We start from the raw sequence: 288,358 nt of genomic DNA, 5'->3' as shown, positions 1-288,358 counted from the left end.
TATCTAAGTTTTTTGAAAAGTGGAGGCAGGAGGAACCAGTTCACTTTGTTGCAGTCAACTTGTTGATTTTTTTACTTTTATGAGTAAACCAGGACACTATTAAGCTTGTTAGTGGTATATCTAGAAAATGATAAATAGATAAAATACAGAAGTAATTAAGGAGATATTAGATCTACAATTAGATGGATGATCCATGAGATATTACTTTTACAAACCAGTAATGCAAACGTGCAATGGTTAGGTTCATAAAAATAGCCAAGGCAGTAATCTCTCATGATGTTTAAGAATAGAATCTCCATGATGTTTAAGAGTAGAAATAAGATGGAATTAAGAATTCAATCTTAATGAAGCGAATAACTAAATTGCTGTCTAAAATGATTATTCCAATAGTGAACAGAGACTGCCTTTTTATACCCTTCTCAGTACTGAATGTAACTAACAAAAATTTACTTTTCATCTCTTACATTATTAGTAAAACTGAACATTTCCCAAGATTTATTTATTGAGATTCAGATTTCTTCTTTTAACTTTAATGGTGCCTTATAAGGTCTAAAAATGTTAAATTTTATGAGGTCAAATGTATCAATCTTGTTCTTTATCATTTTTCCTTTGCTTTTATTATTAGAGAGTTCTTCACTCTAGGAGAAGATATTCTCCACCTGCCTTGTCTTCTAACTCTTTTGTGGGGTCATTTTAAAAATTTTATTCTTAAAGCCATGTGGAGTTTATTTTGGAAATAGATGTGAGAGAAACAACTCTTAAACACATTTTTAAGACATTACACATTATAACAGAGTCTGTACAAAGAAAATAATTGCAATATTAAATGTGTCCAAGGAGTTATCACTTAACAAAATTTCCTATGACATAAGCTTTTAAAACAGTTTCTTCAGAGTTCACTCAAAAAGGATTGGGCTATGTGGAAACTAACTTTTAACAGTTTTCTTTCAGAACAGTTGTCTTTTTACTAATTGTCTTTTATATTGTTTGGATGTTTTACAAAGAGGGCTTCCCAGGTGGTGCTAGTGGTAAAGAACCCACTTGCCAATGCAGGAGACATAAGAGACACAGGTTTGATCCCTGGGTTGGGAAGATCCCCTGGAGGAGAGCATGGCAACCCACTCCAGTAATCTTGCCTGGAGAATCCTATGGACAGAAGAGCCTAGAGGGCTATGATCCATGGGGTCACAAAAAGTCAAATATGACAAGCAACTCAGCAGCAGAACATATTGCTTTGCTATTAAATGAAAATTTATTTTCAAAGAGAAAAGAAAGAAAGAATGTTCTTCATTGAATGAGTGATATCACATGTCAGAGACATCTTGAATTTCACCTTTTCATGACTAAAAGAAAATAAAAGAAACTTCATGATTCATAGGGTGTGAATCATAAACAAATTACTGAATGATGAAGTGAATTCTAATGACAATGGAGTGAAGTGGAAATCCTATTGGGTAAAAACCAGAAATCCTAGTTTCAGTGCTCCCCCTGATTCACTTGGTAAATTTCCTTAGATAAATTTCTTAAAATATCTGCACCTGTTTGCCAGTGCATGAAACAAGGATCTTAGAAAAGATGGGCTTATGAGTTAACATGTTAAATATTAAAAGCATCTTGAACTAAAAATCTTCATGAACAAGGTCAGCCATTCTAGTCATCACAGCTTTAGCTTAGGAAACCTAAAATATTTCCTTATTTAAAGTCTACTCTTCAAGCCTCAGCAGTTATTTCAGTGTGCATAAATTCTCAAAGGCTCACTGAGGGTTGTAGAACATCAGAGGTGAATGTTTTGGGAATAACAGACATTTCATGTTACTGCTAACGAGACTGAAACAGTATTTTAAGAAATCTAAGACTTCCCTGATCAGAGAAGGCAATGGCACCCCACTCCAGTACTCTTGCCTGGAAAATCCCATGGATGGAGGAGCCTGGTGGGCTGCAGTCCATGGGGTTGCTAAGAGTCAGACACGACTAAGCGACTTCTCTTTCACTTTTCACTTTCATGCGCTGGAGAAGGAAATGGCAACCCACTCCAGTGTTCTTGCCTGGAGAATCCCAGGGACAGGGGAGCCTGGTGGGCTGCCGTCTCTGGGGTCGTAGAGTCGGACACGGCTGAAGTGACTTAGCAGCAGCAGCAGCAAGACTTCCCTGATAGCTCACTGGTAAAGAATCCACCGGCCAGTGTAGGAGACATGGGTTCAATCTCTGGTCTGGGAAGATTCCACATGCTATGGAGCAACTAAACCTGTGGGCCACAACAAGTGAGCCTGTGCTTTAGAACCTGTAAGCCATAATTACTGAGCCCACGTGCCACAACTATTGAAGCCCACTCTCCCTGGAGCCTGAGCTCACAACAAAAGAAGCTACTACAATAAGAAGCCCTAGACAGTAGCTCCCATTTACTGCCACCAGAGAAAAACCCTCATAGCAATGAAGACCCAGCACAACCAAAATAAATAAGTAAATAAAATCACATATATGTATAAAAGAAATCTAACCTTCCTCTCAATTTCTGCTACTTCTCTTTTAAGATATTTCAGCTCTTTGAGTTGCTGGTCACATTGTCGTTGTTCAGTTGCCAAGTCATGTCCAACTCTTCGTGACCCCATGGACGGCAGCACCCCAGGCTTCCCTGTCCTTCACTCTCTCCCAGAGTTTACCTAAGTTCATATTCATTGCATCAGTGATGCCATCCTACCATTTCATCCTCTGTTGCCCTCTTTTCCTTCTGCCTTCAATCTTTCCCATCATCGGGGTCTTTTCCAAGACCCTAATCACATAGATGTCCAAAAAAGCTCACAAAAAGACATATGCTCCAGAAATTTATGTTTACTAACACTCATGCAAATATGTGTATAATAACATTATGTATGTAACCACATGCTTGCTCACAAGCATATCCTCAGATTTATCTTTCATACATTAATGAAAAGAACTAATAAAACCAGGTAGTGAGCAAATCAGTAAGATTATTGACGACTAAAAACTTCTGAATCCACACTCGTAAAACATTCTCTGCTTAATGTTATCCAGGCCCTCAGAAAAACCAGTGAAAAGGAAAATGTATTTCTTAATTAATTCAGCAGATTAATGAATTAATTATGAATTATTAATTAATAACGAATTAATTATGAATAATAAATGAATGAATTCAGATGAATTGGGCATCTGCCAACCAGTATGCTAGACACGGAGGAAAACAATTAGGTTCAACCACATGAAATGGATGATGGTCAAACTTTTTTTTTTTTAACAACAGTGGCAATTTCATGTAGTTCAACCCAAGAAAATCACAGAGATTCCTTAGGTAGGGAAAGAAGATAAGAGAGTTGAAAATCATAAGAAAAACAAAAATTTACAAAATAACAGAAGAAATAAGAGGGAATGAAAGGAAAGGGAAAAAACATTGAATCAGGAAATGGGAAAAAGGGAATATATGAACAAAAACAGAGCAATAAAACCATATGGCAATAAAAACTTAAAAATTATTTAAAAAATTTTTTTAAATTGAAGTATAATTGACATGCAACATTATATTAGTTTCCTAGCACCACCTAGGAAGCACATAATTGACATGCAACATTATATTAGTTTCACATATACAACATGATTCAATATTTGTATATACTGTAGTGAAATGATTACCATTATAAATTTCATTAGCATCCATCACCATACATATTTACAAAAAAATTTTTTTCTTATGATGAGGAATTTTAAGATCTACTCAGCAACTTTCAAATATGCAATACAGTATTATTAACTATAGTCACCATGCTGTACATTACATCCCCGTTACTTATTTATTTTAGGACTGGAAGTTTGCACCTTTTGACCTCCTTCACCCACTTCACCCACTCCGCATCCCCCACTTCTAGCAACCTACTCTGTTCCCTGCATCTATGAACTTGAGTTTCTGTTTGTCTGTTGAAAAACTAATAAATTCTTAATAATTTAATTCACTCAATAAATATTGAGTGTCTAACACTATATAGATAATTTCAGAGTAGGTACAAAAGAAAGAGAAAACATTATTCTCCTTAGAGAAGAAAGATCAATGTGCTCCCCTGCTTTTAAATTCTAAATTCAGAGAATAAAAGAGAAAACGAAAAAAATATATATATTGAGGCACTGGGAGAGCTAAAACAGGGAAAACGTAGTAGAATTAAAAAAAAAAAAAAGGTATAAATTCAATCAATACAAATCCAAGAAAAAGACAGCAAAGTGGGAAAGAAATAAAATAGGAGTCCTGATAATAGGGAAAAGATTCTGTATCAGTGTCACCTGTTGGCACAAGAATGAAAAGTATAAATCAAATTATCAGAGAAGCCAAAGAAAGTAAATTTTAAAATCTCTTTCGCCACATAGAAAGTTATATTTACCTCCAATTTTGTATAATTAAAGGCAAACAAATAATATAATAGATAATTTGTGTATATAGGTAAATTCCAAAATATATAAATATTATTATTTTTGGCTCCACTACAAGGCATGGGGGAATCTTATTTCCCCAACCAAAGATGGAACCTGTACCTCCTGCATTGGAAATGCAGAGTCTTAACCACTGGACCGCCAGTGAGTTCCTCTCAAATTTTATATTTTGATGTAATGATTTCCTTTTAATAAATTACATGAAAACAAATAATCCAAGACTATCCAGATAGAAAATAAAATTAGAAAATTACTTAAATAGAGCCCTCTATAGGTGACTTAGATGGTAAAGAATCTGCCTGCAATGCAGCAGACACAAGAAACACAGGTTCGATCCCTGGCGCAGGAAGATTCCCTGGAGTAGAAAATGACAACTCACTCCCATATCCTTGCCTGGAGAATCCCCATGGGCAGAGGAGCCTGGCAGGCTACAGTCTGTGGGGTCGCAGAGTCAGACACAACTGAGCAACCAAAACTTTCACTTTACAGTTTTATCATTAAGAAAAACCAAAGATACATAAAATGTTAGCACAGAAAGGAGTCAGAATTCATTCAGACCAAATCCTCAATGTCTCAGGGCTTCCTTGGTGGCTCACTTGGTAAAGAATACACGTGCGACGCAGGAGACCACCTGCCACGCAGGAGACCACCTGCCATGCAGGAGACCTGGGTTCGATCCCAGGACTGAGACGGTCCCCTGGAGAACTAAATGACAATCCACTCCAATAGGTTTGCCTGGTAAATCCCATGGACAAAGGAGCCTGGCAGGTTATAGTCCATGGAGTTGCAAGAGTCGGACATGACTTAGCGACTAAGCCACCACCACCTCAGTGTCTCAAGAGGAAGAGAGAGTGATGAGAAGTGATCTGTTCAAAGCTAGAGAAAAACAGACCTAGAAATAGAACTTACCCTTCTTTTATTCACTTCACAGTCAGGAGATCCTGCCATGTGCCTTACAAAGTACAAAAACTGGTAAACTTTGCTTCTGGCTCTCAAGTTGATATCAGAATTGCAATGTCAAGGGTGGGTAAAGGAGACCTATTTTTGTTATTGTTATTGTTTAGTAACCAAGTTGTGTCCGATTCTTTGCGATCCCATGGACTGTAGCCTGTCAGGCCCTTCTGTCCATGGGATTTCCCAGGCAAGAATACTGGAGTAGGTTGCCATCTCCTCTACTAGGAGGTCTTCCCAACTCAGTGATCGAACCTGCACCTCCTGCATTAGCAGGTGGATTCTTTACTGCTAAGCCACCAAGGAAGCAAATGAGATCCATAAACTCTACTAAAGCTATTAGCGTGCATCAGTAAAATAAACAGTGCTTTAAAACCCCCAATGTATATGTCAAAACTTAGTCATTGAGAACTCTCATTTTGAGAGCTTGAAGCCAGGGTGGTACATAAAATAACAAAGGAGAATTCTACACCAAGGAAGGATAAACAGGATCCTAAGTTGTGGATTTCCTAACAGGTCTTCTGTACAATGTTGTGCCTTTAATCAGTACCAGCAACATCAATACTTCATTATTATCTTCTCTGATGCAGAATAAATGAATGATTCTTAAACACTGTCAGTTGCATAGCTAAAAGTACGTGATTTGTCTAAACTCTCTCTTCAGACATTGTGCAGGAAAGTATGGTTTTGCAACTGATGCCAAATAAACTTGTGTTTGAAAAAAATCTGTTTAGTTAGAACACTATGATTACCTGAACATGGATTTACAAAAAAAAGGTCAAAAAAACTGTGCAGCAATCAGAGAATATGATTATGATGATAAAATGAGTCCAATGAGTGAAAGAAATTGTTATAGCTGTAAAAATGCCAAGGTGTGGCAAAGAGTGAGAGTTTTCTGATCATGTCACAGGCTCCAGAGAGCATCTCAGAACCATACTGATTCAAGTTTCCTATGTGCTCCGTATGGACTCTAAGGATTGCTGGTTTTTCACCATGATGTGGTTCCTGTTACCACCCACAGCATGACACAAAATCAAGTGATCAGGAAGCCAGATAACCTCTCATACTGTTTTTTATCTTGTAATTAACAGTCATTATTCTTAAATGATAAAATTAAATGGGAGCTCTAGTCAAAAGTTCCTTTAGAGACCTTTAAGTAAATGTTTAAAGCAAAATCTGTAACTCTTCTGCTAATCTGTTGAATCTGAAAATACTTGCATACATATATATAATCAGCCTTGAAGCATAGGAGTCTTTTATCTTCCACCTACTGATTTTACTGGGATAAATTAAAACGGCAAAAATCCGACGATGAAATACCAAGGCTAAAATGTCACCAACACCAGCAGAAAATAAAAGTCACATCTTCTACTCCAAATAGTCCAGTGACACAGTTATCATTGTGCCTTTAAGGATGTGGATGTGACCTTAACATTGCAGAGCTTAGAGGCTGCAGCCTTAACATTTCCTGTCACAGTCTTTGAGTCAATCCTCATGCCCACACAATACAGCGAGTTTCCATTTCATTCTTGAGTTGACACAGGTAAGCGGGTGGGTATGTGCTCAAACTCAGAGATGTATTATCACATTAATCCAAGTCCATTAATCTCATTGCTCTAATTTTTTTTTCTTTCTGTTGAAATTAAATAATTCTTACTTCTTGCCCTTCACTGCTTGATAATAAAAGGCACTGGGAAGAGTCAAGAGCTGGGCTACCACTTGGCCAATGACTCTCTAAGACCCTTTACACTTTGTGCTTCAGTATTCTTCTCTGTAAAGAGAGAATCATAATATTTAGCCCAGTTCTGCAAATGACTAGAATAAAAACACTTAAAATGTTATGGGAGAAAAAGCATAAGAATACTGTGACTTTACAAAAGCAAGTGGCACAAAATAAATAAATAGAGTAAATAAATAGCAGAAGAAATCAACAATCTTAAACAATGTTGTTACTATTTTCTTTCTTTGCTACCTAATTTCAAAATACCTTGCAGCTCCACAGTGGTTGAAGTCGGTGTTCATACTGCCAAGTGCTGTAATATTCTCCGGAAGCCAATATGATCACAGGGAAATGTGCAGGGCTGTCATTCACCCCTGAGAAACAGAATTTTACTTCTGTATCTGACTCCCCTCTTAGACTATAAACTCTGCTATTTGATGTGAACACAAAGTCACATTTGTTTTGGTCCAGATACCCAGATATGTGGGTGGACAAATTCGACCAAGGAATGTCATCAAAGTTCATGTCTGTTTATTCCACAACATGAAGCATCTGACTATTTGCATCTCCAAATACAGTGTAACGCACTTTTTCTACCTGAAAACAAATTGCTTTCATCCCTCCAAAAAAGTGTATTGAAGGAATTCCCTGGCAGTCCAGTGTTTAGGGCGCCACGCTTTCACAGCTGAGGGCCTGGGTTCGACTCTTGGTCGGAAAACTAAGACCACAAGCCACAGGGCACAGCCAAAACATAAAATAAAATAGAAAATGAAATAGTATTTTAAAAAGTCAAAATTCAAAATAAAAATGTACTGAGCATGAACAACATAAAAGAACTCTATTGGGTTCTGGAGGCTAAAGATGAGTGAGTCTGTTCTTTCCTTTGATAAGAACTTTACTCAGCCCACATTCTTAGATATAGCTCTTAGACTAAATTCTCCTCCAGAACAGAGACTGTGGTGGTTCTGTCTGTATCCTCAGAGCTAAATGAATGAATAAATAGAAGAATGAGTGTTCTAGTAGACATGTTCCCTGTTTAAGATGTAGACTACAAGAAATCATTTCTAGCCTCTTCACAGTGTGATTGAAATTGGTTAAGAACAATAAAAGGACTAGGAACAGTTTAAAGAACAAGGTGGACAAATGGAAACCGAGGAAAGACTGGGAGAACGAAAAAGAAAAAGCACTGTCTAGAAGGAATCAGTGGAAACCGAGGCTGACTTTATTTAGGGGATGGGGGACTCCAAAATCACTGCAGATAGTGACTGTAGCCATGAAATAAAAAGACGCTTACTCCTTGGAAGGAAAGTTGTGACCAACCTAGACAGTATATTAAAAAGCAGAGACACTACTTTTCCAACAAAGGTCCATCTAGTCAAAGCTATGGTTTTTCCAGTAGTCATGTGTGGATGTGAGAGTTGGACTATAAAGAAAGCTGAGTGCTGAAGAACTGATGCTTTGAACTATAATGTTGGAGAAGACTCTTGAGAGTCCCTTGGACTGCAAGAAGATCCAACCAGTCCATTCTAAAGGAGATCAGTCCTGAGTGTTCATTTGAAGGACTGATGTTGAAGCTCAAATTCTTTGGCCATCTGATACGAAGAGCTGACTCATTTGAAAAGACTCTGATGCTGGGAAAGATTGAAGGCAGAAGAAGGGGACACCAGAGGATGAGATGACTGAATGGCATCACCGAATCAATGGACATGAGTTTGCGTAAACTCCGGGAGTTGGTGATGGACAGAGAGGCCTGGCGTGCTGTAGTCCATGAGGTCACAAAGAGTTGGACACAACTGAGTGGCTGATCTGAATTGAACTGAGAAGGAATCAGTGAAGACAAAATTTCTGCAGAAAACAGGAAGAATTCAGTTGATTCTAAATATTCAGAATAAAGTAGGCAATTACCTTTGCAGGGGAAAAACAAAATTTGGTGGAAATTGAATTAATCAACATTTAGAAAGGGGAAAAAACATTTCTTCTGGCTTCTACCAAGTGTTGAGCCACTTTGGCCAAAGCATGGAACCGTAAATAATGTTCCAAAGAGTTGTTACCAGTGTTGTTTGGACAAGACCCACTATGTGCTCTGTCCACCTGCTGCCTTCATCACTTGAGGTGATAATTCTCAAACTCTTTGGTCTCAGGACCTCTTCACATTTTTTAACATTATTAAGGATCTCCAAAGAGCTCTTAATTACATGAATTATATCTAATGATATATACTATGCTGTGCTGTGCTTAGTCAGTCGGTGGTGTCCCACTCTTTGGGATCCCATGGTCTGTAGCCTGCCAGGCTCCTCTGTCCATGGGATTCTCCAGGTAAGAATATTGGAGTGGGTTGCCATGCCCTCCTCCAGGGGATCTTCCCAACCCAGGGATCGAATCCAGGTCTCCCCCATTGCAGGTGGATTACTTACTGTTTGAGCCACCAGAGAAGCCCAAGAATACTGGAGAGGGTAGCCTATCCCTTCTCCAGGGAATCTTCCTGACCCAGGAATCGAACCGAGGTCTCCTAAATTGTAGGTGGATTCTTTATCAGCTGAGCTACCAGGGAAGCCCTGATATTTATCATATTATCTGTTAAATGGAGAAATTTTCATATTATTTCAAATCAAGACAACAAATTGTACTTACTTTTGGCTATATTTCTGCATAGGCTCAAAGAAAAGCTTAAGATTTCAGAAGACTATTTATAAAAAAAATAAAAATAAAAAAGAGGTTATAGCTATCCTGCCAAGTATGACTAAAGCTAGCTAACAAAAGTACAGGAAAAAACAAAAAACTACGAACAGGCAAATTTTATTAATCTCTATGAAAAACGTACATGCTGATACTTAGATCTACTACCATAGAAAATAATGGAAAACACAAAACACATGCAAGCACGCTATTAGCTGGGTGATGACGTCGTTACACGCCAAATGGCCTCTGGAAATTTCCGCTGTACATTCAGGAGATAATGACAGCGAAAAGGGCAAATTATGTCTTTGTACCATAAAGGAAATCGTTTTGACCGCGGAGACCCCTTGAAAGGATCTTGGAGACGGCCCAGACCTGGCGGACCGCGATTTGAAAACCAATGTAATCAATTGATTTTTAAGGTCACTTCCCATTTCATATGCTCTGATAAAGATTTTGTTCTCCTTCGCGGACCACCCTTTGAGACCTAAGGTCTTAAGATAGAGCTTGTCGCCTGCTGCTACTGCTAAGTCGCTTCAGTCGTGTCCGACTCTGTGCGACCCCAGAGACAGCAGCCCACCAGGCTCCCCCGTCCCTGGGATTCTCCAGGCAAGAACACTGGAGTGGGTTGCCATTTCCTTCTCCAATGCATGAAAGTGAAAAGTGAAAGTGAAGTCGCTCAGTCGTGTCCGACTCTTCATGACCCCATGGACTGCAGCCCACCAGGCTCCTCCGTCCATGGGATTTTCCAGGCAAGAGTACTGGAGTGGGATGCCATTGCCTTCTCCAAGGTCTTAAGATAGAGCTCGTCTCCTAGTGAAACCCAAATCGAAAATCCCCAGACAAGCCAGAGGGAGGGTTCAGCAGGCGGTTTCTGTTTAGCGCTGGGAGGTGAACTCACGCCGCCCTGCGTCGGCAGAGGACGCGGGGTCTAAAAACCAGTCCCAAACCCGCCACCTGCGCGCCAAGGCGGGGCCAGAACTGGCTGCAGGCGGCCGGACTCGCCCAGGGCTTAGCGCAGAAAGAGGTGGTGGCGGCTGCGAGGCGCGGCTCCTGGAGACGCCAGTCAACCGCCAGCCCGCCCGCCACAGGTGCGCCGGCCCCCGCGGGGAGGAGCGCGGCTGGTGCTCCCAGGTAGCTCCCTTCTCTGGTTCTCACCGCTCTACTCCGCGGCCTCCCGGGATCCAGGCAGGACTCGCACCGCGCGTCCCGGAGCGGCCAGGGCGCCCCCTCCGCGGATCCCAAGCTCTTCCTCGGCCTGAGCGAGGGGGCCCTTCCCGCCCTGCGAAGAGCAAGGCGCGGATTCGGCGAGGGCCGAGACCGAGGGTCTGGCGGCCGCAGGGACGACCGAAGTACGGGGCTCCGGCCCGGCTGCTGCCGGAACATGCGCCCGGAGCTGCAGGTGCGGGAGCCCGGAGGCTCGGCTCCGGCAGGGAATGGGTGGCTGGGAGAGGGCCTCCGCGGCGGACCAGGTCCGATTGCAATGCAGAGGGTTGATAGGCGCCCGCTCAGCCGGCCTCAGAGTCCGGAGGGCGGGGGCTAGGGAGATGGGGACTGGGATAGTGGGCGGGTGGGTGGAGGGGAGGCGGCATTTGTCCCCCGGAGCTTTCGGGGCCGCTTTCCGGGCGCCGATCGGACCCTGGTGACCGAAACCGCGCGCGGGGCGCAATCACGCGATGATTTTGAGCACAACAGGTCGGTGACTCGTTCCCATAGGAATTTAACCTTCTAAGCTGGGGGCACTTCTGACCTGTGTTTTTGGTTGGTTGATTATTTTGTTTGTTTCAGTTTGTTTGACAGTTGCCAGACTATGTTTCTACTCCTGGTGCTACTCAGCCAACTGCCCGTAGTTACCTTCGCGTTTCCTCATTGCACAAGAAGTCCCTCGGAGGAGTCTAGGCATGCGAGAGAAGAAGGTGAGCCTGGCTGCAGATCCCAAGAAACTGTTCTGAAAACTCGAGCCTGTATTCGAGGGCTCAAATGAGAAAGTGTAGTCTTTGAGATTAAATGCCCTCATCAATCGTAGAAGCGCTAAAATGCGCTTCAATTTGTAGTTTATTTGGTAATGTTGTGGTTTGTTATATTAACTGCAGTTTTTAATTCTGAGAGTTACTTTTGTAAATATGTATTTAAGACCAGGTGGGTAGTTAACTGAATGGAAAACCTGTTTCAACTTCTGAAAATCAGTGAGCGCCGTTTTTCTAGATGAGGCTGTGCGGTAATTCTGATGGGCATAACTGTTCTTCCTGGAAAGATGGACAAGGAGTCCAGGACCTAGTCTGGATTTGTTAGCAGACTCTGGGCAAGTTACTTAACCCCCTTTCAGCTTTTAAAATGTTGAGGGAGTGAGGAGTGGAGTGACCTCTGAGGTCCTTTTTTACTTTTAAATGTCTGGTCATGTGGGTAAAGTTAGATGGTGTGAGAAGATTAGATTTGGGGCTTGCTAACCTAGAATTGCACACCTTGTGGTCTCCAGGTCATAAACAGATTCCTGCCCACATTTTGAAAGCCTAACCTAGAAAACACAGGAAAGAAAAAAACTTGGCTTTCTCCCTGCCAAATCACTGTGCTTCCCTACCTGGTGCCAATGCTTTGGATCCACCTCCCCACACATATCTGTCCCACATTCATTCTCATCAGGTCCTACTCTCATTCTCTTTTGAGAAGGATCTGTTACACTAAAACTCCTAATCATAACACTAATAATGGTTAATACAGTTTAGTGTCTCAAGCCTTCTAGGAGACTGTGTGTATGTTAAAATAGGGCAATATCTTAACCTTAAGGAATCAAACACTGACCACAGAATCCTAAGCAACTGGATAAAGTAGTTAGTGGAACAGGATTTGCAAGGAGATCCTTCCCGGTGCCTTCCACGTTGCACCGTATATTTAAGTCCATTCATATATAAGGTTGATGATCCATACTCAGCAGGACCAGATGCTGGGTCCAGAGTGTTTATGAGTACATTCATTCATTCACAAGATATAGGCATAAAAGACATTCTCCAGGACTTCATAAACTGTGGAAGGAGTTTAGAGATCACACTTGAATGCAGAAGGCTGGAGATATCTGTGGGAAATGTAAACGAGGAAGTGTGTGTATTTAAAAGGCTTCTCTGGTGGTTCAGTTGATAAAGAATCTGCCTGCAGGAACTCAAACAGGGGGTCTGTATCAACCTAGAAGGGTGGGATTGGGAGGAAGCTGGGAGGGAAGTTCAAGACGGAGGGGGCATATGTATAGCCATGGCTGATTCATCTTGAGGTTTGACAAAAACAAAATTCTGTAAAGAAATTATCCTTCAATTAAAAAATAAATAAAAATTTTTTTAATGAAAAAAAAAAAAAAAGTCTGCCTGCAGTGCAGGAGACCTGAGTTTTTTCTCCAGGTCAGGAAGATCTCCTGGGGAAGGAAATGGCAACCTACTCCAGTAGGATTTCTTGCCTGGAAATCCGAATAGACTGCTTGACCTAATGGGCGAGGCAGTGTGTAAACTGATAATCTCCATAAACTCTATGACAGAAGTAGAAACAGAGAGTTCAAGAGCAGAGGTATTGGTTAGCAGTATTAGTTAGCATTAGTATTAGTTAGGTATTAGTTAGCATAGTAGCTATGTCTCTGGAGAGCTGTATAGCGCAGAAGCCAGTGCTCTCTGCATATGAGATATAACAAATGGAGATATGAAAAGTAACTAGGAAAATAAAAGACCTTCAATTGTGTTCTGATAAAGCCGAGAGGTGAGATTTAAATGACTCAAAGGGAACTTATTTAGAAAGCATGGCTCCAGGAGAGAGGAGAATAGAATATCTCAGTTGGTAGGTTTAAAACAGGGAAATAGACAGCCTCTTAGGATAGTCTAAGTCAGGAGAAATAAAGATGAGAAGATAATCTGAGGCAGCAGATACAAAAGTGCAAAGGCCAGTGTATCCTCTGGCAATGGCCAGAGGGGAAACAGGAACCATTGCTGCAAGTTCAGGATGCTCCAGGGGCATGGAAGTTTGCTTCTTTTAATTAAAAGCAAGTCCAGGCTACTTAGAACCCAGATAACAAAGGACCGTATTTCTCCTGAGATCATAAGGGAGGCAAGAAGTTTGATAAGGCATTGAAGGTCTAAGATGAACCATGGACTGAATTACAACTTTCAACCTCAGGAAGTTGTGGACAGCAGTCCCTCCCAGAAGGCATGTTTTATACAGCAGTCGAGACTTTCATTGGCATAAATATCATTTAAGGAACAATAAAAGTGTTTGTGACTCACTTTTTTATTTTCCTTTTAAGTTGAAGGTCCCATTTAGAAGTCAGGGGTGTTTTGTAACTCAGATAACAGGAGGCCAACAATGAGAAATTTGGCACTGCTTTTCTAGCCAGTAAAATGTAAAGATCTGGGCATATCTGAGAAGCAGCAATACAAAGGCAGATTTCTAATTCTCTGTTCTGAAATCAGATTTTGTAAGTAAGTACAGTACAACTAAGTTAAGCAGACTCAAAGTTACTTCATCCCTGGTTTAGTATTATAAACCTGTGCCAAGATTACAAACAGGCCATACCTCTGTATTGCCTCAACTCCGAGAATTTAGGTCCAAGAGGAAAGTCAAGTTCAGTCATTTATTATTGTAAGTAATTTGGGGGGCACCTCTGTGTGTCAACATCCCTGCTTTAATGGAATTTTCCTTCTAGCTAGGGGAACAGAGTGGTAACAGATAAGTAAATAAAGCATATAGAACACTAGATGGAAAGTGCCATGAAAAAAACACAGTGTGGGATGGGGATTGGCAGAGGTGAGTGGCGATGGGGTTCAAGGTAACACTGAACAAAATGTGGAAGTGAGAATACAGACTGAGAGAGGAAAGTTCTATTCAGTGGAAAGCAAGTTCAAAGGCAGGAGAGATCTGGGCACATTGGAAATGTGCTGTCACTGTTGTGGACAGGGAGATGACTTAGAGGGCCATTATAAGAATCCCAATGAAAAATGATGGCGACTTGGAAAGTTTCTCAGTCTGTTTCGTGGTTGCGTAAAATCCACAAGAATAAAGGAGAGGAAAGAACCAACATTTTGTCACAGGACAGAATGGTCTACCTTTTTAGAATATTTCTCAAAACAACTAGCACTAATGAACTGATTCTGGCTCCCCTCCTTGGTTCAAGTAGCTCATAAATCTTATTTATAACTTAGAAATGAAGATGCTAGAATAGCACTGGCCAGTAGAAATAGAATGTGCACCACATGAATCATTTAAAATTTTCTAGCAGCCACATTTTAAAAAGTAAAAAGAAATAGGTGCAACTAATTTTGATAAAGTATTTAATTTAACCCAATATATTCCAAATATTTAACCTAATATTACAAATATAAGCAAAAGAAATCATTGAGATACTTTACGTTTTTCTTAACCATGTCTTTGAAGTCCCTTTCTACACTTAGTGTTCAGTTCAGTCACTCAGTCGTGTCTGACTCTTTGTGACCCGTGGACCACAGCATGCCTCCCTGTTGACCACCAACTCCCGGAGTCTACTCAAACTCTTCTCCATTGAGTCTGAGATGCCAACCAACCATCTCCTCCTCTGTCGTCCCCTTCTCCTCCTGCCTTCAATCTTTCCCAGCATCAGGGTCTTTTCAAGTGAGTCACCTCTTCACATCAGGTGGCCAAAGCATTGGAGTTTGAGCTTCAACATCAGTCCTTCCAATGAACACCCAGGACTGATCTCCTTTAGGATGGACTGGTTGGATCTCCTTGCAGTCCAAGGGACTCTCAAGAGTCTTCTCCAACACCACAGTTCAAAAGCATCAATTCTTCAGCACTCAGCTTTCTTTATAGTCCAGTTCTCACATCCATACATGACTACAGGAAAAACCATAGCCTTGACTAACCTTTGTTGGCAAAGTAATGTCTCTGCTTTCTAATATCCTGTCTAGGTTGGTCATAACTTTCCTTCCAGGGAGCAAGCATCTATTAATTTCATGGCTGCAATCACCATCTGCAGTGATTTTGGAGCCCTAAAAAATAAAGTCTGACACTGTTTCCTCATCTATTTGCCATGAAGTGATGGGACCGGATGCTATGATCTTAGTTTTCTGAATGTTGAGCTTTAAGCCAACTTTTTCACTCTCCTCTTTCACTTTCATCAAGAGGCTCTTTAGTTCTTCACTTTCTTCCATAAGGGTGGTGTCATCTGCTTATCTGAGGTTATTGATATTTCTCCTGGCAATCTTGATTCCAGCTTGTGCTTCTTCCAGCCCAGTGTTTCTCAAGATGTACTCTGCATAGAAGTTAAATAAGCAGGGTGACAATATACAGCCTTGACATACTCCTTTTCCTATTTGCAACCAGTCTGTTGTTCCATGTCCAGTTCTAACTGTTGCTTCCTGACCTGCATACAGATTTTTCAAGAGGTAGGTCAGGTGGTCTGGTATTCCCATCTCTTTCAGAATTGTCCACAGTTTATTGTGATCCACACAGTCAAAGGCTTTGGCATAGTCAGTAAAGCAGAAATAGATGTTTTTCTGGAACTCTCTTGCTTTTTCCATGATCCAGAGGATGTTGGCAATTTGATCTCTGGTTCCTCTGCCTTTTCTAAAACCAGCTTGAACATCTGGAAGTTCACAGTTCACGTGTTGCTGAAGCCTGGCTTGGAGAATTTTAAGCATTAGTTTACTAGCATGTGAGATGAGTGCAATTGTGCAGTAGTTTGAGCATTCTTTGGCATTGCCTTTCTTTGGAATTGGAATGAAAACTGACCTTTTCCAGTCCTGTGGCCACTGCTGAGTTTTCCAAATTTGCTGGCATATTGAGTGCAACCCTTTCACAGCATCATCTTTCAGGATTTGAAAGAGCTCAACTGGAATTCCATCATCTCCACTAGCTTTGTTCGTAGTGATGCTTTCTAAGGCCCACTTGACTTCACATTGCAGGATGTCTGGCCATCGTGATTATCTGGGTCATGAAGATCTTTTTTGTACAGTTCTTCTGTGTATTCTTGCCACGTCTTCTTAATATTTTCTGCTTCTGTTAGGTCCATACGATTTCTGTCCTTTATTGAGCCCATCTTTGCATGAAATGTTTCCTTGGTATCTCTAATTTTCTTGAAGAGATCTCTAGTCTTTCCTATTCTGTTCTTTTCCTCTATTTCTTTGCACTGATCACTGAGGAAGGCTTTCTTACCTCTCCTTGCTATTCTTTGGAACTCTGCATGCAGATGGGTATATCTTTCCTTTTCTCCTTTGCTTTTCGCTTCTCTTCTTTTCACAGCTATTTGTAAGGCCTCCCTAGACAGCCATTTTGCTTTTTTGCATTTCTTTTTTAGGGGGATGGTCTTGATCCCTGTCTCCTATTCAATGTTAATGATCCTCTGTCCATCATTCATCAGGCCCTCTGTCTATCAGATCTAGTCCCTTAAATCTATTTCTCACTTCCACTGTATAATCATAAGGGATTTGATTTAGGTCATACCTGAATGGTCTAGTGGTTTTCTCCACTGTCTTCAATTTAAGTCTGAATTCTACACTTACAGCACATTCAAGTCACACTAGCCACGTTTCAGGTTTTCGATACCATATGTGACTAGTGGCTGCTATATTGGACAAAACAGCTCTGTTAAGACTCACACCTGGGACTTCCTTGGTGGTCCAGCATTCTTGGTCAGGACTCTGTGCTACTAATGCAGGGGCATGGGTTCGGTCCTGGTTGGGAACTAAGATCTTGCATGCCACACAGCGCTGCCAAAAAAAAAGTGATTTAGGAAATGGCAACCCAGAGGTGTAAGTGACTTATCCCAGGAGATACAGCTGATAGCTAAGCCAAATCAGTAAAGAAAAATCTGTGTCTTCTGTGTCTAACACTCTGCCACTACACCAGACTAATTTTTCTCAGTCAAAATAATAGGAAACCAGTGCTTTAGAGGTAGCGTAGTCTGGCCTGTCATTTATTGGAAAAATAATTGTCTAGAGGAAAAAAATGAAACTCAATTTTTTTTCACTTATGCTGAGAACTTTGGACATAATCTACTCAAGTATGTCCTGGAATTTGATTAATATCTGTATTTCATCTTTAGCAGGAATTATTTTTACTGATGATATTTCTTTTTGTCAGATTTAAAAACCACAGAGGAAAGTTGGGCATAATTTAACCACATCAAAGGAACTATGTGCTCTTCCCATAATTAAAACAGAAATTTTCTGCCTTATTTTTATCAATGTTTGAAATCTTTCTATTTCTTTGTTAGTATTTACATCAAAAGAAGAAGCAAACCTGTTCATACATAGACACCTCCTATATAATAGATTTGATTTGGAGCTCTTCACTCCCGGTGACCTAGAAAGAGAATGCATAGAAGAACTTTGTAATTATGAGGAAGCCAGAGAGATTTTTGTGGATGAAGATAAAACGGTAATTTTGTTGATGATGTTAATTGGCTAGAGATTTATTAAATTGTACTTTAAAAAGTGGTACTTTTCAGGTGTTAGAAATTATATGCCTTAAATAAAATTAGGATTGTATACCTGTTATCTCTTTCTACTTTCTTAAAATGCTAATTAACCCATTTAGATTTTACTTTATACTTTACAGTAATTAGCAAATTATCAATTGTGTTATAATTTTGTGTTTAACATTTATGATATTCAAAGACAGTCTTGAAGCACAGTGAATTAAACTTTAGGATATTGAATTAGTTCTCTGACTCAGGCTTCAATCAGTCAAAACTCAAGAGAAATTTTTCCTATCAAGACTTAGCTTTTCGATGACTATATTTATATTTCAAGTACTTACTGACAATCTACTATGTGTCATATGCTCTCCTAGAAACTGAGGATAAAATATATATTCCCTGCATTCAGGAGTTAATTGCTTGGCAATAAACTTTTAGAATGTCTCCCTTAAAATATAATTAACTTCTGTCTGTTAATCCTGAAAAATACAAAACAAATAGCCAGCACTGTCCCTGTTATAATCTGGCATATTCTTTAAGAATATCAAGTGACCCAGATTCTTTGCTTTTGTAAATAACCCCAAGCTTAAATAACCCCAGCTCTTTTTCCCCTTCCTCAAGAATCCTGTTTTACTCTTTAGTCACTAAGAACCTCTCTAGGTATTCTTCAAATGAAGGTGTTACTGAAACTCAGCTCTTTTTCTTCCCAAATTCTCCCCAGCCTCCCATTCCCTGCTATTACCTGCTGCATCTATTAGAGAAAGGAAGCAAAGACTGCTCCGCCTTGTAGTTGTGTCTGTTGAAATTCTATACTGTTTCTCACAAAACCGTTTTCTAGTTTTATCACAGTTCCTTAAAAACGGCTTCCATTCTCTCAAGTAACACTGAACTTAAAAAGTCTCAGGGATGTCTTTCCAAATCAATAAATACCTTTTAATAAGATCTCTGAGCAAGGGCTTCCCTGGTGGTCCAGTGGTTGAAAGCCTGCCTCCGATGCAGAGGACACGGGTTAGATCCCTGACCCCAGAAAATCACACGTGCCTCAGGGCAAGTCAATCGTGCGCCACAACTGCTGAGTCCCTGCCCCGCAACAAGGGAAGACACCACAATGGAAAGCCCTTGCCCTGCAACTAGAGGGCAGCTGCCGATTGCCACAACTGGAGAAAACCTGCCTGCAAACAACACAGACCCAGCACAACCAAAAATAAATTGATTGTTTCAAAAACCTATAAAAACCTCTTAGCGAACTGAAGGCTCACCTAGTGTAGAAAAAAGTCAGACTCCTTTTCAAACACGATCATGAGTCCTCTGCTTCAACTTCCACCTCTGCTGTTTTCATCAACTCTCTAATTCGGTAGTGTCCCTGGACACCTGAGTGAGGGCCCTGGGCCAGTGAAGGAAGAATATCAGGGTCCAGTGGTGAAGAGCTGGCACTAGCAATAAAGCCCCGGCCAATTTCAGTTGGAAGAAATGGTAGTGGGTGGCAATGCTTTAATTATTTAATAGAGTGAGTCACTTGCTCCAGCATGAATGAACTGGTGTCTTATATGTGGCACGTGCCAAGTGTTTACACCCCTAGTCGAGGTTCTGGAGACCAAAGGAAATGATGTTAAAGAAATTAAATAAACTTGGAAATTTTTACCTTTCTCTTAGATGAAATTTTGGCAAGAATATTCAGTTAGAGGACCAACCACAAAATCAGGTAAGGCAAGAATGGATCAATTTTAATGTTTTTTTTTCCCCATCCTCCATCATAGTACATTTTTAGTTTCGTTGTTTGAGTTTGGTTGTTGCACAACGTACATATCTTGTAAATCCGGGAAAGATTTCTCAATTATACACAGGGCTATCTAAGACAGAGAAGGCCGCATTCATCTATTTACACACTGAAAATCAAGTTTGGTGAGATACTAGGGAAATGAGATAATAGGCTTAATTCGCCCTTTTAAACAGCTCAGCTAAGTCAGGACTTGCACAGAATAAAAGTCAGACTGTTACTTTCGAGTAGTAAGCTATTTTAATTTTTTTTTCTTTTTTACCATTACAAGTGAATGGAATACTTGGGCTACTAAGTAAATTAAGATTTTTAGATAGAATTAAGTAACTTCTAGAGAGGGGAGATCCTTTGTCTTATCTGCATTGATCATCTCTAGCTGCTTTTAGTCAGGTTCGTTTTGTTTTTACCAGCGATTTATTCATTCCCCCTAGGTAGGGCTTCAGCTGTAGGGAGACTATATTACATAGCTACTCTGGAGTGGCTTAGTAAATTTCTGTCAGTAGTTAATATCAAAATGTGTATAGTTGAACAAAGAATATGTTTATCCTGCTTAGACTTTTATTCATTTAAGAAGACATCTAAAATAAATCAGGGACTTCCCCTGGTGGTCCAGTGGCTAAGTCTCTGAACTCCCAATGCAGGGAACCCGGGTTCCACCCCTGGTCAGGGATCTAGAACCCACATGCCACGGCTAAGACCCAGCACAGCCAAAATGAATAAATAATTTTAATTAAAATAATAAAAATAAATGAAGCCACACCTAGGGCTTTTAGGAAGTATATGTTTCTCCACCCCCCACCCCAGGTCATGTCTCTGGCACAGACTTTTAAAAATAACCAATATTAATTATTAGATGCTTAATAATGTGCTTACACTCAATGTTAAATTTATTGAAATCATAGGTGGTGCTTTTCAGTTGTTATATTTATGTTAGTTTAATGATTTCTCTTAAGATACTAGCAGAGAGAAAATCGACGTTATGGGCCTTCTGACTGGATTAATTGCTGCTGGAGTATTTTTGGTTATTTTGGGATTAGCTGGTTACTATCTTTGTATCACCAAGTGTCACAGGCAACAATATCCAGGGTAAGTATTGAGTGAAAATATTTAATTTATGATTATACTTTCTATACTATTATTTTTAAATGGCTAAAAAAATGACTGCCTATATTTTGAAGTATATTTTTTATTTTGGAATAATTTCAGATATACAGGAAAGTTACAAAGATAGCCCAGAGAGTTCCTATATATCCTTCGCCAGTTCCCTCATTGTTAAACTCTTATGTTACCATATTACATTTGTAAAACTAACAAGCCAACTTTGGGCTTCCCTGGTGGCTCAGATGGTAAAGAATGTCTGCAATGCAGGAAACCTGGGTTCAGTCCCTAGTTTAGGAAGATTCCCCTGGAGAAGGGAATGGGTAGCCACTTCCAGTATTCTTGCCTGGAGGATTCAATGGACAGAGAAGCCTGGTGGGCTCCCATCCATGGGGTCACAAAGAGTCGGACACGACTGAGCAACTAACATGAGCCAATGTTAATACATTGCTATTATTAACTGAATTCCAGCATATTAGTAAAGCTTCCTAAAGGCCGTAATTGTTTGCATAATAAATCTCAACATCATTAGAATAAAAAGTTATTCTCATTCATATTCTTATCTGCAAGTATAGATAAAAGTGTAGAACTACCTTATTTAAAAAAAAGAAAGCAACAGATGCGAAACAGGCAATCAGGATTATTTCTTGTATATCCTTATTTATCCTATTTACAGTTCCAAATTCCATAAAGACGCTCATTATTGACCAGGTGATAAAACGATTATGGAAATAGATAGTGGTGATGGCTGTACAACATTGTGAATATAATAAATACCATTAATTGTACACCTGAAAATGGTTATAATGACAAATTTAATGTTATGCATATTTTACCATAATAAAATGTTTTTCTTTATTGTTAAGGTAAGAGTTTAGGGGAATAGAGGTGGAATTAGGATAAATCCGTTGGAAGATAAAAGCTGAAGCCGTTTTCTGAGTGTGATGAAAGGACAGAGGCAAGGGCAGAGGCAAGTCTGAAAGGATGCCCATAGTAAGAGTGCAGAGGAAGTTGGTTGTTGCTGTTGTTTTAGTCTCTTAGTTGTATCCAGCTCTTTTGTGATCCCATGGACTGTAGCCCACCAGGCTCCGTTCGTTGTCCATGGAATTTCTCTAGCAGGTATAGTGGAGTGAGTTGCCATTTCCTTCTCCAGGGAATCCTTCCAACCCAGGGATTGAACTTGTGTCCTCTGCATTGCACGCAAATTCTTTACCACTGCTTCCTGGGAAGCCCCTGCAGAGGAGGACATGCCTGCAAAGGGGGCAGAGGACAGGGGCAAAGTGAAGTCGTTCAGTCGTGTCCGACTCTTTGGGACCCCATGGACTGTAACCTATCAGGCTCCCCCGTCCATGGGATTTTCCAGGCAAGAATGCTGGAGTGGATTGCCATTTCCTTCTCCAGGGGATCTTCCCGACACAGGGATCGAACCCGGGTTTCCCGCATTGCAGGCGGACGCTTTACCATCTGAGCCACCAGAGAAGCCCCAAGTAAAGTGTAATTCTATCCCCCAGCTGGAATTCCTAAATAGTCCCCTGAGGCATTATCTGAGAGTTCTATAAATCCTCTAAAAGTTTGAAAAGTGAAAGAAAGTAAGGAAAATTTTGTGTAATTTTTCTTAAGCCACTATCTTTAAGCTGAGGTTTTTATTAATTTCACCTACTTAACAGACAGGGAATCAGGGAATCACCTACTTAACAGACAGGGAATCAGGGAATCAGCAAGTTCTCCTCATTTTCAAGGGCTTATTTAATATGGCTTTCTCCACAAGCTGCAGGATACCTGGAAATTCATGGGTTAATGAAGAAATTGGGATATTTATCTTTAAAGACTCTCCTTGTCTTTTATCTTTCCTTCTTTTCTATCCCATTTACAATATTTTCCCCCAAAGGCCATGTGTGTGCCCTCAGTATTTAATAATTTCCCTGAAGATCTGTGAACAGAGCTATTATTCAGTATCATGCTCAACATCCTTCTCTCTCCTGTTTTCTTCCATTTCTCTGCTTTTCCACACCACTACACCTTCTTACCTTATGCCTTTTTTTCTCTAAAGCCTTCTAGCTTCTTTCCTGCATGAATTTAAAAGCAGAATTCAAAGACACATGGAGTAAAGAGGTGCCATTTTTATGCATGTTTTCTGTGTATGTTATTATTAAATTTTGAAAACCCAGATATCTCTTATTTTAAAAGTAAGATTAGTTATCCTTAGTACAGTAGAATGCTGTCCCATTTACAGGTCATTTTTACATCTACTGTCTCACTTTGATTCTCAGAGCAACCCTTTATAGGGCACATTTCAAACTAGGTTAACCAGACAGTCCTTTGTGTTAAGATTAACTTTCAAATACTTGCTAACTGACTAAAGTACTTTTTATCAATTGTCCCAAGAAATTCTTCCAACAGAGTTACATGTTCTCTTTCTACATTTTGCAAGTCTGAAAGTGGGGGAAGGGTGAGGAATATTTTGAAAAAGAGTGAAAAGTGAGATCATTGTTAGGCTAGTTTGTCTCATTCTTTTGTAAAAACATGCCAAGAAATGGGCAACAAGATCTTTTCATTTCTTAGTCCCTATATTTTATGGAGGGAAATAGGCATGATATAATGTTGTCAGCTTATCTGAGATGTTCTTGGTGTGTACTTTCTGATTTCAGTCATGTAAGATGTATGTAAGAAATCACTGTGAAAACACTTAATGATTTTAGTATCATTATACTGTTCCTGTAACAGATTTTGAAGGTCAACGTGGAAAAATTTATTTGTTCCAGTATAACATGTCTCTCCTGTTTCCTATAAGCAAACTAGTAGTACTTTTCATCACAAGCTAATGAATGTGGCAGGTGACAAGCCTACCATGCGTACATTCCAGATTTCCAACAGAGGAGGAATTGTATTGAGCCCTCTAAGTAAACTTCTGAGGCTCTCAGTCACCTCTCAACTATTGAAGAGCAGATTATCCAATTCCTCGACTTATATAGACCTTTTTCTTTTCTTCTCTCTCTGCTATTTTCCTCTCTCTTCCCTTTCAATTTCAGATCTGATTGTAACTTCCAACAGAAAAGGTATTCTAAGAGGCAAGTTGATATTAATTTAGTTTGCAAAAGTGTACAGTATTTTGGGTCTGCTAAACTCTCTTATTAGGAAGAATACTATTATAAATATTGATTATAGGTTCAGGATTATCTATATATTTTAATTATCTTATTAACCATACTATAAGAGGTTAATTTCTGCATAGATGCTTCATAGACAGACAACTTCATAGTCTAAGTGGATCAATTTACTTATGTTTAAGTTATAATTTGTAATTCACAAGTGAGAAGGGGAAATGTGGTTTCGGAACACCAGACCAGTATTGCATTTCAGCTTTCATTGGCTGGTGTAGGTGACAAAGTTTTGTGAAAAATGGTGGAACTTGAACTAAGCCATTTTTTTTTTTAATTAAAAAATGTTTTTTTCTAATTGTTAGACTTCCATCTGTGGAGATCAATGGGGAGTAAAGACGCTACCTTGGCAAGGGCAGAGAGCCATAAAATAAAGCAAGGCTAGATTAAGGGAGGCTTTGAAAAGTAGGCACAGGAGTTGGAAGTTGATTCAGCAGAAAGCAGACTTCAAGTTAGACTTTTGTGGAGAAGAATGATGGGATGGAAGTCCTGCTGAGGAGGGATGGACCAGGCAGCAAGGCTGCTGGGGTAACAGAGGAGAGAGATGGGCATCCACTGATGTTATTACCTCTGTGGCATCAGTTTCCTTAGCTTTGAGTTGTAGCGCCTTTCAACAAAGCCTGGATTTGGTTTAACACCATACTTTGAGAAAATTTTAATTCAGGAATAGGAGAAAAAAAGAATTCACGTGTTTTGAGTCTTCGTTACAGTATTCCAGATTCTGCTTAGATGCCTTACATAATCTTTCTCAATCCACAGAAAACATCTCTGTTGACGTAGCTATTATTATTCCCATTTTACAGAAGAAGAAACCTGAGTTAGGTTACCTTGCCTTTGGTCACATTGCTATGAAATGATAGGATCCTGTTTCATACCAATGACTGACTTCAAAGCTCTTGGTCTTCCCACTAAACCAAGACTCATTCAGAGTTTATGGGTAAATTAAAACTTGTTATATTAATAAAGAAGGTTCAGCTTTGATCTAAATAGTTAGATTTCTTAATATTGCTGTCTTAACCTAAAATATTGCCTTTCCTAGACCTCAATGCTCTCTCTATTTAGTTCTTCAGACATCTACGTAAGAAGGGGCAGACACACTCCTTCCATCATCTTCAGAAGACCAGAGGAGGCTGTCTTGTCCCCATCGCCACCTTCATTGGAAGATACAGGATTACCTTCTTATGAACAGGCAGTGGCATTGACCAGAAAACAGAGTGTTTCACCACCACCACCTTATCCCGGGCTGGCAAATGATTTTAGGGCATTTAAAAAGTCTATGTCACTCCCATCTCACTAAGCCCTCATTGTCTTGGTGATGTAGGACATTCACATTATTTAAGTGGTTCTTTTCCCTGAACCAAAAAAGACAGGTCAATTCAGACGTTTATGACAAACTGTAGAGAATAAAGGAGAAATAAGCATGTGTTCTCTGCCGCTGGAGTTCTGTCAGCATCTTTAACCTGAACTTTATCATTATCAGCTGGATACGGAATTTTGTATCCTTGCAGTTAAGAAGAGAGCACTGTTCTGTTCAAAAGAATCTGTTATGGATGTCACAGCTAGAACTGGTGAACTGTCTGTATTCTTTGTACAGAAATGGTTGTAGATTTGTTGTTGTTGTGTTAGTCGCTCAGTTATGTCCGATTCTTTGAGACCCTATGGATTGTAGTCTGCCAGGCTTCTCTGTCCATGGAATTCTCCAGGCAAGAATACTGGAGTGAAAAAAAAAAAAAAAAAGAATACTGGAGTGCGTAACCATTCCCTTCTCTAGGGGATCTTCCAGATCCAGGGATCGACCCAGTATCTCCAGCATTGCAGTCAGATTCTTTACTGTCTGAGCCACCAGGGAAACCCCATAGATTTTTTGTACTGAATACTAAAAAAAAAGAAAAAGAATTTCTAATTATTAGATTATTCCAAGTTATAATATTGGACCTACTCTTTTTTAGGATTTCTTTTTGTTGCAAATACTTCACAGAATCTGACATGTAAATATAAATCAATAACCTTAATAAAATCAGTTTTTTATCTTAAATTATTGCATAGCATTCACTATATTTTGCACAGTTTAGTCATGAACTGTTGCTATCAGTCATACTTTATTATGGGGGGGGCAGTCAATAGTTTTCTTTAAAAAATAAACACTAGGGAGTTACTTCTTCAGAAGAACCATGGTTGCAATGGAAAGGATTTGCAAGGGTTGTTAGACCATGAAGTAGATTATAGGCCTCAAATCTAGGAGTGGAGCTTGATAAATTTGTGCATATTACTGATGAGTAGACAAACCCATTTTCATTGCTAAATTATCTGTATCTGACTATGTATAACTGTTAATCTGGAAAATTTTTCAAAGTTTATAAATAATAGTTTGAGAACCTAGAAGTAACTTACTTTTCTGCTATCAAAATAATATTGATTAAAGTTACCAGCAATCTTTTAATGTCTGGACACAGAAGATCATAGGCAATAATTTTGACCTATAGTTTGTATCTTCTTCTAATTCTGTATGTGACCAATCTCCCCTTATAAACATAATAGAGTATAAGCTATAAACTTCTGGAATGAATGTGTGAGCACAAATTTATTTGAGTGTATGTGTATGTGAATTTGTTTCCTCTTTACAGGAACTCAAAAAATAACATACTCCTGAGAAATAGAAAATTCTGTTCTTTATGTTTTTGCCAGGCATTGCTTTTTTTCTATGTAATACGATTTATAAAACCATATTTTGTTTTATAATTTTAGAGGGATGAGATTAAAACTCACATGCGTTTGGTAGTTCCAAATTAAATGTTTAAAAAGTATAAATCATATTACACTGTGTTTGAGTGTATACCTCTCTTTTAAGACAGTGTGATCTTAATGCAGATGAAAGAAAGATCTTAATCATTATAGACTGCTAAAGACTTTACGTTTGATATTTTCAGAGTCTCTTTGGTTACTTGTTGCAAAGAAATCATCTAGCAAAAATTTTTGTTGTTTGATATTTCATTTTGTTTTAAATTAATTTTTATTGGAGTGTAGTTGCTTTACATTGTTCTTTCAGTTTCCACTGTGCAGCAAAATGAATCAGCCATACATACATACATACATACATACATATATATCCCTTCCCTTTTGAACTTCTTTCCCATTCAGGTCACCACAGTACATTAAGTAGTGTTCTCTTACAGTGTTCTCAGTAGTTGTCTATTTTATATATAGTAACATTTGGATATAATTAGGAAAAGTGGTCTTTGTAATGCCACCTACATAACCTACAAAAATTTTACTATTAGTCATATATTTGCTTTACATAAGCACTTTTCCTCATATAACTTTGCCCTTATTTTAATGCTGTTTAAAAGATCAGAGGCAGGACTTCCCTGGTGATCTAGTGGTTAAGACTCTGCGCTTGCAATGCAAGGGGCATGGGTTTGATTCCTGGGCAGGGAACTAAGATTCCACGTGTCACACAGCCAATAAGTAAATAAAGCAAGCAAGCACCTAATGCTGGTTCTGAGGCTAATTAGGAAACATTAAAAAAAAAAAAAGATTGGAAGCAAATTCCATCATTTTAGCAATCACTCTAAAGCATGCAAGGATAACTTGCCCCAAATCTAACATGTTGGTAAGAGCTAGGTTTAGAATGAGCAAGCACATTTTTTTCAACCCCATCTTATACCTATAGAATTACACTGTCTCAAATTATAAAGTATTGACAATTCTAAGTCTGTATGAGAAATGTACAGACATTTGTCATTTATACATAAATGTATATAAGAGCATATGTTGCATATCTGTGTTTTCTCACACGTGTGTTTCTTAGGATGGATAAAAATATAAGATACGATTTATCTTTTATTGAATCACAATCTAAAATATTCCATGAACTTGTTTACTCCAGTTGACTCACAGAAATCTTACTGTAAATCCAGCTTCAGGGCCTGTGACAACCCGTCACCCAGCAGCAGCAGAGATTTGTCATATGCCATCACTTACTGTAAAACCATTCCTCTAACCTGAACAAATCTGGAATTCATCAAGATTATGAAAAACTAGTGTTTGTAGAGAATCCAATGTTGAGAATCCAATCCATAATACTTTAAATATAAAACAGAAAATATGATAGAATCATAACCAACAAATACTTATGATAATTAAAAGGAAAATATTAATAAAAAATTATTGACATGTATTTCTTTCCCATTCTCCCTTTTCTATTCCTGTTGTATTTTTGGTAGTGGGTTTTTTGGTTTGGTTAATTTGTTTTTGTTTGTGCTTATTCCCTGAGTAACTGATTAGTGTTAACCATTAAATCTCTCTTGACACAAACTTTATAGTTAATTAGACAGTTTTCCCCTCTATTACAATCGGGACATGAATGTAATATGGGTATGAAAAGGGAAAGTTACACAGTCGTGTCCGACTCTTTGCGACCCCGATTGTAGCCTGCCAGGCTCCTCTGTTCATGGGATTTTCCAAACAAGAATACTGGAGTGAATTGCCATTTCCTTCTCCAAGGGATCTTCCCAACCCAGGGATCAAACCAGGTCTTGTGCATTGCAGGCAGATTCTTTATCATCTGAGCCACCAGGAATAAGACTAGAAAAAGACAAATACACATTTATAGGGTTCTGCCTTCAATAGGATAGATAATCCTACACAGAATATTCTCTTTTTAAGATGAAAAAAATCAAAAAGAGCACAAACTATGTGTCAGAGTTTTGCATCTATTAATATTATGCCCTCTGAGTAAATACACAGAGGTCAGTGAAAATTCTCAGAACAATTAAAAACTAGAGCAATGGTGTTCTCTGTAACTGGTTTCCTGTTTGCCTATAAAATTTGAACAATTTTTTCCTATTTCTCAGATAAGTTATGTGTATTTGTACTTTTCCTATATGTACAAGTGAATTTTTTAATGAGAAGAAGTTTGTCAGTGCTGTTTGAAAGCTTAATTTCATATTATTTGTACTGTTTTTATTCTAACTGAATGTGAAATAAGTTTGTATTAGTTACTGGTTGATTTTAAATATTGTATGTGGCATTTGTACTACTAGAAGAATGTCTAGAATTTCTGTAATTTTTTAAAAACTAGATTCTTTTGTAAATCCTGCCTGTGTAGCATTTTGGAACATGTATGACATACATTGATACCTTTAACCTTCCGTATTGTGTTTCGTTCAGCATTTTTTTGTTGTTTAAAAATGTTTCCCTAACAGGTAAAAGTTTAAGGCAGTTCAGTACTTATCAGCATTTTCATTATCTGGAAAAAGCAACTTGCTTTCGAATGCATTTTTTCTGATATGCTTGATTATATTTTGGCTTTAATGGATTTCCTATTGCAGGCATTTTTTATATATGTGAATAAACTTTATGCTAAGTAAATATTTGTTGCTTGTTTCACTGTTTATTTGAAGAATGTTTAATTCTTATTCTTCATATAATGGCATATAATTATGTGAACAATGCATTGCATGTTTTCAAAACAGTGTTTACAGCATGATATTGCTATATCTATCTTTCACCTGGGGGTAGTAACTTTCTATTTAAACTGTTTAATTGTAATTGTGAAAGTGCTATTTTCCTTAACACAGTTTTAATATTTAATGTATTGTTTGAGACAAATTTATAATATATTACTGCTTAAAATTGAATTTACTTCTGACCTTTATCTATACATAAATTAAAAAAAATTTTTTAATATAGTAAGGTTATACTAAATTATAGGAGTAACAGTGCCTCCAACATAAGAGAAACACATTAAGTAATACTATGTATCATACAGATAAATGAACTCTGTTTTATTAAATATTACATTATGTTCAACATTTAGTCCTCCTTAAATTTTTTATCCAGTTGATTAATACATAAATGTTAATACTTTCACTCCTTAAAATTACTTTAGTCAAAGGAATGAAAAGCCAAGCTAGTGACTAGGAGAAACCATTTGCAAAAGATACATCTGATAAAGGACTGTTATCCAAACTATACAAAAAACCCTTAGAATTCAACAATAAGAAAAGGAACAACCTATTAAAAATATGGGCAGAAGACTTGAACAGATACCTCACCAAAAAAGATGATTAGGTAACAAGCATATGAAAACATGTCCAACAGCATATCATTAAAGAATTGCAAGTCAAAACAACAAAGAGATACACACCTATTAAAATGGCCAAAATCCAGAACTCTGACCATATTAAATGTTGGTTAGGATGTGGAGCAAAATGAACTCTCATTTACTGCTCATTGGAACACAAAATGGTGCAGCCACTTTGGAAGACAGTTTGGCAGTTCCTCATAAAACTAAAGATATTTTTACCATTTGATCCAGCAGTCATGCTCCCTAGTACTTACCCAAATGGGTTGGAAACTTAGGTCCACACAGAAACCTGCATATGGATGTTTATAACAGCCTTACTTATAATTGCCAGAACTTGAGAGCAACCAAGTTGTCCTTCAGAAAGCAAATAGATAAATAGTGGTAAATTTAGATAATGGAATATTATTCACCACTAAAAAGAAATGAGCTAACAAACCATAAAAAGACATAATGGAAATTTAAATGAACACTACTAAGCCAAAAGAGCCAATCTCAAAAGGCTACAAACTGTATGATTACAACAATATGACTTTCTGGAAATGGCAAAACCAGGAAGATGTAAGATCAGTGGTGTCAGGGATTGGGTGAATGAATGGGTGTGGAGGAGGAATAGGTGGAGAATAGAAAATTTTTAGAGCAGTGAAACTACTCTGTATGACATGGTAGTGGTGAATACATATCATTATACATTTGTTAAAATGCATAGACAACTCCAAGAGTGAACTATAATATAATAGACTATGGACTTCAGGTAATAAAGATGTATCAATGTCAGTTTATCAGTTATAATGACCGTGTACCTCTACGACATGGGACATTGTTAGTGGGTGAGGTTGTTCATTTGTGAGGATGGGTTATATATGAGCTTTCTATATTTCCCATTCAATTTTGCTCCAGACTGCTCTAAAAAGTAAAGATTATTAATTTAAAAAATACTTTTAAGACTAAAAGTTTCCTTAGGACTGCTTGAAAGTTTTTTTTAAAACATTTCCTTATATTCTGTTGAAGAGTAGCAGGAAAAAGTGAATTCTTTTACTTAATGCTTTTATGTTATAATTAACTAGGTGAAATCTGTAAGTAAAATTTCAAGGAATTCAAAAATATACCCTAGATTTTGACTGCTGTGACAAGATAGTGAAACAGACACAAACTCTAAAAAACGAGGTGAAATAGCCACATTTCATCTAAAGATAGAAACTTTCCTAACAGCTTAAGAAAGAGGACTTTGAGGGCTAAGATCATAGAGATTTGGAAGGTAAGGGTGATTAGAAATGCCCTTACAAAGTTAATGCAGGATTGTCTAGTCCATTACTGACTCAGCATATTTTTCTCACTCGTGGGCAAACTCCGGGAGACAGTGAGGGACAGGGAGGCTTGGAGTGCTGCAGTCCATGGGGTTGCAAAGAGTCAGACATGACTTGGGCAAGTGAACAACAACAACAACAACAACAAAATGAGCTGAAGGTTAGAGGCCAAACTCAGCAACAGGAGTCACTTGCAGTTCCTAGAAGCTGCCTGCAGTTCCTGGCTACATGGGATTGTTGCTTACTTCATCAAGCTAACAGAGAGATCTATAGAGGGTGTTTGCTAGCAAAATAAAGCCTTATATAATGTAACATAAACACAAGAGAGACATCCTCATTATCTTTGCTACATTCTGTTGGTTAGAACAAAGTCACAGTTTACACCTGCATTCAAAGGAAAGAGATTCTACAAAGATGTGAATACCAGAAGAGAGAGGTCATTGCGGATCACTTTAGGGTCTTTCCACCATAAGCACCTATCACACGCCAATTCCTAGGCCAAACGCTTTCTCTACAATCTTTCATTTTGTACAACCATGTTAAAAGTCTCTCAGTTATAAAGTGTTAGGTTAACATGAGTTACCATCTAACCGGCTTCCTTGATAGCTCAGTTGGTAAAGAATACTCCTGCAATGCAGGAGACCCTGGTTTGATTCCTGCAGAAGGGAGGGCTACCCACTCCAGTATTCTTGGGTTTCCCTTGTGGCTCAGCTGGTAAAGAATTTGCCTGCAATGAGGGAGACCTGGGTTTGATCCCCTGAGATCCTCTGGAAAAGGGAACAGCTACCTACTCCAGTATTGTGGCCTGGAGAATTCCATGGAGAGGTCCGTGGGGTCGCAGAGTCAGACACGACTGAGCGACTTCCACTTTCACTTCCACTGATTTTATTCTTGCCTTTGAAAACTTTGTAATATCTCATTATTTACCATTTTCATTGATCTTGTTCATTTTCCAACAATTCCTAGTATTATATAGTTTTAAACAAATTATCAAAGGTAATAAGAATGAGAACAATTTGAGAAATTGGTCCTGTTCTTCTTAGCAAGTTAAGATACAGCCAAAGGAAAAGTACCTGGAAAGGGTGGACCAAAAAAAGAGTGGATCAGAACCCTCGTCCTTACATGCCCTTTAATGTTTACTCTCACATATGATTTATAATTTAGCTAATTATGGGTCAAAAAAATCATTTTCCTTGGCATATTGTGGATATTGCTCCAACATCTTCTGGCATCTAATTGCTGTTAAGAACTATAATAACACTCTGATTCCATTCCTTGACATATGATCGCTCATTTCTTTTTTTCTCCCCTTAAATATTGGAAATATATTCTTACAATTCTGGAGGCTAGAAGTCTGAGATTAAAGTGTCAGCAGAATTTATTTCTTTGGCAGCCTCTCCAGCTGGCTTGTGGATTAGACATCTCTGCTTTTACTGATACATGGTCTTTCTCCTCTTTACTTCTGTGTCCTAATCTCCTTTTCTTGTAAGGATACCAGTTATATTGGAGTAGGGCCCATCCTAAAGATGTTGTTTTAACTCAATTACCTGTTTGAAGACCCTATTTCCAAATTCTATCCCGTTCTGAGATATAATACAAAGGGTTAGCATTAAAAGTATAAAATTTTAACACCTGAAATTTTAGGAGGACACAGTTCAGCTCCTAACACTGCTCTCCCTGCTTTTGTCCTCGTTTCCTAAAGTCTAGTTTCCATCCTCTGGAAACTTTCAAATTTTCTTTTTATCCCTGGTGATCTCAAATTCACAGTTCTGGGTCTTTTCATTTATTGTTCATGGCATCCAATGCCTTCTTTTAATTTGAAGATCTATGCCCCCGAATTCTAGAGAATTTTCTTGTGCAATTTTTTGCTTTCTTCTCATTTGTTTTCTCCACTTTTTGTGTGATTCCTAATGGTTGAATATTGGACTCTCTGGACTGATTCACTATTTTCAATTTCTTTCTCCAAGCTATTCTTTCTGCCTAAGTTCTTTAACCTTTAATTCTATTAAATTTAATTTTTAATTTTAGATTGTCATGTTTTTAATCTCCAAGAGCATTGTTGGGGTTTTTTTACAATTTTTTTTTTTACAATTATAACAACTTCAATGGTGTATAATTTACATGCCATAAAATGGTGCCCTCTTCAACTGAGCAGTTCCACGAGTTTTAACAAATGAAGACATCCATGTAACCATCATCCCAACTGCAGAAAGTGTCCATGCACCCCTTTACTGTCAATTTCTTGACTTTTCAGCCACCAGTCTACTTTATAGATTAATTTTGCCTAATACTATAATTTTATATACTAAATCAAATAATATGACATGTATTCCTTAGTGTCTGGTTTCTTCTACTCAACAGAATATTGTTGCATAAGCCAGTAGGTTATTCCTTCTTATTGCTGAATAATATTTCATTGTACTGGTATATCACAATTTCTTTATTCACCTGTTGATAAGTGTTTGTGAATAAAGCTACTGTGAACATTCATCTGCAAGTCTTTGTATGGACATATAATTTCAGTTCTTTTGGGTAAATACCTTGGAATAATACTGCTGGTAATAGGTGGGTGTATGTTTAACTTTATAAGAAACAACCAAATTGCTTTTCAAAGTGATTGAACCATTTCACATTCCCAACAGGAATATATGAAAGTTCTGATGGCTCCACATCCTTGCCAACACTGGCTCTTCACAGTCTTAATTTTACCCATTCTGGTGGGTACACCGTGTTCTCTCATAGTGGGTTTTTTTTAATGTTCTTTTTTTTTAAATTGGAGGATAATTGCTTTACAATGTTGTGTGCTCGTTGTGTGCTCATTGTGTTTTTCATTTGCAGTTCCCTGATGACTGATGATATTGGGTATCTTTTGAAATTTATGTGTGTGTGTGTGATTATCTTTTTATATGCTTATTAGCCATTCATATGGGCTTCCCACGTGGCTCAGTAAAGAATCCACCTGCCAATGCAGAGGTGAGTTCAGTTCCTGGGTGGGGAAGATATCGCGGAAAAGGAAACGGCAACCAACTCCAGTATTTTTTTTTTAATTTTTGAATTGGAGGATAATTGCTTTACAATATTGTGCTGGTTTTTGCCATACATCAACATAGTCAGCCATAGGTACACATATGTCCCCTCCCTCCTACACCGTTTGACTCCCCTAGGTTGTCACAGAGCACCTGATTCGAGCTCCCTGCATACAGCAAATTTCCACTGGCTATCCATTTTACATATGGCAATTTATATGCTTCTATGCTACTTTCTCCATTCATCCCACCCTCTCCTTCTGCCACCTGGGTCCACAAGTCTGTTCTCTCTGGGGTCTCCATTGCTGCCCTGTAAATAGGCTCATCAGTACCGTCTTTCTAGATTCCATATATAGCATTCTCTAGGATCATCAATTCTCTAGAATCAAGAGCTTCAGCACATAAAGTATGAAATGCTATTCACCACACATACAATACTTGTCCCGGAAAGCAGCCTCCCATGTGCCTGTGCTGTGGCATGTTGTGTCCGACTCTTTTGCAACTCCATGGACTGTAACCCGCCAGGCTCCACTGTCCATGGAATTTTCTGGGCAAGAATACTGGGGTGGCTTGTCATTTCCTACTCCAGGGGATCTTCTGACTCAGGGATCGAACCCACATCTCTTGCGTCTCCTGCATTGGCAGACAGATTCTTTACCATTGGCGCCACCTGGGAAACTCTAGTGTTAACAAGCAATATTTGTTTTTCTCTTTCTGACTTCACTCTGTATAACAGGCTCTAGGTTCATCCACCTGTTTAGGACTGACTAAAATGTATCCTTTTTAAGGCTGGGTAATACTCCATTGTGGGCTTCCTGGTGGCTCAGTGGTAAAGAATCTGCCTGCAATGCAGGAGATAATGCAAGAGATGCAGGTTCAATCCCTGGGTTGGGAAAATCCCCTGGAGGAGGGCATGGCAACCCACTCCAGTATTCTTGCCTGGAGAATCCCATGGACAGAGGAGCCTGCCAGGCTACATCCATAGGGTCACAAAGAGTCGGACACAACTGAAGTGACTTAGCACGCATGCAATATTCCACTGTATATATGTACCACAACTTCTTTATCGATTCATCTGCTGACGGACATCTAGGTAGCTTCCATGTCCTAACTATTGTAAATAGTGCTGACATTAGGGTATATGTGTCTTTTTCAATTATGGTTTTCTCAGGGTATATGCTCAGTAGTGGGATTGTGGGGTCATATGGTAGTTTTATTCCTGGTTTTTTAAAGGAATTTCCATACTATTTTCCATAGTTGCTCTATCAATTTACATTCCCACCAACAGCGCAAGAGGGTTCCCTTTACTCCACACCCTGTCTGGAATTTATTGTTTGTAGATTTTTTTATGATGGCCATTTTGATCAGTATTAGGTAATTTTGATTTGCATTTCTCTGATAAAGAGTGATGTTACGCATCTTTTCATGTGTTTATTAGCCATCTGTGTATCCCACTCCAGTATTCTTACCTGGGAAATCCCATGGACAGAGAAGCCTGGTGGGCTATAGTCCATGGGGTCGCAAAGAGTCGGCCATGACTTAGCAACTAAACACAACAAGCCGTTCATGTCTTCTTCTATCAAGTATTCATTCAAATCTGCGTCCATTTTTCAATTAGTTTGTTTTCTTCTTCCTTGTGAATTACAAGGATTCTTTCTATAGTCTTAATGCAAATCCTCTATCAGATATGTATTGGGCAAATATTTTGTCCTGGTCATGGCTTGTCTTTTCATTTTCTTAGGGGTGTCTTTCAAAAAGCAGAAGTTTAAAATTTTGATGCAGTCCTATTTATCTGTTTTTCTTTTATGTTCATTACTTTGTATGTCCTGTCAATAAATCATTGTCTGTGCCAAAACCGTAAAGATTTCCCTCTGTTTTCTTCTAGACATTTTATAGTTTCAACTTTTACAGGTAAGTCTAATTTTTATGTAGGTATGAAGTTAGGATTGACATTCATTTTCCTCCATTCAACTATGCAATTGTTTTAGCAATTGTTTATTTAAAAGGCTGTCCTTTCCCCACTTAATTATCTGAATTATCTTGGAATCTTTGTTGAAATCAATTGATATATTTGGGGCCCTCTATTAGGTTTCATTCATCTCTGTCTATACTGTACTGTTTTTGCTCACTATAGCTTTGTAGTAAGTCTTAAAAAGAAGTCGTATAAGTCCTCCGACTTTATTCTTTCCCCAGATTATTTTGGCATTTTCGTGTATATTTTCTTTATTTACTTACTGGCTATGCTGGGTCTTTGTTGCTGCGCTGGCTGTTCTCTAGTTGCCAGGAGAGGGGGGGCTTCTCTCTAGTTGAGGTGCACGGGCATCTCATTGCAGTGGCTTCTCTCTTTGCAGAGCACAGCTTCTAGTGCATGCAGGTTTCAGCAGTTGTAGCACTCGGGCTCGGTAGTCATGGTTCCCGGGCTCTTGAGCATAGGCTCAATAGTTGCGGCACACGGGCTTAGTAGCTCTGAGGCATGTGGTATCTTTTCGGACCAGGGATCGAACCCGTATCTCCTGCGTTGGCAGGTGGATTCTTTACCACTGAGCCACCAGGGAAGCCCTGCCATGTATATTTTAGAACTAGCTTGTCAACTTCTGAATCAAAGTACTTCTGGGAATTTAGAATTGCACTAAATATATAGAAAATTTTGAAAAGAATCACCCTCAATGATTATGAGTCCTCTGATCCATAATATATATTTTCAAGTTATTGGGAATATCTCTCAGCAACATTCATAGATTTCAGTATGCAAGGGTTGCATATATTTTGTTAAATTCATCCTTAAGCAGTTCATGTCTTTTTATGCGATTCAAAATGCTATTTCTAAAATTTAATCTTTCAACTTCTAGGTATGAATCCAACAGAATTAAAAGCATATTCACAGAAAAGCTTGTATACAAATATTCATTGCAGCACTTTTCATAATAACCGAAAAGTGGAAACACTCAAATGTCTACCAAACTATGAATGAATATGCAAAATGTGGCATATCCATATAATCCACTATTCAACTCTAAAAAGGAATGAAATACTGATAGATGCTAAAATATGGGTGAGCCTTGAAAACATTATGCTAAGTGAAAGAAGTCAGACGCAGAAGACCACACGTATTACACGATTCCACTTATATGAAAAGCCCAGAACAGGCAAATTCATAGACAAAAAGTAGATGAATGGTTGTCAAAGGCTAGGGGGAGGAGGGAATGAGAAGAGTTTGCTATTATACATGAGATATCTTTTTGAGGTGATACAAATGTTCTAGAATTAGATAGTGGCATTGGTTGTACAACTTATGAATATACTAAAACCCATTGAATTGAATACTTTGAAATAATGAATTTGTGAATTACACCTCAATTTTTAGAAACTGTATTTTCCAACCGTTTATTGTTACTGTATAAAAATACGATTATGTTTCATTTACTGACCTTGTATCCTATAATCTTGTTAAATTCAATTATTCTACTATTCCTTAGAATTTTCTATGACATAATCATGACATTCGCAAATAAAGAGAGTTTTACTTTCTTTTTTTCCCCTCACCTTACTGTGTTTGGCTGAACCACCAGTATGCTGTTGAGAATGATGTGTTTGAGAGTTTGAAAGTAAATATAATAAACGTTAGCATGATATAGGGTATTCGCTGTACGATTCTTTAATCTACTTTATGTCAAAAAAGCTAAAACAAAACAAAACTGAAAACTATGTTCCCAACACTGTTCTAGGCATACATTGTTATTTAATTCTCTCATTACCTCTATGAGGCCGGCATTATTACCTAAGTAATAATTTATAGGCAAATATTTTACAAAAGAGGAGACTGAGGCACAGAAAGGTTAAGTAGCCTACACAAGTTCTCACAGTAAGCAGCAGAAGCAGTTACTGAAGGCAGCCTGGCTTCAGACGATGCTCTTTGCTGCTGCTGCTGCTAAGTCGCTTCAGTCGTGTCCGACTGTGCGACCCCAGAGACAGCAGCCCACCAGGCTCCCCCGTCCCTGGGATTCTCCAGGCGAGAACACTGGAGTGGGTTGCCATTTCCTTCTCCAATGCATGAAAGTGAAAAGTGAAAGTGAAGTCACTCAGTCGTGTCCGACTCTTAGTGACCCCATGGACTGCACACTACCAGGCTCCTCTGTCCATGGGATTTTCCAGGCAAGAGTACTGGAGTGGGGCGCCATTGCCTTGCTATTCTGTCTCTTCATAGAGTGTATTTTTAGCTTTTGTTTCAAGGTTGGAGGGTGGGGGAGAGCATGTAAGCTTTTGTTTGGAAAGATCACAGTTTTTTTTTTTTTCTTAAGCCCCTGCCCTTGTTTTACCCTTGTATTGGTAACTTTGGGATTGTCCCAGTTCTGACCTCTTGAACATGTTTTCAAGATGTAGCTTCTAGCACTTTTAGCGACATTCCTTCACCCTGCCTTGTCCCCTTAACCAATTCATAGTTAATGAGAAGACAATAACTAAGACTTGGGGACAGTCACTTATCAAAGGACATACAGTCATGTATGGATGTGAGAGATGGACCATAAAGAAAGGTCAGGGCAGAAAAATTGTTGCTTTTGGACTGTGGTGCTGGAGAAGACTCTTGAGAGTCCCTTGGACAGCAAGGAGATCAAACGAGTCAATCCTAAAGGAAATCAACCCTGAATATTCACTGGAAGGACTGACGGTGAAGCTGAAGCTCCAATACTTTGGCCACCTGATGCAAAGAGTCGACTCATTGGAAAAGACCCTGATACTGGGAAAGACTGAAACCAGGAGGAGAAGGGGGCAATAGAGGGTGAGACGGTTGAATGGCATCACCAGCTCAATGGACATGAGTTTGAGCAAGCTCCAAGAGATGGTGAGGGACAGGAAAGCATGGCGTGCTGCAGTCCATGGGGTCACAAAGAGTTGGACACAACAGTGATTGAACTGAACTGAACTGATAAAAACTCAAATTACAGCACTAAAATTAAGTAGTTATATCAAACAATAGTAAACAAATGTCCCCCAAAAGAGGAACGATTTGGGTGTAGGCAGTTTAATTGGGAGGCAGCAAGAAAGACAGAAAAGGGAGAAAGGTAGGACAGGACAAACCAATGGCATATCATCAACAGGAAACAGGGGTCACTCGTGTAAAGACCACTCTCAGAAGGATGCAAAATACCTCTCATAACAGTCCTCATGGAAGCTGGAAGGCTGGAATATTTACCAGCGACTTCCATTCTTCACTGATCGAAGGTTTCTCCTGATGGGGAAACGCAAATTTCTCTACATTCTAGGGAGCTCCAGGGAGGCCTAAGAAAGCCGAATGCAGAAAGACACGTGTCAGTGTCCTGGGTTAGGCTACTCTGCGCACAATGTAAGTCAGCACTGTCTCAGAGGTGAGCCAGGGGATTGCGATGCGGGCACCAGAGGAGTCTGCTACAACTTGTCATGACCCATGGTTTCCCTATGAGTTTCTGAAGTTGTGAGCAAGCAGCCATGTTACATGACTAGTGAAAAAAAAAAAAAAAGGAAATGAGTATGCATAAATACAACAAAACAAGTATATTGAATAGTCTGTGCTGACTTTTTTTTTTTTTAGTTTTTTATTCTTTAAATTTTAAAATCTTTAATTCTTACATGCGTTCCCAAACATGAACCTCCCTCCCACTTCCCTCCCCATAACATCTCTCTGGGTCATCCCCATGCACCAGCCCCAAGCATGCTGTATCCTGCGTCAGACATAGACTGGCGATTCAATTCTTACATGATAGTATACATGTTAGAATGCCATTCTCCCAAATCATCCCACCCTCTCCCTCTCCCTCTGAGTCCAAAAGTCCGTTATACACATCTGTGTCTTTTTTCCTGTCTTGCATACAGGGTCATCATTACCATCTTCCTAAATTCCATATATATGTGTTAGTATACTGTATTGGTGATTTTCTTTCTGGCTTACTTCACTCTGTATAATCGGCTCCAGTTTCACCCATCTCATCAGAACTGATTCAAATGAATTCTTTTTTACGGCTGAGTAATACTCCATTGTGTATATGTACCACAGCTTTCTTATCCATTCATCTGCTGATGGACATCTAGGTTGTTTCCATGTCCTGGCTATTATAAACAGTGCTGCGATGAACATTGGGGTACATGTGTCTCTTTCAATTCTGGTTTCCTCGGTGTGTATGCCCAGCAGTGGGATTGCTGGGTCATAAGGTAGTTCTATTTGCAATTTTTTAAGGAATCTCCACACTGTTCTCCATAGTGGCTGTACTAGTTTGCATTCCCACCAACAGTGTAGGAGGGTTCCCTTTTCTCCACACCCTCTCCAGCATTTATTGCTTGCAGATTTTTGGATCGCAGCCATTCTGACTGGTGTGAAGTGGTACCTCATTGTGGTCTTGATTTGCATTTCTCTGATAATGAGTGATGTTGAGCATCTTTTCATGTGTTTGTTAGCCATCCGTACAAAAAATGTTCTCTGAGTAGAGAGTGTGTGTGTGTCTCTGTATATAAACCTATGAAGGTACTGTGTTTGTTCTTTTTTTTATTCTTATTCTTTTTCCTTTTAATTCTTTTTTTTGCCAGTCCATGAAGTTTGTGGGATCTTAGCTCCCTGACTAGGGATTGAACCTGCGCCACTACAATGGAATCCAAGATCCTAACCACTAGGCCATCAGGGAACTCCCAGGACTGTAGGTCTCATGTTCTTTGTTTGTTTGCTTGTTTTTTAATTAATTTTTCTTGAAGTATTTTACAACACTGTGTTAGTTTCCACTGTATAGCAAAGTGAATCAGCTATATCTATACATATATCCCGTCCTTTTTGGATTTCTTTCCCATTTAGGTCACCACACAGCACTGGGTTCCCTTAGCTCTACAGTAGGTTCTTGTTACTTATCTATTTTATGCACAGTATTAATGGTATATATATGTCAATCCCAATCTCTCAGTTCATCCAGATGTTCTTATTTGCACAACAGATATTGAGACACAGATGTACTTCTTGTGTTGATACACTGATGTCCCGTTCTGGCAGATGTGGGTGGAATGGGGTAGGACATTACGAAGAACAAGGAAATGTTTTCTGTGACTTTGGTCATTTACTCCCTGGTTCAGATTTTTGTGGCTCCTTATTGTGAGGAAGTGGAGAAGGCAATGTCACCCCACTCCAGTACTCTTGCCTGGAAAATCCCATGGACAGAGGAGCTTAGTAGGCTGCAGTCCATGGGGTCGCTAAGAGTCAGACACGACTGAGCGACTTCACTTTCCCTTTTCACTTTCATGCACTGGAGAAGGAAATAGCAACCCACTCCAGTATTCTTGCCTGGAGAATCCCAGGGACGAGGGAGCCTGGTGGGCTGCCGTCTATGGGGTCGCACAGAGTCGGACACGACTGAAGCGACTTAGCAGCAGCAGCACTGTGAGGAAGTATACTAAAGTAATTAAATGTTTGGGTATTGGGTCAGTTTGGGGACTATTTGAACATCAAAATAGATAAATATGGTAATGGACTATAATGTTGTGTTCTAGGAGTCCCAAGATCATCCTCATATTCAATGATTTGCTGCAAGAACTCACAAGGCAGTGACGTTGCTACACTGATGGATACAGTCAGTTAAGATGAAAGGAGATAGATTAAAATAAGCAATGGCTAAAGGCACATAGAACAGAGTATAAGTGAGGGAGACAAGGTAGAGCTTGAGGCTGTGCTCTCCCAATGGGATCCTGCGGACATTCGTCACATGAAGTACTGCCAATCACGGAAGCTTACTTGAGTCTGGATGCCCTCGGTTTTTGGGGGGAGGTTTTTCACATAGGTGTGGCTGACTCCCTGGTGACTGATCTTAATTCCCTAAACCTTCGGGAGGTCAAGCTGATACTGTGTGGTCCAAAGCCCCCACCATAAATCACATTGTTAGCATTACTCACTGGTGTGGTCCAAGGCCTAGGGTAAATAAAACCACTCTTAACAGGCAGGATATTCCAAGTGCTTAGAAGTTGTGGCTCTGGAGCCTGGATGCTAAGTCGCTTCAATTGTGTTCCATTCTTTGTGATCCTATGGACTGTAGCCTGTCAGGCTCCACTGTCCATGGGATTGTCCAGGCAAGAATACTGGAGTGGGTGGCAATGTCCTCCTCCAGGGGATCTTCCCAACTCAGGGATGAATCAAACCTGCATCTCTTACATCTCTTGCATTGCAGACAGATTCTTTATTGCTGAGCCACCAGGGAAGCCCCTGGAGCATGGCGAGGGCCAAACCTTTCTTTGGAATATACAACATTTGGACAACCTGAACCTGCTGAGTTCATTCTGCACAATGCAAATCCACTGAATAAAAAATAATTCATGAATTTATACTGAAATGGATAAACAGGTAGATGGGTTGATAAACAGGAGATTAGGAAAAGTTCCTTATAGAAGAATGATAACTAATGATTATGAAAGAAAAGATGGATTTAGAAAAATCGCAATTCAGTAACCATAATAATAATTGCTTCAATTAAGAATCATCAGGTGGATTTCCCTGGTGGTCCAGTAGTTAAGACTGCATGCTTCCAAAGCAGGGGGCACAGGTTCGATCCCTGGTTGGGACTCTTTTCCAATGAGTCAACTCTTCGCAAGAGGTGGCCAAAGTACTGGAGTTTCAGCTTTAGAATCATTCCTTCCAAAGAAATCCGAGGGCTGATCTCCTTCAGAATGGACTGGTTGGATCTCCTTGCAGTCCAAGGGACTCTCAAGAGTCTTCTCCAACACCACAGTTCAAAAGCATCAATTCTTGGGCGCTCAGCTTTCTTCACAGTCCAACTCTCACATCCATACATGATCACTGGAAAAACCATAGCCTTGACTAGATGGACCTTTGTTGGCAAAGTAATGTCTCTGCTTTTCAACATGCTATCTAGGTTGGTCATAACTTTTCTTCCAAGGAGTAAGCATCTTTTAATTTCATGGCTGCAATCACCATCTGCAGTGAGTTTGGAGCCCAGAAAAATAAACTCTGACACTATTTCCACTGTTTCCCCATCTATTTCCCATGAAGTGATGGGACCAGATGCCATGATCTTAGTTTTCTGAATGTTGAGCTTTACGCCAACTTTTTCACTCTCCACTTTCACTTTCATCAAGAGGCTTTTTAGCTCCTCTTCATTTTCTGCCATAAGGGTGGTGTCATCTGCATATCTGAGGTTATTGATATTTCTCCCAGCAATCTTGATTCCAGCTTGTGTTTCTTCCAGCCGAGTGTTTCTCATGATGTACTCTGCATAGAAGTTAAATAAACACGGTGACAATATACAGCCTTGACGTACTCCTCTTCTTATCTGGAACCAGTCTGTTGTTCCATGTCCAGTTCTAACTGTTGCTTCCTGACCTGCATATAAGTTTCTCAAAAGGCAGGTCAGGTGGTCTGGTATTCCCATCTCTTTCAGAATTGTCCACAGTTTGTTGTGATCCACACAGTCAAAAGCTTTGGCATAGTCAATAAAGCAGAAATAATGTTTTTCTGGAACTCTCTTGCTTTTTCCATGATCCAGCGAATGTTGGAAATTTGATCTCTGGTTCCTTTGCCTTTTCTAAAGCCAGCTTGAACATCTGGAAGTTCACGGTTCACATATTGCTGAAGCTTGGCTTGGAGAATTTTAAGCATTATTTTACTAGCATGTGAGATGAGTGCAATTGTGTGGTAGTTTGAACATTCTTTGGCATTGCCTTTCTTTGGGATTGGAATGAAAATTGACCTTTTCCAGTCCTGTGGCCACTGCTGAGTTTTCCCAATTTGCTGGCATATTGAGTGCAACCCTTTCACAGCATCATCTTTCAGGATTTGAAAGAGCTCAACTGGAATTCCATCACCTCCACTACCTTTGTTCATAGTGATGCTTTCTAAGGCCCACTTGATTTCACATTCCAGGATGTCTGGCTCTAGGTGAGTGATCACACCATCGTGATTATCTGGGTCATGAAGATCTTTTTTGTACAGTTCTTCTGTGTATTCTTGCCACCTTTTCTTAATATTTTCTGCTTGTTAGGTCCATACCATTTCTGTCCTATATCGAGGCCATCTTTGCATGAAATGTTCCCTTGGTATCTCTAATTTTCTTGAAGAGATCTCTAGTCTTTCCCATTCTGTTCTTTTCCTCTGTTTCTTTGCATTGATCACTGAGGAAGGCTTTCTTATCTCTTCTTGCTATTCTTTGGAACTCTGCATTCAGATGCTTATCTGTTTCCTTTTCTCATTTGCTTTTCGTTTCTCTTCTTTTCACAGCTATTTGTAAGGCCTCCCCAGACAGCCATTTTGTTTTTTTGCATTTCTTTTCCATGGGGATGATCTTGATCCCTGTCTCCTATGCAATGTCACGAACCTCCGTCCATAGTTCATCAGGCACTCTTATCAGATCTAGTTCCTTAAATTTATTTCTCACTTCCATTGAATAATCATAAGGGATTTGATTTAGGTCATACCTGAATGGTCTAGTGGTTTTCCCTACTTTCTTCAATTTAAGTCTGAATTTGGCAATAAGGAGTTCATGATCTGAGCCACAGTCAGCTCCTGGTCTTGTTTTTGTTGACTGTATAGAGCTTCTCCATCTTTGGCTGCAAAGAATATAATCAATCTGATTTCAGTGTTGACCATCTGGTGATGTCCATGTGTAGAGTCTTCTCTTGTGTTGTTGGAAGAGGGTGTTTGCTATGACCAGTGCATTTTCTTGGCAAAACTCTACTAGTCTTTGCCTTGCTTCATTCCGTATTCCAAGGCCAAATTTGCCTGTTACTCCAGGTGTTTCTTGACTTCCTACTTTTGCATTCCAGTCCCCTATAATGAAAAGGATATTTTTTGGGGGTGTGAGTTCTAAAAGGTCTTGTAGGTCTTCATAGAACCGTTCAGCTTCAGCTTCTTCAGTGTTACTGGTTGGGGCATAGACTTGGATTACTGTGATATTGAATGGTTTGCCTTGGAAACGAACGGAGATCATTCTGTCGTTTTTGAGATTGCATCCAAGTACTGCATTTCGGACTCTTTTGTTGACCATGATGGCTACTCCACTTCTTCTAAGGGATTCTTGCCCACAGTAGTAGATATAATGGTCATCTGAGTTTTATTTACCCATTCCAGTCTATCCATTTTAGTTCGCTGATTCCTAGAATGTCAGTGTTCACTCTTGCCATCCCCTTTTGACCACTTCCAATTTGCCTTGATTCATGGACCTGACATTCCAGGTTCCTTTGCAATATTGCTCTTTACAGCATCAGACCTTGCAGATTAACCAGGTGGGCCCTAAATCCAACAACAAGCGTTCTTATAAAGGATGGAGGAGCAGACAGATATACAGAATGTGAAGACAGAGGCAGAAATTAGAATGAGGGAGCCAACTTAAGGAATGCCCTAGGAGCTGAAAGAGGCAAGGAAGAATCCTCTCCAAGAGCCTCCAGGGAAAGCACACAGCCCTGTAGACAGCATGATTTCAGGCTTCTGTCCTCCAGAATTGTGACACATAAATTTCTATGGCTTTAAGCCACGCAGCTTGTGATAACATATTGCAGCTCTCATAGAAAACTAATAGAGATACTAAAACCAGCGGTGAAGGAATGATGCTTTGAGAGTTTACAGTCTTAAAGTACCAACAAAATATTACTATAAAAGAAAATATAGCCACTGTTTGGTGGAGATAGGAGCCCCTCGTGGCTCAGACAGTAAAGAGTTTGCCTGCAGTGTGGGAGACCTGAGTTCGATCCTTGTGTCAGGAAGATACCTTGGAGAAGGAAATGGCAACCCACTCCAGTATTCTTGCCTGGAGAATTCCGTGGACGGAGGAGCCTAGCAGGCTACAGTCCATGAGGTCGCAAAGAGCGACTTCACTTTCCCGTCATTTTCACTTTAGTGGAGATACCTGGCAGTAGCACTTTAACTAAGCTTATTGGGTTCAGAAGTCAAATATAGCTGGTTTGAAGCTCCACTTGTATCAGCATCAATTTATATTAGTTTACATGATTTGGGCAGTTAACTTCATTAAGCCTCAATTTCCTGTAAAATGGAAATAATAATAACCAATATCCACAGTGTAAGAATATTTTGAGGATTAAATATAGTTATAGATATACTATAGTTTATAGATAAACTATAAAAAGCCCATAGCACAGGACCGAGCACATTCATATTCAATACATATTGGCTACACTTTTTTTTTTCTTCCCCAGCAAAAGCAGCTGGACTTTATTGCAGAGGAGCATGGTAAGTGAGGGTCTCTGCAGAACTCCATTGTCTGAGCAGGACTGACAGGTCTTAGATCTGTCTGGAAGACGGGAGAGGATCTATTCTGCAGGTTGGACACCCAGGCCCTCTCTACTTGGGGCCAAGGTAGGAAACAGCCTTTCCTGTTTTCCCCAGGGTCTCCAGCAGAGTGTCCACACTATGCTCAGAGGTGATGCAAACCTTCTTGTTGGGCAGGTCAATGTCAAACTGAACTCCTCCTAGCTTGTTAAGGATATGAGTGACAGTATTAGCGCAGGCTTCACAGGTCATGTCCACGGAGAACTCATGCTTTGTTGGAACTGAAGAGGTGGCGGCAGTGGCATTGGCTTTCTGGCTCTCCATATTGGTTATTCTGATGAAAGTAAAAGTGCAAGTGTTAGTTTCTAAGTCTTGTCTGATTCTTTGAGACCCCGTGGGCTGTAGCCTGCCAGGCTCCTCTGCCCATGGAATTCTCCAGGCAAGGATACTGGAGTAGGTTGCCATTCTCTTCTCCAGGAGATCTTCTGCTATGATTTACAGAATGAGGTTTAAATTTCCTGTAACCTACTCAGGGAGATAAAAGATATCATTCAATGATTGACTTGATCATACCACACCCCTATCTTTCCAGCCCATACTTAAAGTGGGCTCTAACCCCCTACCTCTTGGTCTCCAATTATTCAACCTGGCTTCTTCCAGACCCCTATCAGCTAAACTATAGTCGCAGAGCTCAAGAGATCATTTAATTCATAGTTCAGACCACTTCCTCTACCTGTAAAACTGATGATCAACTAGGCTTTCTGAAACTCTACTCACTGGAAAGAATGTGAGTCATCGCTGTCTTTGAATGACACCTGCGGCTTCCAAAGAAGCAGGTATAAATGCAGCTTTTCTGATCCCATTGCGGTTTCCCTGGAGGGTAAGACAAGCAACAGAGATAGCAGCCAAAGATGGTTGATAGGATCTAAGCCTCAGAGAAAATGATAGTGGGGCTTACTTCATTTCTGATTGTTGTTTTTCCTTTTTTTTCTGCGGGATCTTAGTTCCTTGACGGGGGCTGTGGTCATGAAAGTACCAAGTCCAAACCACTGGACTATCAGGGAACTCCCTCATTTCTGATGTTGTAATTTAATTTCTGATGTTGACCTAAGAGAGTGAAATCAGTTCTCCCCCAGCAAAAACAGGATTATATGCCAGAAGAGAAAGGGAAAATGGAAGAATAAGACCCCTCCCCTAATCAACCCAATTGCCGCAGAACTTGACCTCCTTGCATCTTTCTAAATAACGGTTAGTCTTTTCGTAACATTAGAATATATGGAGTTACTGACTACATTTCAAATCTGTCAACCCCCAACACTGCATTTCCCCACAAGCTAAAAAAACAAGGCTGCCTCAGTGGAGATAGTTTCATTACTTCCTCCCTCAACTGAATGCCTCTATTAACCTAAAACAATCTGAACCCTGGGCTTCAGTTTCCTCAATGAATGAAAGTGATGAACTACGCTAAGCTTCCTACCAGTTTAAATACATGGTGATTTTCTAATGGGATGGGAAGAAGGTGGGAAATGTGAGGAGAGTGTCCATGGACACTCTTTTCTTTGGTCGTGCCTTGTAGCATGTGGGATCTTAGTTTCCCGACCAGGGATTGAACCCTCGTGCCCTGCATTGGGAGCACAAAGTCTTAACCACTGGACCACCAGTAAGTCCATCATGGACAGTTTTGGAGACATCACTAACTTATAGACAATAAAACTCAGAAGGAATTGAAGACATGGGTGGGAGAGGAGGAAAGACTTCTAAGTGTAGGATTTTAATTGATCTTGCAACCAAGTTGCCTTTGTTTCCAGAAGAGTATGTAAATGATTAAATGGAATTTCTGAATGGGTACTTAAAAAATTGTATTTGGATTTATTCATTCAATAAATATGTATTTAGAGCCTAATGTCAGGTGTAGCACTAAGTACTGAGAATAGAAGGATGAATTAAACCCAACTCCTTCCTTTAAGGAACTCATGATCCGTGAGAGAAAGAGGCAGATATACAACTAACCATAATGCAACAAGATAGTGTTAAATACAATAGATGCAATAGGCACCATAGAGCAACTGAAAAGGAAGCAATTGGTTTTGCCTTGGAAAGATGAGGAAATGTCATGAAAGACACAACAGTTGATCTGGATCTTAAATTCCACAGGCAAAAAAAATGGAATGAATATTTTTATTTAAAACAAGAACAACAAGGCTCACTGGTAACTTTTGGTGCTGTTTGAATCAGACTTAAAGGGCTTCCTGGCTGGCTCAGTGGTAAAGCATCCGCCTTCAATGCAACAGACACAGGTTTGATCTCTGGATCAAGAAAATCCCGTGCAGAAGGAAATGGCTACCCACTCCAGTATTCTTGCCTGGGAAATCCCATGGACTGAAGAGCCTAGTGAGCTACAGTTCACGGGGGTGCAAAAGAGTTGGACAAGACTTACAGACTAAACAATAAGAACAACAGATCAGATTCAAACAGCTGGGTTGGGAATTACCTGAAAGATAACATGAAAAGTTTGCAGTGTTGGGAGTATGTCGTAGGGAAGACGACATTCTTCAGGTAATATCATTCAGTTCAGTTCAGTCGCTCAGTCATGTCCGACTCTTTGTGACCCCGTGAATTGCAGCACACCAAGACTCCCTGTCCATCACCAACTCCTGAAGCTTACCCAAATCCATGTCCATTGAGTTGGTGATGACATCCAGCCATCTCATCCTCTGTCGTCCCCTTCTCCTGCCCCCAATCCCTCCCAGCATCAGGGTCTTTTCCAATGAGTCAACTGTTCGCATGAGGTGGCCAAAGCATCATCAATTTTATCAAAAAGACTGTGATGTTTTATGATGTTATTTGTAGACATTTTGTAACATCGGAAATATACTTGCATTGACTTAACGTAAACTAAATTTCACTTAATGGGCAAAGAAACATCACATATGGTGAGAGACTAATATTATTTTTAAAATACTAAAATTTTCCTTTAATATTTTTTCTCTGATTTATGTGACATAAACAAACCACATAATGGTGTGAGGGACTATAAAGGTTTTATTGCCACTTGTTTGGTATTGCCTGCATAAGTTCTGAGTACCAGTTGTGAGTATCAAACTGCCATAAAACATTTATAACATGCCACTCCACTTTTCATACAGGCAAAACGTTAGTGCTCACAAAAATACTTATAAGTTTGCTTTATTTATATAGATTACAGATCTCCAGTCAGAAGTAAGAAAAATAAATGTTGTATGGAATATTTGTTACTTCTCTGCAGGGTCCTAGATTATCTGGCAAATTCCTTCTCCAAAGAAAACCACTTTTCAAAGATGTCCTCAGAAAATGCATACTGGGATTAACATAAAATCGGCAAAGTCACTGGTGTCCACACATTTGAATTCATTTGTAAATAACGACTACTCACTTCCTTGCTTCCCCACCCCGGGACAGGACTCCAAGCAGCACAGGTGACGACAGACTTACAAAAAAAGGAATGAATAGGAACAAAAGGATGTAGGCGCCAGGAGGAAAACAGAATCTTCCAGGACAAAATTAATCTCAGAAGGAACAGCAGGTCCAAAACCAGGGATTAGTGAAGTTTAAGTTCCTTTTTGCATGGTGATCAGAGTTAATGTATTAGATTTATTGTCTTCTACGATGCCTGTCTGATTTGTTTAACCTTCATGTTAAGCTTATCTTGAGGGATAGATTTCTGTACTAAGCACATAAATAGGTGTTAAACCTGTATTGATTTTTAAAAAGGGTGATGGTCAATCAACTTCACCGTTATTAACTTTTACTTTATGCCTTAAGGACCAAATAGTAGTTTCTATGATTCTTGTTTCACTACTCATAAGTTACTAGAAGAAACAACAACTCTCATATACAATAGGGAACCGCAAATAATCTTTAATTCCCCTCCTCCCCCAAACAACCTGGACGCCGGACAGGAAACGTTTGGATAGAGTCCTGCTGAAGTTCCAAGCCTCAAACAAAAAACTCCAACACAGTGTGTGCACAGTAAGTTTAAATTTATGGTAATTAAAGTCATCCAGATGGTGGCTGTATTAATCAATGAAGAGGCAGTATTCATCCTGGGACAGAAGATTCTGAAACCCAGAATGAGAAAAACCCCTAAGGTGGGGGTGGGGACAGTTAATAAGAGCCCTCCAGGGAAAGGTCCTTTCAACGAGGGTTGGAAAAGAATACGTTTGAATTTGAATCTCTTTGAATATAAATCTCCCCTAACAGCAGGAAAAGGGTCCTCTAGCCCAGCAAGCTTTGGGCAGGAAGGGAGTAAACGGAACTGTAAAACAGTCTGCTCAGCTGTTTCTGGTTTGGGACGAGGCGCAGAGAAAGGAGTCGCGATGTGGGAACTGAGTATTTGAGTCACTCAAAATAACTCGAAGGGTCAAATAACGAACTCCAGGCAAAGCGTTGACAAGCCTCCCCCGCCGCAGCACCCCGCGCCGGGTTTCCGCTCAGTTTCCCCCTCCCTCGCGGAGGAGCCCGGCAGGCGCGGCCCCTTCCCACGCGGGGCGCGGCGAGCGCCGACGGCTTTCCCTGGAGCAGCCGAGGGCGGGAAGTCCGCGGCTCGCGGGCTAGGGCTGGCGGCCGCCACTACGATTCCCGGAGCCAGCCTGGGCCGGGCAGGCCTCAAGCCTTCTCCGCCCGGGCTGGCCTTTCAGAGGCGGCGGCAGCGGCAGCAGCGGAGGAGGAGGCCGTCTCTACCCGCGAGCCGCGAGCGCGGGGCGCCGAGGGGAGGCGGGGCGAGGCCGCGGGGCGGAGGGGGGGCGGGAGGTGCATCTTGGGAAATCCACCAACATGGGGCGCAGCCACCGCCGCCGCCGCCGCCGCGAGTCCCGGCCACGGATGCCGCCGCTCCCCTGACGCCCAGCTGGGGCCTCGCGGCGCACCGCGGCCCGGCTCCCCCCTGCACAGACCGGCCAGCGCGCCCTCCGCCCGCTCGCCCGCGGCCATGTGAGGGGGCAGCTCCCTCCGCCGCCGCCGCCTCCTCTTCCTCCCCCCGCCCCATCCCTCCCCTCCCGCCCCCCTCTCACTGGGCCCTAGAGGAGCCCCCACCGCAGCCCGCCCGCCCTCCGCCGCCCCCACGATGGACAGGAACTACGCGACCTCCGGCTTCGCCGACCCGCCGCCGCCGCCGCCGCCGCCCGCGCCCCCCGCCGCCCCCTCCAGCGCCGCCGCCGCACCACCCCCCGCCCCCGCCTGGGCCTACGAACCCCGAGCCGCGGCCGCCGCCTCCAGCAGCAGCGGCAGCGGCGGTAGCAGCCCTAGCCTCAAGGCCAGGTAGGGAGAGTGGGCGGCGGGGGGTCCTGGCGGGCCGGGAAAGGCCGGGGATGCGTTTGGGGCCTTCGCCCCCGTGCAGCCCCGCCCGAGGGTTCGGGTCGGCGGGGAGCACCCCCCTGCTCGTCTCCTCGCCCTCACCCTGCCGGTAGAGGCTGCTGGTAACTCCTGTGGGGTGGTTTCAGGGTGGGTGGGGGCGCCCGATGCGGGATTCGCAGCTGGGGAGCGTGGGTAAAAGGGAGGCTTGGGCGGGAGTCGTGGGTCCCCGTCACCTCCGCGTCCTGGGCTTCCACATGGTGAAGTTTGGGTTCCTGGCTGAACTCGGCGATCAGGGGAACTCGGGACTCGTGCCGGGGGGCCAAGCGGGGCACCGAGGAGTTCGGGGCAGTGACATTCCATTGTATTGTGACGGACAATGTGGTCTGGGGGGCCCCGGCGGTGAGCGTGAGGGTGGGGGAGGCGAGAGCGCAAGAGGCGCGGAGCCAAGTCTCTGACATTGGGGGACCTGGGGCGAGGGGGTGGTCTGTGCTGCGGGAGAATCCCGGGGACGTGGGTGCCTGGGAGGGGGCCCGGGGATGCGAACGCTGCGCCTGGGCTGGGTGACATATGTTCGCAGTGGTGGCCAAGATGAAGCTGTTTCTCTTCCATGCGTTCAAACTTACTCTTGGGTGTCCTCCTCTTAACAACAGCAGGAAGTAAGGACTCTCTCTTTGCCTTCTGTGTCTTGGGGTGACTAAGAGTTGGGAAGAAACCGGAGGAGGGGGGCGGTCAGTGAAGGCCGTAAAGGTTGAAGAACCGAAGCATGCCTCTCCATCTCGTTTCTGAAGCCCCGGCTCATTATGTAGCGTGGGGTTCAAGAGTTCATCTTTGCTCCAGCATGACCGAGGGAATCTAAAATGTTGACTCTTACTAGACGTTTAAGCTCGCGGGAAATGTGTAGTAGCTACACTGTGAAACGGTCCATTTGAATGATAACTGGAAGGCGTGGTTTGGTTTGGAAGATTTGGGAGCGGGGTGTTTTAAAGCCACCTCTGCCGAACAATGCAGAAATCTGGTAGGTGCAGCTTCTGATTACAAGGACCAGGGAATCCTGGGTTGCTAATGACTTCATCCTCAGCTACCAACAGGAAGCTTCGTGGCTTTATGATCTCATCAGATTTTTTTTATTATTGTCACAACAGAAGTGAACTTTTTTTTTTTTTTACTTTATATATATTACAGTATTCTAGGTTTTCTTCTTTGTAGAAGTTGCACTTTCATGATTTGGAAAGTCTGTGCGAAGAGTAACTGGTCTTTGTCTTAGATAGTACCTTGGGATGATTGTTGAGAGAATGAGAAAAAATTCGTTCAAGAAAAGGAAAATAGGCTTTCATAGAAAATTTAAGGTCCTTTGTTTAAAAGATATGGGGTTAAGAAAATAATAATGTGATGTGCCGATGTGGAGGTAAATAATTAAATGCTGAGACCTCTCAGAAATAGTCATAACTTTGGATTATATACAGTTTAAGGAGTTCATGAAAAATGTTTGGCACTTTTCCCTTTTATTTATTTATTTTTTTGGTGGTAATTTGACTGTCGTTTTACAAGGAGCTTTTGCATATATACCATAATTTACAAATTAAAGTTACTTTCTCTTCAGTGAACAATGATAGGTGTTTATGCACCATAGTTTATGTTTTAAATGACAAATGTTTTATTAGGTACATGAAACAAATGCTATCTAGTTATTTCTGTTGTTTCTTTTAGCAGAATACTTCTGAGGCAAGAAACTAAAATCTACTTGTCATATTTTCCAAATGTTATTTATCAAAGTAACAAAGAATGACTTCCCAAACACATTTGAAAACAGTAAGTAGATTTATTTGGAACACATAATCTAAAAGGGATTTATTTTGTTTATTGAAAACCATTGATTCTTAAATGCTCAGCCCCTCCCCTCTTAAAATATATTTTGGGGGTGGAGTTAGCTAAATTATAGCATAGAAAATGCAGGCTTTCCCCCTCCCCCATGAACTTGCTTTGTTAACATCTTGTGTTAGGATCAGGCCATCTGTACAGGGCTACACACACTTCTTAATTGTACCTCATTTTATTCTGTGCGAGTGCTCTCTTCAGTTATATAAAAAATACTGAATCTGAAATATGCCCTGTAAGTCTCTAAGTATTGTGTGTTTTCAGAAGACTGTTCATATTTTTCTATAACATTTTGAAAAGCTGTTTCATAATTCATGTATCAGTTGAATGTTTTTGTTCCCCCTTGTGGCAGTTTTTCTTGAAGGTGCAAATGAATACTGGTTGTGATGATGTGATGTGGATACTTATCCACAAGGAGTTAGCCTGTCTGTCACCTTGTTTCCAATAACCTATTCAGAAGCTAACAGATGGTAGTGATGTTCAGTTGTTACTGATATGGGATCTAACATTCTACTTTATGTCTTTACTTGGTCCTGAAATGAAACATTTTCATCAGTTCATAGGAAATAGCATGGTAAACATTTTTTCATGAGTTCTGGTATAATACTTTCTTGATATAACAGCTCCACAAGATACTAGATATTTCCATTGGTTTAACAATTGAAAAATAAAGAGCGAATGAGAAAACTCTAGCATTTCACTTTAAATAGAGTGTATAGAGATTTCTGAATGTTTCTAAAATATTTCTTGCTGTGTACATGGAAATTTCAGGGATAAGACCTGATTGTATATACATTTCCATTTATTTGTCCTCTTAGTTTTAGGGAGCAAATGAGCATATATCTTTATCTGTCACCATGCAGTTAGAAATATTCTTTGTGGGGCTATTTTAGGTACTCTAAATACCTTTGCATGTTTTTGGATATAAGATGATCATCAGGAAGCTACAGACCTGCACCTTTTCTCTCCCTGACATTTGTGTCTTTGAACAGAATAGGAAGAGACAGGCCATTTCATCATAGTTATGATAGATGTTGTGTTGGTATTTGAGTATACACCAGAAGATGACTAAACGGAAATAATTTTGTTTTAAAATAAAATTGTATTTGTTTTGCCTTTTTGACTCGAAACAGTCTTTTTTGCCACCAGTTTTTAGAATTTCCTAAATAAATTATAAATTCATCCTGATTTTAGTATGAATGTAATGAGTGTGATAGGTCATCCTTCCAAAAAACAAAACAATGGTTAGCTTCTCCAGAAGTGGTCAGCTACTATATTAAAGACATTTTGTGTGCATACTCACTTGCTTCAATCCTGTCCGACTCTTTGCCACCCTATGGATGATAGCCTGCCAGACTCCTCTGTCCATGGGATTCTCCAGGCAAGAGTACTGGAGTGGGTTGCCATGCGCTCCTCCAGGGCGGACCCAGGGATAGAACCCAGGTTCTCCGCATTGCAGGCAGATTCTTTACCACTGAGCCACAGGGGTAAGCCCAAGGACATTTTGAGTAAGTTTTAAATCTAGCATTTTCCTTAAGGCTTTTGGGATAAGACCTGAAAGATCAATTTGTAAGGAGTTGAGACAATCGCAAAGTAGTGAAAGGTTATTTGGAACAAACTTATGTTGTTCGTAATGTCCCATAGAAACAATGTTGTAAGTAATTTGTAATGTTGTAAGTAATGTCAGTTACTGACAACTTACTTGTGCTAGCTGCTATTTTAAGTGATAAATGCAAACACTATTTAATCCTCAAAGTAATCTTTTGAGGTAGGTATTGTTTATACCTTCTTTTTTAAGAATTGGAAACTGAGACGTAGTGACATTAATAAACTTACAGCCACATAGCAAGTAAGTAGTGGAGCAGGGATTTAAACCTGGGCATGTTTCATTACTGAAGTGGACTACTTAGATAGTCTGATACTGTAATCTGCCTGTGTAATGGGTTAATGATCATTTATGACTGGCCTGGAATCCTGACCATCATTAATATCGTTATTTCAGTGTTCTTTATCATTGTTGTCCATCTTTTTTCCTAATTGAAACATACTTCCTTTCATTTCCATAGCACTGTGCTTTCTGACTTTCCTCTTTCCTCTCTGGGCTGCTGCTTTTTCCTGTTCTTCACTAGTTCTTAACTCTTCTAATCTCCACATATTGTTTCCTTAGGGTTTGGGGTTGGTAGGATTTCTTGTCCATTCTGTGCTTTGTCCTAGGATATCACATCCATGCCCATGACTTAAAATACCATCTCTAGAGATGCCCATATATACATCTAAAGCCCAAACCTCTTCTGAGCACCTGGTTGCGTATCCATCTACCTCTTCGAGCTTTTATTGGCTACGTAGCAGGAATCATTAGTGATGAGCTCATACTTTCCCCATCCACCCTACCTCTGCTTCTCAAGTGAAGCTTTTCTCAGTCACGCCTCTGTTCATCTAGTTGCTCAGGCCAGAACCCGGGAGTTGTGCGTGCTCTGTCACCAAACCTTGCTGACTTTTATTTCATCTCTTAAATAATGTCTTGAAATTGTCTACTTTGTGTTTCTGCTGCTCCAGCCTGATCCAAGCCACCATTATTTTTCTCTTGGATAACTAAATAATCTTAAATCTTTCCTTTCCTTCCTTCAGTTCATTCCTTTATTTTTTTTAAACAGAAGTATAGTTGATTTGGGGTTCCCTGGTGGCTCAGATGGTAGAGAATCCGCCTGCAATGTGGAAGACCTGGGTTTGATCCCTGGGTTGGGAAGATCCCCTGGAGAAGGGCATGGCAACCCACTCCAGTACTCTTGCCTGGAGAATCCCCATGGACAGAGGAGCCTGGCTGGCTCCATGAGGTCGAAAAAAGTCAGATGCAACTGAGCAACTAAGCACAAGGACATGGTTGATTTACAATGTTGTGCCAATTTCTGCTGAACAGCAAAGTGACTCAGTTTTACACATATATATATTCCATTCTTTTTAAAATATTCTTTTCCATTATGGTGTATCCCAGGAGATTGGATATAGTTCCCTGTGCTATACAGTAGGACCTTGTTATTTATCCATTCTAAATGTAATTGTTTGCATCTACCAACCCCAAATTCCCAGTCCATTCCTCTGCCTCTCTCACTTCAATTTGTTCTGTTCATAGAATTCAGAGTGATTTTAATTTGATTTAATTTTTGGCTATGCCGGGTCTTAGTTGTGGCACTTGGGATCTTTCTTGCAGTATTTGGGATCAGTTCCCTCACCAGGTGTCAAACCTGACCCCTTGCATTGTGAGCGTGGAGTCTTAACCACTGGACCACCAGGGAAGTCCCAGAGTGGTTTTTAAAAACACAGATCTACCAGTTTGATCATGTTGTTTCTTTGCTTAGTACCTTTCCATTGCGACTCCTACACCTTAAGGTCAAGGTTTTAAAAATCTGAAATGTGTTGAATATAGTCCTGCATTTATTGGTCCATTTAAAATTCCTTGGGTCATCCTAAATTGCTTTCTACCTTAAAGCTCTCCTACACCCTGTCCCTTCCACCTATCTCTCACCCTTTCTCTATCTCCCAACCTGACTTCTTAAGGTATTTCATATTAGAAACCTGCTGCCTTTCAACCTCTGCTCCCTGTTGTTCTGTGCAATGGTATATACATACTGTGTTTCAACAAAATTCTTAGAAATGTAATCACATACCTATATGCTGTTTAGGTGGGGCTTCCCAGGTGTCTCAGTGCTAAAGAATCCACCTGCAATGCAGGAGACAGAAAGGACGCTAGTTTGATCCCTGGGTTGGGAAGATCCCCTGGAGGAGGAAATGGCAACCCACTCCAGTATTCTTGCCTGGAGAATCCCATGGACAGAGGAGCCTGTTGGGCTGCAGTTCATAGGGTCAAAGAGTTGGACACAGCAGAAGCCACTGAGCATGCATGTATACTGTTTATGTAATAGATGCCTTCCTCTTTAGAATGGAAGTTCTTTGAGGAACACTGTGTTTTGCCTACTGCTCTATACCTGGTACTTACTTTTTTGTTGCTTAGTCACAAAGTCAGTCTGACTCTTCGTGACCCCATGGGCTGTAGCCCATCAGGGATTTCTGTCCATGGGATTTCCCAGGCAGAAATACTGGAGTGGGTTGCCTTTTCTTTCTCCAGAGGATCTTTCGAACCTAGGGAACCTGTGTATCCTGCCTCTCCTGCACTGCAGATGGATTCTTTACCACTGAGCCACCAGGGAAGATGGTACTCTAGTGCCTGGCATAAGAAAGTTAAAGTGGAATCGCTCAGTTGTGTCTGACTCTGTGACCCCATGGGCTGTAGCCCACCAGGCTCCTCCGTCCATGGGATTTTCCAGGCAAGAGTACTGGAGTGGGCTGCCATTTCCTTCTCCAGGGGATCTTCCCAACCCAGAGATCGAACCCAGGTCTCCTGCATTGCAGACAGGTGCTTTACCATCTGAGCTTGGTATATAATTGTTGTTTAATATTAATACTTACTTATGGCATGAAAACCAGAACTCTGTTTTAGCATGGGAATTGGAAGCCCTTTGTTCTTTGCTGCCGTCTCTAGTGCCATTCCCCACCTTCCCTGTCTGCTCTGTAGTCGGGACCAGAATGAAGGGTTTAGGGCATTTGTGATTGTCATTGGTAGGAAGCGTGGAGGTGTAAGCCGCTGCTTGCTTTCCTCCTTTCCTTGTTATACTCTCTGGAACAGTGTGAGCACTAAAACACAGGATTTTTCTTTCTTTCATTGAACAAATATTTGCATGCCCACTATATGCAAGGCACTGTTGCCTTTATCAAGTATATTTCTGCAGTGAAAGCTTGAGAAGTCCAATGTCAAATTCATTCAGTCATTAAAATGTACTGAGCATCTCTGAGTTTCTGTTACTAAGCTAAGTTCTACAGGGTACTGCAAAAATGAAGGAGACACTGTCCTGCCTCTCAAAGAACTTGCGATCCAGTAAATGGAGTGTAACCTTTAAAAACTGAATCACTGTATTACGATCCAATAAATGGAGTGTTACCTTTAAAAACTGTGAATCAGTGTATTGTGCACCTGTAACTTACATTATACATCAACTATGCTTCATTTAAAAAAACCCACAAACTTGTATTTGAGAAAGGTTACAGGATCATATGCTTGGTGCCTCTCTTCTACTTGGCTTTGAATTGCTGAAGTACCTAAGAAGCTTGGCGTTCCAGCCTTCTCTTTCTACTCACCCTTGGTGAAGTTGCCATATATATCAAATTATTTTCAGATCTCTATCTCTAGATTCATATCTAGCTATCTCCCTGTCATCTCCATTTGGGTATTGAATAACTATTTCCAACATAATATATCTAAAACATGATTATTGCCCTAACCCCGCAACCGCATTCTCCTTTAATCTTCCCACCTCCGTAAATAATGCTGCCATTTACTTTGTAGCTCATGCCTAAGAGTTTGGAGCCATCTATAATTCATTTCTTTCATATCCACTCCCTCAGTAAATCCTGCTCGTTTGATCTCCGTATGTATGTGTTCCCACATGGACAGTGAGCTGCCTCCTTGTTTCCACTTTAGCCTTTCTATAATAGAGTTTATTAACAGGCAGAGTTAACATTTCAACATATAAATCAGGTAATGTCATTACCCTGCTTACAACCTCCTCGTGTTACTCAGGAAAATACAGAGTCCTTATCGTGGTCTCTGAGGTTGTAAGGGATCTGAGCCTTGGCTCATTCTCCAGCCTAATCATTCCACTCCATCCACCATCCTTCAGCCACATGGGCCTTATTTTTGTTCCTGAAACATGCTAAGATTATCTGTGTCTTAGGAATTCTGCACTGGTTGTTCTTTTTATCTGGAGTTTCTTTACAGGTCTTTGCTGCTACTTCTGGACATGTAGGTCTTCACCCAGATGTTACCACCTCAGATCTTCTCTGATGGCCCTATGTAGAGTAACTTCTCATCACTGTATTATATCACAGAGTTTTATTTTCTTCATTGTATTATCACTCTGTGAAGTAATTTTGTAGATTTATATGTATCACTTGGCTTCCCTGGTAGCACAGCTGGTAAAGAATCTGCCTGTAATGCAGGAGACCCTGGTTTGATTCTTGGATTGGGAAGATCCCCTGGAGGAGGGCATGGCAGCCCGCTCTAGTATTCTTGCCTGGAAAATCCCCATGTACAGAGGAGCCTGGTGGGCTACAGTCCATGTGGTCACAAAGAGTCGGACACGACTGATCAACTAAGCACATACGTATCACTTACTACTGCCCTTCCCCATACTGCTAACCACCACTAGTAGAATGCATGTTCCATGAGAGCAGGGAGCTATCTTGTTCACATCTGTTGAAGGCAGTTTAGAGAAATGGTTGATAGGATAAGCTCTGGGGCAGGGGGTTGTATTTTGAAGCCACTACTTGCAGTATGATCTTAAAGAAGTCTCTTAATTGTTCTGTTCCTGAAGTTCCTTGTGTGAAAACAGGAAGTTTTTTTGAAGATTGAATGAGAACACAGAAAAGCGTTTAGAATGGTGTCTGGCATATAGAATAGTGTATAGCATCTGAGCATTATTGTCAGCACTTAGAACAATATCTGGCACATTGTCAGTGCACATAAAACATTCAGTGTTTGAAAGAAATGACTATAGTCCTGAGCAGAATGCTTGTGTTTTTTTTTTTTTTTTTTGAAGAGGTATAAAAATGTTTGGGGGACTTCGAGGGAAAAGTTATATTGAGCTCAAGAGGATTAAGGAAGCATTTTTCAGGTGTATTGCATACAGACTGATCTGAATTTTTGTTAACCTTGATTAAATGACATAAAGTATTAGCAGAAAGAAGGCACTTCCGAGAGCAAGTGTTCCAAAGTGGGAGGGAGTGGGATCTGCTGGATTAGTTAAGGGGAGGTCCTTGAACTGGCACAGCATCACTTCTGTCGCAGGTTACTGGTCAGAGCAGTCCTGGGCGCAGTACAGAGAAGACCTCATTGGAGAGGTCACCAGAGTAACACTCTTCCACAGTGTATTAGTACTAGATTTTCGAGGGCCTTTGATGACAGACAGTGGAGTTTAGTCTCTACCGCGCAGTAGGGAGCTTTGAAATTTGGATTTTTAACAGGCATGATGATGATATCAGCCCCAAAAAAGAGTTTTAGTAAGATTAATTTGACAGTCAAGTTCAGAATGCTTGAAGAAGTATCATTTCACTAAGATGTGAGGAAAGAGCACATGTAAATGTCCTAAGGCCAAAACAATTCTGGTAATTCCCTTTTCTGACTCAGTCTAACCCTAGATCAGTGGTTGTCAAATTTAAGAGTTCTTCAGAATCACCCAGAGGGCTTGTTGAAATACAAGTTGCTGGATCTAACCCCAGAGTTTTTGAATCAAATCTGAGGTGGAGCCTAACAATTTGCATTTCTAACTAGTTCTTAGGTGATGCTAGTGATGTTTATCACCCTCTCCTTGCCATTCTTATCTTTGCTTAAAAATCTTCTCTTCATCAAGGTGTTCCCTTACCATCAAATCTCAGTGGCCCCACCCAGTTTGTCTTTTCGTACTGTTCATGGGATTCTCAAGGCACGAATGTTGAAGTGATTCGCCATTCCCTTCTCCAGTGGACCACATTTTGTATGAACTCTCCACCATGATCCGTCCATCTTGGGTGGCCCTACACAGCATGGCTCATAGTTTCATTGAGTTAGACAAGGCTGGGATTCATGTGATCAGTTTGGTTAGTTTTCTGTGATTGTGTTTAGTTTGGACATGTAACAACAGACTGTTTCAAAATTGGGAAAGGAGTACATCAGGGCTGTATGTTGTCACCCTGCTTATTTAACTTATATGCAGAGTATATCATGAGAAATGCTCTACTGGATGAAGCATTGCTGGGAGAAATTGGAATCAAGATTGCTGGGAGAAATATCTATAACTTCAGATATGCAGATGACATCACCCTTATGGCAGAAAGCAAAGAAGAACTAAAGAGCCTCTTGAGGAAAGTGAAAGAGGAAAGTGAAAAAGTTGGCTTAAAATTCACCATTCAAAAAAAAAAAAAATTCAACATTCAGAAAACTAAGATCATGACATCTGGTCCTATCACTTCATGGCAAATAGATGGGGAAACAATGGAAACAGTGAGAGACTTTATTTTGGGGGGCTCCAAAATCACTGCAGATGGTCACTGCAGCCATGAAATTAAAAGACACTTGCTCCTTGGAAGAAAAGCTATGACCAACCTAGACAGCCTATTAAAAAGCAGAGACATTACTTTGCTGACAAAGGTCTGTCTAGTCAAAGCTATGGTTTTTCCAGTAGTCATGTATGGATGTGAGAGTTGGACTATAAAGAAAGCTGAGCACCAAAGGATGGATGCTTTTGAACTGTGGTGTCAGAGAAGACACTCATGAGTCCTTTGGACCTCAAGGAGATCAAACCAGTCAATCCTAAAGGAAATCAGTCCTGAATATTCATTGGAAGGACTGATGCTGAAGCTGAAACTCCAGTACTTTGGCCACCCAGTGGGAAGAACTGACTCATTGGAAAAGACTCTGATGCTGGGAAAAATTGAAGGCAGGAGGAGAAGGGGATGACAGAGGATGAGATGGTTGGATGGTATCACCAACTCGATGGACATGACTTTGAGCAAGCTCCTGGAGTTGGTGATGGACAGGGAAGCCTGGTGTGCTGCAGTCTGTGGGGCTGCAGAGTCGGACACGACTGAGCAACTAAATTGAACTGAACTGAACATAAGATGGGAATTTTAGAGATGTTTACTGAGTGCCTGTCATGGCTTTTGAAGCTTGGAATATATTAGTGAACAAAACCTAGATCCCTGCTCTGATGACTTGTAAACTGGGTATGTGAAGTGAGACAGATGATAAATATTAAACATAACTTTGTAAATTTTCTGGTATTTTGGTTAAGTGATAGGAGAAAACACAGGGTTATGAAGAATGGAAGGTGAATGAGGAAGGCAGTGTAGATTTAAATCGCAGTCTAATTGAAATAGTGATATTTGGTAGTCTTTTGAAAAGTATTTTACTCTGAGAAACAGTACTTCAATAAGAGAAACAGTGCTTCAGTAAGAGGTCCCCCTCACCCCCAGTGACGCAAGTGAGACTACAAGCTTTGTTTAAAAACATATTGCCTACTCTTCTGCTAAACTTACATACAAAATGTCTTCCTTCTTTGTGAAATGTTTATGCTTTGTTGCTGCTGCTGCTGCTGTTCTAAATTTTAGGAACATACTAGATGACTTATTACCAGGATGTTACACAGTTTCTGAATTTCCCTTGGGCCAGTCTAGCTAGGCTTTTTCCCTCCTAGGCCTTTCTGCAGTTAGGTTTTTTTTTTTTTTTTTTCTTTTTATTCAGTAGTAAGCATGTGTTCAAAAATGTATAGAGGTACTATATAACCTGAAGAGGTAAATGGGAGAGCATGGACCTAGTTTTAGCATATCCATTCATTTTTCTTTCATATTTTTCTCTAGAATCATGACCACAGATTCTCCCTTGACCTCTGTCTCTTTTATCTCTGAAAAAAGCACACCATTTTCCCATTGTTCCTTGAACAGCAACAAGAATGCTCTTATCTTGGGGTCTTTGGGCTGTTTCCTGTACTAGGACCACTCTTCCCTCTGATAATGTCTATAGGGCTTTCTCCCTCACTTCTTTCCGTTCAAAAGGTTGCTTTGTTAGGCCCCTCCTTAGTGCCCCTGTCCCCATCTGTACTCCACTTTATCACTGTGTTGCTCAGTACCCTGCTTTAAATTTCTTTGTAGCGCTTGTCAGTCCTTGATAGTAAGTATTTCTATATTCTTGTTTATTGTTGACTCCTGTCTGTTAACCCTTGGATGTTTCTTGACTCTAATATCTCAGAGTTTAAATTTGGCCTCCATTTAAGTTTCTTTAGGGATCCTGACTATGTAGCTTATCCTATGTTTGTAGGCCTATAGGATATAACTAAATAAAAAATAATGAAATCTTCGTATGACTTAAATGCCATCATTCTCATTACTGTGTGATCACTGATCCTATTTAACTTGGGACCAGATTTGTCTGACCTAGTGAAGCATGATAAACACAAAAATGTGGATAGGCTAAAATACTTTTGCTTGGATCTAACTAAATTAGATGGCTTAACATTTTTAAACATTTCTTATATTGAGCAAACTGAATGTTGATCTGTTAGAACAGCTGGTACTATCTCCTTTTAAATAGACGTTAAGTTATTGAAATCAATTTGGTTTGGCTAGAGCTATATAAATAAGGTTCAATGGACAGTGCCAAAGTAAGAATGTGAACCATTTGAAAGGATAGGGTTTAAATAGAACAGTCAGTGGTGATACAAAAAAAACAAGAGATGGTCTTTTGCTGTTAGTATCTTTGTATTACTTTTTTCTTTTTAACAAGAGCAAGTTTGGACCCAGTGATCCTAACTTACAGCATAGAAGATGATGGCTCCAGACTTGCTATTAAAAGCTAATCTAGGGCTTTCTTGATGGCTCAATGGTAAAGAATCTTCCCGCCAATGCAGGAGATGGGTTCAATCCCTAGTCTGGGAAGATCCCACACTCTGCCGAGCAACTAAACCTGTGTGCCACAACTAGCGAGCCTGTGCTGTAGAGCCTGGGAACTGCAACTACTGAAGCCCATGCACCTTTAGAGCCCGTGCTCTGCAACAAGAGAAGCCACCACAGCGAGAAAATGGCTCATTACAACTAAAGAGTAGCCTCCACTTGCCACAACTAGGGAAAAGCTCGCGCAGCAACGAAGACGCAGCATAGCCCCCCAAAAAATTATATGTATTTTTTTTTAAAGCTAATCTAGTATACCAGCCAATTAGCATATACCTATTGTGTGTACACCCTTTATCCACGCCGGGCTTCCCTGATAGCTCAGTTGGTAAAGAATCTGCCTACAATGTAGGAGACCCTGGTTCGATTCCTGGATTGGGAAGATCCGCTGGTGAAGGGACAGGCTACCCATTCCAGTATTCTTAGGCTTCCTTTGTGGCTCAGCTCGTAAAGAATCCGCCTGTATAGGGAGAACTGGGTTGGGAAGATCCCCTGGAGAAGGGAAAGGCAACCCACGCCAGTATTCTGGCCTGGAGAATTTCATGGACTGTATAGTCCATCGGGTCACAAAGAGTTGGACATGACTGAAAGTCTTTCACTTTCATTGTGCACCTTGGGCTTCCCTGGTGGCTCAGTAGTAAAGAATCTGCCTGCCAAACAGGAGACATGGGTTCAATACCTGGGTTCAGTCCCTGGGTCGGGAAGATCCCCTGGAGAAGGAAATGGCAACCCACTCAGTATTCTTGCCTGGGAAATCCCATGGACAGAGGAGCCTGGTGGGCTACACAGTCCGTGGGTTCCCAAGAGTCTGACGGGACTTAGGGACTAACCTGCAGCAGTTGTGCACCTTATCCTGGACATTTAGCACCCTCATAAAGAATACTTTGGAATGAGTTTGTCTGTTATTCAGGTTTAATGAACATGTTTATTAAGAAATTTTAAGTTACTTTAGCTTGTAAATTATGACACTGGAGTAACATTTTATGAAATCTTTTTAAACTATTGTTTCAGAATGTATACTTTTTCTCCAGTGTTCATTATAATTTCTTCTTCTGTATTCACCTTTGTTTTGCACCAGGAATCTGTAATGTGAATTAGTAGAAGTTGATTTTTCTCTACTACAAACAGCAGCGGCATTTTTATTATGGAAAATTTTGCACCAAACACATTTAAAAGCTATAATGAATCCACATGTATCCATTAGCCAGCTTCTACAGTTTTAGCACATGAGCACTCTCCTTCCATATATGTCCCTACCAACTTTGTCTCCCTACTTTGTATTTACTTTGTTTTATTTCAAAGTGAATTTCATGCCATGTATGTGTCTCTTTCAGCCATATGTATGTTTCTGAAAGATAAAGGCTTGAAAAATTTTAACATGTAGGATATTTTAAGGCAGTATATAAATATTCTACTTACTTTGGTATCTGAAATCAATCTTAAAATAGTATAAATATATTGTACAATTGCAACTGTATAAAATACTAGTGGTTTTATTATAAGTTTTTGGTTAATGGGCTTACAAATTTCTGGAAATTTCCTTAAGAAAACATGTTGAGTATCTGGAAAATTTCTGATTACTTTTTAGTAAAATTTATAGGGCGTGCCTGAAACTAACACAACATTGTAAATCAGCTATACTCCAATAAAAGCTTAAAAATTTATAGCAAAAGAAGAAATAGTATTGTATCAAAATGAAAGTTAAAAACTTTGAATTTTGATTCTCCTGAAAATCTCTTTCCCTCCTCAAAAATGTTGTTTATCGGGTTCTTGTACTAAACCAAAGATGTACAAATGTTTGTATACAAAACTGTTCACAAGTGTGAATTATTGTGTGTATCTGTAGAAAGTATATATACACTCTAGAATTAAGTGTATATCTTCAGAAAGATTTTCCTTACTTAATGCCCGAAATCCTAGACCAGTTAATATTAATGAACAAAATTATGATGACTAAGAATTCAGCTCTACTAGTTTCTCAAACAAGGAAGAAATTTAACTTGGTAAGGGAAAGACTAGGCCACAAACAACAAGATACAAAAAAGAAATTAAAGATATTTCATAGTACTAATATGTTAGAATCATGGAGACATGGATTCTGTTGTGTAGTATAAGAAGTAACCAGCTCTGTGTGTTCACTTTTAATAATCCCTTCCTAGCCTGAAATGAGAGAGAATCATTCAGGACCCACATGTCATTTTTGTCTGCCTCTTAAATGAATGTTAATTTTTGGACATAACAGATTGTTAATACACTGCAGCAGTTCAAATCACAAAATAATTTGCTTTGACAGATGTTATTTCTTTTAAAAGAAAAACATTCTAGAAAAATATTGGGGATTGGAAAAAATTGGACCTGAAATATTTTCTTTGTTCAAAGGAAAAGTCAGTAATGCAGGTGATGACAGAAATAAAAAAGGAAGATGGGATGGAATTTTGGAATTGTGTCCAATCCAGGTCTTGGTGACTCTTGTCATCACACAGGTAGCCAACCACGTGCCACATCACTGTCACATTGGATTTATTTCCCGACTGAACAAAAAGCGGAAGCTTTGAGTAGCCTTGACTTTGGCATCGTCTCTCTTGGGCATCTGTTACAAATGCCAAAGTCTGTCTCTCTTTGTTGTGGATAATATTTGGAACTGGTAGATTGGTCTTTGAATATGTTCTCCTGCTCCACTAGGCAGGAAATACCATACTATTTTTTTCACTTTCTTAGTGAAAAACAGAAACACCTTCTATTTAACAAATGTATCATTTATACAACCTGCAGTTGAATTTTTTTGTAAAGATCTTTAATGATGTATATAAAATTAAAACAGATTTATTTAATTCAAGAAATCATACTTGATTTAACAATAACTGGTACAAAGGACCAGTTGTACCTCCTTTATACCAATTATCAGTCAGGGTCCTGCATGAAACATCATTTCTCTTAGATGATTCATTTGAGACCACTTCAGTGGTGAAGGACTCAATAGTATGGTTAGGAGTACAATTAAGGGAACCAAAAAGGGATATTGAAACACTGAGTGAGTAACGACAGTGTGAAGCCACTTCTAGGCCTATGAAGGGACACCAGTTACTAGAGCCCAGATGGAGCTGTAGTTGTGAAAAGATGCAGCATGGCTGGAACCATGGCTGTGATACAGGGAGGGGATGGGCAGGTAACATGCAGGCTTCTCTCTTCTGCTTTCTAATCTCCTACAGAACCTACCTCTAATGGCCCCTGAAGAGCCAAGGTGATGCGGTATGCAGAAATTATGTATGTAATGAGATAGTCTTAAAACAAAAATTAAGGCCCAAAGAAGCTGTAAGATGATGAGCTCCCATTAGAGATAGTGATTGCAAGCCATTTGACTCCTCCAACACTTTCTAAAAAAAATTAACAGTTTTATTAAGATTTAATTTACATACCATAAAATTCTCCCACATATTAAGTATACAGTTCAATAAGTTTTAGTATGTTTATATCACCAATGTCACCACAGTCTAATGTTTGAACATTTTCATTACCCCCGAAAGAAACCTCATTCCCCATTCTCAGCCCGAGTCCTAGGCAACCATTAATTCATTTAATGTCTGTAGATTTGTTTTTCCTGGACATTTAGTATAAATGGAATCATAAAATAAGTGTTCTTTCATGTTTGGCTTCTTTGCCTAAGCATAATGTTTTTGAGAGCCATCCCTGTTATAGCATGTATCAGGACTTAGAAATGCTTATAATTGAATAACATTCCATTGTTTAGATATAGCTTGCTTCCCAGTTAGCTCTAGTGGCACAGAACCTTCCTGCCAGTGCAGGAGACATAAGAGGCGTAGGTTCGATCCCTGGGGCAAGAAGTTCCCCTGGAGAGGGAAATGGCAACCCACTCCAGTATTCTTGCCTGGAAAATCCCATGGACAGAGGAGCATGGCGGGCTACATACAGTCCATAGGGTTGCAAAGTTTTGGACATGACTAAAGCGATTTAGCACACTTTTGTTTATTCCCTAGCTGATGGACATTTGTCACTTTTTGGCCCTTGTGAATATTGCTGCTGTGAACATTTGTGTAGAAGTATTTAAATGAAAACATGTTTTATTTCCCTTGTGCAGGAAAATTCTACCTAGGAATAGAATTGTTGGGTCATGTGATAACGGTGTTTCACATTTTGAGGAGCTTTACCAGCCTTTTTAAAGTGGACGTGCCATTTTACATTCCAACCAGCAACGTGTGAGGCTTCTAGTTTCTCTATATCCTTGTCAACATTTGTGATTATACTGGTGTGTGGTTTTTTTTTTTTTTCAATTATAGCCATTACTCTCCTGAAAAGTTTACTATTTTTAACAGAGTTGTCTCTTCTCACATGATATTCGGCAAAGTCAGGTTCAAAGGAAAAGAGGTATCTTTGATCATCAGCCACTTTATTATTTTCACTTTTTTAAAACTAAAGGACATCACAGTGAAATTACTTATCAGTAGCCAACTTCATTAAGCTCTACATCCCTTAATATTTGTTTTTAAAGCAGTTTTTAGTGAAACTTGGGGCTACTTATATATAGTAACATTTGTATGAGAGGGCTGTTACGACAATAAAAGGTCTATTTGAGTTTAAGATTTCCTTTGTTTTCAGTTTTAATTTGGGAACTGAGGGAAGTTTTGTAGCACATAGCAGCTAGAGTCACCTTTTAAAAGTGTTATTTCTCACCCCTTGCTTAAAAATCCTTCAGTTGTTTTCCATTGCACTTGAAATGCAGTAGAACCCAAACTTTTTGTTGTACCCCACAGGCTTGTCATGTTTGCCCCTGCCTGCTGTCTCTCCAGTGACTGGGTCTGCTGGCACTCTCCTCTTCCCTCAGTACACTCGAAGCATGTTGGTCTTCTTTCGGCTGCTCTCTGTACCTAGCTTGCCCACCTCAGGTCACACACAACTCTCTCCTCTTCTCTTCCTGTGGTTTGGCACAAGGCTAGCTTACTGCCTATCACCTTTCCATGGAGACTTCTGCTGATTGCTGTGTCCTCCGTGAGTAAGCGTCCCACTCACTTCAGTCCTCAGCTCGTTTCTCAGGGAGGATGTTCTTTGGGCAATTTCATCCACTTTCGTGACTTCAAAAATCCCCAGCTAGTAGTAATACCCAATTTTTAATTGTCAGCTCAGTTTTCTTTCCTGAGTTCCAAGTTGGAATGTTCGCTGGCCCTGTTTTGAGTATCTCCCACATTAACTCTTACGAACACCTTCTGTGCTGTGCTTAGTTGCTCAGTTGTGTCTGACTATTTGTGACCTCAGGGACTGTAGCCTGCCAGGCTCCTCTGTCCATGGGAGTTCTCCAGGCAAGAATACTGGAGTGGGTTGCTGTGCCCTCCTTCAGGGGATCTTTCCGCTCCAGGAATTGAACCCAGGTCTCCCCCGTTGCAGGAGGATTCTTTACCATCTGAGCTACCAGGAAAGCCCAAGAATATTGGAGTGGGTAGCCTGTCCTTTCTCCAGGGGATCTTCCCAGCCCAGGAATCAAACTGGGATCTCCTGCATTGCAGGCAGATTCTTTACCAGCTGAGCTATCAGGGAACACCTTACCTCAAATTTAATGCATCCTCTGTCAGACTCCTTCAGATTTGTTCAGCCTTATGAGTGGTTCCCCATCATTCATGGTTCATGGTTCCTTCATCTTCCCCACAAATTGTTGTTGGCCAAGTCTTGTCAGTTCTATTTTTCAAGATTTCTTAGATGTCTTAACTATTGCCACTGTTCTTTCTGTCCTTATCATTTTTTACCTAGATTTCTGCAGTAGCATCTTGGCCTTTCTACTTTTAGGCTTTCTCTGTTCTTCACAGTGCTTCTCAGATTGTCCTTCTAAGAGTGATTTCCCTCTTCCTGGTATATGGCAGAGTTGAGAGTGTATAGTGTGGGAAAAAAAGCACCAGATGATGCTGGTGAACGCCCCTGGTTAAAAACCATTCTTTAAAAATACAAGTGTAATCATTTAGCACTGATTAAAATTCTTCAGATGCTCTTCGTTCCCTTGAAGATAAATGTGAGATTCTTATGTTGACATGTGATTTTCTATAATATGGCTCCTGTCTGACTCATAATCCCCATCCCTAGTACAACCATGCAGAATTACTTATAGGTCTAATGTACCATCTTATTTACATTTCCAGGTCTCTATATTTGGTGTTGTTTTCTTCCTGAAATACTCTTCTTTCCTTGAATAATTTCTCCTCTTTCTTTCAGTACTCACGTGTCATTTCCTAGAGGTAAGCCTTATATTATGTAATGTTTGTTCATTTGTTTACTTAATGCCTTTTTATTTCTGTGTCTTCTAGTGCCTAGCATAATGCTTGGCAGTCATTAAATGTCAGTTGTATAAATGCACACCTCATCTTTTAGGTGCAGTAATAATAGCATTGATTGAACATGATGTGCCAAACACAATACTGTGGTAAATGATATATATATATATACATAAACACACACACACACATATACATATATATATGCTGTGTGTGCTCAGTCATGTCCGATTCTCTGTGATCAGTGGGCTGTAACCTGGCAGGCTCCTCTGTCTGTAGGATTCTCCAGGCAATAATACTGGAGTGGGTTGCCATTTCCTACTCCAGGGGGTCCTCCTGTCCCAGAGATCAAACTCATGTCTTCCGTGTCTCTTGCATTGGGAGGTAGATTCTTTGCCACTAGCACCACCTGGGAAGCATATATGTATATATAGCCATATACATATGCTTTATCATTTACTCTTAAAACCTGGAGAGTAATGAATGTGCATGTTTTTATTCACCCTGGTTTACAGGTAAAGAAACAGAGACTGTCTGGTTAGCCTCAAGAATTTGTAAAGTGCGATTCACAGAGCTGGATTTGAATCCTGTGGCTTATTTGCAAAGCTTGTGTGTGTGTGTTTTACAGCTATTACCAAGTTGTTTCCTGGTTCATTAGTTTATTTTTCAAATTCATAATAAATAACTCCTTAATAAAGACTGATTCCTATGCTTCAGGTTTTTCTTTTTTTGTTTTTAAATTCTCAGGCTACAATTAGCTAAAATTAAAAAACAATTATTTTATCTGACATATAGGTATGAGTGGGACAGACATGCTAAACAGAGTTCTCCATACATAGGTAACTCAGTGAACTCAGTGTTATCACTCTACTGTTTTGGAGATAGATTTTATACTAAAGAATACTGTGTGGGGCTTTGCCGGTGGTCCAATGGTTAACAATCCACCTTGCAATGCAGGGGACACAAGTTTGATCCCTAGCCCAGGAAGACGTCACACGTGATGAAGCACCTAAGCCCATGCTCCGCAACAGGAGAAGCCATCATAGTGAGAAGCCCCTGCACCGCAGTTAGAGAGGAGCCCCTGCTTACTGCAGCTAGAGAAAGCCTGTGCACAATGATCAAGACTCAGAACAGCCAGCAATAAATAAAAAATTTAAAAAATACTGTGTGATAGATGAAGTAAACATATTCAGTTTAACTCAGAATATTAAAAAAACGCAGAACAGGGTCTTCCCTGGTGGTCCAGAGGTTAGGACTCCATGCTTCCGTTGTAGGGAGTGTGAGTTTGATCCCTGGTTGGGGAACTAAGATCCCACATGCTAAAAAACAAACAAAAGGAATACACAGAACAGTAGGCTTCATAAACAGGAAAACTAGGATTCCATATGCTTTGCTGAAAGTCTTGACGTAGTTATTTACAGAATCAGGACTGGAAATCTGGGCCCCCTAACTTCCAAACCAGGGTTCTTATGTTTCTCAACTGTGAAAAGTTAATACCTAAGACTAAAACAATATTTTCCAAGTTTTAAAAAAAATCTGTTTTTGTTATACTAGAATATATATATTTTCAATGACCAGGTTCTTTAACACAGAGAAAAAAATAATGTGACTACTTAAGGCAAAATCATTCATTCAGTCTTAAGTAACTTATTACTTGTGTGCAAGTACTGGCTTGTTTACCTGGGATTTAACATATTTCATGGAACTTTTGCTAATTGATTTTAAAACTTGGAATGTGTTTTATTTCTTAAGTATTATGGACATAAGAGTATGCTACCCAAGGAGAATGTTCTTAATTTGGGCTTCAGTAATTAAATCTATTGAATAGTGGCCTGGTTAGATCTCTGCTTTATATTGAAAAGTCTCATACAATGCCTAGAATTAATAGAAGTCTCAAAGGTATTTGAGTTTTTTTAAGAAAGGGTTGATCTATTAGCTTAGTCCTTCATTTTTTATTTTCCAAGCTTTATCAGGATGCCAGGCAATCAGATCAGGTACTCAGTACACATTTGCTTGAGAGGTGATTGAGCTATAACTTAAAGGTGATTCCTTTTCTGAAACTGAACATAGATCGTAATTATTTATGAGTTATCTACGATGTGCCAGATACTATTTTGGGTGCTGGGGTTATAGCAGTGAAGAAAGCAAAGGCCCTGTCCTCATGGAGTTTTCATTTTAGTGGCTAATAGGCAAGCTAGTAAATAATGTCAAGTATTTATTAGTGCTCTGGAGAAAAACAAAGCAAGAAAACAGGCACGCAATGTGGAAAGAGGACAGAGGAAGGACGCTGTTTTATATCCCATGGTCAGGGAAGTCTTCTGTGAGGTGAGGTTTGAGCAGAGACCTGAGGGGAAATGAGCTTTTTATGTTTAAGGAGGAGCAGCCAGAAGACCTGTGTGGCTGGAGTGGAGAATAGGTAAAATTGGAGGTTTAAGGGAGCAACAGTTAGGTAACTTAGTGCGTTGAGAATTATAAGAACTTTGGCTTCTACTAGAGTGGGATGGGAAGCCATTGGACAGATTTAAGCGTAAGAGGTTTCATGTTTTGGCTTTACTTTTTTTTTTAAACATTATTGAACTTACAACACTGTTAGTTCCAGGTGTACAACATACTGATACAGTATTTCTGTACATTCCAAAATAGTTACCATCTGTCACCATACAGAATTACTATATTATTGACTATATTCCTCATGCTGTGCATTTCATCACTATGACTCATTTATTTCATAATTGGGAATTTGTGCTTCTTAATCTCCCTCACCTGTTGCACTCAAATCCCCCCGTAAGATGTACAGATGCCAACAAACACATGAAAAAATGTTTAATATTACTCATCATCAGGGAAATGCAAATCAAAGCACAGTACACCTGTTAGAATGGCCATTGTCAAAGAAACAATAATAAGTGTTGGATAAGATGGGGAGGAAAGGCAGCCCTTATGCGTGCGCTGTTGGTGAGAATATCAGTTGCAACTACTATGGAAAACAGTATGGAGACTGCTCAAAATATTAGAAATAAAACTATCATAAGACTTCACTGTTTAAGGGAGTGACTCAGCTGAGAGTGGGAAGTGGGGGGGGTTAGGGCAGAAGCAGAGAAACCAATTAGGAGATTATGATTATTCCTTGCCTGTTAAAAAAATGATTGGAATTTGCATGGATATATGGAAATAAGGCAAAACAAAAAGCCAACACCAGAGCCTCCTGATATTTAAATTATCTTGATCTTTATTCTTAGTCATAGAAAGGTTTCCAGATTTGACTATGGCTTACAGCTTTTTCTTAGTGTAGACTATTTTTGAGAGCCCTTTTTTAAAAAAAATTTTTTTGGCTGCGCCTCTCAGCTTTTGGGATCTTAGTTCGTGACCAAGGATTGAACCCCGGCCCTGGGGTTTGTCAGGTTTCTACACTGTAAAGTTATGGTGGTTTTTTTTTTTTTTTTTTTGGTCCTCTTTTCGATACTGTCCTCTTTGGAAGAAAATTGCTATGTGCAGCCCATTGCACACAGCACATTGCTATGTGCAGAGTGGGGAGTTATGGTCTACCTCCTTGAATGTAGAATTGCTGCACAAATTATTTAGTATTCTTCAAGGGAGATTTGTATTTTTTCCTCTTTTTATTTATTTATCAGCATAGACTCGTAGATATATACTACTTACTTTTCTTTGCTCAAAATGTTCCAGCTTTGGTCATTGGGAGCTCTGTCAATTTGCCTCTTTGTCCCTTTGACATATCCCCATAAATTTAAGGTCTTTTCCCCCCCTCTCTCTGTTTGTTTGGTCAGGAAGAAAATGCAAGGATGCTCAACATCTTTAGGGAAATGAAAATCAAAACCACAGTGAGCTACCTCTTCACATTTACAAGGATGGGTATTATAATAAACATTGGAAAAAAAACAGCCAATAACAAGTATCTGCAAGGGTGTTGAGAAATTGCAACTCATTAAATGTTGGTGGTGGACATGTTAAATGGTATAGCCAATTTGGTTGCTGCTGTCCCTCAAAATGTGAAACATGGAGTTGCCATAAGACCAGAATTCCACTCCTAGGTATATACCCAAGAAAATTAAAACTATCCATCTGGTCAAATCTTCATTGAATGTTCACTGTTGTTTGGTCTCTAGGTCGTGTCTGACTCTTTTTGACTCCATGGATGGCAGCATGCCAGGCTTCCCTGTCCTTCACCATTCCCCAGAGTTTGCTCAAACTCACATCCATTGAGTCGGTGATGCCATCCAATCATCTCATCCTCTGTTGTCCCCTTTTTCCTCCTGCCTTCAGTCTTTCCCAGCATCAGGGTCTTTTGCAGTAGGTGGCCAAAGTATTGGAGCTACAGCATCAGTCTTTCCAATGGCTTCCTTTAGGATTGACTAGTTTGATCTCCTTGAAGTCCAAGGAACTCTCAAGCCAGCACCTCAGTTTTAAGGCATCAGTTCTTCTCTGTGTAGCCTTTTTTATTGTCCAGCTGTCACATCCGTACATGACCGCAAGGAAAAGCCATAGCTTTGACTATACAGACCTTTGTTGGCAAAGTAATGTCTCCTCTTCTTTTTTTTTTTATGTCTCTTCTTTTTAATACACTGTCTAGGTTTGTCATCACAACCTTGTCTAACTCGATGAAACTATGAGCCATGCCAAGTAGAGCCTCCCAAGACGGACGGGTCATGGTGGAGAGTTCTGACAAAACGTGGTCCCCTGGAGAAGGGAATGGCAAACCACTTCAATATTCTTGCCTTGAGAACCCCTTGAACAGTATGAAAAGGCAAAAAGATAGGACACTGAAAGATGAATTGCCCAGGTTGGTAGGTGCCCAGTAGGTTACTGGAGAAGAGTAGAGAAATAGCTCCAGAAAGAATGAAGAGGCTGAGCCAAAACAAAAACAACACCCAGTTGTGGATGGGACTGGTGATGGAATTAAAGTCTAGTGCTATAAAGAACAGTATTGCATAGGAACTTGAAATGTTAGGGCCGTGAATCAAGGTAAATTGAAAGTGGTCAAATAGGAGTTGGCAAGTGTGAACATCGACATTTTAGGAATCAGCGAACTGAAGTGAACTGGAATGGGCAGATTTAATTCAGATGGCCATTATATCTACTGCTGTGGGCAAGAATCCCTTAAAAGAAATGGAGTAGGCCTCATAGTCAACAAAGAGTTTGGAATGCAGTACTTGGGTGCAGTCTCAAAAACGACAGATTGATCACTGTTCATTTCCAGGGCAAACCATTTGATATAGTAATCCAAGTCTGTGTTCCAACCACTGATGCTGAAGAAGCTGAAGTTCAACGGTTCTGTGAAGACCTACAAGACCTTCTAGAACTAACACCCAAAAAAGATGTCCTTTTCATCATAGGGGATTGGAATGCAAATGTAGGAAGTCAAGAGATAACCTGGAGTAACAGGCAAGTTTGGCCTTGGAGTACAAAATGAAGCAGGGCAAGAGAATGCACTGATCATAGCAAACACCCTCTTCCACCAACATGGAAGAAGATTCTACACATGGACATCATCAGACGGTTGATACCGAAATCAGATTGATTATATCCTTTGCAGGCAAAGAAGGAGAAGCTCTATACAGTCAGCAAAAACAGGACCAGGAGCTGATTGTGACTCAGATCATGAACTCCTTACTGCAAAATTCAGACTTAAATTGAAGAAAGTGGGGAAAACTATTAGACCATTCAGGTATGACCTAAATCAAATCCCTTATGATTATACAGTGAAAGTGACAAGTAGATTCAAGGGATTAGATCTGATAGACAAAGTGCCTGAAAAACTATGAACGGAGGTTTGTAACATTCTACAGGAGGCAGTGAGCAAAACCATCCCCAAGAAGAAGAAATACAAAAGGCAAAATGGTTGTCTGAGGAGGCTTTACAAATAGCTGAGAAAAGAAGAGAAGTGAAAGGCAAAGGAGAAAAGGAAAACAAGGAGAGATAAGAAGGCCTTTTTAAGTAAACAGTGCAAAGAAATAGAAGAAAACAATAGAATGGGAAAGACTAGAGATCTCCAAGAAAATTAGAGATACCAAGGGAACATTTCATGCAAAGATGGGCTCAGTAAAGGAAAGAAATGGTGTAGACCTACCAGAAGTAGAAGATATTAAGAAGAGGTCACAAGAATAGAAAGAATAATTACACAAAAAAGATCTTCATGACCCAGATAGCCATGATGCTGTGTTCATTTACCTAGAGTGAGACATCCTGGAGTGCAAAGTCAAATGGGCCTTAAGAAGCATCACTATGAAGAAAGCTAGTGGAGGTTATGGAATTCCAGCTGAACTATTTCAAATCCTAAAAGATGATGCTATTAAAGTGCTGCACTCAATATGCCAGCAGATTTGGAAAACTCAGCAGTGGCCATGGGACTGGAAAAGGTCAGGTTTCATTCCTGTCCCAAAGAAAGGTAATGCCAAAGAATGCTCAAACTACTGCACAATTGCACTTATTCACACCCTAGAAAAGTAGTGTTCAAAATTCTCCAAGCTAGGCTTCTTCAACAGTATGTGAACCGAGAACTTCCATATGTTCAAATGGTTTTAGAAAAGGCAGAGGAAACAGAGATCAAATTGCCAACATCCATTGCATCATAGAAAAAGCAAGAGAATTCCAGAAAAATATCTGCTTCATTGATTACGCTAAAGCCTTTGACTGTGAAAATCGCAGCAAACTGTGGATTTGAATTTTAAAGAGATGGGAATACTAGAGCACCTTACATGCCTCCTGAGAAATCTGTATGCAGGTCAAGAAGCAACAGTTAGGACCAGACGTGGAAGAACTGACTGGTTCCAAATTGGGAAAGGGATACGTCAAGGCTGTATATTGTCACCTTACTTATTTAAGTTATATGCAAAATATGTAATGCAAAATGCCAGACTGGATGAAGCACAAGCTGGAATCAAGATTGCTGGGAGAAATATCAGTAACGTCAGATATGTAGATGATACCACACTTATGGTGGAAAGCAAAGAGGAATTAAAGAGCCTCTTGATGAAAGTGAAAGAGGAGAGTGAAAAAGCTGGCTTAAAATTCAACATTGAGAAAACGAAGATCATAGCTTCTGGTCCCATCACTTCGTGGCAAGTAGATGGGGAAACAATGGAAACAGTGACAGACTTCATTTTCTTGGGTTCCAAAATCACTGCAGATGGTGAATGCAGCCATGAAATTAATTTTCTTCTCCTTGGAAGAAAAGCTGTGACCAACCTAGACAGCCTATTAAAAAGCAGAGACATTACTTTGCTGACAAAGGTCTGTCTAGTCAAAGCTATGGTTTTTCCAAGAGTCTTGTATAGATGTGAGAGTTGGACTATAAAGAAAGCTGAGCGCCAAAGGATGGATGCTTTTGAACTGTGGTGTTAGAGAAGACTCTTGTGAGTCCTTTGGACCTCGAGGAGATCAAACCAGTCAATCCTAAAGGAAATCAGTCCTGAATATTCATTGGAAGGACTGATGCTGAAACTGAAATTCCAGTATTTTGGCCACCTGATGGGAAGAACTGACTCATTTGAAAAGACCCTGATGCTGGGAAGGATTGAAGGCAGGAGGAGAAGGGGATGACAGAGAATGAGATGGTTGGGTGGCATCACCAACTTGATGGACCTGAGTTTGCGCATGCTCTGGGAGTTGGTGATGGGCAGGGAAGCCTGTTGCCGTTCATGGGGTCACAAAGAGTCAGCCATGACTGAGCAACTGAACTGAACTGAGGTTTGTCATAGCCTTTCTTTCAAGGAGCAAACGTCTTTTGATTTCATGGCTGCAGTTACCATCCACAGTGATTTTGGAGCCCAAGAAAATCAAGTTTGTCACTGTTTCCATTGTTTCCCCACCTATTTGCCATGAAGTGATGGGTCTGGATGCCATGATCTCAGTTTTTGAATATTGAGGGGTTTTTTGTTTTTTTGTTTTTTTTAGTTCTACCAGTTTGTTGCTAGCAACCCATCTCCCTCCGTCCTCATGCACACATGCTCAGACATGTCACCCCATGGACTGCAGCCCACCAGGCTCCTGTGTCCATGGACTTTTCCAGGCAAGAATACTGGAGTGGGTTGCCATTTCCTTCTCCATTGAATGTTGAGTTTTAAGCCAGATTTTTCACTCTGTTGTTTCACCTTCACCCAGAGATTGTTTAATTCCTCTTTGCTTTCTGTCATTAGGGTGGTGTCATCTACATATCTGAGATTATTGATACTTCTCCCAGCAATCTTGATTCCAGCTTGTGCTTCATCCATCCCCGCATGCCACATGATATATTCTGCATAGAAGTTAAATAAACAAGGTGATAATATACAGCCTTGATGTACTCCTTTCTCAAGTTGGAACCAATCAGTTGTTTCATGTCTGTCACAGTGTAATTCATAATAGCTCAAAGTGGAAACAACCCAATGTCCATCTGTTGATGAATAAACAAAATGTAGTAATTGTGCTCTGTGCTAAGTCACTCCAGTTGTGTACGATTCTTTGTGACCCTATGGACTGTAGTCTCTGTCCATGGGATTCTCTTTGCACGAGTACTGGAGTGGGTTGCCATTTCCTCCTCCAGGGGATTTTCCCCAGCCAGTGATGGGACATGGGTCTCTTAGGTCTCCTGCATTGGGAGGAGGTTTCTTTACCACTAGCGCCACCTGGGAAGCCCAATGGAATATTATTCAGCCATTAAAGAAAGTACTGATATGTTCACAGGATGAGCCTTAAAAACATGGGGAGTGAAAGAAGCCAGTCATAAAAGACTGTGTATAATATAATATGATTCCATTTATTTGTGATGTTGTGAGTAGGCAAATGCATAGAGACAGAAAAGTTAGTAACTGCCAGGGGCTGGGTAGAGGATGATATACAGGAAGTAATGCTAATGCGACAGGTTTAGTTTTGAAGCACTGAAGTGTTCTAAAATTGGATTATGGTGTTGAGTGCATCACCAAATATTTAACCCCAAGTATGTAAAAGAACTCTGATTTGTATACTTTAAAAGGGTAACCTTTTATATATCAATAAAAGTGAAAGTGAAAGTTGCTCAGTCTTGTCTGACTCTTTGCAACCCCATGGACTATACAGTCCATGGAACTCTAGGCCAGAATACTGGAGTGGGTAGCCTTTCCCTTCTCCAGGGGATCTTCCCAACCCAGGGATTGAACCCAGGTCTCCTGCATTGCAGGTGGATTCTTTACCTGCTGAGCCACAAGGGAAGCCCCATATATCAATAAAGCTGTCATTAAAAAAAAAAATTAGAACAAAATAACAAAAATGAGATACTTAGGGATTTATACTTTAAAGAATTATACAGTAAATGCTACAAAAAAATCTAAGAAGAATTAAAGACCAAAATAAAGAGATATACTCATCAATTAGAAGGCTCAGTACTTTTAAGATGGTTGTTTTCCCCAACTAATGTATAGAGTTCATGTACTGTTTTTTTAAAAATTGACAGCTGACTCCAAAATTTCTCTGGGAATATGTCACATGGCCAAAATAATTTTGAAAAAGAACAAAATTCCAAGATTTGTACAACCTGAATCATTTATCGGACTGTGTGTTATTGACCTAAGAACAGACACTGATCATTGTAACACACTAGTTAAGAACAGAACCACAACTATGGCTAGTTGACTTTTGGACATGGGTTCAAATAGGTTCTGTAGGTAAAGAATAATCTTTTAACTTTTTTTCTTTTGCTGCACTGTGCAGTATCTGGGATCTTAGTTCCCCAACCAGGGATCAAACCAGTGCCCTCTGCAGTGGAAATGCAAAGTCTTAACCACTGAACTACAAGAGGAGTACCAAGAATAATCTCTCTGATAGGTAGTGCTGCACAACTGCATTTCCAAATTAAAAAATAAAAAGAATCCCATGCTCTACCTCATACCATGTGTAAAAATAAACTCCAAATGAATCATAGACCTAAATGGAAAAATTAATACTGTAAGACTTCTTGAAGAAAATATAAGAAGAAATTTTTGAGATATTAGACTTGGCAAAGATATCTTAGCTATGACATCAAAAGTACAGTTCATAAAATAAAAAAGTTGTTTTGCTCTTCTACAATTTGAGGAAATTTTAGGAAAATGAAAGCTGCAGATTGGGAGATAATGTTTACAAAATATGTTTCTGACCAAGGATTTGGTTCCAGAATATATAGGCAACTTAAATAACCAAAAAAAGTTTTAGGAAAATAAGTAGATAGTTTACCAAAGGTTTCTGATGCTCAACATTGTTAGTTACTAAGGAAATACAAATTGAAACCACAGTGAGGTACCACTGCACACCAATTAGAATAGTAAAATTTATTTTAAAGGAAAGGAAAACAAAGAACATATAATACTTAGTGCTGCTGAGGACACAGAGTAACTACACCAGACATACATCACTGATGGGAATGCAGAAAGGTGTAGCCACTTCAGAAAAGAGTTTCTCTAAGGTTAACCAAGTTTCCAAGCAACTCAGCCATTCCCCTCCAGTGGTATTTCCTCAAGTGAAATGAAAATTTACATCCAGACTAAAACTTAGGTACATATTTTTAGCAACTTTATTCATAATTGCCAAAGTAGAAAAGAATTCAAAGGTCCTGGAACTGATGAGTGAATTTAAAACCACCAGCAACCTTTGGTACATCTATATCAGGGAGTTATACTCCACAAGAAAAAACAATGAGTTGCTGGAAGTGGGCACGCTCTTTGCCTGCAGAATGTCAGCTTTTTCCCTTCCAGTGGTTTGCGCCTTGCTGGGAAATTCTGAGAGTCAAGAGAAAGTCATCCGGGACATTGCTAGACAGCTTGCCCAAATAGCATATGGAATCTGCCCAGGGCTCATGGAGATTCGGCTGCACAGTTTAGGAATGAGAGCCTGTCAGAGGAGGACAGGAGTATCTATTTGTTCAACAGATACAAAGATTTAGTTATGCAAGAAGAGTAAGTTGTTCATTGTTCATGAACAGATCTTCTGTACAACATGGTGCACATTGTTAACAATACCGCATTGTGCACTTTAAGTGGGCGCTGTCATGTGAAGTGCTCTTACCGCAATAAAATCAGTTGGTTAGAACATTAGCCTGGAAGAAAACATTCACAATACATATATCTAACAATGTGGATCCAGACTATATTTTATATTTTAAAAACGTCTTGAAACCCAGGGTCGCTAACAACCCAGTTTTTTTAAATAGCCAAAAATTTGAACAAACTTCACCAGAGAAGCTAAGAATAGTCACATGAGAAGATGCTCCTCATCATTAGTTATTATGAAAATGCAAATTAAAACACAATGAGATACCACTTTACCTACCTAGAAAGGCTAAAATTAAGAAGACTGAAAAGATCGTGTGACAAGGATGTAAAGCAAAAATGTAATGTTGATTAATTACTGATGCTGATGTAAAATGGTACACGTACCTACCTAACGACCCAGTAATTCCATTCCTAGGTATTTAACTTAAAGGAAGGAAAACATATGCCCCCAAAAGACTTGCATACAAATGTTCATAGCAGATTTATTCATAGTAGCATGTAACTAGAAGCAATCCAAATGTTCATCTGTAAGTGAATGAATAAACATAATTGTGGTATCTTCAGATAATTTAATCAAAAGGAATGAACTACTTATGTATGCAACAACATGAGTGAATCTCAAACATTATGCTGAAAACTTTAAAAGCCTTGTACAAAAGAGTATGGACTATGATTTGGGACAAGCAAGCCTAAATTTTAGTAACATTAGGCTTCTCAGTGGTTATCTGGGGCCAGGAGTGAGATGAAAAACGTATTGACTGCAAAGGGACATGAGAAGCCTTCTGTTGTGATGGGAATGTTCTACAAGTTGGTTGGGATAATGGTTATACTGGTGTATACGTTTATCAACAAATGTGTACAAACTGAATTGTACACTTAAAATAGGTGCACTTTATTGTATGTAAATTATATTGTACGTTAATAAGTTGATTTTAATGTGTAAAATAGATTTTAAATTAATCCTAAAATTGAATCTTCAAACTAAAGTAAAATCTAACTCCTATATATCTAATTAATAACATAGCCATACAAATAATTTACTTAACTTTTGGATCAGTATTCTAACTGTATATGGGTCTTTAGACAAAAATATATTGTGAACAAATACTTATACCTGGTGGTTTTGTTTTTGGTAAAGGTTGTGTTAAAGTATTTTCGGATAGAGCTAATGAGTAAATCTGTAAGTGTAAACTGGGATTCTGACTGTAGGAAAAGGAAAATAGGTGTGAAGTGGAGGAAGATGAGGAATGCTGTATTGAATTTGAGTTAAGAGTTGTCATTATGCACTCATCATTTAAAAAAGACATGTGTTTCTTAGCTTTGTCCCCTTAAGGGGCCTAAAAGCAATGACAGCTCAGGCATTGAATATAGTTGACAACACAGATCTTGATTTCAAAATGCCATTGCCCACTAAAAGACTTCTTGAAATGGTTGACTTCAGGTCTGGTACAGAATTTAAAAAAACAAGGTGAACCTGAAACATCTTGTGCTAGAAGGTAAGAATGTGTCAGAGCACCATGGAGGACATGTGAAAAGGAAGCAAGATTGAGGGGACAAATTGAATATCATGATATGGTATTTTTAAAAGTATAATACATACACATTGAAAAATATATTAATATACATTTATATATTCTGTATGTATTTATATAGATAAGAGAGAGGAAAGGGGGAAATGCTCGTTTTCATAGAAGAATGCTAACTTTTAAATATTGAAAGTACTGTAATTAGAGCACTACTGTTTCTAATCTCTAGTGCAGTAATTAAAATAAAGATCATGAACAGTTGGTGTCTGAAACCATTAGCTGTTGGGACAAGGTATCGACACTGTCTTAACAGTTAACACCTCCCAGTTGTGTGTTAATTTTGAAGAGAAGAAATAACTACATTCAGAGATCTGACAGCACCTGAACCACTTCAAGTTTAATATCACCAGTAGTGAGACAAACTGAGTATGTGTGTCCTCATGAGAAGAAACGATAATTACAAAGCATCTTTATGTACTTCTCATGAAGATGCAATCAGACAAATCTGGTATTTGGGATAGTACAAATACATTTCAAGTACATTCAACTGACTTGGATTCCTCAAAATAAAAAAATCCATGTCATGAAGTCAAGGCAAAAGGGATCTGGAATTAGGGGCAGAGTGGAGACACTATTCTAAATGTAGAGACACAAGCAAATATAATCTTGAATTTTGACTGCATCCTACAGAGAGCTTTAAAATTGTAAACATTTTGATAACTGAGGGAAATTGGAATATGACCTCTGTATTAATCACATGCAATAATGACAGCATTAAATTTTCTTCAAGTCTGGTAAATGATATTTGGTTATATAGCTGAATGTCCTATTCCGAGGAGATACCACTGAATTGTTTAAGGATACAATTTCATGACATCTGCAAGCTATTTTCAGGTAGCTTAAAAGCATATGTGTCTGTGTATAAAGGTAAAACAAGTATAACAAAATGTTAGCAGTCTTTGAATCTTAAGTGACAGGTGTATAGGTTATTCCTTGTTCTAGTTAAGTTTTTCTGTGGGTTTAAAATATTCAAAATAAAAATCAAGGGGAGAAAAATATCTTGTTCTGAATTACTCTCAAAATGTATAAGCTTGAAATTTTTGAGGAGAGTTACTGGGAAATAGTGTTAATTATCAATTCATTTGAACTATCTGATATTCCAGAGAATGTCAGAGGGACTTTAGAGATTATCTTGTCTGGGTCCCTTATTCATACTGGTGAAGAAATGAGTCTGACAGTAGAGTCACTTACTGAAATCATACGGTAAGCCAGCAGTAGCTCCTGGACAGTGAGTTCAGCTGTCTTATTTTCCAGGATATTTGTTGCTTTTCCCACTGTGCCATGTTATCTCTTCCCGTAAAAGGACTTTGTTGGAGGTAAAGTTAAATTAAGAAAAATATAAAGTATCATTTTTTCTTCCTAGTTTGTCTTCAGTAATTTCCCCTGCATTTTGACAGTGTTATGAGACCATGTTTGATCTCTTGATATATAGGTCAGGAATTTAGTGAAAGATGTATGCTTCTTTTGATAATTGCCTTCCTAGAATTCTTTTGATCATCTGGTTTGAGCTGTGTGTTTTTTGTCGTTTATTTTTTTTATCCTCTAGTTTAAGCTATGAAGAAGGACATCCCTCAAACTCTGAAACAGACCTCCTTCAGAGACCGACTTTTGCAGCCTCTCATCAGCTTCCTGGATATACTGCCACACCTCAGCCAACTGGTAAAAATTCTACTGTGAAATATACGCTGAATCTGGGTGCATTTAGTGAATAAGGAAAGTCAGCTCTCTCACATGTTGGGTTATGAAAGTGAACAGGACAGAACGGTTCCATGGGAAACGTTAGAATGAAAATGAGATTGAAAGCTTTGTCTTTTACTAATAGGAAACAGTTATACAGTTAATTAGTAAGGAAAACTTTTTTTCCTGCATCTCTATAGATTTTAAATTATAACTATGCTTAAGTAAATTAATACTTGTTTGCTATTCAAAATGAAGCAGTTTAGGATTGTAGCACTTTGGGCCTCAAATTTCAGAGATTCCTTTTAAAAATAGCATCAGGAATATCCTTTTATGTTAATATATATTTTTACTTTGGGATACATTTTGTCTTCAAATGTAGGTCTTTCTGGAATATTTGATACTAGTGTGAACGATGCCAGCACTAACACTAAAGAATCTTCAGTGATGAGTTTTCTCTCTGCTGTTGAATCCCGAACTGCTCAGGCTGCTTCTTCAGGAACTACTCTTTTACCACAATTCAGGGCCCCATCCTGGCAGACAGGTGATGCTTTGTTTTCTTTAAGTCCTATAGAAATACTGCTAAAAATTCACTTTTTATAGTTTTGTCATGATGGTAGTGTGGCTGAGAGTGGTGTTAATTATTGATTTTCCAGTGAACTTTAAAACCCGGAATTTTTCACTATTTTAAGGTGGATAAAATTCAGGAAATTGTTACTAGCAGAAATTCAGTTTTAGCACTCTGTTGAAAACTAACAAGTTGAAGAAGGTAGGTAATTGTTAAAAGGTAAATCCTAGATATAAAGTTTTTACCTGGCAGTTTAAGTAGTCACTTATTTACTTGAGAGAAGAAAAGATTAAATTTCTTTTCCTTTTATCCCCCATGTTACTTTTATAGAGGTATAATTAACATGTAAAATTTTAAGATATTTAGAGTGTACGTTGCACTAATTTGGTACATATTTACATTGTTAAAAAATTCCTCCATCTGGTTAATTAACAAGCCTATCACTTTACATGTTTATCTTTTGTGGGGAAGTTGGTGAAAGATTAAGTTCTGTTTTAGTGCCTTCAGACTGGATAGGTGATACAGTAAAAAACAATCTTAGAACTGATTTTGTCATTAGAGTTAGGAAAGTTATTCTTAAGTGAATGGAATAAGTCATTCTTTAGTAAAAGCTAGTACAAAGTGATGTTATTATATTATGTACTTTTCTATTTTATTTCATTTTTCTGTTGCCCCTTGAAATTGTTTGTGTGTATTTTTATTTTTTGCAGGATGACAGCTTAGTTTTTTTTTTTTTAGGTTTCATCTTAAAGACTATACTTTTAAGTAATAGTGATTGGAAATATTTTATTATTCTGATGTAGATTCCATTAATAAAGCTGTCTTTTCAGTATGTCTGAGAAACTTCTGCTTCCAAAGAAACAATGTGTTAGTATGGCATAAAACAATATTTTTTAAAACATTAAAAAATACAATAGCTTTATTTATTGCTTCCTGGAATAATTTTACATAACATGTATTTAGTTAGTTCTAAGCATTATTTATTGTTTCAGGAGTAACTAGATGTTTTCTGTCCTTGTAGTCATAATACTCTTTTGATTGCTGCCCGTCTTCTGGGATCTTAGCTCCTTGACCAGTTAAACCTGGGCCCCAGCAATGAAAGATCGAGTCCTAAGTGTTGGGCCACCAGGGAATTCCCACTTTTTTGACATTTAATGGAAAGAAGTGAAAGAAGAATATTTTTGAAAAGGGCCAGAGAACCTTTTTCCCTTTATTTTTTCAAAATGGGAAAAAAAATATTTTAATGGAAGCTCACTAAAAAATATGTAAATAGGCTTAGAGATTGAATTTACTGTTACAGGGAAAAAGCATGGGAGGGGGAGGGTTTAATTGGGAATTTGGGATTGGCATGTATACACTGCTGTATTTAAAACAGATAACCAGGAAGGACCTACCGTATAGTGCAGAGAATGCTTCTCAATATTCTGAAATAACCTATATGGGCAAAGAATTTGAAAATGAATAGGTACATGTATAACTGAATCACTTTGCTATACTCCTGAAACTAACACAACATTGTTAATCAGTTTTGCTCCAACATAAAAATTTAAGAAATGGAAACAGTTAGGGCTTCCCTGGTGGCTTGGTGGTAAAGAATCTGCCTGCCAACGTAGGAGACATGGGTTTGATCCCTGATCTGGGAAGATCCCACATGCCGCAGAGCAAATAAGCCCGAGAGGCACGACTGTTGAGCCTGTGCTTTAGAGCCTGGGGGCCACAACTGCCGAAGCCCATGTGCCCTAGAGCCCGTGCTCCGCAACAGGAGGAGCCACCACAATGAGAAGCCCACGTGTGGCAACTAGAGAGTAGCCCTTGCTCCCCGCAGCTAGAGGAAAGCCCACACAGCAGCGAAGACCCAGCACAGGCAAAAATAAATAAATTAAGGGAAAAAAGAAATGAAACAAGTAAAAGGTACATAAAATGAAAAGTGATGGTTCCTAACTATAGTCCTGCTTTTTAGAGAAGAGTTAATAGTGTTTACTCTTTATTGATATCTTCATGCATCAAAACTTTTTTTGTATTTTCACCTAAGCAGTGTTACAGCAGCAGTATTATTAGGATATGCCATAATTATTTTACCAGTCTCCTGTTGATGGACATTTAGTTTGTTTCTACCTGTTATTCACAATAACTGTACTGAGTATCTTGTTTGAATCTTTGTGTCCACTTATTTCCATAGGGTAAATTTCCATAGATCTAAATTTCTGTAGGAACTTTTGGATCATAAGGGTATACGTGGTTTTACTTTGGCTGTAAGTGGCTAGACTGCTATCCTGAAATGTTAACAATCTCTTCTTGACAGTACTTCATTAATTTCTGGTCAGCTTTTTGTGATAAGCATGCATCTATTGTTATTGGAAGTTGTTCATAGGAAATCAAAACTTGAAATGCAAGGATTTTTAAAATATACATGTATTTTGATGAAACAGACTTTGCAGTGTTAACCTCACTATTAGTTTTAGATTTATTTATTACATTAAATGTAGGGAATTTGGTTTCAGTTTTAATGTTATGAACATTTTAGTTTGTTCATTGGTATTTTGCATGGGAATTTCAGGGTAATCACTAGAGATGATATATTCTTAGTATTTTTGTAAATTTCAAATGACATATCTGACTGTATAATCTCATGTTTATATAACAATAATAGAAATGAATTGCTGATACCTTTGTAGTTTTGTTTTTGCCTTACAAAAACTAGCTATTTTGAAATATATTTTTTAAAATTTCTATGCAGAACTAGTTTGTCAGACTTTTCAGTTTTAAAGAGATTTTGATGGATTAAGGGTTATGTAAGTTTTACAGGTCTATCATGAGAACAGATAGAAGTGTTTGTGCTATAACTGCATGAGTGTATTTGTTTTCTTTTCACAGGTATGCATTCCTCAGCACCAACTGAGCTGTTTGTTACTGGACCTTTGCCAACCACTGGAACACTTCCATCCCCTGCCCTCCCTGCTTATCAGCATCCCGCCACCTTCAGCAATAGAAACTTTGCTACCACCTCACCTTTGGTGCTTCAGGATTCAACTTTTAACACTACATCAAATGGAATTTTAAGTCCTCATGATCCTTTGCTTCAAATCAAGACTTCCCAGGGAACTGTTCCAACTGCTTTGACATTTGAGCGCCTGGGCAGTTCTGCGATAAGTAACAGCATACCACCTCAGTCTTCAACGTACCGCTCAGCTCAAGAGTCTGCACCCCATCTTTTACAACCTCAGTTTAGTTTGTTGCCTTCAGCACTTGGAGGAGCTCAGCAAACTTCTCAAGCCTATGGTTCAACTCTCTTTACTAGTTCTACTGCTTCCATTGAAAGAGCTCTTCTCCGAGAATGTAGTGTTATTAAACACCATCAGCGGCCTTCAGGTACCCAGTCTATTCAGGCACAACTGACTGGTTCACAGCATTCCTTACACAGTTATCTATCAAATGCAAGTGGGGTTAATTTTCAGGAAACAAGCAGGCAGTCATCTTTATCCTGTAGCCCAATTGGAGAGTCTACTCAGGTGAGCAATGGAGGATTGCAACAGAAGCCCTCCCAGGTCTCAGTGGAACTTGCTCAGTCCTATTCATCTGCAATTCCATCATCAGGGTATCCTCCTACTGCAAAAGTAAAAAGCTGTTCTACAAAACAACCACTAGCATCAGCCAAGTCCCCCAAACCTCCAAGTATAATTCCTCCTGTGCAAACACTAAGCTATTCCAAACCTTTACATAACCAGAGTTCTGTAATATCAGGCCAAGCACAAATTTATTCTACAGCGCAGCTACCAAGCCTTTTATCAGTCAGTCAGTCTCAAAATTATGGTTTAGTGCAGCCACATAATGTGCCATCTATTGTTCATTCGCAGGTTTATAGGTCCAGCAAAGTTGAGAAGTTGCCATCCTTGTATAAAACATTGACTTTCTCTGGCTCATCTCAGACTATCACTTCTGAAAACTCAACACTTAATTATTCTTCCAATCAGCAAGAGGTGTTATCTTCGGTTACTAATGAGAATTACCCTGCTCAAACAAGAGATCCGTCTTCAGATAGCCAGTCTCAGAGTTACTCATCTGGTCATTCTCAGGGTTTATCACCAGTCAGCCAGACACAGGTTAGCTTTTCATCTCAGTCACACGTTTTGCCAGTTGTTAGTCCTTCAGAAAGCTATGCTTCAGGTCAGTCCCTGACATTAACAGCCCCTTCTCTTTCTTATTCTTCTGCCTCTCGGGCTCAGAATGTGCCAGATGCTAGTCCAACTCAGAATTTTATTTCTGTGCATTCTTCCCCAAATGCTCAGACCCAAGGGTCATCCTCTCCCCAGTCTCAAAAGTTTTTGCCTGCTGTCCAGTCATCATCTTTTGCGACCTCTACTCATTGTCAGACCTTACAGAATAACCTACCTTCCCCTGATCCAAAGTCTTACGCTGAAAGAAAACTTGACTCAAATGTTTATACGTCTTCAAAACAAGAGGATGATTTTCCAATACAAGAGTTACAGGTATTACAGCCGCAAGTATCTCTTGAGTCATCAACCCAAAGGCTGTCTGAGGGGGAAATGAACGTTCCAGAGTCAGCTTATAAGGTGTCAAAGGCAGATGACAGATATTCTCAGAGCATAATCAGAAGTAATTCCTGTCTTGAAGATCAGGTGGTTGGTATTGCTCTACAAGGGTCTAAAAAAGAAGAAAACATAGTTGGTTCAATGACACAACTTAACCAACAAATTGGCCAAGTCAATAGTTCTGCAACCCTTGATATTAAGAAGACAACTAATTTAATGCAAACTCCGCAAATACGGTTGAATACTAAAGACCTAAACCAGCAGCATTCTCTTATACAGAAGGTGCATGAAGCCAAGGTCCAGGAGCAGCATGATCAAATAATTAATGCCTCATCTCAGATTCAAATTCCAAACAATGCTTTAGGGCATGGCCATCAGGCATCTCTTCCTAATACACAGGTCCTTTTAGATTCTGCCTGTGATCTACAGATTCTTCAGCAGTCAATACTGCAGGCAAGTTTAGGACAAATAAAGACATCTTTACAAGTACAGCGTGTTCAAAGTCCTCAACAAATAGTACATCCTTTCCTTCAAATGGATGGTCATATTATTCGGAGCAATGGCGAACATTCTCAGCAGCAACTCCATCCTCAAAATTCTGAAATTATGAAAATGGATCTTTCTGACTCTTCAAAACCATTACAGCAACATCTGACAACAAAGGGCCATTTTAATGAAACAACTCAACATGATTCAAAGAATCATTTTGTTTCTCTTGGATCAATATGTTTCCCAGAGGCAATGCTCCTCAGTGATGAGAGAAATATTTTATCAAATGTGGATGATATCTTAGCAGCTACAGCAGCAGCTTGTGGGGTCACACCTTCTGATTTCTCCAAGTCAACTTCAAATGAAACCATTCCTGCTGTTGAAGATGGTGATTCTAAATCTCATTTTCAGCAGTCATTAGATGTTGGGCATGTGACATCTGATTATAACTCCATAGCAGCTACAGTAGGAAAGCCACCAAATATAAATGATATTTCCTTAAATGGAAATCAAGTTACTGTAAATCTTTCACCAGTACCTACTCTTCAGTCAAAGATGACTCTTGATCAACAGCATGTTGAAGTACCTGGTCAAAATAAAGCTTCTAAAGTAACTTCACCAGTAGTCGGACCAGGTCATGAAGTCCAGGAGCAAAGTTCTGGTCCATTCAAGAAACAGTCTGCAGCCAGTCATGAACCTGAAGAAGACAGTGAAATTGCTGTTGATAGTACATTAAATAATAACAGAAATCAAGAATTCGTTTCTAGTAGTAGAAGCATAAGTGGAGAGAGTGCTACATCGGAGAGCGAATTCACTTTAGGCGGTGATGACAGTGGTGTGTCGGTGAACTCCTCTAGGAATACACTTGCAGTGTTGGCCATGGCCCAGCCTGGGGAGACAGTCAGTGTCAAGATGGAAGAGGAAAACCAAGATTTAATGCATTTTAACCTCCAGAAGAAGAAAACTAAAGGAAAAGGGCACACTAAAGAGGAAGACAGCAGTCATCAGAAACAGCTGAAAAGACCTGCCCAAGGCAAACGCCAGAATCCAAGGGGAACAGATACATATTTACCGTATACTCCCCCTTCCTCAGAAAGCTGCCATGATGGTTATCAGCATCAAGAAAAAATGAGACAGAAGATCAAAGAAGTAGAGGAAAAACAACCAGAAGTCAAAACTGGATTTATTGCCTCTTTCTTAGATTTTCTGAAATCTGGGCCCAAACAGCAGTTTTCCACTCTTGCTGTGAGAATGCCTAACAGGACTAGGCGACCAGGAACACAGACCGTTCGTACATTTTGTCCCCCACCACTTCCAAAGACTGCAGCTGTGACACCCACACCTTTAGTGTCTGAGGCTGGGGCTAACAGTCCATCAGAAAAACTTGATAACGAACTTAAAAACTTGGAGCATTTATCTCCACTTTCTTCTGATGAAGATGATCCTGGAGTATGCAGTCATGATATTTACAAAAGCAGCTCTACTACCTTAAATACTTCAGACGCTACTTCTGATAAAAAGAAGAAAGCAGGTAAAGTTTTAAATTTGAAGTTCGTAATTATGGCTTTTATTTTTTTTCTGGCTCTGTAACAAGTTTTATGCTTTCTTAGCTTGAAGCAAGTCTACAGTTTCTCAAGACAGAATGCTTAGGCAGATATCTTAGACTTATTTTTTTTAATGTTCCTTGCCTCTAGGAAAGTTCTGAGTTTTAGACTACGTAGTTCTGGGTTTTATTCAGCTTTTTATCACATGCAACGTAGTTTACATAGTGCACTATCCAGATTTTTCTAGTCTGAGTCATCTTAAAGTGGCTCATGGATATGGGACATTGTATTGAGGGCCATGTTGTTATGTATAAACTGGCATATTTTCTTTGTATGCTAATTTTACCTAAAAAATTAACATTTTGCTATTAAATTGGTTATTTTGTGTGCAATTAAGTTCAAAACTTTAAAAATTTTGCACTGGTTTCATACTATATGCCCAGATCCTTTAGGTGTATGTTTCACTTTCTCTGTAGTTAAGGGAACATTTTAAGAAACTATTTTGAGAAGCATTGTCTTATGTAAATAATTGTCAAGCAGTATAAAAGTTATTGTTGTAAAGAACATGCTAAGGAAAAAATAGCAGTCAAATAGCTATCACCTCTGTGCCAGGAACTATTAGCAATATCGTGAGATGTGCTTGGTATCTCCAATATACAGATGATATAACAGACTAAATGAATTGTCCGGGCCCATACAGTTAGTAAATGACAGAGTTGGAGTCCATATTCAGATTTAAATCATGCTCAGGTTTATCTGGTTCTAACACCTGTATTCCTGCCTATCGCTTTTATATGAATAGAGTGGTACATATGAGTTAAACCTTGTTTTGTGATGTACTTTTCAGCTTCTTTCCAGATTTGACCACCTTTTTAACTAATGAAGTGATAAGAAACAGCCGGTATCCCAAATAATCTATTAGTGTAAATGTCTGCTAATACATTTGTCAGTAAAAGTTTTAAGTCTGCTAAAACATTTCTGAAGAATTCTCATTTTGTTATACAGGGAAATTAGCATACTGGAAAATTATTGCTAGAGTCAGAACATAACAGATGTAGCTAATCACAGGAAGGTTTTACATTCTTCTCCCTCAATTCAGAATACTTTGCAGTTACTGTTATATTCCCTGTTATGTTCTTAGAGCAAATCTTTTATAATCTCTGTTACAAAACATGAATCTGGAACTAGTTTTAGTTAAAACCACCACCATCAACCTGATCCTTACTAATAGATCTTTGAAGTTTTCCCTTTACGCATCGCCTCCTCTTCTGTGAGGACCCGTCATCTCTTGCTTGGGCCTATTGCAACAGATTTCTCATTAGTATCCTTCCCACCAGTCTCTGCACCAGTCCATCTTCCATATTGTGATCACATTTATCTTTATAAAAAAGAAGAGTAGTGTAGTGTGTTAGTTGCTTAGTAATGTCCAATTCTTTGCGACCCCATGGACCGTAGCCCGCCAGGCTCCTCTGCCTGTGGAATTCTTAAATCAGTTATTAATTCTCTGCTTTGGAAATACTTCTTGGTGCTCCATGGAAAAAAATTAAAATGTGTAAAAATTCTCCCTTTCCACGTTTCACTCTTTGCTCACTCTTGCCGCTTCCCCTCTTCTGTGACAGCTGAGTTTCTCATTGTTCCTTGGACCTGTGAGCGCCTTTCAGAATCATGCTCCTTTTGAACAGGTTTTTCTCTCCCTGGGTCCTCCTCAGTTTTTTAGTCCAGTGGATACCTTTAGTTCTCCTTGAAGACCCTCTTCAAAATCACTTTGTGAAAGTTAACTCCTGGCAAAATTAGTGCTCATATCCTCTAAATTCCCACAGGTCTTAAATCTTTCCAAAAGGCAAAAGTTTTAAATTTCAACAAGGTCTGACTTATCCATTGTTCCTTTTATGATTTGTGCTTTTTGTATCCTAAGAAATCTTTGCCTAACCCGTAGTCACAAAAATTTTCTCTTGTTTTCTTCTAGGAATTTTGAAGTTTTGCATTTTGTATTTAGGTGTAGGATCTCTTTTAATTTGGGGGGTGGTGGTATAAGTTGTGAGGTATGGGTTGAAGTTTTGCACATGGATGTCCAGCTTTCTTTGTTGAAAAGACAATCCTTTCTCCACTGATTGCTTTTCACATCTCTGTCAAAAATCAGCTCACCATGTTTGTCTTGTTTTTTAATTATGTAGGTTTTAGGTCGCTCAGTCATGTCCAACTCTTTGTGACCCCCGTGGACTATATAGTCCATGGAGTTCTCCTGGTCAGAATACTGGAGTGGGTAGCCTTTACCTTTTCCAGGGGATCTTCCCAACCCAGGGATTGAACCTAGGTCTCCTGCATTGCCAGTGGATTCTTTACCAGCTGAGCCACAAGGGAAGCCCAGCTGACCATATTTGTATGAATCTATTTCTGGACTCTCAATTCTGTCACACTGATCTACATTTTTATACTTTGATCAGTGTGACACTGTCTTAATTGCCATACCACTGTGTGCTTAATCTTTCAGTCATGTCCGACTCTTTGCAATCCTATGAACTGTAGCCTACCAGGGTCCTCTGTCCATGGGGATCCTCCAGGCAGGAATACTGGAATGGGTTGCCATTTCCTTCTACAGAGGATCATCCCAACTCGGGGATTGAACCCATGTTGCAGGTGGTTTCTTTACCATCCGAGTTACTGGGAAACCCTTAATCAATTGCCTCATAATTAATTTGGAGAAGGCAGTGGCAACCCACTCCAGTACTCTTGCCTGGAGAATCCCGTGGACAGAGGAGCCTGATGGGCTACAGTACATGGGATCGCAAAGAGTCGGACACGACTGAGCGATTTCAGTTTCACGCACTGGAGAAGGAAATGGCAACCCACTCCAGTGGTCTTGCCTGGAGAATCCCAGGGACGGAGGAGCCTGGGGGCTGCTGTCTGTGGAGTCGCACAGAGTCGGTCACAACTGACGTGATTTAGCAGCAGCAGCAGCAGATTATAAAAATACAGTTAAACTTCATATGTTGATCTGAAATTTGCACAACTGATTAAAATATTTTTAAAAATGGGAATTCCCTGGCAGTCCAGATGACATCACCGACTCAATGGACATGGGTTTGGTTGGACTCCGGGAGTTGGTGATGGACAGGGAGGCCTGGCGTGCTGCGGTTCGTGGGGTCGCAGAGTTGGACATGACTGAGCAACTGAACTAAATTGAACCAGTAGTTAGGACTCCGGCTTCCCCTGCAGGGAGGCAGGAAGCACAGGTTCACCCTCTGGTCGAGTAGCCAAGATCCTGAAGTGCAGCCAAAAAAAAAAAAGAATAGATTCTTAAAAAATTAGATTGCATAGGATTGTCTATGTAGAAAATGATGGCAGAAAAAGCATTTAGTTTCATTGATTTTTTTTCTCCTTTATTGACAGTTTTACTGATTTCTGCTGTTTTTATTAATTCCTTTTTCAGTTTGTTTTTAGTTTATTATGCTCTATTTTTATCTATTTTCATATGGTAGAAGTCTAAATTGTTGGTTTGAGACTTCTTTTTTGAAAAAGATTTTTTTGATGAGGATCATTTTTAAAGTCTTTAGAATTTGTTGCAATATTGCTTCTGTTTTATGTTTTGGGTTTTTGGTCCTGAGGCATGTGGGATCTCAGCTATCTAACTAGGGGTCAAATCCACACCTGCTATATTGGAAGGTGAAGTCTTAACCACTGGACCACCAGGGATGTCCCCTCTACTCTTTTCAGCTGCTGCTGCTGCTAAGTCGCATCAGTCGTGTCCGACGCTGTGCAACCCCATAGACGGAAGCCTACCAGGCTCCTCTGTCCATGGGATTTTCTAGGCAAGAGTACTAGAGTGGGTTGCCATTTCCTTCTTCATTCTTTTCTGCTCTAAGCACTTAATGTTACGAACTTCTCTCTAAGCCCTGCTTAGCTATATCCCACAAATTTTATTTTTATTATTTGTTTTTATTATTTCAAGTTTTTCAAATTTCTTTTGGTGCTTTCTTTTTGGTCCATGAGTTATTTAGAATCATATTTCACATTTTTCAGATATTGGGGGATTTTCCAGACATCTGTCCTTTATTGATTTCTGCTTTGTATAATTTTAGTTCTTTTAAATCTGTTAAGGTTAGCTTTATTGTCCAAAATATAGCTGATCATGATTAATGTCCCAGTGTACTTTAAAAGAAAATTGCATTTTGCAGTTTTGTGGATGTTGTATAAATTTCAGTTAAAGCAGGTTGGTTGTTCAGATTTTCTATCTCATTGCTGATTATCTGTTTACTTGTTCTGTCAGTTATTGAGAGAGCATTTTCTGTGTTTCCAGATATATTTGTGGATTTGTCTGTTTTGTTTTTCATTTCTATCAGTTACTGCTTTGTGTATTTTGAGCTCTGTTTTTAGATGTGTACACATTTAGGACCATTAAGCCTTAGTGAATTGACCCTTTTATCAGTATAAAATATCCTTCTTTATCCTTGGTAATAATCCTTATTCTGAAGTCTGCTTTGTTATAGCCGCTCTAGGTTTCTTCTGATGGGCTGCATGGATCTTTTTCTATCCTTTGACCTGTGGCATTATGTTTAATGTGAGTATTTTGTAGACAATACATAGTTCAATTTTGTCATTTTTTAAAACTCTAATCTCGTAATCTGTCTTTCAATTAGCTTGTTTAGACCATTTACATTTAATGTAATTACTGATATAGTTCAGTCTTTCATTCTTTGTTTCCTGTTTTCCCTCTTTGGTTTTGTTTCTGTGTCTTTCCTATCTTTAAAAAAATTATTTGAACTTTTTACTATATTTTTTTAAAATTTATCTCTGGGGTTTTTTGGTTTTTTTTTTTTTTTTTTGGCTGTATCTTTTCATGTTATGTTTTTAGTGGTTGACTTAGTGATTACAATCCACTTAGTTAATATTTTTACTATATAAAATAAAATGCCGAAACCTAAAAACCATAGAGCTCTCTTTACCCTTGCTCCTATGTTACATATATTTGTCCTGTTGAAAGCCCTGATAGAGAAATAATTTTTGCTTACAACCATCATACATATTCTAAATAATTTAATAGGAGCAAAATAGTCTATTATATTTACCCAGATATTTATAATTGCTCTTGTACTTCCTTTATTCTTCATACTCCCTGTTTCCCCCTGGTATCATTTCCTTTCAGCCCAAAGACGTATTCCATTTTTAAAACTTTTTCTTTGACTTTCAGTCATGTAATTATTTCTCTGGATAAGGTTCATCCTGTTTGGAGTTTACTGTGCTTTTTGAATCTGTAAAATGTGTATCTTTTTCAAAATTTGAGAAGTTTGCAGGCATTCTCTTTTGTGCACCAAACTCTTTCTTTCCTTACTGGACTCCAGTGACATGAAAGTATAATATTTTGATATTATTCATCAGGTTTCTGAGTTTCTGTTTATTTTTTCAATCTTTTCTTCCTCTCTGTTCTTCAGATTTTATCATTTCTATTGGTCTATCTTCAAGTTCTTTGACTTTTTCACCTTCTCAGTTCACTACTGAGTCTACCCAGGGAGTAGTTTTTATTTCAGATATTTTCAAATATTTTTTTCAACTCTAAAATTTGTATTTGGTGTTCTTTTTTCTAGTTCTAGTTTCTCTGCTGAGAACTTACATATCTCCATTCATTTCAAAAGTATGTTTATCTTACCTCAGGGAGCATGGTTATGATAGCTGTCTTCAAGTCTTTGATAATTTCAACATCTGAGTCACCTTAGAGTGGCATCTGCTCATTATCTTTTCCCTTTGAAAATTGGTCGCATTTTTCTGGTTCTTTATATATTGAGCAATCTTGAATTGCATCCTGCACATTTTGAGTACAATACTGTAAGATTCTGGGTTATGTTAAAATCCTCTGGAGAATATTGGTCTGCTTTGTTTTAGCAAGCAGTCAGACCTTAAGTTCTGTCTCACCTTTGAGTGGTGGTCTGATGTTAGGTCAGTTTTCAAAGCCTTTGTTCTGCTTCTTTGGATCTGACTCAGCAGTTAGTCTGAAACTTGGATGCATGGTAGACTTTGTTATAGTTTAGGTCTCAAAGACTTTGCTGTACTAGTTTGGGTCTCTTCTGCATATGTGCAGTTTCAGCATGAAACTAGGATTTGTGTGGGTTCATGCACAAAATTAGAGGATACCACTCTTCAATTCTCTTCTCTGGGAACTTCCCTACATGCCCAACTCCCAGGGTTTCCTTTCCTGGTCATTTGGACTAGAAAGCTGGAATTTTCCTTGGACTTTTTAAAAACTGCCCATGCTTTACTATGATTCTGTGTAACTGGGACTGCCCCGGGGCAGTGCAATAAGAGAGGAGGAAAAAAAAGAACAGGTAATTTTCCTACACATTGTCCCTAAGCTTTATTGAGATATAATTGACATAGAACATTTTCTGCTCTTCATGCCGTAGGAGCTCATGGCGCATCCAGGTTCCTCTGGTTCTCCAAAAAGACAGGTGCTTTGTCCAGGTTTATGATGTTGGGTTTACTGCTTCTGTGTTGCAACTCTGTGACTTTGGTTACCTTTGGGGCAGGGCTGGGAAAGAGAAAGAAAAGAAGAAAGAAATGGAATAGCCTCCGCATACTCTCACCTTGCATGGGTCTCCTTTCCCCACTCCTCTGTCCAAAAAGATAGAGTTTCTTGGGGGTTTTGTTATCTGTGTCCTGTATAGTTCTGCATAGGGGCCAGCCTCTAGACCTGCCAGGTGATAAGAGGAAAGAAAATGAGGAAACCTCTTTCTCATAAGTAAATAAATAGTTATTTCAGTTTGGCCTTCCCTTCCCAATCTGCCTGTAGTTACTAACTTTTCGTAGTCTCCCGGTAGTTCCATTTTATGTTTTGTCCAGCGGTTTTAGTTGTAATAAGTAGGTCTAATGGACTTATTTGATCTTAGTTGGCACCAGAAGCCTTTCATGAATTTTTAAAAATTTATTGTCTTACAAATTACAGTCGTTATTTCTGATCCTCAAACTATTCTATAATGGGCCAATAGAAGCCCCTTGAGTGTTTTGATTTTGATTGTGATTACATTGAATTCATAATTTTAAGGGAGAATTGTTATCTTTACTATACTGTCTTCTCATCCACTTATGGAATGTAATGTTGTTCTACTTATTCAGATCTTATGTCTTTTAATATCTTACCATTTTTCCACATAGATAATCTATATTATAGCCTTAATAGTATTTTTTTATTATTTTAAATACAGTTTTCATGATACTGTTCTCTCATTAGTTACTGATAATGTGTGGCATTGGTTGATTTTCATGTCTTCAGTGCGTTTGGTATTTTTGTTGAAGTTTATTTTATTCGTTTATTTTGTTTTTGGTGTCACTGCATCTTTGTTGCTGTGCATGGCTTTCTCCAGTTGCAGTGAGCTGGGGCTGCTCTTAGTTGTGGTGCGTGGTCTTCTCAGTGTGGTGGCTTCTCTCACTGCAAAGTAGGGGCTCATGGGCTTCCGTAGTGTGGCTCTCGGGCTCTAGAGCAGGGACTCAGCAATTGTGGTGCAGGGGCTTAGTTGCCCCATGGCATGTGGAATCTTCTGGACCAGGGATTCTCATCCTGGCATTATCTTATCCCGGCGTTATCTTGGCATTTTTGTTGAATTTTAATTTTGATGGTTTTTCTACCTGATTCTCTTGCATTTTTTAAATAGATTATTGTGTCTTCTAAAAATAACAGTAGTTTATCTTTCTCTTTCTGGGGGTGGGCAGTAATTCATCTTACTGGCTCAGGCCTCTGTTGTTTAATGATGGCCAGCATCCCAGCCTTCTCCTTGATATTTAGTAAAATACGTAGTGTTGGAAATTATTTGTCAGTTTCTGATATACTGTACTCTTTAAGAAAATGTCCTTCTCTTTTGAAGTTCTTAAAGTTTTTTTTTTTTTTTTTCATTAACAGTAAGCATTAAATTTTGTCAGATGCTTTTTTGAGTTTCTTGGGCTTCCCTGGTAGCTCAGAGGTTAAAGCGTCTGCCTGCAATGCGGGAGACCCGGGTTCGATCCCTGGGTTGGGAAGATTCCCCTGGAGAAGGAAATGGCAACCCACTCCAGTATTCTTGCCTGGAGAATCCCATGGACGGAGGAGCCTGGTGGGCTACAGTCCACAGGGTCGCAAAGAGTCGGACACAACTGAGCGACTTCACTTTCACTCTGACAAATCTGCCTTCTTTTTTCCTACATTGATCTGTTACTTGATTTCCTAATGCTGAGCCTCCTTTTTAAAATTTCTGCCATGAACTCTGCTTGGTCATGATGAATCAGTTTCGTCCATTGTAGGATTTAAGTTGCTAGTATTTTGTTTGGGATCTTTACACCTAGATTCACAAATGGGATTAGTGTTTTTGTTCACTTTTGTTTTCAGGAATTTGCTAACCTTATAAATTAAATTAGGAAAGCTTTTTTATTTGTTTAAATTTGAAAAAGTTTGCTATATATAACTGGGATTTGGTGGAACTTTCTAAGAATACATCTGGGACTTAACAGTTTTTTCCTGATAGTTTGATCTATCTGGGTCAGTTTATTTATTTATTTTCTAGTAAAATGATTTCTCTAATTTAGATTTTAAAATTTGTTGTTATAAAATTGTACATAGTGTTTCCTCAAAAGTTTTCAGTCTCCTCTGTTATACAGTTTATGTTCTCTTTCTTGTTGTGATTATTTGAATCTTTTTCCTTATCAATCTATGGAACAATTTAATGGTTCTTTTTAAAGAACCAGTGTACTTTTTTTTTTTTTTTTTTGCTCCTATCACTTTTTACTCACTTTTTCTTAATTTCTGCTTTTATCAATTCTTTTTCCTCCTGTTCCCTGGGTTGAATAATCTCTCATTGGCCAGTTTATTTTTTTGTTGCTTTCTAATGAATGGGATTAAAGTCGTAAATTTCCCCGCCCCGCCCCACCCCCACCACACTGTGGCTTTATTCCTCTGGCTTCAATTTGTTGTTTCTCACTCTCCTTTCCAAATGGTTTGTCATTTTAGTTTTGATTTCCTTTTTACCCCAATAATTATTAAGAAGAGTGGATTTTTACCTGTTTCCTAGTAGGTTTTTGTTGTTTTTATTCCTTTATTACTATTAATAATTTATACCCCTGCTGGTAGTCCTTTATTATTAATTTATGGCCCTGTTCTATTGTGGTCAAAGGAATATGGCTTAGGTAATGCCTACATTTTGAAATTTACGGAAATTTTGTTAGTAGCTTGGTAAATGTCAATTTTTATAAATGTCCCATGAGTATCAAGTGCTGATAGATTTTATTGGTAATATTGTTCAAACCCTTTATATCTTTATTTTCTGTTTAATATAATAAATGACATTAGGTTATTTAAGAAAAATGTATATATATATGTTGCAGGTATAAAAATGATAGATCTGGAATTTGCTTTAAACTATCCCAGCAGATATAATAGGGGTGACAGAAAAATAAAAGAAGTATATCAAAATGTGTATGATTGTTACAGTTGGGTTATGGTATGTGAGGGTTTGTATTCTCTAATTTTATGTATGTTTGAAATTTTTAATAAAATTTTTAAAAAATCCTCCCTATACTTATTTGTTTTTAAATTGCTTGATCTGTTGATTCCTGAAAAAGGTGTGTTAAAATATCCAACTATGTTTTATTGCTTTTCTAATACTGTTCCCTTGATGTTTTAAACCCATATAATTGGGTGCATAAAATTTTACTACAGTTCTATTTGCTTTTATTGTAATAAAATCTTTTTCACATTTCCCATTTGTTTTTAATATTGCTATAGTAATCTTATTGTTAGCATTTTTAGTATGTTTTCTATGTCTCTGTTCTTTCAGAACATTTTTTCTTGGGAGATATAACTCACGTGTGTGTGAGTGTGCATGCTCAGTCACTCAGTCGTGTCCGACTCTGCAGCCCCATGGACTGTAGCCCGTCAGGCTCCTCTGTCCATGGGATTCTCCAGGCAAGAATACTGGAGTGGGTTGCCATTTCCTTTTCCAGGGGATCTGCTGGACCCAAATACTGAACTCGGGTCTCCTGCATTGCAGGCAGATTCTTTACCACCTGAGCTGCCAGGGAAGCCCCTCATAACTTATGTATGAAAATGCAACACACATAAGGAAAACACACACAAAATTTTCATAAATTTGAAAATGTGGATATTAATTAAGACATATTCCCTAACCACAATGCAGTAATTTCGTAAAAGAAAAGCAGAAAGAAAAAAAGGACAAAAAGATTAAAAAGTAAGTTTTTCTTCCTAAAAGTTCTAAATAACTTCTGATGACTTCTGAATAACTCATGGCTTTAAAAGGAAATTAAAGCTGAAATGACAAACCACTTAGAACAGTGGAACGTTATATTTTGAAACCAGTGGAATGTGCCAAAAGTGAGTGGGGCAAAGAAGGAAGTTTACTGTGTTGTGTTACTCATTGGAAAGCAAGGAAGTTCAAAAATAGGGTATTAAAGTAGATCCAGGTCATAATCTGTAGAACTAAACACTGTCTGACTTGCTTCCATGTTTTTCTTTTATAATTCTACCACGTGTGTCTGTATTTTCTTTGGCTGATTTTAAAACTTTTCATAAAGGACATTATATGGTATTGATAAGTTTTTCCTTTCACTAATTTGGAAGCTGTTCTTTTTATAAAATATTTTCCTAACTTTTTTATTATGAAAATTTCAAATACAAAGTTGTAAAGATTGATATAATTAAACCAGTTTATGCATCATTCAGTTTCAGGAATCATCAACACATGGTCAGTCTTCATTCTTACCCCTCACCCCCTGATGACTGTGATGAAATATTTTTGTTCTTTTCCTGATTTTAATAGGGATTACAGTATGCATTTTCACCTCCTCAAAATCTGTTAGTATCTTATTTTTCTCCTGAACAACATAAAGACTGAACACTAAAACTCCATTTTATGCTCTCACTTTGCCTCACTCTTTTTATTGGTAGATAACCATGTATTTTATTTTATTTTTTTTCATTTTGGCCATGACACAGCTTGTAAGATCTTGTTTCCTTGACCAGGTATTGAATTCAGGCCCCTAGCAGTAGAAGAGAGGAGTCCTAATCACTGGACTGCCAGGGAATTCCCCTGTGTATTTTAATTCTATCCTGTTTTCTAATTAATACTCAATAAGAAATATTTTTTAAAATAGTCAATGATTATTTAGTTTTATTTATACATTTACCCTGGTAGCTCAGCTGGTAAAGAATCTGCCTGCAATGCAGGAGACCCCGGTTCGATTCCTGGGTCAGGAAGAGCCCCTGGAGAAGGGATAGGCTACTCACTCCAGTATTCTTGGACTTCCCTCATGGCTCAGACAGTAAAGAATCTGCCTGCAATGCAGAAGACCTGGGTTCAATCTCTGGGTTGGGAAGACCTCCTGGAGGAGAGCTTGGCAACCTACTGCAGTATTCTTGCCTGGAGAATCCCCATGGACAGAGGAGTCTGGCAGGCTATAGTCCCTGGGGTCACACAGAGTGGGACATGACTGAGCGACTAAGCACACACACAGTTACCATATTGCCCTCCATTCTTTCCTGCACCTCATGTCTTCTCTTTGGGATGACTTTGCTTATGACTAAAGCATGTCCATTACATTTTCCTTTTCTGAGAGTCTGCTGGTGGCAGTATCTCTGTTTTTGTTAGATAGCTATGTGATTTGTTTTGCCATGTAACTTGGAAACAGTATATTTTTAAAATTCAGTGACATTGGTATAATAAAATCTCCTTTATTCCTTCATTTATCCATTACTTATAAGAACAGTGTTTCCCAGTTTTTATATCAATAAAAGGTAAAAATAAAATTGGTTATAAAACCCATGTCAATATGTAATATTCACCCATGAATTCATAAATGAATAATTTTAAAATGCTGCACCCACTCAAAAGATGCATTCTTTTTACCTTTACATTTGTTTTATATTACACTGGCAAAACATTACTTTGGATCTACTATACAAGTATTTAAGTGTTTAATATAGAGAATCTTCTGGTCACAAGACATAAAAATTATTTTTCCATTTATGTACATTTTTGGTGGGCTTTCCTCAATGTGACTATGTGTTGAAATAATACTTTGGATATATTGGATTACATTTTTGAGGAAGAAAGCATAATATATAATTATAGTAACATAGAAATATATTAGAACGGGAGACTTACCCGGTGGTCCAGTGGTAAAGAAACCACAGTTTGCTTTAAACACAGGGGACGGGGTTCGATCCCTGGTTGGGGAACCAAATCCTATGTGCCTTGGATAACCTAAGCCTGCTTGCCACAACTATAGAGTCCTGTGTGCCACGCTTAACATTTTGAGAAGTGGCCAAACTGTTCTCCAAGGTGGCTGTACCATTTTACATTCTCTCCATCAAGGTACAAGGGTTCTAGTTTCTCTTCATGTCTGCTAGTATGTTTTTTCCTGTATTTTTAGAGCCATCCTAGTAGGTTAGATGGCAAGACTGCAATTAGCTACTGAAGTTGCATTGATCTAATGCAACTGACCTATAGTGTTGGGTGGCCTTTCATGTGCTTATTGACAATTTTTATATTTTTGGACAAACAGGTCTTACTCATTTTTTAAATTGGGTTATTTGTCTTTCTTCTTTTTGAGATTTAAGAGTTCTTTATATATTCTGGATACTAATATCTGGCAGGTGTGTAAACAGTGTTTCCCATTCTGTAGGTTATCTATCCAATTTTGTGATGGCATCAGCTGTAGTACAAGTTTTCAATTTTGGTCAAGTCCAACTTATTCTTTCTTTTGTTACTTGTAAGGTCATGAAGCTAAGACGTTTATAATCTTAGCTTTCACGTTTATGACTATAATCTGCTTTCAATGAATTTTTGTGTATGGTATGAGGTAGACATCCAGCTTTATTCTTTATTCCTATCCAGTTGTCCCAGTACCATTTGTCAAAAGGCCTTTTCTTGGTTCCCCCATGGAATGGTTTTGGCACCCTTGTTCACAATCATTTCACTGTAAATATATAGAGTTTACTTCTGGGTTTTAATTCTAGTCTTTTGATCTGCATATCTATCATTTGCTACTATCACACTGCCTTATTTACTAAAGGAGTAATTAAGTTTTGAAATTCAATTACTGTGGTTATGATTTGGAATTTCTGAAATGCGAGCCCTCCAAATTTATTCTTCGTTTGCAGGATTATTTTGACTGTTGTGACTCTCTCACTTTTCCATATGAATTTTAGGAGTAGTTTGTTAGTTTCTGCAAAAACAAAAATCAGCTAGGATTTTTATAGGGATTTTGGTGCCGATTTCTCTTTTTTTATTTTGGTCATGCTGCACAGTATGGGGGATCTTAGTTCCCTGACCAGGGATCAAACCTGCATCCCTTGCAGTAGAAGCTTGGTATCTTAACACTGGGCCACCAGGGAAGTCTCTGATTAGCTGTTAAACCAAGCGTGCCTTCCTGTGATAAAACTCACTTGGTCACGATGTTTACTGGAGTGGGTTGCCATTTGCTTTTCCAGGGATCTCGCTGATAACAGGGATTTGAACCCATGTCTCCTACATCTTCTGCTTGGCAGGCGGATTTTTTACCACTGAGCTACCTGGGAAGCCAATATACTACTTTTATATGTTGGAATATTTGTTCATATTTTGCTAGTGATTTTTGTGTTTGTGTTCATAAGGGATAGTGGTCTATAGTGTTTTCATGATGTTTTTGTCTAGTTTAAGTATTGGAATAATACTGGCCTTGAATGAGTTGGAAAGTATTTCCTCTTATCTCTTTGAGTTTATGATGGATTGGTATTAATTCTTAACTGTTGATAGAACCCACCTTTGTACCCATTTTGACCTGTGCTTAGTGTTGTGGGATGTTTTTAATTTGTTTTATTGTTTTGTTGTTGGGCTGAATATTCAGATGTTCTCTTTCTTCTTGAGTTCTTTTGGTAGCTTTTGTCTTTCTAGGAATTTGTCCCATTCACCTAAGTTATTTGTTGGCATACAGATTTTCATATTACTTTATGATCCTTCTTATTTAGCTTCCAGTGCTGTTTCAAAGTATTTGAGGGGTATTGTTTTGTTTCCCACCTTCAATGGCTTTTCTTCTTCTAGGCCTTCACCGCTTTGGTTGTCTGACCCTAGTCTTACATCGCTTTTTTGTCTCTGTTCTTTAAAAAATATTTTTGTGCTACTTAGGTGGAACTAAGGGTAAGTTTAGGTTGATGGAGGTTCTCTTTCTAATTGTCATCCAGATGTTGAGAAGTTAATAAATGCTCTTTTTTTATTTCGATTTTTTTAATTGGTGGATAATTGCTTTACAGGGTTGTATTGGTTTCTGCATACAGCATTCTGCATACTGTTGAATCGGTCACACACACATGTATATGTATATATATATTCATATATCCTCTTCCTCTTGAGCCTTCCTCTGTCCTCCCACATCCTGCCTCTAGGCTGTGGCCGGGTGCAGGCTGGCTCCATGTGCCACGCGGCAGCGGCCCGCCGGTCCCCTGTCTCACACATGGTGGTGCGTGTATCAGTGCTGCTTCCTCAGCCCGCCCGCCCTCTCCTTCGCCCGCTGTGCCCGGGTGCAGGCTGGCTCCGTGTGTCACGCGGCAGCGACACATGGTGGTGCATGTAAGTCAGTGCTGCTTCCTCAGCCCGCCCGCCCGCTCCTTCCCCCACTGTGTCCATCCTCTGCGTCTAACAAGCATTCTTTAGTTTCATTGTTTCAAACAATTTGATGGCAAAAATAATAAAGGCTCTTTGTAAACTGTGCAGATTTTACTCAAAGCAAATAAATGTTTGATATTTTGTATTGCTAATTTGCATTTGCTTGATCTAGTTTCAGAAGCCACACAGGTGGCGACTGCTAGCACAACTGCCATCGCTACTGGTACTGCCGCTACTTCCTCCACCGCTGTGGGTGCAGTTAAGCAAGAAACTCTCTACTCTCCTCCATCTGCAGCAAAGACCCCAGAAAATATAAACTCTTCAGAACCCCCAAAGTCCATCGAACTTGACAGTCTTCTTTCAGACCAGTTTGCCAAAGGGCAGGACACTGTTGCCATAGAAGGTTTTACAGATGAGGAGGACCCAGAAAGTGGAGGAGAAGGCCAGTACAGAGAGCGTGATGAATTTGTGGTAAAGATAGAAGACATAGAGACTTTTAAGGTAATGTGAATGTTCCCAGGTCTAAAGGTCATAGTTTAGGGGGCGTGTCTTCGTGATAGCTTAATACCTTGTGTCTAGATTAAGTTGTAAAGAATTATGAAGTTTGGAGAAAATGGTTATTTATGTAATTTTAAAATTTAAAGAAAATAATAGGAATATAATGTGAAAGTAGCATTAGACTATTTTTTTGTAATTTCAAATTGTAGAATCTTACAATTTCGTGTAAGAAATTTTAGCACTATTAAGAACACTTATTTTGGGGGTTTTGTTTGCTTGCTTTTTTTAAATTTTAAATTTATCAATTTTTTAAATTGAAGGATAATTGCTTTACAGAATAGTGTTGGTTTCTGCCAAACATCAACATGAATAAGCCATGTTTGCCTGCTTTAATTTTATTTTTTAATTGCAGTGGAGAGAAATGGCATTAAAAAATACAGTGAAGAACATAACGTTTAAATTATCCATATTCCTTCCATTCACAATTGTCTGTTGTTAGTATTTTAGCATATTTGTTTCTGATAGTTTTGAATATGTATGTGCTATATGTAATAAAATCGCACAAACAATGTATCATTAATGGAAAACTTTCCAGTAGCTATAGAAAAGGGTAGTGGGCTACTTTATATATTTGTACTCCCTGTTTCTGGAAGAATTTTAGCAGAGACTGAATGAATCGCTGATATATAAGAATTACTGTGAAAGTTCAGCCAGGTAAAAGATAAAAGGTTGAACTAGGGAGTTCTTTAAGATTCCTTTCAGCTCTCAGATTCTATAAATCTAGACTATATTGCTACTTTTTATAAATGTCGTTAATTCTTCTTACAGGAGGCTTTAAAAACAGGAAAAGAACCCCCAGCTATTTGGAAAGTACAAAAAGCCTTACTACAGAAGTTTGTTCCTGAAATTCGAGATGGGCAAAGAGAATTTGCTGCTACAAATAGTGTAAGTAAAATGCTTGTTTACATTAAGCTTCCTATTTTTTGACAGTGATCTTGGGTAAAATACAGAATGATAAAAATTTAAATGTATTGTTTAATGTATTTATATTGAGCATCTATGATATATTAATAAGTAGCATAAAATTTGAACTATAGAGTATATGATGCTCTGATTTTAAAATAAAATTAATATATAAATACCAACTACTTAAATGGCTTAACTTTTTTTTTAATAATGGAAAGGAATTAACATTAGTGTGGGAAGAATTCTGATGGACCTAGAAACACTAACATTGATTATTCTGTCAGTCAAATATCCTGATTTACCAAGACTTACAGAATTATTCCTTTTTACTTGAGTAGTTGTTTAATAGCATTGAGCAAGTAAGCATCTGACGATTAGCCAAAGAAGACTGCATCTATATATAGGCTTGCAGTTAAGAATGAGGCTGGGATCATTCTTATTGAGGGTGCAATTGAGCTGCATTTTGAAGGATGACTTTATGACAGTGTGTCATGACAACAAGGGAATATTTTATGTACGGAATGTACAATTAAGTAATTCAAAGTGCTTCTTTCCTTAGTACCTTGGATATTTTGGAGATGCAAAGAATAAATACAAAAGGATATATGTGAAGTTCATTGAAAACACTAACAAAAAGGAGTATGTCAGAGTATGTTCCAAAAAGCCAAGAAATAAGCCTTCACAAACTATCAGGTATTTAGTATTTTATTTTATTTTATTTTTTTATTATTTATTTATTTATTTTTATTTTTTTAGTATTTTATATGTTTGTAATAATTATTGGAAAACTTATGATTGGTGACATACAAAGAATTATATCAATTAAAGGGACTGATTATTTTTTTCCATTATATACAAGTCTGAAAATCATCGCTTAATGTCATAAGTGATTCTTTTTGAAGTAATGAGACAGGAATTATAAAGCCTGTGGCTAGCATGGTGGGGTGGATACCTTTTTCTTCCCTGAGTCCTTTTGGTGTCACCCTAGTATAGTAGAAAATAATTGGATTTACAGTCTAAAGATTTGAATCCATCTCTTTATGACCTAAATTAATATAGCATTTCTAGGGACTTCTCTGGTGATCTAGAGGTTAAGATTCCATGCTTCCACTGCAGGGATCGCAGGTTTGATCCCTGGTCAGGTACTAAGATCCTGCACATGGTGAAGTGAAGTGAAGTCGCTCAGTCGTGTCTGACTCTTTGCGACCCCATGGACTGTAGCCTACCAGGCTTCTTAGTCTATGGGATTTTCCAGGCAAGAGTACTAGAGTGGGGTGCCATTTCCTTCTCCAGGGGATCTTCCCGACCCAGAGATCGAACCCAAGTATCCCGCATTGTAGGCAGACGCTTTACCCTCTGAGCCACCAGGGAAGCCTAAGATCCTGCACGTGGTACAACAACAAAAAAAAAAAAGAAAAAAGATAACCTTGCTTAGCTCCCTTTTTTTAATCTAAAAGTAAAATGAAAATAATAACGAAATGTCAAATTTAAAATGAGTAAAACCTGTTTAAGACCTGTACATTACATTAGAATTGTCATCATATGTTAATGTGACTCTGGCTTGTCTGGAGCATGAATTTGGAAAACCATGAATTTGGAAGTGATGACCCAGCCACATTCTCTTTAATCTGTATGGGAAAGCAGGTATGAGCCTAGATATTCTCAGTCTAGTGCTCAGAAGATCTAGTTAATGAAGATTCCAGCTTATTGGACACAGCCACTTTATCTCTGTGATGGAATTTTATCCTCTCCTTCAAATCTCCAAAACCAGGGCACAGCAAATCTTACTTCGGGGACTCTGGCACAGGTGCAGTTGAGAGTCCATATCAAAACCTGGCACCAACAGAGCTTGTGAGAGTTCTGATGTTCCAAGGCTGATGTGACTAGAAGTCCATTGGTCATCTGCAGTACAGCCTCATAGTCAGGAAAAGTGAGTTCGTGAAGGGAAAGGAGTGGAGGGAGAGAGAGAAATAATAGGGGTTGAATTAATATAGTCCCATACTAACTGAATATGTTGAATGTCAGTGTTAAAGAGTATATTTCAAGAGAATTTTGGAGCAGTCACCATTGGCTATGTGTAGGGCTTAGACTTTATTTTGGAGGTATTGGTGAGGTGATTAAATTTTTTTCACCAGTGTTTCTTGATTTTCTGTTTATTTGTAATTAAATTATTTATATAAAAATTTTTTATTCTAAATTTTTATTTAATTATTTACTTTATTTGGCCAAGTTGTGTGTCCTGTGGGATTTTAGTTCTCCAGCTAGGGTTTGAACCTGCACCCCTTGCAGTGGAGGCGCAAAGGTCTAACCATTGGACCACCAGGGAAGTCCCTCATTAATTTATTTGAGTTAGACAAGATTTCAGTGTGTTGATGAAGTCTGTTTGTAACATTGCAGAACTGTTCAGGCTAAGCCAAGTAACAGCAGTAAAACTTCTGATCCTCCAACACCAAAAACTGCAACAACAAAAGCCCCTTCCATGAAACCCAAAGTTAAACAGCTAAAAGTAAAGGCTGAGCCACCACCAAAGAAAAGGAAGAAATGGAAAGAAGAATTTTCATCATCCCAATCTGACTCATCTCCTGAGATCCACTCTAGTAGTAGTGATGATGAGGGTGAGTTCTTCATGAAATGAATACCTTGATAATTTGAGATTTGCTGCATTAATGGAGAGCAACAATGATGCTGACAATTCAAAATGTATTTATTTTTCCTTAATTAGGTAATTTATCTACCTTATTAAGGTCTGCTTAGGCATATATTTGTCCATGACTAAGCTAAATAACTGTGCCTTAGTTTCTCTTTTATAAAGTGAAAAGATTGAAATACATAGCAGTTATCTAACATACTTTTTGACCTTAGAACCCTTGTACACTGTTAGAAACTGTTGAAGACACCAATGAGCATTTATGTAAGCTCTTTATATATTGAAATTAACTTTATTAGAAATTAAACCTGAGACAGTTGTAAAACAGAAATGTACCAGGAAACATCCATCAGCCATCAAACTTATTGTGTAACATTTACAAGAAATTTTCAGCAGTTCAGTATTCCAGGGCAGAGGCAGGCAACTGCTACTGGTGGGCTAAATGTGATCTGTAGCCTATGCTTAATAAAATTTTATTGGAAAACTGGGAATTATTTACATGTTTTCATAAGTTACTTTCCCCTTATAGTGACTGATTTGAGTAGTTCTTACAGAGAGCAATGACCATAAAGTGCCAAATATTTACCATCTGACACTTTACAGAAAAATACGCTGACCTCTAATTCTAATAAGGTAGTCAGAAAAACATGAAAGGATGACGGAAGGCTGCGTATGCCATGCTAAAGCTAAAAGGCTTGGGATTCTGTAAACAGAGGGGAATCCTTGGAGGGATTTAAGTAAAAGAACAAATGGTAAAATCTGAATTTTAATTATGAGACATCATCTGTCTGTTCAGTCGCTCATTTGTGTCTGACTTTTTGCAACCTCATGGACGCTGCAGCATGTCAGGCTTTCCTGTCCATCACCAACTCTCAGAGCTTTTGAGAAATTCAGATGTATTCTTGGCAGAACTTGAATGATGAGTTGAGTTTTGGGGGTACTGTTGAGGTTGATGTCTAGGATGGTTTCTGGCATTACAAGTATCATTGCCTGGGAGCTGATCTCAGAGATTACTTGGATAAAAATAGAATTATAATAAAAATTCTTTCATAACAGAAGTTTGCTTTAAATGTATTATTTTTAAAAGCTACTTATGAAGTTATTTAGAAATGTTTGTAAAGTATCAGAATTTGTAAAGAAATTTAGTGCTTTGAGTATGCATGGAAGGCATTATATATAATTTCACAGTTAGCATTCCTGCTTACTGTTTAGAGTAGAGAAGTTTAAGTTCTGCTTTGCACTGTTATTTATACAGCTTCCTCAGATGACAGTCAAGTTGAAAATTTTCTTTCACTGATAATCTGGATTACCACTCGGTGTCACTAGTAGGCAAGCATTATTAGTGCTTCTTAAAAAGAAGGAAATATGATAATAAACATAGTTTTTTGGCTGGTGGTTTTTCAAACTATTTGTTTTAAGACTTTAAGCCTTTATAATCTTCAAATATATTGATGATTCCAAAAGACTTTGTGTGTGTGTGTGTGTGTGTGATTTGTATCTATGTATATCGCCAAGGATCGGTTAAAACAATTTCAAAATATTTTAAATAAATCCATTACATATAAGGGACTTCCCTATAGCTCAGATGGTAAAGAATCTGCCTGCAATGCAGGAGACCTGGTTTTGATTCCTGGGTCAGGAACATCCTCTAGAGAAGGAAATGGCATTATTTCATTGAACACTCCAGTATTCCTGCCTGGAGAATTCCATGGACAGAGGAGCCTGGCGGGGTACAGTCCATGGGGTCGAAAAGCATTGGACACGACTAAGTAACTAACACACGTTACATATTAATGTCAGTTTTTTAAACACTCGTGTTTAATTAGAATAGGATTTTCATATTCTGTATTAGGTTTTTTATTAGGTGTTATTTTGGTTAAAGTATGTGAAGAAGACCTGGACTCACGTTAGGTATGTAGTTAGGAAAGAGAGGAGTATTTTGATTACTTTTTCAGATAATTATGGATATTTTTCTCTGATACTCAAAGGATTTTATTTTGTAAACTTGACAAGTGGTAGTTTCTTCAACTTTTCATGCTTGTTATGTTAAAATCTGTTTTACCCTTTATCCATGAATTACTTTATAACAGTTTTTGGCCATGTGAAAATATTTGTTAGCTCATTGATTTTTTTTTTTTTTTTTCATTTTTTTCCCACATTTTAAAATGTGGCAAAATATATATAACATAAAACTTGCCACTTTTAACCATTTTTAAGTGTACAATTCAGCAGCATTAATTATATTCACAACTGTTGCACAACCTCACAGCTATTTCCAAAACTGCTTAATCACTCTAAATAGAAACTTTGTAACCATTAGGTAATAATTCCCCATTCTCCCTTTCCCCCAGCTGCTGATGATCTCTAATCTATTTTCTGTCTCTCTGAATTTGCCTCCCCTATGTGTCTCATGTAAGAGTGGCTTATTTCACTTAGCATAATGTTTTTAAAGTTCATCCATGTTATATAGCATATGTTAGAACTTTTTAGTTTTTATGACTGAATGCAATTCCATTATAAGTTTATCCATTGTATGCCCTTATCTTTTTATTCTATTGATAGACACTTGGGTTACTTCCACATTTTGACTGTTGTAAATAATGGTGCAGTGAACATTGGCATACAAGTATCTGTTAGGTTTGTGTCCTGGTTTTCCAATTATTTGTATACCTAAGAGTGGAATTGCTGAGTCATATATTTTATATATTTAGCTTTTTGAGTAACTGCCTAACTGATTTCCACAGTGATTATACTATTTTATACTCCCACTAACAATACATAGGTTTCCATTTTCTTCACATCCTCACCAACCCTTGTTATATTTTGTTTTGTGATTATAGGTATTTTAGTAGGTGTGAAGTGATATCTCATTGTGGTTTTGATTTGTATTTTCCTAGTGACCAGTGATGTTGAACATCTTTTCAATTCCTTAGTAGCCATTTTCTTACTTTCTTTGGAGTAATGTCTATTCAGGTTCTTTGCCCAGTTCATCTCTCCTTTGTTCCTTAGTTGTAGAAGTTCTTTATATATTGTAGATGTTAAACCCTTATTAGGTATATGATTTGAAAATATTTTCTCCCATTCTGTAGGTTGATATTTCACTTTTTTTTTTTTTTTTAGTATATGTGCTGTGGAGGTGAGCCCTGTATTTCAGTTTTTGATAATGTCCTTTGATGCACAAAATTCTGATGAAGCCAAATTTATCTGTTTTATTCATTGCTGTTGTTTTCAGTGTCATATTTGTAATCCATTGCCAAATACTAGGTCATGAAGATTTATCCCTGCGTTTTCTTCATAAGAGCCTTATGGTTTTAGTTTTTACATTTACATAATATATTTTTGCAGTATTAAAAAATAACATTTTTAATATTACCAGTAATTTCATCAGTGAAGTCTTTAACTATTGAAATGGTCATCAGACTCACAATGGTGGAAATAAGTTTTCCGGAATTCTAATTTTCACTTAGAACCTCAGTTTTATCATTGGCAGCAAATACTGTCAGTTGTTTTCCTGGTAGTGACGGGTTCACTTCTTTAAGAAAATGTCTGCCAAATACTGAATAGCGGTAGGGTATCTGTTATTTTTTAAGTAAAAATGGTATTCCAGTGGACAAGGTGGCTAGTTCATCAAACAATTGCATGGGTGCTCTTCCTGGAGCTAACTGTCATACAGCATAGCAGAAGTGCTTTATATATACCTCTCATTTCATCACACAGAGTTTTAAGACATTTACTCAAGAGTAAAGATTTAATACAATTAAGTCTTTACTGCTTCTTCAAGGATTATTCTTAAGTGAAATCAGTGTTTGGGGTTATTTTTCCTTCAGATCATAACCATTAGATGACAGTCACGGCAAGGTACATGGCTGCTAGTACAGTTTGGTGTCAGTGTCTCAGTTCATGCTAGCAAAGGCCCACAGCAGTTTTACAGCATTACTTTCACAAATGTCAACAGAGTGACAAAGGTATCTAACATCTTAATGTTATAAGGAAAACAGCTTGACATCAGAGACCCCTGAAAGGGTTGTTGGGGAAACCCCAAAGGGTTTGGACCAAACTCTAAGAACCCCTATTAAAGGTTGTGATGATGGTTCTATATTTGAATAAAAAAGTAAAACTTAAGATACTCCTCTGGTCTTGCAGTTCTTACCATTGAATTTGAGTGAAATTTTTTTATACAGATTGTGTTTACATTAAAATTTTTAAAAATATGTCTTGACTCTAGACCAGAATTTTATAGTAATTTAAGTGTAGAAGTGAAAAGAAGAGATATGTATATGTTAACTCATACATTAGGTGTTTTATGGTTTCTTTACTAATTAAATACTAGAAAACCCATCCAATTTTGAAGTAGCACGACCTCACAGTGGATGGTCTGGTAGGGCCAGGGGAGGGGAAACAGGTCCCTACAGGGCAAATGTTTCCAAATGATGGGCTGGTATTGGACTTCAGAGGCACCTGGGGACTTTTTTAAAGGTGTAGCATTTACGCTTCATTACCACTCCAGATTCGTTTTAGTAAGTCCAGCAGTCTGTTTTTTGTTTTGTTTTGTTTTCAAAGCTCTCCAGTGATTTTGATAGGCACAACCAGCTTTGAGAATCTCTCATTCGAAATGTTTTTAAAAGCAGAGTGGGAGAACCTTGACTTTGAAGAAGTTTTATCTATAACCGTTTATCTGCTTGTAGGTAACTTGCTGTTGGGTAACGTGTTTTTAAAGTTGTCAGAAAGGAATATTTAATATTTCCTCTTTTCTCCCTCCCAGAGTTTAATCCTCCAGCTCCTTTTGTCACTCGTTTTTTGAACACAAGAGCAATGAAGGAAACCTTTAAGAGTTACATGGAATTGCTTGTCAGCATTGCTTTGGATCCTGACACAATGCAAGCCTTAGAGAAGAGCAATGGTACAGTTTGCTAAGTCATACTTTCTTGGCAGTACTTTCCAGATCTTTTTCATTCTTCTCTGTTAGTTGTATGTTTAATATGTGGTTTTTGTGATATATCCTATATGTTGTCAGCTAATAAACTGTTGATATCTTGGTTCTGTAAATACAGCTTTATATTTCATAGGATCATAGCTTTTCATGAAGTGTTTGAATAGTTGAACAATTTTATATTAAATGTATTTTTATTGATTTCTACTCATGAGAATACTCCAGTATTCCTGCCTGGAGAATTCCATGGACAGGAACCTGGTGGGCTACAGTCCATGGGGTCAAGAAGTGTTGGACACGACTAAGTGACTACCCACCTACTAGTTTCTTTAAATCCTAGAATCTTTTTCATCCTCATTACATTTCACTAAGTATCTATATTATGTAGAAGATCCAGATTTCAATCAATTTTTATATTTCTGTTTTCTAATAATTGGAAAGATGAAGCAGATAACAGTGGTATAAAGATTAAATTGTATATTCATGTCCAGTAAAAGATACATCACAGAGTAAATATTTTCTAATCAGTTAGTAGTAAAACCATAAATGCCTTGGATTATATTTATTAATATTATTCCTTTTTTACTCTTTCTCTAGTAACTTTTTCTTCTGGTATAGTAGGGATGAAATTGCCATATGAAATAAGCTGATAATTCATATATCTAATGTTGCTTACTAATATTTACCCTTCAGCTACTACAGCTTTCACCAGGGACAGTTAAGAGAATGAAAGGATTAATGAGCCAGTTTCCATTATCCTTCTATCAGAATGAGTTGAACAAGTGTAAGATCAAAAAGATAGTAACAATGAATAAATAGTAACAATATACTTCAATAGCAGTGCCTAATGATATAAATTGTTTTATTATTTTCATATATACTTTGACATACATTATTCCCCATAATCCCAGAACATCTTAGCCATTTTTGGAGTAAAGACAATAAGGCTCAAAAAGGTTAAGTGACATGCTTATTAAGAGCTCCCAACTTGCAAGTAGCAGGTGCTACTGCTAAGTCGCTTCAGTTGTGTCCGACTCTGTGTGACCCCATAGACTTCAGCCCACCAGGCTCCCCCATCCCTGGGATTCTCCAGGCAAGAATATAGGAGTGGGGAAAAAGGATTAAATCCAAAGTCTTCTAATTTCTAGTCTTGCTTTTTTGATCATATAATCAGAAACAGTAACAAAGAGCTTGCAAGTGTTTTCTCTGTCAATCAGAACTCCTTGCATCATAAAATACATATTTCTTAATAGTGGTCATTTCTAGGTAGTTGTATTTTAAATGATTTTTTTCCTATTATATATTTTTTTAATTTTTCTCCATTTAAAATGAAGGGTATAGATTTTAATGGTTCTATTTCAAAACAATCCACAAATGTTTAAAACTTGTTTTTATAAAATGTAAATTTTGAATAGACTTAATCACTGCTAGAAAGATAAAATGAAAGCTATCAGGTATGTTGTGGTGACTTTGAACAGCGTTCCTTACTGAGAGCTTTTTCTTCAACTTAAGGAAAGTATTCTTTTGCTGGTCTCTGTGCTTGTGATTATTGTCCAGATATAAAGAGTCATTTTATTTAGCTATGAAATTAGTAACCAGATTCTGAGGGTTTATATATATATTTTCAGAAAGGTCATTAAAGATAATTAGTATTATAAAATGTTGCTATGCTGATAAATTTTTAGTAACCTAAACTATTTACTACAGCACCAAAAGTAATTAATTTATACCCTAAGTGTATTTTTCTTCTTCTAAAATAACTATATGGACTCTTTCCTTGTGTATTTGAAAGTGAATTTTGACTATTTTTTTTGCCCCCTTATCCTTTGCCCCATTGTATAGTGAATTAAGAATATCATACTCAGTATTTTATTTAAAAATGTTTAATGTTAAATTTATGATTTGAAATATTATTATTGTTTACTTGGTAAATGAAGTATGGAGAGATTAGGCAGTTTGACCATTTGTTGATCAATTCTAATGCTGGGGTTAAAACCCAGGGCTTCTGTTTTCTCATCATAGTATGCTGCTGCTTTCTCAATTAGCTATTGTAAACTTTTTTTTAAAGCTAACTTTTAAAAAAAACCTTGTATGCAATATTGTTAAATCAATAGTTTACACCATGAATTTAATGTCAGTCTATTAATGTTTTGTGGGAAAGCTGTATTTCTAACAAGGTTTTGTGTTGATAGTTCATCCTATTACAACAAATTCTTATGTTGTTTTAGATGAGCTACTTTTGCCTCATATGAAAAAAATAGATAGCATGCTGAATGATAACCGGAAGAGACTTCTTTTGAATCTTCATTTGGATCAGTCATTCAAGGTATTTCCTTCACATGGTTTATTAGCAAACTCAGTGGCAATTATAGTCCTCGATGTAACAGGAAAGAATATTTTGGAAGTCATTCTCAGTTTTATAAAGTTGTCCACCCAACAAAAATTTGATTTTTATTCATTATGAGTCTTGTCTGAACGTGTCTTTTTATTTTATTAAGTACATTCTTTATGTTTATCATTTGTTTTTCTTTGCTTAAATTCATTTTTCAGGTTTTTATGTTCATCTTTTGTTGTTTTGTTGCTAAGTGGTGTCTGACTCTTTTGCGACCCCATAGACTGTAACCCACCAGTCTCCTCTGTTCATGGCATTTCCCAGGCAAGAATACTAGAGTGGGTTTGTCATTTCCTTCTCCAGGGGAATCTTCCCAACCCAAGGATCAAACCTGCATTGGCAGGCAGATTTTTTACCACTGAGCTGCCTGGGAAGCCCTTATATTCATGTGGTATTCCTTATATGTAATACTATAATTTTCAAATGTTTTCAAAAATGCTTCCCTTAATCTACTGTATTCCAATCTTGTTTTTCTTTTAACCCTTTTTAAAATTTTCCCATTTCATTGGAAGAGGACATGACAACCCACTCCAGTCAAGAGAAGTGTTTTTTAATACATTTGTATAGCTTTTTTATAAACAGTCTTTATTTTTGAAGCAGTTTTAGGTTCACAGCAAAACTGAACAGAAAGTACAATTTCCATGTATCCCCTGCCCCCACGCATGAATATCCGCCCCCATTACCATCGTCTGTCTCCCACAGAACAGTTCATTTGCCACAATTGATGAATGTACACTGACACATCACGGTAACCCGAAGTCCATAGTTCACCTTACGGTTCGTTCTTGTGCGTTCCATCAGTTTGGACCGACATACCCACTATCATAGTATCATACAGAGTAGTTTCACTGCCCCCAAATCCTCTGCTTTGTCTGTTCATCCCTTTCCCTCCCCTAACCTCTGGCAATGACTGATCTTTTTACTTTTACTCCATAGTCTTACCTTTTCCAGAATGTCATATAGTTGCAATATGGTATGTAACTTTTTCAGATTGGCTTCTTTCAGTTACTGATACTCATTTAAGTTTCTGCCATGTCTTTTTCATGGCTTAGTAGCTTATTTCTTTTTAGCCTGAATAATACTCCATTGTCTGAATACCCCATAGTTTATACATTCACCTACTGAAGAGCAACTTGGATGCTTCCTAGTCCTGGCAATTACTGCTGTACAAATTTGTGTGAAGGATTATGTGTAGACATAAGTCCTCAAGTCCTTTGGGTGATTTGTATAGCTTTCTCACATCCCTATTTTATCTGAACTCCATGTAAAAGTGAAGATCAGTTTCATTTTAGGTAGGTGAAAATTGATGCTCTGAGATTGATTTAGAGGTTGTAGCCAGTTAGTATGTGTGTGCTCAGTCGTGTCTGACTCTTTGCAACCCCAAGGACTGTAGCCCACCAGGCTCCTCTGTCTATGGGATTTCCCAGGCAAGAATACTAGAGTGAGTTGCCATTTCCTTTCCCAGGGGATCTTCCTGACCCAGGGATTGAACCCACATCTTTCAAGTGTCCTGCCATTGGCTGGGAGGCAGGTTCTTTACCACTAGGACCACCTGGGCACCCCGATTAGAGGTTAAATGACACCAGACGCTACTAGTCACCCTATAATCTTCACTGACACACACTTACAGAGGGGAAAAAAGAAATTCAGAAGTTAGGAAGATAATCAGTGCTAAGAATTTGTTCTGCTTACTCCTAATCCAGTATTTTCTGTTTAAATGTTGTCTTCAAGTGAAATAGTTTGTGGGGAGACACTATGTTTTCTGCAGACAATAAAACAAATTATGTTCTGTGAATATTTACTAAATCTTACAAATGACCAGTTTTGGCTAACCATTTTAGAAATGTTGAACTATTTCCCTAAAGACTTGTGTTAAAATAAAGCCATCACTTGGAATTTAGGAGACTCAGTAGGTATTTCAATCTTATGCAGTAGTTTATGGTGGACAGCTGAAAAATTTTCGTATTCTTGTTTTCCTAGAAAAAACACAAAATTTCTAATTTTGAAATTATAGTTACTTAATGTAAACTGTAAATGGTAATAGTGATGTCTATGATAGATAATTTTCATTTATAGCAATTTGTATTTCAAAGCCAAAATATACACACAGTATTAAAAGTTAGAATGATGTGATGTAAAATACTACAAATAGTAGATTATAAAAGATTTTATTTTTAGAAATATTTACTACTATTTCCCATGATGATTTTGATAATTTTAGGAATCTTAAAGCCTTTCGAAGTTAATAATGTTTTTTTTCCTCTGAAATACATTTATTTCCAATCATCTTGAGCATCTTGTTATTAGAGAAATCATTAAATTTTCTGCTTTCATCTCCATCCCATTGTTTCTAAATTTAGAATCCATTTTTGTCTTTAAGTTCCATTTGTTATAAGGAGTAATTCTGGGTCCAGAATTTTTCAAACTTGAACGTGTTTTATATGGAAAGCACTAGAGTATATAGTAAAAGCACAAATAATCTAAGAAAGAGAATGAAGCTAGAAACTAATAGCTCATTCTGATAGAGAATGCTGAAAGTTCTGTTGTTTCTATTAAATGAAACAGTTCACTTCTACACTTTTGCTTTAAAAATTAAGTTATTTGTTTAAGAAATGTAATGTGACCCCTGTTTGAGGGGTCACAGTACTAGGTGCTTGGGAACCGATACAGAATTTGGAAAAGAGTGACCTTGAAGGTTGAAACTATTTATAAACAGATGAAACTTATAGCTGTCCTTTCCCTTGACTTGAAGCCTAACAGACAACACTAAAAGGAACACTCTGCCTCATTCAGGAGTCCCTACAGTGTCACGTGCTGTTGCTTAAATCAGGTCATAATGTTGGCTCACATCCAAGGGTGGGAAAACAGCTTCTATATCTTGATGGGAGGAGCTCCCAAGAATTTGTGGCCATGTTTAACACCACATGTATGTTTGTGTATGTATGTAGGCATATATTGTATATATTTACCACACCCCATCAGTAACCCCCACATATATTTTTTGTGTATATATGTACATGTGTGATTATACTTTTATATTAAAAAATAAATTTTCAATAGCTGGAGGTAGTCAAGCTCACATTTTTCTAACATCAGTTATTCTTGCTTTATTCTCAAGAATGCCTTGGAAAGTTTTCCCGAACTAACAATAATTACTCGAGACTCTAAAGCAAAAAGTGGGGGATCTGCTATTTCTAAAATCAAAATGAATGGCAAAGCTTATAATAAAAAAACTCTAAGAACTTCTAAAACAACTACTAAATCTGCACAAGTAAGTATATATTGACTGATGTAATTACAGATTTTTCACTTGTTAATATAAATCCTACTTAAGACATTGAAAGGGGCAAGTTTTTTTAATTTTATCTTTTTTAAATTATGAAAGTATGATAATACATTTACAGGAGACTTGGAAAATACAGAACAAGGTTACATATGATTCTACTATATATGACAATTATTTTTTAAGTAGGTAAATTAAGATTTTTAGTTGGAATTTCAATATCAGACTCTCAAAAATTAATAGAATCAATATACAGAGAAGTAGAAGAATATAGTAGACCTGAAAAGCACTGTGAACCAATTCAACATAATTAAGATTTATTCCGTTTTCACACAACAATAGGATACAAATTGTATACAAGATTTCATAGGCTATAAACTAGGAGACACTGAAACATATCTAGGGACATAAAACGGGGTGCAAAAATTTCATGGTCTAAAGGTATTGAAATCGTATAGCATCTGTCTTCTTATTACTGTGAAATTATGTTAGAAATCAATATCAAAAGATATTTGAAAAAAATCCATGTTTTTTCAAGTGCAGTGTGACATTTACTGAGAGAGATCTTCGACTTAGCTATCGAAAGTCTCAATAAAATTGGACTGAGCCAACAGGAATTTGCTGTATGGATCAGGAAACTGAAACAGGGGCTCTGTATCAACCTAGAGGGGTGGGATGGGGAGAGAGGTGGGAGGGAGGTTCAAAGGGGAGAGGATATATGTATATCTATGGCCAATTCATGTTGAGGTTTGACAGAAAACAACAAAATCCTGTAAGGCAATTACCCTTCAATAAAAAGTAAATTAAAAAAAAATTAGACGGAGAAAAAACACAGAGTGATTGCAAGGAAGAAAGCATTTAAATGAGAAGTTAATATTAAAGATACTTTAAACAAAATCTCTTATATTTGGAAATTAAGTATCCACTTTTAAATGATGGGTATATCTAAGACGCTATAGCAAGGAAAATTAGAAAATATTTGTAATAGAATGAAAGTGAAAAGAGAATTGGCCAGAATTTGTTGCATGCAGCTGAAGCTGCTCAGTGCGATTAAACACAATATGGAGTCTTCACTAAGGTATGAAAACAAATAATGGACACTAGCATAAACTTTTCTGAAATTTGGATACTGGAAAAGCAGGAGAGCTCCAGAAAAACATCTGTTTCTGCTTTATTGACTATGCCAAAGCCTTTGACTGTGTGGATCACAATAAACTGGAAAATTCTGAAAGAGATGGGAATACCAGACCACCTGACCTGCCTCTTGAGAAACCTGTATGCAGGTCAGGAAGCAACAGCTAGAACTGGACATGGAACAACAGACTGGTTCCAAATAGGAAAAGGAATATGTCAAGGCTGCATATTGTCACCCTGCTTATTTAACTTCTATGCAGAGTACATCATGAGAAATGCTGGGCTGGAAGAAGCACAAGGTGGAATCAAGATTGCCGGAAGAAATATCAATAACCTCAGACATGCAGATGACACCACCCTTATGGCAGAAAGTGAAGAGGAACTAAAAAGCCTCTTGATGAAAGTGAAAGAGGAGAGTGAAAAAGTTGGCTTAAAGCTCAACATTCAGAAAATGAAGATCATGGCATCTGGTCCCATCACTTCATGGGAAATAGATGTGGAAACAGTGTCAGACATTATTTTTTGGACTCCACAATACCTGCAGATGGTGATTGCAGCCATGAAATTAAAAGATGCTTACTCCTTAGCATATTGAAAAGCAGAGATATTACTTTGCCAACAAAGGTCCGTCTAGTCAAGGCTATGGTTTTTCCAGTGGTCATGTATGGATGTGAGAATTGGACTGTGAAGAAAGCTGAGCGCCAAAGAATTGATGCTTTTGAACTGTGGTGTTGGAGGAGACTCTTGAGAGTCCCTTGGACTACAAGGAGATCCAACCAGTCCATTCTAAAGGAGATCAGTCCTGGGTGTTCTTTGGAAGGACTGATGCTAAAGCTGAAACTCCAATACTTTGGCCACCTCATGCGAAGAGTTGACTTATTGGGAAAGACCCTGATGCTGGGAGGGATTGGGGGCAGGAGAAGGGGATGACAGAGGATGAGATGGCTGGATGGCATCACCGACTCGATGGACATGAGTTTGAGTGAGCTTCGGGAGTTGGCGTGGCGTGCTGCGATTCACGGGGTCACAAAGAGTCGGACACGACTGAGCTACTGAACTGAAAACAAGCAAATATTTCACTCTGTTGTTAAATGTGAAGTGTGTTCAGGAGGAATGAGAACTTCTCTGGTGTAGGGAGCAGAGTCTCATTCTTTGTTTTTCTCCATTGCTTAGCACAGTATCTGGCATATAGTGAATGCTCACAAATTTTCTAAATGAGACTGATAATTATTCCATGCTTATATTTTTAATATTTTTGTGTGTCATTGAATACAAATGCATAACAGATAAATGAGTATGCACACATTGCATAAGAATCAGTATTCCATATCTTTATTTTCAAACATAGTCTAAGTTATTTGCCATTTCAGAAAGTAGTTTAGCGACCTAGCGATTACCCGTCAAAAATGCGTTTTGTAGAAACATTCATAAATACATAAAACCATATGCCTTTGCTCATTGTAAAATTGTTTGTAAGAACAATTCCAAATACATATCACCAGTGTGAGACTGAATAAAGAGCTACCGAGATAATGTAATACTATGTACTTTTAAAAAGAAGAGAGAGATTCAGTCTTTCAATAAAAAATTTTTTACTTCCTATAGTTAGTTCAGTCGCTCAGTCATGTCCGACTCTGCGACCCCATGAATCTCAGCACGCCAGGCCTCCCTGTCCATCACCAACTCCCGGAGTTCACCCAAACCCATGTCCATCAAGTCAGTGATGCGATCCAGCCATCTCATCCTCTGTCGTCCCGTTCTCCTCCTGCCCCCAATCCCTCCCAGCATCAGAGTCTTTTCCAATAAATCAACTCTTCGTATGAGGTGGCCAAAGTATAGCTTCCCCAATATAGTTTTAAGTATTAAGAATACAACAGTGAAAAATGATCCAAAATCCTTGCCCTCAATTTCTATGGGGGAGTGAGGGCAGTGCTTAATAAATTGAAAGATACCCAAGTTTTGTTTAGGTTAAAAAAGTTATGAAAATTAAAATTGTGGAACAATATGTACAGTATGAACTCCTTCCCATTACAAAAATTAGTGTTTTTAATATATGTTATACATGGGCGAAACATGGAAGAATATATTACATGCTGTTGACATTGTTTACCTCTGAAACAAGACATAGAATTCTTTTACCTTATAAGTCATCTTTTATGTTTACTGTTCAAACTTTTCTATAATGTTTAACTTTTTGGAAATAGTATACTTATATGCAGAAAAAAATAATAAAGATTTTAAAATATGATTTAAATTCTAATTTTGAATAAGCATCTTGTCCATATTAATACATATTAATACTAGCCATATAAGTCTTTTAAGATTTCCATTGAGAGTTTTGCTCTAACATTTTCATAAAAGTATTCTTAGTTCAGATGCTCCATGAAATAAATGTGTATAAATTCTTTTCTTTTTATAGGAATTTGCTGTTGATCCAGAGAAAATACAGTTGTATTCTTTGTATCATTCACTCCACCATTATAAATATCATGTTTATCTGATATGTAAAGATGAGGTAATTACTTTTTTTGTCTTCTTAAAAAGGAAATGTATGTTTTCGTGAACTTTAAGAAGATTGTAGCTACAGTATTTTTATATGTAAGTTTTAAATGTTGCATTCCGTTTACAGCTACTACAAAATATTGGCTCCATTCCCTGTGTTATACAGTATATCCTCATAGTCTGTCTTGCACCCAGTAGTTCATACCTTCCACTCTCTGACCCCTGTATTTCCCCTCCCCCTCCCACTGGTAACCACTAGTCTGTTCCCTAGATCTGTGAATCTGCTGCTTTTGTTGGATGTTCTAATTAGCTGCAGTATTTTTTAATGCTTTAAAAAGAATTGTTAGAAATAATTTTTTAAAATATGCGTCTATGCTATCTCTGTTAAATGCTGTGCTCAGATTAATCTGAGGCTCATTGCTTCTCATAGGACCTGTGAGTGGTAATGTTTTTGAGCTGTTATATTTGTTTTACATTGCCATGATAAATGGCACTTTATTGCATTTTCTTCTCTCATAATATATAATCATCCTGTTTAATTAATTCATTTTAGTCACTGCCTTGAATATCTTAACTGTCCTCTTTATCACCAGAATGGCCTTATCCCACTTAATTGCAGAGAAATGGGGGTTTTGCCCCTTGGCGTGAAGAAATTATAGTTAAAATTTTATTGTATATTTTCAGTATCATAATTTAAGTTGCTCAGAAATTATATATGACCATACCACTTGATGGATGGGATATAAGGATTAACCTCAGGGATTAAATGGTTGTACACAGTAACCTTTTTTGACAAGCATTATCAGTTTTTTAATTTAAAAGGGTTAAGTGGCTCAAGGCTGTATAATCGTGTATTTTATAATGATCTGGTATGGAAAAATGTATATAAATCTAAAATCTGTCTAGCAAAGGAGAAAGTAAGTATGGTCACACAGCATATGTTGGGTATTTTTACAATGCTCTGGAATGCAGGAACTGACCCCAAAATTTGTTATTCCACTTTTAACACAATTGGACGGAATTGAGAAAGCTTGAACCACTTCTCCTAGCCTTCCTCCTTCCCCACTTGGAGCCGACAATGATAGGATTAGACCATTCAGATTTATGTGAGATAGTCATTTTCTGCAGGTGGAATTTTTTTAAAAAATTAGTGTTTGGCAAATTTTTAAATCCTCTTTTCATTCAGGATAGAGAAACAGTGAGCCTTTGTGAAGAGCTTACAAAGTGATAAGTATAAACTAATTTAGTATTTCTTTTCATTTTAGATTTCTTCTGTGCAGAAAAAAAATGAAGATTTAGGACAGGAAGAAATTGTTCAGCTTTGTATGAAAAATGTTAAATGGGTAGAAGACCTATTTGAAAAATTTGGAGAACTTTTAAATCATGTACAGCAGAAATGTTCCTAACATTGCCACAAAAATTCTATCTTATTTTCTGGCACTAATGAGATGGCAGAGGCAGGTGGTCAAAGGGGGGCTCTGGAGACCTCAGATAATTGAATGTCAAGCAGTGGTCTTGTGTAGGCACACCTGCTTTGACCATGAACTTGCATCGTGGCCTCTGCTAAAGGACAGTGGTGCTGCCAAGGAAGTCAATCCTTTGGAAATGAACCTGAATGTCACCGTGTTTTTATCCTGATGAATGATTTTTCTATTTTGTAAACCATTGGCTAACTGAGTTTTATTTTCAGAAATGTTTTTTGACAAATGATGAAGCATGCACTAAATATAATTTTTCTTTATTGCTAGAGAGATAACACTTAAGTAACTTGATTATTTTTTTCCTGACTCTGACCAAACACCAGAATGAAAGAGAAGTGGCAGAAAGCATATGTTTATCTTCATGTCTGACCACAAAACGGAAAGTATTGTACATTATGTAAGCAGATCTGGTGTGACATGACATTCTGTATGAGAATATCATCAGTTTAAAAATGTAAAATTCAGAAACGGCATTCTGCTTTATGAACTTTTACTCTTAACATGTTCAGGAAACTGGATGTGGAATTGGTGCAATTCTATGACTGCTTTTTGTGTCAAATTATATGGTGATGAAAAAACAATGACATACTATTTTCCCTATCTCAAAAGAAAAGTATTTTCCTTTATACCATTTTTCCTTTGGAAAAATTTTCAATTGTACATTTTATTTCACTAATAGTTGTATTTTTCACAAGGAAAATGTTGTGGTTATAATTATGTTTGATGTATCTATACTACACTTTTCATTATTTTCAGTAAATCTTATTTAGTTATATGTTGAATTTCTATTGTGAATTTATCTTGAGGTAACCCTCTTTGTTTATACAGATTTACTTCAGTGTTTTCCAGAATATGCATTCAGTACTAGAATTAGTTTAGCTTTATAAATGGGGTTGTGTTAGACACTGCAGTCATTTTCTGATTCGTGAAAATAAATTTCTTAGTAAACTAGCACTTGGTTAACTGATTTGTCAGAATTAAAATTAACCACATTCTACATTTTGAAGAATAAAATTTGTAATTAGACCACATGCAGTGTTAAACACAGCCAACCTGACTCTTAGAACTGGAAGCGGTAGAGTCCTCCTTTTGGTGCCTTTCCAACCTTTATACATGCTATTGTAGCTCTGTTTAGTTGGATAGCTAGTGTTTCTTCAAGTAGTTTAGCTGAGACCGTGAATGTATTAGGTTCAACATGACCTTCTGTTTTTATTTCTGTTTGCCAACAGGATGCCTTATGTGTTTGAGAAAAATTTTTTTACTAGTGTCCCAGTGATCTTCTTTTTTAGGATTCTAAAGAAGTTGTTAATCATCATACTCGTGTTTATTTTACCACCATTTAGTGCCTTAAGTCCTATCAAAAAAGCAGTGTTACTGCTCCATGCCCAAGTAAGACATGCTGACGAGGCTATTGCTGGTGTCTTTATTTTGAGGTAACAGGCCAACTTCTTACACTTAAAACCTCGGTAAATTGGCAAAGAATTAAAGATAGCATGTAACTTGCTTTGAGAATCAAACAAAGTAGCATTGGGTGGAAATGGAGTATTTGAGTTCAGCTTACATATTTATTTCTGACGGTTATCTTATTGAAAGCAATAATCCTTAATCTACCAATCCTTATACCTGCTGTTAGACAAGACAGAAGATAGAAATTCCTCTCAAGAATTAAATGTTCCATTTCTGAACATTTAGGCAGCTTATTTTGAAAGCAAAAGTAACTTATTAGATTCATTTTGCCTAACTCCAGTAAGAGAGTATCAGCACTGAGAGCAGCATAACATTAATTTCACTAAGTGGAGAAAAGTAGGAAGCAGCCATATTTCTTTCTGATACTGACTCTGGACAGAATTGGTTTCTTTTCATTTCCAAAGTGCAGAGTAGAGAACTACATCATCTAATGTAGGATTGTAAGTACACATCTTTATGTTACTTCCCACAGCTTATTTCCCTGAATCATTAATGATTTAAACATTTTTAAAAGCCATTCTGCATTTAGGTAACTCTTGAAGTACAAGTTTGAAATCACTAGCCACATTTCCTTCATCATAAGGCCCATGGAAAACAGAGACATTCCTTGTTTCCTGTAGAAAATAATTCCATTTCCTTTTCAACTGCAGTTGCCTTTCAGCTGTTTGCAGTTGTATTCATATTAGAAAACAAGTGTTCTCATTAAACCAGAGGCCAAGTCTATGATACTGCCTGAAGGAAACTCAGTTACTTTGCACCATCTTCTCTCATTTGATCCATATAGCATAGGCAAAGACATCAAACTCAGGCCTTCGTGAAGTGGGACTATTACTATGACATCCACACACAAGTCCTTTCTTTGTATGAAATTGAATAGATACCTGGCTGGTTAGCATTCACATTCCTTGCCAGGGAGTTTGAAATGTGTAATATAGAAATAAGCTTAGGTCGTAGATAGAGTTCAAGAGATAAAGCACATATTGCCACAATCCAGGAAAACGTTTTTAAGAAAGATTGGATTTTTGTACCTACAGAAACCTAGACACAATTTACTATTTTTTAAAAAATTGCTTTGGTATTTACTCCTAGTTCAGATTAGTGGAGAAGGAAATGGCAACCCACTCTAGTATTCTTGCCTGGAGAATCCCATGGACGGAAGAGCGTGGTGGGCTACAGTCCACGGGGTCGCAAAGAGTCAGACACGACTGAGCGACTTCACTTCAGATTAGTGGTTAGAGAAGGGGCCTCCTTATTCCCATTTTCATGATGACTTAGTTTCTACTTAATTGACCTAATGAAGTCATAAATTTATAATGACATAAATTATAGTAAACAATAGAAACTACCCACTTTTGTATTATACTATCAAATAGAAAACGATGAGATAGAAAAATCTAAATTTTAAATGGCTTAGAAAATATTTAGATTATCTTTAAATTTCTAAATTTCATCTAATTTCTAAAACAAAATTATAGGTGAAAATTATAGGTGACTCATACATCCCTTACTGTATTTCAAAGTCTCAGTTTCCTTTTAATATATGTATTTATTTTTGTTAAAGCAGCTATTTTCCAACCTGTGACTTTGGAGATACACCCATAAAACTAATATGGCATCAGGGTTATTGAATCAGCTTTGGGTCCCAGAAGTTGCTTCAGATGTGCACGTTGTGAATTTTATTGTATCTATAGAATATAATTTTTGTTTTAAACTGTAGTTTTCTCAGAAATACTTTTCAAAGAGTGAAAAATTCCAGGATAACTGCTTCTGTGTCAATTACACTTGACACATAACTGCACAAATGAACAATGTACACTATTAGTTGTACATTAACTTACATGTACGACTTTCGGCATCTGTGTTCACAAATGCATGTTTTTGCAAATCACCATTATTTATGTGACAATAATTGAGGTTAAGGTTACAAAGAAACCTGCATTTGTAGTCCAGAGTTTTAAGTGGTCCATAATACAATGTACGGAAATGTGAAAGACAATTTTGTATATTTGTTTGTTACTAACTCAGATCATTAAAATGAAAACAATTTTTTAAACAACAAAATCAGAATGTTTTGGGGTTTGGTTCTTTTGTTTTTAAGAATTGAAAACTGAGGTATTGTATTGTTCTTGTATCATCATGCTATAGATTCAGCACGTATTATGAAGTCCTAAATAATTAGGTACAAATGGTAAGGGGCCACCCATCATTTTCTCAAATGATTGTCAATGTTTGATGAATTATTCAGCTTCAGCTGACAATATCAGAGAGTACTTAGGACTTTCTGTGTTGAGATATGACTCTTACCATTTCTCCTTCTATAAAGAAGTATAAATTCTGTAATTTCTAAGTTTTATTTGAAAACAATGCATAGCTAGAAGCAATTGCTAATATCCAGATACTTTTAATTATCTATGTAAACTGTTGAGTAGGTAAAAAAGAATTTTGTCTTGACTGATCCTTTGCTTTTCAAAATAGTAACATTTTGCCTTTACTTTTATGTAAATATTTTAAAATGTTAAGTATTTCAATGAAAAACATTGTCAGCATATTTGCTAGGTTTTAATTAGTCTTGAATATTATAAAGCACTTTTCATTCCTTGGTTTATTTTACACAGTACAGAAATAAGACTTTATCAAAAAAGCTTTAGATGTGTCTGACTATTTGCAACCCCATTGACTGCTGCACCCATCTTTTTAAAAATACACTTTATATCTCAGAGAAGATCTCTTAAACTCAGTTATTTAAGGTGACCTTCTCAAGGAAAATGTGAAAGAGGATACTTCTTTGTACAGAAATAAATTGAAGAATACGAAAAATATATTTTAAAAAGATACAAATCACTCTCTACTTAATCTTGACATCAGCCTAAAACACATTCTTAATTTTCAGTATGGGCTGAGTCACAAGATTTAAGCTTTATTGCATTGTCCCTTTTCGGTGGTATGGCTTTTAAGTAAATTCCTAAATTTCAGAGACACTCATGTTTAAATGAAAATTGAAAGGCACATTCCTAAGTGAAACAAATTATCTGGATTATTGATCAACTTAGGTTACGTATGTCTCTTTCTTAGGTTAGCATGAATAATTTAGAACTGACTGGTTTCAAATGAAAGGAAGATACAATTACCTATTAGCCTATTGTTAAGCCTTATCTATTTTGTGATGTTAATCAGTAGTTAAAAAATTGTAAGAATAGCTTATGTTTTACTTTATTTACCTATGATATATAGTATATTGTTTTCCCTCAAATACAGATTTTCTTTTTATTTTGCTCCTTACAATGTTTAAGGCAAAATGAAAATCATTTAAGACTTAGAGTTGAAAATAATGGACATAGTGGGAATATTTTCTTAAACTGCAGCCAAAATTATCTTTCTCCTGTCCTTCCCCTCTTTACAGCCTTTCCATGACTTTTCATTGCCTTTAGCCCAGACTGTCACAGTCTACAAGGAAAGAACAGTTCTTTCCCCATTGTGTCACAGGCGTAAGGAACATGTAGGTTTTTCTTGCCTTCATGTTCCCTCTGCTAAACTATTCATCTCAATCTTCAGATTTCACTTTAACATCATTTTTGTTTAATCAGAGTAGGTTGGTTTTTTTTTTGAAATATAATTGATTTACAATGTTGTATTAATTTCTGTTGTACAGTAAAGTGACTCAGTTATATATAAATATACACTTTTTAATATTTTTTCCATTATAGTTTATCCCAGGATATTGAATATAGTTCCCTGTGCTATACAGTAGGATGTTGTTGTCCATCAACTCTATATGTAATAGTTTGTATCTCCTGACCCCAAGCTCCCAGTGTCTCCCTGCCCCACTCCCCTCCCCCCTTGGCAATCACAAATCTGCTCTCTATATGAGTCAGTTTCCGCCTCATAGGTTCACCTGTGTCGTATTTTAGATGACATGTATAAGTCATATCATATGGTATTTGTCTTTCTCTTGACTTAATATGATAATCTCTAGTTGCATCTTGCTGCTGCAGATGGCATTATTTCATTCTTTTTATGGCTGAGTAGTATTCTGTTGCATATGTATGTACCACAGCTTCTTTATCCATTCATCTGTTGATGGACGTTTAGGTTGCTTCCATATCCTGGCTATTGTAAGTAGTGCTGCATAAACACTGGGGTGCATGTGTTTTTGAATTATGGTTTCTTCTGGGTATATGCCCAGGAATGGGTTTGCTGGATCATATGGCAACTCTAATTTTAGTTTTTAGCCTGTAACAATTTACATTCCTACCAGCAGTGTAGGAGGGTTCTCTTTTTTCCACACCCTCTTCAGATTTACTGTTTGTGGATTTTTCTCTTTTTTTTAATTTTTATTGAGGTGTATTTGATTTACAATGTTATATTAGTTTCAGGTGTATAGCAAAGTGAATCTATTACTTATATATATGTATATACACACATATATATTCAGTTCAGTTCAGTTGCTCAGTCGTGTCCAACTCTTTGGGACCCCGTGGACTACAACACACCAGGCTTCCCTCTCCATCACCAACTCCCAGAAGCTGCTCAAACTCATGTCCGTCAAGTCGGTGATGCCATCCAACCATCTCATCCTCTGTTGTCCCCTTCTCTCTTCAGTCTTTCCCAGCATCAGGGTCTTTTCAAATGAGTCAGTTCTTCACATCAGGTGGCCAAAGTATTGGAGTTTCAGCATCAGTCCTTCCAATGAATATTCAGCGTTGATTTGCTTTAAGATGGGCTGGTTTGATCCCTTTGTAGTCCAAGGGACTCAAGAGTCTTCTCCAACACCACAGTTCAAAACCATCAATTCTTCAGTGCTCAACTTTCTTTATAGTCCAGCTCTCACATCCATACATGACTACTGGAAAAACCATAGCTTTGTAATATGCTGTCTAGGTCGGTCATAACTTTTCTTCCAAGGAGCAAGCGTCTTTCAATTTCATGGCTGCAGTCACCATCTGCAGTGATTTTGGAGCCCAAAAAATAGTCTGTCATTGTTTCCATTGTTTCTCCATCTATTTAATATGGAATGATGGGACCGGATGCCATGATCTTAGTTTTCTGAATGTTGAGTTTTAAGCCAGTTTTTTCACTCTCTCACTTCCATCAAGATGCTCTTTAGTTCCTCTTCACTTTCTGCCATAAGGGTGGTGTCATTTGCATAACTGAGGTTATTGATATTTCTCAATAATCTTGATTCCAGCTTGTGCTTCATCCAGCCCAGCAGTTCACATGATGTACTCTGCATATAAGTTAAGTAAGCAGGGTGACAATATACAGCCTTGATGTATTCCTTTCTCAGTCTGGAACCAGTCTGTTGTTCCATGTCCAGTTCTGATGGTTGCTTCTTGACCTGCATACAGATTTCTCAGGAGGCAGGTCAGGTGGTCTGGTATTCTCATCTCTTGATGGATTTTGTTGTGGTCTAAGGCTTTGGTGTAATCAATAAAGCAGAAGTAGATGTTTTCCTGAAATTTTCGCTTTTTCAATGATCCAACGGATGTTGGCAATTTGATCTCTGGTTCCTCTGCCTTTTCTAAAACCAGCTTGAACATCTGGAAGTTCATGGTTCATGTATTGCTGAAGCCTGGCTTGGAGAATTTTGAGCATTACTTTGCTAGTATGTGAAATGAGTGCAGTTGTGTGGTAGTTTGAACATTCTTTGGCATTGCCCTTCTCTGGGATTGGAATGAAAACTGACCTTTTCCAGTCCTGTGGCCACTGCTGAGTTTTCCAAATTTGCTGGCATATTGAGTACAGCATTTTAACAGCATCATCTTTTTAGGATTTGAAATAGCTCCACTGGAATTCCATCACCTCCACTAGCTTTGTTCATAGTGATGTTTCCTAAAGCCCACTTGCCTTCACAAAGTGAGTGATCATACCATTGTAGTTGTCTAGGTCATGAGATCTTTTTTGTACAGTTCTTCTGTGTAATCTTGCCACCTTTTCTTAATGTCTTCTGCTTCTGTTAGGTTCATACCATTTCTGTCCTTTATTGTGCCCATCTCCTATACATACATACATATATGTATATATATATACGCACATATACTTTTTTAGATTCCTTTCCCATATAGGCCATTACAGAGTGTCGAATAGAGTTCCGTTTGCTATAAATAGGTCCTTGCTAGTTACTTATTTTATATATAGTAATGTCTGTGTGTCAATCCCAGTCTCCCCATTTATCCCTCCTACACCTTTACCCTCCCCAGTAAACATAAATTTATTTTCTACATCCATTACTCTGTTTTGTAGATAAGTTCATTTGTAGCTTTTTTAAAGATTCCACATACAAGCAGTGTCATATGATATTTGTCTTTGTCTGACTTCATTCAGTATGACATTGTCTGGGTCCATCCATGTTCCTGCAAATGATATGGTTTTATTGTTTTTATGGCTAAGTAATATTCCGTTGTATATATGTATGATATCTTTATCCATTCCTCTGTTGATGGACATTTAGGTTGCATTCATGTTCTGGCTATTGTAAACAGTGCTGCAATTAACACTGGGGTGTGTGTATCTTCAAATTATGGTTTTCTCCAAATATATGCCCAGGAGTGGGTTTGCTGGATCATATGTTAGCTCTATTTTTAGTTTTTTAAGGAATCTCCAAATGATTCTTCATAGTGGCTGGACCAGTTTACATTCCCACCGATAGTGTAAGAGGGTTCCCCTTTCTCTACACCCTCTCCAGCATTTATTGTTTGTAGGGTTTTTTTGATGGCCATTCTGACTAGTATGAGGTGATACCTTTGATTTGCATTTCTCTAATAATAAGTGATAGCATCTTTTCACCATCTGTATGTCTTCTTTGGAGAAGTGTATTCAGACTAGGTTCTAATGCTCCGAACCAGATTCTATGCCCTGTGACTCCTCTAATGTAGGATCTACTGCACTGAGTTGTGGGTGCCTGATCCCGTCATCTGATAATAGGGCCACGTGTGTTGTCTTCACCACTGCCTTCCTAGCATCTAGTGCAATATTTGGTCTAATTAAATATTTGATGAATAAATAGATAACATGAAAGGACGTTACAGGGAACATTAAAAAGGTAAAAACAAATTATATAAATTTGTGCAAGAAAGGTATTCATGATCTTAATAAGCAATAGCAATTGCAACATCAGAAGAAAATACAGTGCTAAGCATTGGTATAATAGGAAAATTGCTGGTATCTTATGAAAAAGTGAAATGCAGCAGCCGTAATTCTCCCCATTTTGCCCTCATGCAGAGTGAGTCCAAGGATGAGGACTTCATGTTCCTGACTTTTGGGCTTGAGACTCTCCAAGGCAGAGTAGGGAACAAAGTCCTGGTGAAAATAAATGAATATTTCTGTGAGATGTACTCACTGTGAGCAAACACCCCTTGGAAGGAAGGTTCATTACTTGGGGAGGCTTCATGGAAGCAATAATGATTAACTGGAGCCTCAGAGTTTGGGAGGACTTTTAAATGGAGCTGGCTGAAGAAGGCATAATAGTTTGTATTCAGGAGAATGATTTTGTTTCAGTTCTGCCACTAAACTAGCTCTGTCCTCAGGCGTGTCAGGTGAAGCCTAATCTGGATGTTTCCTCATCCTGAAAGTAAGATAAGGAAGTCTTCTAAAGTTGTTACTGTTCTTTGATTCTGGATAGAGAGACTGGACCCAGGTTCAATCCCTGGGTCAGGAAGATCCTCGGGAGAGGGAAATGGCAACCCATTCCACTATTCTTGCCTGGAGAATTCCATGGACCAAAGAGCTTGGTGGGCTGCAGTTCATAGGTCACAAAGAGTCGGACCTGACTGAGCAACTAACACACATACACAGACTAATGTTGGAAGGAATGCAAAGTGGTTGAGTTTGGCAGCACCAAAAGAGAGAGACAGCAGAATAGTGAGAATGGCCTTGCTCCATTATTTACAATCTTTTACCAGCAAGACTTCATCACAATCATTAAGTAGCTTATCTTATACACACACCTGGCAGCGCTTCATTCATCTTGTGACACCAGCGTAATATTACGTAGAATCATGTCTGATGTCACCTGTCAGTTGTGAAGTACTTAAGATCTGTATCCACAGTCTTCATCTTGATATCTTCAATAGCACAGAGACTTTCCCACATTAGGCACTTAATAGGTATGTGTTGAGTAGATGGGTGACTGTATAAATGAGGATTTTTTTGGAATCAGTTTAATGTGTTTTCAAGTTGACTTCTAAGTAGTTCAAAATGCTATATTGTCAGTGATCCATTGTTTTCTTTATCTTTAAAAGAAAACATCTCGTATAGAACACATCGTTTACATGTCACTGAGTTCTCACTCGGTGCTTCTCAACAGACCAGAGTCCGTTCTTTTAATTCTTGTATCTAACTTCATTTACTCTATGAAAGGAAATGGGCTATCATCAGAGAATAGCTGTCTTTAAGCAGTGAAGCAAAAGAAATTTAAAACACTAGCAACAAAACAGAAAGAACCTGGGTTCAGAATGAATTTTTAAAATTAGCCCTGTTTACACAGACTCTTTACCAATGACTGAAAAAACCGTTAATGAGCCAATCAGCAGAAATTCTTTGCAGTGCCAGTTCATTGAGCTCATTATAAGATAATGTTATTTGACTAGAGTAGAAGTCAGGAAGGTGAGGTTTTTCATAGCCAACACTAATGCAAATACATTAACATTACCAAAGGAGTTTGCAAATAATTAGCTATCAAAAAGATTATGTATTAAAGCACCATTCATGAAGTGTTGTAAAGCAAATATTTGCCTTCTTTTTTTTTTTTTTAAAGTATCCCTGTTCTGCTTGTGAGGGCTTGCCTGGTGGTTCAGTGGTAAAAGAATCTCCCTACCATGGCAGGAGACACAGGTTCAATCCCTGGGTTGGGAAGATCCACTGGAGAACAGAATGGCAACCCACTCCAGCATTCTTGCGTGGGAAATCCCATGGACAGAGGAGCCTGGCAGACTACAGTCCATGAGGTCGCAAGAGTCAGACATGACTTAGCGACAGCCACCACTGCTCATGAACTTGCTGCCATCCAAATGAGAAGTCACTGACTGGAGGCTGAGCGCCACTGCATTATTCTTGGCCTGCTGTCACAAAATACCATCGACTGTGTGGCTTAAACAACAGAAACTTATTTTTTCCCAGAACTCTCAGATCAAGGTCCAGCAGAGTCCGTTGCCCGTAAGGGCTCTCTGCCTGCCTCCTCACTGTGTTCTCAAATGGCAGTGAGAGCCATTTGAGGCATCGTGATGGTCTTTTATTCAGGCCTGGAAACCAACATGAGTGCCCCTCACTTATGACCTCACTGAACATTAATTACCTCTCAAAGGCTCCATCTCCAAATCCTACCACATTGAGGGTTAAAGCTTCCACATATGAATTTGGAGGGACAGAGACTGAGTCCATAACAACCACTGATGTATCAATGAAGGCACAGAAAAGATGGAAGCTGGCTCTGCAAATAGTCATCACTGATTGTCTTCAACTTGTCTCTGCTCTATTAGGAAGCAAGGACACAGTTTGTATACACCCTTCTCTTCTGTTGTAGGATCTTCGGAGGTTCACAATGGAACTCCCTTAGCACAGAGATCAAAGATTTGCGTCACTTGAGTCATAGTCTTTGAACTTCACACAGGCAATAATATCCTGTCCACTCCTAAATAAACATTACCTTTCTCCAGTTCTCTTCTTCCACTCTCATTTTATGGCTCCAAACCACCATCAGCTGTCAGGACTACTACAGTAATCTGTGAACTGCTGTTTCCACGCCCCTTTCCCATCTTGCTTTCCTTCCATCCATTCTCCACAAAGTAGTTATATGTCTCCCCTGTGGAAATCCTTCGGTGATGTTCACTGTGGTTAGGATAAAGGCCAACACTTTACTGGCAAACTCCTCTTTCAGACAGGATGGCCTAACGGGGACCAGATATAACTCTGCCTTATAAAGGAGGACAAAATTATGAAAATGGTTTTCAAAGATTAAAAAAAAAAAGCACAGTGTAGTAATCCTCAGGGAAGGGGAAAAAGCAAGTTGAGCCCTCTAATCGTCCTAGCTTACTACCTGGGAAGTTTTTAGGACAGTACAGGAACAGTGAACCCAGAGCCTGTAGGTCACACTAAATTAAAGAGAGAAACTTCAGATGCTGGGGAGACCTAGGCAACTAGAATTTACAGAGGAGAATATACCAGAGGAGAGAAAGCAACCTAATATGGGCAAAAAAGAGAGAAAGAGGGAAACAAAAAAATTAGTAATGGCTAAAGTTTTCCACAATTTAATAAAAATTACAAACCCAGGTGGTGCTAGTGGTTAAGAACCTACCTGCTAATGCAGGAGACATAGGAGACAAGGGTTTGATTCCTGGGTTGGGACGAGCCCCTGGAAGAGAGCATGGCAACCCACTCTAGTATTCTTGCCTGGAAAATCCCTTGGACAGAGGAGCCTGGAGGGCTACAGTCCATGGGGTTGCAAAGGGGTCAGACATGACTGAAGCAACTTAGCACGCACACACTCACAAGCCCAAGGGACTTTCCTGGTGGACCAGTGGTTAAGACTCCATGCTTCCACTCTAAGGAGGGCAAGTTCGATCCCTAGTCAGGGAAATAAGATGCTGCATGCAGCACTGCATGGCAAAAAAAAAAAAAAAAGCCCAGTATTTTTTAAAAAATGTGGAAACCTCACATTAAAGCACATCATGATCAAATTTCTTAAAGCCAGTGATATATGCTGTACTGGTGCTGCTAAGTCGCTTCAGTCGTGTCCGACTCTGTGCGATCCCATAGACGGCAGCCCACCAGGCTCCCCTATCCCTGGGATTCTCCAGGCAAGAATACTGGAGTGGGTTGCCATTTCCTTCTCCAATGCATGCATGCATGCTAAGTCGCTTCAGTCGTGTCCGACTCTGCGACTGCATGGACGGCAACCAACCAGGCTCCTTTGTCCACAGGATTCTCCAGGCAAGAATCCTGGACTGCGTTGCCATTTCCTTCTCCATTGATATGATATATAGACCACCTTAAAAGCAGCCAGAGGGAAAAGACACATTACAGAAGAAAAAGACTGATATGACAGCAAAAATTTTGTCAGAAACAGTGAAGTCAGAAAACTGGAATATTTTCTAAAGTACTGAAAGTACTGTCAATGTACAATCCTATACCTAGGGAAAACATCCTTCAAAAATAAAGGTAAAAACTTTTTTAGAACATACGAAACTTAAAAATTCAACAGCAGAAAACCATCCCTACAGGAAAAGTTAAAAGCCGAAGATAGAAATCTGGAACCATACAAAGGATGGAAGAACACTGAAAGTGGTGGCTATGTGTCAGGGGGAAAGAACAGGAGATTTTATTATTTTTAAAGTCACTTTAAAGGAAAATTATTGAAAACGAAATCACTACAATATATTATGGCATTTTATAACATATATAGAAGTAAAATATGTGGTAACAATAGCCCAAAGGCTGGGGAGAATGGGAAAATTAAATATGCTGTTGGAAAGTTCTTATACTATACCTGAAGTGATAGAATATCATTTGAAGTTAGGCTGTGATAACCTAAGGATGTACATTATAAATCCTAAAGAAATCACATACACATACATATATACTTAATAAACCAACAAAGGAAGGGAGACAGAGAAAGTACAAAGAACAAATGAGACATATAGAAAACAATGGTAATTGATATGTTCATTCTCTGACCACAATGAAGTTAAAAAATAATATCAGAAAAATATCTGGAAAATTCCATACATTTATAAGCTAAACAATATACTTTTAAATAACCCCTAGTCAAAGAAGTGACAAAAGAAAATATTTTCAACTAAATTATAAAGATAACATCAAAATATGTTGAATGTAGCTAATGCAGTGCTTCCAGGAAAATTTATAGCATGTAAAACTAGGAAAACTCTAAAATTGATGATCTAAACCTCCTTCCTTCTAATTAAGAGATTAGAAAAAGAAGAGCAAATCAATCCCAAAGTAAACAGAAAAAAAGGAGCAGAAATTATGAAATAGAAAATAAATAATAAATCAAGGAAACCAAAACCGAGTTATTTGAAAAATGAAATTGATGAACCTCATGCTGGAATAATCAGAGGACAAAGAGAGCTATTACCAATAATGGAAATGAGAGTGAAGGCAACACTACAGTGAAGTGAAGTGAAGTTGCTCAGTTCTGTCCTACTCTTTGCGGCCCTGTGGACTGTAGCCTATCAGGCTCCTCCGCCCATGGGATTTTCCAGGCAAGAGTGCTGGAGTGGGTTACCATTTCCTTCTCCAGGGGATCTTCCTGACCCCGGAGTTGAACCCGGGTCTCCCGCATTGCAGGCAGACGCTTTACCGTCTGAGCCACCAGGGAAGCCCAATGTGATCCTATAGACATTAAAAAGAGAGTAAGGAAATGATCATGAATAACTTTATGTCTAAACTGGACAAATTCCTTGAATAGAAACTATGATCTCATTCAAGAAAAAATAGATAACTTGGAAAAAAAATTTTGTGTGTTGGGTTTATGCCCTGTAACCTGAAAACTTACTTGTTCTTATCATTTTTTAATGGATTTCTTAAGATTTTCTATATAAAAGATCATATCATTCACAGACAGTTTTACTTCTTCCTTCATAGTGTTGCTCCCTTAGAACACCAAATACGATGTTGAAAGGCAGACTTCTTGTCTTTTCTCTGATCTTAGGGGGAAGCACCCAGTCTTCTACCGTATAATATGCCGTCAGCTCTCAGGTTGCTCCTCAGGAAGTGGTTTGGGGTATGCCCACAGTCATGCTGAGATATCAGTGGTTTTGATAGAGTCGTCTCCCTGTCTTTTCTTGGACACACCCAGGCGTTGCACTTCACTAATTTCCAGCAGATGGTTCTCTTGTTGTTAATTCATGACTGGGCATAAATTGCTGCTCAAGTTACTCCAGTCAAGGCTCATTTGAAGGGATAGTTTCTGAGGTCAGTGTTTGATATTTGTTCTGACTCCAGGAGGATTCCTCTTGCTTATTTTCTTGGTTGGTTTGTTTTAGCAGTACCCCGTGGCACATGAGATTCTAGTTCCCCAACCGGGGATTGAACCCACACCTCCTGCAGGGGAAGCACGGAGTCTTAGCTCCTGAACCGCCAGGGAAGGCCCCCTCCTGCTGTCTTCTTTCTGGTTCTCTTCTGAAAATTCACCAGCCTGCAGTTTAGCATGTATCTTGAATCTCCTTCCAAATGGTTTTCACCACAACCTGCATTGTCCCTGTGAATACTCTTAGACTTGGTCTTCTCCATGGTCTGCTGCTACTAAAGTCGGTTCCTTTAGTAATTATTTTTTTATGACCTGCTTCTACTGCCAGACACTGTCTCTGAGCCAGGTATCTGAAAATGGGTGGGGCATGATGGCAAGCTGCTCTTTAAATAACACCCTCATGCTAGGAGCTGGGTGTTTGTAGGGGTGTGGAGGGCAGCTGCATGGTGTCCACTGGGCTTGCCTCTCCTGGCATGGAACTACTGCTTTATAAAACAGGGCAAGGATGCTCAGCATTTCAGTGTTGTCTGAATGTCACACTCAAGGTGGAACCTACATTCCATGAGTGGGAATTGGGCAGAAGGGAGTCCCCATCCCTCAACCACATTCAACAAGGACTTAGCCTCAAAAGAGGTAGTTAGGGACTTCCCTGCTGGTCCAAGGGTTAAGAATTCTGCCTGCGAACACAGGGGACATGGATTCGATCCTTGATCTGGGAAGATTCCACATTCCTCGGGGCAACTAGGCCTGTGAGCCACAACTACTGAGCTCATGTGCCCTGGAGCCCATGCTCCATAACAAGAGAAGCCACTAAAATGAGAAAACTGCACCCCACTACGAAGAGTAGCCCCCACTTGTTTCAATTAGAAAAAGCCCACAGGCAGCAATGAAGACTTAGTGCTGCTGCTGCTGCTAAGTCGCTTCAGTCATGTCCAACTCTGTGCGACCCCATAGACAGCAGCCCACCAGGCTCCCCCGTCCCTGGGATTCTCCAGGCAAGAACACTGGAGTGGGTTGCCATTTCCTTCTCCAATGCATGAAAGGGAAAAGTGAAAGTGAAGTCGCTCAGTTGTGTCCAACTCTAGCGACCCCATGGACTGCAGCCTACCAGGCTCCTCCGTCCATGGGACTTTCCAGGCAAAAGTACTGGAGTGGGGTGCCATTGCCTTCTCCGAAGGCTTAGTGCAGACAAAAGCAAATAAAAATAAAAGAGGTAGTTGGGGGCAGGCTAAGAAGCGTTGATGTTTTGCTCCACCTAGAAAAGCCTCCTACTGGAAGCTCGAGGGATAGGGAGCCCTGCAGCTTTGGGAGCACTGTCTCTGCCGTGCTGCGTTGGGACAGAGGGAGTGGTCTTGGTTCAATACCACAGATTCTTGTTTTTCTTATTCAGTTTTCATACATTTTCTTGAATAGATGTTTCTTCTTTTGTTGTTTGTGCTTTGCACCGTTCCTAGGGGCTTGAGGTGGTTGGGTTTTTAAAAATAATTTTCACCAGTTTCGCTCGTGAGTGGGTCAATGAAGCTCCTCTTACTATCATGGAACTTCCAGCTGCTTAAATTTTTAAAAAGACGTTTTTGTGCAAAAATGCAATGGTCCAGAAGAGTCTTTGTATAATGTTTGCATTTGATAAAAAAAATAATTCTAGGAATCCCCTAGCAGTCTAGTGGTTAGGACTCTGCTCTCACTCCTGTGGACCGAGGTTCGATCCCTGGTCCAGGAAGTAAGATCTTGCATGCTATGCTGTGTGGCCAAAAATAAAAAACAAAAACAGACAAACTTGTAATATAATTTTAAAATATAATGTATGTATAATACAAATAATTTTTTAAATTTAGATTAGGGTTTTTTGAAGGTATATGCATGAAATAGTAGGAAATATATTTTTCTTTTATCTTTGTTGTACATTAATCCTTTTTTGTGCTCCATTTTTTCTCATTACATGCAATATTTATAAATATTAATCTTAATAGAAAAGGGGTTTGTATTTTTTCACATCAGAGAATATAAAAATCTTCCTTCAACTGTGAATTAAGCATTACTCCAAATACACATGTTGGCATGGTTAGTTTTTTATTACATAGTAAGACTATAGGAAAGTGATTTACTAGCTACATTGTATTCAGTTCCTTAAATAAAAGAAAGATTTTGTCACTGGATTTAGAACTGCTTGTCCTGAACTTTGAAGTCACAACCTAAGTGTCATCCCTAACTCATTGTTTATCTAGCTATGTATGCTGTTAAGGTCCATGCCCTAAGTGCTGTGTGTGTATTTGTTTTATTAAAATAGATGATTAACTTAGGGGGCATACAAAAATCTCATTCATCATAAACAATTTTTTTTATTAACTGGAAAACAATATTTACAATCCATTACCTAGTTTATTAAGCACCCACTGTGTGTTAGGTGTTCTGCTTTTGAGATGTAAACAGCAATAAAAAGTAAGATGAAGATAAGCTAAGATTTATTATTAACTAGTAGTAGAAGTACAAATTATCTGCTCTGGATACTTGGAACATTCATTCTTGGCCCTTTAAATGACTTGGGCACATAATATAACAACATAAAGAAGAATGAGATTCATTAAGTATATACTATAAAGTTTAATAAACATATACTTTAATAATGCTTAATCTTTGTCACACTTAATATCTCACTTAACCTTTGTAACTGAGCTATGAAGCAGATACTATTTTCCTGTTTTGTAGGCAAGGAAACTAGAGAAATCAAGTAAATAACTCAAAGTTATATGGTGGAGCTCGTATTTAAATGCAAGTCTTGTGACTTCAAAGCTTATTGTCTTTTTAAAACTTTTTATTTTATTTTGGAGGATAGCTGGTCACCAATGTTGTGATAGCTCCAGGTGAACAGCAAAGGGGCTCAACCATGCATATACATGTGTCCATTCTCTCCCAAGCTCCCTCCCGTCCAAGCTACTGCATAATATTGCAAAGCTCACTGTCTGAACTGTAAAACCAAGGTCCTAATTCAATACTACCCACAACTGGACAAACTCTTGAACAATAATTTGTTCAAATAGTAAGTACCTAGCACTGAGTGAGTTAATATATGACAGGAAATATCATTGGCAGTAACACAGACATATCCTTGAAGATATATGCTACACTAATAATTACCAAGCTCTTCGTATTAGAAATCTTTTTAAAAATTTTCTTGGCTGCACCTTGTGGCTCCCAGGTTCTTAGTTCCCTGACAAGGGATTAAACCCATGCTTTCTGCTGTGGAAGCTCAAAGTCCTAACCACTGGACTGCTAGGGAATTCCCCATATTAGAAATATTATGTAACAAAATAAAGTTGATCAAAATATGGCAATAAATTTGTTGCTGCTCAGTTGTTCAGTCATATTTGACTCTTTGTGACCCCATGGAGTGCAGCACGCCAGGCTTCCCTGTCCTTCACTCTCTCACTATCTTATGAGCTCAAACTCATGTCCATTAAATTGGTGATTCCATTCAACCATCTCATCCTTTGTCGTCCCCTTCTCCTCTTGCAATCAATAAATATGTCTTAAGGTCATCTCTCACATATATCACTTATATTGAGTACATGTACTGCAAAGTTTTCACTATGCAATGATGATATGATTTTAAGATGAGTCTTGCAAAGTATTCTTTTTTATTAAGATATAATTCACGTACAGAAAAATTTTTCCTTAAAGCATACAATTCAATAATTTTTAGTATATTCATGGGAATTCCCTGGCAGTCCAATGGCTGACACCTTGCCCTTTCACTGCGGAGGGCCAGGGTTCAATTCCTGGTTGGAGAACTAAGATGCCACAAGCCACGTGGCTTGGCCATAAGTAAATAGCCAGAATGAGAAGTGAGTTTTTGTAATTAATTAATTATTTTTGACTGCCTTGGGTCTTCGTTGCTGCATGGGCTTTCTCCAGTTGCAGTGAGCGGGGGCTACTCTCTAGCTGAGGTGCTTGGGCTGTTTGTTGTGGCTTCTCGTTGCACAGAATGGGCTCTAGGGCCCTCTGGCTCAGTAGCTGTGGCTCACAGGCTCTTGAGAGATGGCTCAGTAGTTGTGGTGCATGGGCTTAGTTGCCCACAACATGTGGGGTCTTCCTGGACCAGAGATCAAATCTGTGTCCCCTGAAGTGGTAGGCAGATTCTTAACGGCAGGACCACCAGGGAAGTCCTGCAAGGGACAATCTTCGTTTACTGAAATGTCAGCAACATTCTTTGTCCACACATCCCTGAAGCAGTGACGATAATTCGATATCTGCAGTATCTTGATATCACAGGAAAAAAGCAGCTGAGTGGTAACAAGTTGAGGGTACTGCTTAAGGCTCTCAGGTACAACTGTAGTCAGCACAAGTTTTCTAAACCTTAAATGTAAGCCTCACTGATGTTCTATTCTAGCAGTTTCTAAATCTAGCAACATTATGAAATCATTTAGGAAGCTTATTGCCAAATGCAAAAGAGATGGAAAATTTTTGTACACATCTTAGAAGCAATTATTAGATTATATAGTCTTTGGCCTTCCAGGCACCAATTTATAACAGGCTGCTGCCAAATTACGACTGAAAAGGTCAAAGGAACTTAAAAACACGGAAAAAAGTCTGCATCAATAAGTAGATAGGATCCAAATTCTCCGAACTTAAAAAAAAATTCTCAGTATTGAACAAGACTAGACTGAAGACAAACACGCCAGAGATGACATTCAACTTCTCTTCCAAAAAAACCAGGATGTTGGTATAGTAAGTAAACAGACGAGATCTTGGCAGAATCCAACTATCAACCTCTAATTCAGTGGAATAAAGAAGTGGCAGAAAGGGAGTTCTTGGTGGCCCAGCAGTTAGGACTGCTGTGGCCCAGTGTTCAACCCCTGCTTGGGGAACTGGGATCTCACAAGCCACGAGACTCCACCAAAGTGGGGGGAAAAATGGCAGAAAGAAGAATGTCACAAGACTTCAGGGGAGAAGTGCAACTTAAGGCCGCATTTATAAGGCCTTTAAAAGCCACAGGAGTTGGAAGGCCTCAAGGCAAGCCCGCGCACACCAAACATAAGCCAGCAGCATTTCCCCACTTAGGAGGGAGTTGCGGCAGGAAAGACACAGAACACAGCCGCGCCGACTATATGGAATGGTATTTGGGCCAAATAAGAAGTTAGAAAGCTGACCCCGGTAGGGTGATTTCACCAGACACAAGAAGGAAACACTCAGGATGTTGGATTATGAGCACAGTCATGCAAATTGACACCAAAGATCTCTCCTGCTTAACGACTGGAGAGGATGTACTCAACAATAAGACAGTGTACAATGTGGAGATCCAAGGAGGTTCTCTTTCCTTTGTTTTTAAGCAAATATTAGACTTGAATAGATCTCTTTTCTTTCAGGAATGAAAAAATACTGAAAAACTCAAAATGGAACCTATGGGACAATTCTGCAACGTAAATAAGAGAACTGACTAGCAAAGAGCAATCTACTTTTCAATCTTAATCCCCCAAATATTCAGAGTGCTTATTGTGTGCCAAACACTGTTCTAGGCACTTGAGAATATTATGTCAATGAATTTTGTTCACATGGAGCTTATACTGGGGGAGAAAGAAGAGACAGACACCAGAGATTATTAAAAGTTAGTATATATACAAAACAAACAAACAAACAAAAAGAAAACAAACAAGTTAGTATATATATTGGAGGGGCTTCCAAGGTGGCTCAGTGGTAAAGAATCCACCAGTCAATGCAGGAAACGCAGGAGATGTGGGTTCGATTCCCGGGTCAGCAAGATCCCCTGAAGAAGGAGATGGCAACCCACTCCAGAATTCTTGCTTGGGAAATTCCATGGACAGAAGAGCCTGGCAGGGTACAATCTATGGGGTCACAAAGAGTAAAACCAACTGAATGACTAAGCACAGCATAGTAATCCAGGTAAGAGATGATAATGATTCAGGCCAGAGTAGCAGGAATGGAGGGGTGGGACATGGTCATATTCTGGATATAATTTGAAAATAGAGCCAACAGATTACCCAAAAAATTGGGTTATGGAGCTATGGTTTTTTCCAGTAATCATTTATGGATGTGAGGGTTGGATTATTAAGAAAGCGAGGTGCCGAAGAATTGGTACTTTCTAACTGTGGTGCTGGAGAAGACTCTTGAGAGTCCCTTGCACTGCAAGGAGATCAAACCAGTCAATCCTAAAGGAAATCAGCCCTGAGTATTCATTGGAAGGACTGACGCTAAAGCTGAAGCTCCAATACTCTGGCCTTGTGATGAGAGGAGCTGACTCATTGGAAAAGCCCCTGGTGCTGGGAAAGATTGAGGGCAAGAGGAGAAGGGAGCAACAGAGGATGAGACGGTTGGATGGCATCATGGACTCAATGCACATGCGTTTGAGCAAACTCTTCGAGATACTGTAGGATAGGCAAGCCTGGTATATTGCAGTCCATGGGGTCCCAAACAGTCGGACACAATTTAGGGACTGAACAGCAACAACAACAATAGTGGTCAAGGATGACTTCAAGATTTTTGGCTTGAGCTACTAGAGAGCTGAGGTTGTTATTAACCTAGCCGGAGAAGGTCTGCATGGAAGAGGTTTTGAGGGGAAAGATCAGGAGTTTGGTTTTGAACTTCTTAAGTTTGGGATGCTATTGGACATCCAAGTGGAGATGTAAAGCTGGCAGCCAGATAAATGAGGCTGCAGGTTTAATGAAATGTTTCCAGTAGAGATAAAATTTGGGAAGCCTTCAAATAGTTTTTAAAAACAGGAGACTGGGACTTCCCTGGTGGTCCAGTGGCTGAAACTGCGCTCCCAATGGAGGGAGCCTGGGTTTGATCCCAGGTTGGAGAACTACATCCCATATGCTGCAATTAAGAGTTCGAATGCCACACCTAAAGATCAGGAGCTCTGAAAGGAAGACTTGGCACAACCAAATATATAAATAAATATTAAACAAATAATAGTACCTCTGAGGTGAAGTGAGTGAAGTTGCTCAGTCATGTCCGACTTTGCAACCCCATGCACTGTAGCCTATCAGGCTCCTCTGTCCATGGGATTTTCCAGGCAAGAGTGCTGGAGTGGATTGCCATTTCCTTCTCCAGGGGATCTTCCCAACCCAGGAATCGAACCCGGGTCTCCCACACTGCAGGCAGATGCTTTACTGTCTGAGCCACCAGGGAAGCCTCTGAGGTAGGTACTAGTAAAAAAATAATAAAACCTGAGACTGGCTGATGGAGTGAATGATAGAGAAGAGGACAAAGGTCTAACAGACCTTAGGACACCTGAACATCATTAGTAGTCAGGGAAAAGAGGAGGTATCAGAGGAAAGGGGACCGAGGAGTAACAAGCAGCGAGACGGGGGAAATATTCAGTGTCGTGGACTGGAAGCCAAGCAGTCAGCTTTAGAAATTGTGTATCAGATCCTTTCTAGAAAACAGAAGGAAAAAATCTTTCTGTTTTCTATGCTCTCCTCCTCATTTCCCCAACCACTTGGTCACTGAAAATGGGAGTGAGTATGAGAGGGATACAACTCCTAAAACACAAAGAGTCCACTACAGCAAATTTGGGGAGAGTGAGCCTTGGTTAAGAATGAGACTGAAGTCTGATTTAGCTAAAATTTGAAGTGAAAATTTAAAAATTACACTTTCCATGTTTTAATAGTGATGTGTTAGTTGCTCAGTTGTATCCAACTCTTTGAGACCCCATGGAGCCCACCTTGCTGCTCTGTCCATGGAATTCTCCAGGCAAGAATACTGGAGTGGGTTGCCATGTCCTACTCCAGGGGGTCTTCCTGACTCAGGGATCAAACCTGGATCTCCCTCATTGCAGTCAGATTCTTTACCGTTTGAGCTACCAGGGAAGCCCAGATAATTGTGGAAAATGGCGCTAAATTTCTATCTCAATAACAAAGTTTTTTTCAAAAACTCCAACAGATTTTTATTCATCTTTTTTTTTTTTTACATTTCTAGTTTCCATTGCTAAAGAAAACAGTGGTGCTGGTTATTTGTTTTGAGGTGATTTCGTGTGGTGCGGTGTGTGTGTTTATACAGGATTGCACCAGAACAGTTCTGTTTCCTATCTCTTAATTGGTTTAGACAAGTTAGACCAAGTGAAGTTTTCCCATATGCCAAACATAATATTGACTTGACACATTAGTATGAAAAATAATCAATAAAAATGAAATAACAAAATCAGTAACAATCATTTTAAAGGGATGGGTGAAATTTCATGTCAGAAACTGTGATACTTCTAGATATGATATGAAAGACATTTTTAATGTTTTTCTTTAACTAGAGGTTCCTAAACATTAAATTTAAAAGCATGAGGCTGATATTTTTAAAACCTGTGCATTTTAATGAGGATAATCATTACTATATAAGACATATTCTGTCTGCCTAATATGACAGACACTGAAAAAAAATCTAAGTGGGTAAGATATGCCCTGGACAGTTTCCTAACTTTGTTGGGCAATCGAGATGTGTGTGCTGAAATAATTAGGCAGTATCGCTATAACAGGGCCATAAACAGTAATGTATTTGATAAATGCCATATATCTGTAGAAATGGAATGTAGTGTGCTCAATTGCTCAGTCCTGTCTGACTCTTTTCGACCCCACGGACTGTAGCCTGCCAGGCTCCTCTGTCCACTGGGGATTCTCCATGCAAGAATACTGGAGTGGTTGCCATGTCCTCCTCCAAGGAATCTTCCCAACCCAGGGATTGAACCCAAGTCTCCTGCATTGCGGGCAGATTCTTCACCCTCTGAGCCATCAGGGAAGCCCAAGAAAACGAGTAGGTAGTCTCCAGGGGAACTTGAATCTTTACCAGCTGAGCTATCCAGGAAGCCTGAGAAGAGAAGGAATATATCAGTGTAGCCTGGAAATATCTGTCCAGCAATGAAGGTGGAATTTGAATTAGGCCTCCAAAATGTGTAAAATGTGGACAAGTAAAAAAGAGCATTTCACCAGATAAGAGAATTCTCTGAAATGTTATATAAATCACCAAAGTAGTCACTGAGGTCACCTGCCTTTTTCAAAAGATCCAATATTAGTGTTTGTCAAGATTTGTTTTCACAAATAGGATGAGCGTTTTATCTACCAAGTAGTGAGGATGGACTTGTGCATTCAGTTACACAGTATGGGGTAGATTACAGCTAATTGCTCTGCTGGGTACCTGAAATCCCTCCTAAATGGTATCTTATCTCTGTGAGCAGCAGTCAACAGAGAAATGACAAAGGAAATTTCTTGAACAGTGCGGAGACTGGGTTTTACTGCCACCAGGGGGAGAGAGCTCATAAAAAAGGCCAATTCTGGCACCAGTTTCTAAATCGTAGGAGCCCGTGTCTAACCTACTCAACTGGGGTGCCCAGGGTCGCAGTTGCTCAGCAAGTGTTTTTTGAAATAACCATATGTATGTGTTCTTCTAAGCATTTTGAAGGAACTACGTGTCGGAGCTTTTCCCAATAAGCTAAGTCCCATATAAAAACGATTCTGATTTAATAATCTGTTAAACGGGCACCCTCCTTCTAAAAAGATATTTATTATGTGTGCCAAAGGTTTAAAATGATTGCTAAATCCCCAAATTTCGGGAGTAAAACGGGGGCGCAAGAATTTGGCAACTGAATTATTGGTCTCAGACCACTCACCTGAGATACCCCAGCACTGGGTCCCTGGATTTCCTGTTCTCAACTTCCCCTTAAGAGCCCCACTTCCCTTCGTTCCTAGCTCTGTCCCTAACCCACTTGACCCAGAGTTATTTTGGAGGCGGCACCGATTTGCTTGGCAGCCAGCCCCAAGGCAAGCCAGCTGCCCTCCGGACTGTGAACTCTAGACATTGCTTTCCTGGGCCAGATAAAGATTTGTTCTTTACAGGAAGGGATGCGTGAAAAATTCGAAGCATTTATCACCATGACAGAATTTTAAGCACTTATGTTCCAGACCCAGCAACTAAAATACATGAATTAGTTCGTGTAATCTTCATAAAAATATTCCGTGAAGCGGGTACTGACATTGTCCCCGCGTCACAGGTGAGGGCACTGAAGCCCAAGGCAGTTAAGCAACAGAGCTAATCCACGGTGGATGCGCCTTTCACCGAAGCTGGCTTGAGCCTGGGCGCGTACGCCTGCCTGCGCGTGGGCTGTGCAGACTGCGGCGGGATGCTGGTTGCATGGGGCCGGCGCGGACTCGCAGGGCTCAGCACACCAAAACGCTTCTGACCTGGCTACCTCCAGGGCTGGGGCGGGGCCCCACCTTTCCCTGGCTCGCGGGCCCGCAGGTTACCTGGGCCACGGCCGGCACGTGACCGGCGGGGAGCGGAGCGCGGCGGGGGCGGGGCCTGGTGGGAGCCCCGCCCAACCCCGGGCCAGTTAATAGGCTGCTCCAAGGCGAGCGCCCACTTCGCGGTGCGGTCGTCTGAGGCGGTCGTGTCCCGGGGGCTGTGGCCATGGCGACGGTGCGGGAGAAGGCGGCGGCGCTGAACCTGTCGGCTTTCCAGAGTCCGGCGCAGAGGCCTCCCGGTAGGTGCCGAGGACCCGGTCCGGAAACGGTGGGGGCCTTGGGGCGGGTGGGGGACGCAGGCTGCGGTTCTCGCCCGGACGGCGACCCCACCGGGTTACAGCCAGGTCTGCAGCGGCCTCCGCGAGCCCCCGCACTGCTGTGGCTCCTTGGACCCGCGCCGCCGCGGAGGGGCTGCCGCGCTGGAGCCTGCTGTCCTCGCAGCCAGCTTTCTCCTAAGTTCTCCAGACTTGAACTTCGCCGCGCGCGAGTCTGTGCGCCAGCTGCCTGCCGGGCATTCTCAGTAGACTCCACATCGTTACTGGTGACTGTCTGAGCCACACACCGTGGCTCCACGGTGTGGCCAGCGGCCGAATGCCTCTCTTGCCCGCTTTGTTCCCCAGACTCTTCCTAGGAGGGCTGAGAAGTTTCTGTTAAAAAAAGTTTAGCTTCTACGGGCAGGAACTTGGCATAAAAGGCATTTATTAGTTACGCTTTCCGGATAAGCAGTATTAAAATGAACAGAAATTTTTGATTTTCAGTAGTTGCTTGAGATTAGGGGAGACAGTGATTTTTGCCAGCTTAATCATGTCTTAGGGGGCAGGTTACTTAGGATGTTAGTATGCTACATCTTGTTTAAATGTCCAAACAATTGAACGGAATCGGATGATCAGTTAAACTTGCTGATATGTTAAAATTCCGATTCTAGCATACCCTACATCTCAGTAGATACAGTTAAGGAGTCCAGATAACACTTGGCTTTCTTGTTTTCCTTTTAGAAATGTTACACTCCGCCCCCGCCCCTCTCTGTAGCTACTATGTGGGATGCTTAGAGGATAAGCGTAAGTTCCCTTATTGTTAAAGTCTTTCATTTGAACTTGTGAGTCCTCCCTCAAGGTGACAGTGGTCAGTGGATCGAGGTGGGTAAAACTGGGTACATGTCAGTGGCCCCGCTTTTGTGTTTTACTTACAATTAGAAATGCTCCTTTTAATTTTCAAAATGCTAATGATAAATTGTGATAGACAACCACTTCTCATTTGTACTTTCCTAAGAACTGTCTTAATATCGATCTTACTCTCCAATTGAAAGGATTCAAATAAGCATCTGATGGGTACATTTAGAATTTCTCCAGTGTTTACAGTGTGAAGAGAAGGGGACTACTTTAGGAGTATAACATCAGCAATATTGGAAACAGTCTTGAGAAATCTTTAGGCTTACTTTCTGAGTGAAATTCCCAAATCTTACATGATTAAAAGCCTTGTCTTCTCTAACAGCTGAAATACCAGTTCTGAGCTTTGGTCATTAGTGAACAGGTTCTTACGATAAGAGAATATGTATTCAAAATTAAATAGATGACTCTCAGAGGAAAGAGTTGAAATGTTGGTTATCGAATTTGAACCCAAGGAAAGAACCACTGTCTTCTGCACACCAGGTGCAGTGGGCAGAGAAGGGCCCACTGCCTTTTCTCATTTGTTTTGCTTGCTGCAGTTGGAACCCTACCTGTTATCCAATGTTAATCCCCCTTCCACTCTTTAGTAGCCTTGTCAAAGTCCTCGTGAGCACAGTAATGGGAGCCTCTGGTTCTTGGTTCCTTGCCATTCTCTTTCTGTGTGCTCTGGCAAGAAGCTTTGTATCTGTTTCTCTATCTATTAATAATTCTTCCATAGTTTAAAGGGGCTATAACAACCAGGGACCTGATTTATGTAGAGGAAATAAAGTCTGTGTGCTAACTTTTAGTAAGTCCTTTGAAGATATTTGTCTTTTAATATAGACAAGCAAATAAGGGGTATGTTATCCTGTTATCCCTTTCTAACTGTAACCTAATTCTTTGAATTCACCTGATATCACTTTTCCAGGGAGCTCAAGTACTTCCCATATGCTGTCTCATTAATCTGTATGAATTAAAGCAAGGGCCAGTGCCTACTTTCATTGCTAATTTTCTAAACATATTTTTAAATTGTTCTTTATTTTACGTAGTTTACCTGCAGCCTTCTTTTCAGAGGCAGTGTCAGTCTTCAGTGTGACATCTCTAATGCTGTGTAAGAGGAAGACAAACTTTGGGCTAACCAAAACCAATATACAGTAAAAAGTGTTGCAATGTTGATATTGGTGTATAGGAAGTTTTCCCCGCTCAGTCGCAGCTGCCTAATTTAACACCCAAAGCCCAGCTCTCTACATTTATCTATTTTCATGAGATTTTGGTTAATGTCCAATAAATGTAGTTCTTTTCTTTGTCTTAATTCTGTGAGTAATGTTTTAAAAGCTCTTTTGAAAAAAAGTAATTCTTAAATACAATTCTCCCAATCCGAAGTGATTTCAGATTTTATATACTTATCTTCTGGTGAGTTAAATCTTCTGGTATGAGTCACATTTATCTTCTCATCTGCTAGTGATCTTTGATTGACTGCTGTTCAGAGCTTGACATCATCACCCAGGTGGTAGGAATGGGTAAAGGGTAAATGAAGGTGGGGACTGTGTCCCCTTAGTTCAGAGAAACGAAGAGGAAGAAAGAGACCCTCCTTTTTTTTTTTTCACTTTTTAAATAAATTTACAAATTTTTAGAATAGATCTAGATTTACAGAAAGTCATGAAGTTGGTGCATAGAGTTCCCATATATCCTTCACTCAGATTCCCTTATTATTGGCATCTTACATTAGGGCTTCCCTGTTAGCACAGTTGTAAAGAATCTGCCTGCCAATGCAGGAAGATGAAAGTTCAGCCCCTGGGTCAGGAAGATTGCCTGGAGGAGGAAATGGCAACCTACTCCAGGTATTCTTGCCTGGAGAATCCCATGGACAGAGGAGCCTGACGGGCTATACAGTCCATGGGGTCGCAGAGAGTGGGACAGGACTGAGCGCGAGCACACTGACTGTTAACACGCTCTTTTATAAGTATAATACAATACCAGTTAGTGGACTGGTATTGATATCCATACTTTTACTCAGCTTTTCTTAGTTTTTGCTGAATATCCTTTTTCCGTTCCAGGGTCCCATCCAGGATGTTATTATACATTACTGTGAATCCACATCTTCTTTGGCTTTTCTAGATAGAGACAATTTCCTGTTTCATTTCCATACATCTGTTAATTGCTGGATATGTGCTAGCCACTTTACATGTGAGGGTCTCAGATGACCCTCACAATAACTGAGAGAAATGGAATTAGCTATGTTTTGCACCAGCAAAGTTAGGCAGCTTGCCCACGATTGCATTATTAGTAATGATGGAGCCAAGAATAGAACCCAGTTCTCTGGGTCTCTAAAACCCAAGCTGTTGTCTTTCTCTATTCACAGAACCCAGCATTAGGTCTGCTGCATTAATGCAGCTTTTCATGTCTAAACAATATTCACTTAACCGAGGGTTTCTGAGCTTCAGCATTATTGACATTTTCTTTGTTGTTGTGGAGGCTGGCCTGTCACTGTGATGTTGAGCAGTGTCCCTGGCCCCTCTGCCCACTAAATATCAGTAGCACCTCCCCCTCCTTGGCATATAGCAGCCAAAAATGGCTCCAGACATTGACAAATGTCTGGGACAGGGGATAAAATCACCCACTAGGAACCACTGTGTTAACCCTCCTTTAAAATATTTTAATAGTTGGCAATAATCTGCAACTAACAAGTATTGAATAATTTGAATCTTTGTAAAATATAAGGGAATTTGAAAGGAATGGATTTCCCTAGTGGCTCAGGAGATGTGGGTTCCATCCCTGGGTCAGGAAGATTCCCTAGAGAAGGAAATGGCAACCCACTCCAGTGTTCCTGCCTGAGAAATCCAGTGGACAGAGGACGGGATCTCAAAAGAGTTGGACATGACTAGGTGACTAAACAACAACAAGGCCCTAGCTCACTGTAAGTTTTGTGCAAAATATGCCGAACATAAGCTGTCTGAATTCTTGTGTGTGTGGGGGGGGGGAGAGGGGGCAGTTTAATGCTCAAAAATGAAAATAAAATTGTTACATACTAATTTTGAAGTAACATGTTTTAGTAACATTGTGTGTATATTTACCTTACATTGGGATCCAGTATTGGGATCCAGTTTTATAATGTCTGTTGATCTTCTAAGGAGATCTGTTAATCTATTTGAAATGATTATAGAATTGTTTTCACCCTTATATTGGTTCTCACAGCAGGGCCGTAGTTAAAACTGACTACATAGATCATGGCTGAGACTCATTACCTGCTTGTGACATATGAGTAAATGTAATTTCTTGACTTGTCTGCCTTATAACTTGATTTTTAGGGAATTATTACCATAATAACTTGATTATTTAGCATGCATTTTTTAAAAGTAAAGATGATTATTAGTGGTATTACAAATACATATCAATTCAGTATTAGAAGTGTAACTTTTTGTGGCTGGTAAACTTTTTTGGGTAGATTTCAAATACATGAAAAGGATTGGTCTTTGCCTTTGAAAAATAGCTCTTGTTTTCAAGCAGATAACGATGAACCTGCTTGAAAACTGAATGTTAACTAGCCTAGACTTATGTAGTGCTCACGAGCATGTGTAGTATGTTCTAGACCTAGTTTCAAACAATTTCAGAGCCTCTTGATAGTTTCTCAAAGCTTTTTATCTGACAGGTCAAATTTGTTCCTGTGCTTCGCTTCTTATATTTTGTTTGATGTTGAGTGTCCATATCTAAATGGAGAGTGATCTGTTTTAGTCTCTGAAATCCTATAAATCAGTTTAGACTTGAAACCTACCATAAGCATAGTGTTTAACTCTTGTATCAGTACATGAAGGAACCACATTATAAAAGTTACCTCTCTTACTCAGAGTTGTTGCAGCTGGTCACTATAGACTTTGATCATTAGGTTACGATGTCTTTACAACATGCTTAACCAAATGGTAAACAAAGAAGCATCATTGTAGATAGTGGTGAATTTTTAAAAAGTGTCCAGTTCATATGCAAGTGAAGTTTAAGGATAAGCTGAAACTTAAATTCTGATTGCTAGACTTACATAAAGCATTCATTTTATACTTCTGGTCTCTTGAGTCCTGTTTAGAAGTCTCAGTAATTCATCTTACTGGGCCATGGTCAGTGATCCCAATGTTCGTTTCAGCTCTTAGATGATGATAAATACGAAGTTTCAAACCAGTATGTGGGGGATTTGTGTTCAACTGGTGAAGTCAGCATTAAAAAAACAGGTTATCCTAGTGTGGGTTTTGGCACATTTACTTGTCAAGTCCAGGGTATATTATGTTTTAAAGTATCTGTATGAACATGAGCTAGTTTGGGTCTGTGGGTGGTGATGCTTGAGGGGAAATATCCCAGGATGCAATGGTTGCAAATTAATGGTCAGTGAGAACAGAAAGGACCTGAAAGGGTTGAATTGTATTATGCCTGGAGGACTCTGGAAACATTGTAAGGCTCACAGGTGCCTACTACCCTGCTCTAACCTGTTCTTTAATCTTTTATATTGCGTTATCCAGCCTGCAAGACTTCCTGATTTCCCATATTTAAACAGCAAGTTAATATGGGGAAATATATTCTGTATATCCTGTTTTCCCTGTGAAGATTAGCTATTTTCATGCCACGGAGGCGCTCACCCCCATCAGTTGTATTATTGATCTCAAATTAATAAGTGAGTCAGCTTTATACCTTAAGATTTGTAGGCTTCCTTATAGCTCAACTGTTGTTATATATGTTTCATCTTTAATATTATTACTAGCCCAGAAGTCTGTTTTGTTGGTACTTAATAGGCAGTCTGAGCTTTGCAAGTTTAAAAACCTTGCTTATTTTCCTTTCCTGTGTACTGTGGATAGTATATCATAGAATTTATGATACCTATCATTATTTTAGGATTAATGACTACTAAGTGTTCCTAAATAGCTTGGTTAAGGATTTACAAATCTTAAAGATGTTTTTTGTTTATTTCATCTCATAGGCTCACTTAAAACTCAGATAATCCAAGTCTTCAGTGAAAGGTTAATGCTAAAACTACCTGGTGACTTACTTTTAATATATTTATATTTACATATTAGGAAATGCTAATATATATTTACTAGCTTAAAACTGAAGATAAGTTTAATTCACTGAGTCTCAATTTCTTAAAAATAGGATTATTAATAACTATTTCAGAGAAAGGCAGAGCTTGTTATATTGTAAGTCCTCAAATGTTCAGTTCAGTTCAGTCACTCAGTTGTGTCCAACTCTTTGTGACCCCATGAATCAGCACACCAGGCCTCCGTGTCCATCACCAACTCCCGGAGTTTACCCAAATTCATGTCCATCGAGTCGGTGATGCCATCGAGCCATCTCATCCTCTGTCGTCCCCTTCTCCTCCTGCCCCCAATCCCAGAATCAGGGTCTTTTCCAATGAGTCAACTCTTTGCATGAGGTGGCCAAAGTACCGGAGTTTCAGCTTTAGCATCATTCTTTCCAGAGAAATCCGAGGGTTGATCTCCTTCAGAATGGACTGGTTGGATCTCCTTGCAGTCCAAGGGACTCTCAAGAGTCTCCTCCAACACCGCGGTTTTCAAAAGCATCAATTCTTTGGCGCTCAGCTTTCTTCACAGTCCAACTTTCAGATCCATACATGACCACTGGAAAAACCATGGCCTTGATTAGACGGACCTTTGTTGGCAAAGTAATGTCTCTGCTTTTCAATATACTATCTAGGTTGGTCATAACTTTTCTTCCAAGGAGTAAGTGTCTTTTAATTTCATGGCTGTAGTCACCATCTGCAGTGATTTTGGAGCCCCCCAAAATAAAGTCTGACACTGTTTCCACATCTATTTCCCATGAAGTGATGGGACCAGATGCCATGATCTTCATTTTCTGAATGTTGAGCTTTAAGCCAACTTTTTCACTCTCCACTTTCACTTTCATCAAGAGGCTTTTTAGTTCCTCTTCATTTTCTGCCATAAGGGTGGTGTCATCTGCATGTCTGAGGTGATTGACATTTCTCCCGGCAATCATGATTCCAGCTTGTGCTTCTTCCAGCCCAGTGTTTCTCATGATGTACTCTGCATAGGAGTTAAATAAGCAGGGTGACAATATACAGCCTTGATGTACTTCTCTTCCTATTTGGAACCAGTCTGTTGTTCCATGTCTAGTTCTAACTGTTGCTTCCTGACCTGCATACACATTTCTCAAGAGGCAGGTCAGGTGGTCTGGTGTTCCTATCTCTTTCAGAATTTTCCACAGTTTATTGTGATCCACACAGTCAAATGCTTTGGCATAGTCAATAAAGCAGAAATAGATGTTTTTCTGGAACTCTCTTGCTTTTTCCCTGATCCAGCAGATGTTGGCAATTTGATCTCTGGTTCCTCTGCCTTTTCTAAAAACAGCTTGAACATCTGGAAGTTCACAGTTCATGTATTGCTGAAGCCTGGCTTGGAGAATTTTGAGCATTACTTTGCTAGCGTGTGAGATGAGTGCAATTGTGTGGTACTTTGAGCATTCTTTGGGATTGGAATGAAAACTGACCTTTTCCAGTCCTGTGGCCACTGCTGAGTTTTCCAAATGTGCTGGCATATTGAGTGCAGCCCTTTCACAGCATCATCTTTCAGGATTTGAAATAGCTCCACTGGAATTCCATCACCTCCACTAGCTTTGTTCGTAGTGATGCTTTCTAAGGCCTACTTGACTTCACATTCCAGGATGTTTGGCTCTAGGTGAGTGATCACACCATCGTGATTATCTTGGTCATGAAGCTCTTTTTTTGTACAGTTCTTCTGTGTATTCTTGCCACCTCTTCTTAATATCTTCTGCTTCTGTTAGGTCCATACCATTTCTGTCCTTTATCTAGCCCATCTTTGCATGAAATGTTCCCTTGGTATCTCTAATTTTCTTGAATAGATCTCTAGTCTTTCCCATTCTATTATTTTCCTCTATTTGCATTGATCGCTGAGGAAGGCTTTCTTACCTCTCCTTGCTATTCTTTTGAACTCTGCATTCAGATGTCAGCTAGTGTTAATATAATGAAGATTTGAAAAAAGACTAATGAGCAAATATTTTAAGTTCATTTAAATCTCAGCTATAGTCTCTGGTCTATTAGGAAGTTAAGAATTAGTGAAAAAGTGAAAGTGAAGTTGCTCAGTTGTGTCTGACTCTTTGTGACCCCATGGACTGTAGCCTTCCAAGCTCCTCTGTCCTTGGGATTTTCCAGGCAAGAATACTGAAGTGGGTTGCTATTTCCTTCTCCAGATCTTCCCAACCCAGGGATTGAATCCAGGTCTCCTGCATTGTAGGCAGACACTTTGCCCTTAGAGCCACCAGGGAAGTTAAGAATATTAAGTGATAATCCTCCTTTTATGTAGTCATAGTGGCTGAAAACAGTACAGCCACTCCTAGTTCTGGATACCAGGGAAATGACCAGGACGTATTTTGAGATTCCATCCATTGTGTGATTCTGGCTCTACTCAATAGATACTAACTGTAGTGCATGCGTGCATGTTAAGTCACTTCAGTCATCTCCAACTCTTTGCAACCCTGTGGGCTGTAGCCTGTCAGGCTCCTCTGTCCATGGGGATTCTCTAAGCAAGAATGCTGGAGTGGTTTGCCATGCTTTCCTCCAGGGGATCTTCCCCACCCAGGGATTGAACTCACGTCTCATATCTCCTATATTGGCAGGCGGGTTCTTCACTAGCACCACCTGGGAAGCCCAACTAACTGCAGTACCAGTAGTAAATTTAGTTTTAACTTGATTTATCTAGTCGAATCTCCCTAATTCAACTCTTAAAACTACTCACATATTTGGGAAATTGCCATCAATTCCTTCTTTGTTTAGTAATGCATTATGAAGTATCTGGAATTTTAAAATACCTGGATAATTAAAAACAATCTTGCTGATAATTTTAAACTAACATCATAATAATGGGTAGACAGTAAAATTGAAAGTGAAAAAGTGAAAGGTGTTTGGTTGTGTCTCTTTGCAACCTTATGGACTGTGTAGTCCATGGAATTCTTCAGGCCAGGATACTGGAGTGGGTAGTCTTTCCCTCTCCAGGGGATCTTCCCAACCCAGGGATCGAACCAGGGAATCCCACATTGCAGGCAGATTCTTTAACAGCTGAGCCACCAGGGAAGCCCATAGAAAAACCACCCATCTATTTTTGGTATTGGAAATAATACAAACAAATAATAAGGTTTTTTGTGTTTCTGTGTGTCTCTCAGTTTTTATGGTTAGTCAGTCAGTTCAGTCACTCAGTCGTGTCTGACTCTTTGCAGCCCCATGTACTGAAGCACGCCAGGCCTCCCTGTCCATCACCAACTCCCGGAGTTCACTCAGACTCACGTCCATCGAGTCAGTGAAGCCATTCAGCCATCTCATCCTCTGTCGTCCCCTTCTCCTCCCTCCTTCAATCTCTCCCAGCATCAGGGTCTTTTCAAATGAGTCAACTCTTCGCATCAGGTGGCCAAAGTATTGGAGTTTCAGCTTCAACATCAGTCCTTCCAATGAATATTCAGGACTGATTTCCTTTAGGATAGATGGGTTGGATCTCCTTGCAGTCCAAGGGACTCTCAAGAGTTTTCTCCAACACCACAGTTCAAAAGCATCAGTCCTTCAGCGCTCAACTTTCTTTATAGTCCAACTCTCACATCCATACATGACTACTGGAAAAACCGTAGCCTTGACTTGGATGGACCTTTGTTAGCAAAGTAACATCTCTGCTTCTTAATATGCTGTCTAGGTTGGTCATAACTTCCAAGGAGTAAGCGTCTTTTAATTTCATGGCTGCAGTCACCATCTTCAGTGATTTTGGAGCCCCCCCAAATAAAATCTGCCACTGTTTCTCCATCTATTTGCCATGAAGTAATGGGACCAGATGCCACGATTTTTGTTTTCTGAATGTTGAGCTTTAAGCCAACTTTTTCACTCTCCTCTTTCGCTTTCATCAAGAGGCTCTTTGATGAAACAGTATGAAACGACAAAGAGATAGGACACTGAAAGATGAACTCCCCAGGTCGGTAGGTGCCCAATATGCTAGTGGAAATCAGTGGAGAAATAACTCCAGAAAGAATGAAGAGACGGAGCCAAAGCAAAAACAGCACGCAGTTGTGGATGTGACTGGTGATGGAAGCAAAGTCTGATGCTGTGAAGAGCAATATTGCATAGGAACCTGGAATGTTAGATCCATGAATCAAGCAAATTGGAAATGGTCAAACAGGAGATGGCAAGAGTGAACGTCGACCTTCTAGGAATCAGCAAACTAAAATGGACTGGAAGAGGTGAATTTAACTCAGATGACAAGTATATCTACTACTGTGGGCAAGAATCCCTTAGAAGAAATGGAGTAGACATCCTAGTCAACAAGAGTCTGAAATGCAGTACTTGGATGCAGTCTCAAAAACAGCAGAATGATCTCTGTTCGTTTCCAAGGTAAAGCATTCAATATTATGGTAATCCAAGTCTGTGCCCCGACCAGTAATCCTGAAGAAGCTGAAGTAGGTCTTCATAGAACTGTTCAACAAGACCTTCTAGAACTAACACCCAGTAAAGATGTCCTTTTCATTATAGGGGACTGGAATGAAAAAGTAGGAATTCAAGAAACACCTGAAGTAATAGGCAACTTTGACTGTTGGAGTACAGAATGAAGCAGGGCAAAAGCTAATAAAGTTTTGCCAAGAGAACGCACTGGTCATAGCAAACACCCTCTTCCAACAACACAAGAGAAGGCTCTACACATGGACATCACCAGATGGTCAACACCAAAATCAGATTGATTATATTCTTTGCAGCCAAGGATGGAGAAACTCTATACAGTCAGCAAAAACAAGACCAGGAGCTGACTGTGGCTCAGATCATGAACTCCTTCCTTATTGCCAAATTCAGACTTAAATTGAGGAAAGTAGGGAAAACCACTAGACCATTCAGGTATGACCTAAATCAAATCCCTTATGATTATACAGTGGAAGTGAGAAATAGATTTAAGGGACTAGATCTGATAGAGTGCTTGATGAACTATGGATGGAGATTCATGACATGGTACAGGAGACAGGAAACAAGCCCATCCCCAAGAAAAAGAAATGCAGAAAAGCAAAATGGCTGTCTTGAGGAGGCCTTACAAATAGCTGTGAAAAGAAGAGAAGCAAAAAGCAAAGGAGAAAAGGAAAGATATAGCCATTTGGATTCAGAGTTCCAAAGAATAGCAAGGAGAGATAAGAAAGCCTTCCTCAGCGATCAATGCAAAGAAATAGAGAAAACAGTAGAATGGGAAAGACTAAAGATCTCTTCAAGAAAATTAGAGATACCAAGGGAACATTTCATGCAAAGATGGGCTAGATAAAGGACAGAAATGGTATGGACCTAACAGAAGCAGAAGATATTAAGAAGAGGTGGCAAGAATACACAGAAGAACTGTACAAAAAAGATCTTCACAACCCAGATAATCACGATGGTGTGATCACTCACCTAGAGCCAGACATCCTGGAATGTGAAGTCAAGTGAACTTTAGGGAGCATCACTACAAACAAAGCTAGTAGAGGTGATGGAATTCCAGTTGAGCTATTTCAAATTCTAAAAGATAATGCTGTGAAAGTGCTGCACTCAATATGCCAGCAAATTTGGAAAACTCAGCAGTGGCCACAGGACTGGAAAAGGTCAGTTTTCATTCCAATCCCAAAGAAAGGCAATGCCAAAGAATGCTCAAAGTACCGCACAATTGCACTCATCTCACATGCTAGTAAAGTAATGCTCAAACTTCTCCAAGCCAGGCTTCAGCAATACGTGAACCGTGAACTTTCAGATGTTCAAGCTGGTTTTAGAAAAGGCAGAGGAACCAGAGATCAAATTGCTAACATCCGTTGGATCATCCAAAAAGCAAGAGAGTTCCAGAAAAACAGCTATCTTCTGTATTAACTATGCCGAAGCCTTTGACTGTGTGGATCACAATAAACTGTGGAAAATTCTGAAAGAGATGGGAATACCAGACCACCTGACCTGCCTCTTGAGAAACCTGTATGCAGGTCAGGAAGCAACAGTTAGAACTGGACATGGAACAACAGACTGGTAAAAATGGGAAAAGAAGTGCGTCAAGGCTGTATTTTTATGGTAGATACAAAATTATACTATAAGTGAATACACTATGGTTCACTGCAGTCCCTATATTTATTTCAACACAAAAGATGAATTTCAAATGACCCACTTAAAATTTATGACTCGTGCACTGAGTTGAGGTTTTTTCCCCAGCCATACCACAAAGTTTATGGGATTTTAGTTCCCCAGTCAGGGTCGAAACCCACCTGCCTACAGTGGAAGCGTGGAGTCCTAAACCGTCGACTGCCAAGGGAATTCCCAGGTGGAGTTTTAATATGCCTCAGAAACTTATCTTTGCTTTCATCTTACACATTCTATCTAAAAAAGGAAGGAAGATGATTGTTTCAAGTAGGAGTTTCTTTAATTATAATTCCCCTTATTCCTTACTGTTGTACTGTTGCATATTGTTTTTCTTTTTTAGACTACTTTAAACAAAATCACTGCAGATGGTGACTGCAGCCATGAAATTAAAAGACACTTACTCCTTGGAAGAAAAGTTATGAGCAACCTAGATAGCATATTCAAAAGCAGAGACATTACTTTGCCAACTAGGGTCCATCTAGTCAAGGCTATGGTTTTTCCAGTGGTCATGTATGGATGTGAGAGTTGGACTGTGAAGAAGGCTGAGCACCGAAGAATTGATGCTTTTGAACTGTGGTGTTGGAGAAGACTCTTGAGAGTCCCTTGGACTGCAGGGAGATCCAGCCAATCCATTGTGGAGATCAGCCCTGGGATTTCTTTGGAAGGAATGATGCTAAAGCTGAAACTCCAGTACTTTGGCCACCTCATGTGAAGAGTTGACTCATTGGAAAAGACTCTGATGCTGGGAGGGATTGGGGGCAGGAAGAGAAGGGGGCGACAGAAGATGAGATGGCTGGATGGCATCACTGACTCGATGGACGTGAGTCTGAGTGAACTCCGGGAGTTGGTGATGGACAGGGAGGCCTGGCATGCTGTGATTCATGGGGTTGCAAAGAGTCAGACACAACTGAGCGACTGAACTGGAGGGAAATAAGTCTTCCCTGGTAGCTCAGATGGTTAAGAGTCTACCTGTAATGTGGGAGACCTGAGTTTGATCCCTAGGTTGGGAGGATTCCTTGGAGAGGAGGGCATGGCAGCCTACTCCAGTGTTCTTGTCTGAAGAATCCCATGGACAGAGAGCCTGGTGGGCTATGGTCCATGGCGTTGCAAAGAGTCAGACATGACTGAAGTGGCTTAGCCTGCTCACGCAAGGGAAGTAATCAGTTTCAATTTCTTTGCCAAAATATCTTGAAAATAAAGGAGGTTGTATACTTAACAAAAATGAAGGCTTAAAAACCAGAACACTGAATATTCAGAGGGTCATTCAGATAACACATAAAAAGGTATACTGTGTTTCCATAAAAAGAAAGAGCAAGCCAGCTAGCCAGCAAGCTGATGATTAGCTAGTTTTAATTCCATTAGCTTGCTAAAACTTAAGGTCCATTTTTTTCCCAATATTTCTCCTTTTCTTCTTCGTAGCTATGTCAAATATCAATTTATTAAAGTGAGGAAAAATATAAACCTTTGAAAGCATGTTTTCTTTCTTTTCTGTTTGGCTAAAACCTAACTTTATTTCTGGGCTTCTCCTATCTTTGCAGTAGTCTCTAAGCTCCTGTTGAGCAGGAACCAAACTGTTAGTTTACAAAGCACTTAATTCATGAGCATGCATAATAAGAAGCTTTTAAAAATTGGTTTATTCCAACAAGCATTATGTGTGAATGTATAACTATACGTCTGTCTGTCCAGCTATCTATCTAACTAATAAATGCTTTGAAATCATATAGACCGTGAACCAAATCCCAGCACCACCATTACAATATAATGTTCAGAAGTTATACCTAACCTCTGTACATCTGTTTTCCATTTCACAAATATGATGATGTCTGCTTCATAGAGTTTCTAAGATTAGATCATTTATGTAAGGCATTTAATAGAGTTCCTTAATTGGTAACTGCCGCAAGGTCCTATTTGATCTGCACCGCTCACTCCCGTTTTCTCTGATCTCACTTCTGTTGTTCTTTTCCTTGGTCACCTGAGTAGGTTGTGGTGGCCTCTCCTGTTCTCATAGCAGAGCACCTCCCTCCTCCTCAAGGTCTTTGCTCTTTCAGTTTTCTTGGCTTTCCCCTCAGATAACTACACAGCTTGCCCCCTGATTTTACTCAGGCTTCTGCTAAGGGATCACCTTGTCAGAGAGGTCTTTCCTGTCCTCCCATCTAAAATAGCATTCTCTCTCTTACCTGGCTTTACTTACCTTCCTGGCACTGATGTTACATACACATGTTGTCTGTATCTTCCCACAAAGTGTGTTTAAGTCCTTAAGAACAGGGACTTTATTTTGCCCATTCTTGTATGCTAACACATTGAACAGTGTTTAGCGTATAGTAGGCACTAACTTTTAAATTAATTGCTACTAATAATTTCATATTTCAATAACAAGCTGCCCTCATAATTGTTCCTTATTAATAGCTTTGGAGATTGCTACTTTCTACTTAAGGCTTGCTTAGACCTTATTACTTAGTCTGTGATTTTTCCCATTTCAGGTTTCAGTGTAGCCCAGAAGCCATTTGGAGCCACATATGTTTGGAGCAGCATTATAAACACTCTTCAAACACAGGTGGAGGTGAAAAAACGAAGGCATCATTTAAAAAGACACAATGACTGCTTTGTTGGTTCAGAAGCTGTGGATGTCATTTTTTCTCATCTAATGCAGAATAAATATTTTGGTGATGTAGATATTCCTCGGGCCAAAGTGGTAAGAGTTTGTCAGGCACTTATGGACTACAAAGTATTTGAAGCAGTTCCAACCAGAGTCTTCGGAAAAGACAAAAAACCCACATTTGAAGATAGTAGTTGCAGCCTTTATAGATTCACAACGACACCTAACCAAGACGGTCAATTAGGGAAAGAAAACAAACTGTGTTCACCTTCCAGGTGAGTATATGTTAGATTTTCATTTAATATTGGCAGGAAGAGGCACCTCGTTAGCACAGTCAGTCTCGGGATATTGGCAGAGGGGATGTTTACAGGATTTTGTCTACTTTTTAGTGAGATGCTGACTATCTTTTACTTTTGAAATAATGTTAGGCTAAAATCTGGGTCTGTGGGTAAATTTGATAAAGTAGAGTGAACTTTTATTTGATATCTCCTAGAATTCTTATTGACTTCCCTGGTGGCTCAGATGGTATAGTGTCTGCCTGCAATGTGGGAGACCTGGGTTCGATCCCTGGGTCGGGAAGATCCCATGGAGAAGGAAATGGCAACCCACTCCAGTACTCTTGCCTGGAAAATTCCATGAACTGAAGAGCCTGATAGGCTACAGTCCATGGGGTTAGCAGAAGTCATCAACAAATTTTTATTTTCCTGCTTCAAGGTACAATCATAGTATAAAGAATATTAGAGAGTTTATACGCAAAGTGGTATGAGAACAGGAGAGGTGAAGACAAACAGGTGGGTTGTCACTAGAATCCAGAAAATAGCAGATGTGAAATATGAAAGGAGCCAGAATGCAGAAAATTTCATAGGACATGTTAGGGAGTTTGCATGTGATAACACAGATGTCAGGGAGGCCATAGAAAGATTCAAAGTATGATGAGATTGACCTTCAGAAAGGTCATCCTGGCACCTATATGGACAGCCTCATGGGGAGAGCTAGGTAGGAATCTGTTGCAATGCTGTGAGCTACAGATGAGGAGGAAGTAGGCAGCAGTGGTGGAGAAGGAGGAACCATTTAAAGGGAGACAGAATTGTAGAACCCAGTGACTGAGATGGATATAGGTCATAAGTGCAGTTAACGTAGTTATTTGTCATGAAATAAAACTTTTTCCCTTTTATGCCCCTCAGCTAAATGGTGAGGAGGTGACCGTGTAATTGAAGCTCTTAAAGTTCAGATCTGACCCAAAGTCAGACATATAGTGTATTGACTGAAATATTTTTTAATTCTATATGTAAAACATGATAAAACTTACTTCTCTGTATACGAAGGAAGTAGGACAGGTAGGGCATGGTCAGTACTTTCCAAATGGAGATCCCTGTGCTTTATCTGAAACCTTTGGAACAGATGCTTATCGAAATTTGGAACTTTGGAGATTTTAGAAAGCTAATAATATACATATATCATTTACTAGATAATACTCCTAGACACAGGAGACATGGGTTTGATATCTGGGTCAGGAAGATCCCCTGGAGTAGGAAGTGGCAACCCACTACAGTATTCTTGCCTGGAGAATTCCTTAGACAGAAAAGCCTGGCAGACTACAGTCCATGGGCTCGCTCAGACACAGCTGAGCATGCGCGCAGATAACACTCCTAGAGGGATCTGGGACAGCATCTGGTAATCAAACACATTAATATTTCTGCATTGAAAACATTCGTATTAACTGGGATAGATATAAAGGCTATGATAATCTCAGAACAGGTTTTGTCACTGTATGAATTCTGAATAGACAACTTTGAATTTTTCAAAGCTTCTTGGGTTTCAGAATTGTGAATAGGGGATTGTAGATCCATATTTGATGACCACTGTCTACCAGAGAATGCCCTGGAAATAGAGATCACTAATAAAAACGATAAGCATAATTAAGTTTGACCATGTCTGATTGTGTTTTAAAATTGGAGACACAATTTTAGTCATTGAATCACTTTAAGTGCTCAAAGGAGAATTTATTTAGTGTATATTCAGGCTTGAGAAAGAAGGTGGCATGTCTTATATTTTATTCTGCTCTTAGAATTTGCATTTGTCATGCTTTTGCTGTGAAATACATAAACTGTCTAGAAACTCTTGGCTCTCAAATGCAAAAATATTTCTGTAGCCTTATGAATAAAAATTTATGAAATAAATTTGTTTTAGATATGCAGATGCATTATTTAAGTCCTCTGACATCAGATCCGCAAGTTTAGAGGATCTGTGGGAAAACCTGAGTTTAAAGCCTGCCGACTCTCCTCGTGTAAATATCTCTGCAACCTTGTCTCCGCAAGGTAAGCTAAAGATGATACAGGAAGGAATAGAAGACTGACTTCAAATAAAGTTATTTAAATTTTTTCAGTCTTAACCTTTATTAGAATTTAGATATTCAGAGCACAAAGAAAGAGCACACTGTGTATTAAAGCTGTTTATATTAAGTTTTAACAGAGGTCTATTATCTTTAACAAATAGATCAGTGTTGCAATTCTGAACACTGACTTTTGTCCTATCAGCTGGCAGAGGTTCAAATCTGAAATGTTTCGCATGCAGATTTTTTAAAAAAATTATTTAAAATATGCTTTCAGCTCTAGCTTTCCCTAAGGTTTTATTAGAGTCAGTAAAAAATTGGAAAATTATATTAAAACGTTAACAGGATTCTTATATTCTTCTTTGTCTATGGCCGTGGAATGTGGTTTTAAGGAGAGATTTCCACCTTCCCTCCCCCATCCCAGTTGTGGAAACCCTGAGTGGAATAATCTGCAGCCAATAGTTTCAGACCAGTTTTCAGACTGAATGACTCATTCTTTCTTCCGTGGTCCTTATTAACATGTTATATGACTCGGTCTGTTATCAAGCCATATTGCTTTTTACAGTACAAGAATGAAAAGAATTCCTGTTGTCCAAAGTCTGTTCTCCTACACTTTTAAAACAAATCTGGAATTGTTGTTCCTTTGTTATAAGAAACCGCTTCATAAAACTGACTTTCTCTTTTGTTTTCTTTTTCCACAAATTTATTAGCTTAGACCTGCCTAGGCAGATACTGTGGTGAACCTAGTAACTATTAATTGTTAACTTTTCCCCTTGTCATTTTCCCTGTGCAGTTATTAATGAAGTATGGCAAGAAGAAACAATAGTGCGACTGCTCCAGCTTATAGACCTTCCTCTCCTTGACACCCTCCTCAGACGGCAAGAGGTGATACCTAAGGTTACTCAGCCTAAGAGGCAGCCTGACTTGGTCAACAACAGGAACTATCTGGATCGAGGAATTCTCAAGGCTTACAGTGATTCCCAGTATGTGGAAATACCTGTAATAATGAGTGTATTTGTAGGAAGATAATTAGTTTTAAGATAATCTTTTGAATTCTTCTGTCCATACAATCAGATATGCTGTGTCAGTTGATATTATCATTGTTGGGAAAAATGAAGAACAAAATTACCTTGGTCAAAATTGATGAGATTTAAATGTCATTTTTTTTCATATTCATTTTTTTCAACATATATCTTACTTGCATATCAAGTGAAGAAAATGATTATGCTCCACCCTCTTTGTTAAAATATAGATCTGTCTAGTTTCTTAGAGCTGTCTGGTCTTACATTTCTAGTACTTCACCAGTTCTGCATTCTAATGAACTGTTAATATAGTTGAATGTCAAAAGGTAGCTTAAAACCTTATGTGAAAAAAATAATTACAACATAAGAATTTAAATTACATTTATACAATTTAAATTAGTAGGTGAAGGTATTTTATAATTACCTTAAATTTTAAGTACAGAATCAGAAATTGACCTTAAAGATCATCTGTCTACATCTTAAGATGAAGCTGATGACCACAGGAGGTGACCTGACCTGGGTGGTGGCAGAATTAGTTGTCCTGAGTCCACAGCAGTGGAAGATATGATTTTTTTTTAACTATTTGTTGTTGTTCAGTTGATAAGTTGTGTCTGACCTCTTTGCGACCCCGTGGACTGCAGTATGCCAGGCTCCCCTGTCCTTCACTGTCTCCTGGAGTTTGCTCAGATTCATGTCCATTGAGTCGGTGATGCTATCTAACCATCTCATCCTCTGCTGCCCACTTCTCCTTTTGCCTTCCATCTCTCCTAGCTTCAGGGTCTTTTCCAGTGAGTCAGCTCTTCACATCAGGTGCCCAAAATATTGGAGCTTCAGCATCAGTCCTTGCAGTGAATATTCAGGGTTGATTTCCTTTAGGATTGACTGGTTGGCTCTCCTTGCAGTCCAAAGGACTCTTAAGAGTCTTCTCCAGCACCACAGTTCAAAAGCATCAGTTTGGTGCTCAGCCTTCTTTATGGTCGAGTTCTCACATCCATACATGACTACTGGAAAAACCATAGCTTTGACTATATGGACCTTTTATTGGCAAAGTGCTGTCTCTGCTTTTTAATACACTGTCTAGATTGTCATAGCTTTTCTTCCAAGAAGCAAGTGTCTTTTAATTTCATGGCTACAGTCACTGTCTGCAGTGATTTTGGAGCCCAAGAAAATAAAATCTGTCATCTGTTTCAGTTTTTTCCCCATTTTTGCCACAAAGTGATGGGACTGGATGCCATGATCTTAGTTTTTTAAATGTTGAGTTTCAAGCCAGCTTTGTCACTCTCCTCTTTCACCTTCATTAAGAGGCTCTTTAGTTCCTCTTCCCTTTCTACCATTAGAGTGCTAGCATCTGCCTATCTGAGGTTGCTGATGTTTCTCCTAGCAGTCTTGATTCCAGTTTGTGATTTATCTAAGCCAGCATTTTTCATGATGTACTCTGCATGTAAGTTAAATAAGCAGGGTGACAATACACCGCCTTGTCATACTCCTTTCCCAATTTTGAACTAGTCAGTTGTTCCATGTCCAGTTCTATTGCTTCTTGACGCACATGCAGTTTTCCCAGGAGACAGGTAAAGTGGTCTGGTACTCCCATCTCTTTAAGAATTTCCCAGTTTGTTGTGATCCACACAGTCAGAGGTTTTAGCGTAGTCAATGAAGCAGATGTTTTTCTGCAATTCCCTAGCTTTCTCTAGGATCCATTGAATGTTGGCAATTTGATCTTTGGTTCCTCTGCCTTTTCTAAACCCAGCTTGTATAGCTACAAGTTCTTGGTTTCATGTACAGCTGAAGCCTGTATTAACAAATTGAATGTTAAAAGTTAGTCATTCTATTTCTTAAAATGTAGCAATTTTCTTAAGTTACCCAACTGGGATTTTATTAGAAATGGCTAATTAATATTTAATTATTTTGAAACCCTAACTTGTCTTCCTCTATTCTCTTTTAGCCAGAGTCAGAGATGATAGATCATACCCAGAGCTTTGAAGTAAGCCACACTATATGAGAAAAATGCTGGTTTAGGAATCAGATCTGGGATCTAGTCCTGCCTGGGACCCTGAGCTAGTAACTTAGAGTTTCTGGACCTCCATAGTAAATTTAAGGTGTAGAATTTGAATTCTGATGTCCTTTTCAGGCCTGTATTATAGTGGATAGCTTCTGTTTTTGCTTTAAAAAAGAGTGAAGGCATATTAAAATCAACTTTTTATCTGTGATACATGACGTAGCTATAGAATTATACATATCCATTATACAAGCTATAAAGAATTATATATATCTTTGTCTTCCCAGGTGGCTCAGGGGTAAAGAATCTGCCTGCCAAGCAGGAGACATGGGTTTGATCCCCGGGTCAGGAAGATCCCCTGGAGCAGGAAGTGGGAATCCATTTCAGTATTCTTGCCTGGAAAATCCCATGCAACCCTGGCGGGCTACAGTCCATGGGGTCACAAACAATCAAACATGACTTAGGGGCTAAACAGTAAAAAGCAGCAGCAAAGGTGTATAGAGATTCATCTTAGTAGGAAACTTGAAACAGCTAGTAAATCAGGTATGGGTTTATTGGTTATCCTTTGCTTTTTAAAGTAATTCTTTTCTCTCATAGGGAAGATGAGTGGCTCTCTTCAGCAATTGACTGCTTGGAATACCTTCCAGACCAGATGGTGGTAGACATAAGCAGAAACTTTCCTGAGCAACCAGATAGAATAGACTTAGTGAAAGAACTTCTGTTTGATGCCATTAGCAAATATTACAGTAGTAGGGAGCCTCTGTTAAATCACTTATCTGATGTTCATAATGGAATTGCAGAACTCCTAGGTAAGTAAGATGTTACTGAATACTAAAATTCTCTTTGGAGGGAACAGAACAAAGTTTCTTGTCCCAAAATTAACCAAAATGATACTACTTCAAGCTGGGAGTGGATCTAGACTAATCCATGGAAAGTATGTTTTTTCCAAAACTTCCAGGGTTCATTTGGAAAGCGGCTTTACTGAGCTCTGAAGTCATGCAGGGACTTCTGGTTGCTATAGGTGAATGCTGCTCTCATTCACTGGAAACTTAATAAGTATAGAGTAGCAGTTCTCTTTTTCAGAAAGTGTTACCAGCACTGTCACCACTCTCCATTTATCCTCTTCACAATGGCAGACACTCTGCTTTGTCCCTGTACCAGTGAGGCAGACTGTTCCATGTGGTTTGTTGAAAACAAGTTGCAGATTTCAAAGAATCCTATTTTTCTCAGAGTTGGCTATATCAATACTGTATACATAGTGTACCCTTGAAATGTCATGAATTATTGGAAAACATGGGCTGAGAATTTATTTACAAAGCCACATTAGATTTAACATCCTAAGATTTGTGAATGACAAGGACTTAGGACTTGCCAGTTTGAGTATAGGCTTTCTTGATGATATTGGCCATTCATTTTAATTCCTAGTCTCTTTGTTTTGCTGTTGAACATAATTTTGGATAAGTTTACTGATTAGCTTAAGTTTTAGCTTGACTTTTGTTCCCTTTGATATAGTTGTGTCTGGTCAAAATTAAAGCATTTTTTCCCTTTTGACTAAAGTGAATGGGAAGACTGAAATAGCATTAGAAGCTACTCAGCTCTTTCTAAAGCTTTTGGATTCCCAAAATAGAGAAGAATTTAGAAGACTGCTGTATTTCATGGCTGTTGCAGCACATCCTTCCGAATTTAAATTACAGCAAGAAGTAAGTCTTTTCTCTAAATGTTAATTGTATTCAGTATCTGTAATACTTACAGGACATATTATTCCATTATCAGCATCAAGTATGTGGAAATGGATAGTAGCTATTAATATTTAACATTGCCTTTTATATTACATTTATTCTTAAAAATAAATTCTATTGGGTATATGTTCTTTTACAGAGTGACAACCGAATGGTTGTGAAAAGGATATTCTCAAAAGCTATTGTTCACAATAAAAGTTTATCCAAAGGCAAAACTGATCTTCTGGTACTCTTTTTAATGGATCATCAAAAAGATGTTTTTAAGGTAAAACTCTGAAAGTAAAATTGAACTTATGTAATAGGTCACTAAATTAAAATGCATAATGTTCCATGTGCCTTTTTTTTTAAGATTCCTGGAACTCTACATAAAATTGTCAGTGTTAAGCTCATGGACATTCAGAAGGGAAGAGATCCAAACAGAGACACAGGTAATCTGAGAAATACTCCTTCCATGTCTCACGAGGATAAGTGGCTGCATTTTAGTTTCAGCTAGACTCTAACTCATCTTCTCAGAGCTATTCAGACTTAGCAGAGAGCCTTTTTATGTCAGAAAAGCAACCTGACAGGGTTAGAAAGTCAGCAGTGCTTAGCACCTTTACATGCATTTTATAAAATCGGGGAGGGGGGGGAATATATATATATATATATATATATATATATATATATATAAGTGGTTTTTTTCTTGTTAAATCTGAGGACTAGATCCATTAACTAAACTTTTTACTTTTAAACTTTAAGGATATATTTATTGCCAGAGAATTGACCGAGGTGATTATTCTGACCATACAAGGAAGACAACCAAGGATGAGCTATTGAATTTACTAAAAAATATTGATGAGGATTCAAAACTTTCTGCCAAAGAGAAGAAAAAATTGTTAGGTCAGTTCTATAAGTGTCACCCAGATGTCTTTATTGAGTATTTTGGGAACTGAGTGTCCAGTGTCTGTATATAACTTGTGTATTTTAAGAATAAATTATGTATCCTAAAGATTCAATCATATTGTAATATTAGATGTTCCTCTAAGTATGAAACTGTACTTAATAAAACAATTTTTGTATAACCTTTTGTGAAACTGAGTATTAGATGGTGTATTGCTGTTAAGTATTGACCTCTCTCAGGTGAGTTGATTTATAGAACTTTATAGAACATCCTGGGAAATTAAATGATGGGACATTGCAGCGTTTATAAAACAAAGTATTAAACAGTAAGGAAGTCTGTAATTACAAGTTAATAGGAGTGTGGTTTGTACCTTGAAAGGTATATTTCTTGAAGATACAAGATAGAAATTTAGGCTATGCTAAAATGAATTTGTCAGTTACCATAAACTGTAGACAAGTCAGAAATTGAACTGTCTTAATGCTTTTGACAACTTCATCTTATTGTGGATATCTTGTTATCTTATTGTGGATAATTGCAAACATACATAAATATGGGGAGAATAGAATAAGAAGCCCTTCATGTATTCATCATCCAGTTTCAACAGTTGTCAACTCATGGCCAGTCTTGTTTATTCTGGGCTCCCACCTCAGCAAATTTCATACATCCTATCACTTCATCTATAAAATTTCAGTATATATGACTAAAAGATAAGGACATTAAAAACATAACCCCGGTATCATTATTATGCACACACACAAAGTCACAATTCCTTAATATCTTCAAAAATGCAGTCAGTGTTCACAGTTTCTGATCTCAAATGACTGTGACATTTAAGTAGGGATCCCAACAGAGTTCATACATTGCAGTTGGTTAATGTGCTTCTTAAATCTTTATAGGTTTTTCTCTTTGTCTCTCCTCCCTTCTTTTCTCTCTGTTGTTCAGTAAACCTGGTCGGCTGTTCTTGAGTTTCCCACAATCTGGATTTAGCTGATTGCAAGCCTGTACTATCCTTTATCATGTTCCTCTGTGTTCTTCATTCCTTGTATATTAGTCATTAGAACTAATGTCTCAACAGCTTTTTATTCAGTTAATGGTTGTTTTGGAACAACTGCACTGTTACAATATACTTGGGTAAATAGGCATGCAATATAATACTTGTAACTTGTATAATACAATTTTAAATTATGCATTTTTACAATAATAAAACCAAAAGATTAAAATGAGACTGAATTTTAAATTCAGACTTTTAATAAGGGTTAGGAAAACTAAAATGACATACCAATAGGCTAGCATGTCAATCTTTTGTTTTCAAAGATATAACTTATACTGGCTAGTCTTTAAAAAGGAAAAAGTTGAGGACTGATCTATAGTACGTCATATACTTCTAATAAAGTAAGGAATAATTATGTCAGGTGGGTTCTTTTGTGATGTGTATTTTGCTTTGTTGCATAGGCAGGAAAGGAAGGCAGCTCTTTACACTGAAGTGAAAGAGAAGACAGTTCATGATTTAAGTGAGGAAGTTTTTAGAGACAAACTACTTAAAGTGTGGTGAGACCATAGGTGACCGAGCAACAGTGTGTGTACTTCCTGATTTGCAACCATTATTTTGCACATAATGGAATAAACATCATTATTTGGCAACAAAACTAATACCTCTCCTTCAGGGGAAGACAGGACTTTCTAGTTATATTCATGGTCCTAGAAGAAGAAGCATTCTAATACAATGTTAATTTGATGGACAGTCTAGTAAAACCAGTTTACCTCAAACGTCATAAGCGTAAAGTTTTAAGAAAATTGGCCATGTTTATGGCAAGCACTGTCAGAGTTTTAAAGGATAGGTCTGGTGCTCCCTGAATGCCTTGGACAGCCTTGTTGCAGCACCGGAGTGTCAGTTGTTTGCTGCTTGCTCTTATTCACGCATCCATGATGCTCTCTAGGGAGCCCTTCCCTACTTAAAACACCTGACGTCTAGGTGACTGTGAGCTTCCCCTCCACTCTAGCTCAGTAAGCCCTGATCTGAAGGGCTTCCCTAGTGGCTCAGCTGGTAAAGAATCTGCCTGCAATGTGGGGGACCTGGGTTTGATCCCTGGGTTGGGAAGATCCCCTGGAGAAGGGAACAGCTAATCTAGAGACTATGGTATATTGGAAGGACTGATGCTGAAGTTCCAATACTTTGGCCACCTGATGCGAAGAGCTGACTCATTGGAAAAGACCCTGATGCTGGGAAAGACTGAAGGCAAAAGGAGAAGGGGTGGCAGAGGATGCGATGGTTATATAGCGTTACCGACTAATGGACATGAATCGAGCAAACTCTGGGAGATAGTGGAGGACAGAGAGGCCTGGCATGCTGCTGTCCAAGGGGTCATAAAGAGTCACCTTAGCAACTGAACAATACCAAAAAGTATATTCATCTAGACTCTGAAGTGAGAACTGAATGTTTTCTTCCTAAATCTTAGTTCCAGTTAATATCTTATGGCATCCCCCTCCCCCTCAAAGTGAATCCTTTTCTGAGAACTGTGTGTTTCAGGAACAATTCTTACTTTAATGTGCTAGTTAATGATTGGCTTAAGGGTGTGGAATTATTGCACACAGTCTTCAATACTTCAGGAATAACTGCCCATGTGTGATCTATTTAGAAGTGGCGTTTGAAAGCAACTCCTAATTCCACTCCATCTTGGTTAGTTCTAGTTATTTAACAAGTTTATAGGCTGCAGCTAAGAGGCTTGATTGTTACCTTCATTTTAAGGCACACATGTTTGATGTTCATTCTTAAAGCATTTTACAAAAGAACATAAAAGTTACGGAACTTTTGAAGATTAGACCCCCCACAACTATTTCTATTCCTGTACTTTGCTGTCTTACTATACAGGCTGAGAAAAGCATGGTTTTCTTGGATCAGCAACTGTTCAGGGCTGCGACAGCCACGGCCCGTGTACCTGGGACAAAGGGGAAGGAGGCTTCAGAACAAGCTTGTCTTAACACGGTAATATTTCCTTTCTAGAATACAGATGGCACATAAAATGCTGAGTGCTGTGTTTCTGAGCTCTCTAAACAGAGTTGAACCCTCGTGAGAAGTCTTTGCCTCCTTTCCTTCCATCTTTTCAGGGCGAGGGTCTAGCTCTTCCTGTCGACAAAGTGTAGCGGCCGCTTAGATAAAAGAGATGACTCAAACCAAATCGAATCTGTGCCGTTAAAATGAAACTTGGCCATCCAGGTGGTGGGCATGACTTTTTTTTTAACAACCAAAAAGGAGGGGAGGGGAACAAATAACGTGGCTATAAACCGTGGTGTAATATTTAAATTTGAAAACCAGGGCGGGGAAGGCTTTGCACCGAAACAGCCAATCCTTTCGCTTTCCTCGACTGCCTCCGCACCGCCTCCCCCGCAGCCCGTCTTTCCGTACAGAAATATGGCGCCGCCCTCCGTGGTGCGGGGGCCTCCCGGCTCCGAGTCACAGCCCACTGAGCCCCCGCAACTGGCACCCGGCCGCGCCTCTCGCCTTTCCGTAAGGGAACATGGCAACGCCCTACGTGGGACAGGCGCCTCCCGGCTCAGACCTTCCTCCCGCTACCCGACACTGAGGAGCCGCCGCGCTGGCCGCTACCCACCCGAGCCCGGCGGGGAGGACCGCTCGCAGCGCAGCGAGGGATGCGGCCTCCGAGGGGCAGGGGTTGAACCGGCCCTGCCCGCCGCGCATCCTCCCCGCCTCCGCCGCCGCCAGATCCCCGGCGGAGCGGCAGAAGGGAAGACGCCCACTCCGCAGCAGGTGAGGGAAGCGGATGCGCGGGCTGGCAGCCCTGCGGAGTCGGCACGCCAGGGACGAGGTCGAGATTGCAGGCGCTGCTTTGCCGTTTTCCGTCGATCGGGGCCCAGTGATGTCGAGTGGAGGAGGGGAAGAGGCAGACGCAGCGGGCAGGTTGAGGCTTAGCGCGGCCTTTGTCCCGCCCCTCGAGGCCACCCTCCGGGCGCGCCTCGCCAGCTCCCGGCCCGGCCACTCCCTCCCCGGCGCAAACAGTTGTTTACAACGGAATCCGGACGCTGGGCGTGCGTGACGCCGAGGGCTAGGGAAAGGGTTTCTCGCCGGCGTTGGACAGAGCTCCTTGCTGTTGCTGAAAGACCCTTTCTCCTGGAGAGACTCTTGAGAGCAGCTTGGGCTCGGCGTGAGGCTCAGACAGTCTTCACGGCAAGTGCGAGGATCCTCCTACCCTCGGTTCCCTTTTTAGGCATGGCAGGAGTTGGGGATTGTTGAATGAATGAGCACACTGCATGCAGTTAAATGGTTCCTCGCTGCATCCTATATAGCCCTGTAATTATAGTTACCATTTTTGGAAGCCGGTTGTGCACCAGCTGTCGTTATGTTCGTCCTGTCACAGACACTTCCCCCAAACCCAGGAGGTAGGTAGCTGCGTTTTACAGATGAGGAAACGGAAGTTAACACAGCTAGTAAAGAGCCAGAATTGGAACCCAGGTATGTCTGAGACTAACGCCCAGCCCTCCCGCATAAACTGACTTTAAATAGATGACACAGCTATCAATAAATACTTAGTGGATATCTGTTCGGGGCATATACTTATATGTGTGGAGCATATGTGGGGAATGTGGTTGGTCTGGCCTGTAAGAAGTTAAAAATATAGGTGAAGAGTTTTGTTTTGTTTTGTTTTATTAAGAAGAACTAGCAATTTTACTATCTAACCCCATCGCTCCTTTGTCACCTGCTGCTTGTCCTGCGTATTTTCATTTGCCTTTGATCCTGCCCTTTAAGTGAAACGCGCCCGCCGCCTTTCACCTTCTCTTCCTCCAGATGTTTTGTGTTTGATTTTTTTTTTTTTTTTTTGGCTGCACCCGCATGGCTTTTTAGTTCCCCAACAAAGGCCCCTTGCAATGGAAGTGCCTGGTTCTTAACCACTGGACTGCTAGGGAATTCCCTCCAAATGTTTTTTAATTGAGTGAAATCCTACTCTTTTCAAAAAGACAGGCTCAAATATCGTCTTTTCTGGAAGGTTATCCCAACCTCCTTCCGGGAAGAATTAGTTTCTCCTGCTTAGTGATTTCATAATGCCATTAAGGCTTAAGTTTAACTGTATTTCCTTGTAAGAATGTCTCTCTCCCCCTCTCGACCATGCCTTTTCATCGTTCTATTCCTATTTAAATTAGCATATTTTGAGTTGGCTTTAAGGCAATGATGAATGCCAGATGACTAACATCCATCCCTACAGGCGTTCAGAGAAAGGAACAAACACTGGTGAGGTTGGGCAAGTGACCTGGGAAGGGATAGATCTTGAACCAAATCTTAAAAGGATGGGTTAGTTTACTAAACTGAATATTAAAGACCTGGAAATCCTGCTTTTTCTCCTTATTGCACAGAATGAGCTACTTCATCCTCAGCTCATTCCCAACATGTGAAGAGGATAAAATCAGAAGTGTTTTTGTTTGTCCCTTCTCATAGGAGATGCTGGTAATGTTACCTTTTGGTTCTTGGAGCATTTCCAGAGCCAGGCAGGATTTAGGACAGAGGAGATGGGTGTCTGGAGTGGGATGCTGGAAGGTTAAAAAGGAATGACATTAAAGCAACCTTCATATTAATAATACAGGCCTGAAAATGTCAGTTCCAGTAACTTCATTTTGTTTAATGGGCTTATCTGATATTCAGATAATTGTATCAAGTGATTCTTCTAATGTGCAGAAAGGAGTCTGCCAAATCTCCTAAAAATGGTCAACATTTCTTTCGATCCTTGGATTACCTTCCAGGAGTGTAATGAAGTCTAATTAGTGCTTATGAAAATATTCTGTGGTCTTCAAGTGCCACTAGTACAAATGCTAATTATTTTCAGTGTTATAAAAGCAGAAAACATTGTGTCTTTCTTTTCCTTTACTAGGAAGCCCACTAGAAATAAAGAACTCAATAAAAAAAATTAGGGGAAAAAAACTTAATAAGAAACATTTATAGTAAATAAGGCCTTTATTTTAGGCCTTTATTAACTAGCCCAAACCAACATGTTAAGTGTTAGACCTCTTCTAATCAGCACCTAAGACAGTTAACACCCCCCCAACCATATACATTATGGTGGTTTGCAACTTCCTGCTTTACTCACCATCTTTTCCTGCTGACTGGCAAGGGATTGATAAAAATATTTTCCCCACACATTTTTCTTAAATGCTTCATGAGATTCTGCCTTCTATTTGTCATCCCCGGGTGCTTATCCACATAATAGGATTGGGAACCAAGTTCTCAGTCCAGTGTATATTTTCTTTGAACTCTGATGAAAAGCATTATTTCCAGAGTCTTCCTTTCAGCTCTCAGGAATGAAAGCATTTAAGAATTAAATCAGTTTGATTAAAATACAAGCAGGCAGTTTATAGTGTTAAGGCCATGTTCTCGTGACATGGTACTCAGATTGGGACAAAATATTCGAACTTGTTACTCTGTGAAGTATAGGTCCATGAATTTGATAGTTGTAAGTGTCATTTTACAGGTGATCTGTTTAATCATGGAAGTAGAATATTATAGTGGGATAAGAATAAGATCTTAGCAAGCCCATTTATTTTACAGGTGATAAATCTGAAACCCAGAGAGATTAAATCATTTACTTAGAGTCACACTGCCAGTTAGTGTCAGAGCAAGAACATTTTGGTTCATTTTTTTTTTCCTCTAGGAAAGTGAATGAACTTAATTGAGAATGTCTGAAAACCTTGACAAGTCCAATATAAACGAAGCAGGAAAATCAAAATCAAGTGATTCTGAGCAAGGCCTTGAAGATGCTGTGGAAGGTTGTGATGAAGCTTTACAGAAAAATATAAAGTCGGGCTCTCCAAGCACCCAAAGAGTGCAAAGACCTCACTGTAAGCACATTTGACTTTGGTTAGAAGCATTATCTTCATTGTTTTTGGGTGATACTTTTATTATCCTTCCTTGTACATGTGGCCCTGAGCTAGGGTCTCATAGTATGATAGAGTTGCCAATAGTTAGCATTTAAGCATAGCAACCGTTTTACAACTAACAGCCCAGTCACTTATGGATTTCAATTGTATGATAAACTCACATTTTAGAATAATGTTCAGAATATTGCTATTTTCCTCCAGCCTCAGTGACATTCCAATTTGTCTGAAATGCTCTGAGAAACAGGGTGGAGTGAAAATTGCAGCTTTAATTAAGAGAGTTTTGAAAGGCTCTAGCCAGGTCTGTGCTTGTGCAGGTTTGAAAAAAAGAGGTTTTGACTGTGAGTTCACCACACCCTAACTTCACTGCCTGGGGGCATCGTTCCCACAAGGATGAGGGGATTCAGTGTACTAACTGTGTGTGGTGAAGTCACTTCAGATCCCTGGCAGGAAGCAGGCCTTGCCAATGAGAGGATGGCAATTTCCGCAAGTATGCCCAGCAGATGCTCCAAGTCATGTCTTTTATTAGCAATACTCAGGGTTTTTGAAGTGAGTCCAAAAATGAAAGTTTTAAGAGGAACTGTCATGGTCTAAGAATGTCAGTGTTGATGTTATCTCTTTAAAGTACGACTGATCAGTAATCCTTCATGTTTGCAAAAAGTACAGACATTTGGGAGTTTAAGGTATGTTTTTATTAAAATGATAAAAGCCCCTCCCAGGTAATTTATTAGTCAACATGCTATTCTTAAAGCAGACATTGGTGGACCCCATTTTATTGTAATTTATCATCGAATAGATTTTGATAAATATACTACTAGGTCACATTGTATTCAGGGAATAAAACATGCTGTTAATAACATTCTAACGTGGTTGTATTACACCTTGTCTCCAATGTGTAGTTAGAAAGCTTCATCTGTTTTCTCATTTTTAAAAGGAAAATATGCTTATCTCTTAGGGTCATTGTAAAGACTAAATGAATTCATATAAAGTTCTTACGACAGTGTCTTCATATAATAAATGCTCAATAAACACTAGTTGTTAGTACTACTGCTGCTAACATACTGCATTTATTTATTTATTATTAAATTTCTTTTTGGCCATGTCATGTGACTTGTGGGATCTTAGTCCCCCAACCAGGGACCCGACACCCTTGGCAGTGAAAGTGCAGAGCCTCACCACTGGACCACCAGGAAAATTCCCTCATCTGTTGCATTTTAAGATACCCAGGAGATGGCTGTAATATGGATGGCCAGTATGGTCGTTTTATCACGTACAGTTTCTGGTAAAGAAGTACCTTTGGATTAGAATCTTTAGTTCTTTGATTAATGGCCTTGCCTTTGGCATCCTGTCAGTCTGATGGCATGATTCCAAATTAATGTCAAGCCAGCACTACACTATATTAGTTGACATTGTATGTAGTTATGTCCTTAAGGCAGCTTATCCTGAGACCTAGGATCAAGTGTTGGGGAATCCAGGAAGAGTCAAAAAGGTGTATCAACATGTCTGTGTATATATATATTTCTAGGAAGGTCAGAAAAGCTTTCATTAAATTCTCACAGTTCCATATCAAAATGAGGTTTAAAATCAATGACTGACTATATTGTTTCTGGATTTCTTGCCCTTTTTTCCTTGTAATAACAGGTAGGAATAGGGCTATGGACTCCAGTGGTAAAGCTGCGACCCTGGAGTTTGGGTACCAGGTCAGGAGGCATCACTGCTTGCAGAGAGCATAAAAAAGAAGTTATAAAATATGAAATTAGTTATCTGCAGACATTTCTCCCAAACTGTGTAAATGAATAGCTAATGAATTTAAAGTAACTCTAAAATCACATCTTTGTTGTTCAGTGGCTCAATCATGACCAACTCTGCGACCCCATGGACTGCAGCACGCCAGGCTTCCCTGTCCTTCACCATCTCATGGAGCTTACTCAAATTCACGTCCATTGAGTCAGTGATGCCATCCAACCATCTCGTCCTCTGTCATTCCCATCTCCTCCTGCCTTCAGTCTTTTCCTGCATCACATCTGGGGTTCTGCAAATTAAAAGCAAAAAGATAGGCTTTAGTAAAATACAGAGTAATGTTTGAATGATAGAAATACTGTTGGTAACTGTGATGCTGTAATTTATAATGGGAAATATATGTTTGGTTCTCATCCAGTTTCTGGCTCAGAACTTTAAACTACTGGAATCTCCTGAGTGGTGAGAGCTAGAAAGATGTCTTTTGTTAGGCTAATGAGGCACAGCCTAACCTAAGGGGACTCAATCTTGAGATTAGAGGGTTGGAACTTTCAATCCTACCCATCCCTCCCTACCACCTCTGGGGAGGAGGGAGGAGCTGGAGGTAGTACAGTTGCCAGTGGCCATTTATTTAATCAAGTTTACCTATGTAGTGAAGCCGAGAGAAAACCCCAGAAGGATGGGGTTCAGAGAGCTTCTGGGTTAGTGAGGCCCTGGAGGCCCTGGAGGCCCTGGGGGAGTGGCGCCCGGCTGTGCCTTGCCCTGTGCTTCTCTTCTATTTGACTGTTTCTGAGTTACATCCTTTTATAATAAACCAGTAATCTAGTACGTAAAATGTTTCTTTGAGTTCTGTGAGCTGTTCCAGCAAAATAATCGAATAAAAGGGGGTGAGGGGTTGTTCGAACTTCCCATACACAGCCAGTCTGTCAGAAGCACAGGTGACACCCTGGACTTGGGGACTGTCCTCTGAAAGTAAGGGTGAGGAGGCGGGGGCCGGGGCAGAGTCTTGTGGGACTGTGTCCTTAACCTGTGGAATCTGATACTATCTCCAAGTAGGTAGTGTCAGAATTGCAGCACACTTGTCTGGTATCCGAGAATTGCTTGGTGGTGTGGGGAGAAAACCCTCACCTGCTTGCCCTGCACGTATAACGTTTAATAGCTGACACAGAATATAAAAAAAGGGAAAATGGCTGGCCTTGTCAGAATTGGTTGGCACTGATCCGAGGTGGTTATTTGATTCTAAAAGAATTAATTCTTTAAACATAGAGATCCTTAGAATGAGGATCAGTCAACTGTAACTTAATGTTTCCCATAAGTTTCTTTACTTCTAAATACTTTATTTTTGTGTGTGGGGGGGAAAAGGGAGGATTTATTATTTGCAGCAGGTAAAGAGAACACCAGGGATCTTTTCCAAAGCAATGTCTCCCTCAACAGCAAAACTGGGGAGGTTTTAAGCCAAGGGTACCTCGTATACATGAAGGGGCTTGACCAGAGACTTCTGCATGGAACTGGGATAAAGGCTGCCAGAGCTGAAGCTCTTGATGATTGACGTCAGGAGGGTCAGAAAAGGTCACCATGGTGACATTCCCTCAGTTCTGACCAGACTTCCATCTCAGCAGGTAGTTACCCTCCTCCACCTGTGTTGGGGCCCTTAGTTCCTACAGAACTCAAAGATATCACATATTGGATCATAATGTTTATCTTACAGAAGTACTGAGATCTGTTCAAGGGCAAGGCTTAAATCACAAAGTGGCTTAGGTCAAAATGGCTTCTTACATCAAGAAAATCATGCCTGGTTCTTTTTCTCTGGGGACCACCTACCCTATCTGCTTACAGTACTTTTGTTGTTATTGCTGTTAAGTCACTGAATCATGACTCTTTTGTGACCCCTTAGACTATAGCCCACCAAGTTCTTCTGTCCATGACATTTCCCAGGCAAGAATACTGGAGTGGGTTCCCATTCCCTTCTCGAGGGGATCTTCCCGACCCAGGGATTGAACCCAGGTCTCCTGCATTGTAGGCAGAATCTTTACCACCTGAACCACCAGGGAAGCCCTAGAGTGGTTTGCCATTTCCTTCTCTAAGAGATCTTCATGACACAAGGATCGAACCTGCATCTCCTGCATTGATAGGCAGATTCTTTACTGCTGAGCCACTAGGGAAGCTCTGCAGTACTGTGTGACTTTGCAAATATCCTGTTTCTGCTTAAACTTCAGCTCACTAATTTTAGCCTTTACCAGTGGATCTTTTCTGCACCAATATTACCCTTTTATTCTAATGGTGATTTTTTGAAAATTGAAGTATAGTTGATTTATTAATACAATATTATGTTAGTTTCAGGTGTCCAGCTAGTGATTCAGTTATATATATATATTTGTTTCAGGTTATTTTCCTTGATAGTTATTACAAGGTATTAAGTATAGTTCCCTGTGCTAAATAGTGAATCCTTGTTGTTTGTATAGTAGTTTGTATCTGTTAATTCCATATGTGTTTTATGTTAATTGCTTCAGTCGTGTCCGACTCTTTGCAACCCCATGGACTGTAGCTCCACCAGGCTCCTCTGTCCGTGGAATTCTCCAGGCAAGAATACTGGGGTGGGTTCCCATTCCCTTCTCCAGGGGATCTTCCTGACCCAGGAACTGAACCCAAGTCTTCCACATTGCAGGTAGATTCTTTACCATCTGAGCCATACTCCTAATTTATCCTAATTAGGAGTTAATTCCATACTCCTAATTTATCCCATCCCCCTGCTTCCCTTTTGGTAACCATAAGTTTGTTTTTCTGTATCACTGAGTCTATTTTGTATACAGATTCATTTGTATTATCATTTTATTTTTGTTTTTTTTGGAAGTTTTTTTCCTTCTTTAATTCACAAAGCACCTTCTGCTCCAAAGTTTAATCACCTAGTTGATCAGTAAAACATGCCATATTCAGATGAAAAAAAATCAATTGTCATTCCAGTTACTATTTCCCACTTAGCACTTTGGTTTATTAAATCAGATCCTGGTGAGATTTATTAGATAAAGGGATGACACAGAGTTCTATGTTTCTAAAGTGCATGACCAGCCTGAGCTGTGGTGTGTCTGGGCTGTGCCCAGTTGCTCAGTCGTGTCCGACTCTTTTGTGACTGCACGGACTGTAGCCCACCAGCCTCCTCCGTCCATGGGGATTCTCCAGGCAAGAATGCTGGAGTTGATTGCCATACCCCGTCTAGGGGATCTTCCCAACCCACGGATGGAACCCAGGTCTCCCGTGTTGCAGGCGGAGATTCTTTACTGTCTGAACCACCGGAGAAGCCCAAGAATACTGGAGTGGGCAGCCCATCCCTTCTCCAGGGGAACTTCCCAACCCAGGAATCGAACTGGGGTCTCCGGCATTGCAGGTGGATTCTTTCCCAGCTGAGCTGCCAAGGAAGCCCTACAGTGTCTGAATATTCAGTTAATCAGTCGGTGTTGATTGAGTGCACACTGTGTAGCAGGAATCCAGCAGTCAGAGAGGCACACGCGTTCTCGGTCCTCCTGGAGCTTGCAGTCTCGTGAGGAAGATACGGTCACAAGCACAGTGCAATATATTTGATGGATAGGCTTTATTTTTGCTTCACTATATTCACTCTACAGTAGCTGTTTGGGTGACATTTGCCCCTGCCGTCAGTAAACGTCCATTTACACGTGTGTGATTGGAAGCATCTCTGCAGAGTGTATAGACTTCTCAGCTCCTAGAATGTCTTTAGTAAAGAAAGGTAGAGAGTATGACCATGTGAATTAGACCTTCATTTTGTTTTTGGAATCTGTTCACCAACCTCTGAAAGGGCCATGATTAACATCATGTGGTTCTTAGCTTCTCTAACAGGGCATCAGTGTGCAAATGCTGTAACAGGTTAGTGAGAGCTTTAGTGTTATGCCACATAGTAAAATAAATTGTAGGGTGAAGTACATGTAACCTTACCATTCTTTATGGCTCTTGTTACAACTCAGGTCCTCTTCACGAATGGAGGTGAAGCTGGGTGATTGAACAGATTGTGTCTTTATAAGCTGTCGTTTATGAAATTGGTAAACTCTCAAAACAAAAGTAAAAACAAAAAACACAACAAACCCACCCTACAACCCTATGATTAGCATGCAATGAATAATTCCTATACAGGCGGATCTGTAATATACCCTGGTCATGTTTTAGAATTGCATCTTTCTTGATCAAGCACCCTCCATTAATCAGTCTAATTTTTAAGTAGCCTTTACCTTGGACAAGTCCTGAAAACTTTCTTCTTCCTGGTTGTCTCATGGTCTCAGCACTTGGTACAAGCTGTTTTGTCCCACATAGGCCCAAAACAATGAAGACACCCTTGCCTGTAACTGCAAAGAGTCTTTCCTAGAGCCTCCTTCAGCCTTCTTATCTTCTTTTTCCATATTAGGAAACAGTGAGCCTTAAACATTTAAGTGACTTGTTCAAGGCTTATACTCTGCACAGTCTGGAGAGAGCTGAATTCCTGACTTGCTCTGTCCACTGCATTTCATGACCAGGTAGTGTATTTACTGTCTTATTATCAATTACCCAAATGCCTAAAATTGTTGAAAAAATATATAATAAACTTATGAGAAAACGTGGTATGTTTCCGTGATTTTCATAAATTTAAGATGGTCACTCATTTGAATATTTTTGCAAAACCAAGGTTTAAACAAAACTTGGAAGCCCTGGTGACAGTCTTTGAATTTCTTTGTAGACTTAAAAGAACTCAGTGGAGTTCTGATACTGAGTATGTCGCAGTGAAAGCTCCGTCTTCTGATTAAGTAGCAACAGAAAACACTATCCTGAAGAAATTTACTAACAATGTGGATGTGTGTGTATATATATATATATGTATAGAGAGAGAGAGAGAGAGAGAGAGCGTGCGCACATATCCCTACTGAGTGCCTTACAATTTTCAATCAACTTTATTGAGGTATAATCTATATATAACAAAATTCACCAATGCTAAGTGGTGAGTTTTGATAATACATGTACAGTTTGTCACTACGACTACAATCAGGAGCTGCTAGAATATTTCTATCACTTCTCAATATTCTCCTGCGTCCCTTTGCAGTGAATCTTCCCCACTCCCCCAGTGCCAGCTCTTAGCAGCCCTAATCTGCTTTCTGTCACTGTAATGTTGCCATTCTTATAGTTTCATAAAAACGGACTCTTTTGTACATAGCTTTTTGTATCTGACTCTCCCTGGGGGCAATACTTTTAAGACTTGTCCATGTTGTTCCATGTGTCAGTAGTTTGTTCCTTGTTTATTGCTGAGTAATATTCCACGGTGAGGTCACACTACAATTGTTTATCCATTTTGCGGTTTATGGACATTTTGATGGTTATGAGCTTTTGAGTACAGATCTTTAAATGGCCATAATGTTCTCCATTGTCTTGGGTTAACACCTATGAGCAAGGTTCCTAGATCAGGTGGTAAGTGTATGTTTTAGTTTATAAGAAACCAAGAGGCTCTTTTCCAAAGTGGCTGTATCCTTTGGCATCCCTACCACATGAGAGTTCTAGTTATTCCACATCTGTGCCAACACTTGGTAAGATTAGTCTCTTTAATTTTGGTTCATCTAGTAGGTGTGTATAGTGGTATCTGTCTGGTTTTGATTTGCATTTCCCTTATGATTAATGATGATCGTAATGATGTTGACCATTCATGGTCTGATTTGCCATTTGTTTATCTGCTTTGTAGAAATGTTCAAATCTTTTGCCATTTGGTACTGGTGGTCTTCTATTCGGTTCAGTTTAGTTCAGTCGCTCAATCATGTCCGACTCTTTGTGACCCCATGAATTGCAACACGCCAGGCCTCCCTGTCCATCACCAACTCCCAGAGTTCACTCAAACTCAGATCCATCGAGTTGGTGATGCCATCTAGCCATCTCATCCTCTGTCATCCCCTTCTCCTCCTGCCCTCAATCCCTCCCAGCATCAGAGTCTTTTCCAATGAGTCAACTCTTCGCATGAGGTGGCCGAAGTGCTGGAGTTTCAGCTTCAGCATCAGTCCTTCCAAAGAACACCCAGGGCTGATCTCCTTCAGAATGGACTGGTTAGATCTTCTTGCAGTCCAAGGGACTCTCAAGAGTCTTCTCCAACACCACAGTTCAAAAGCATAAATTCTTCGGTGCTCAGCCTTCTTCACAGTCCAACTCTCACATCCATACATGACCACTGGAAAAACCATAGCCTTGACTAGACGGACCTTTGTTGGCAAAGTAATATCTCTTTTCGATGTACTCTCTAGGTTGGTCATAACTTTCCTTCCAAGGAGTAAGCATCTTTTAATTTCATGGCTGCAATCACCATCTGCAGTGATTTTGGAGCCCCCAAAAATAAAGTCTGACACTGTTTCCACTGTTTCCCCATCTATTTCCCATGAAGTGATGGGACCAGATGCATGATGTTCATTTTCTGAATGTTGAGCTTTAAGCCAACTTTTTCACTCTCCTCTTTCACTTTCATCAAGAGGCTTTTTAGTTCCTCTTCACTTTCTGCCATAAGGGTGGTGTCATCTGCATATCTGAGGTGATTGCTATTTCTCCCGGCAATCTTGATTCCAGGTTGTGCTTCTTTATTTAGTTGTAAAAGTTTTTTATATATTCTGGATACAAGTCCTTTATCCAATATTTGTTTCATAAATATTTTCTTCCATCTGTGGCTTGCCTTTTCATTTTCTTAATATAGTCTTTCACAGAGCATAAGTTTTAACTGTAAGTTTAATTTATAAATTTTTTTATTTTGTATTTTGAGCTTTTTGTATCTTATCTATTTGCCTATTCCAAGATCGCAAAGATTTTGGCCTGTAAAATTTTCTCCTAGAAGTTGTATAGTCTTAGTTTTTATTTTTAGCTCTGAAACTCATTTTGAGTTAGTTTTTGTTTATTATTTGAGGTAAGGGTCAAGGGTCATTTTTTTTACAGATAGATTTCTGATTGTTTCAGCACTATTTGATGAAAAAACTAATCTCCCCTTATTGACCACAAATATACATATGTATTTCCCTGGTGGCTCAGATGGTAAAGGGTCTGCCTGCAGTGCTGGAAACCTGGGTTTGATCTCTGGGTCCAGAAGATTCCCTGGAGAAGTGAATGGCTACCCACTCCAGTATTCTTGCCTGGAAAATCCCATGGACAGAGGAGCTTGGCTGGCTATAGTCCATGGGTGGCAAAAGAGTCAGATACAACTGAGGGAATAATACTTTCACTTTTCACGCATATGTATGTGTGTGTCCCAGTCTAGTTTGGGATCCTCTGCTCTCTTCAGTTCATCTGAATATCTTGTGTCATGCCAGACGCACACAGTCTGTTTTGTTTTTTTCTTTAACGTCATGCGGCATGTGGCATTTTAGTTCCCCGAGCAGGGCTGGAACCTGTTTCCCTGCAATGAAAGTCTGGAGTCCCAACCACTGGACCACAGGGAATTTGCACACGCTGTGTTAATTATTATTGCTTTTCTTTAAATCAGTTAGTATAAGTCCTCCAAATTTCTTCTTTTCCCAAAATAGTTTTGACCTGTCTAGGTCCTGTGCATTTCTATCCAAGTTTAACAGTCCATTTGGCGATTTCAACAAAAACCTTGCTGGGATTTTGATTGGAATTTCATTTTATCAGTAGATCAATTTGGTAGAAATTGACAGCTAAGAAATACTGAGAATTGAAAAGATCTGTTGGGCCTTGATTTTGGATATTTATTGCATTTTACTAATATCCACAAACTCAATTTTATTTATTATTTTTATTAATATTCTCTGAAAATGCTGAAAAAGATTTTGTGAAGTTTTTCAACTTCCCCTTACATGACTAAAAAAAGATTTTTACCAGACAGGAAATGACCAGCTCTTAGATTTGATTCCTTTTTCTGGTGAGCAAATGAAAAAAGGGAAAGAAGGGAGAAAATAACTTTTCAGTGACCTAGCAAGATCTTTACAGCTGTTAAACCATGTGTAAACCAGTGCCATTTTAAGCCCAGTTCTTATCACCATTGTGTAATATTAATATAATCATCCTCCAGGCCAGTGCCTTTCACAGTATGGTTTCTGAAATCATCAGTATCAGGTGGAATCTTCCAAGAAATGCAGTTCTCCAGCCCCGCCCCAGACAGGCTAAATCAGAAACCTGGAGGGGGGCCAGCATAAACCCTCCCCCAATTCTAAGTTAAAGACCCGCTGTCATGGGCTTTTTTTTAAAAAAACAGCTTTATTAAGGTATAATGGATATACCAAAAACATGCATGTATTAATCATTGACTTTTTAAGCTTAGGAATTACCCTATATGAGTTTTTTTTTTTTTTTTCTGGAAGATAAGTCTCAAACTTTATCAAAAGAAAGAGAAGAACAGAGAGCATTATTGCCACAGGTGATACAGAAATAAAACTCACTGCTGCTAAGTCGCTTCAGTTGTGTCTGACTCTGTGTGACCCCATAGACCACCAGGCTCCCCCATCCCTGGGATTCTTCAGGCAAGAACACTGGAGTGGGGTGCCATTGCCTTCTCCAAAAACTCACTGGACCTGCTAACAGTGGTAGAAAGGGAGAAATCAAACATAACTCTGAGGTTTTTGATTTGTTGGGCCTGCATTCCAGAAGTTCTTATGTCACACGGCCTCTGATTTGTTCATCTGTCGATCTCTGAATTCTTATATTGCTCTAGAGAAGGCAATGGCAACCCACTCCAGTACTCTTGCCTGGAAAATTCCATGGATGGAGGAGCCTGGTAGGCTACAGTTCATGGGGTCACAAAGAGTTGGACACGACTGAGCGACTTCACTTCACTTCATTCGTGGCACAGTGTTAATGATGGAGCGAAACGTGAACTGCTGATGGGAACAAAAGAGGAGATCTTAAATCTGGTGTCTTTTTTTTCTATTTAGGGTGGACAGGAGGCATAGGGGTTAGAAAATAAATTCTCAGCTTGTTGGGAAAGTGATAATAAGTAACTTTAAAACGTTTTTCTAAGTTTTCATTTATTGTAATCATTTGCCGTTGACCAGTTTTACCAAGAAAAAAAAATGTTTTGAGTATTGTCAATGATCTCTGCTTTTAGGATTCTAGGTTCAAAGAAAAAAATGAGTATGAAATGGGTACAATTCTCTTGTTTGAAATTGCCAGAGTATTTTCATAAGTAGAGGCATAACTGAAATTATTAGCTGTTAGCTGGCAGAAGAAACACTGCCTTCTAAAACTAATAAAAATTTTAGGGGAAAATCCTAATTGAGAGGAGCAAACCTCTTACACCAGACTTTTGTTACAGCTAGTCCTCCTCGATTCGTGACAGTAGAAGAACTTCTGGAGACAGCGAAAGGCGTCACGAACATGGCCCTAGCCCATGAGATTGTTATAAACGGAGACTTTCAGATTAAACCCGTTGAGCTGCCAGAAGACAGGTAAGGTGGCTACTGAGTTATCTTGTTTGGCAGAACACTGCCATTTCCCAGTTCTGGAAATACTTTCTTCACTTGATGTATACATTCTAAAATATTTTTCCTTTTGTATGTTGCTAAAAAATATTCCTTATCCTTTGGAGTTATCAGAGTTTGAAAGTGTATCTCAGGACGACTGATCCTTGACAGTGTCAATAAAAGGTCTGGAAGTCTTGCGTGTTAGCGTCTCCCCAGTCCCTAGCACTCAGCTGCCGCCTTTTGCGTGCTCCTAGTGCTGTTTCCTTCATTTCTTCTTTGTAACTGTCACATTGTGCTGTAGTTGTTGGTTCACTTTCATTCTTCACAGATTGTAAACTCCTCAGAGACAAGGACTGTGCTTTATTCTCTATCCCTACCCAGCACCTGGCCCATATTATATTGAATCTGAAAGTCTATTGACTGTAAGATAACACTGTTAAAAGATGGATTGTCGCAAAAAGGAAAAAAAAGCATTTCCCATTATAATTGTGAAAGTACCATGGAACACTTGGGTTTCTGTTGACAGAACAGTGGCTGCCGAGTCAAGCAAGCTACAGAGTCTCCCACGTGAGGCTTCTAAACAGGACTTTACAAATGTTTCTTGTATGTTCTGCAAGGATAGTGCTTTTTCATGTCCCTAGTGAAGAATTACTTGCTTTGCTCTCATGACATAAAGACTGGCTTTCCTGAAATGTTATATATAAGTTGTTATAATCTGGTACCTAATTAAACAGTTGTCCCGTATGTCACATGAAAATAGGATAATTTTAGGAAAACTTCAAGTTTAAAGTCTTAAACTACTTAATCATAAACATCTTAGGAAATTTTCTGATATCAGGGAACTTAAATGAACAGATCTGAGCTTTCCAGTATTATTTTTATCATATGGCACTGGTATAGGCTGTTAATTGGACTAATACCACCTATCAAACTAGATGAAAGTTACTCTCTCCATTGAAAAAATACTTATTAAGAAAGGTACTTATTGAAATAAATCACCAACTAAAAATAAGGTATGTGATTGGTTTAAGTATGTCTGGGAACTCTTTCCTTCATCCAAATAATTAAAACAATTTTCTCACTCTAAACCCATAGAATTTGTGCTTTTGAGAGTGATTTGAGACAATGATATTTGCTTTTTTTCCATTTGCTTCCAGCTTGGAGAAGAGAGTAAAGGATATTGTCCATAAAGCTTTTTGGGATTGCTTGAGTGTCCAGCTAAGTGAAGTCCCCCCAACGTATGACCGGGCCATCAAGCTTGTTGGTGAGATCAAAGAGGTGAGGCGAAGAGCAAGTCGTGGTGCTTTCCTGGTGTGTTAGGAGTTTTTAATCCCACCTCTCTGTGTTAGTGTACTGGAAGGCTTTAAAGAAATTGAAGGATGAAGATTTTAAAGTGCTTGCTGAAATGTGGGTTTAGTGTATTTGTGGCTTACTGCCCTTAAAAAACTTTCAAACAAGCTGTGATAACCTGAGGGCATTACTCTTATAAATGAAAAAAGGTTCAGATTTTTAAAAAACAGAATTACTTAAAGAAAAAAAGTTATTTTATAAAATATGATTTATAAAAATCTTAACAGATATGAACACCTTCAATACATAAAGACCAAAAAAGTGACTCAGACTTTGGGATAAAGAAGGTATTAAGTAGAGGGTAGAACTGTTTTTGCAGTATTTTTAGCAACAGTTTCTCAAAGAAGTAATATGTCTGTGGAAATTACCATTTGCCATTGGCTCACAGACTCACATTAATTAATGTGTTTTTTTTTTTCACTTTTAACAGTTTTTTCTTCCTATGTCCAGTTGATTGCTTTCTTAGAGCTTAAATGGAAGCTTAAAAAGCTAGTCTAAATGATTTGTAAACATGTTTTCCTATAGATTTGTTGAATAAGAGGTTAAAATATGTGCACCATTGCACTAACAATTGGTAAGCCCTTTTTTGGATAATTGTAAATTCCTTTACAGATCATAAAAAATGCCATCTGCCTAGGAAGCTTTGATTAGCGTGGCTGTGCTCTCTTATAGACTCTCCTGTCCTTCTTGCTGCCTGGTCACACTAGACTGAGAATCCAGATAACAGAAGTCTTGGATCTGGATCTGATAAAGCAGGAGGCAGAGAACGGGGCCCTGGACATTTCCAAGCTGGCAGAATTCATTATTGGCATGATGGGGACATTGTGTGCACCTGTGCGAGATGAGGAAGTGAAGAAACTGAAGGACATTAAGGAGATAGTGCCCCTCTTCAGGTGGGTAATGTGTTCATCACCTTCAGGGGACCTAAAACACACAGCCTGTTTTCAGAGTCAGACTCCCTCAGGTATAAGTATTCATGCCTTAAAAAAAAAAAAAAAAAAAGATTAAAAAGCAGACATTTTGTTGTGCTTATGTCAGCAGCGCATATCCTAAAACTGGAACAATACAGATCCCTTGGCAAGGATGACTTGCAAATCTGTGATGCGTTCCACATTTTAAAAAATAATGATTATAATGAAAGAAGCAAGGAGGGAGGGAAAAAAGGAAGTGAAGAGAAGGGGAAAGCTTGAAGGAAAAGAGGAAAAGACAGTGAACTTGAGACTCTGGGTGAGGTTACAGTATGTATACTCTTTAAATGACCGAAGGCAAATCAAGGCAAAGACTGATCATTAGCATATATTTTTAAAAAGTTAAAATTTAAATCTGTTTTTTTACTAAAAGCAATATAAATCCAATAGAACAAAAAGACATGAAATATTTTTTAAAAAGCAAACATTTTGTAAACTACAGAAAAGTAGAAGGAAAAAATTCACCCATAAAAGGCACAATCACTATTGTCATATTGATATATAAATTTTTTTAGTTTTTTTGCCTCAGCATTTTATTTTGAAAAATTACAAATCTACAGAAAAATTGCAAAAACAATATAATTAACACTCAAATAACATCTATATAGATCCACCAGTTTTTAACATTTAGTCAATTTGCTTTATCATACATTGAGGATGTATGCATGTATGTATGTATTTTTCCATGAACTTTCTGATGGTTAATGCCAGATGTTATATTTCATCCTTGACTATTTCAGCAAATACTTCCTAAGATTGTGGATATTCTCTCACATGATCAGAATACAACCAGGATATTTAAGAAATTTAACATTAAAATAATCCTATTAACTTTTAGTCCATATTAATTTCCTTTAGTCTTTTGCCTGTATATTTCTAAATATATATAATTATAATTAAATTTATATAATTTTTATTCTAATATGGGCAGAGGATTGACATGATGCTGCCTGAGAATTTGACCTTTGGTTAAATTCTTAACTCTTTTCTGTAAACAGATATCAAAATGCTACTAGGCAACATTGCTTATGGGGAAAATAACCACTGACTGGTAAATTGCCTGTGGACAGAAAGGAATGATAATGAACTATAAATACTGGATGGGATACCATACTTGGTATTTCCTCAAGTGGGGAAACTCTTGTTGTTGTTGTTGTTGTGGGTAACTTGTAACTGGACATTCCCTCCATAGACACCCTAGAAGGCATACCTTGGAGTTGTTATGAGCTTTTAAGCCGGGGGGGCTCCCACATTTCTGAGCTATCTGCTCATGGTTGATATTGTAACTCTTCTTGCAAAGGAGTGCTTGCTGTCACCCTGTTGGCAAGCTGTGTGAATAGATGGTATCAGACTTGTGGTTTACAGTTGTCTTGTGAGTCTGTTGAGCTGAACCAAAGAAGACCTCCCAGTGTGCATTGCAAGCCTGCCTTTTTTTCGTTAGTATTACACCCTAATTATTTCATTTATTTTTTTCAATGAAAGTGTCATTGAGATCATTGTAAATTCACATGGAGTTGTAAGAAATAATACAATGCACTCTATCCCACCTCTCCCAAGGGTGACATTTCACAAAACTATCATCCTCAGTGTTTTGATCCTGATACAGTCCACTGATCTCATTGAGATTTCCTACATACACATGTATGTGTTTATGTATAGTAATTTTTATACAATTTTATCACCTGAGTTTGCATATCCACTACCGCATTCAAGATACTAAATAGTTCTGACACTCAAAGGATCTCTTGCATTGCCCTTTTATAACCAACTCATATCACTTGTTTAAACTCCTCAGAAGTATTTTCAGTGGCTGCAAAACATCCTTTTTCATAGATATTATTAACTGTTTCTCTGTTAAGATATACAATTAGATCTTGTATAGTTATTTAGTACTTAACCCTGTAGTGAAAACATCTCTGCGCAAAACATTTTTCTGTATTTTAGGTTATTTTGTAAAGATAGGTTCTTAAAATGACATTACTGTGTCAGAGGATGTGAACAGTTTTAAGACTCATTGCATGTTAGCAGGCTCCTTTTCAAAAGTTTTATAAGCAAAAAGTTTCATTTCTAGGTTTCTTGACATCATCATGCTATCAATATTCATTACCTAGAAAAATGCCCAGCATTGTAAGGTTACCTGAAGGTTTAGATAGAACATGTTTAAAAGACTGCCTTAAGATAGTTACTGATTTGTTCATTCATTCCACAAGCTCTTACTGAGTACATCTTATGTGTTAGGCTGGTGTTAGTAGAAATAAAATAGTCAGTAACAGCCTGTAATCTAGGCTTCCCTGGTGACTCAGATGGTAAAGAATCTTACCTGAAATTCAGGAGACCCAGGTTCAATCCCTGGGTCAGGAAGATCACCTGGAGAAGGGAATGGCAACCCACTCCAGTATTCTTGCCTGGAGAATCCCATAGACAGACGAGCCTGGCGGGCTACAGTCCATGGGGTAGCAAAGAGTCGGACACAACTGAGCAATTCAACTTTCACTTTCAAGAGCCATAATCTAGCCAAGTTAAATGCGGAATTCCTTGGAAGAGAGTCCTCTGGGGAAGTAGCTTGTAGCAAACTCATCCAAACTCAGATTCCTGCTGGAAGGAGAAGGGACTGGGGAAACTGGTTTTACACACCCTACCTGAAGGAGGCTGCAGTGGCCGCTTAGCGCCAACCGGTTGTAGCTGTGATGGAACGTGGGCCCGGGTTGCCAGATCTTTTGATTTTTCAAGAGAAACTAGAAATCCCAGCCTTTAAAAACACTGTGAGCACAAAACATGTTTGTGGGTCACTTCTAGCCAGTGGTCTGCCAGCTGGCACTTTCCAGTGGTCCTTGCGTTACTCTAGGTGAGTGCAGGGGCCTGTTGGGAATGCTCAAAGGAGAGGCACAAGGCCCTCCAGAAAGTGGGCTGCCGCGTGTACTTGGGAGTGGGACAGAGTGGTGGCGGGGAGGGGCCCCGAATTGTGCCTCAGGCCGTGTATCCTTTCCCATACGTGATCACCTTGTGTGTGGGTGAGTTTATTCTGTCGTATGATGTCCTGTCAGCCCCAGAGGGCATCAGGAGATCCCAGGGATGTTTGATCTGACTGTTACCTCTGGGTAGGGCCCCACCTTCTGCAGGTGGGTCACGAGGCAGCAGTGCTGCAGGTGTGGGGCAGGCATGCTCTGGAAGGCATCTTTGGTGTCATGTCAGTTTTGCCCATCGGGTGCTTTCAGAGCACAGACTCACAATTATGCTGTCAAAGCTGGAGCATAAAACCTGCCCTGGAACTCAGAGACTAGGGCAGGGGGAGAGAAAGGAGAGAGTCAACTTTCTTCCTTTCCTAGGAAAGGAAATTAACCTGTAAGCTCGGAGACCCCATGGTGAGCTCTGTGCTCTTAACCTCGGTCTGGGGGGCTGGGGCCATTCTTCCTCTGCTGCCGTGAGGGCTGACCTGGAGCCAAGGAATGAGCTCTGGGCCAGACAGGCAGTGGGGAGAGTGATGTTTGCCTAGGGGCACGGGTGGGATCAGAGAGCAGCTTAAAAATTTGCAGTCCTTTCTTCTAAATTTGTTTTTCTTAGTCTGCTTCCTCATGGCTTCTCCAACTTTTCTTGCCACCCTTTCCAGGATGAAAAAACTACCTCAAATCAGCTCACTTCATTTTTTTTTTTTTTAAAACAGCAGTGTTTACTTTGCAAGTGCCTAGTGCTAAATCCTCTTATCTCTTCCAGGGCAATTTTTTCAGTGTTGGACCTAATGAAAGTGGACATGGCGAACTTTGCTGTCAGTAGCATTAGGCCGCATCTCATGCAGCAGTCGGTTGAATATGAAAGGAAGCAGTTTCAGGAGTTCTTGGAGAAGCAGCCAAGTATGTTTAATGTTTTGTGGTGCTTATTTGTTGTCTGTGTGTTTTTCATTTTAGTCACTGTTGCTTGTTGCAAAATGATACTTTCAAAACAAAATGAAAATTTAATATGGGAATACGTGCGTGCGTGCTAAGTCACTTCAGTCATATCCTACTCGTTGTGACCCTATGGACTGTAGCCCGCCAGGCTTCTCTGTCCATAGGATTCTTCAGGCAAGAATACTGGAGTGGGTTGCCATGCCCTCCTCCAGGGGATCTTCCAGATCCATGGATCAAACCAGCATCTCTTATGTCTCCTGCATTGGCAGGTGAGATCTTTACCATTGAGCCACCTGGGAAGCCCAGCATGGAAATACAGTAGTCTCATTTGAAGACAGAAAAACAAGACGTTAGGCCTTGATAACTTAGTTGACAAGCATGAGAACTGTAAGTAGACGAGGAGAATAGAAATTTAAAAGAACAATGAAATCCTAAATTAAATGAATTTTTAATGAAAACATCAGCTTGAGGTAAATTGTTTACTTGGCCTTGATTTAAAAAATGTGACAAACTTCTTAGGACTGTCTAGCTGACATTTCTTTTGTCTATGAGGTACATCAAGAAATTTTGCTTTGTTGTGTGCGTAGATCTTCTGGTTTCATAATCAGAAAAGGTTTCATTTTTATGAACGTCTCAGATGACTGCTGGGAACGGTTAACTTCAGAGCCAAACTATGTTGATTTCTAGGGTCCTTTTTTTGGTCTCTGCCTTGGCAGCAGATGGTCTCAGTGAATTGCGGTCTTCGGTTCCAATTTATTATGCATTCCTTTTAGCCTGTAAATTTGCTGGTCACAGATGAAAATGGCAGTCTCTGGATAGATTGTGTAGTCTGATCAAAGTCGTTAATTCAGTGCCCCTGCTTTAATTTAATTTACTATGTACCAGCTTTGCCACTGGAGAAGGCAATAGCACCCCACTCCAGTACTCTTGCCTGGAAAATCCCATGGACAGAGGAGCCTGGTAGGCCACAGTCCATGGAAGTCGCTAAGAGTCGGACACGACTGAGTGACGTCACTTTGACTTTTCACTTTCATGCATTGGAGGAGGAAATGGCAACCCATTCCGGTATTCTTGCCTAGAGAATCCCAGGGATGGGGGAGCCTGGTGGGCTGCTGTCTATGGGGTCGCACAGAGTCGGACACGACTGAAGCGACTTAGCAGCAGCAGCAACAGCAGCTTTGCCACAGATGACCTCACAGTAAGCCTAGGAGGTAGACACTATTTTTTAAACCAATTTTACAGATGTGGAAATAGGTTTTGAGGGATTTTTGACCATAACTGATGACCACAGGGATTTCCCTGGCGGTCCAGTGGTTAAGAATATGCCACAGGTTCAGTTCCCCATAAGGGGGAGATTCCACATACCATGGGGCAATTAAGCCCACTCACCACAACTTTTGAAGTCTGTGCTCCACAACAAGAGAAGCCACCTCAGTGAGAGGCCCTCACGCTGCAACTAGAGAAAGCCTGCGAGTACAAAACTGACCCACTCAGCTCTTTTTCTCAACCAGTATTGTACTGCACCTCAGGAGACATCAGGGTTATAGTTTACAGGCTAAAGAGCCTTAGAGTAAGGGCCAGGTGCCAGCAGCCGGGGCCTAGGCCCTGAGCCGGCCAGAGTCACTCGCAGCATGAAAGCCGAGGTTTCCCAGAGCTGGTGGCCTATAGAATGCTGCCTCCAGAGGCTAAAGAGAGAGCAAGGCCCAGAACAGAGAGCTCGGCGTGATCAGCGTGTGGGCGGACCAGAGGTGTGTCCGGCTGCAGCCGTGAAGAGTGGACTCCAGCCATGCCCTCGACTGCCCGTTTGGTGGTAAGGCGGCCTCCGCTGATGGGGCTGCAGCCTGTTCGTGTCCTGTCAGAGGGGTTTTTTTGCTCCAACAATGTGGACAAAAGCTTCATCTTCTTGCTCTTGTGTCCCTCAGAATCCCTGGTACATTACTCAGCTTAGAAGAGTAGGAAAGCATGCCGGCAGATGTGAGACAACCAAGGTCCCCTCAGTGGGGTGGGGGAGTTCCCCCCAAATGCCACGCAGCATGTGCCAAACAGGTGACAGGACTTACCCCGGCAAGGATGACCGTAAACCAGATTGATAGGAGGCTGAGATCCAGACAAGGACAAGCCTCATTTTCAGTGTGGAGGGTACTTTACACTGGGAAACGCTAGCCAGCATCTCCCCCCATCTGTTCCTGGGCAGGAATTTTTGCATCTCACTGAGCTGGACTTATCAGAGCTTCCAGCCGCATGTCATGCATGAGTGGCCGGGGTGGGAGAGAAAAGAGTAAAAGTCTGAAGGTCTGAGGTGGCAAGACCAGGGTGCGTGCGCTGTGCCCACTGTCGTGGTCAGCCCTCACCACCGCCTCCGAGGTGGCGCTGGTGCACGCATGCTAAGTTGCTTGTCGTGTCAGACTCTGTGTGACCCTGTGGACTGTATTTTCCAGGCCAGAATACTAGAGTGGGTTGCCATGCCCTCCTCCAGGGATGCCATGCCCTCCCCGACCCAGGGATTGAACCCGTGTCTCTTACGTCTCCTGCATTGGCAGGCAGGTTCTCCACCACTAACGCCACCAGTGCCGGACCTTTCATTATGTGAAGAACCTTGACAGTCAGACAGACTATGATGAACCTAAGGTCACTCAACTGGTAATTGCCTGTCCTGTGATGTAAACCGAGGTCTGTTTGATGCCAAAGTCCATGTTCTGTGCTTTACCACACTTCCAGGATGATCTTCCCTAAAGTAATTCTGGGAAATGTCTCAGAGTGTTCAGTAACGTTCCAAGTCTTGCTTTTTCACAGATTCCCTGGACTTTGTCACCCAGTGGCTGCAAGAAGCCACAGATGACCTTATGAGTCAGAAGTATAAAAATGCCCTGCCAGCTGCAGGAGGGGCCGCCGGCTCTGGGGACGGTCCCCGGCTAGATCCCGTGGCCGTCCAGAATTATGCGTACCTGAAGCTTCTGAAGTGGGACCACCTCCACCGACCCTTCCCTGAAGTAGGTGCTCCAGGGCAAGCTGACTGCTCATTTCTTTCTTGTACTGCTGAACTTCTGAAAAATAATAGTTACAACTCACATAGCAGAAAGGTATTCCTTTGTAAACCGTGTAATTCCTGGGATTTTAGTACATTCACACAGCTGTGCTTCCATTACCGCTGTTTCATTTCGGAACATCGTCATCACCCGAAAGGAAACCCCGGACCCGTTAGCCGTCACTATTCTCCCTCCTCCCCTCACCCCTTGGCAACCTACTCTCTGTCTCGGTGGATTTGGCCTATTCTGGACTTTTTGTTTAAACGGAATCATACAATATTGGCCGTTCATGTCTAGCTTCTTAGCATAAAATTCATCCATGTTGTAGCATGTATCAGTACTTCATTCCTTTTGTTTTTTTAAACTGTGGTAAAATATATGTAAAGTTTACCCCCACCCGCCGCCTTGTTTCTCTGATTGAACCCTTTGGCTGTGGGATCTTAGTTCCCTGAGCCAGGGATGGAAGCCCCACCCGCTGCCTTGGAAGGCAGAGTCTTAAACTACTGGGGAAAGTCCCTACCATCTTTAAGTGTACAGTTCTGGGCATTAAATGTGTTCATGTGACTGTGGAGCCATCACCACCCCCCGTCTACAGAGCCAGCTTGAAGCTCTGTGCTCTTTAAGCACTGACTCCTCCTTCCGGTCCCCTCCTGTCCTCTGTGTTTCTGGATCTGACTGTTCTAGGTGCCGCATATGAGTGAAACCACACGCTGATTTGTCCTGTTGTGTCTTGCTTGTTTCACTTAGTATACTGTCTTCAATGTTCATCCATGATGTTGCTCGTGTCCGCACTTCTTTCTGAGTCTGAATCTGTTCCATTGTGTGGCTCACCCCATTTTGCTTCATTCATCAGCTGATGGACACTTAGGTTGTCTCCACTTTTAGGCTCTTGTGAACTGTGCTGCTCTGAATATTTGTGTACAAGTTTTTGTCTAGACATGTGTTCCCACTTCCCTTAGGTATGTACCTAGGATTAGAACTGCTGGGTCACGTGGTGACTCTTTGGCGCTGCCAGACCGTTTTCCAGAGTATCTGCCTCGTTTTGTAATCCCACCAGGAGTGTGTGCAGCTGCTAATTTGTGCTGCCGAGCGTCTGCCCTGTTTTTACTCATCCTGATGAAAACCCTAACTCAGCGATCTTGCTTTTCAGTTTTATCTAAAGAAACTGCTTCTCCTTCCATGCAGAGCCATGTTTTTTTTCTTTTTTGTATGTTTTTCACAATAAGTGCTTCTAACTGCCAGAATCCCTTAAGGAGATGACTAACAAGGGATTCCCCAGCAAATAGGTGGTTTGGTGTCTAGACCCCCCTTCTTTTTTGAGGGCACTCAGGCTGCTTATCTCTAGCCTTCAATCCTGCTACTTCTCTAATTTTCTTTCTCAGTTCCTTATTTTTCCTTTTAAGATGTTGTGAGCCTGAGTTTTCACCTCTTGCCTCTGAGTTCCCTGTTTCATGCCAGACCAAGCTCTAAAGAGGGTGTTGAACTAAGGGTGGGGGAAGACTCCTTCCTGAAGAGTCGCAGGCTCTCTCATCTCTCTTGTAGATGTTTTGCTTGAAAAATTGCTGTGGGGAAAACAGTGTTTTCATAAGGGATAGGTATCCTCAGAATTGATCCTTGGAAATTCTTTTTCCCCCACCATAGGTAAGAAGTGGATTTATTTAAAGAGAAACACACTCCCCAGACAGAGCATGGAAGGCCTGAGCAGCCCAGAAATATGGCGTGATAGTTTTTATGGGCTGGGTAATCACATTGGCTAATGAATGGGAGGATTTGCATCCTAAACCCAAGGACTACATACTGCTAGGAGGCTTCAAAGCAATGACGCTGCTGCCATGTAACAAAGTGAAGTCAAAACAGGGACTGGTAAAGCCTCTCTGTTTGACAGTAGAGGAGTATCAGTCTTCAGAGATGGTTTTCACTTTGCAGAGAGAATTCTGGGCTAAGACTCCACATTGTTAACGTCCTGATTTGGTGCATTGGTTTCTTATAGCAAGACCGGTCTTTAAACTTCATTTGGTTAATCTATAAAAACTCAGATCGGATATCGTATCCCCCCAGACTCTCCATTGCCCTTTCCCTCACCCCACACGGGGGACTTTGGCCCAGCCGGACCCAGGCCTGTCCGTAACATGGGGACACCATCATGGAAGTTCACTCACTGGCTGCTTTCCGTGTGGCTTTGGGTTACACGGAAAGCTGTCATTCCTGCTTTTCCTATTGACAGTTAGTTTTTCTCTTTTTTTATTTACTCCCCAGTTCTTGAGAGCCTCCCTTGTGCTGGATGCTGAGGGGGATACGGAGGTGAAGAAATACATCTCACCCCTCCTTCCCTCTGGTGCCCGGGATAGAGTGGAGTTATTGAGTTCTGGCTCTGCCAGCTGCTTTATATACATGGTCTTTTTTCATCTTTATTTATTTTTTACTTTTATTGAAGTATAGTTGATTTATAGTGTTGTATTAATTTCAGACAAAGTGAATCAGTTATACATACACGTATATCTACTCTTTTTTTTTTACATTCTTTCCCCATGTAGGTTATTACGGAGTATTGAGTAATTAATTCCCTGTGCTATACAGTAGGTCCTTATTAGTTACCTATTTTATATATACTAGTGTGTACATGTCAATCCCAATCTCCCAACTTGTCCCGCTCCCCTTTGCTCATCTTTAAAACAGCCCCATGAGGGAGGAATCCCCGTTTTGCATAGTTGTGGGGGCTGTGGCCACACCGCCCTCTGCTGGTCACAGCTTGAACCTGCAGCTCAGGATGATTTCTGTTGTATTAATCGCAGACAGTTTTGATGGACCATTCTCGCTTCCAAGAGTTCCAGCTCCAGCTGGAGCAGCTGACCGTCCTGGGGGCCGTGTTGCTGGTCACGTTCAGCATGGCAGCCCCAGGGATCACCAGCCGGGCTGACTTCGCCGAGAAACTCAAGATGATTGTAAAGATTCTGCTCACAGACATGCATCTGCCGTAAGTGGCCAAGAGCTGTGGGGGAGGGTCTTCAATGGATGGTGCGAGGCAGAGGGTGGCAGGGAGCAGGCTTGGGTGGGGGTTCTGCAGCGTGAGACAGAATCAGGGCCTCTCACCAGGGACCGAGGAAAGCTGGCTCTCCAGTGCCCTGCAGAATTTATTCAGGGTCACACGGTCAAAGTTAGAGGCAACTCTAGGGTTGCTGAACAAGGCTCTGGGACAGTAGCTTTTAAATGTTTGTGACCAGGAAGTCTAGTAAAGAAATTCATCTTCCATGGTGACAGTACACACTTGATCACTCATGTAACTAAAACAGGAACTTCAGAAGTGAACTTACCCAGCTGTGCTGGATACTTCCTGATATTTCTATTATATTCTTGCTCCATTAAAAAAAAATATATTGCTTATTATCCAGTGTTACCCTACATTCACTACCAACTAACAGTTTTGTCAACGCAGCCCTGGGGAAAGGTCAAATAAGAACCAAATTGCATTCTTCCAGTGTGTGTGAATGTGATTGCAGTTTTTTGCCCTTTGCACACTCCTCACAGACGTTCTGTGCTGGGTGTGAATGGGTCATTTATCAACCAGCCGCAGTCCCCGCTTGTGTGAGGGCAGCTACTGTGAGTGCTCCTGTAGTGAAGTCAGGTTAGGTGATTGGTGCGGTTTCCACCTTTTGGAATGGTTCTAAATAAAGCTGCTAATGGTAAAGAACCCACCTGCCAGGGCAGGTAGACAGAAGAGACGCGGGTTCAATCCCTGGGTCGGGAAGATCCCCTGGAAAAGGGCATGGCAGCCCACTCCAGAATTCTTGCCTGGAGAATCCCGCGGACAGAGGAGCCTGGTGGGCTATAGTCCGTAGGGTCACACACAGTCGGACACGACTGAAATGATTAAGCACTCACACAAATAAAACTGTATCTGATGAGGTCCAACTTAGAGGATTCTTCAAGTGGAATGTCCACAGACCTCCTCCTCCTTACAAAGTGGAGAAACTGGCTGCTGAGTTTGCACACAGCCTGAGTGTGTTCAGTGCCACGAGGGGTGTATACGTGAGTCGTGACCTGGGCCTCAACAGCCGTGACTCAGGCCTGCAGGGTGTTTGCTGAGGCGAGGCCTGGCCTGCGGCCCTTGCACAGGTGTAGCCCTGGGCTGTTGCCCAAGTCCGCCACCAGTAAAACTGCTCTGTCACAGCTCCCGAGGAGTGGGGCCTGTCTGGCGCTCCCTCAGAAGGCTGGCCCCGGCGTGTCCACCCTGGCCCCAGCGTCGAGTCCCAGGGCTCGGACGTTTGCTCTGGATCCAGGACAGAGGTGATTGCTTTCTTAGAAAACACCCAGCACCATGAGGGCTTCCCCCGGAGATGTCAGGGGAGCCAGCGAGCCCCGGGAAATCGAGGTGTGAATTTCAACTTTAAGGTTTCAGTTCCGTTTATTCTTTGAAAGTAGTTAATACACCGTGTTTCTAAAGCTAAACAGACAGAGTGGTGTTCAGTGAAAAGTTTGTCTCCTGCTACCTCATTTCTGGTTGTTGATGTTGCTCCAGAGGTGTCCAGGGCAGGCCTCCGTCAGTTCCAGCCTTATTTCACCACAGATGCGAGCAAGAAGTTGGGTTTTAGATTGTTAGACCAGGTATAACCTGAGCCCTCCCCTCCCCTTTCTCTTAGAAGCTCCCCAAGTTGGGTGGACATGGTCTGAGAGGCTTGGGGCAGGGAAGGGTCACAGTTTCCCCCTGAACCGGCCAGTCCACAAATGGGTCGCGGGGGCTGGGGGCTGAGGGGACCGTGCACTCGATTCACAGGCCCTCCCTTCTGTGTTTCTCCTTCCCTTGTCTGCTCAAGCTCCTTCTGCCTGGAGGACGCCCTGACTGCCGTCGGGGAGAAGGTCTGCCTGGAGGTGAGCAGCTGCCTTTCCCTGTGTGGCCTCAGCCCCCTCACCACGGACAAGGAGGCCGTGCTCAAGGGTCAGATCCAGGCCGTGGCCAGTCCCGACAACCCCATCCGCAGGATCGTGGGTACGTCTGGGGGGAGTCAGGGCCGGGGATGTTCCTGCGATGGGCTGGTGGACATTGTGGAGGGTTTGATGGATGATGAGTGCTGATGGGTGAGGAGAGGGATTAATCACCACCGTGTGGTGAGGGCGACCCCAAGTTTCGGACAAGCGACCGGCAGCCAGCACTGTCCTGAGGGCTCTGGCTTTGGAATCCGGGTCTTGGTTCAGAACCCTGCTCCAGCACCGTGCAGTAGTGGGAAATATCTGTGCTGGTCTCTGCGCCTGGTTCCTGGCACAGAGCTCCTGAGACTCTGGTGGTTTCCTCCGTGAGAAGAGCACTGGGAGCACCTTTTATTCGAATATTTAGTCTTTTCCCCAGTTCCTGGTCCAGAGTTCCTGCAGCCTTTGGAATTTCCTGGGTTTGGGGAGCATCTTTTGTTCTGAAGAGGTGACTCTTTGGACTCCTTCTTGGGGGCTGGTCCCCCAACAGGCCAAGCCATGATTAGAAGTTTAGAACTTTCAGCCCTACCCTCCGTTCTCCAGAGAGAGGAGAAGAACTAGAAATGCCTTCAAGATGAACCCTTCATGAAAATCCCAGAAGTACAGGGTTTGGAGAGCTTCTGGATGCGTGAGCACATCCATGGAGTGGGGCGGGTGGTGCTTGCATCCCTGCTGCACGAGAACGGAGGTTCTGGTCCTCGGAATTCTCCCCGCCTCACCTCATGAGTATCTTCACTGTTCACTTGTATCCTTTATCACAGCCTTTATTAAGTAATAAACTGGTTAAACCTCCCTGAGTTCTGTGAGCTGCTCTAGCAGATCACAAATCCATGGGAAAGGATGCCATGTGAACCTCCGATGTATAGTCAAGTCAGACAGAAGTGGTGGGTGACCTGGGGACCTACTCCTCGTGGTTGGTGTCTGACGTGGGCATCAGTCTTGTGGGCCTGAGCCCTTAACCTGTGGGAACAGAGGCTATGTCCAGGTGGTGTCAGAACTGAGTAAGATTGTGGGACACCTAGCTGGGGTCACAGACAATTGCTTGGTGGTGGGAACCCCTCTCCCCAGATCTGGAGCCAGAAGTGTTTTGAGGGGCTTCCGTGTTGGCTCAGATGGTAAAGAAGTCTGCAGTTCAGGAGACCCAAGTTTGATCCCTGGGTTGGGAAGATCCTCTGGAGGAGGGCATGGCAACCCACTCCAGTATTCTTGCCTGGGAATGCCCATGGACGGAGGAGCCTGGTAAACTGGAGTCCATGGGCTCGCGCAGAGTCCGACACGACTGAAGCGACTTAGCACATGTGCCTGGTGGTCCAGTGGTTAAGACTGCACCCTTCCAGCGCTTCCACTGCTCGGGGCACAGGTTTGATCCCGGGTTGGGGAACTAAGATCCCAAGTACCAAAGGCGCGGCCAAAAGAAAAGGAAACACAAAACAAAACCCAGAAGTGTTTTGGACGTTGTAGCGGGGCAAGGGTGAAAAGCACAGCTGTAGTACAAGACTAGGATGGGTTTTCTATGCAGGTACTTACTGTGTAGCTTGAGCAAGTGACGTGATACTTGAGATTCGTCATCTCTAAAAAGCGAGTAATACCAGCACCTCTAGGGCTGCTGAGAGGACTGCAGGTGATCATATTAAATATAACTAAGGTCCTTCCTGCCAAACTTGGCCGCACATAGTGAGCACTCTGCAACAAGTCGCAATTATTAAAACTATTACTGTGCTATGTGAGCTATTCCTTTCCATCATCACTGGTTGATTCTGTTCACTGGTTGATCCAGGAACACATCTAATATTTAATTTTTAGGATTATTGTTATTTGATTGTGAAGTCCTTCCTCAACTTCTTTATGAAATCAGATAGCTGTTCATCTTATAAAATAATGAAAAGTTAGCAGGCTTCAGGCAAAAGCAGAATGATCCGTGGGTATCAGATTCTGAGTAGAGGTGGAACCAGCGAGATGGCTGTGCTGCTAATACTAGCACTTGTTTTTCTTTATTCCTAGGTAATATTTTATGATGGAGAAGGACATGGCAACCCACTCCAGTAGTCTTGCCTGGAAAATTCCATGGACAGAGGATCCTGGTGGGCTACAGTGCATAGGGTCACGAAGAGTTGGCCGCTACTGAGTGACTGAGCAAAATATTTAATGAAAAGAAAGGAAGTTAGTCCCTCAGTCCTGTCTGACTCTTTGCGACACCGTGGTCTGTAGCCCTCCAGGTCCATAGAATTCTCCAGGCAAGAATACTGGAGTGGGTTGCCATTCCCTTCGCCAAGGCAGCTTCCTGACCCAGGGGTTGAACCCAGGTCTCGAACCCAGGTCTCCCGAGTTGACAGGCAGATTCTTTACCATCTGAGCTACCAGGGAAAGTGAAAGTGAAGTTGCTCAGTCGTGTCTGACTCTGCGACCCCATGGACTGTAGCCTACCAGGCTCTTCCGTCCATGGGATTTTCCAGGCAAGAATGCTGGAGTGAATTGCCATTTCTTTCTCCAGGGGATCTTCCCGACCCAGGGATCGAACCCGGGTCTCCCGCAGCGCAGGCAGACACTTTACCGTCTGAGCCACCTGCCAAAACTAGAATGTTGTCAGAAGTGGGATTTATAAACAGAGAGTGACATGAATCAGTGTTTTTTCAAATGTTAGATTTTTCCACCCCAGGCCTGCCTTAGTTACAGTTTCATCTTTGGATTCCTCAAGGGGAGCCTCCTGCTGTTGCAGGGCCCTCGGACCCTCAAGACCATTGTCGTCAAGTGGGGTGTGGATGCGGGAAGGGGCTGAGAAGAGACCGCTGGCTACCAGGCTGCTCCCTTGGTTCTGCCAGCTAAGTTGTTTAGTCACAGCCAGTGGGGGTGTGTTACTGGGATCCAAAGAGTGTCAGTCAGTCACACCGGAGAAGGTTCCCTAGTTGAGGGGGGCATGAAGTTTGAAAACGCTTATTCAATATAAATGCCCCTGTTGCTTTTGTAATAAAATCTGCAAGGTTGCGGCTTGCACACGCTCTTCTTTGGCAGCTGAGGCTACACAGGAAGGTGCAGCACTATCATGGGGTGGGGGTGGGGGGGCTAAGAAAGCATCAAGCTAAGTGATTCCAGGGAGTAGGACAAGCTGCCCACAGCTGCGTGAGCTTCGCTGCAGGCCATGGACAAGGAGGCTCAGGCTTCTCTCATGGGCTTTGTGGGAAACACTAGGCCTCAGGTTAGCAGTGCTGGAACCGTCTTTCTTCTCCTCTTTTTGGAACTTGTATTTCTTGCTTCGTTTTTCCTCCCACTTTTTATGTGAGCTTCAACAGTGGCTCATGTTGGTCTCTTTGCGCCTTGCTCCTCTGAGAGCAGAGCCTGTCAGCACCCTAGACTCTCCTTAATCATCCATACGTTTATCCTTGCTTTCCAAGTATATAATTTGGGACACTGCCTGGAGGCCGGGTCTCCAGCTGGCAGGCACTGGGTGCTAGGGAGAGAGTGACAGACAAGAGGAGCATGGTCCCACCCCGTGGAGGGAACATCACCAAAGAGATGAATGTTCAGAAGTGGTAGGTGCCCCAGGGTGATCAGGGAAGACTTTCTCAAAAAGGTGATGTTTAGGCTAACAACTGAAGCATAAACAGAAGTCCTTAAAGTCGCCCTGACTAGGAAACAAACATCTGCTTTCTCTTCAATCACAGACTCCCGAATCCTGACCTTCTTAGACACCTACCTTGCCTCAAGTCATCAGAAGCCATCGCCCATAGCCCCTGGGGGATTGGGTCCGATTCAGAAAGAGCTGGAGGAAGTTGCTGTTAAATTCGTGCGCCTGGTCAACTATAACAAGATGGTGTTCAGTCCCTACTATGATGCGATCCTCAGTAAGATCCTCGCCAGATCCTAACACGTATAGTCCCTGTAGCAGCAGTATTACTTGCTCGACCTGTTCTCAGCTGTGATGTGGCTTTGGAAAATGGCTATTTAGTACATTTCTGTTTAATAGCACTGATTCCAAAAGGAAGAATATTGTGTATCAGTGTTGAGAAGACTTGTTGGAAAATGCACTGAATTCTCTTTTGGGGTTTGTATTTATGAGTGCAAGTTTACAAATCAGAGAGGCTGTTGTCCTGAGTTTCATAGGTAGCACTCAGCTTTTAACAGGGCTGCCCTGTGTCTCCACCCCCAGTGTAGCATGGTCGTAGCTGCCTGTCTCTCCCTGGAGTCTGAGACCGCTCTTCTGCCATCTGGGTGGTTTTTCTTCTAGACACCCGAGAGTATCTGACAGCCACCCCCGAGTGAAGAAGGCAAGCCATGATGCCTTTAGACTCGTCCCTCTCTGGCACAGCCCGCCCCTCCTCCCTTCAGGTATTTTATGTTAGAAGAACTTCATAAATCTTACTGCCTCCCATCTGCCCCCCTCGACCCCCAGTTATTTATTGCTCTCTCCCCTCCTGGCCTAGCCAGAGCCCTAGAACCTTTCATTCTAGTTGAGTTATTAATATTTGATTTAAAAAAGCTTCCTCTTTTGTACAAAATTACTTCTGAACCTGGATGATAGTGTTTATGGGATGTAGAGAAAGGAAAATTCTTTAATTTTTATGTCTTGAAAGTTGAGGAATTTTAAAAAAAACAATATGTTAGTGTAATATAAAAGAAGACAGATATCGGAGGTTTTTACTGAAAAGTTCACTCTGATACAACACCTCGAGGTATTGACTGAATTTGAATTCCAGAATTGGATTTAAGTGTTTTCAGATAAAATAGCATAAGCTCACTTACTTCTCAGGTAATGAAGTTATAGGAAATCTTTGGTTTTTCAGCAGTATTTATCTAGGAACTTGCGTGACCAGAGTTCCTGACATATCCTGTGGCTAAAAGGGTAGCTTGGGGTCTCATAGATGACCTGTTTTGTTAAAAAATAAATGTGTATCTTAGATTGGGACGTTATGTGAGAAAGCGAACTGTGAAGTCATTGGGGTGATCCCCAGCTGCCAGAACCACAGGGGTGGCGTCATGCAAGGAACCCCTTCATTCAAGCCCAGAAGGGCAGGGGTGGAGCTGGGGACAGGGTTGGGGAAACATCCACCCTGTGGACCACCTAGTGATACCAGGTTCCAGAGGAGCTACTGGTTATACTGGGAGGGATGTGATTTCTCCATCTATTGGCTTCAGACTGCACTCTAATATTTTTACTTGCAGTCAGCAATGTATGCTGGGTTCCATGGTCAGAGGTCATATTAATAAAGTTTAGTCTCAAGGACAAATCCTCCCTGGTTTCCTGGGAAGAGGTTAAAAGCTCAGTAAGTAGAACTTTTAAGAATAAAACCACATCTTCTGTAGCGCCTTCAGTGAGGTCACCTCTGGAATTGTTCCTGGAGGTCAGGCTGCCGTGGTCGTAGAGAATGAGGCAGTGGGTGGGGTGGGGAGGGCACCCTGGCTTGCCTCCACCTCAGTGTTCAGGGGTTCCCCACCCCATACAAGGATGTGGGAGAGGGGTGTAACCCCCACAGATGCAGGGCGGGTCACCACCTCCTGTAGTCATTTTCCCTAAATCTCGAGTTCTTCATTCTGCTTTCTTTTGTAAGAATTAACTCTTGGATTTCTTTTCCCCCTCATGGGTTCCTACATGGCTAGAGTGACGTTTGGACAGTTTGAAATCTTGATGCCCATGTAACAGGGAGCTTCACAGACTCCTCATGGGTTCCTAACATGGATAGAGTAAGGTTTGGACAGTTTGAAATCTTGATGCCCATGTAACAGGGAGCTTCACAGACTCCTCATGGGTTCCTACATGGATAGAGTAACGTTTGGACAGTTTGAAATCTTGATGCCCATGTAACAGGGAGCGTCACAGACTCCTGTGGCTCCCACTACCTCAGTGTCCCCTGGTGGAATTCTACAAGAGCCAGAATGAAGACAGTGAAGTTCAGAATCACGATATTCATATTGAATCGTTTTGCTGTTGCTCTTTGAAGATAAGTGAGCTAGTTTTTCTTCCTGGAATCTCATAGGATTATCACTAAGGGCCAGGAAAATTCGTTTAGTTATTTAGTCACTCAGGAAATGTCTGCTAAGCATCTACTTAAAACTCCCCCACCACAGGGTATTTTGTCCCTCCAAGACAAAATACCTTTGGCATATAAATTATCCGTCAAAATTGAACTGGTTTTATATATATACTGCATGTTGATTGGATTTGACATGGTTTCCTGCCTAAAAGGGTTTGTGGAAAACATATCTTTAGGGAAGTGCTGTTTATTTGGCAATAGTACTTCACTACCAATGGGTAGAATGCGCCTTGAGAGCTGGGTTGCTATCAGCAGGTCAGTTTAATTTCTCTGATAGTTTCCTAAATGAGTGAGTGAGTGAGTGAGTGAGTGAATAAATGTCTAGAAGTCAGCTGTCAATTGATTAGGTGACTAGTGGGTGGGGTCTCCCTGTATGTATTTTTCTTTTTTTAATCTCATTAATTCTAAAGCAAGCTGTAAAATGTGATTGTTCATGTAATGTAACCCTATAAATATACTTCAGGAGAAGAGTTACACTGATATGTCTTACTGATTAATGCAGTGGACAGGTATACAGGAACTTTTTCTCTGTGAAGAAAAGTTATTAAAAAGTTTGACTCAATAGGCATATAACATGCACATTGACTGGCTGACAATTCTGAATGGCTTATTTAGCAGTTCTGTTTTTGTGGCTTATTTTAATTTCTCCGAAGTCTCAAGATTCCTGGGAATAGAGCAGCCTAATTTCCTGCTGAATTTCAAGGGAGTGAATTAGGTGTTTGCGGTTTGATTTCCAGTGACCTTTTGACATGCCCTGACTTGTATGTAATTTGTATTTCTTTTGAGGCAGAATAGTAGACTGGGAGGACTAACAGCGGTCAAGAAACCAGAGTTCTAATCCCATTTCTGTCATGTGATTAGCTGGAGCAAATCAGGACCCATTTCAATACCCATAAAATGAAAGGACTAGAAAAGGGCCTTTCAAGTCTGACATTCTGTGATAAATTTGACTGGAATAACTGAAGTAGACTGTGGTCGGATTGTGCAGAAAGATCCTGACTTAGAGGAAGATCTGGGTTGAGTCTTTCCTGTGTTACCCTCTTGCAAGGTTCGGTGGTAGTGGGCCATTCTGCCTTCAGTTCAGTTCAGTTCAGTCGCTCAGTCGTGTCCGACTCTTTGCGACCCCATGAATCACAGCACGCCAGGCCTCCCTGTCCATCACCATCTCCCGGAGTTCACTCAGACTCACGTCCATCGAGTCCGTGATGCCATCCAGCCATCTCATCCTCTGCCGTCCCCTTCTCCTCCTGCCCCCAATCCCTCCCAGCATCAGAGTCTTTTCCAATGACAAGAATACTAACTCACACTTCCTGTGAGGATTAAATTTGATAATGGATATTAGAATGCTTTGTACACACAAAAGAACTATAAATGGCTTTATTAGCAACAAAGGAGAGTATTCTAACCTTTCTGCCTGTGGGTGATGACAGATTTGACTGCTGGTGCCCAGCCTCCTTCAGTCAAGCACGTTCTACAGGCCTATAGGGAAGGTTTTCCTCCCATCCTGTCCAAGACTGTTATTTTCTTTTATCATCTCTTCTGTACCAGAGCTGCAATCTTACTTCTTTTATATGCTGCCACTCACCTGTGCTCCAGTGATTTCTCACTTCCACCTCCATGTTATTTGAAGTAAATGAATGGATGACTGAATGGTAGTGGATGATAGGCTATGAAACTCATATTAAAAGGCAATATCTCATTGAAAACCTAAATAAAGAATTACAATGATGTTTGCAATTGTGTATTTATATTGGGTTTTATATACCTATTTTAATGGTTTACGTTTTTTTTTTAATGGTTTGCCTTTTTATTCATTTTTCAAAGCACCTTCATGGGACAGGGAAAGGGGAAACTTTTAAGCCTGAAAATCCTCTATTAACCTATCGAATGTTCACTGATACTTTCAGAAAAAGCTAGAGTACTAGAAATGTGTCAGAAACTTGAGCAGGCAGAATTTTACTTAAAACTGCCTTTAGTGTGGATTTCTGTCTTACCTATGTTGCCTTCTGAACTAACTTATAGTTGAGAAGGCCTGATCTGATGGAATTTCACTTAATTTAGAAATCAGTTGTGTCTGGCATTGGTATCAATAGTCAGACTTCACCATTTTTTGTATTTGTTTTATCTGAACTAAGCCTAGCTTCCGTGGTAGCTCAGGTGGTAAAAAATCTGCCTGCAATGCAGGAGACGTGGGTTTGATCCCTGGGTAGGGAGAAGGAAAGGGCGACCCATTCCAGTATTCTTGCCTAGGAAAATCCCATGGACAGAGGAGCCTGGCATGGGCTACATGGGGTCACAAAGAGTCAGACGTGACTTAGTGACTAAATAACAACCTATCTGAACTAAACGTTGAGAATCTTTAAGTGCAACTTTTGACTTAAAAGCAAACTTAAAATCAAAGTAACACTTTTTTTTCTTTGGCATTCTCATTGCCTCTGCTTTCTAAAGTACTGCCTGCTGTGGGCTCAAAGCAGAAATTTGGTCATGTCTTGGACAGGGAAGAAAATTTAGTACAAGGAATTGTTTTTTTTTAACTTTTATTCCCAGAGCTGATAAGCTAACTTCTGTTAAATATTTAGAGTTTTACCAAAATCAGTAATATGGTAACTGAGTTTTGTTAACCTGGCATGAATTAACCATTCAAGAATTCTGAAATTTGTATTAAATAAAATATAACTGCACTTGCTGAACATCACAGTCAAGTAAGAACTACCAACTTTAATGAAGTTTGCTTTGGGAATTGAAATGTAAAAACCAAAGTTTATGAACATGGTGATTTTAATTTTACTATCATGCACATCAACTCTTAGTTTTACATATTAAGTATATGCCAGTAGAGGATTATAAAATTACCAAATAAATTCATAATTATCCCCCAAGGTCAGCATGCTGACAAAAGTGGTTTTGTATTTTCGTTCTTTTCCAGTAGTACAATTTGATCACGTTATATTTACTTGAGCTGTAACCTTTTACTTTATGTGGCTACATAGATAAAACCTCTTGTTTGAAATTTAGTGCTAAAAGCCAGAGTTTGACTGATTTTTGTTTAGGAAGGATGTATGGTCCTTAAATTTTATCCAGTTCTAGAATTGTGGGGGGATGCTGTCATTGTTTTTATGAAGAGGAAAGATATGAATATCTTTTGGTAATTTCTCTGCTTCCAGCAATATGGATATATGAATCCTTGGACATGTAGGATTGGCTATATATACCACAGGAATCTGCACATAGAGTTCCAATAGTGAGTTCAGGTTTCTAACATCATGCTACTTGATGTTAGATGAAGGAATTATCAAACATTCACACAGAATCATACTAAAAACCAAAAGTGTATATATATAGACAGAACATTAAGTTCTACATATATATACACATACATATATATATAGAATATTCAGAAAAAGTTTTCTTAATAAATAATTTGAAGTTTAAATGTCATATAATTTCTAGGGGAAAAAAATCTTAGAAATAAATGCAGTAGGAGCAATTATAATACATATAAATGGCCTTAACAGTCCTTAGTCCCCAGAGAAGGCAATGGCAACCCACTCCAGTGTTCTTGCCTGGAGAATCCCAGGGACAGAGGAGCCTGTTGGGCTGTCGTCTATGGGGTCACACAGCCTCGGACACGACTGATGTGACTTAGCAGCAGCAACAGTTCTTAGTAGCACTTTTCACCAAGGTAGGTAGGGGCATGTATGTGTGTTTTCTTGTTACAATGCTTAAAAAAAAAAAAAGGCTCATTTTCCTTGCATAATCATATGGCTTTGTTTGCTCATATGGACACACTCTTACAGACCATTACAGGTATTTGAAATCAGTTTGTCTTCTTTAATACACTACCCAATGATAGCACTCCAGGAAAGATTCCATCTCTCTCTATTTTAAAGTCTGCTATATGGTACTACTTGGGCCTTTCAGATTGTATTGTTGATAACCATGATATTAAAAAGAAAACCCACACAGCTTAAAATTGATACTTAACAAAATCTGAGGTAGAGCTGACTTTTTAAAGGAAATTTTACTCAGCTTTACTGGTAAAATACTGGAGACACACTTTTGATCAACTTAGGTAAGTATAACCTTGCTACATATAATTTATATGAGAAACTGATATAACTTTTCTTCATTTGTAGAAATATTTGAAGCTGAAATTAAATCACAGTTGAATTCAAATTCTAAATTGTGTACCCAGTGTGTAAGATTGTCCCTTTATAGCCTTACTACTTTTCCTCCTTTTTTGTGGGGGGGGGGGGGCGGTCCCTTATTTTTAGCCTTTATTCTGAATCACAAGCACAAGCCTCAGGGCTCAACTTGTTTTTGGTCTAGTTTTCTAAAAATGAGCCTAGAAGAGGTAATGCTCCTAACAAAGAGCAAAACAATTCTTCGGACTTACTTTTTAAGAATAAATTTTTGCTCACTGTAATCAGTCTTTGGTTACTTGGCCACAGTTTAATTTTTTTTTTGATAGGTTAAGAAGTGGATTTATTCAGAGCGAAACACACTCCACACACTGGACCATCGCAGAGGGCCAGTGCAGCCAGCCAATAGTTTTTCTTTAATGCTATCTTTGTTTAGCGCTTGAAAAAAAAGTTCTTGAACACTGAAATACATGTGAGAGCAAGACAGTGAGTGAGTGATTAAAGGAACACCCACACTTATGTCACTTTTAAGAGAGACGAAAGATAAAATATCTCAGTCTCCCTCAGATTTAATTTGGGGAAAATGCATTCATATTTGAGGATTTCTAAAATGTTTAATTTACCTCTTAAAAATGGATCCTTCATGTTTCCAAACAGTAGCAAAAAAGACCAGGAAAGGACAATAGTTGTATATATGGTAAATACAAGGTGACTTTTCTTGTATTGTTGACATTTCTTTTTAAACTGTATTGGCTAAATAACATAAGCTGCTATTTCAAATGTGAAGGAAAGCAGCACCAGGAGACAGGACTTTTTTTGAGATCCTTTTATTTTTTAAAGGATTGTTTTAAAATGTTAAACTACAAAACCGATTCCATACATTCTGCCATAAATAAAACGAACAATAAGGCAGGACTCTACATAAGCAAACCAAAAACAGCTGTTTTCAGAAAATGTGATAAAATGCTTTACAATCATAAGCCATCCAGTTTTTAAAATAAAACTGTTGAAAACCCACAAGTCTTCAAGTGGTACATACAAGACACCCTTGAAGCAGGAACAAAATGTGGTTCTGCCACTTAGTACTGTTCTCACACTTTTTTGAAAACCTAATTCTGCTTAGAGCATAGGTCTGTTCCAAATCCTAAAATTCACGTAGATTGGTTGGTTGTTCTCGAGAACCATATGATAGAGGCACCAATGACAATACAACTTTGTTTCCAAGAACCTTGTAACAAAGCATTGTCTCTTTAAACATATGACTTAGAGGCAAAAGGATAAGAGTTTTCTTCCGAGGCAGGAGCTACACCTGCTTCACCGAATTCGCTTCTGCTGCCTTGCTCTGTAAATGTCATGGACGGGGGGAACCACAGCTCCCTTTTCCTCATCTTCATCTGAATCCTCGTTGGGCCTTTTGACAGCCTTCGTGAGCACTGCATTACTTTCCACTGGGCCATTGCCTTCCACAGCTAGCTCTGGGGCTCCTCCAGTAATGATCCTCACAGCTTCTTCAACTGCTATTGAAGCAAAACAGAAGGACTACTGGAGGGTGTTGACAAGTATGCTACTGTGTCATTCACCTGGTTATACAGCAGAAACTAACACAACGTTATAAAGTAACTCTAGCCCAATTTTTTTTTTAAAAAGTATGTTGTGAAGGAATACATATGTACTACTTTGGATACTTTATCATTTTGTAGCCTCCTATTAGCAAATTCTGAGATAGTACCACTGATACTAAATAAAGACAAAAAACTAAGGTTAAAATTAATAAAGTTTTCATAAGCAATATCTGATAGTGCATGTTCACATGAATAGAAAAGCTTTTTATGATATTTTTCTTAGTAGAATTAGAACATGAACTGGCCTCTCTGTACCAAAGAGGGTTTGGACCCCTGCGAGGTGTCACTGCACTGCTGCAAGGTGGCTAGCTGGTTTTGGAAACTTCAGTGGCGATCTCTCCTGTCTTGGAGACAATAATGTGAATTCCACTCTAAAAATGGAGCCTCATCACTTACTATTTGGTATCTTGCATCTTCGGAAAATTTCCATTAGTTCATCCACTTGTACAAAAGGACCCTATTTTGACACAAAGAAAACTTAATCCCCAATAATCTGACGAGTTAAAATAGCCCCACTTTGTATTTCCCATGATAAAAGAGAAAAAGTACATAATTACTACATTTACCCATAGAGCAAATATCTGTCATGAAAATGGTGAACAAACCTGGAAACAAATAGGAGGAGGGAGAAGTTTCATTAAAACAACTGCTGCAGGTGGCACTGGGAACACTCCACCAGGGACAGGGTGTAAGCCTGGAGCTGTAAGAGAAAGGAATATAGGAATGGGACGGAAGAAATTTCTATACATGTAATAACTAACAAGTAATTTGTACATAAATTACTATGTACAAAAAGTCTTTGTTCTGGACATCTTAAAATGTTTTTAGTGTTTTATATGTTTGACCAAACTCAAGTGGGTGAGACAGTGAAAGCAGTCTCAACCTCACGGCCACTGAGGGGCAGAAAAGTAAACAAGTGACTGTGCATAAGATGACCCAGAACCTGAGTTAGTCAGTTTTTGTCAAAGATCATGTCTAAGCCTTCACAAGTCATTTTTTCAGCAAGCCCATAAAGTCAGTTATACAGTAACATATTTCATTGTAAGGGCCTTGTTCAAATAGAATTCAGAGACTACTACATATTAGTAAGTATAAACAATACCAAATATCACCAAAGTAAGTTTCCAGCTGTGCAGGTAACCTGTATGTAGTGGCATTTCAGAAAACTCTCTTACGTATCACTGCCAAATGCATTACTGCAATCTGGATCAGTGAAGTTTTTTGTTTAAGACATTTTAAACTCATCTTGATTCAAAGATTATAGCCAAATCACTTGTCATTATTGACCCTGAGTCTAATTATTAACCTATAATGGAAAGGTCACATTAATTTGCCCCCTCCAACCCCCACACACCTCTGGATTAAACCAACAAACAAACTGAGGTCTCAGTACTGGATCTAAAGTCATGGCTTACGTGCTAAATGTCGTGGCTGAAATGGAATCATCTGCTGAGTGTCTGGTTTAGGGTATTCTGGTTTTCTATCCACTTCATCTTTCAGAACAGGCACTATAGAAGGAGCTACAACTGGGTCTGGAATTATAGCTGCTAGCTTAGCACGGGAGACATCCTGAAAATGCAGAACAGAAGAATCCTAAACCTGAAAAAGGGACTTAAGAGTAGAACTGTGCAATTCTACACTCCTGAGGATACACTAAATAACTCGGTTAAAACCATAGTGAGAATGGAGAAAGAAAAGCGAGAACTTCCATGACAGTGAAGATTGACAAATGTAAAGAGTCACTAGACTCAGTGTCACCAGGTGGGACATTTGTAGGATCCTTTTGTAGGTAATACATACCGGGTAGATATATATACCTGGTAGGTAATAGATACCAGGTAGAGGTGGGGTAATTTGGAAGAAAATCTGCAGTTTTAGATATTTTCTGATATCTCCTTTCCACTAAAACTGAACATCATCCATCAAGTTCTCTAAGTGAAGAAGCTGATTAAGTAAGGTGCTCTTTCATGAAACCTAACAAAGCTTATCACTTACGTTAGTTCATAAGATTTTGCTAATGAAATGAAAAATTATTCCCAACATACTGTTAGAGGGGAGAAGGAATGTTTGTTGAGTAACCACGTTTGTCAATTTTTGCCGTTCATTCACTCTTTGAGGAGGTAGATAGGATCACCTCCATTTTACAGAAGGGACTAACGCTCAAAGAGGTTCTGCTATCTCCAAGGTTATATGGCTAGGAGGCAGACAGAGGAGTTGAGAGCACGGGCCTCTCTGACCTCACCCATTCTGTCTTCTTCTCAGTGTCCCAGCAATGCCTGCCAGGGCTGAGAGCAACTCTGAGAGAGCCTCTTTTGCCAGCATCAAGGGATATAAGAGAATTTCATGTTCTCAAAACTTGCTCTTATGTAGTTGGTGGCAAATCTAAATGAGGACACCCACTGAGAATTGCTTTTTTTCCTCTCTTTCCCACTCTCACTTATGTGCCACACACAAAAGCATAATGATCCTTCCCAAATACACAGAATATAAACAGAAATACAAGATGGAAAATTCATGAAGGTATTTTCATTAACTTCCTTAATTTCCATTTTCAACTTGGCAAAGTTGAAACAGTCTAAAGATTCCACAAAACAGTCTTAAAAATGCCTTTGGCTTTTCATTAAGAATTTGTTAAACCAGGAGCAGAATCCCCTCATCCCTGAGCAGTAACCCTAGTTCAGAATAGGAATATGGGGCTGGCACACAACTGGAGCTTCCATTAATGAAAAGGTCTGAAGTTTATTTTAATCTGGTTCAGACACAAGACCAGTGAGACTCAGGCTAAAAGAGGGCAGTGAGGAAATGAAGAATGATGGTGAGAACATCCTAGCTGGCTGGCTTAAGGAGACCAATCAATCCAGGACTCGTGTGGATATCGCTTCCCCTTGGATTTTCATCTGGTCTTTGTTCACCTGACACAGAAAAATCAGGCAATGATAGAGCAATCGTTTTCTCACCAAGGGCTATTTCTAGGCTATTAATCTTTCCTTTTGGCCTGAATAAGTTCAGGTCCCAGATCTGTTTTCTTAATGGTGCAGAAGTCCAAATAGAGGAGTTCCATTCCTAGATAAGCTGTTGAGTTGACGAAAAAGTTTGTTCCAGTTTTGTTCCAGAAATGGAACGAAATTTTTGGCTGATGAAATAATTTCCTAAAGGCCTCCACTGAAGGAGCCCTGTTTCAAGATATAAACACTTCAAAGAAATTTATGGATTTACCAAGCTATAAAGTTTCATTATATCTACAACATATATATCAGGAATTACATTTGGTTTAAGATCTCCTGTCAAAACACACTCCTCAGTTTTAAGAACTGTTAGAGAAAAACTAACCTAAGTGACATTCAGATTTTCCACCTGCCCACAAAATGTAAGAAATAAGGCATTGACAATTTCAAGGAAAGAATAAAGTTTGTTAAATCTCATTTTAATTCTCATTTTGTTCATTACTGTTGATAATATTTCACAAACCCAAGGAAAATCCCTGAACTTTTTGTATTCTGCAAATCTATTCTAAAACTAGACTAATTTCAATTTCAGAATTTACTTTAAAATTTGTCCATGAACTATTCTAAAACATTGGGAAAGTAAAGACATCACACACATCGTGAGCCCAAGTACATACCTTATACCCAAGTGCTTTTAGTTCACTTGCAGAGCAAGGATATAAATCCATGAACTTGTATCTGTCTACCAGTAAAGCTGTTTCTTTGCCTTCATACTCTTCTTTGAATGCTGTAAACCGTCTTTTCTCCACTTTCAGTATACTAGCTAGATCACCAATATTACTTTCAAAAGCTAGAAATCGGGCCCAGATTTCTCTGTAAGAAAATAAATATACTTCACTATCCTGGGTTTGGGACTTACAAAAATCTTCCAGTTCCTTCCCCTTTTTAAAATTATAAGAATCTATTTTTTTTTTATTATAAAGATTTCTAAACTTCCAAACATAGAGTAGTATAATGAATACCTATATTCCATTACCTAGATTCAGTCATCATTAATATTTTGCTACATTTGCTTCCCCATGTTTTCACTTAAGTATCTGAAAGTGAATTATAGTCATCATAACCTTTCACCCTAAATACTTTCATATTTAACGTGTTTTTGTTTTTTGTTTTTTTTAGTTTTTTCTTATTTAGCCTACTTCCTATCATTTGTGGTCAATGAGACATTTATCCTAGAGACAGTAAACTAACTCTAGGTGGGGAAGAGTTGAAAAGGAACCTAGATTTCCAATTACTCCTGAATGATATGACTTCACCATTTTGTAGTGGTATGAATTAAAATGTAGAATACATTCTTTGTACAATGTATGAATAAAAATATATTTCAAAATCTAACATGATTGTTCTCTATTTTTTCCCATTAATAGGGATCACTGGGGACAAATTAGTGCCTCACCACTGTTCTAACAGCCAAAATTAATTCTCTGAGACTACTTAAAATGTCAGTAAGCACCTCTGTACTAAAGTAATACAGTGACTTCCTATTTTATGCTAGGTAGGGGACTATCACAAAACGTCTATACTGGGAGACATTATTGGTACTCAACAAGAAAGTAAGAATTGGGAAAGTTAGGAAACCTGCCCAAGGTATAGCTGACTGAGCTGGAATTTGAACCCAAGACTCCAAAGCCTTACTGCTCTCACTGTGCCTCTGTGCCATGTGTCCCTCTGGTATGACTCAGTCAAGACCATGAATCAGCGATGTAACCTGTCAAACAAACTTTCACCTTGTAAGAGTCTTTGCTCTTGAAAAAGAGATAACAAAAATTTCAGAACTCTGCCCTAATTTGTCCATATCAATTTGTAGGGATATAGAGAAAGATATATTAAAATATTTAATAACAAATTGTTAACGCATCTCTCAAAATAATCCTAGTCAGTATGCAAAAAAATTTTTTTTAACAAATCTTAAACAAGTATGAAAATATTGCAGGCAGCCATTTGTAAATGAAACTTAAAAAGAGAAGGGAAATTTCTACTGAAACTTAAGACTCACAACAAGCAAACATTCATACCAGCGACTACAGTTCAAGTATTAAAGCTGCCATTAGAACCTGACCAGGAAGTTTTCACAGTGGCTTACCCAGATTTCTCAGGAGGAAGACTTCCAGATGTTAAAACTCGTTCAAACAAAACTCGAGTATTATTGTCCTCTAGGATATTAAAGAAAATTTTAAATATTTTTTAAAATTTAGTTCTGTAATTCAACAAAGCATTATCTCATTGAATCCTCACAAAAATCTTACGCAGAGGGGTCTAAGTATTATCACAACCAGTATTTATATACGAGGAAGTTTGAGGTTCAAAAAGATGAAGTGAACTGATTTGGCTCATTGTTAACTGAGTAATGGACCTGTAACTAGAAGCCAGACCATACTAAACAAAAGGTACTGAATAGGTGGATGGGGTGGTGGACACTGGGCTTCCCTGGTGGCTCAGCAATAAAGAATCCACCTGCAGTGCAGGAGATGTGGGTTCAGTCCCTGGGTTGGGAAGATTTCCTGGAGAAGGAAATGGCAACCCACTCCAGTATTCTTGCCTGGAGAATTCCATGAACGGAGGAGCCTGGCAGGCTACAGTTCATGGACTTACAAAAGAGTCAGACACGACGAGGTGACTAAACAACAACAACAAAGCTGACATCAGATTCCAGCCTCAATTTTACAGTAAAAAATATTATATATACTAGTAACTATTCTAAAAAATGAAGCAAAAGAATATAAAACTGGTGAGGAACATTCACTTCATACAAGAAATTTCTTTTTAATTAAATGCTCCACTGACTCACTTTCTGGAGTTAAGTCCTCTTCCAGAGAGTAGAATCACTAAGTTGAAATACAAAGTCATGTTTTTAAGTTTTATTCTTTTCTATTATTTAGGCAGACAGAATGTTATTTTTTCTAAAATATCATTAAAATCATTAATATACACCTGTGATACCTAAATTTACATCTAATTATTTACATGACACATAATTTTTTATATTTCTTTCTTAAATCAGTTTTTATACCAGATCATTTTTAGTCAAGAAATTACATATCCTGGATTGTGGTGTGGTTAAGTTGACTAAATGAGATATATACATACATATACGAATTCTCTAGCCTTGTGCCTGGTGTAAGGTAGGAACACAATAAAGGATTGCCATTATTATTATTACAACAAAATAAAAAAATAAAGATAAAGATGCTCATAAACATAATGTTTCTTTTTGAAATCTCTTCCCCAGTAGCCTCAAAGGATTTTACTTGGGCATCTTTGAGTTTTCGTGGCTTGAGATTTGTGGCTTCATTCTCTACTACTGTTGGGACTGTGCTGCAGAATTAAAGATCATTCTGCAGAGGGAAAAATTCCAGGAACATAATATCAAAGAATGACACTGATGGTTTAATATTAACCAATACAGATCTAGACTCTACTTACCATTGAGGTGAGAAAGATAGTCAATATAGGCCAGGACATATTCTGGAATGTCTCCATATTTCTTTAGCCCCAGCTCAAAAATCTTAAAGGCAACAGATTTGTCCTAGAAGTAAAGAAAGCAAAGTACTGATTTCCATCAGATAAGATACTCAAAGAATATTAAAACTACATTTAAATATGACTAAGTACATTAAGAATTACAATGGATATTAAAACCATGTAAAAACTGCAGCACTAAATACCATTCAGGGGATTTAGATTCAGAAACATGGAGTTTAATAAGGTATAAATTAGCAGGCAGAGGGGATATGAATGATGCTCCATGTGCTTTTACATAGATACACTTAGGTCTCCTTTATGATACAGACGAATTAAAGTTTAATGACAGAAACTAGGATTGCCTTTCTTTTAATTAATTTATCTCAGATAAAGGAAATTATTCTATCTTTATATTTTATTACAGGACTTACCTTACTACAGTAATATTCCATGAGTGCTGCAGTAACATAGACATGGTGGCGGGTTCTGGTATCTTCTCTTGCTTTTTTAAATATCATTCTTCCAGATTTGATCCCTTCAGCTCTTCTTGCAAATTTCATATATTGGATATATACCTATGTAAAAAAAGTATTTGTTTTCTATAGGTTAGATAGAATGTGATGCCTGTGGCATCTAATACAGGCTCACCATACTTCTATACTAACATGTTTTGCTGTATAAGAAAGCAATTTGAATACCTGAGAAATTGAAAAGTGTCAATAACTTTATAGATATTGCACTATTTAAATCCATAAGCAATTTTTTCTGATATTAAAGATGCATGCAAATTAATTTTTTAAAATTGAGATATAATTCACATAGCACAAAATTCACCCTTTAAATGTATAATTCTGTGATTTTTAGTGTATTCCAAAGGTTTTATAATCATTACAATCATCTAATTCCAAACATGCTAATTAAACCTTAAGAAGGAATAAAAGTGAAAATACTAGAAAATACTAAAATTTCTTGATTTATTGCTTTAAAAACCCACTACTCTATTTTCTAAAGAACATATAATGTAACTTCATTGATAAACTGAATCATTTTATACTTTGCACTAACAGAGTACTTAACACATAATGAGTATGCAATATTTATTCGATGAACAAAGGTCTCTGGACTACACACAGGGTGACTATTGAGTAGGCTCCTGATTGGCCCAGTTTTGACGATGCCAAACCTCGCTGCCCAGATGAATGAACTCTGAGTTACTTGAGGAATGAAATTTAACTTATTTGTCATTATACTGCTGGAATCTAGCACAGTGCATAGCACAGATGCAGGCTGCTAAACGAATTTTAAAAAGATGACTAAATGCAAGCAGTGGAACCCCAAGGTAAACAAACAAAAAAGGAATAGCTCTGGAGTTGACTTGAGGCAGAGGGTCTAGAGCCCCATGCATTGGCCTGTCCACTTCTCCCACTGAAAGAGTTCCACTGTACTTTTGCAAAAATAGTGGCTTTGAAAACCACTATTACAGAGTAGACTTCAGGATAAAGTGAGTTCCTGTGCAACTGCTTCCTAGAATGTTGGTTTCTCTTGCCTCTATTTACTTAAAAAGAAATATTTATTAAGCAACAATTACATAGCATTCAAACTATGCTCACGAGGAAGGTGTTAGAAAAAGCCCCACTGTAGCTATTTCATACTTCTGTACTTAAAAAAAAAAAAAATAGAGCAATACCTCAGTAATTGTCAGGGACTGGGAGACAGGGAAGGGTTGACTATAAGGGGGTCACATGAGGGAATTTCTGTGGGGTGATTTAAGTGTTTTATATTTTAATTGTGATGGTTGTCCCATGACTATGTTATTAGTCAAGATTCATAGAACTAAAAATTCAATAAAAACAGTAAATTTACTTTATATAGATTAAAAAAACTTTTCTATAAAAGCAGACTGCAAAGGTGGGAAAGAGATTTATAAAGTTACTTACCAAGGTGGGATCAATATCCTCAATTGCCAGAAGTCTGTTATATATACTGTGAACTTTCTCATACTTCATGCGACTCTAAGATGGTAGAGAAGAAGTGGATATAAATATATACTCATAAACAAGCAGGATTTGAGCTCTGAGGAATCCAGAGGCTGCATCCCACAAAGGCACCTGCTTTGAGCATAAATATATAATGAGCAAAGGACTAATAACTGTTCATTTTGCCTTATCTCTGACTTCAAAAAGCAATATGCCTGGTGAAGAAGCAGCTAGGAAAAAAAATTCAGTGCTGCAATTAAAAAATCCAATTATAAGAAAGTTCTAAATATTTTAACTTACCTCTTCATAATCTGCATATGCAAAATAAAGAAGCATATTCTTCTTTAATAAAGTGCTTATGGCTCTTTCATATATATTAGCAGCTTCATCACTAAATAATTTGGCATTATTCATATCCTAGGAGAGAAAAAAGAAAGCTCACTTACAGTAAGTTTAATGTAGCTGAAAGAGAATAAAACACAGACTCATCATATGTATATACCTATGGACATACATGCATTTCTGGATTCTTAAAAAAATTTCTAAGACTTCTTCCATTATTTCAACATAAAAAAGAATTATGTAAGTACTCTAAGTGATTCATTACTTTAATACATTAAAGAAGAGCCACCATGTTTTAATTCTAAAGTAGTCTAATCACATAAGAGGGTCACTAAGTTTTCAATTCTTACACATTATTACCAAAATTCAGTGTTATACTTTTAATAAATTATTGCTATATCGAAACCATGAAAAGACCAAAAAGGGGGAAAAAAAATGAATACTCACCCCCTTCTCTGCTAAGAGTTTACTTGATTGCTCAAGATATTGGGCAGCTTCATACCAAATATCAGGGTGATGGCCCAGTACCAGCAGGCACTGTTCATAAGCAAACATAACTAAGAGAAGACATTTGCAACATTTAATTAGAATAAACATTATTTATAAAACTATCCATATAAGTATCACAACTAAATTTTTAGGCTAAGACAGGGCCCTCAATAATGAATGATAATGAGAAATAAAAAACTTCAGTGATTATTATCATCCACCCAAACCCATTCATTTATCATTTATTAAATTAATATTTATTGAGTACCAACTATATGCTGCTGCTGCTGCTAAGTCACTTCAGTCGTGTCTGACTCTGCATGACCCCACAGACAGCAGCCCACCAGGCTCCCCCGTCCCTGGGATTCTCCAGGCAAGAACACTGGAGTGGGCTGCCATTTCCTTCTCCAAAGCATGAAAGTGAAAAGTGAAAGTGAAGTCGTTCAGTCGTGTCCGACCCTCAGCAATCCCATGGACTGCAGCCTACCAGGCTCCTCAATCCATGGGATTTTCCAGGCAAGAGTACTGGAGTGGGGTGCCACTGCCTTCTCCAAACTATATGCTAAGGAATGTGAAAGACACTGTGAATATACCAGTGACTAAGACTTCCTATATTCAAGAAGTCTGCAATATTTTGGGAAGATTGATATTAAGAAAACAATTGTGAAAATAAGCATGATGAGAAAGTACAGTGTACTCTTAACTTACAGCAGCAGGACTTCACATAGTTTAGAGACTCAAGAAAGGCTTCACTAAGGAACTGACATCTAAGTGAAACCTAAAGAAGGGACAGAATCTGGTCAGATGAGAGTGTAAGTGTAAGTAGAGGCAGGAAGGACAGGAGTAGATACAAAAATGGTGCAGGCAAAGGAAATAGTACTTGCTCGGCTAAGAGAACAAGGCAAGATTAAGGAGTCTTTTTAAGTTCCAAAGTCTAGTGCTAGCAGTGGCAGAGTAGTCTGTATAAGACTAACTCTTGTGGGGAAAAAAAAACTCATCAACTGAACAATACAAAAGGCAACAATTTGAAGGCACCAGAGAATGACCAAAAGAAAAACCAGAGAGGCCTGAGCTCTAAAAACTGGAATTTTAAAAAACTGTAGACATGTATTTAATATGCTATTCCCCTCAAATACACAGCCCTGTGTGTGTTGTTCTGGGATAGCTAGAACTCAAGTCAAATGCTGAAGTTTTACCAGCTTGAGGTAAGTGACATGGAGTTTTGGGTTAGAAGAGCAACCAGAAATTAAGGGGGGAAATCCCCCAAAAGAGAACCACAGAAGGTGGAGGCTGAAAATCTGGACATAAATGCCCTCAATATTTTAACTGACTCTAAAATAGACATCCACAGGAAAAAATACAAAGAGCCAGAGCAGAAAGAAGAGCTGAAAGAGCTGGAGTGATATCTCATCAGCTGCCCATTCACTGTAATGGAGACCATGTTTGGATTCTGACTCCCATCAGGTTAAGGGATTCTGAGTAAACACCTTGAACTTTCCATTGTCTTAAGAGTAAAGACTATATCCCAGGACTAAGATTTACCGTGAGATAAAGGCCACTAACACAGGCTCATCCTAACACCGTAAAGCCAAGCCTCCACAAAGTCGAGAAGATCTGCCAGTAATCTAACTCCCTGCTAAAATAAAACCCAACATTCTTCAGAGGAAGATAATAGAATCTAGTCTTTACTATGTATCATTTACACAGCTGTACAATGTCCAGAAACTTTTTTTTAAATGTCCAGACTTCTGACAAAAAAAAAAAAAATGTGACCTATAGTCAAGAGGAAAAGAAATCAACTCAATGGCACAGATGTTAGAATTAGCAGACAAAGGTTTTATAACTATTTTAAATATATTCAAGGATAAAAAGAGAAAGATGGTAATGGCCATGGAATCTCAACAGAAAAAGGAAAACTGTAATACATATAAAAATTCCTAGAATGGAAATTTATGGAACTGGAAAGTAGAATATTTGAAATGAAGAATTCACCAGATGGGCTCACCAGCATACTGTATATGATAAATAAAGGCCAGTGAACATGGAGACATCTATAGAAATTACTGAGTCTGAGAAACATAAGAGGAAAAAAGCCTGGGGATACAAAAACCAGCTTTGGTAACCTACAGGATAATATCAAGTGGCCTAACATACATGTAATTGGAGTATCAGGAGAGCTAATCTTGTTACCTCTTTTAGTTATCAGGGTCTGATCTTCTGTACGAAGAGGGTTGCTCTTTTCCCACTGTATGTACTTCTTCCACATATCCACCTGCTGAGCTTCTTGAGGAGTATTTTGAGGAGGCACTGAGGGAGCATTGCGGTCCAAACCTTTCATTACTGTCTCATATTCCTAGACAATAAGCATTTAGAATTCTGTGGTAAGCTGAAGAATAACTAATATATGGAATGGAGTTGATCAGTTTGGAATATTCTGTTCAAAATGCCTTTCACCCCCCAAATACTACTTTGTTCACAGTTCAGTTCAGTTCAGTCGCTCAGTAGTGGCCGACTCTTTGCGACCCCATGAATTGCAGCATGCCAGGTCTCCCTGTCCATCACCAACTCCTGGAGTTCACCCAAACTCATGTGCATTGAGTCGGTGATGCCATCAAGCCATCTCATCCTCTGTCGTCCCCTTCTCCTCCTGCTCCCAATCCCTCCCAGCATCAGTCTTTTCCAATGAGTCAACTCTTCACATGAGGTGGCCAAAGTACTGGAGTTTCAGCTTCAGCATCAGTCCTTCCAAAGAACATCCAGGACTGATCTCCTTTAGAATGGACTGGTTGGATCTCCCTGCAGACCAAGGGACTCTCAAGAGTCTTCTCCAACACCACAGCTCAAAAGCATCAATTCTTCGGCGCTCAGCTTTCTTCACAGTCCGACTTTCACATCCATATGTGACCACTGGAAAAACCATAGCCTTGACTAGATGGACCTTTGTTGGCAAAGTAATGTCTCTGCTTTTGAATATGCTATCTAGGTTGGTCATAACTTTCCTTCCAAGGAGCAAGCGTCTTTTAATATCATGGCTGCAATCACCATCTGCAGTGATTTTGGAGCCCCCCAAAATAAAGTCTGACACTGTTCCCACTGTTTCCCCATCTATTTCCCATGAAGTGATGGGACCAGATGCCATGATCTTAGTTACTACTTTGTTAATATAACCTAAAAACTATTTAAGAGCAGGGAGAAAGATAAAAGATTAATCACCCAGTAACAGGTTCCCAGGACAAGGTGAAGAGAACAGCCCTGGGCCCTCTCTGTAGGTGATACAGAAAGTCATTCTCAACACAGAGAGGTTGACAGATCAACATGACTAATGATCTGGTGGCATCATTATTGCCATCTCTGGAGAAACTTTCTTTTAAAACTTCAATAGTTCACAGTATTAGGCTATTTTCCCTAACTTCTAACAGTTTCACTGAGCGGAAAGGAATGTACACAAGACAAAACTCTGTCCCTGAGAGCAATGTCATTAGACCAGAGAGTAGTACAGTATTCAGATATGTATGAGCAGATAGGAGGGATGGATAACCACTACTTGATTAATTCTATGTAGAACTTTGTCTCTACAACCTGTTTCTCTGTTTTAAAAAATAATTTCTTCCAAACTTGATTTATTCTATTTTATCCCTTCACAAGTCCGTTAAGAGGTATTTCACTTTAAATATCAAATACATCATCTCTTCAGACAATGTAATTAACTGTTATTAGTTAAGATTGCCAATGATTAAACATATTGAGTAATACCAGATGGGAAAAGTCCCTGTGTAAATAACATACTCATAACAAACATTATAGTAAGCAGCCTGATGGAATTCCATACCTTTGCTACCCGCCTAGCATTCATGTAATCTCTACTCCGATCTTCAATCATTTTTTTAGCTAAATGAATATTGATACCCTAAGAGAAAAAAAAGAAAATGTATATTATTTTAAAATTAACTATATGTTAATATTAGGATAATACAGTTTATTCATTTGCTAAATAACTTTTAATTATTTATTTTGAGAGGTTTTTTGGTTAGTAAAATAAAGCTTTGATCACTTTATATGCTTAAGAAAACAAGGAGGACCTGCCTATATGTTATGAGATGGCAGTAAGCTTCAAAGATAGGGAATGATTTGGAAAGGGTCAATTATTTCACATAAAATTTTACTAATAAAGAATGATGTAATGTACAGATTCAGCTGGGTGAATAGCCATGGCTTAGTTCTAAAAGCCTTTTTCTTACTAGGTCTGTACAATTTCATTCATGCCTAGTAGTTCTCAAAGAGTAGTCCAAAGATTCCTGTTCCCCAAGACCCTTTCAGAGGGTCTGTAAGATCAAAACAATTTTCATATATCACGGAGACATGATTTGCCCCTCTCACAAATATACAGGAGTTTTTCAGAAGTTATATGACATTCAATATGATACCAGATAGAATGTAGAAGCAGATATGAAAATCTGTCCTCTACTAAGCTAGATACCAGAGAGATTTGCAAAATTATGAAATAATGCCCCTTTTCTCACTGAGTTTTTTTCTTATTTTGGGAAATACAGTTTAATACTATTCATGTTAAAAAGGTAAGGAGTCTATAACTATAAACTTTAAATGAATTAATAAATATCTTGAAATTTTCTCAGTTTTAATTCCAATATAAGTATTCATAGGTAAAAGCCACATTGAATTTAAAAGTTCTTTGGGGGCTTCCTAGGTGGCTCAATAGTGAAGAACCTGCCTCACAGTGGAGACGCTGGTTCGATTCCTGATCTGGGAAGATCCCACATTCCTCAAAGCAATTAAACCCCTGCACTACAACTATTAACGCTGTGCTCCAGAGCTGGGGAGCTGCAACTTCTGAGCCCACCTGCCCTTGAGCCTGCGCTCTGCCACAAGAGAAGTCACTGCAGTGAGAAGCCTGAGCGTAGCCTCTGCTCGCTGCAACTAGAGAAAAGCCTGTGCAGTAACAAAGACACAGCACAGCCAAAAATAAATAAAACACTAATAAATCACTTGCTTATGAAACAAAGATGTTGGACTACAGTCCCACATCTCGCAATTGCAAGGCAATAATCACATCACTGTAACTAGGTGAAAGAGGTGCATTGCAACTCATCACTACGACTAGAAAAGTAACTAAAAAGGAACCCTTTCATAAGAGTCAGTGGCAACATGTATGTGTATGACTGTGTGGATATAGTTTAGCACTGAATAAAAATGGTTTTGTAAGGATTATAATTCTCCTACAGTATTCTCTAAAAAATAACAGTAATATGAGATTCTCAAAACATTAGGAATGGTCCTTTCATTACAATCAACATGAAAACAAACGTATGCAGCACTGATACCCAGATACCTAATATTAGAAAGGTTACAAACCCACAACGCATGAAAATTAAAATCACTTTATCATAATAATAAACTACTCTGTCCTAATTTACCTCTTCATACTTGTTATAGTCTCTCCACAGTTGTTCAATGTTGATCATTGGATTAACACAACCTCGTTGATAAACTCTTCGAACAGCTGTTATTCTCTGATTTTCTGCATAAGATCCAACAGCTTCCCTGATATTGGATGAGAAATGCCATCAATTATATTATAGCTAAATCTGTGTTCACACAGAAAATAAAACTATGTAAATACTTACACGCCTTTTAAGAAGTTGATGTAATCCACCCAAATCTAAGAAATAAAAGAAAATGTTGGTATTTTTCTTAGTAGTTTCAAATTTATTGTGTATGTATTAGAAAATTTTAACTCTACCTGGTAAGACATAATTTCCATTCCAATTTTATCCAGTGCAAAGTCATATGCTTGAGCCATCTTTTCTCTGAAATAAATGTGAAAGATACTTTTTAGAAAAACTATTATTAAAATGTATCTATAACTAAAACATAATCATAACTTCCATTCATAGGATCAGAACAACATTTAAATCTTTTATAAAAACAAAATGTAATGACATCTTTGCAAGTATACAGTGTTCTTTTGTGTTTAGCTTGTTAATGTCATTAATTTATATACTGTGTTTCTTTTACCTACTACTTGTAAGCTTATCAAAGATAGGGGCCATGTTTTATATAATTTTATAACCTTCAAACTGACTAATCTTATATGTAGAAGATTCAAATGGGTAAATATCTGATTCATTGATTAAGAAGGTAAGTTATGGCTGAAGATCTATTAGCTCTGAAATAAAATTTAGGGAGAAAGAACTTGTTCAATATAAGACTAACAATAAGGAAGAAAAGAAAACAAAGAATTCTGAGAAATAATTTGCCTATTTGTTACATACAAAAAGAGCATTTGAGAAGGTCCATTATTTATATTCAACAAAGATAGATAGGTGAGGGTACGTCCTAGTGAGGAGGTCAATTACACAAAAATACCACGGTCAAAGGTGCCTTCGAATAGTTAAAAAGCACATTACAAATGTAACCTGCCAAGAGTGGTGCCAGGACAATAAGATGCCTTTTATTAAGTTGACAACAAGCCTGTGAACAAAATGATCTGGAGCTGCAAAAGTACAGTGTTTCAATATAGAAGAGGGGCTTGGATGATTCAACTCTCCAGAATAAATCTAATGCCAGTGATTTTCTTTAAAGTGGTTTTCCCCATGTTTACTAACTTCTCAGAGAATCCTGATTTTTCAAATCTTTAAATTTCTTCATCCTCTGGAGTTAAGAGTTGCAAGAGGAGATGAATAAATTAAGACATGACTTGCATTCTTAAGATCCTGATTTAACTTACTTGTAACTTGGTAGTTTACCCTTGGTTTCTCGGACATATGAAAGATAACACTTCCATAAATCAATGTGCAAAACCTTCATAAGGCATCTCTGAAATAGCTGTAAATACAGTAAAATATGAGAATCCACAGTTAAATAGATTTCCCATGTACACAGCTGAAACAAAACATTAAAGAAACAAATTCAACTCCTCTGTCCATGGGATTTTCCAGGCAATAGTACTGGAGTGGATTGCCATTTCCTTCTCCAGGGGATGTTCCCGACCCAGGGATCGAACCCGGGTCTCCCACATTGTAGACAAGCGCTTTACCATCTGAGCCATCAGGGAAGTCCTTTCATGAATTTAACTTCTTACAAATAAATGACAAATAACAACTCCGTCTAGTTTGTTTACATAATCAAAATCATTCTCATAATTTTGGTCAGGAGAATATAATTACTTTCTTCTCCAAAATTTTATTATGAACATTTTCAAGCACACGAATGGGCTGAATAAGTACAATGAACTCCTATATAATCACTTTGTTGGTATGTCGCTAAGTCAAGTCCAGCTCCATGGACTGTAGCCTGCCAGGCTCCTCTGTTCATGGGATTTCCCAAGCAAGATTACTGGAGTGGGTTGCCACTTCCTTCTCCAGGGGATCATCCGGACACAGGGACTGAACTTGCATCTCTTCCATCTCCTGCACTGGCAGGCAGATTCTTTTCCACTGAGCCACCCAGGAAGCTCATATAATCACTAGCTAGATTTAGTAATTATTAACATTTTACTGTATTTGCCTCACAAATGTGAAGTCCTAAATTAAACTTCAGCATAAAATTCCAAGTGTATTTAAGAGGACTCACCTTTTCTACCTTGTCATAATTTTTAGCTTTAATCTGCAGAGAAACAGAAGAAAAAAAAAATAGAATTAACACTATTATTTTTAGAGTATTAAAACACTATCTGAGTGTTTTGATTACACTTGTAAATTCATTTCTATACTTTCCTATTAATTCTGCCTATCAAAAAATAACAAATAATAGAAGTCTGAATCCAACATGGATAACATGCATTGTAAATATGCCTTACATAAATTAATTTTATATGTAAAAAATATTATACATTCAATATGTTGAAATTTTTTGAACTAAAAATTTTGTAAAACAGTCACAAGATGAATAAAGAAATACAAACAAGACATATTTGAATAGAGCTTTGAATAGATCTATTAAAGACAAAACTTTACTTTCCCTGAAGAACTACTACTAAAACAGTCTGAGTAGGGTAGCAAAAAAGATTTGCTAATTTTGACCACACAAATTTTAATCACTCAGTCAACCTGCTATACTGGGGATATCACAGTGAACAAAACATGCATAGTCTGTCTCTGTCCTCAGAGAGCTTACAATTTTACAGGGGAAACAAGTGCCAAGGTGAGGGAACTACAGGGTGCTATGGGAGCATTTAAGAAGAGAATAAAACTCAGGCTTAGGGGACTGCAAAAGATTGTCTAGAAGAAGTTAAGATGTTAGGAATGAGGTGTCAGGTCAGAATGGCTATCTCAAAAAGTCTACAAATAATAAATGCTGGAGAGCATAGGAGAAAAGGGAAACCTCCTACACTGTTGGTGGGAATGTAAATTGGTGCAGCTACTATGCAGATCAGTATGGAGGTTCCTTAAAAAACTAAAAATAGAGCTACCATATGATCTAGCAATCATAATCTTGGGCACATATTTGGAAAAAACGAAACTCTAATTTGAAAAGATGCATACACACTAATGTTCACAGCAGCACTATTAACAACAGCCAAGATACGAAAGCAACCCAAGTGCCTATCAACAAATAATTGGCTTAAGAAGATGTGGTGTGTGTGTGTACACACACACACATATATGTGTACACACACAATGGAATATTACTTAGGCATGAAATAGAATGCAATATGGCCATTTGCAGCAGTGTGGATAGACCTAGAGAATATTATACCAAGTGAAGTAAGTCAGAAAAGGTGAATATTATGTCACTGATACGTAGCATCTAAAAAAATAATACAAATGAATCTATACACAAAACAGAAATAGACTCAGAGACATAGAAAATAAACTTATGATTACCAACGGGGAAAGGGAAGAGAAGACGAATAAATTAGGAGTATGGGATCAACAAATTACTATACATAAAACAGATAAGCAACAGGGGTTTACTGTATAGCACAGGGAATGATACTCAACATCTTATAATCTAATATGGAAAATAATCTGAAATATATGCTTACACATACAACTGAATCACATTGCTATGTAGTTGAAACTAACACAAAACTGTAAATCAATTATACTTTAATTAAAAAAGAATGAGTTGTTAGACTGATAAAGGGAAGATTTATTCCAGGTAGGAGTGACATGTGTGAAGACAAGTGTTAAATACTTTTAGATTTCCCTTTGAATATTTTCATTAGATGGTAGGTGGGGTTAGTTGTTCAATTGTGATATATCAGCAAATCTTTGTATCAGCCTGATATGTGAATAATTTGGTTAGTGAAATTGGCTTGCGGTCCTTTCCAATTAGTAGTATGTATAAAATTTCCCACAGCTTTCTAGCTTAAGGTACTACAGATCAGAACTCTGGTGACAGGGTCTTTTTCTTTTGCTGATTTCTTGCTCTCTTTCTCTCTGGATTTCACCCTTCATCTTCAGAGATCATAAATTGTAATAGGATTTGCTTAAACAGTCTTTGCACTTTGAGGCAGTCAGTCAGAGCTCTGGAGTCAGATCTCTTGGGTTCACTTTCTGACTGTAATAGTTAACCTTTTTTCCCTTGTCTGAATTAGGGGGGATAATAGCATCTATTTTGTAGGGCTGTTGTAAGGATTCAACAAGTTAATAAATGTAAAGCCTTTAAAATACTGCCTAGAAGAACAGGAACTTAGTAATTGGTATGACATTTTTATTATTTTTAAAAATATTTATTTGCATGTGCCAGGTCTGTTTAGTTGGGGCATGATAACTCTTAGTTTTGCATGTGGGATCTAGTTCCCTGATCAGAAATGGAACTCAGCCTCCACCCCCCACCCCCACCCTGCATTGGGAACACAGGATCTTAGCCACTGAAATACCAGGTAAGTCCCATTATTTATTATTATTACCACGAATTCTGCTTGGGACTCAACATGCCCCTTGAAGCTAGAATCATGCCTATTTCAGCTCAAGGATGTCTTTTTAAAATTACTGCCTCTCTTCAATCTATTCCTTTTTTTCCCCTTCTTGAACCCCTATTATACACATTAGTTCTTCTGTCCTCAAAATCTGTTATTTTTATCCTTTCTTTGCCCTTGGCTTTAGGTTTAAAAATATTTCTTCCACTAGATTCTCCAGGCCACAAATTTAAGTCTCTGTGTTATCATTTTCCTCCATTTGACCTACTGTTGTAGTTAGTTCAAAAATTAGCATTTTTAGCGCCAAAGACTTTTTGTTTTTTAAATACTGCACTTTCAATCTCACTGTGTTCCTGTTATTTTTTTCAAGTTATTGTCTCTCCTCCAAAAGCTTTTTGTTGGGGGCCTGTCCCAACAGTTTGTGTTCCTTTCTTGTTGCTGGATCCTTAGATATGCAGTTATTTTTTCCATCTATTCCCTGAGCTCAGAGTTGGCAGTCCCAGTGTAGTAGTTGACCCTCTCTACCACAACAGCTGTGTAGCAGGTGTAGACAGCAAGTTGGCTGATGGTAGTCTTTTGACAAAAAAACAGAGAAGTCTTTACACAAGAGTAAGGAGGACTCAGCTTGCCAATTCAGCTCCTTTTTGGTTTCCTGGAGTCCAGGCTGATGTCAACATCTAGGGTGCCAAGTGTTTCTGAGTCAGTTTCTTATTCCTTGTCTTAGGCGCTCCACCAGCCCTGTCTTTCAAGACTTCTGTAGAAACTAAGATTTCCTTTCATTCAACTGCTTGCCTCAGTACAAATAAATAAGTTGAGAGTGGGAATGAAGTAAGATGAATTCAAGTCACCAGACTTCCAGATGTAGATGGCTGATTATATACAGTTCTTACAACTGGCCAGGAAAACCAAAACTACTCATTGGGAAAATTGGCCAAGATTCTGAATAGGCAATTCTCAGAAGAGAAAATGTAAATGGTTAAAATTAATATGGCACCACACACAAATTTCCAAAATAGGAAATACAAATTAAAATAGTAAAATATCACTTTATACCCATCAGAATGGTAAAAGCTTCAGAGGGTATTAACACTACCAAAGCAATGAGAATTAGTGACTTCATCCATTGCTGTAGGAAATATTGTTATGGCCTTTACAGAAAACCACTGGGAAAAGCTACTCAAATAAAAATTACACATCTTTTAACATAGCAATTTACTTCTGGGACCTACCCCAAAGAAATAAAAACACCAGGACGAAAATGGGTTTATACAAAGTTATTTCCTGCAAACTTTGCAGCAGCAAAATCTTTAACAAAATAAATGTCCCCCAAAACAGAAGTGGTCTAAATTAATAATCATGGTGCATCCACATCATGGAACTTTTTATGTCCATATAAAACAAATTAGGGCTATATAAGTAATTTGGGGGAATGTCCACAAGATTTTATTGAATGAAAAAAGGTTAAAATATGTATAACATAATCCATTCTTGTAAAAAAAAGCTAATATGATTATGGTAGATAGCGTTCTATGGGTGGAGGGAGGAATAGAGACAAGAAAAAAGAGACTGTATTTCATGTATATGATTTCATTTATGCATTTGAGTAAAAATTGTCTATATGTGTGTAAAAATGTAAACAAAAATTCTTAAATATTTTCTTACATAAATTGATCTTGTATCTTTCATTCATCAATTATTTATTACTTTAATTAGTGTAAGTTCAAAATACATATGTACAAAAAGACCCTTCTGATTAATATAGGAAGACTCTATGGCCTTGAATACATTGCTACTGACTGTCATTCACTTGATTCAATCAAATATTCTTTGACAGCCACTCTGTACATAGACCCTACACTGGTAGCATTACCATTAGCAGGTATCTCATTTTTAAAACATCATTCAATCTTTAAAAATACCACTCTACTTTGGAGAAGCAGTGTGGTAAAGTGAAAAGAATTTGATCACCCTTTATCAACCACTGAATCTCTCCCATCATCAGAGTTTTCATTTTTAAACAAAAATAATAATACCTACTAAGAATGGTTTTCCAAGGACTGAAAAGAAAGCATCTAGACATTCCAGATACTCATATATCATACCAATTAACAAAATTACAAACCAAAAGAATATAAACTTCATTACATCTTCATTGAACAGAGCTATGTAAACCAAATTACCAGAAAAAGCAAAGGTTATATGGATGATCATATTCAAATTCCATTATTGGTGAAACTAGTACAAAAACATGTGAACATCACTTTGGTCATTCTACTACTAGTCTATTTTTCTTTTTCGAAAGATTACTGTTTACTAGATTTACATGAAAACATCTTAAAGTTAAATATTTAAAAATATACTTAGCATAATTATGTACTTTTGTACAGGAATCTACCTGATAAACAAAGTTAGGTTTAAATTTTAAAAACTTTTGATAGTGCTTTGAGTTTTGTTTTGATATCAGAAATTCTCAGATCTTTCTGTCATTAACCAATAGAAAATGCCTCCATTTAGGACAGAAAAACAGAAGAGAGATTTTTCCGAAGAGGAAATGCAAATTGCCAACAGGGACATGAAAAGATGCTTAGCATCATCAGTTCAGTTCAGTCGCTCAGTCGTGTCCGACTCTTTGCGACTCCATGAATCGCACCATGCCAGGCCTCCCTGTTCATCACCAACTCCCAGAGTTCAGACTCACGTCCATCGAGTCAGTGATGCGATCCAGTCATCTCATCCTCTGTTGTCCCCTTCTCCTCCTGCCCCCAATCCCTCCCAGCATCAGAGTCTTTTTCAATGAGTCAACTCTTCACATGAGGTGGCCAAAGTACTGGAGTTTCAGCTTTAGCATCATTCCTTCCAAAGAAATCCCAGGGCTGATCTCCTTCAGAATGGACTGGTTGGATCTCCTTGCAGTCCAAGGGACTCTCAAGAATCTTCTCCAACACCACAGTTCAAACGCATCAATTCTTCGGCGCTCAGCCTTCTTCACAGTACAACTCTCACATCCATACATGACTACTGGAAAAACCATAGCCTTGACTAGATGGACCTTAGTCGTCAAAGTAATGTCTCTGCTTTTGAATATGCTATCTAGGTTGGTCATAACTTTTCTTCCAAAGAGTAAGCGTCTTTTAATTTCATGGCTGCAATCACCATCCGCAGTGATTTTGGAGCCCAGAAAAATAAAGTCTGACACTGTTTCCCCATCTATTTCCCATGAAGTGATGGGACCGGATGCCATGATCTTTGCTTTCTGAATGTTGAGCTTTTAAGCCAACTTTTTCACTCTCCACTTTCACTTGCATCAAGAGGCTTTTTAGTTCCTCTTCACTTTCTGCCATAAAGGTTGTGTCATCTGCATATCTGACATTATTGATATTTCTCCCGGCAATCTTGATTCCAGCTTGTGTTTCTTCTAGCCCAGCATTTCTCATGATGTACTCTGCATAGAAGTTAAATAAGCAGGGTGACAATATACAGCCTTGACATACTCCTTTTCCTATTTGAAACCAGTCTGTTGTTCCATGTCCAGTTCTAACTGTTGCTTCCTGACCGGCATACAGATTTCTCAAGAGACAGGTCAGGTGGTCTGGTATTCCCACCTCTTGAAGAATTTTCCACAGTTGATTGTGATCCACACAGTCAAAGGCTTTGGCACAGTCAATAAAGCAGAAATAGATGTTTTTCTGGAACTCTCTTGCTTTTTCCATGATCCAGCAGATGTTGGCAATGTTAGCATCATCAGGGAAATGCAAATCAAAACTGCGTAGTTTTCACCTCATACCTGTCAGAATGGATATCACCATAAAGAACACAAATAACACATGTTGGCTGGCGAGGATGTGGAGGAAGGGGAAACCTCATGAACTGATTGTGGGAATATAAATTGGTACAACCACTGTGGAAAACAGTATGGAGGTTTCTCAAAACCAAAATAGGAATTCTACTCCTGGGTATATATCCCAAACTACTAAAATCATTAATTCAAAAAGACACATGCACCCCAATGTTCAGAGTAGCATTATTCACAATGCCTAAGATATGGACGCAAACCAAGTATCCATCAACAGAATGGATAAGGAAGACGTGGTATTAATAAATACACACAATGGAATACTAGTCAGTCATGAAAAAGAATGAAATTTTGTTATTTACAGCAACATGGATGGACCTGAAGGGTATTATACTAACTGTATTAAGACAGAGAAAGATAAATACTGTACATCACTTACATGTGGAACCTAAAAAATACAATAAGCCAGTGAGTATAACAAAAAAGAAGCAGACTCACAAATACAGAGAACAAGTTAGTGGTTACCAATAAGGAGAAGGAACAGGGAAGGAGCAATATAGGACTAGGGGATTCAGAGGTAAGAACTATTAGGTACAAAATAAGCTACAAGGATGTATGTACAACATGGGGAAATACAGGCAATATTTTATAACAATTATGAATGGAGTATATTAATAAAAATTGTGAATCACTATACTGTACACCTGTAACTTTTATAACATTGTACAGCGGCTATACTTCAATAAAAATAAAAGCCTCCATTTAAAGCCCTTTATATATATGCACACAATTTTGCCAAGTTTCCTTGAACTTGCTCACATCTTATCTATTATATTAAAAGTAATGCTGCGTAAGTTTGAATAATAGGGGTTCTTAAAAAATTATCTTTAGGGAATTCCTTGGTTGTCCAGTGGAGGGTGCACAGGTTCCAACCCTGGTCAGGAAAACTAAGATTCTGCATGCTGCATGGTGCAACCATAAACAAAAAATTATGTTTAGTCTTCAGTTCTCTAACTTGCAAATGGTCATTGGAGGTTTCTGTTTTTCAAACAGGAATCCTAATTTATTCTAATGCAAAAAAATATTTGAAGTGGTTGGAGATATACCAAAAAATGAACAATTTATCTGTTCATGTGATGGAATGATTTTTTTTTTCAAAGCTTCTAATAAACATGGCCATTTTATTTTTGTAATAAAAAAAATTATTCCAAGAAAAAAATTAGCATAATGTAATACTTATATTTTTATATCACTACTATTTATAATCAAATGTCATACAACTGCAATATTACATTTTGGTGAATCATTTGAAATATCAAAATATGAAAAGTTAAGGTGGAAGGAAAGAACTAAATTTAAAAAATTGTCAACTGGCAATTCCTTGGAAGTTCAGTGGTTAGGACTCTGCACCTACTGTTGAAGACTTGGGTTTGATTCCTGGCAAGGCCAAAAAAAATTATTTCCTCAAAAAATTTTTTTTCTTACAATATAGCTTGGGGAAAAAAATCCAACCAAATTCTGTAACATCAGAACTTTTTACTGTTATTTTTTAAGCTGTCAATTATAATAAGTAACTAACTGTATAAATGATTTTAAATGTTTCAAAATCACATTTGACTAGTAAAACTTAACTGGCAAGATGACTCCAGAGAGGAAAGTAAGCAAAACAATCTAAAGAAAAGAGTAAGTCTCTATATATTGTGTTGAGGTTTTCATATAATAACTATTTGTTTTTTAAGACTCTACTAGTCCACACAGCAGAGGTGGAGTCTGGCCCCATCTCAAGTAAGATCATATGGCAGTTGCTTAAATAAATGTGATGAATAACCAAATTAATTGTAAACCCACACTCTTAATTTGTTCTCTATATCTTTTCTATTCTAGAGTACAGCACACACACTTTTGTGGAATTTAAGCAACCAATTTGAGTTGCAGAAGCTGCCTCATTCTGTTTGTCTTAATTTTCTAAAGAGTTCAGCCCCAATCCTGAAACCTGAAAGAAATGGAATCCTAAATATAAACCCTGTCCTTCATTAATTTACTCTTTTTCACCACACTTCTGCTGTTTTCAATCCCTTGTACCCTGGAAATTATGTCTTAGATGGTTACAAAATGTAAGCAGATTTCAAGAATTTGGGAAACACTGAAGAATGTCACTCTAAGATTAAACAACAGATTTTAAAGTTGCCAGAGTAGCTGCAGAACATTCTCCTTCCCACCACCCAGTCCCAACCTTAAGCTATAAAGACATCAGGAAAGGAGTATCTGCCAGAAAATCCATTTTTATATAAGAAATTGTATGTCCATGTGACAGGCTCTTTTCTAGCTCTAGAGAGAACAGTGGTGGGCTAAACTAAGTTTTATAGCTCATAGAGTTGTTTTAGTAAGGGAGTCAAAAATAGTTCAAAATGTTTGCTTTGCTTATCTGTGCTTCCTAATTTTTCCTACAATATATTGTACCATTTCTATAACCTTCCTATTAAATGTAGCTATAAATGTATGCCTATATACACATATACATAGATTTACTTTTAAGATTGTTGAAAACCTTGTTGTTGTCCCATAAATTCTCAGTTCCTCCAGGCCCTTAAAATGTGCACATAAGTAACATTTGTTAAATACAAGTGTAAAGTATAAACTACTTACAGTCTCAGTATGATTGACATTAAAAATGTGCTAAGCAAAAATATTATCTTCAGTTCTGGATTAAATTTATGTCCATTTTGATTCTTTGTACTAACCAAATTAGGTATTAATCTACTTTTCTGAAACAATAAAAAGTATCTGTAACATGTTTAGGATTTACCAAGTAGATATGGGGATATGGACCTGAACTCAAAATGTTTATAATCTAGTTATAATCAAAGTATTATTGGAAAGATAGGACTAAGTTTAAATTCTTTTCTATTGGTGCCATGTCTTATAAACCCAGAGGAATAGGAGTTCCATGCAAATTACAGTTACCAAGGAAAGTTTTACTGTGCAGATAGAATCCTGGCCATTGATGAGAAACAAATTTCTGAAAGTTAATGAAATAACATGAGTTTCTCAAAGTTTTCTGTGGAATAGTGAAAACATTCAGACAAGAAAGAATAGATGCTAGGAAAACAGGTTGGCTAACTTGGTGGAGGTCCATTATAGAGAGCCTGAAACACCAAGGAGAATTTAAACTTGATACTAAATTACTGATACTTTCATCAGTTGGATGATTGGGTGATACTTTAATCACCCAATGATACAAGTACACAAACTATGGCTCATGGTGGAGGTGGGAGTGACGGGTAAAGGTGGGAAGCTTTTGGTGCCATGGAGTGAGGCAAGCTGGCACCTGCTGAGAGAACAGGGAGAGAAAAACAGTAATATAGATGGTGGGATATGCCACAGGTCAAAAGGAACTCTAGGTAAAGAAAAGATCAGTGAACCTGACAAAAGGGAAATTACTGCAGATTTAAATTTAAGAGCCAAAACAATTCAACTTCTTAGAAGCTGAAATCAATGACAAAATACTCATTTATTAAATACTCAATGTATGTAAACACTACTCTAAGAGTTTGTATGTATTATTAACTCATTCCATCCCTTGACCAACACTCAAGTAAAGTACTATCATTATTTACTGTATGAAAGATAACAAAACTGAGAAAGGTTTAGTAAGCTGCCCAATATTGCACAACTGAGCTCTTTACACACTACATTGCTCTTTATCTAGATATATGTATGAGGATGTTCATTCAGAGAGTGCTTATGGGGACTTCCCTAGTGCCCAGTGGCTAAGACTTGGTGCTCCCAATGGAGGGGGCTCAGGTTCAACCCGTCAGGGAACTAGATCTTACAGGCCACAACTAAAGATCCTGCATGCCACAATGAAGACTGACGACCCATGTGCTGCAAGTAAAACCCAACACAGCCAAATAAATAAATATTTTAAAAAAAAAAAAAAAGAGTGCTCATGGTGGAGAAAAATCTGGAAGCTTCAATGATCAAAGGCAGACTAAATTCTGCTTTGTCTAAAAATGGAATGGATTGTTTATATATACATAAAACTTTAAAAGCAATGATGTGTATTTATAATACCTAATGGAAATATGTCCACAATATATTATTTTTAAAAAGAAGCAGAATTTTAAAAACAGGCACACATTTGGTATGTTTATCCAACCTACTTATTCTCCCCATCCCACTTCCTGTGTCTCTATCCAGAGTGCAAGACGGATGAGTAGGAGAAATGCTCACAAAATTGTTGGCCAAAACTGTTACTACTGGGAGAAGAGAGATCATTTTTCTTAGTTATTTCTGTGACAGATTTTATTTCCATAACACAATTTCACAGCAATAGAGGTAGGTGTTTTTTAAAAGAAAAGAAAGAAAACCATAGCTGATTGGGGTAGTAAATCTCTGAGTATTTCCTTTGTGTTTTCCTTTGGTTATAAATATCTCTATTTACAAGTCATTTTTAAATGCTCTCAAATTCTCATCCATGCTTACAAAGCTAAAAAAAATTATTAATTGCCAGGAAATCAGGCAAAATTAATTTCAACCAAAATAGTCAAAGGTAAAACTTTGACCTAAAGTTGATTTTGCCCCAAGGGCATCTGTCTATAATTCTCACTTGACATTTATAGACTCATCCTTTAAGTGAAATGTCTGAAACTCTTTGCTTCCAGTAAACACTTTGTAAACACCATGGCAAGTTATTACTTTTCAAAAATAACCTGCAAATTCTGAGTAAGGAAAACAGAGCAGGATATTTCACTTTTGGAGAAAAGTGAGTCATTTGTCTAAAGTATCAAAGCATCACCTAATCTTCATGGCTCCACTGTTTTTGCTACTCTAACCCCACTACACCACCTATCCCACAGCCCCTCATCACTGATATAAGACATAGATTTTCTTTCTAAATGGTAAAATTGAGAATAGGAAATACATACAATTATTTGAGATCCTTGAGCTACCAGAAATGTCAGAAAACCAACTTTATAAGCCACTAATCTCAAAAATGGAATAAATTCTGTACTGTACAACCAGGGAGGTCCTCAAGCAGGTTTGCTGATTCACTTCCCTCAAAAGCCTGGTATCAGTTTCTTTCTTTCACATCCATTTTAGTCTTCTCTAGCCTGTTACCTTAATTTTCAGCTTTTATGAATTGTTTTCTTAACAAAATAAAAATCCTTCCAGGCAATGTAAAATATTATTCAATAATATAATTTCTCTAAGATTTCTACATGAACTTTATACATTGCCTTAGAAAATATCTCACTTCACTCTCACTTGGCTGAGTTACTCTCCCATTAGTACAGTCACACAACTTTTTAACATGTGAAAAATTTTAGAGTAGAAAACAATTTACTCTTTACAATTCTTTCATCTTTCACCAATACTTCTCACTGCATATAAATTGAGAACTGTTATCTTTTTAAAAGTTCATTATCATTGGACAAAAGCCTTGTTAGTCACTCCTCTGATCATTCTAGTCTTACAAGTCACAATACTTATTTTCTCATTTTGATAGATTCCTATCAGAATATCAACTCCTTGCATAATTTTCAGTGCATCAGATGTCTCTCTATGCATTTTTTTGTTACTCTATATACTTTTATACTGCTGAGCCAATGTACACTAGAAACCTATAATCATGGATAATACTTCATCTAGCTTTTCTTAAAATCACTTTTCAAAAATAGGATTGAGCTTCTACAACAAAGTGGATATAAATCCAGTACATGACAATTCTCTACTTTTTGAGCAACTTGCCTACTATTCCAGTATTCCCCTATTTACAGTGCATTCATTCCTCAGACTAAAACATTATGTTGTTTTTTTTTTTTTGCAATGCTATTATTCAAATACACTTTAGATCGGAGGTTACAATTACAGTCTGTAACTCTCCTTCTGATCCCTTTTTATCATTTTGTCCATGAAATTAAAATCTACACTTGTACGTATGATCCAATTTCAGTCTTCTCAATCTTCTATGCATAGTTTATTTCTACCTTAATGAAATAAGCTAATTTCATGGTCCTTTTAAAAAATACTTATTAAATAATCTCCTAATCATCTTTCTCACCATAAGTGTACACTGATTTAATCCTTTATCTATTTTTGCACAAACTACAGTCATTTTTACTGAAATTCTGAAGTAGTTTTAAACATGACCTGGCTAAACTTTTGAAAGATCATGTAAGAAATCTTTGATAGTGAAATATCAATTTTAAGAGGTAAGTCTAAAGATATTACAAATGTGTAAAGATATTTCAGTAAAACTGTATTTATTTTAGTTCCTCATAAAGGGAACAATATGGAAACACAACAATAAAAGACTGGGTAAAAGATAGTGGGAATATGGGTATTTCTTCCCTTTATGCTTACATTTTTCTAATGTTCCTTCAATAAACATATTATCCTTTTAAATAATCAATGTTTTATTTTCCTTTTTAAACAACCGTAAGTTCTGCTTTCCTTCTTTCACCTCTCTTAACTCCATTCATTTGATACTATTTCATTATGCTTGCCTTTTAAAACAGAAATATTTAATTTCAAAAATTTTATTCATCTACATATTCAGCTTCAGTGGTAATAGTTTATAAAAGCCTACTGTAATAACTGCATTTTTTCAGTACTCCATTTAGGTATAATTCCACTGACTCATTTGAAAACAAGTCAACATCATTTTTAAAAAATCCCACAAACACACTGACTTTTATCAGTTTATTTCACAGCATCTAAAATAGTGACTAACATATAGCAGACATCCAATAAATAGTTCCTAAATTAATGTGGATAAAAATCTAGCACTGATAGCATATTCATTTACAGTTAACTCATGGAATTAACATTATACTATCTTAAATATCAATGCAAATGTAAAACTGTAAGACATAACTTTTATGGATAGCTCATTGTAAGTTCTTTAATTCTTATCAAAACATTAACTAAAAAACCTTTCACTAAAAAGGTTTAAAAAGAATGCTAATAATTATACTGTCAGACAATTCAGAATGAAATAACAATTGGATAGGATTGATTAAAACTCTAATATGAATTTTGAAAACAGACTTTCACATGGTTTAGATAATCCCATGCAAACACTCAAATCAACTTTATTTTCTATTCATTCTTCTGAATGAAAACATGGTTTTTATTTCCCAAATAATACTGCTTTAAATAGCTACTTAAAAGTTGGAATTTTGGAAGTGGAGGTTTAAACAGGTAGGCACAGCTAACAAATTATCCTCATGAAAAGCAAAGAAAAAACTCAGGTAAAAAAAAATTACACTCATCAGTAAGATTGAGACATGAATCTTCTTCCTGTATGACAAACATGCTCCAAAACTAAAACTTTGGCTCTGTTTCAGTGGGTTAAGTCTTATTTTGAAATGTTAAATACTACTTCCAGAATGTTTATTAATCAAGTAGGTATTTAAGTTTTAAAACTTTTTTTTTCCTTACTTTGTAAGTTCCTAAGTACCGTTATTTAAAGACTTATCAAGAAAGCATCCACTATTTTCTCTGGGATTTGTTATATATAGTTTGAACAAATTCCAGAGAAAATAGTTTGTTTCACATTTTATCTCTTCCATATATGTTCGTGATGACACTTTCCAAAGTGATACCACATAAAGAATTAAGTTCAAATTCTATGTGGAATACTGTCATTAAGGTTTTAGTAGACAAGACTGCAATAAAGAGTACACTGGAATTCCCTCCTTGTGCTGTGACAGAAATGCAAAGAAAGTTGAAGGGGAAAAGAACCTCAAGAGCAAGACAAGTGAGATGTTGATGTCACTTTAGTTTGTAAATGAAGTCTCAAGGAACGCTGCTATAATCTAATACATGGCCATTCTTGCTAATGGATCCTAATATTCAGATCTAATTTCGTCCAGGCTTTCTTTATGTGACTGGTTAGTGGGGATGTCAGATTATTTAAAGCCGTGACATGTAAAAAATAGGTAATTTAAAAATTTTCTAATGCTATTTCTCAAAGTTGAGCTCTGGGCAGTCCTTTCTCAATCACTACCTAAACCGAAGGGAAGACAGTAAGGACAGGGACAAACTATTGCTTTCTCCTCCTCCTCCTCACATTCCCTCATTATCCCACAGTACGCACCCAATAAACCAAAGGTTGGATTTTCAGATCATTATAGTTAAGATACACTGCTGGATAGGCAGGCATACACATTGGAAAACCAGATTTTTATGAAGTATTTAGCTGACCAATGAGAAAATAAGTTTAAAAATATTTACTGTTTAAAAAAAATTAGTAAAAATAAAATCCTTACCCATAAAACTCACTTCAAAGGGAGCTCTAGGATACTAGAAAGATGGCTCTTGATTTTGATGCCTGACATTATTGAATAGCACAAGAAAATCTGTACTGTGAATCAAGACTTTTCTCCAAAAATACTTTATAAGCAAATCAATTTAAAGGAAAAAATATATAACTAGCAACAGAAACATACCCTTATAAAATCTACTTAAAACTACTATTACATAAGAGTATTCAAGCCTCCTCATATTTTTCTAATGCTGAGTTGCAAGAATGTTAGAAGTTCAAGACATGTATGAGAAAAATAATTTGCAACTGTAAGATTTTAGTGGGAAATTATAGATTTGATGAACTAGATGAAAACTGAAGCATAAAACAACTGAAAGAAAATTATTTAAAGGAAGTCATGAACACCAAAGTAACAAATAAAAATACGGTCTTTCACATCAGAGAGTATATTTATCATTCCTTCCAGTCTAACACTGAGAAAAACATAAGCAATAAAAATAACATACAATGTAAATGTCATAACAAAATTATCTAAACTTATAAACAGCAAATCATGCTAAAGTTAAATTTTCCTTAAGTTCCGTAATGTAAAATGTTCCTGACAAATAACAACAACAACAAAAAGGAATAAGGATATTAAGTTTCAGAAAAAGAAATCTTAAATTTATAAAAACAGATTCAATTTCACACATAAAAGGAATACAAATCAAAACCATACTGATAATTGTTTACCTATGAATACTGGCAAAAGTTTAAAGAATAAATATATTGAATTAAAATGTGAGGAAAGAAAAAAGAAGTGAGGAAGTGAACTCTTTTAATATCAAGGATTACTAATGGGATTTTAAATTATTACGTCTGTGGAAGGCAATTTGGTTAAAAAAAAACCCTCAACCCTCAACCTTCAACCTAGCAATTCCTTATCTAGAAATAATTTACAGATATATTTACACAGAAATGACATGCACATATATATTCAACACAGTAAAGTTTCTAATAAAACAAGTTTGGGAGGAACCTAAATGTTCTTCAGTAGAAGACAGGTTAAACTAAATATGGAATAAGAATTTGTGATAAAAAATAAAATTTACTTTGTTAAGTAAAAAAGAAAAAAAGGTGTAAAAGAAAACCTAAGGGGCAACTGTTCATGTAAAAGGAGAGGAAAAAAAATAAGCTGAATACTTTTTCACTGGGGAGAATTGGGTGACTCAAGGATGGGTAGATAAAAAACTTTTCCCTGCAGATTGCTTTTATAATGTGGGTTTTTAAACCACATTTTAAAATACACAAACATGCTATTTTAACACTTTTTAGATAGTATGATAATTTGGGGGGGCTTCTCTCATGTTTAAACGTACTTCTGTATTTAACCATCAAAATATTCCAAATACTCTAAAAATGTGTAAAATAGAACATGTATTACATGTACATATATGTATAATATTATTAAACTATTTAACAATATTTTTTAAGGCAAAAGAGTTTTGAAACTTCTAAATACCTAAAAGAATTTAAGCATTTTTAAAAGAAATCAACCTTAACACAAACTGATAAATCAAACTACAGAAATACAACCATTAATTTATTTACTCAGGTGATTTTCAAGCCAAAAAATGGATGTCAACTAATGGAAAAACACATTGATGTCACTCAAGATTAGTGTTTAACAAAGTATTTGTAACATTTAATAATAAGATTATTAAAGAAATACAGATGGGTAAGAATTTGACTCAAAGTCAACATTTACTTTAACAAACTGTTGGATGCCACAAACTATAAACTTCCGGCACTAAACCAATCATTTACTGAATTCGTAAATTAAAATAAAAATAAAATTCATAATCATCTTCCTCTAAAAAATGAAAGTAAAAATATATCATGAATTACAATTCTAACAAAAGTTCTTTCATATATGAGAATTTTCACTAGAAGAGAGTAACTTTGGAGGAGAGAGTTGATCAAGAAAAATACTGAGTAATTTGATGGATAATAACAGGAATATTCTTAAAAAATATATGTAAAATTTTAGTTTGAAGAAGTTACATACTATAAAGGGAAACGGCGAAAAATATATATGTAGTCTCTAACCTTCTGAGATGATTTATGCTCTGCCTGTAAAGTGTATTTCTAACTAAATTCATTTCTTAAAAAAATACATATGTAGTTTTGACAATGACATTAACCTTGCCAAGAATGTCTTTCTTCACCCTCATCAAGATTTTTCTCCTTGGTATAGAACTTTGACAGGTTTTTTTTTTTTTTTTTTTAAGTAAATTGAAGAGGCAATTCCTTTGTTTTCTGGCTTCTACTGTTGTCAGGAAATTGTCAACAGGCCACTCCCTTGAAGGCTGTTTGTCCTTTTGTTCCCAGTTGCTTCTACGATGAGTTGATTTTTTCTTTTTTCTGTAGTTTCACTCATCTACATGGGAATTTTTTTAAAAATCCTGCTTGGGATTCATTAAGTTTCCTAGATCTGCTGAATTCTTGCATTATCCTGAAAAAAGTTCTTAAGTGTTTACCTCTTCCAACTGAGCTTCTGCCCAATTTCTCCTCTACTTCCTGAACTTCATTTATACACATTTTCACTCTATCCTTTGTGACCCTAATCATTTCATATTTTGTGTCAGTTTCTTTAGAAACTCCAGTCTGGATTTCTTGAATTTTCCAATTCTCTCTTCATCTGTGTCTAATCTGTTATTAATCTAATTCCATTTTGATTCTAGTCTTTCCAAGTCTTTGTTCCTGTTTCTGCTGTACATGGTTTCCTCACATGGTTAGTTTTTAACAAGTGAACTCCTTTTCCTTGGAAAAATATTCACGATTTTCTTCTGTGGTTTAGGATGAAGGTGCATTCCTCCAAAAAAAAAAAAGTCTGAATGAGATTATCAGGCACCTAGGAGCATTAATTCAGGTTAAGTTCCCATTACAATCATGGTTCAAAAGCTTTTTGAACTATCCAAGTGATGTTTATTTGGACCACAAATCCATGCAAGGCCCAACTTGTTGAAATGTCTCAGGACTTTCCCATTCTGCTCTGCTCAGGAGCACAGCAACTTTCCCTATCTCCTAGGGTTATTATGGCAACAGATTTCTTCCTGGTTCAGTGTCATCCTGAGTATTTTCTGTGCATAGTTTTAGAGGAAGAGGATGTTTTGTTAGGCAGGTCTTGGGCTTTGACTTTTGCTACCTGAACCCCTAGAAGCATTTGAAGTTGACGTTCAAGTTCTCCCAGTTTGACAAACGCTCTCAGGGTAAAAAAAACTTTAGGAACTCTGCTAATCTCCCAGCGTTCCTACATTCTGTTTGTTTTCCAATTAGGTCTTGGCTTCTTTACTACATTGTTATTCAAGATGCTTTAAAATTCTGCCCAGGAGCCTTTGTTTTCAGTGAGAGTATTTATCTGAGTAACCAAATTCATCATATTACCTATATCTTATTCAATATATTTTATTAACATCTGGCTTCAAAAATATCAGGAAAAAATTTTGTATGAAAACTATCCGGAAAAGTAAAAACTTTAAAAAATTCAATGTTCACTGAAATACCAAATTTCAAGGTTAAAAAAATTAGAATTCAGTATACCAAATATATTTCCTCTAATGTATTGGATAACTCTCAAATTAAGTATAATTCAGTTCTCTGAAATACTTTATAAACCAGCAATTTGAGTTTACCACTAATGTTTGCCATGCCAAAGTGAAGTCTGGGTGAAAGTTACAAAGACAAGAAGTAAAATGATAAATAATATTTAGCACAGAAGTCTACTGTTTTTAAAGGCAAAGGCTGGAGTAATTCATCCTTTTATACTTGTTTTTAAAAATAAATCTATGTAAGGTTAAGTTTACGGATTAAGTTAAAACACACTTTCTATATTTTTAAATATCTACGTCTTAAATGAACTTCAACCCCCAATGAGATGGTGGCACTATGCACACATACAACATTAGTCAGAGAAAACGTGTGGGTAAGAGTTAAAATGTTTATGCTTTACTAATTTGACAAACAACCTGTGAAATCTGGTAAATCAACCTGTGAATACTCAAGTTTTTATCTCATACACACACATACAAATGTCTGATAAGTTTTACTTCAATATATACACCTAAGTTTTTCTTATAACCAGTCAGGAATTTATTTTCTGTATCAGGCTTTAAAGGAAAGCGTTTCAGAATTACAAGCAAACAGTTTTTAATTTTAAAGGTACTTCAGAAGCCTTGGTACATCAGTAATGCCCTTTGGTAATTCTTCAAAATTGAGTAATTCTTTAAAAACCTTTCCTTTAGGCCATACATCAAGACAGAATAATTCTCAATGTCAATGATGCTTATTCTAAAATACTTAAAACAGCTGAAGGCGTTAAACAATTCAAAATGATACTTTGTCTTTTTAGAAAAACTGTAAAGATATTTTTAAAACCTATGTTAATAGTAAAAATATTGATCATGCATAATTTGATGAAAATGTTATAAATGGCTATCATACTCTAATTCTTAGAAATTAAAAATTCAAGTTGAAAATAATGATAAACTCCATTTTATTTCCTACTGGGGATTTTTCACCTGACAAATACTTAAGAGTGTCACTAAATTCTAGATTCCTGAAACATACCAATATACAAAATACAAATTTAATAAGGAAACTGTTCAGTATACTAGGAGATAAGTATTATAGGCGGAAAAAAATAGAGGAAAGAATTACTTTTGAGGAGTTGGGAACAACAGTGGCAATTTAAAAAGGTGGCAAGAGCAAACCTCATTGAGAAGAAAACACTTTTATAAAAATTTGAAGAAAGCAAAGGATTTTGCCAAGCAACTATCTGGATAAATATCTTTAGAGCAGATAAAACAGCTAATGTCTTGAGGTGGGAATGTGTTTGGAATATTTAAGAAGGCCAGAGAGACTGAAGAAGAGACTTTATTATGTGAATTATCATACAGTAAGCACAAAATTTTTTACTTAAGTGGAAATCCCGGTATTCATTCATTTTCTAATAATTATTTACTCAACCTGACTCTATGACTAAGAAATAACTGATTGTTCAACATATAAAAATGTTACTTTACAGATTAAAAAAAAAACAAACAACTATATCCAATTTCCACTTGAAACAGAACCCTGATTATTCTGTTTTTGAAGATTCCAGAAGTAGCCAAACCTAATCAAGAACCAGAATTCAATAATTCAGTGATCCAAATTCATTATAATTCTCAATTACTTACTACTATAAAAACATTGTTAATGTATTTCTAATATATACATTATCATTATTTTACCAATATAATTCTTACTAGTACTTTCCTCCTCCTATTAAACATATTACCATAATCTACCCTCCCTAGATTTTTAGACTGTGAAAATATGAAAATCAGTGAATAAAATACTTTTTTCTCAAAAGGAATTTGAACCCCAGTTTTTGTGCTTTCACCAAATTTTACAGTTTTAAGTATTCCAGAAATATTCACAAGATATCAAAACCTTAGCTTCAGGTTTTAATTCAAAACCAAGTTTCAATCCTCGATACTATGAACAATAAAAGTGCTAAGTGGTATTAAAAATTTTGTGTCCCTTTGGTATAACTCTCACTTTGAGTACCCACTTGCATACTAACTTATGTATTTAACCAAATAAAAGGACAGTGTTCTACACATTTCACTAATAAAATTCATATAACAGATGAGTGATCATTTTTTTCTGTGCAGAAATCAATTTAGAAACTGTTATTGGATAAACTAGACATATTGGCAATGTGGTATCCTACCATTTAGTAAAAGCAGATTTTATTCACAGCTATAATTTTTCCAGGAACCAGCTTTTTCAAAGTAGCTTTTCAAGTTTTGTCTTCCTATAAAAAAATTACCAATTTTCTCCCTTTGAAAAAGTTTTCTGCCTCCTTCAAAATGAATACAGTGGTCAGTTAATGTCACATTTTCCTCAAACTATATGAAGATTATAGAGAATGAAAGGTTTCATAGCTCCTTAAGACTCAAATACAAAGTAAATATTAGTGAAACCAAAAGAATTTCTAATCAACAGGCAACTTTCTTTGAAAACTGTACAGGAAACTTCTAGTCATTTAACTTTTAAGTTTCTGTAAACATCTGAGTTTCTTAAAAGGCCCAGAATTGAAATATTATGACAACTTAAGGTTTTCCTAGAGCAAAATTACATTCACATTATAGTCATCATGAAATTTCAGATGTCCATACTTATTAATCATACTTTCTCCAGCTCCATTTCCTAACAGCTTAGCTGCAATTCTAAATTAACTACTGAGCTGCTGTTTTTGCAATTAAGAAACATTTCATGAGATAGAAGTCAGCAAAACTTCGCTTAATAACTATCAAGCTGTATTGATTTCTCAGATAGAGCATGTTTTTCTCCGTTGTTTAGACTAGTGCTTCTTTCTGCCAGGGATTCTGTGCTTTTGAGATTTCCATTTAAAAAGTCTTGTTCTTCTAGATTTCCTTGACTCACCCTCACATACACCCCCCCTTCTCATCAAAGCACCTATGGGGCATGCCAAGCTAAATTTACTAAGGTATGCTATGGACACCTTAAGTTTGTGAAAATATAGATAGATGGTGTGGGGCCTGAAAATGAACTATATGACTTTTTTCAGAATCCATAAATTCAACAGGAGAAAACCAAAACTGAAAGAGACACATGTATCCCACTGTTCATTGCAGCACTATCTACAATAGCTAGAACATGGACACAACCTAGATGTTCATCGACAAATGAATGGATAAAGGAATTGTGGTATATTTACACAATGGAGTAATACTCAGCCATCAATTCAACAGTCAATTTTGCTACAGAAAAAGTGTTTAACACTGTGGGCAATTTTATCTGAATACAATCCAGGCAAATATGTTGATAGGTATCCACAAATCTTCAATCTACCAACTGTTTCAGAATACTTTTAAGGACTTGACATATAAAACTACTTGACAAAACAGCTTAACAGAATTCTGCATATTTTAATCTGCACAGAATCTTTTAGAAGCTACTTAGAACTGCTAAACTCTTTTATAAGGTAATTTAAAATTTGACATAACTTTATAATGGTTTATATAAAATCAGCTGAACTGTATTAGGAAGATTCATGAAGATATTTCAGTTTTGGGGAGATACTCGAAAGTGTTTCTTGAATTTCTAAGTCTGATTAAACCACAAGTTGCAAATAACTGGAAATGCTGACCTTCAGTAAATGTGATTTTTCTCATTAAATAAAGGAATTAACACCCTCTTTCACTTTCTTTAAAAAAAAAAAAAAAAAAGTGGATATTGTGCCCCCTGCCTTCAATCTTCCATTTTTCTCATGAAACTTTGCTTCATGATTTCAAATATTTTAAAGTAAGATCTCCAAAAAACACACACAAAAAAACAAGGACATTCTGTCCTCTCAGAAAACTTCTATGGGAAGAAAAGTATGAATATAATTCAGTAAGCAGACTGAAATGTAATATACTTAACCTAAAATCTAAACTCTAGTCTTGATTTGAGAAAATTCCATCCTAATAAAACTCCTGCTAAATCAGAAACGAAAGGTAAACTTTCTTGTTCTCACATTAATGCTGAATTAATGCAGAATTGCTAATTGCCACTTCTATGTTTGGAATTTCTACTTTTTGAAATTAGAACCAAGTACATAGTGCAGAAATTTAAAAATTGTGAAGGGTAAAAACAGAACTTTGCAAAGTAGAATTTTAGAACTAAGATTTTATACAAACCATAAGGTGTGGTTATATATTATTGTACTATGCTATTTTCCAAAGTATTTGTAGCAATTTTATGTCATTTTGTGCAGCTATACATATTTTTTTCAAATGTACTCCCAAATCCTAATAGCTAAAAGAGAATGCAAGAAAACATGTGAGCAAAGAGGAGTCAGTTATGAACCTCCTATTTAGCTATTTCTACAACTGTATTTTAGGTCCTTTAAGTTGTTAGTATAGTGTGATTAGTAAGTAGGAGTCCAGACTTATGAAATAGGTTATCTGAGTAGAATGTCCCCAGCTTTCCTATTTACCTCCCAGTAGCTTAAACTTTAGTAATGTTGATCTTAGGAAAGCTACTTAAGAATTCTTCAGAAAAGCTGAACATCTGCAAAAAACAGAGGATAATACTTACCTACTTTAAAAGGTAAATTGTGATTAGTCAGATATCCCCTATAAAGTACTAAAAACAGTGCTTGGAATATATTAAAGGCCTAATTATTCTTAGTTATTATTGTTTTGGTAAGTAATCAGAATAAAGGAAAAAATCACTGTCAATAAGATAGCAATTGAAAACCAACAATGGATTTTCTAGAATATATTTCACCTCCAAAAATATCCTCACACTTTTCTTTTCCTTAAATGTCCATAGACTATCATTTTTCTATGCAATTTAGTAGTTTTGTAGATCAACAGTTAAAATGTAATATAATTTAAAAACATCTGCTTAGTGCTCACTTCAGCAGCACATATACTAAAAAGAAAACACAAACCATTTGCTTACTTTTAAGAATTCATGTACAATCCTATGCATATTTTGGGTAAGATCCACAAAAATTTTAACTGATTGTAAATATATTTAAATTTGGAATAAAATAACCCTAATATAAAAAATCCCCCATCCCACTCTCTAAAATCAGGAGAGTTATGAAGGCAAGGCATCTCTTGTCTAGAATAGCTAATAGGGACATTTCCTTTTACAATTTACACATAAGGGGAAAGGAAAAGAGTGGGAAATAGTATGAGATCTGTTAAAATTAAGTAGAAGATACAGCAGAAAAAGGATCACTATAATAATAAGATAAAAACCAGAATTTCATCCATCATAGAAACAGGGAATTTTACAAAGAGTATGAGAGTTGGAAAAATATAAAAACGAGCTGGGTATGAAATTATATTAGCAACACTCTTCCTTTTCAGTGGGATAATGAAATTTTGGTTATGTAGGACAATACTGTGTGTGTAGAGAAGGGAAAAGTACATATGGCAAAACACTGAGATAAGGCAGAGGGTGTATAAATATTTACCATAATATACTATTCTTTCAACTTGTTTTAAAATTTTCATAGTAAAAAATTGGAAAGCAGAGAAAAACTAATGGCTTCTGAAAGGTCACATTAATTTGGTTGAAAAGCTAACAGCAGCAAATCATAGGTCACCAGGTTCTAAATTCTGTGTCATTAGTATTCTTCCATACTATCCTCTATAGACTAAAAATTACAAATTCCTTGCATTTTTAAAATAAATTAAATCTTTCCCATACTAGCAAAAATGATCAGATCACTGTTTTAATAATAATGGGGAGAATTCTGACACGCCCCTTAAGATCCATGGCAAATAACTAGCCCAATTATAAAATACTAAATCACAGACATATAAGTTCTTTCAACTTGCAATGTCTGTTCTTTAAGTGTAAATCTCATCACTCTTCTGCGAACTTGGGGAAACTCAAATTTACAACAGAGAAAATATCACTTCTTCTGGGAAAATACCACTTCCACGCTTTATTACCTGTTAATAGAGAAATTATTTCCTTTACAGTGTTAACTTTATACTTGAAACAACAGAGAATTTAAGCAAATACTTGAAAAACATGGTATTTTCAAACACAAGTATTTATCTATATTTTTGACTTTAACCTGTAAAGTCAAAGATCTCGTGACTTCTAAAACACATACAAATTCTTACTTGAAATAATTTGCCATTTGATCAATTAAGTAAATCAGTAAAGATATTTCCCAAAGCCTACAGATTGTTTTGAAAACATAATACCAGTTAAGTTTCTATATGAGCAGGGGAGCAAAGTTTTTAACCTCCCCTGATTTGTGAACAAATTTGGTTCATCAACTTTTCTAACTACAACTATCAGTAAACTGATCAAAAGGGAAAACAGTTAACTGAGGGCAAGGAGAAGCCAGTACTTTCCAAGTTTTCAAATAAAAATAAGCTGAAATTTGCATAATCAAGTACACATTTATATTCAATAATACATATACTGAAAAGCCCTAGAAAAACATGACTGATTCAGGCAATAATTGTTAAGAGTTCAAACGGAGTGGGCAGTTGTTGAGAAACAGGATCTTTACAGAGTCTCAAAATATCTCTCCATTATTTTATTAGTTATAAAAGTAAAAACGGTAAATATACAGTCAAGGAAAATGTCAACACTGGTATCACCAGTAAGAGGTAAATGAACATCATGTGCCTCTGATGAGGACACACAACCACTTGCAGCTTTTCAGCTATAGTGAAGATAACCTGAACTTAATAAAGGAATAAAAAATTTAAGACTGAGACTTGTTCAACATCCAAGGAGACTGGAGAAGAATGACACCTATATATAATGATCTTGGATTAGACTTTGATTAAAAAGACTGCTATAAAGAACGTTACTAGAACAATAATTAAAGTAGAAAGTGGATCACAGACTAAACTTCTAAATTTGTTTACATATGAGAGTATCTTTGCTATTAGCAAACGTAAAGTATTGTCATGATGTATGCAACCCAATCCCTTATGGTTCAGGAAAACCAGAACTGATCGTCATTTAAAACTGACATTCTAACATGTATACTATCATGTAAGAATTGAATCGCCAGTCTATGTCTGATGCAGGATACAGCATGCTTGGAGCTGGTGCATGGGGATGACCCAGAGAGATGTTATGGGGAGGGAGGTGGGAGGGGGGTTCATGTTTGGGAACGCATGTAAGAATTAAAGATTTAAAAAAAAAAAAAAAAAAAAAAAACAAAAAAACCCCCCTGACATTAGTTATTTAAAAAAGCTGCTGTAAGCACTGTTTACAATAGCCAAGATGTGGAAGCAACCTAAATGTCCACAACAGAGGAATGGATAGACATGGTACCTATATACAATGGAATATTACTCAGCCATTAAAGGAATTTAACGCCATTCGCAGCAGCATGGATGGACCTATAAAGTCATACTGAACAAAGTCAAACAGAGGAGAAATATCCTATGAAATCCTTTAATGTGGAATCTAAAAAGAAGTTGATATAAATGAACTTACAAAACAGAAACAGATTCACAGACTTGGTGAACAAAACTTATGGATGTCAAGGGGAAGGAGTGGGAGAAGGGAAAGTTCAGGAATTTGGGATGGACACATACACACTGCTGTATTTAAAATGGGTAACCAACAAGAAGAATCTACTGTATAGAACATGAAATTCTGCTCAATGTTATATGACAGCTTGAATGGAAGGAGAGTTTGGGGGAGAATGGCTACAGTAAATGTATGGCTGAGTCCCTTTGCTGTCTACGTGAAACTATCACAATATTGTTCATCAGCTATACCCCAATACAAAACAAAAAGTTTTTTATTTTTATTTTTTTAAAAGGCTGCAGTAATCCTTTCAAGCCACAGTTTAAGTGGCCATCTCTTAATACATGAAGACTTCCTTAAAAGCTGATTCTTGAGTTTGGCACTTAGGTGATTATACTGTATTTTTATAAAAAGTAAGTTCATGCAGTTAGAAAATCAGGCTTCAAAACCCAGAAATAAAAGAAAAAAAAAACAAAAACCTGAACAAGTTCAGTAATGCAACCCTAAATCTGACCACAGATGTAATAGTCACACTGTCAAAAATACTACAAGAATGGGTATCTCTAAGATTACTTCTTGACAGATTATATACTGACTGATAAATCACAACATGACATAATCATAAGAACAATGATTTTATACCCAGACAAATACTGGAATTATTCTACGAGGTATGAAATATACTCATATGGCAATATGATTCAATTATTGCCCTCTAAAGAAAGTCTCAATTACCAAAACTGGCTGCCAGAAACAGCCAACAATAACAGATCCCACATGGCCATTCTTTGGAGATTGAGTCAGTAATGCAGGGGTGCTAAATGAAAAGCCTAGATGGTTTAAAAGCTTCCCAGGTGATCCTAAAATTGTGTTGTTTGCACACTTTGGCTCAAATGGGTAACAATCTCTTGATTTAATTTACTCATGTATGAAAAGGGGCTAAGTTAATTCATCTTCCAGCTCTAAATCTGACTGAAATGTAATCTCCATCTTGACTTTAAATATGTAATACATATAGAGCCATAGTTTGTTGGATTAAAGAATTTTCCAGAAAATCATCAATATGCAAGTCATTACTTTTTCTTTAAATTCAGTTATGAAAAAGTAAGTTACGGAAAATGTCATCATAATAGCAGTTCCCTTGTTAACATGTGAGGTGATATATGTTAACTAAACATTGTGGTAATCATTTCACAATACATACATATATCAAATCATTTTATTTTTATGTCAAACTTATAAAATGTTGTATGTCAATTATATCTCAATAAAACAAAGAAAAAAAAGACCATTTCACATGTAATCTTTAGACAAAGACTTATAATGGTGTTATCTGCATATGCCAGAGCTAAAACTTTGTATTTTTTTTTTTAAAAAGGTTGTTAACAAGCATGTTCGGTAATACGAATCAAAGTATTAGGGAGATTAAAAATAGCTTTGGGACTTCATCTTTGGATATTTTTACATTTCAGAGTAGTTATCCCAAAATATTTCACACCGTCCTTGACATCAGATGGTTTTCAGAACTATCACTTAACATTTTCAAATACAAAATTTTTCTTTGGAGGTTTCCTAGCATATAAAATGGTAAAACTTACCCCAGGTTATGCTTCCCTGAGCTTTGAAAAGTCGTTTAGTTTCTCAACAGGTTGTAATCAAAGCAAATATTCACCATTTTGTTGAATTTGCTGTAGAGTCTGAATACATGGAGGAAAACTTTATACAGAATTCAGTTTATTATACCATTATATTAATCAACTACTTGTTTTCTGCTCCAAAGTTGCTCAGAGCAAAATTGTTTAGTAATAAAAATTAAAGTTTAAAAAGTTATTTACAAGCAAATAAATGCGTTCTTGTCCACATTCAGAAGTGTAGTTTTCATAGATATCACTAGTATTATTTCAGACATCTTCATTTCTTGGAAATGCCTTGAGCCATACTCATTCATTTAAAAGGAACAGCTGTTTTTAAGTTGAAAGCACATATTAAACAAAATATAACACAACAAACCTGTTAGAAAACAGTTGAGCCTTTATGCAGTCTTGTCTTTTAAGAGGAAGTCAATTAAGTGCCACCAGGTTCCCTTATACTCATTAGTTAGAACCAAAACCGATTAATTCTGCTTCCAAATAGAGGGGTTTCTGACTCCCTATTATTGTAAAGATCTTAGACTCATTTTTGTTTATTCACGGTTGCCACGTGTTGGAGCATATCTTTAATATCTTTTGGGATAGGGGTGGAGGTTGTATTCCAAATAAATACTCTAACGTCTTACTGATTATAATCCCCAGTAATCAAAAAGCAACAACTAAGTATCAAATATTGTATATTAAGTGTTGTTATTCCATAAATGCTCAAGAAATTTAGGCTAAACCATTACCCACAGGGAAACCTCAAACCTGCATGATCCAATAGCCCTTTGTTTCAAAACAGTTTTTGGAATGTTTGAGTTTAAACAAAACCTGGTTAGAAATGCCTTTTCCAGGTTTTCAGAACACACTGTAACTCTCTACGAGATACACAAAAATAGAATATAAGAAAGCCTGGTTAAAAATTGAGTCTTTGAAGAGGGGGGAAAAAATGATCCTTTTCCCCCAGTATTTTTTATCAGTGATTGCAATGATTATAAATTTGTTATACAAAGTTAAAAAAAATAAAAATGATCAGGCTGATTAGTACAAAATTTTGCCTGAAAATAAACAGCTACATTTCACATAATAAACTACCTTGAAGACATAAAGAATAGAACCTAAGATTTTTAAGAGAAATTTTGTTTCGTAAATTAACTATGTCCTTTTGCAAATAGATTATGTAATGACTGGGGTGAAAAGAAAAGGCTCTAAGGGAAAAAATGTATAGATCATGTTAGTAGAAGTGACAACACCTAAATATCTATGCTACTATAATGCCAGAAAAATGAATGGGATATTTCAGTAAGACCTAAAATTGAAGTTCGCTATTTAAAATAGTAAATGTAAATATTTCCTTTGTTTTAAAAACAGTATGTAATTATTCATATCACTTTCAGGTATTTGATCATCAGTTCAGTTGTTCGCAAATAGTTTGTTTTCTTTTACACTCCTACACTACATTTAAACATGCATGTAAGAAACTATAGATTTAAAAAACATATTGCATTTTAGAGGACAATCTGAATAATCACACAGACATGGACCAACATTTATTACAAACAGGAAAAGAGCAGATCTATAAGAAAAGAGTACAGATTTTTTAAAAAAGACGACTGCAAGCTGAAGTATAGAAAAGAGGTTGTGATCTATAATTTTTTTCCTGCATTTAAAAATCACATTGCTCAACATGTACAAAACATTATAACACAGTAGTTTAAACTGCCACTTAGAGGAATTAAAACAGTATAGACAGTGGAGAAGTTTATTTCAATTTAGGTCACCCATGATCCATCCTGAGTTCACTTCGATTTTCCAAGAAGAAAGGTACTTTTAAAGGTCATTTTTCCCAAGTAGAAAGGTTATTTTGAAAAACTCAAGTATGTACTTCACATCCCATTATAAGAAAAGGATTCACATTAAAATAGTTGTAATAAAAGGCAATCAATTCTCTATATACTTTTATTAAACAATTACAGCTTTCACAGACAGCAAGACACAATGTTGCTATTACCAGCAGTATTACCTTCTTCATTTCTCCTTCAGCTAACAATTAAAAAATCATCCTAAGAAAATTTCTTATGAATGTGGCTCAATTAAAAACAAATTACTGCTAACACCAAGATATTGTAGCTTGCATGCTGTCACACTGATTACCTAGCTACATGAAGAGCTACAGTAACCAAAAGGGGGAAAACCAACTTAAAAAATAGAAAAACTGTAAGTTTTTTCAATTCACTAATACTTAGTGACCATTCTAAAAAGGGGTTCATTATGAGCACTTAGGTTCTAAATGGATATCACTTAACTTCAGTGTTTAAAAACTCTAAAATATACTGCAGTGCAGATTTAAGACATCTGTCAACTAGAGATGTATTAAGATGTTTCCTTCGCTATTTTCATACCTTAACAATTAAGACTTTATACTTATAACTATGTTACTTAAGAACAGTCATATTGTTCGCTTCTAAGATATGGCTAGACCACATAAAGTAGCATTTTGGAATTCAAGAGGAAAGCATTTCTCTGAACTGGAGGCAAAATATGATCTCCTATATAATACATACAATACTAAAATAATTTGGCCTAATTTTGAAATTAGGTATGTATTATATATAGGTGCATTAAAATAGATAGATAGTGGTCCTACATGTCCTTTCATTAGAACAAAAGAATTTTACCTTCAATAAGCAAAAAAAAAAGCAGGTAATGAATTAAGGATGACATTTTAAAGTTCAAAGTTTACAAAAGTATCTAAATATTGCTAAATGCTCATTGATATGAGAAAAGATATTCTGGCAAATATTTCCAATTGATGTTCCAAGTTTAAAAGCAACCCTCTGACTCCCCAAATCCCTAAAACACCACTCCCCCTTGCCACTTTGTTTCGAAGTAGGATTTATAAGAAGTTTCTCTGGGGAAGAAAATTATCTCATTTTAAAAGATGCATGTATTTTCTATTAGAAAAGAACTAAATGTATTTGGACTCGCACACACTGATTTAACTGAACATAAATAAAAGAAACTTTACAATTTTCCCACCATGAAGTACTGAGTTACAACAAATGTATTAACAAAACTTTATTTTCTTGACAGTGCATACAGGATGTTATGCAAACACTGTTAGTAGTACCTTTAATGTGAAGACATTCTTATTATTACTTCAGATTTTAATGTATCATAAATAGGCTATGTGTCTTCTCCAGAAATATTAAAGGCTACATTGAATCATACGGCCAAAGAAAACTTTAGCCCCTCACAGACTAAACAAAGTACATATGTGAAAATAAAAAAGAACAAATTAGGAAAGAGAAAAACATTGCTCAGGATATGCATTTTAAAAATTTGCATTCAATGTAACATCTTAATTCCTAAACCAGAAATAAAAATTTTATGAAATACACATATATATTCTGTACGTTTTTTAAAAATCAAAAGACATTTTACACATACATTCGTATTTGTGTGTGTAGGTGTGTGAAACTGCAAACATTACCAACTAAATAAATGTCAGGCAACTGCTAACAGCTCTGAAACAGTACGTGAAATGAGCCAGTTACTTAGACAACTTCAGCCCTTTGGAATGACATCTGGTCTGTCTTAGAATTCAGTTTTTATTTTTAGCTAGGAAGTGGAAGAAATAGACTCACTGTGCTTTATGTTTACAGAATGAATATCTAACAGCTAATTTCAGTTTAATTATGCTATAATAAAATGAATGAATGATAACTGAATACCTGAGAAACTGAAAGAAATTTCTAAAACTCAGAACATACTATTTCATTACACAAAAATTATCATGTACCAATTATGTTAATTTCTGATGAGTTTGCAGAATATCTGCATATAAGCTAATATGTAAAGTCACACTGAATGAAGACCAAGTATAGGTAGATGATCCTGGCTTCAGCATATTTCAGACAGTTTTATTCACTCACCTGGTGAATTTCATGCCAGTATACTCTGTTGATTAGATATACTAAGGAAGGAAATGGTCTAAAAGGATAAGTGATAAAACCTTAAGGATATGGTCTTGGTTCAAAATCACAACCAGACTCCACATAAGATACAATCTCTCTCACACATACAAACACACAAACACACACACCACATACACAACCACACAGAAAAACTTCAACACACACACAATGTTCCTGCTATTGTCCAGTAAATCCCCCACTCCCAACATAATACAATATAAACTATAACACAAATACAGTGAGTACACTGTAGCCTCAATTTAAACCTGCAGTTAGTTAGGTCCATTCTGAGGGACACATCACAGGTGACACTGTGCTGTGTTGAAGTCTGTTCAGTATTGCTGACTAAAGCCCTTTGATTTGTCCAAAACAGACCCACATATTATCAAATTTCAGTTATTGTGAAAATGTTATGACGAGGCTGCAGTGTACTTGATTATGTTGAGAATTTATATTATAAAATTAATATTCAAATAAGACTACCTCATAAGTATAAATAAGTTATAAAAAAATGGATATCAATTTTCAGCTTAATGTGGATTATCAACTATTACCATCTCACCCCATCTCATTAATATATCACCAGAAAAATGATTATTTGGTGCCAACTGTTATCAATACATTAACATTTTATTATCATCTTGATTACTAATTCTGATCTTCAAAAGTGAACATTTCCCTTCTAATCGTAAACAAGAATGGGGCCTTTACTCTTTAAAATAAAATGCCTGACTTCAAATTTCAAGACAGTTATAAAGAAAAAAAAAACATTGGGTAAATTATGATTACATAGGTTTGAGTTCATATTAACTTATTACTGTATAATGTAAACTTTATCCTACAGAAAAATTTTAAAAATTACTGAAGTGCTTACATTTATTGACAAACCATGCATTTTCACAAAATTAAAATCCAAAATAATTTTTTATCTAAAGGTTTCATTTCACCAGACACTCAAAACACCCTATGAAACTAAGTTAACATTTCTGTATTTCCTTATAATACCAGAGTCATTTGTAAATAGGAATAAAAAGAAAAATGAGTTCTAAATAAATGACACAGGAGGCAATAAATTGACACATGACAAGTAAATAAAAGGCTAAAGCACTCCAATACCATTGAAACTGTTTTAATGTTGTTGCAACTCCAAAATGCAACAATCATCAGCTTGTAAAGACCCAAATTTCAAAAATTCATTTTAATTACTCCTTCATACCTATTTTACAAAATAAAGGCAAAAGACATTTTAAATCCTCCTTGTCCTACTTGTGCTATCTATGTTCCTAATCTGTTTTCTATCACTACAGTGTATGTTGCAATTCCCATCAAATGCTATATAAGAAAAAATAAAATAAAATATTAACCTCTGCTTCAATGTACAGTTTCCAGAATCTGCCAGAACTGGGGAACTGGGCAACAAGGCGTTCATAAGTCTTCCGTGCTTTGTCTATAGGTTGATTCTAAAATTGAAAACCAATAAACAGCATTTACAATGTTAGGATTATGAAAATATTATTTACTGCAGAACCAAGTAGTGTGATTGGACCCATAGAGAAGGAAATGTAATCCTATATCACTAAACCTGTGCCTCTCGAATGAGAATGCTCCAAGCGTCAAGGTCATAAGGATTCTCTTCTAATTTCTTTTCGGCTTTCTTCACCTTCTCTGGGACATACTCAGCTGCCTAGGGGGAAGAAAAATAATGAACTCAAGTTACTGTTTTAAAAATCTCAGGACTAATTTAATTCAAGCACAATATGTTAGTCCCCAGATGCAGTATCACAATAAGAAGCAAGAAAACGTCCTCTTATAAAAGAAGCCTTCATTTTCTGTAACCTAAATCATTTGCATAGTAACAAATTCAAATGGACACATACCTAAAAATTAAAACATTTTTAAATTTAAATAAAGCCATCTCTTTTTTTATGAAATAAAACACGGCAGCAGTTCTCCAACTTTTTAGACTCGGACCCCTTTTATACTCTAAAAAGTGAGTACACCAAAGAGTTTTTGTTTATGTAGGTTATTTCAGTATTTACCATGTTAGAAATTAAAACTGAGACAAGGTTAGATATTTATTAACGTACAAATAATAATAAAAGTATTTACATGTTAACATAAATACAATTTAATGAAAAATTTTAAAAATTCATTTAGATGATTATCCTTGTGACATATATTTGCAAATCTGTGTATAATAAATATGGCAGGCTTTAAAATGCAGCTGGATTTTCATGTATGCTTCTGAACTCAACCTACTGCAGTATCAAATCATGTAAAAATTCCACTGTACACTCATGAGAATTAAAAGTGAAATAGGCAAATAATGTCTTAAATCTATTATGAAACTATGAATTCACAGATCAAAGTCTTAGGCAAGGCCCCTGGACCAACACTAAGAAACACTGCTATAGAGAATTCACCCTGAATCACAACAAAAAAGCATGAAACGACATGAAAACTTTATTTTGACGTAAAAGTTTTAAAAGTATGATTTACAAACTGTATATACAGCTAACTGTATATGAAACTGTACTTACAAACTGTATACAAAACTAATAAAGAAATCTACAATGAAAGAGACTGAAAAGACTGTAACATAGTTAGTAGTCACGTCTGGGTGATGTGTGGTAGACGGATAGCTGACTTTCTCCCCTTTCTCAGTATTTTCTAAACTCTTTAATGAAAGGTGGTTTTATTTTTATTATAGAAATACAATCTTAAAGTCAATACCTAAAAAAGTAGCCAGAACCTGTGGCATAAATACAAGTATTACTCTTCAAATTGTCGCTCACATTATTTTGTACCACAAAAAGAAACTGATACAAAATAGGCCAGATAAATTTGCATGAAGTTTTGTTCTGCCTTTGTGGGAGGACTTCCTGAAATTATAATACAGCAATGCTAGGCTGTGCTGTCATGTTCAACTCTTTGTGACCCCATGGGCTATAGCCCGGCAAGGACCTCTGTCCATGGGGATTCGAATACTGGAGTGGGTTGCCATGCCCTCCTCCAGGGGATCTTCCTACCCCAAGGATTGAACCCAGGTCTCCCACATTGCACGTGGATTCTTTTACCATCTTAGCCACCAAGGAAGCCCAACGTAGCAATAAATATTAGTAATATTCAAGAAAGGAAAGAGAGGGAAGCACTGCCTCTAACATCTCTTCCCCCCTCACCTTCCTCAGTGGCACTTAATACATCACCAAGCAATTCTGTCGAAATACCAGTTGGGGAAAAAAATTTTAAGTCATGTGTTTAAGTGGGAAAAAAAACCTGGAAGAAGTACACTTTCCTTTGGAATAAATCAAGTTTCCACCACTGATAAGTACACATTTAGAAAGGAAAATGTGTTTTAAAAGACTAATGTGATTTTCTATCAAAATTATGATGTCCTACTAATACACATCTTCATATTTTGAATGTTGAGCTTTAAGCCAACTTTTTCACTCTCCTCTTTCACTTTTATCAAGAGGCTTTTTAGCTCCTCTTCACTTTCTGCCATAAGGGTGGTGTCATCTGCATATCTGAGGTTATTGATATTTCTCCTGGCAATCTTGATTCCAGCTTGTGTTTCTTCCAGTCCAGCGTTTCTCATGATGGATGGGAAATAGACAGGGAAACAGTAGAAACAGTGTCAGACTTTATTTTTGGGGGCTCCAAAATCACTGCAAATGGTGACTGCAGCCATGAAATTAAAAGACACTTACTGCTTGGAAGAAAAGTTATCACCAACCTAGATAGTACATTCAAAAGCAGAGACATTACTTTGCCGACTAAGGTCCGCCTAGTCAAGGCTATGGTTTTTCCTGTGGTCATGTAGGGATGTGAGAGTTGGACTGTGAAGAAGGCTACGCGCCGAAGAATGGATGCGTTTCAACTGTGGTGTTGGAGAAGACTCTTGAGAGTCCCCTGGACTGCAAGGAGATCCAACCAGTCCATTCTGAAGGAGATCAACCCTGGGATTTCTTTGGAAGGAATGATGCTAAAGCTGAAGCTCCAGTACTTTGGACACCTCATGCGAAGAGTTGACTCACTGGAAAAGACTCTGATGCTGGGAGAGACTGGGAGCAGGAGGAGAAGGGGATGACCCAGGATGAGATGGCTGGACGGCATCACGGACTCGATGGACGTGAGTTTGAGTGAACTCTGGGAGCTGGTGATGGACAGGGAGGCCTGGTGTGCTGCGATTCATGGGGTCGCAAAAAGTCGGACATGACTGAGCAACTGAACTGAACTGAACTGAACTAATATACAAGAGCTTTCAGAAGCTTGCTCAAGAAACTAAAACTGGAAAAGTTTAATAAAGGAAAACCACTGGCCCCACTCATATACTAAACATGATACAGAATAAAAGAGTTCTGCAATGGTGATAAACCAATCACTGGATCAGGATGGTTCAGAAAGAGGATACATGGAAAATTAGCAAATAAGGGTGATATCTGAAATCAGAATGTTGGGTTATTCAATGCATGATGCTAGAATAACTATCTTAGAACAACTGCAAAGTCAATAAAAGCTGAATCCCAATTTTAACCATTCTATCAAATTAATTTCAGACAAATCAAAAACATTAAAAACAAAAACACAAGAAAGAACCATCAGAAAATGTACTGAAATTTATCTTTGTGTGGGAACGCTCTTTAAAAGCCTTTAAAAAGAGTAAACTTAATTCGTAAAGTTTATTTACAGTTGTGCACGGGGAAAGTATCACAATGAAAGTGAAAAGATGAACTTGAAAAAATATCCCCAGCACATATGGCAAAATATTAAATTTATTAATATAACATCTAGTCACTAAAGCATTAGAAACTCAAGAAGAAAATGGGCAAAGTAGTCAAACAGCTCATAGAAAAAGATCAATGAACTTTAAACACTTGGGAAAAAAACAAATATAAGCCATAAGAGATCAAAGGTGTTTTATAATTAACACTGCACTGGCAAAGATACTCTCAAATCAAACCAGTCCATCCTAAAGGAAATCAGTCCTGAATATTCATTGGAAGGACTGATGCTGAAGCTGAAACTCCAATACTTTGGCCACCTGATGCAAAGAACTGACTCAATGGAAAAGACCCTGACGCTGGGAAAGGCTGAAGGCAGGAGTAGAAAGGGACGACAGAATAAGGTGGTTGGATGGCATCACCAACTTGATCGACACGAGTCTGAGCAAGCTCCAGGAGTTGGTAATGCACAGGGAAGCCTGGCGTGCTTCAGTCCATGGGGTCACAAAGAGTCAGACACGACTAAGTGACTCAACTGACTGACTGAAATGGTCAAGATATGTAGAAAAAGACATTCTCAAACTGTTGGCAGGAGCAAGCAGTAATACTGACCAAAATTTAACACGAATATCTGACCCTGCATTCCAGTTCTGGCCACTTAGCCTACTCTACATGTGTACAAAGATGTGCACAGAATACTCAGCTATGTGGCTGTTTGTTGCTGTGCAAGACTAGAAATAATTTAAATAATCATTTTTAAAAAACTGGTTAATAAAATTATGGAATTTGTAACCACCGAAAAGAACAAACAAGGCAGGTCTATAAACAGCAACATGGGACATAATAGCAGTTTAAAAAAGAGTAGGGGTGGCTGGGGAGACACACACACCCCACATACAAGTGTACTTTACACACTGTATACATACTCTCTGCTGTTTGAAATTTTATTGTGCACCTGAAAAATATTTCCTCAGTGCCTAGTATGTGCATTGTTTAAGGGGCACCTGGGATACGACAAAACAAAGATTTTCAGTTTACTTCTTGACAAAACAAATTTTTAAAATATTTTAAAATAAATGAGGATTTGTAAGATATAAATCATAAAATATTAATGATAAAATAAGAAGTAAATATGATACAGAACTTTAAATTACGACCTAAAAACCAGCTAAGCTAATCAAAGCTACTAATAAGAACAATTAGTATATCAAAGCAGTCTGATGGGAGGCCAAATCATTCAAATTCACGTCTTCAAAATTAACCTACCAAATTAGATAATGTATACTATACTTATATGCAGAGTACATCATGTGAAATGCCTGGCTGATGAATCACAAGCTGGAATCAAGATTGCCAAGAGAAGTATCAACTTCAGATATGCAGATGATACCATTCTACAGGCAGAGTATGAAGAAGAACTAAAGAGCTTCTTGATAAGGGTGAGAGTGGAGAATGAAAAAGCTGGCTTAAAACTCAACATTCAAAAAACTAAGATCGTGGCATCCAGTCCTATCACTTCCTGGAAAATAAAAGGGGAGAAGTGGAAGCAGTGGCAGATTTTTTTTTTTTTTGGACTCCAAAATCATTGTTGACAGTGACTGCAGCCATCAAAGTAAAAGACACCTGTTCCTTGGAAGAAAAGCTATGACAAACCAGACAGCATATTGAAAAGCAGAGATATCACTTTGTCAACAAAGGTCCACATAGTTAAAGCTATGGTTTTTCCAGCAGTCATGTACAGATATGAGAGTTGGACCATAAAGAAGGCTTAGCGCCAAGGAATTGATGCTTTTGACTGTGGTGCTGGAGAAGACTTGCAAGTCCCCTGAGTAGCAAGGAGATCAAACCAGTCAATTCTAAAGGAAATCAACCCTGAATATTCATTGAAAGAATTGATGTTGAAGCTGAAGCTCCAACACTTTGGTTACTTGATGCAAAGAGCCAACTCACTGGAAAAGACTCTGATACTGGGAAAGACTGAAGGCAAACAGAGAAGAGGGCAGCAGATGAGATGGTTGGATAGCATCACCAACTCAACGAACATGAATTTCACCAAACTCTGGGAGAGGTGAAAGACAGCAGTCTGGAGTGCTGCAGCTCATGGGGTTGCAAAGAGTTGGACACAACTTAGTGACTGAACACCACCACATACCATAATCTGCAGAACAGAGAAACTCAGAAGATGGCATCTAATATCTGACCAGCATAACTGCAGCAAGGATAAATGTCTCCTTATGAAATAAAATGAGCCATTCATTCAGTGATTCTCAACCCTGGCAGCACATCAGAATCACCTTGGGTAAAGAGCATTTAAAAAGATACTCAAGTCTCACTCTAGATCATTTGAAATAATCTCTAGGAATGAACCTGAACTGTCACTATTTTTAAAAAACTCTTCAGGTCCAATTCAGATGTAAGGGATGCAGGTTCGACCCCTGGGTTGGGAAGATTCCCTGGAGAAGGGAATGGCAGCCCACTCCAGTATTCTTGCCTGGAGAATTCCATGGACAGATGGAGCGTGGCAAGCTACAGTCCACAGAGTTCGAAAGAGCCAGACATAACAGCACCAAGTGGCACACAGAACCAGGTGGTTCCAATGTGCAGCCTGAGTTGAAAGTAAGGGCTCTGGCTCAGTGGTAAAGAATCTACCTGCCAATGCAGGAGATGGGCAACCCACTCCAGTATTCTTGCCTGGTAAATCCCTTGGACAGAGAGACTGGTGGGCTACAGTCCAGGGGGTCACAAGAGTCAGACACGATTTAGCAACTAAACAACAACAAGCAGTTCCAAACTTTGTTTTTTTGGTACCACTGTACCTTCTTGCTAGTGATGTCCATGGGAACTTTCTCAGGATAATGTTCTCAAATATACAAAATAAACCACGTAGGATTCAATTATACTGAAATATAATTATCTAAATATCTTTAAGTTTTACATAGTAACAAATACTTATCACATGAAATAAAATCTAGTGAGTCTACTGATGAGTGCTAATAGCACTGTGAATACTTCTGTCCCAGTCACAGCTGTTGCTAACAGTACTAGCATGGTTTCTTGCCCACACTCATAATAGAAGGCTTGATTTCAGTTAGAAATTAGTGAAAAAAGCTTTATTTTGCCCATTCAAGTTCATGGAACACCAAAAACTATCAACAGACACCTGGAGGAAGGAGTTACCATGGACTAAGACGCCCAAGGAAAGGATGATGGATCCAAAGTAAAACAAAACGAAACATTTATTGAGCTCCTACTATGTTAGGCCTTAATCACCACTCCTTGTTAAGTAACCAATAATCCCATTGTATAATAAAAAATATAATTAAATTATATGAATCTGCCCAAAGTCCAGTTAAATCTGGCAGAACTATGAATCAGCTCTTTGCAGAATCTCTTACAATGGTAAATGTTTTGCTCTGGACAAGGATGTAGTCAAATGTTTGTAAAAGAATCTATATATATAATTCTCTATCAACTGAATTAATTAACAAAAGATAACTAAAATGGCCCAGTATCCTCTAGTAGTTAAAGGCCACATTTCTCACAATAAGAAGTCATTCATTGTCACAGATATGAACCAGCTGGGTAACCAAGAGTATAACATTTTTGTTTTGCGGTCTGGTTACTATATTTGCTGTTGAGCAAATGAAAATGGAACAGTTTTCTAGAAGCAACAAGTAGACTGAGGCTTCATAAAGAGCAGAGTTGTATTACTGGGTTGGCCAAAAAGTTCATTTGTCATTTTCCACAATACCTTACAGAAAAACCTGTTCTGGCCAACCCAATATTATTTCCTGAATCTGTCACCAGATCTGAGAAATAGGTCACTTTAAGAAAACTTGTCACGTTTCTGGTGCCCATTTGTAATGGAATGAGGTGAGAACTCTGTTTAGATATAGCCAAACAGCTGTCTCATGTTTACATGTTCCCAAAACAACTATAAAGAAACTATCAAAATCCAGCTTGTCTTTGGAATACCTGTAATCCTATTATCATCCTTTAGGGAGATGTTAATGGGGAGTAGGATGGGCCCCAAATCAAATGAACAGAAAAAAAGCTGGACTACTTCAGTTCCCAATGCATGCACATTTAATGGTACTAGGAGGTGACACTAGGAGCTGCTTTGAAATGTACAATTTTATAAATCAGAAAAATTATAACATATACTATTTCAAATGGGTACAAAAACAGAACAACTTGTGAAGCAGATGACAGACTTTTTTGTATAGGGCAAACATGTTGCTGAGGAACTACCTGAGTATCTGCTCTATGAACAGTTTTTCTAGTCAAAGAGTATTGCTAAAATACCAACTTCTCTCTGAAGAATTCCCCCATGGATAACTGACTTAAAGTATGGAGGTAGGATACATTATACATGTTTGACCTTTTTTATTTTTAATAGCTTTATTGAGACAATCAAATTCCATACAACTCACCCATTTAAAGCGTAAAATTCAATGCTTAAATTTAGTATATTTACTATCACAAGAAATTTTAGAACATGTTTATCACCCTAAATAAAAACCCATACCCATTAATTGGCATTCCCATTTCCCAATCCGCCTAGGCCTATGCAACCATCAATCTACTGTTTCCATAAATGTGTAGGCATTTCATGTAAATAACACAATGTGTTTTGTTTCTGACTTCCACTTTGCATGTTTTCAAACTTCATGTCTTCATATCAGTACTTTCCAGTGCCAAATATTGCACTGAATGGATATCCCACATTATATTAATCACTCGATGGACATTTGGATTATTTCTAGTTTTTGAGTGGAGTTCCTTTTGTATTTTCTTTTTACTTAGGTGTATACCCAGAAGTGAAATTGTTAGGCCATAAAGCAAACTATATAACACTTTGAAGAACTGTCAAACTGTTTTCCAAAGTGACTGAACCATTTTACAGTTCTATCAGCAAAAGGGCTCCAATTTTTCTTACATTCTCACCAACACTCGGTATTCTTTTTGATGATTTTAAAAGACAGTAGAGTGACTTAGCAGCAGACTGGTTTCTCATTGTAGTTTTCTCTTTATTTCACTGATAGTTAATGAAGTTCAACACTTTTCATGTTTTTATTGGCTATTTGTATATAGTTAATGTCTTTCCAGATTCCTTGCCATTTTTGAGGTTTTTTTTTTTTTGGTTATTGCACTGCATGTGTTTCTACATATTATAGCTATTAGTTCATTACTGGATAGTTTACAAAAATTTTCTACCCTTCGGTTGACTGTCTTTTTACTTTCTTTTTGCTATGGGAAGCTAACTCAGAGAAACAGAACTTACAACATTGTCTCACAGGTTCCAGGCATTATATCAATGGTTCTCAAACTTCTTATAATCACTTTGCACTCTTACAACTGAGGAACTAGAGACATTTTATAAAATGTGGGTCAAATCTATAATATTATATAAGAAATTAAAACTTCAACAACAACAAATTAGTGAAAACGATGGCACTGTTTTACATTTTTGTGATCTCTTTAGTATCTGGCTTCTGCTTTCAATCTGCTGCAATATATTATTTTTGATGACCAAAACCTACAATTAAGTAGTCTGAAAAAGCAGCAGCATTTTTAATAATCTTTTCTTACAACTGTCATACGTCATGGATGTGCCACATAGCTTCTGGGAAACTGAGGCTGCAAACCACTGTCTATACAATAGTTTAATTTATATTAGGTGGCTGTTAATAGGGTGGGGTATGGAGAAGTGACAAATTATTATATTAATGATTTTAAATGTATCAGTCAGTTCAGGTCAGTCACTTAGTTGGTCCAAGTCTTTCTGACCCCATGGACTGCAGCATGCCAGGCCTCCCTATTCATTGCCACCTCCTGGAGTTTACTCAAACTCACGTCCATTGAGTCCGTGATGTGTATAATTTAATTTAATTTCTTCTTTCCATTTCCACCAGGGAAGCAAAACTTGGGACAGAAAAAAAAAAGTACTTCACTTTCTTCAAATAGCTATTTTTGTGATAAATAGGATGTTATGCTGGAGGTCATTTGTAAAATAAAATAGAAGTCAGAGAAAATTTAAAGCAAGTGATAAAAATCAAAAGTATGCAGAGGAATGTAGTAAGTTAAAGAATGTAAAGCTATATATGCTTTTTGACCAAGAGTTTTGATGACCTTTGCAACAGAACTAGCAGAGTCACAAACCTAGTTTTATAATGAGTATTTTCCATTCATGAGTGACTAAATATAGTAGGGAATACCAGACCACCTGATCTGCCACTTCAGAAACCTATATGCAGGTCAGGAAGCAACAGTTAGAACTGGACATGGAACAACAGACTGGTTCCAAATAGGAAAAGGAGTACGTCAAGGCTGTATATTGTCATCCAGCTTAGTTAACTTCTATGCAGAGTACATCATGAGAAACGCTGGGCTGCAAGAAGCACAAGCTGGAATCAAGAAAGCTGGGAGAAATATCAATCACCTCAGATATGCAGATGACACCACCCTTATGGCAGAAAGTGAAGAGGAACTAAAAAGCCTCTTGATGAAAGTGAAATAGGAGAGTGAAAAAGTTGGCTTAAAGCTCAACATTCAGAAAACGAAGATCATGGCATCTAGTCCCATCATTTCATGGGAGATATACGGGGAAACAGTGGAAACAGTGTTAGACTTTATTTTTGGGGGCTCCAAAATCACTGCAGATGGTGATTGCAGCCATGATATTAAAAGACGCTTACTCCTTGGAAGGAAAGTTATGACCAACCTAGATAGCATATTCAAAAGCAGAGATATTACTTTGCAAACAAAGGTCTGTCTAGTCAAGGCTATGGTTTTTCCAGTGGTCATGTATGGATGTGAGAGCTGGACTGTGAAGAAAGCTGAGTGCCGAAGAATTGATGCTTTTGAATTGTGGTGCTGGAGAAGACTCGAGAGTCCCTTGAACTGCAAGGAGATCCAACCAGTCCATCCTAAAGGAGATCAGTCTTGGGTGTTCATTGGAAGGACTGATGCTGAAGTTGAAACTCCAATACTATGTCTGGCCACCTCATGCGAAGAGTTGACTCGTTGGAAAAGACTCTGATGCTGGGAGGGATTGGGGGCAGGAGGAGAAGGGGACGACAGAGGATGAGATGGCTGGAATGCATCACCGACTCGATGGACATGAGTCTGAGTGAACTCCAGGAGTTGGTGATGGACAGGGAGGCCTGCGTGCTGCAATTCATGAGATCGCAAAGAGTCAGACACGACTGAGCGACTGAACTGATAACTGATACATACAGTAAGGAGAGAAAAATCAGTGAAATACTATCAAAGGTCTCAATCACTGTTTCCCCATCTATTTGCCATAAAGTGATGGGACCAGATGCGATGATCTTCGTTTTCTGAATGTTGAGCTTTAAGCCAACTTTTTCGCTCTCCTCTTTCACTTTCTTCAAGAGGCTTTTTAGTTCTTCTTTGCTTTGTGCCATAAGAGTGGTGTCATCTCCATATCTGAGGTTATTGATATTTCTCCCAGCAATTTTGATTCCAGCTTGTGCTTCTTCCAGCACAGAGTTTCTCATGATGTACTCTGCATAGAAGTTAAATAACCAGGGTGACAATATACAGCCTTGATGTACTCCTTTTCCTATTTGGAACCAGTCTGTTGTTCCATGTCCAGTTCTAACTGTTGCTTCCTGACTTGCATATAGGTTTCTCAAGAGGCAGGTCAGGTGGTCTGGTATTCTCATCTCTCTCAGAATTTTCCACAGTTTCTTGTGATCCACACAGTCAAAGGCTTTGGCATAGTCAATAAAGCAGAAATAGATGTTTTTCTGCAACTCTCTTGCTTTTTCCATGATCCAGCGGATGTTGGCAATTTGATCTCTGGTTCCTTTGCCTTTTCTAAAACCAGCTTGAACATCTGGAAGTTCATGGTTCACGTATTGCTGAAGCCTGGCTTAGAGAATTTTGAGCATTACTTTACTAGCATGTGAGATGAGTGCAATTGTGCAGTCGTTTGAGCATTCTATGGCATTGCCTTTCTTTGGGGTTGGAATGAAAACTGACCTTTTCCAGTCCTGTGGCCACTGCTGAGTTTTCCAAATTTGCTGGCATATTGAGTGCAGCCCTTTCACAGCATCATCTTTCAGGATTTGAAACAGCTCAACTGGAATTCCATCACCTCCACTAGCTTTGTTCATAGTGATGCTTTCTAAGGCCCACTTGACTTCACATTCCACGATGTCTGGCTGTAGGTGAGTGATCACACCATCATGATTATCTGGGTTGTAAAGATCTTTTTTGTACAGTTCTTCTGTGTATTCTTGCCACCTCTTCTTGATATCTTGTTAGGTCCATACCATTTCTGTCCTATCGAGCCCATCTTTGCATGAAATGTTCCCTTGGTATCTCTAATTTTCTTGAAGAGATCTCTAGTCTTTCCCTTTCTGTTGTTTTCTTCTATTTCTTTGCGTTGATCGCTGGGGAAGGCTTTCTTACCACTCCTTGCTATTCTTTGGAACTCTGCATTCAGATGCTTATATCTTTCCTTTTCTCCTTTGCGTTTCGCTTCTCTTCTTTTTCGCAGCTATTTGTAAGGCCTCCCCAGACAGCCTTTTTGCTTTTTTGCATTTCTTTTTCATGGGGATGGTCTTGATCCCTGTCTCCTGTACAATGTCACGAACCTCCGTCCATAGTTCATCATGCACTCTATCAGATCGAGTCCCTTAAATCTATTTCTCACTTCCACTGTAATCATAAGGGATTAGATTTATGTCATACCTGAATGGCCTAGTGGTTTTCCCTACTTTCTTCAATTTAAGTCTGAATTTGGCAGTAAGGAGTTCATGATCTGAGCCACAGGCAGCTCCTGGTCTTGTTTTTGCTGACTGTATAGAGCTCCTCCATCTTTGGCTACAAAGAATATTATCAATCTGATTTCAGTGTTGACCATCTGGTGATGTCCATGTGCACAATCTGCAATGTTTTTCTCCATTTATTTTATCAATGTATTCAAAACCAACTTTGAAGGTCCAAGTATCTTCAATCCCTATCCTAAATGGTTTACAAACTCATTTACATAAAAATCATTGTGATACTTATTTCCAATGAAGATATTCAGCCTCACCTACAGAATCTAATACAATATATCTAAACTTGACATACAGGCAATAATGAAGCACCTAAGTGAATATGATACAATGGACCACTGACTCCATTTTGAGAAACACCACCTAATTCATCTGTTCTGTAAATACGTGTTTCCCCAAATGTTAGTTTCTTCAAAAATAAAGCAGAATCAGACCTAAGTCATTCCTTTTGTTGTTGTTGTTAAAATATTAAGAAAACTGCAAAAACTAAACTTTTCAACTCTTAAGTTTCTCTTGGTAGTCTTTTTTCAAAATCAAAACTAGACTATAGTAGTACTCTGCAAGACTATTCAAGAAGTAACTAAGCCAATTCATATGCCTAAGGCATTTTATCTGACAGGTGACATTAGTACTGGATGCCAGCTTAGTCCTATGTTCCTTTACCAGTGTGACAAAACTACAAGATGTTTTCAGTGAACAAATCTGAATATATATCCTGCATATAATCCCTTCAAATCTTTCAAAAACTTAAATCTACTAAACGTACAACCATTTCAAAGACTTAGAAAAAGCAGCCTAATAGTTATTGGTCCAAATAATTCTACTTATCATACTTGCGTCTTAAATTTGTTTATTCATTCCCTAGGAAACAAACAGCATTGAAGTATTTGTTTTATACATAAAAATCTTAATCTTTTAGAATGTGAAAAATGCAGCTGCTTTTGTTCAGGAGGGACCAAAATATTAATTTATTTTATAAACTAAGTGAAACACTAGAAAGACAAGAATTAAGAATGGTTTTACCTTTTGGGTTTTAATAAATATTTACTGCCTATCATAAACTATCCATTAATCTAAAATTAGGTTAAACATTTGCCCAACTAAAATCTCTTTTAAAATCAACCTCACACCATTACCAACTATCCATTATAAACAAGAAGACTCAAATTCACAACTAGGTCTTGTCTAAAAAAGAATAAAGATTTAGAGATAAAGGCAGAAAAGTTGAAAACTATTAATTGTTTTTTTTGCAATCATCCACTTAATAGATACAAACATCTGAATAGATTTTACCATTCTGGAAGGCCTATCTAGGATGCAAATTTCCGTGTTCCTAAGGAAGAGGGAATGCAATCTCATCGAACACAACCTCCCTCTGTTGTACTTTTCGGGAAAACCAGTACTGTAAACACAGCTCTATCTCTCCTAGGAACAATTACTGCCGGATAGAATATCCTATATAGTAAATTTCCTCAAAAAATATTAACAATAAGATCAAATCAAACTTGCCTGTGCAAAACTGTTACACTAAGTATCACTTAAAACAGGACAGGGGAAAGTTAGAAAAGGCTATTACAGAAAGATTTTGTTAAAAACAGAAAAAGATAATTGTATCCAAAGAAAAGACTATCATTATAACATATATTCTTGGCCTTTTCCCTTCCTCTTCTAACCTTCACACACATCCACTTAGGTTTAAAATAGGCACTGTTTCCTTTTAACCACTACTAGATACTAATCGTTACTCAACAAAATAAATCGGGTTTCAGTTTTATCTTTCTTTCCTAATAAGTACAAAATAGAACACATATTTCTCATATTTTCTAAATCTTCCTAAACTTATTTTTCACCAAAAGCAAAACACTTTTATAGCCCTGAATTCTCTGCTTTGTTATGAACTTTATTAGCAATTAATTTGAGCTTCTTCAAGTCACATAATTCTCCCCCCCCCTCCCAAAGTAAAGATCATTCTTTTTATACTTCAGGCTTTCCTAACTCTAGGACAGGCTATGAGTTGTTTGAAAACTGAAACCTTATTTCTGAAAGACAAAACTGTAGAATCAGAAGTTTAGGGACTCAAGTTTCATCGGAATTGACTTGGCCAAATACATCTCTCGCTTCCTCTTTTTCTGTTGGTCAACAAAACTTTAGAAACCATTCACTCTTATGTCCAAAATACTTTACTTTGTATTATCAGTAATCATAAGCACCTGTCTCCCCAAAAGATACAATTCTATAAAATTTTGTAACATATAGCATATGGCTTGAGTGCAAAAATTTATCCACTTCACCTTTAATTACCAAAACAGTAATCTAGGTTTTTAAGGTGAATAACGAGTAAGGCAGCCCTTTCAATTCAAAACTCAGTGAACAAACTCTAAATAGCCTATTAAATGCTGTAGAGGTGGCGCACAAGGTAAAATGGTGTAAAGAATGAGATCAAAAGTTGAATCAAGCAGTTAGAAAAAATGTACAAGATAAAAACAGAGCCATAATTCCACAGGGGAACCAGATGTGCTTTTGTCAAGGGGAAAATCTATATGCATGTGGTTCTGTCATGACTAAACTGGCAAAAACAATAAACACGAGGCTCCAGAATACCCACCAACACTACAAAGTAATTTAAACAGCACTCTAAATGTAAAATAGAACATCCATATAAGAGTTAGAAAAAAAACACACACACAATAAACCTCACTCTTGATTTTGCTTGTCTACAATCATTTCTCTCTTTCACAGAACACAAATCCAGGGGTTCAATACCAAGAAATGACCATCTATATTATTGAATAACAAATCTAAAATATTATCAGGTTTACTGAACAAATTATCATTTTTTTGAGTTTCAATGCTAAAACAGCTAAAAGAAATCTACAATTCATATCCCGAAGGAGGGAAACCCCTTGGCATCTTTCCAAAGCAAACCCATGATTCAGAGTGGTTTTGATCTTTCTCTCATTCTTCTTCAAATTTTGTTTAGTCTTTTTTTTCCCCCTTGTCCATCATCACTCAATTTCCCCCTAAATTTTCATTGACTGTTGTCTTACACATCAAGCAAGCTAGCTGATTCATATTTTTGATCATGTCACCCTTCAAGGTATTGTGTAACCACTATTCCAGTTAAAATTTGAATAATATCATATCTGGGATTTGCTTCAAAGTAATGGAGGTGGGGGGCTTCCCAGGTGGCTCAGTGGTAAAGAATCCACCTGCCAAGTAGGAAATGTGGTTTTGATCCCTGGGTTGGGAAGATCCCCAGGACAAGGAAATGGCAACTCACTCCAGTCTTCCTGGTTGGGTAATCCCAAGGACAGAGAAGAGTGGCAGGCTACAATCTATGGGATTGCAAAAGAGTCAGACATGATTTATTGACTAAATAACAACAACAAATGGAGGTGGGAAGAGTAAGTGAAGGTATGGAGAAAACAGGTTTAGCTGTGACAAAGCTCTGTAATAGAAGCATCATATACCATTCTTTTTTCTTGCATGTTTGAAATGTATCTTTAAAAAATCCAAACGATTATATGAAGATAATTCTTTGTTGGTCATCAGATGTCAAAAAATGTCTTACAGACTGATGGAAAAAATATATAGGAAGCACCATAAAAGTTAGGACAAGTTAAGCATTTAAAAAAAAAAAAAAAAAAGCTATAGCTGAATTTATCATAGTAAATTCAGAAAACACCATGAATCCACAGCAATATTCAATTTTTTAAAAGGAGGGGAAAAGAAAACAGGAATTTCGTCTTTGAGGAAAAGTATGAGCCAATAAGTAGAGACAGAATTAAAAAAAAAAATCACCATTTGCCATTTCCAAGGAAATAACTTATTTATTCAAGGATTATCGATTGACAATAAATAACTAGATAAAAGGTTATTGAGGAACACAGTTATCGACCCACAGATTACTAACTGCAAAGGGGGAAATAATCCTTTACAATGAAAAGACCCAGCAGTCATTACCCTAACCAAGTGAACAAACTTAAACCATTGCTAACAGTGGAATAACCTAGCATGAAGTGCCTTTTGATGCGATGCTATATTATACACAAAAATATTTAACCTGAATATTATCAAAGCTCTGAGTTTAGACATAACTGTTAATTTCCAGGAAATACAGAAGATGAAAGAACAAGTTAAATGATACCTCACACACACAGATCAAATAAACCTAGACAGAAAATGAGAAGTTCTACAAGAGAACTGTTCTGGATTCTTCGACTAGACAATAAATATCCGAGGGGACAAAAAATAAAGGGACTATTCAAGAGACATAATCAAATGATGCAAATAACCTACATTATAGATTCTGATTTTTAATACAATAAAACCCTATGAATCACACTGCCTTCTGGAGAAACTGAGGAAATTTGAATATGGACTAATTTTTAGAAGTGATACGGTATACTATTTTCTTAGATGGGAAATGGTATAATGGTTATAAAATAGCATTAGGGTCCTTTTACTGTATAAGAGAAGCTGAAATAAGAGGGGATGAATATGTGTTGACTTACTTTCAAATAAATTATGTACAAGATATAAAGCAAATATGGCAAACACTCAACAACTGTCGATTCTAGGTGAAGAACTGTACTATAGGCATTCACTGCACTTTTCTTTATGTCCTAAACTTGACACATAAAACTAACGGGTGAAACTTTTTTCAAAAAATTACCACTTTCTCTCCCACTTAAAACACCACAAGTTCTGAGTTGAAAAGGTCATGGCACCAATTCTGTGTGTTTACAATTTTAGATAAATTTAAGAATTAACAATGAATTCGTGAAACTTTCCATGAAAACCTTAGTACATTACTCCTCCTCCATTTGCAGGTGACAAAACAGGAACCCAGAAAAAGGGTAGTATATGTAAACACACGTGACGTAACAATTTAAAGACTGCAATCTGGGGCATTCTAACAGGATGTAAAATGTAAATACTGTGAAAATTTCAGGACAGAAATTTGTCGACGAGCAAACACAAAATTCAGTTTATCCAAACTTTAACGACAATAAAATTTACAGTCACTCTATTCTATTCAACAGAAACATTCCAATTTTGCCTCATCTCTGTCAATCTCCAAGAACACTTCCCACTCCACAAGCCGGGCACTTGAAAAACGGAAACGTAAGTGTATTTCGTTGCTATGGCAATGGGAAATTTCAGGAACTCGAACTTGAAATCTGCAGTCTATCTAGCCTCCATTTTAAAAACCATTTACCTAAACATACTGAACATAAATCGAAAAAAAAACCTGACATCTTTCATAAAATATCAGTTTCCTCTTTCAAGCTAAAAGGTAAACCCTATCCTACAAAATTCTGAATAAAAAGCAAAAGGAACAAATCATTTAACAAAAAAACCTGAATTTTGTAATACTTATATGTCACATATCCAGTACTAAAACAGCTGTTTTTATTTACAGTGTCCATATCGGACTTCTCATTTCGGATTTATCAAATTCTACAATTATCTGTGTCGTTGGAAAAACGAAAATGAAATGCTAAGGGAGGGAGCGGGAGAAAGCCACAAAATTCCCAACTTGGCATAACGATCCTCTACTCCTAAACTGCTTCCTCCCTCAATGGCTCTGGCGAGAATTTCTTTCTTCAGATCAGTTTCATCTCAAATTATTTCTCAAACTAGTAACCAGTTTCTGGGTACAGTGTATATCGGAAAGGCGGTTGGAGAGAACACTGTCAAGTTTTTCGAAAACAGCGAGTACACGTTAAAATAATCAATTCCTGAACTGAACTGAAACACCGAAATGGCATTAAAGGAAAGAATCTCACCAGCTAAGTCCCATAAACCTAAACAGGACGTAGTAGTTTCCCAGCTATTGTCTAAATCAAATATTTGTTCATATCAACCCCTAAGAGAAGCCAAAAGAGTTTCAAATCTCAGTCAGATCTCGCTCCCCATTCCCACCGTACTTCTGTACCCAGCCTTTGGGATTCATTAGACCCCTGATTCCTTCCTCAAGCGAATATGGCTGGAGTACTCGGACGAACAGAGACGTGGAGAGAAGAGGTCGCCACGAGGCCCCACCACTCTCCTTCCTCACCTGCTCCGTGGCTCCGTCTCCTGACATGGCCTCAGCCGATTAGAATTACGAACTGGCCCGCGATGCCAAGCTAGAAAAGAAAAATTAAACTAAAAACCACCCCAAACCAGTAAAGTTGCCCCCTGCCCTGCGGAGCCAGACGGCCAACACAAATCGCCACCGCCCACTCAGATATGAATTAAAATGGCTCCGTCCCGGCCGGCCGAGTAGGGGGTGTGGCTTCTGCATTAACTTCCGGGGCGCTGGGCAGAGCTAAGCGCGCAAACTCCTAGGTTACTCAACCGCGCAGAAGCAGAAAGACCCCAGGGGGCGGGCCTAGGGCCTGTACTGACGTCACAGCCCTGCACTGGCGCGGCTCTTCTCGAGAGAGCTGCAACCGGCTGGGAGGCGGGAAACTGTTTCTCTTGGAGGCTTCTACGCCTTTTGCAGTTTAATTGTCAATCTGCGGACTCCGGGCTCTTAACTTAACTGTTAAAGCCTGAAATCGGTTCAGTTCAGGCAAACTGGCCATCTTATGGATCAGTGCTTAGTGTTAAATTTCTTGTTCCGTCCCTCAGTCATGTCCGATTCTTTGCAACCCTGTGTACTGCAGCAAGCCAGGCTTCCCTGTCCTTCACTGTCACCTGGAGCTTGTTCAAACTCATGTCCATTGAGTCGATATTTTAGAGATGAATCTGTAGAGTTTTCTATGGTCTCAGCTAAGGTGCTTCACACTTTTCCCGGTATGAGGGGAACAGATGAAGCCAGTGTTGATGCCTTCACTGATTACTCATGTGTCAAAGATTTGAAGTCTGTAAGGGCTGGGTTTTAAGCTTGCCACCCCGAAATGGTTTTTGGTTAATAGCAGTGAGGCTCTAGAACCGGACATGGAACAACTGATTGGTTCAAAATTGGGAAAGGAGTACGTCAAGGTTGTATACTGTCACCCTGTTTATTTAATGTCTATGCAGTGTTGTTAGTCACTCAGTCGTGTTTGCCTCTTTGCGACCCCATGGACTGCATCATGCCAGGCTTCCCTGTCCTTCACCATCTCCCAGAGCGTGAATACATCTTGTGAAATGCCATCTGGCAAAATGCTGGGCTGGATGAATCACAAGCTGGAATCAAGATGGCTGGGAAAAATATCAACAACCTCAGGTATGCACATGTTACCGCTTTAATGGCAGAAAGTGAAGAGGAACTAAAGAGCCTCTTTATGAAGGTGAAAGAGAGTGAAAAAGCTGGCCTAAAACTCAACATTCAAAACTCTAGGATCATGACGTACAGTCCTATCACTTCATGGCAAATAGAAGGCGAAAACGTGCGAACAGTGTCAGATTTCATTTTGTTGGGTACCAAAATCGCTGAGGATGGTGACTACAGTCATGAAATGAAAAGACGCGTTCTTCTTGGAAGAATAGCTATAACAGACCTAGACAGTGTATTAAAAAGCAGAGACATCACTTTGTCAACAAAGGTCCCTATAGTCAAAGCTATGGCTTTTCTGGTAGTTGTGTATGGATGTGAGAGTTGGACCATAAAGAAGGCTGAGCGTGGAAGAATTGATGCTTTCAAACTGTGGTGCTGGAGAAGACTCTTGACAGTCCCTTGTATAGCAAGGAGATCAAACCAATCAATTCTAAAGGAAATCAACCCTGAATATTGATTGGAAGAACTGATCCTGAAGGTAAGGCTCCAATACTTTGGCCACCTGATATGAAAAGCTGATTCATTGGAAGAGACCCCAATCCTGGGAAAGTTTAAGGGCAAGAGGAAAAGGGGCCAACAGAGGATGAGATGATTGGATGGCATTACTGACTCAGTGGACATGAGTTTGAGCAAACTCGGGGAGATAATGATGGATAGGGAAGCCTGGTGCTGCAGTTCAGGGGATCACAAAGAGTCGAACATGACTTAGTGACTGAACAACAACTGGAGATACACCACATTAATTTTTTTAAATTAATTTACTTTAATTGGAGGCTAATTACTTTACAATATTGTAGTGGGTTTTACCATACATTGACATGAATCAGACATGGGTGTACATATGTTCCCCATCCTGAACCCCTTTCCCTCCTCCCCATCCCATCCCTCAGGGCCATTCCAGTGCCCCAGCCCTGAGCATCTTGTCTCATGCATCGAATCTGCACTGGTGATATGTTTCACATATGACAATATACATGTTTCAATGCTAATCTCTCAAATCATCCCACCCTCACCTTCTCCCACAGAGTCCAAAAGACTGCATTAATTTGAATCCTGTTTTCATCTCTTGCTAGGTGGGTAATCTTGGTGAGTGACCATGGGCAATAAAACAACTCTGTCCCTCAGTTTCCTTGCCTACAAATAGGAATGATAATAATACCTGCCTTTTTTCTTTTTTTTTTAATGCTGAAGGGCATGTGGATCTTAGTTCCCTGACCAAGGATGGAACCTGAGCCCTGGGAAGTGAAAGCATGGAGTCCTAACCGCTGGACCATCAGGGGATTCCTAGTACCTGCAAGTCCAATAAGTTATACATGATAAAGTGCTTGGAACTGTACTTGACATAGTCCAGGATTAAGTGAGGGCAAGTCTTTGGAACTCTCCCATTC

At 38.6% G+C, this 288,358-nt stretch overlaps 5 protein-coding genes across 16 annotated transcripts; 4 read left to right on the top strand and 1 right to left on the bottom strand.

Moving 5' to 3' along the window:
* PRRG4 (proline rich and Gla domain 4) lies at window positions 10,812-29,605 on the top strand. Its single transcript, XM_018059283.1, has 6 exons — window positions 10,812-11,180; window positions 11,567-11,694; window positions 17,997-18,160; window positions 19,854-19,902; window positions 20,931-21,063; window positions 25,296-29,605. The coding sequence occupies exons 2-6, from the start codon at window positions 11,589-11,591 to the stop codon at window positions 25,528-25,530; spliced, it is 687 nt and encodes a 228-aa protein (XP_017914772.1). The 5' UTR covers window positions 10,812-11,180; window positions 11,567-11,588; the 3' UTR covers window positions 25,531-29,605.
* Window positions 52,089-130,281, top strand: QSER1 (glutamine and serine rich 1). Of its 3 annotated transcripts, none has more exons than XM_018059280.1 (13): window positions 52,089-52,184; window positions 85,027-85,139; window positions 85,540-85,701; window positions 88,600-92,295; window positions 107,093-107,421; window positions 108,247-108,363; window positions 108,944-109,077; window positions 110,782-110,999; window positions 115,794-115,931; window positions 118,190-118,287; window positions 121,472-121,624; window positions 125,190-125,285; window positions 126,538-130,281. In XM_018059280.1, exons 3-13 carry the CDS (start codon window positions 85,605-85,607, stop codon window positions 126,676-126,678), a joined length of 5,217 nt encoding a protein of 1,738 aa, XP_017914769.1. In that variant the 5' UTR covers window positions 52,089-52,184; window positions 85,027-85,139; window positions 85,540-85,604; the 3' UTR covers window positions 126,679-130,281. The 3 variants fall into 3 exon arrangements, with proteins under 3 accessions (XP_017914769.1, XP_017914771.1, XP_017914770.1); XM_018059282.1 differs by lacking the exon at window positions 52,089-52,184 and adding an exon at window positions 53,958-54,029; XM_018059281.1 differs by lacking the exon at window positions 52,089-52,184 and adding an exon at window positions 79,133-79,172.
* DEPDC7 (DEP domain containing 7) lies at window positions 151,548-177,241 on the top strand. Of its 2 annotated transcripts, XM_018059271.1 has the most exons (10): window positions 151,548-151,679; window positions 166,200-166,590; window positions 168,506-168,633; window positions 169,441-169,630; window positions 172,263-172,474; window positions 173,223-173,365; window positions 173,544-173,669; window positions 173,754-173,832; window positions 174,143-174,283; window positions 177,154-177,241. In XM_018059271.1, exons 1-10 carry the CDS (start codon window positions 151,607-151,609, stop codon window positions 177,156-177,158), a joined length of 1,488 nt encoding a protein of 495 aa, XP_017914760.1. In that variant the 5' UTR covers window positions 151,548-151,606; the 3' UTR covers window positions 177,159-177,241. The 2 variants fall into 2 exon arrangements, with proteins under 2 accessions (XP_017914760.1, XP_017914759.1); XM_018059270.1 differs by lacking the exon at window positions 177,154-177,241 and having other exon boundaries at window positions 174,143-174,481.
* On the top strand, window positions 177,192-214,251 carry TCP11L1 (t-complex 11 like 1). 8 transcript variants are annotated; one of them, XM_018059276.1, is made up of 10 exons: window positions 177,192-177,267; window positions 180,938-181,124; window positions 192,160-192,292; window positions 193,465-193,585; window positions 194,330-194,550; window positions 198,337-198,473; window positions 201,303-201,499; window positions 204,328-204,509; window positions 206,347-206,519; window positions 210,157-214,251. In XM_018059276.1, the coding sequence occupies exons 2-10, from the start codon at window positions 180,962-180,964 to the stop codon at window positions 210,357-210,359; spliced, it is 1,530 nt and encodes a 509-aa protein (XP_017914765.1). In that variant the 5' UTR covers window positions 177,192-177,267; window positions 180,938-180,961; the 3' UTR covers window positions 210,360-214,251. The 8 variants fall into 8 exon arrangements, with proteins under 8 accessions (XP_017914765.1, XP_017914761.1, XP_017914766.1 ...); XM_018059272.1 differs by lacking the exon at window positions 177,192-177,267 and adding an exon at window positions 177,747-178,050; XM_018059273.1 differs by lacking the exon at window positions 177,192-177,267 and adding an exon at window positions 178,310-178,467.
* Window positions 217,477-285,994, bottom strand: CSTF3 (cleavage stimulation factor subunit 3). 2 transcript variants are annotated; one of them, XM_005690063.3, is made up of 21 exons: window positions 285,783-285,994; window positions 267,764-267,865; window positions 267,546-267,641; window positions 235,152-235,184; window positions 234,307-234,404; window positions 233,320-233,386; window positions 233,204-233,238; window positions 232,994-233,120; window positions 231,391-231,468; window positions 229,752-229,914; window positions 227,520-227,629; window positions 227,031-227,147; window positions 226,692-226,766; window positions 225,186-225,329; window positions 224,716-224,818; window positions 223,376-223,445; window positions 221,910-222,105; window positions 219,703-219,856; window positions 218,893-218,987; window positions 218,684-218,744; window positions 217,477-218,182 (listed from the first exon to the last, which is right to left on the bottom strand). In XM_005690063.3, the coding sequence occupies exons 1-21, from the start codon at window positions 285,807-285,809 to the stop codon at window positions 217,980-217,982; spliced, it is 2,154 nt and encodes a 717-aa protein (XP_005690120.1). In that variant the 5' UTR covers window positions 285,810-285,994; the 3' UTR covers window positions 217,477-217,979. The 2 variants fall into 2 exon arrangements, with proteins under 2 accessions (XP_005690120.1, XP_017914758.1); XM_018059269.1 differs by having other exon boundaries at window positions 217,477-218,179.

The sequence above is a fragment of the Capra hircus genome, chromosome 15 (genome assembly GCF_001704415.2).
Source record: "Capra hircus breed San Clemente chromosome 15, ASM170441v1, whole genome shotgun sequence".
In the NCBI taxonomy this organism is placed as follows: Eukaryota; Metazoa; Chordata; class Mammalia; order Artiodactyla; family Bovidae; genus Capra; species Capra hircus.
This window is presented reverse-complemented; position numbering and strand designations above follow the sequence as displayed.

Excerpts from the sequence above, each read along its gene's own strand:
- DEPDC7 (XM_018059270.1), top strand. The coding sequence starts at position 151,607 with ATGGCGACGGTGCGGGAGAAGGCGGCGGCGCTGAACCTGTCGGCTTTC. Across the intron at positions 151,680-166,199 it reads TCCGGCGCAGAGGCCTCCCG|GTTTCAGTGTAGCCCAGAAG; the intron begins GTAGGTGCCGAG and ends TTCCCATTTCAG. Across the intron at positions 173,670-173,753 it reads ATCAAAAAGATGTTTTTAAG|ATTCCTGGAACTCTACATAA; the intron begins GTAAAACTCTGA and ends TTTTTTTTTAAG.
- CSTF3 (XM_005690063.3), bottom strand. The coding sequence starts at position 285,809 with ATGTCAGGAGACGGAGCCACGGAGCAG. Across the intron at positions 218,988-219,702 it reads TCAGCCACGACATTTAGCAC|CTCCAGGCTTACACCCTGTC; the intron begins GTAAGCCATGAC and ends TTTCTCTTACAG. Across the intron at positions 218,183-218,683 it reads AAGATGCAAGATACCAAATA|CAGTTGAAGAAGCTGTGAGG; the intron begins GTAAGTGATGAG and ends TTGCTTCAATAG.
- QSER1 (XM_018059280.1), top strand. The coding sequence starts at position 85,605 with ATGAGTTTTCTCTCTGCTGTTGAATCCCGAACTGCTCAGGCTGCTTCT. Across the intron at positions 107,422-108,246 it reads AAGACATAGAGACTTTTAAG|GAGGCTTTAAAAACAGGAAA; the intron begins GTAATGTGAATG and ends TTCTTCTTACAG. Across the intron at positions 109,078-110,781 it reads AAGCCTTCACAAACTATCAG|AACTGTTCAGGCTAAGCCAA; the intron begins GTATTTAGTATT and ends GTAACATTGCAG.
- TCP11L1 (XM_018059276.1), top strand. The coding sequence starts at position 180,962 with ATGTCTGAAAACCTTGACAAGTCCAATATAAACGAAGCAGGAAAATCA. Across the intron at positions 192,293-193,464 it reads GTTGAGCTGCCAGAAGACAG|CTTGGAGAAGAGAGTAAAGG; the intron begins GTAAGGTGGCTA and ends ATTTGCTTCCAG. Across the intron at positions 201,500-204,327 it reads TCCACCGACCCTTCCCTGAA|ACAGTTTTGATGGACCATTC; the intron begins GTAGGTGCTCCA and ends TATTAATCGCAG.
- PRRG4 (XM_018059283.1), top strand. The coding sequence starts at position 11,589 with ATGTTTCTACTCCTGGTGCTACTCAGCCAACTGCCCGTAGTTACCTTC. Across the intron at positions 11,695-17,996 it reads TAGGCATGCGAGAGAAGAAG|TATTTACATCAAAAGAAGAA; the intron begins GTGAGCCTGGCT and ends TTTCTTTGTTAG. Across the intron at positions 18,161-19,853 it reads TTGTGGATGAAGATAAAACG|ATGAAATTTTGGCAAGAATA; the intron begins GTAATTTTGTTG and ends CCTTTCTCTTAG.